The following is a 244,159-nucleotide window of genomic DNA, read 5'->3' on the forward strand; positions in this document are numbered from 1 at the left end:
AACTCCAAGAGATAATGAAGGAAAGGGAAGCCTAGTGTGCTGTAGTCCATGGGGTCACAAAGAGTCGGACACGACTGAGAGACTGAACGACAACAGGCACCTTGGGGTCGAAGGGCTAAGAAAAATAATCAAAATATGTTAATAACATTTTGAAAGTTCAGGTTTCTGTCTTCTCTTGGAAAGCTATACATAGCAGTCAAAGGCAGACTCTGAGTGGAATGCATAAAATGCATTCTATGCAGTGAAATACAATAGATATACAGGTTTCCCTTCAGAAATGCAGGGCACTCTGTAGAACTCTACAATATCAGCAGGGCCTGCTTCACTCATGGAAGTTGCTATCTGGCCCCAGCAGGCATTCTAATCTGCAACCTTTGACATAGGGAGGCAAATTTTCTTATTCTTTTAAATGACACCTTCAACAATATGTCTTAGAGAATCTCTCCTGGGGTGTGAGGCTCACTGTCCAACAGATCACAGAATGCACTTCCCTTGTGAAGATTCAGACTATACTTTAGACATTAGGAATACAAAAATGGAAGGGATAAAAATAGAAAAATGGTGTAATATGGAAATTTGGTCAAAGGAGTTAGGGATTTAAGAAAAAAAATAAGGTACATTTGTTTACTGACCACTGACTATGGCAAGGTGGCATACTAAGTGTTTTAACGTGCATTTTTTTCTTTTTTCAGTATTTTGTAGATTTTCCTAGTGTTGCTTTAGCTTCTCAGAGTCTTAATCTTGGAGATTCTGATTCACCAGGTCTGTGCTGAAGCTGGAAGCGTATCTTTAGCAAGGACTTCTAGGGATTCTTATCATTAGGGAATCTGGTAAATATTGCATGATCTTATTTAATCTTGAAAATGAAAGTCACTCAGTTGTGTACTACTCTTTGCAACCCCATGGACTGTAGCTCATCAGGCTCCTCTGTCCATGGAATTCTACAGGCAAGAATACTGGAGTGGGTAGCTATTGCCTTCTCCAAGGGGATCTTACCAACCCAGGAATTGAACCTGGGTCTCCAGCATTGTAGGTAGATTTTGTACTGTCTGAGCCACTAGGGAAGCCATAACTCTGTAAGGAAGGTACTATTTCCATAGGAAAGCCACAATTCAATTAGCTAATTTTCACAAAGACATGCTGCTAGTGAATTTAAGAGTTCACATAGATCAGGAGTCCACAGATTATGGCCTGTGGGCAAATCCAGACCACTGCCTATTTTTCTTATTTTTATTGAGGTAAAATAAATACAACATAAAGCTTACCATTTTTAACCATTTTTAAAAAATATGGATCAAGGAGTCATGAAGCCACAGGAGGTAGTAGGAAATGATCAGGATAGTTTTTTTAATTAGTATTACTTATTTATTTTATTTTTTGGCTGCACCCAGGCTTAGTTGCGTCATGCAGGATTTTTCCTTGTGGCTTTTTGTTGGGGCTCTCCATTGAGGCAGGCAGGTTTTTCTCTAGTTGTGGTATGTGGGCTTTCTAGTTGAAGCATACAGGATTAGTTGCCCTGTGGTATATGGGATCTTAGTTCCCTGACCAGGGATGGAACCCCCATCCTCTGCATCAGCAGGTGGATTCTTATCCACTGGCAAGTGTCAGTCCCTCAGTCATGTCCAACTCGTTAAGACCCCATGGACTGTAGCCCACCAAGCATCTCTGTTCATGGGATTTCCCAGACAAGAATACTAGAGTAGATTGCCATTTCCTTCTCCAGGGGTTCTTCCCGACCCAGGGATCAAACCCAGATCTTCGGCATTGCAAGCAGATTCTTTACTGTGTAAGCCACCCAGGGACCCACTGGACCACCAGGGAAGTCCCCATTTAACCACTTTAAGCATACTGTTCAGCGGCATTAGGTGCATTCAACTTGTTGTGTTGCCATCACGCTACGCATTCCAGAATTTCTTCATTTTCCCAAACTGAAACTTCATGCCCATTAAACAGTGAGGCCTCATTCTCCCGTCCTCCCTCTCCCTGTAACCAACATTTTATTTCCTGTCCCTAGGAATCTGATCACTTCAGGTATTTCATGTAAGTGAAATCATACACCACTGGCCCTTCTGTGACTGGCCTATTTCACTTAGCATGATGTCCTCAAGGTTCTTTTATGTTGTAGCATATGTCAAAATTTGCTCCCTTTGTAAGGCTAAACAACATTCTTCTGTATGTATATGTTACATATTTTGAGGAACTGAATGTTTAATTTCACTTAATTTTAATTAGTTAACATTTATTTATTTTGAATTGCGGGATGATTGCTTTATAATACTGTGTTTGTTTCTGGCATATATCAACATGGATCAGCCATAGGTATACATATGTCCCCTCCCACCTCCCACCCCATGCCACTGCTCTAGGTTATCATTGAGCACTGGCTTTGAGCTCCCTGCATCATACAGTAAATTTCTGCTGTTTATGCCACAGTTTGAAAATCTATTCATCTGTCAGTGGACACTTAGATTTCTTCCAGCTTTTTTGGCTATGGTGAACAATGCTGCTAACTGCTATGAACCTGGGTGTACAAATACCCGTTTAAGTCCTTGCTTTCAATTCTTTGGGGTAAATACCAAGAAGTGAAATTGCTGGATCATATAGTCATTTTATTTTTAATATTTTGAGAAACTGCCATACTCTTTTCCACAGTGGCTGCAACATTTTATGTTCCCAACAGCAACACACAAGGGTTCCAATTTCTCCATATCCCCACTGACACATATTTTGTTCTGGATTTTTTATAATGACCAATCCAATGGGTGTAAAGTGGCATCTTACTGTGATTTTCATTTGCATTTCTCTAATTAGTAGTGATGTCGAGCATCTTCCATGTGTGTATAGGTTATTTGTAACTCTTATTTGGAGAAATGCCTACTCAAGTTATTTGTCTGTTTCTTAATTGGGCTGTTTGCTTTCTGTTGCTGAGTTGTAGTGGTTTCTCATATATTCTGAATATTAATACCTTAATCAGATATATGACTTGCAAGTACATTTTTCCCATTCTGTGGGTTGCATTTTCACTCTGTTGATATACTCCTTTGAGGTACAAAAGCCTTTACTTTTGATGAAATCCAATTTATTTTGTCTTTTGTTGCCTTTGCTTTTTGGTGTCATTTTTACGAAATTATTGACAAATCCAATGTCATGAAGCTTTTCTTCTATGCCTTCTTCTAAGTCTTTTAAAGTTTTGGGTCTTATGGGTCTTTGATTCATTTTTTTTGTTAATGTTTATAGTATAAGGTCTAACTTCATTCTTTTGCAGATAGGTATCCACTTTTCCCAATACCATTTGTTGAAAACACTGTCCTTTCTCCATTGAATGGTCTTGGCACCCTTATCAAAAATTATTTGACCATTTAAGCAAGAGTTTATTTCTGGCTTTATTCTTTCCCATTGGCTCAGATGGTAATCTGCCTGAAATTCAGGAGACTTGGGTTCAATTCCTGGGTCAGGAAGATCCCCCGGAGATGGGAATGGCAACCCACTCCATCTTCCCTGGAGAATTCCATGAACAGAGGAGCCTAGCAGGCTGTAGTCCATGGGGTCTCAGAATTGGACATGACTGAGCGACTAACACTTCCATTACACTTCACTATGCTAGTACCACACTATTTTCACCTTAATTATGCAGTAAGTTTCGAGACCAGGAAGTGTGAGACCTCCAACTTTGTTTTTCAAGATTATTTTGACTATTCGAGGTCTTTTGAGACTACATACAAATTTTAAGATAAACTGACATTCTTAGAATTCAATGTGTGATCAAGTCCTTGCTAACTCAGAATAATGAACTCTTCCTGTGTGTGTTGGTGACTCAGTCGTGTCCAACTCTTTGTGACCCTATGGACTACAGCCCATCAGGCTCCTCTGTCCATGGGATTTCCCAGGAAAGAATACTGGAGTGGGTTGCCATTTCCTTCTCCAGGGGATCTTCCTGACCCAGGGATAGAACCCAGGTCTCCTGCACTGAAGGCAGATTATTTACCATCTGAGTCACCAGGGAAGCCTTTTCCCAAAATTCTCTCTAATACTGATGCTCTCTTTCAAAGGAATTTGTTCATATAAAATTTCAGTTTATGTATATCACATTCTTTCAGTGTCTGCTATATACCAGTGAAAGGTTTTTTTCTTTAAATTTATGATTCCCTTCACAATCCGGTAGCATTATTATGTAATATTCAAATTTTTTCTAAGATATTACTTCCTAGTGAAAAAAAAGAAATCCATTATCTGAAGTTTTAAAGAAGTTTGCCATTACCATTACATGCACTAGCAGCAATGTCATTGATGTATATGTTATCATGCTAAACCAGAATATAATTTCCATAAATAGTTCTTGTTTACGTACCAACTGACCCCAGGAAATATCTAGACCTTTCCAGATGCAGTCTCAAAGCAACACAGGGGAATAATCATGATCATCACTCCCAGCCTTCTCTGTCTCAATAATGGCACTTCAGTCCACCGGTTACTTAAACCAGAAACCTGGGAATCATCCTTGACATCTCTTTTTTCTTCATCCCTACATTCAATTTATTGATGAGTTCTGTCCATTCTGTCTTTATAATACATCCTAGGTCTTTCCCCTTCTCTCCATTTACGCTGTCAACTCTAAACGGAAGTCCGCTATCATTGTTGTCAATGATATTAAGTGTGTTAATTGGTCTGCCTGTTTCCTCTTGTCTCCCTGCAATCCATTCTCCACACAGCAGCCAGAAGGCTCAGTCTCCCTCCTCATCTAAAACTCAGTGACTGCCCATGTCATTTACAATAAAATCCAATCCCCTGAGCATGACTGAGGTTTGAGAGGCCCCAAACTGATCTAAGCTTCTCAAACCTAAGACAGTCTATGACCATGCTCCACTTGTTTCTTAAGCTACAACCACATCACCTTCCTCTAGGTTCCTCAAACATGCCACATCCTCTCCCACAGGGGCCTCTAGAGATGTTGGGTCCTTGTCCTGGCACAGCCTTCCCCCTTTCTTCTCTTGAAATTGGCCATCTCCTATTCAGCCTTCAAAGCTCTGCTCAAATGTCACTTCCCCAGAGAGACTTTTCTAGCCAGCCAAGTTAAGATTGGTTTGCCATCAGCCCCCTGGTTCTCCCTCATAGCATCCTGTTGCTTGTTGTTTCTGTTTAGTCACTCAGTTGTGTCTGACTCTTTTGTGACCCCATGGAGCATGGCTTGAAAGTGAAAGTCACTCAGTCCTGTACAACTGTTTGTGACTCCATGGATTGTAACCTGCCAGGATCCTCCGTCCATGGAATTCTCCAGGCAAGAATACTGGAGTAGGTAGCTGTTCCCCTCTCCAAGGGATCTTCCCCACCCAGGGATTGAACACAGGTCTCCCACATTGCAAGCAAAGTCTTTACTGTCTGAGCCACCAGGGAACACTGTGGCTGGTCAGGCTTCTCTGTCCATGGAGTTATTTTCCTCCAAAAATCTTCTGCAATCTGATACATTTTTATTTACTTCTTTCTCCCCCATTATATAAATTCTAATAAGGCAAAGACTGTTTCTGATTTCATCACTTTATAACCATGCCTAACACATTGTTGTTTAATCATTCAGTCATGTCTGACTCTTTGAGACCCCATGGACTGTAGCCTGCCAGGCTCCTCTGTCCATGGGATTTTCCAGGCAAGAATACTGGTATGGGTTGCCATTTTCTTCTCCAGGGGATCTTCCTAACCCAAGGATTGAATTTGCATCTCCTGCATTGGCAGGTAGATTCTTTACCACTGAGCCACCTTGGAAACCCCTCACACATTTTAGGCCCTCATAAAAAATTTGCTAAATGAATCAAAGGACAAAAGAAGACATCAAGGCTTGAAACTAGACAGTATTTATTAAAGGTAAGAGTTAAATAATTGTCTGAGCCAGAAATAGAACCATAATACTCTCCATTTTCATCTAGCACTGGAGCCATTGAATCATACTTTTCCTAAAGGATATAAAGCATTGCTTTTCTCATAATACATGGAATGAAACTGTAAAAACTAAAGACGTTCAGAATCCAAAATGCTAATTCCAAAGCTGCTGCATTCTATGACTAATGTGAACCATATACTATCAGTACTATAGATTCAGGTATTTGAATATGACTGTTAATTCTTAATCAGTAATTATTCAGAACTATTTTCAAACTCCCAAAGAATATTTGCCACTTTACTGTATGTTTCACTGATGCATAACATCAATATCATGCCTTATTTTACTGCTGAATTCGAAAGAATGAAAGTTCTAATGAGGAGTTAATATAAGCAGCTTTCATCATAATATCATAAATATTTGTTCTGATGACTCTGGGTACTGTGGTTCATTTGTACCTACTAGCCTTCTGGTTATCTCTTTGTGTTTAAATTTGAGAAATCCTGAAAAAATGAATTGTATAAGTTTTACCAGAAATGTCAAAGATTGCATGGCAAATTGGTTTGAAGGTTTTCTATTTTATATCACTTATTAATCACAGACTGTACAAGTTGGAAAAAATAAAAGCCATAATGCTTGCATGAAGTCATAAAAATGTCTAATAAGCATTTGAATTCAACAGACTTCTTTGATTTCCAACTTTTTAGAATTTCTTCAAAACTCTTCTCAGAACTGATTACTTTTCCATATTCAGTCTATGAGGAACATTCCCGCTTAGTTCTGACAACTCTTATAGTCTCCAGATGTGTATCTATCCCTTTTATAATCACTGTTTCACAGTGGTGCATATATAATCTCTTATTATACATGACGGAGAAGGCAATACACCCCACTCCAGTACTCTTGCCTGGAAAATCCCATGGATGGAGGAGCCTGGTGGGCTGCAGTCCATGGGGTCGCTAAGAGTCGGACATGACTGAGCGACTTCACTTTCACTTTTCACTTTCATGCATTGGAGAAAGAAATGGCAACCCACTCCAGTGTTCTTGCCTGGAGAATCCCAGGGATGGGGGAACCTGGTGGGCTGCCATCTATGGGGTCGCACAGAGTCGGACACAACTGAAGTGACTTAGCAGCAGCATTATACATGAACTCCTGTTCTCCCTTATTCTTATACATCATGTCCATCTTCTTCGTTAAATCATAGCCCTCTTGGGATGGAAGTCACATCTACACTTATTTCCTTTGGACCTTTCCCCCCAGCCTTGCAAAAACTCTCTGCCCATTGTAGCTACTTAATAAACATTGGCTCATTGCCTGAAGGAGGCGACTGACAACCCAGTCATAAAGAATTCACAGTGGTGCATACATTTATCAATGTAATTTTTTTATGTTCCTCCGAGAGGTGATTAACAAAATATTTTCTAATCTTAACTGAGATCAACTCTGGCAACCAGACAAGAAAAGGAACAAAGTGTCACTTACACTCATGGCTCGCTAATTTTGTGACAGCAGGCTTTTCAGTGTGTAAAAGTTTAACTTATATAAACGAAAGCATAAAAGAATGTGCTCGTTGGTGTGGATTTTTTGAATTTGCTTCTTTCCTTACTGTCCAGATTTGTAATATATGATATCAACCTGGGGGCCATACTAACAATCATACTTCCTAAGAGAAGGAAAACATTTCCTCAAATAATACAAAACTGCAAAATATTAATAGCATGTTGCTCATTTGTCGGAGGGAGGGTGGGCTTTGAGTCTGGATACTGCTGGATTTGATCTTGGTTCTGCCACTTTCTCATTATGTGACCTTGCATGAGTCACTTAATCTATCAGAGTCTTGGTTAATTCAACTCTAAAAAACATTAAAAAAAAAATCTACCACACAGCATTGTTATAAGGATTAAACAAGTTAGAACCTGTAAAATGTCAAGTACTGTTAGTATGAACCAACCTCTAGCTAATATTTTTATTAAATTTTTTTCCACAACAGCTTCTATTTTGTTACAGATATTGGTTGCTAGAGGGGGAGCTGGTGAGGGGAAGAAATTATGTAATCTTTTCACAGATCAGATAATAGCTGTAACAGGGAGCAATACTGCCCACACCAATTTCTCCCCAGCCACTGCTCCACCTCCTCACTACAAGCAAGGTTCATCAGCAACAGCAGTCAAAATATCAGTCTGCAGCACGCCCTGCACAACATTTATTTGCATAGTTTTCCTTTCTGTTTATATAATAATTTCATTCTAAGACAGAAGATAGGGTTATGGCAAGCTCTAGGGACTGCCCGCCAAAATCTTTGATCATTAAGGCTCATCAGTCTCAAGTCGGGTTAAATGCCCCACACATGTCTCCTCCCAGGCCTCATACATGTCACCAGAAATCTTTATCATACAGTTTGTGTGTGCCCAGCACCCACCACCAATTCTTCTACTCAGTGTCCACAAATATATTTGCTGAATGAATAAACCTCTATATGAAACCTGCAGTATTCTCCCCCAGAACCTGTTCAATAAATCTCTTTTTCTTTTTTTTCCAGGGACTTCCCTGGTGGCTCAGACGGTAAAGCATCTGTCTACAATGCGAGAGACCTGGGTTCAATCCCTGGGTTGGGAAGATCCCCTAGAGAAGGAAATGGCAGTCCACTCCAGTACTCTTGCCTGGAAAATCCCATGGACAGAGGAGCCTGGTAGGCTACAGTCCTTGGGGTCCCAAAGAGTCGGACACGACTGAGCGACTTCACTTTCACTTTCTTTTTTTTTTTTTCCTGTGGGCCCACCTTTCTGTTTGGATTAACCCAACCTCATTATTCCTTAATGTGTGGTTATGTGTTTCCTTGTCTTTTCATTTCTGCAAGATGGTGAACTCCATGAAGGTTAGAACGGGCTTTTCCCAAGAAGGGCTTGTGCCAGCTTCTCACACAGTAGTGTTTAGTGAGGGCTAACAATCTTGGGATTTTTAATACGCGAGAAAGCCTATCAGAAGTGGGACTTCAGATCACACTTTGAGGAGAAAACACTGTCAGTCACAAAAGTTAGTACCACATAAATCTACTTTTTAATTCCCTAAAATAAGACAGGTCCACCAAAACTCTCTAGTCCAGGAGTGAAAGAACGATGCGCTTTGGTGTAAAATGTGCTGTGCTGTGCTGTGCTGCTCAGTCGTGTCCAGCTCTTTGCGACCGCATGGACTGGAACCCGCGAGGCTCCTCTGTCCATGGGATTCTCTAGGCAAGCATACTGGAGAGGGTTGCTATGCCCTCCTCCAGGGGGTCTTCCCGACCCAGGGATAGAACCCAGGTCTCCTGCATTGCAAGCAGATTCTTTACCATCTGAGCCACCAGGGAAGCCCTTGGTGTAAAATAATAAAGGATAATGGTGATAAGACAAACCTGATAGAATTTTTGACGACTGTCAAATACTGTTGCCAACGCTTCCAAGTTTTCAAAAGAAGTGTATTTTATATAATAAAGTGCATTTTACATGTATTTTATATAATATCTCCCAAATTTTTATATGTTGGAAACCAATTCATTTAAAAATAATCAAAATTATTGTGCAAGCCAAACTAAAACCATTTTGGGTCAAAGGAGGCCTGTAAACTGTCACTTTTTTAAACTCTCCTGTCTGGATTGATAGTAATCCTTCCTAATTATTGAGGGATAACATTAAGCAGTGCCCCATGCTAGGAATTTTGCATTAATTATATTTGTGAATGTGCCTCCCTATGATCAGAGTACCACTGATCTGGAAAACATTAAGACACCCACTTCTTAGATGAAGAAACTGAGACTTGCAGAATTTAAGTTACACACATTAGATGACAACATCAAACATGTCACATTTCCACAGGCACACACTGATCTTTGTTTGACCACAACATAAAAATAGCTTTGTGTCATGAGCAATTCCAAACATGCTATCATTTCACATCTTGCTCTCCCACTGATTTCTGAAATACTTGATCAAAGCAAAGTCAAGCTCTATATTCTGAAATTGCTTAAGTTTGCTATATACCCTATCGAAATCCCACCTTAAGTTTACAACTATTAGTCTTCCAAAAGACAGCCCACCACAAATACTGAGTAGAAAAATAATCTTAACTATCTTTATCCAAATAAGAGATTGGAGCCAGGAATAATATACACAAACAGGGGGAAAGTGAGAAAGATGGTGCCGACACTGGGAAAAGATTAAAACTAATGTGTTGCATTCAGCAAACATTTTTGAGCACAGACCACATTCAAAGCTCTGTGCAAGAAGTTATTTAAATGCCCTGAGGCTAGGATGGTTTCAGATTTGAAAGACATTTTAAACTTAGAATCAATAGGAATTGGTGACTACTATGAAGTGGAGGGTATGGGAGACAGAATAATCAGAGATGACACCTCAGAAAGCAAGAAGAGGCTGGTGGAGCCATTAACCCCGATGAAGGCACGCAGGAGAGAGACCACAGCTTGGTGTCGAGAGCATGGGGGGATGTGCTGACAACAGAAGCAGGGTTCCAGAGGGCGCAGCGGAGTGGACAGATGAGCCATCGGCAGGACAAGAGGCAGGTAGGGTGACGCAGAGCTGGATGGCAACGAGATGGCACTGAGAGTCTGGAAGAAGACAGTAGTTCAGGCATCTTTGCTTTCTGGATGATAATTATGACCCACAAAAAGAAGAGTCAGAAAATTACCAAATTTCCTGAAGGGACATGGGGATGATGGCGGGGAACAGCACATTGGGAGTTGAGTTCCTACATCCCAAATGGTACTTTGCTGTCACGGTTCCACAGTGTCCTTCTAAAACACTTTCCTAGGGACTTCCCTGGTGGTCCAGTGGCTCAGACTCCACACTCCCAAAGCCAGGGGCTTGGGTTCAATCTCTGATCAGGGAACTAGATCCTACATGCTGCAACTAAGAGTTTGCATGCCACAACTAAAGATCCTGTTTGCCCTAAGACCCAGCACAGCGAAATAAATAATAAATGTAATAAATATTTTAAAAATAAATAAAACAGTTTCCTAGATGCTTCATACTGAACAAATTCTCACTGTAGTTCAATTTTGTGGATCATTGTTTGCAGCTTAAAATGTAATCAATGGCAATGGGTTTTCAAACTGTGCTGTTCAAAGCCCTAAGGATTTTATGGAGGGGATTAGGAGTCAAAGACCACTGAGGGAACAGAGTTCTGGGCCCTTAATCCAACCAGTGAGATTCCCTCTTGATTTGTTTTACATGATGTGCTTCTCAGATACAGGTCCCGACTAAAAAGAATTCCAGTGTTAAGACATTTTTTTAAAAAGAAAAAAAAGCTTTAAAATTCACTGAAGTATCTTAGTCAATTATAAAGTGAAAAGTAATTTGTTATGCCTCATAATGTAATGCAGTTCATAAAATTTCCATAAATTACAGCAGATTTAAAGGTATCCAATTAATAATGTCACTATAACTAACATTTCTAGTTGCATGTTTGAGTGAGAGAGAAAAGAATAAAGATGTAACTGATATGTTATGAATTTCACAAAATCTGGCTACATTCATGGGAGTGTGTTGTTTACCAGAAAGTTATCCTTCACAACTGTTGACCGAAGTAAAGGTTGAGAACTAGTGATCTCAATGATATTCAAAGTCCTTAATGTATATAGAATGTCCAGTCCTCTCACTTCCAATCCAGAACAAGGGAAGAACAGATGGTTCTCTAAAGAGTCAGAGAGTGAGGCCCTTTTTAAGAGCCACAGGTCAGATCTCAAAAGCCTGGTATGTCATTTATCCCCTTTCAGAAAACAGCAACAAGTCGAGACCCAGTGGTATCCCTCTTGTCATGCCCTGAAATAGTCATCGGCTGCTGACTCATTTTTGTGATTTGGTTTCCCATCTCAGCATATATTCAATTTCGTTTTCCCTTTAATACTACTTTTGCTATGCTGTGTGCTTAATTGCTCAGTCGTGTTCAACTCTTTGTGACCCCATGGACTGTAGCCTGCCAGGCTCCTTCGTCCATGGGGATTCTCCAGGCAAGAATACTGGAGTGGGTTGTCATGCCCTCCTCCAGGGAATCTTCCCAAGCCAGGGATGGAACCCAGGTCTCCCGCATTGCAGGTGGATTCTTTACTGTCTGAGTCACCAGGGAAGCCCTTTTGCTATATCACCTTAAAAATTCCCCAAAAGACAGGATCCAATATGGTTGGTAGGGCACTAAACAAAATGAAATTCCCCTGTGGTATGTTACAAAACATTTGAGGGAAGTCTCTGGTATGAAAGACAGGGGCACAATAGACAGGTAGAGGAAAGAAAACCAGAGAGGCAATGCAGGGGGAAGAAAACCTCAAAAATATATGAATACATTCACAGAGATGAAGAAAAAAATACACATATCCATGAAACAATAGGATTATATAAAAGGATATCTAGAAATCAAAAAGGAGTTCTTGAAAAAAATGAAAGGTGGTAGTAGAGTTATAGTGAATAAGACAACAGTGAAAAAATAGACTACTAAAAAAATTCATTGGTTCCAAAAGAAAGCAGAAAAATGTGAAAAATGAACTATGATTAAATAGGACAAAAAGTAAACCAAGAGTATAGTGGTAAACCTAAATTCAATCAGTTAGATAATTACATTGGATGAAAACTGTCTAAACACTCCAATTAAAAGGCATAGATTATCAATCTCTATGGGGGAAGACACAACTATATGCTAATATACAAAAGGTACTTTAAATATAAAAATAGTTGAAAATAAAAGGATAAAAATCATGTGCCAAAGCAGCATGAGAGAATGTTTTGATATAATTGAAATGGCTCATGTATTAATTAAACATACATTGTCAAAATCTGACAAACTGTACACTTTGTGTCTTATGTTATACATAAATTATACGGTGCGAAAGTTGATGTTTAAAAATTTAAAGTTGATTGTTGAAATTCAAAACACAAAATAAATCCTAAAATAAATATTAGTTATCCCTCAGAAAGTAGAAAAATAACATTAGTGCATTGGTGTTCTAAAGTAGAAGACTGATAAGAAAATGAGAGCATTAATACAAGAGACCCAATTTCATTGTGATAGGTGTGTTCCATATGAGAATGTAGAAAGTAAAATTCAAAATTAACTTCAAAAACTGTAAGCAGAACTGAAAAACATGTTTCCAGATGAATGCCTAACAACAGATGAAAATAGACCCATATTAATGGTGCATTCTCAAAAAGTATCAGGACACTTTGAAGAGCAGATACAAAAAATCAATCAGAGAGAACAAGTTTTACACACAAACCATCAAAAATAATGATGATATTTTGTTTTTTCATTAACAACAGTACAAACTATGCGACAACAGAGCAACATATTTAAATTATAAGGGAAAATGATTTGCCATCTGAATTTGTATCCAGCAAACTACCAATCCAAACTGTTAATTAAGTGTGGAGGTGGAATAAATACATTTTAGAGTATGCAAGTCTCAAAAAATTGACCACCCATCCTTTCTTTCTCAGGAAACTACTGAAGGACATGATCCACTAATATGAGAGAGGAAATAAAGAAAAAGTCTCATAGCTAAAGAAACAGAGGCTTCAACACAAAAAAGAGATGAAGGAAATCCCAAGATGCAATCCTAGAAGGACAGCAGATTTTAAAAGACACTATCTAAATTTTAGTGGGTTAGAAGTCCCTGGGAAAGAAAGTTATCTCCAAAAGATGCAATTGATAGAATATCCAACGTGTTAATAAGAGATTTAAACAACAGGATGAGAATTTGTGATAAGTACCTAAAAAGAATTACCATCAGCAAAAGAAAGGTACTTGTTAATTCTAGGGAAAATAAAATGCGCAAGCAAAGAAGAAATAATTACAGTACACTGCATTACTCAAGTATAGCGAACATTGATATAGTTACAGTTGTTTAAATGCTGCATATGGAACACTTGAGATTTTTGAATCCTATAAAGCTTTACTGAGAAAATGGAAGAGTGAGAGGATGGGAAGTGCATGTGTGTGGTTTGGGTGGAGAGGGTGTCCATATATAGAATAACAACAACAAAATATCCAACAACATGTGAAAGTGTTTGCCTCGTGGTTATTATGAGTAATATAACCAGTTACTGCTGCTGGTCATATTTTTATGTTACCCCTACTTAATAAAAGGAGTTAAGGAGGGGTTCAGAGAGAGGCCATGTGATATCCATGAAATTAAAGAGGAATGTGAAACGTGGAGAAGCAGAATTGGAGGAGCAGATTTTTTTCGTAACAAGCCTGTTCACTCTGTAAACAATGTGAGTGTAGTACTTTGACACAATAAATTAATTTTAAAAATACAAAAAAGCCTAAGAGATATTTTTTTTTAAAAGCTAGAAGAAATTGAGAGAGCAGCAGATGAACATAGGAATGGACATCACATGGCCTCTCTCTGAACCCCTCCTTAACTCCTTTTATTAAGTAGAGGTAACATAAAAATATGACCAGCAGCAGTAACTGGTTATATTACTCATAACTAGTTATATTACTGGTGAGACTGACGTTCTTTCCCCTAAAGAGCTCAGCGGCTTCACCGAAAATGGTAAGCATGGAACATCTTAACACTATGAAATTAAAAACAAAGGATGTGTATGGAAAGAAAAGGAAGATTGAGAGATTACAAAGAGCAAATGAAATCAAATCTTCATTAGAAAGTAATTAAGACCAAGCCCCTGAATAATTCTGCAACTTCCCCAGAATGCTAACGGTAGGAATTGGGAGAGTCACTAGTTTCTTCATGAACCATTCCCACAGTATGGCACTGTTTATCACTTCTGCCTTTTGTTTTCCTGAAAACACTTACATAACCTTTGACCATCCGAAATTATCAAAAACCAATCTACACTTCATTTTACTAAGATTACCTGAGTCTCCTTTGGAGAACTACGTAATCAAGGCTGACTGAGGCTTGCTGCTGTCTTATTTGTGCTTTGGTGGCTCAGAGGTAAAGCGTCTGCCTACAATGCGGGAGACCTGGGTTCGATCCCTGGGTTGGGAAGATCTCCTGGAGAAGGCAATGGCAACCCACTCCAGTAGTCTTGCCTGGAAAATCCCATGGACGGAGGAACCTGGTAGGCTACAGTCCATGGGGTCGCAAAGAGTCGGACACGACTGAGCGACATTTACTTTACTTTATTTTACTTGGAAGGCCAAATAACTGCTTAAAATTATCTGGCCTGCCTCAGTTCTGGATGCCTGGAACTTTTCTTTCTGATTTGGCCTCTACTAGTAGACATACAGGCATGGACTTGTGAAAAATTAGGAATACCTGGTTACTCTTTGAGCTCAAAATGTGTCCACTATCAAACAGAATGGCTAAAAATCATTAGCCAGAGCCAAGAACATCGCATTCTCATTATGAGCTAGTCTATTGACTTTCCCTTTTCTGAGACTCAAAAAAAAAAAAAAATTAAGCCTGGAAGGAGGGAATGATGATAATTAATTTTATTCTGTCTTTAAACTCAAAGAGTTTAATCAGAGAGGACCTGACATAAATTTCCTTTTATTGTGCACCCTCTCTGTGCTAGCCATTATATTAGACCTTTTATAGATGAGCCTGGCGGGCTATAGTCCATGGGATTGCAATCAGTCGGACATGACTGAATGACTAAGCACACACCCATAGTCCTCAATATACCTCTTCAAGATATCCATTCTATCTGCAGTTTACAGGTGAGCACACCAGGGCTTTGAGCATCGAGTCTTCTCTAGATCACCTGAAGAGCCTCAGCAGCATCATGACCAGTTGGAGTCCCATCTTTCCATCATTATTATCCTCTACTGCCTTCCAGGGAGGGTGTCCTTGCCACAGAAAATTATACCTAACCCATAGTTCTTGCAAGGATTAAATAAATAAAATAATACAACTAATGCACATGAAATTAAGAGATGCTTGCTCCTTGGAAGAAAAGCTATGACGAACTTAGACAGCATATTAAAAAGCAGAGACATCACTTTGCCAACAAAGGTCTGTCTAGTCAAAGCTATGGTTTTTCCAGTAGTCACATATGGATGTGAGAGTTGGACCATATAGAAGGCTGAGCACCAAAGAATGATACTTTTGAATTGTAGTGCTGAGAAGACTCTTGAGAGTCCCTTGGGTAGCAAGATTAAACCAGTCAATCTCAAAGGAAATCAACCCTGAATATTCATTGGAAGGACTGATGCTAAAGCTGAAGCTCCAATACTTTGGCCACCTCATGCTAAGAGAAAACTCACTGGAAAAGACCCTGATGCTGGGAAAGATTGAGGGGAGAAGGAGAAAAACAGAGGGTGAGATGGCTGGATGGCATCACCAACTCAAAGGACTTGAGTTTGAGCGAGCTCCAGGACATGGTGCAGGACAGGAAAGCCTAACGTGCTGCGGTCCAGGGGAGCACAAAGAGTCAGACATGAGTTAGAGACCGAAAAACAACGAAGCCCTGAGACCAGTGCCCTAAACATAGTGAGCCCTTTATGCACACTAGCTCTTAATGTGATTCTGTCATTAGATATTTAAAACGCTAGTAACCCTCCCTTCTTGTTTTTATTTTCTCTTCTTTCCTGGCCGAAAGGAATTAAGAGACACAATATGCCTGTAAGTAGAAAGTGGCGGCTCCATGACTTAGGATATTTCTATAAGTGCCCTTCCTCCTCCAGAAGATCTTCTCTACCGATCAGGGCACAGTTCCTACAGGACATAGCCTGTTCTCTAAGTCACAATCTGGCTATTTAATAAGAGTTGGCACCCAGTACGAAACATATTTTCCTTTGGACAGACAAGGACTGAAGGACCCAGATGGCTCCCTGTGACTTCCAAGACCAGCATCATAAATAAAGTGATGCTTATTGAAATGATTTACTCTTGCTCATTCCCTTCTCTCACACACAGACTAAGTAGTGATGAGCCCCAAATGGGGTTTGCATGGATTTCTAACACTCTTTGATTAGCAAGCTATGGCACTGTTTTATGTGGATGTCAGCACGGCAGGCATCCTACTTTGAGCAGAGAGTAGGCTAGAGCTAACAACTGATTTAATGCAATTATTCCCATCAAGAGCCTCTCATTATACTGCTTTACACCCTCAACCAATCACTGTTTCAAGCACTTATAAAATTTTCCCTGTGCACTCCCTTACATATCCCCATATATTCTAAACCTTCATGTAAATGCCTTCCCTTCATCCTTTCCCAACAAATACCACCCAGTTACAGATGAGTTTTCTCCCTCCTTTTTCTCCTCACATGCCTGGGTCTTTAGTTAACTCTCGACTGCTTTTCTGAGTCAATTCTTATCTCTCGTCTCCAGGCTGTTGGTGGATGCACAGCCGCTGGGAAGCTGCTCATCTCCCCGTTTCATCTTTAGTCCTCTCTCAGAGTTTCTTCCAACAATATGTGAGAAGGGAGTTCTCTGGTCCCTTCCTCAAGTGCCTGCCTAAAGGAAAGATGAAACAAGGCCCCCGAATCTAGGACACATTCTGTCACTTACCACTCAGCACAACTCTTTGCCTCAGTCCTGACAGCACATGACTGCATATAGACATAATTCTTCTGCTGTGACATAGCAGCACGACGATAGTGCCCCTCATAAGCTTCACGAGTGCACATTCATCCGTATACGAATCCATCCAATAAACACCTTACTTGCCTGCCACGTGTTAACCGCCTTGGTAAATGCCAGAGATACAAAGGTGAATCAGAAAGAAACTGGACTAGAGGATGAAGGAAGCCAATTAAAACAATATGGCAGTTCAGGAGAGAAATGATAAGGTCCAGAGTGAACCCAAACGGTGCCAGTGAAACTAGGAAGCAGAGTTGAAGACATGAGATATAAGAAGGAGGTCTCAGAAGGATGCATTTACAGTAAGTGCCCTATGTACAAATGGGTACTGTTCCAAGAGCACTTTCATAAGTCCAATTTGTAAATCCAACAAAGTTAGGCTGTATACCCAACTAACACAATCGGCTATACAGTACTGTAGTGTAATAGGTTTTGATCTTTTTCACACAAATAATACATAAAATACAAGCAAATGCACAGAAGACATTTTTAACCTTACAGGACAGTACCTTGAAAAGTACATTAGTACAAGAACTGCCATAGAGGGGCATGTTTGTATCTTTGAAAATTCGCAACTTGAAAGTTTGCATATAGGGGACTTACTGTATTGTGTGGGGGGAACAAGGGGAAAAGTGATGAAACCCTAGGATGACTCCAAGACTTCTTGATGAGACTGAGCTAACAATATGGTCACTCCCGGGTCAGAGGGCCAGGAGAAACTGGTTTGGAGGGAAGTAATGAGTCCAGTTTTGGAAACTGAGATACCTGTGGGATCTGGGATCTCAAGACACCGATGGCTGTGAAGTATTTAGACTAGAGCTAGAAATATAAGTTTGTGAGTTTGAATACTCACCTCAAACTAGAGTCTCATGATGTCCTCAAAAGGAATCAAACACTTTTTAAAAAACATATTTAATGAGAATTGCTTGCAAGAACACAATTACCTTCACTTCAAGATACTCTAAAACATTTCTTTAGGAACATGAACCATATTGTTTTGGCTTCATATTGTCACGGAATTCCTTTAACTAAATTGAATCTTGCTCTGATGACAATGTCTAAACAGAAGGTGTTTAGAAGATACAGACCCTGGGAACTCATGAACACATCTGCAGTGATTTTGAGGATCTGACCCTTATCTTTTAGAGGCTTCCTCACCCCATTATGAGAGAAATTCTTGTTCCTTCCAGTAGCAGCAATGGATGCATTTCTAAACAGCTGGTTTGTGTTTCTTGCATTGTGCAACCATGATGAGACTTCACTCTCATCTGTTTTCTCAAAAGCTCTGAACGAAATTTGAGACTTAGAACATATTTAGCCTAGCTCCTCCTGGGTGATATGGTTTCTCCCTTACTTTTCTTCCTCCCTTTTGCCTCATACTTATTTTGTGCTACTCAGCTGGATTTCTTTTTTATACCCTTACTAGCAGTTTTAAGGAGAAGGCAATGGCACCCCACTCCAGTACTCTTGCCTGGAAAATCCCATGGACAGAGGAGCCTGGTAGGCGGCAGTCCATGGGGTCGCACAGAGTCAGACACGACTGAGCAATTTCACTTTCACTTTTCACTTTCATGCATTGAAGAAGGAAATGGCAACCCACTCCAGTGTTCTTGCCTGGAGAATCCCAGGGACGGGGGAGCCTGGTGGGCTGCCGTCTATGGGGTCACACAGAGTCGGACACGACTGAAGCAACTTAGCAGCAGCAGCAGTTTTAAAAATCATTCCTGAGACAAGATGTATTATTTATAAAGTAATTACTCATTCATTCATGGTCCGTTAGAGATCATGAAACCTCAGCCTATAGATGAAAGTCACAGCAGAGGGTGAGATGTCTAGTGAGCACATGCACAAAAAAGAAGAAAATGGATCATTCACATTTCAGGGTGGAGACAATGGGAGGAACTGGTAAAGGAGACCAGAAAGAATTCATGAGATGATCTTGAGAGAACTGTGGCATGGAAGCCAAGGAAGGAAAATAGACTGTGGGTCAAATGCTGCAGACAGATCAATGAAAATCAAGTCTACAAATGACCCGTTGGATTTGGTGATCAGGTGACGATGAACAGAAATAGAAATTTTATTGACCTGGAGATTTTGTTTCTTTGCCTAATTCCCAGAGAATGCATCAAGGCAGAAAATAAAGATAATTCTTGTGAGGCATCTGACTCAGAAGGGAACAGGAGATATTAAGAGACAGTTAAAGGTTAATTTGTGATCAAGCATGAAGTTGCATTTCATTAATGTATTGAAGAGATTTGAACATGTTAAAATTACAAGGAAGAAATAATTGAAAGAGTAGAACAAAAGCACAGGAAAGAGCAATAAGAAGCAGTGGATCAAGTTTTGGGTGATTGAAGGTTACCGGCAAAGACTGAGTTAAAGATTTCAGAGGTGGTGCTGACTGGGTCCAGCTAGTAGCCATGTGGATAGTTGGAGCATGAGAAGGTCAAGATGTTTTGAAACTGAAGTATTGAATTCATCATCCATGTAGATGGTAAAGTGATCCAGGATCATGGCTTGAGTTGGGTTACTGTGATCCAGATGCCAAAGTGAAAATGAAAGTGAAGTTGCTCAGTCGTGTCCGACTCTTTGTGACCCCGTGGACCTTAGCCTACTAGGCTCTATGTCCATGGGATTTTCCAGGCAAGAATACTGGAGTGGGTTGCCATTTCCTTCTCCAGGAGATCTTCCCAACCCAGGGATTGAACCAAGGTCTCCCACATTGTAGGCAGACACTCTCCCGTCTAAGCCACCAGATGCCAAAACCCTCAACAAATGAGGAGGAAAGACCTCATAGGATAATGGCCAGAACAAAGTTAGATGGTGATATGGCCAGAAGGCAGAGTCCAAAACGGAAGGAGGTTTTGATTAAAGATGGAAGAGAGGTGGTTTGCAAGATGTAATGGCAATCTGGGGGATAGTCCAGGGCTGCCTCAGAGCCTATGAGATATGCCTGTGATAGGAGGCAACATTTTACACTGTATCTATGTGAGATGTCTGCAGTGAGGAGGGACCCAGCTGAAGGAAAGCTGAACTTCAGTTAGGGCAAGGAGGTGAGAGGTTAACTGCCACTCTGATGTGTATTTGGAGAAAGGTTAGAGATGGGGGTTAGAAGGGAAAAGTTCATTTCCATCCATCTCCTGCTTCTTTGAAAATGTAGAGACGACCACAACATATACATGCCTCCAAAGAATACCTACAGTTTAGGGATGTCAAGTCAGGAAAGCAGATCTGAAATGTTGATGAAATGGAAACTTTCTCCCAACACACTGGTTTACTGTGACGTGACCCATGCTAGGAAACTTATATTTATTTGGAAGAGGAAAGAGACAGAGGGGCACCACATTACCCAGTGAGTGTCTAATTTGTCAGAGTGGGGGTGGGGGAAGCAATGATTTTAAGGCACTAGTAAATGAACAGTTCTAATTAGAGACACAGGGAACCCAACTCTTCCCTTTAGAACTCATGGGAGTGAACTGGGTGAGGAGCTCTACTATCACTCGGGGAAAAGAAAACCTGGGCTTGTTCGTGTCTTTTCACAAATCAAAGGAATCAAATATACATGATTGTCTTGCTCGTAAGTTTTATTTTAAAAAACAGTTTGTTTCATGTTGTACTGTTAAAGAAAATACCTGTTAGTAGCTATAGTCACTTTGGTGTACTAATAATTCTCAGAGAGCATTTTTAAGTGAAATATAGAAGTCCATAGATGGTTCACATGGGAGAGAATGCAAGTGATCAGATTTTTCTGTGAAGATCATTCTGTATTGTATGCTATCACACTTACATCTTAAAGATTTTAACTCAGAGCTTTGAGTATGGCACAGTAAGTTAGGTAGCAGCCAGATTTATACAATAAATCCTAATATCTCTAAATTAAAAAGTCAGTTGCTATTTGCCAACTAAATTTCCAATCTGCTACATCAAATTTTTGCATAAAAACTATACCCTCTAGAATTCTACATTTTTATAGCTCTCTTCCTCATAATAGTGTACGATCAGGGCAGTATCAAGCTCACCCTATTTGCTTTAATTTTTTATATATATGTTATTTTCTAAATGAATAATTTTCTATAAAGCTTAAAAAAGGACTGTTGCAATGGTTATTTACATCAGCTCAAATGTATATTATAAAACAATTATGATATTAAAAAATATCACTGTCTTCTTTTCACCAAAACACCCACTTCCAATTTAGAATCTGGAACAGTCAAATTGCTCTAATATTGCTACCTTATACATCTTATTTGCAGTCATTATGTTTTCCCCATCATCATCTAATTTTTGAAACCATAAGCATCTATTGAATACATGGTTCAAAGTAAAAGCAATAATTTAAAACAGACTTGCTTAAAACAAATATTCCTGAAAAGTTAAAAGTAAAAGCTCACTGATATTTTCTGCTACCAAAGGTCAGCACTACAAAACGGAAACCTGAACCATATATGAACACAGTTAGCAAAAGAAATGAGACGTAAAACTCTTTATTGTATTAAATAAACTTTTTCTGATCCCTCGCCTGCCCCATTACTCTCTCTCACACCACTACCATCCCACCCATCACTTTAGCTCAGTTTCCTTTCAGACTGGCAGTATAATCTGACAGGGTATACCTGTATAGTCTACTGCATTGGTATCATATTAAAAATAAGAATAATACATTAAAAGACCATCCACACTCCAAGAATACTTTTGAAATTCTTCCTATTTTTCCTAATACTTTTATGGGGATTTTTATAATTGAACATTTAATCTATACTATTTAATTTAGAATAAATGCAAGCTAGAGTTTCAATTATCTTTCTTCTTTCCCTCCTTTCTCTCTTTCCAAATGTAAGCCAATTACTCCAACACCATGCATTAAATAATATACTCTTTTTCCCCATTGATTTGAATGGCACTTTTGCCTTATATTAAATCCTGGCATTAATAATAATTTATACTTTTAGAGTGCTTACAACAAGCCATTGTTTTAAATACTTCACGTATAATATCTTTACAATAACTCTATGCAGTATGAACTACTTTATCCCCCTTTATAGATGAGAAATTTGAAAGACAGAGGATTTAAGAATTTGCCCATGGTCACATGCTATACTGCTCTCATCTGTTATATACACCTAATTCTGAACTCTGCTGTAGCCCATTATCAACCCCTCAGCAGGTATCATACTTCTTTTCAATTTCTTTTTTTTTTTTGATTGATGAATGTTAAACTTTAATTCTTGCTATTTTTATCATTATTTTTTTATTGGAGGATAATGGTTTTACAATATTGTTGTGGTCTCTGCCCTACATCAACGTGAATCAATCATAATCATATGTATATCCTTTCCTGAGCCTCCCTTCCCACCCCGATTCCGCCCCTCTACATCATCACAGAGTGTTGGGCTGGGCTCCCTGTTACACAGCAGCTTCCTCTAGTTATCTATTTTACATGTGAAAATGGCAACCCACTCCAGTGTTCTTGCCTGGAGAATCCCAGGGATGGGGGAGCCTGGTGGGCTGCCGTCTATGGGGTCGCACAGAGTCGGACACGACTGAAGCGACTTAGCAGTGTACATATGTCCATGGTACTTTCTCAACTTGTCCTACCCTCTCCTTCCTCCGCTGTGTCCACCAATCCATTCTCTATGTCTGCACCTCCATTTGTTCTCTGTAAACTGGTTCATCAGTACTCTTTTTCTAGATTCCATATATATATCTGTTAGTATACAATACTTGTTTTTCCTTTTCTGACTTACTTCACTCTGTATAACAGGCTCTAGGTTCATCCACCTCACAACTGACTCAAATCCTTTCCTTTTATGGCTGAGTAATATCCCACTGCAGGCTGGTGTGCTGCAGTCCATGAGGTTGCAAAGAGTGGGACATGACTGAGTGACTGAACAACAACAATATTCAATTGAGTATTATCATACTTTTAATTACTGTAACTTTATGTATACTTTGGTGTCTCCTGGGGAACCTGCCCCTCATTGCTCTTTTAATGCTTTCTTGCTATTTTCAATCTTTAATGTAAATTTCACCATTAACTTGACAAGTTAAAAAATGCATTTTGAGTAGAATTGTATGAAATTTACAACTTTGGGGAAACTAATGTCTTTATAACACTGAGTCGTCCCATCCAGGAACATGCCAAGATTCTTCATTTATCTGGATCTTCTTTTACACTGTGTTCTTCAATATAATGTTGTGGTTTTCTTCAAAAAAAAGTTTCACACATTTCTGGCTAAATTAATACATGGGTGTTACATGTTTCCTTGCTTTTCCCATTAATTTCCCATCACTCACAGGTTAAAAGATCAATCAGAAAGTTCTTGATTTTTCATATGTTCCCCATACCATAAACTCTCATGCTGCTGCTGCTAAGTCACTTCTGTTGTGTCCGACTCTGTGCGACCCCATAGACGGCAGCCCACCAGGCTCCCCCGTCCCTGGGATTCTCCAGGCAAGAACACTGGAGTGGGTTGCCATTTCCTTCTTCAATGCATGAAAGTAAAAAGTGAAGTGAAGTCACTCAGTCGTGTCTGACTCTTAGCGACCCAATGGACTGCAGTCTACCAGGCTCCTCCGTCCATGGATTTTCTAGGCAAAAGTACTGGAGTGGAGTGCCATTGCCTTCTCCTAGTCACTTGTAAAAGATTTTCAGTTGATTTAATTGAATTTTGAGGCATTTAATTATATCTTCTGAAGTGAAAATTATGCTTGCTTAGTGCTTGTCTTCCCATTTTATTGCTATGATTAAAACCTTTAGAACAATGTGAAATAGCTGTTAAGGCAGAAAGTATTAATTGTCCCCCAGTATCTACTCTCTTCTTCATCCACAGGAAACCCTAGATTTTAGAACAGCACAAGCCTCCTCAGAATAAAGGCTACAGTTTCCAGCATCCTTTACACCAAAGTGAAGCCATGTGACCACCAACTGGCCAGTATCAGCAGAAGTATCATGTGGCAACTTCCATGAGTATTCTTAAGAAACAGCAGGTGCTACACTGGTCTCCTTTTTCTTTACCCATTGTCCTTTTCTTCATCCTTCTGCCTTAAATACAGACATGATACCTGGAACTTGAGTTGTCGTCTTAAAATATAAGAATGAAGATCACACCTGATGGGATTTTTTGTTTTCATACTTGGTATCCTCAGGTACCAGGAGTGATAGAATGAATATGGGTACCTGAAGAGGACACTTTAACACCCTTAACTGTCTTTCTCCAGTTTTCTTAAACAGAAGGAGAGAAATAAAACCTAGGAGAGAACAAGAGGGCAGAGGAGTAGGTGGATGTGGAGTACTCTCCACAGATACACAGAAGTGCATGTGGAACACCAGCTGAGAGCCGACAGGAGTACCTGACCAGTGGAAAAGAACATATAGAGCCACACAAAACTCGATAGGACAAAGGAGCTAGGGGGAAAGACAGGAGTGTTAGTAGGATTGAACCTGCCCTTGGTGGGTGGGGGAACTGAAGCAGGGGTCAAATCTCCACATCAGGGCAATTGTGTGAGTCAGAGGAGGAACATTTAAGGCTGAGAGTGAAACAGCTAATCTGTGGCAGCCTAAATGGAATGAAAATCAGACAGTCCTTGCTGCAGCCATGCATACCCCAGACAGGGATGCAGGTCCCCTAGAAGACACAACAGCTGGGAGCTGGAGTTTGGGGAGTGTGGAGCAATCCCAGGGCGAGGGCTGCTGTTGACTGTGGAGAGACAGATCGAGGGGATGTGAGGGAGGAGACTGGTGGGAAATGCCTGTGGAGGAAGGCCAGGCAGCCATGGAAGCAAGGCGATACTGCTGAGTCACTTGCAGAGCATGGAGCCATCACCATGGCCTCTCTTACTCCACACACCAACATCAGCAGCTGAACAACAGAGACACTGGCCCATCTAGTGCCTGACACACTGAACTACAGAGTAGAACTCCACCTAGGGTTTCCATTAAGTGACTGATTTGCCAAAATACAGAGTAGGACAACACTCAACGTGCTCTTTTAAGTGCCTGACAGGCCAATCTACAGAGTAGGACCCCAGCCAGGGGGGCCCCGTTATGTGCCTGAGTCGCCAAACAATACAGAAGGACCCCAGGCCAGGGAGCCCTCTAAGTGCCTGAGTGGGCGGAGCTACTGAGAAAGCCTGGCCGAAGAGGCCTTCTGATCGCCAGCTACAAGAGGCTCCGGAAAGGACTCTGATAGGGCCATAACTCCTGCGGCAGAGGCAGTCCACGTCCCTGCACACCTGGTGCCGCCAGGGTCACCACACCTGAAGCAGCCGCACCACCTTCACATTCAACCCTCACTAGGGCAGAGCTGCCGCAGGCAAAAAAAAAAAAAAAAAAAGTCTTGCATTTGTGTGTTGAGTTGAGTGTTGTCCTACTCTGTATTTTGGCAAATCAGTCACACAGGGTCACCGGTCGTGTCCAACTCTTTGTAATCTTGTGGACTGTGGCCTGCCAGGGGCTTCTCTGTCAGGGGGCTTCTTCAGGCAAGAATACTAGAGCGTATTGGCCAATACTGGTCACCACACCCTTCTAGAGCACTGTATTTCCTGCTGCCCTAGCCACCAACCCCCCTGAGTACCTGGTGCTGCCAGAGCCCCTGTGACCCAAGCAGCTGCACCATCTCCACGCCTGGCCCCCACGGGGGCAAACCCAAGCCCTCCCGGCCAGCCTCAGGAGCAAACCCCAGTGGACGACCCCCACATGCAGAGGTGGGAATAAGACCACAATTGAAACCCAGAGGCAGACTGGCTAAGGAAGACCCAAAACCTTCCCACCAGCTGTACAAGCTGCAGATTAAATCCACATGATCAACTAGGCAAACTCTGTGTCTATGGAATATATAAAGGACATTGAGGGCTCCCACAAAGAAAACGCACTAGTTCTGGAAAAGTCCACTAGCTGTGGACATTGGAGGCAAGAACACACAGGAATATGACCCGATTAGAATCTGAGCTTCCCTAACAGCGGGTCCAGAGACCAGCACAATGTTGGAGGGCGTCCTAGGGAGGCGAGGTGGACTGTGACTCCCAGCGAGGGAAAGGTCTCTGACAGCAGTGGCTCAACAAAAACATTTATTATTCTTATGTTTTGACTTGTTCTGTAGATTCTTTTGGATTTTTTTTTCTTTTTTCTTTTTCTCTTTTCCCCTCCCCCCTTCCCCCCCACCCCCCCCCCCCCCCGCTGGAGTTGTTGGTTTTATTGGCACTATGAAATCTAATTAAGCTTTTGAGTTGTTTGTGTTTTTTTTCAGTCACATTTTTTTTGTTTGTTTGTTTTTATAAACTGCCTCTAATTGGGCTTTTGCAGTTGTGTGGAGTTTTCCTTTTTTTTTTTTTTCTTGCTTCTTCTTTTTTTTTTTTTCCCTTTCTTCTTCCTTTTTTCCTTTCATTTCTTTTAATTTTAATTTTTAATTTTTTTAAACCTATTATTATTTTTTCTACATTTATTCCTTTGTTTGCTTTTCCTACTGCTCTTTTCCCCTTGCAGTTAATCTTTAATGCACATAAAGTTTCTTTATTTACCTCTATTTAACTTTGCTTATCTTTCTTTTCTTTCCTCTCAACATATTTGTTAGTTTTGTTTTCATTGTTTTATTCCCCACTTGGCACCTTGCTTAGTTTTGTTTTCCAGTTTGTGCTTTAGTTAGTTTTATTCTTAACTGGTAGATATAATTTTTGGTTTCCTTTGTTCTCTGGGTCAATCTATTGTACTTTATTTTTGTTGGACTGTTTTGATTTTACTTCCGGGTGTATAGGCATATGTGCATATTCCATTATTTTAATTATTATTTGCCTGATTTTGTAACTGTCATTTGTCTGGAGTTCATCTTTGGTTTCTCATTTTGGGGGATTTGTTTTAATCTCACTTAATGCCATAACATGGAGAAGGAAATGGCAACCCACTCCAGTACTCTTGCCTGGAGAATCCCATGGACGGAGGAGCCTGGTAGGCTAAAGTCCATGGAGTCGCAAAGAGTCAGACACGACTGAGCGACTTCACTTTCACTTTTCACTTTCATGCCTTCACAAAGAGAAGGAAATGGCAACCCACCCCAGTGTTCTTGCCTGGAGAATCCCAGGGACGGGGGAGCCTGGTGGGCTGCCGTCTATGGGGTCGCACAGAGTCGGACACTACTGAAGTGACTTAGCAGCAGCAGCAGCAGCAATGCCATAACAAACTACTTGTGGAATCTCATTTCTGACCAGAGATCAAGCCCTGAGCCTTTGGAGTGGATGCACTCACTCCAAGACCCTAGACCAAGAGAACTAACCCTAAGGAGTATCAAATAGTGAAAACTCACACAAAGGAAACCATTTGGATACAAGACCCGGCATCACCCAACCACCAGTAGCACCCTGTGCAGGACGCCTCATCTAAAGGACAAACAAAACAAAAATAGAAACCTAATCATCAGCAGACAGGATTATCACTTCACTCAGCCTTGCCCATAAGAAAAAATAGAAAACAAAACAAAAAAACTCAGCACAAATCTCACCCTATACAAAGCTTACACAAACCACTGGACCAACCTTAGGAGGGCAGAAACCAAAAGGAAGAAAGAATTCAACCTTGAAGCCTGGGAAAGGAGACCTCAAACACAATAAGTTAAAAAAAATAATGAAAAGGCAGAGAAATACTACACAAATGAAGGAACAAACTAGAAACACAGAAGTCCAAATAAAGAGGAAATAGGCAAACTACCTGAAAAAGAATTCAGAATAATGATAGTAAAGATAATTAAAAATCTTGAAAATAGAATGGAGAAAATACAAAAATCAATTAATAAAGACCTAGAAGAATTAAAGAATAAACATACAGAGACAAACAACACAATTACTGAAATTAAAAATACTCTAGAAGGAATCAATGGCAGAATATCTGCAGCAGAAGAACGAATCAGTGACCTGGAAGATAAAATGGTGGAAATAACTTCTGAAGAGCAGGACAAAGTAAAAAGAATGAAAAGAACCGAGGACAGTCTCAGAGACCTCTGGGGCAATATCAAATACACCAACATTCAAATTATAAGGGTCCCAGAAGAAGAAGAGAAAAAGAAACCTGCTGAGAAGATTTTTGAAGAGATTATAATTGAGAATTTCCCCAACATGGAAAGGAAATAGTCAGTCAAGTCCAAGAGGCACAAACAGTCCCATACAGGATAAACCCAAGGAGAAACAAGCCAAGACACATACTAATCAAACTAACAATGACTAAACACAAAGAAAGAATATTAAAAGCAGCAAGGAAAAAGCAATAAGTAACATACAAGGGAAACCCCATATGTTTAACAGCTGATCTTTGAGCAGAAACTCTGCAGGCCAGAAGGGAACGGCAGGATATATTTCAAGTACTGAAAGGGAAAAATCTACAACCAAGATTATTGTATCTGGCAAGGATCTCATTAAAAATTGATGGAGAAATCAAAAGCTTTTCAGACAACCAAGTTAAAAGAATTCAGTGCCACCAAACCCGCTTTACAACAAATGTTAAAGGGACTTATATAGTCAAGAAATACAAGAGAAGAAAAAGATCTACAAAATCAAACCCCAAACAATTAAGAAAATGACAATAGGAACAGTGGTGGTGGTGGTTTAGACACTAAGTCGTGTCTGACTTTTGCAACCTCATGGACTGTAGCCTGCCAGGCTCCTCTGTCCCTGGGATTCTCCAGGCAAGAATACTGGAGTGGGTTGCCATTTCCTTCTCCAGAGGATCTTCCTGACCCAGGAATTGAACTTCAGTCTCCTGCATTGCTGGCAGATTCTTTACTGACTTAGATATGAGGGAAGCCCTCAATAGGAACATACATATCAATAATTACTTTAAATGTAAATGGATTAAATGTTCCAACCAAAAGACACAGACTGGCTGAATAGATACAAAAACAAGACCTATAAATGTGCTGTCTGCAAGAAATTCACTTCAGATCTAAAGACACATACAGAACAAAAGTGAGATGATGTAAAAATATATTCCATGCAAATGGGAAGCAAAAGAAAGCTGGAGTAGCAATCCTCATATCAGACAAAATATACCTTAAAATAAAGAATATTACAAGAGAGAAGGAAGGACACTACATAATGATCAAGGGATCAATCCAAGAGAAAGACATAACAATTGTAAATATCTATGTATCCAACATAGGAGCACCTCAATACATAAGAGAAACGCTAACAGACATAAAAGGAGAAATTGACAGTAACACAATAACAGTAGGAGACTTTAACACCCCACTCACACCAATGTACAGATCACAAAAACAGAAAATTAACAAGGAAATTCAAGTCTTAAATAATACATTAGATGAGATGGATCTCATTGATATCTTCAGGACATTCCATCCAAATGCAGAAGAATACACCTTCTTCTCAAGTGCACATTCTCCAAGGTAGACCACATCCTGGGTCACAAATCAAACATCAGTAAATTTAAGAAAATTGAAACCATATCAAGCATCTTTTCTGACTACAACACTATGAGACTAGATATCAATTACAAGGAAAAAACTGTAAAAAGCACAAACACATGGAGATTAAACAATATGTTTCTAAATAACCAACAGGTTACTGAAGAAACCAAAAGGGAAGTCAAAAAATTTCTAGAAAGAAATGACAATGAAAACACGACAATTCAAAATTTATGGGATGCAACAAAAGCATCCCAACAAAAGTTCTAAGAGGAAAGTTTATAGCAAAACAATCCTACATCAAGAAACAAGAAAAACATCGAATAGACAACCTAACATTACACCTAAAACAACTGGAAAAAGAAGAACAAAAAAACCCCACGATCAACAGAAGGAAACAAATCATAAAGATCCAAACAGAAATAAATGAAAAAGAAATGAAAGAAACAATAGTAAAGATTAATAAAACTAAAAGCTGGTTCTTTGAGAAGATAAACCAAATTGACAAACCTTTAGCCAGACTCAAGGAAAAAAGAGAGAAGAATCAAATCAACAAAATTAGAAATGAAAAAGGAGAGGTTACAATAGACAATGCAAATACAAAGGACTATAAGAGACTATTATGAAGAACTATATGGCAATAAAATGGATAACCTAGAAAAAATGGACAGATTCTTAGATAAGTTCAATCTTCCGAGACTAAACCAGGAAGAAATAGAAATTATGAACAACCCAATTACAAGCACTGAAATTGAAGCTGTGATCAAAAATCTCCCAAAAAAACAAAAGCCCAGGACGAGATGGCTTTACAGGAAAATTCTATCAAACATTTGAGAAGAGTTAACGCTTATCACCCTAAAACTCTTTCAAAAACGTGCAGAGGAAGGAACACTTCCAAACTCATTCTACAAGGCCACCATCACCCTGATACCAAAACCAGACAAAGACAACACAAAAAAAGAAAACTACATGCCAATATCACTGATGAACATAGATGCAAAAATCTGCAACAAAATTTTAGCAAACAGAATTCAGCAACATATCAGAAAGCTCATACACCATGATCAAGTTGGGTTTATTCCAGGGATGCAATAATTCTTCAGTATACAAAAATCAATCAATGTGATACACCATATTAACAAATTGAAAGATAAAAACCATATGATCATCTCAATAGGTGCAGAAAAAGCCTTTGACAAACAACCCATTCAAAAAGTGGGAGAAAGACCTAAACAGAAATTTCTCCAAAGAAGACATATAGATGGCTAACAAGCACATGAAAAGATGCTCAACATCACTCATTATTAGAGAAATGCAAATCAAAACTTCAATGAGATATCACCTCACACCAGTCAGAATGGCCATCATCAAAAAGTCTACAAACAATAAATGCTGGAGAGGGTATGGAGAAATGGGAACCCTCTTGTACTGTTAGTGGAAATGTAAATTGATACAGTCACTACGTAAGACAGTATGGAGATTCCTTAAAAAACTAGGAATAAAACCACCATATTACCCCGTAATCCCACTCCTAGGCATATATCCTGAGGAAACCAAAATCGAAAAAGACATATATATCCCATTGCTTGTTGCAGTACTATTTACATTAGTTAGACCCATGGAAGCAGCCTAGATGTCCATCGATAGATGAATGGATAAAGAAGTGTTGGTACGTATACACAATGGAATATTACTCAGCCATAAAAAGGAACATATTTGAGTCAGTTCTGATGAGGTGGATGAACCTAGAATCTATTATACATGAAGTAAACCAAAAAAGAAAGATAAATGTCGTATTCTAATCACGATGGTGTGATCACTGACCTAGAGTCAGACATCCTGGAATGTGAAGTCAAGTGGGCCTTAGAAAGCATCACTACGAACAAAGCTAGTGGAGGGGATGGAATTCCAGTTGAGCTATTTCAAATCCTGAAAGATGATGCTGTGAAAGTGCTGCATTCAATATGCCAGCACATTTGGAAAACTCAGCAGTGGCCACAGGACTGGAAAAGGTCAGTTTTCATTCCAATCCCAAAGAAAGGCCATGCCAAAGAATGCTCAAACTACCGCACAATTGCACTCATCTCACACGCTAGTAAAGTAATGCTCAAAATTTTCCAAGCCAGGCTTCAGCAATATGTGAACCGTGAACTTCCTGATGTTCAAGCTGGTTTTAGAAAAGGCAGAGGAACCAGAGATCAAATTATCAACATCCGCTGGATCATAGAAAAAGGAAGAGAGTTCCAGAAAAACATCTATTTCTGCTTTCTTGACAATGCCAAAGCCTTTGACTGTGTGGATCACAATAAACTGTGGAAAATTCTGAAAGAGATGGGAATACCAGACCACCTGATCTGCCTCTTGAGAAATTTGTATGCAGGTCAGGAAGCAACAATTAGAATTGGACATGGAACAACAGACTGGTTCCAAATAGAAAAAGGAGTACGTCAAGGCTGTATATTGTCACCTTGCTTATTTAACTTACATGCAGAGTACATCATGAGAAACGCTGGACTGGAAGAAGCACAAGCTGGAATCAAGATTGCCAGGAGAAATATCAGTCACCTCAGATATGCAGATGACACCACCCTTATGGCAGAAAGTGAAGAGGAATTCAAAAGCCTCTTGATGAAAGTGAAAGAGGAGAGTGAAAAAGTTGGCTTAAAGCTCAACATTCAGAAAAAGAAGATCATGGCATCCAGTCCCATCACTTCATGGGAAATAGATGGGGAAACAGTGGAAACAGTGTCAGACTTTATTTTGGGGGCTCCAAAATCACTGCAGATGGTGACTGCAGCCATGAAATTAAAAGACGCTTACTCCTTGGAAGGAAAGTTATGACCAACCTAAATAGCATATTCAAAAGCAGAGACGTTACTTTACCAACAAACGTCTGTCTAGTCAAGGCTATGGTTTTTCCTGTGGTCATGTATGGATGTGAGAGTTGGACTGTGAAGAAGGCTGAGCACCGAAGGACTGATGCTTTTGAACTGTGGTATTGGAGAAGACTCTTGAGAGTCCCTTGGACTGCAAGGAGATCCAACCAGTCCATTCTGAAGGAGATCAGCCCTGGGATTTCTTTGGAAGGAATGATGCTAAAGCTGAAACTCCAGTACTTTGACCACCTCATGCGAAGAGTTGACTCATTGGAAAAGACTCTGATGCTGGGAGGGATTGGGGGCAGGAGGAGAAGGGGACGACAGAGGATGAGACGGCTGGATGGCATCACTGACTCGATGGACGTGAGTTTGGGTGAACTCTGGGAGTTGGTGATGGACAGGGAGGCCTGGTGTGCTGCAATTCATGGGGCCGCAAAGAGTCGGACACAACTGAGCAACTGAACTGAACTGAACTGAATGCATTTATACAGAATCTAGAAAAATGGCACTGAAGAATTTATTTTCAGGGCAGCAATAGAGAAACAGACATAGAGAATATACTTATGGCCATGGGGAGAGGGGAGAAGAGGGTGAGATGTATGGAGAGAGTAACATGGAAACTTACTTACCATATGTAAAACAGATAGCCAACAGGAGTTTGCTGTATGTCTCAGGAAACCTAAACAAGGGTTCTGTATCAACCTAGAGTGTTGGGATGGGAAGGGAGATGGGAGGGAGGGTCAAAAGGGAGGGGATATATGTACACCTATGGCTGATTTATGTTGAAGATTGACGAAAAACAAAATTCTGTAAAGCAATTATCCTTCAATTTAAAAATAAATTAATTAATAAAAACAAGAAAGAGGCACAAACTACTCAGTTTAAAATAAACTACAAGAATATATCATAAAATAGGGGGAATACAGCAAATGAGGAGTAAAACCTTTAAAAATTGTGAATCACTATTTTGTACACCTATAATTTATGTAGTATTATACATCAATGAAAAATAAATTACATATTAAAGAAAAAGTAATCTTGACAGACACAGTTGTTATAGTGACGATCACCCTTTTCCCTGAACATAATGAAAAATACTACTTAGTATGATATTGGCCATTGGCTTCTTATATACACTGTTTCTCAATTTAAGAAAGTTTCCTTTTAACTCTAATTTACAAAAAAATTGAAATCAGAAATGTCTAATATGCTTGTCAAATGACTCTTAAGTTAGATCAACACTGCCCAACAGAAGTTTCCATAATGATGGAAATGTTCATTATCTGTGTTAATTCCATAGCCACAAGCCATATGTGACTATTGAGCACTTGAAATATGTCCAGTGGGAATAAGGAACAGAAGTTTTAATAATTTAACTTCAATTATTCAAACTTCTACTGGAATAGCTATGCATGACTAGGGTCTACCATGTTGGACAGAGCACATTCAAATGGTCATATAGGTATTCTCTTGTAATCTATTAATATAAGATATTGAAATACTAGATATACTGATATTAAACCACCTTTTATTTCTGGGACAACATCTACTTGGTAATGCTAGATTTGACTTGCTAATATATTATTAATGTAGTAAGATGGAGAAAATTGCACTCACCAGGAATCTTAGAGAAAGCACCATATTTACTGAGATGAAATGCTTCATAAGCTTCATAAGATAGGATATAAGTCCTTGAGGGAATGTGGAATTTTCCCTCCATAATGAAGGAGTATGGAATTTTATGTCCAAAACAGAAAAAAATGACAGGGGTAGAGTGGGGCCTGAGATGTTGAGTACTGCATGAGGAATGGAGAGAAAAATAAGACATTACTGACACCATGAAAAAAGAAAGAGAAAGAGAGATTTCAGATAGAGAGTTTTCTGAAAGATTCTAAATATCATGTGATATAATTCTTTCTCTGGCCCCCACAAATTTTTGGTAAAGTCCACAAAGATCATTAAACTTGCAGTGTGTGTGTCTTATTTATTAAATGGGTTCACAGATATTATATTCCTCTGTTCCTCCAGACATGTGGTACAAGCTAATTTTTTAACCTCTTAAAATTAGTTGTGACTTGCACTGACCAATAAATGTGAGAGGAATTGGCATGGATCTTTTCCAGACATAAAGCTTTTGGTGCCATGGTTTTCCACATTCCCTTTTTCCCTTTTATGTTCTTGTTTCAGATAATGGAATCTCTGACAGCCCATGTCCCTGAATGCTGCTGCTAAGTCACTTCAGTCGTGTCTGACTCTGAGACCCCATAGGCGGCAGCCGACCAGGCTCCGCCGTCCCTGGGATTCTCCAGACAAGAATACTGGAGTGGGTTGCCATTTCCTTCTCCAATGCATGAAAGCGAAAAGTGAAAGTGAAGTCACTCAGTTGTGTCCGACTCCCAGCGACCCCATGGACTGCTCCTACCGGGCTCCTCCGTCCATGGGATTTTCCAGGCAAGAGTACTGGAGTGGGGTGCCATTGCCTTCTCCTATGTCCCTGAATAAGGACTATATATAACAGAACCCACAGTCAACCTGTGATAGACACAGAGAGGGTAGGATACAAGTTTTTGTCAACTTGGACCACTGAAATTTTTAGATCGTTATTGTAATGTAATCCAGTCTAACTGATACAGAAACCGATAGCTTCTAGTGGAGCGTTTAAAAAAACAACAACACTAAAATATTTGTTGGCACTGGATTAAGGAGTAGGAGGTAGACAGTGAAGAAAATATTGTTTAAACACGAATAGATGAAAATCTATTTTACACAGTAAGAAATCATTTGGTACAAGGTAGAGAAAACAAAGACATACAGAAAAATGGAAATTATGTCCAGAAAAGAATTGTGGTTGCACCTATTTGTACCTGGAACTGACTGAAATCAGATAGGAAAGTAGTCACAAATGTTTTTGAGTGATTTTTACTGCAAAATTCTATCAACCTGGACTAAAATCTATTTAACTTCAATGATTAAAAATGATCCTGGACTTAAGACAACCATGGGTCCCAATCTTCTATTGAACAAGAAGTGGACCATTAAACCTGCCTTCCCCAATAAAGAACATAGTCCCTGATGCCTACTTCAGATATGACCAAAGAGAATAGTGGAAAAGGAAGAATCTCTGAGAAGTAGAATCTAGGAGCAATGAATAATAGATGTTCAAGGAGCCAAGTTAGGACTTGGTCAAAGGTTAATACTCACTTCCAGCAAAGGGGCTCTTTTCACATTACCTAATCTGTGTGCGTATTGAGTGTATGAGGGGCAGATAATATTTTAGTTCATAAGTCTTCAGATCAAAAGAAGCCATACCTAGGCTTAATAGAGACTATTTATTACCATCATCTCCTTGCTGATAAACAGACCATCACACATCATCCAGCAATCCTGGACTTCAAGTCTGGTTTTGTTAGAGTATAGAAATTTTGCATAGTGTCCTTTGGAGAGGGGACAATTGTACTGTGCATGTGAAAAGGAGCGTGAACCCAATCCTCGGTGACCAGGAAGGAGTTCTCTGGTAATTATTAGGACTGTTAGTAAATATTCCAGTCCTTTCCACCTCTAAGATGAAGGTAGGATTCTTCTTGACCTTCAAAAGTTAGAGGCTACTTTTAACTTGGCTTGGCCAAAGATATATGAGCAGAAATTATATATATCATCTCTGGAACAATGCATGAAGAGCCGAGAATATGGTTACCCACTAAATAATTTTCCAAATGATTGACATTCTGAAAGCCTGTATCCTTGTGTGAGGAAATCCCCAGCTGACCCTGAGTTGAGTAAGCGAGAATAAGCTTTCATTGTTTTAAACCACTAAGGATTTGGGGTCTTTTGTTACCACAGCAAAACCTTGAGGACCCTGACAGGTACAATGTGACTGGAGAAAACCCAGCAAAAGGGTGAGCTCACCCTGAAAGGTGCAGGGCCAGAGTCATCCTGTGAGGATGAGGAGGTAAAAGCTTTCTGGGACACATTCAGGATACGTACATCTGTACTCACTTATATTCATTATGTCCATTTTGTGCTAAAATTTTTCATATCTCAGAGTTATGCTAGTCTTAAAAAATGGTCAAATATTGTGAGTTCTTTTTCCCTAAGCTTTTGAAGAAGAAAAGAAACAAAAGGATGATCTGTGCCTTAATTTTTTAAGTTCACCTTTTAGTCTAAAATCATTTTGATCAGAAGTATTCCACTCACAAGTGAAAGATTCCTCAATTAAACTACAAAGAAAAGAAAAAAAAGAAGGCAGAGAGACAGAAAGAAAGAAATGTATTGCTTCATACATAGGAAGGTCAGGAGTAGCACCAGGGACTCAATGCTGGAAGCTTTCTCTTTTCTTTCTCTTTTATTTCCGTGTCTGCATCTGAGTTCTATGTCTGCATGTATGCCTGTCTCTCCCAGGCTCCATCTCTCAGTCAAAGAGATTCTGACTGGGTTTCTGTCTCTCCTGGGTCACCTTGGCCCTGCTGCTGATCCCTTTCTCTCCCTCTCTTTCTTACCTTTCGCTGCAGATGGGCTTAATATATATGGGAGGGAGTTGCTGCAACCCCAGGCAGTTATAGGCTTACATCATCACCATTTAGCAACCAGGAAGAAGAGAACCTTCTCCACAGATGGGAATACAAAACTAGCGGGAGAGCCTGTGATTAACTCTATCTGGGTCATGTGCCCACCTTGGATACTTTTATACTAGGATACACGCAAATATGGGCTTCTGCGGTGGCTCAGCAGTAAAGAATCCGCCTACAATGCAGGAGATACAGGAGACATGGGTTCAGTCCCTGAGTCGGAAACATCCCCTGGAGGGAGGGCATGGCAACCCCCTCCAGTATTCTTGCCTGGAGAATCCCATGGACAGAGGAGCTTGGTGGGCTAAGTCCATGGGGTCACAAAGAGTGGGACAGAACTGAAGCAATTGAGTACGCACACATGCTCATATTCAAATATGGGTCCAGCATGATTTGTTTACTTCTGTGGCCAGCAATCAGTGTACCACAATATCTCACTATCAGAATATCACATAACTGAGGTGACAGAGGAGCAATCCCCCTAAAGGAAGGAGTGTAACTGATTGATAAAAGAAAAAGGAGAGAGAAAGATAACAAGGAGAGACAGAATTCTTAGGCAAATAAACACAGTAGATACACAACCCTCCCCCACCCCCCGCAAAAAAAAAAAAAAATGGCCTCAGCTTTTTGGGGAATATTTTGTCCACCTGATGTGAAGAACTGACTCATTGGAAAAGACCCTGATGCTAGGAAAGATTGAAGGCAGGAGGAGAAGGGGACAACAGAGGATGAGATGGTTGGATGGCATCACCAACTGATGGACATGAGTTTGAGCAAGCTTCAGGAGTTGGTGATGGACAGGGAAGCCTGGTGTCCTGCAGTTTATGGGGTTGCAAAGAGTCAGACATGACTGAGTGACTGAACTGAACTGAACTTCTGGGCAATAAATCTTTGGCAACCTTTTCCAACTCTGTCTATAGTCATCGGTTTATATGGATTTTCTGAACTCCACTTGAGTCAATTTTGATAATTTATATTTGTATTAGAAAGTCATTTATTTCATCTAGATTCACCAATGTATTGCCAAAAATTGAAAAGGATTTTCTTTCTAATGTCCATCAAAATGAAAGCCAATGGCATAATGCCAAGGGCAATTGCCTGCAAGCAATTCTCTGGAGAACTAAATCAACAGTATTCTAATCTACAGCTCTCTCTTGGTTTGGTTAATCCAGGAAGAAAATTGAGTGTGTCTAGAGAACAGATGGACTACATATCCTTCAGGCAATTCTCCATATATATTAATTTTCACAGCTGAGCTTTTGATAGGTTCTGGGCAGCAGATATTTCTAGGTTAAAGCTTCTGACAAGAACTTGGAGACAGATTATTTTACAATGCTCCATTTCATATGTTTCATTGGTCAGTCAAAATGGAGAGGGTTAACATGCTCTTATGATAGTTGAGCCATCTAACTAGGACACATGTCTGAGGAGAGGAGTCCTCGGGACCTGACAAAGGTAGGTCCATGGAATAAGTTCCCATGGACTGGATAAGCTTTTCTCAGATCAACTGAACAGCTGAACAAAACACAAGAAAGAACAGCAGACAGCATTCTGTGAGAACTTGGAAACAGCTGGTGTGATGTCATCAGAAGGTATGGGGCTTCCCTGGTGGCTCAGTGGTAAAGAATCCACCTGCCAATGCCAGGGACACTGGTTCAATCCCTGATCTGGGGAGAGCCCACATGCCACAGGCAGCTAAGCCCATGTGCCACAACTACTGAGCCTGGGATCTACAGCTACTAAGCCCACACACCACAACTACTGAAGTCCAAGCACCCTAGAGCCCATGCTCTGCAACAAGAGAAGCCACTGGAATGATCAGCCTGCGCGTTGCAACTAGAGAATAGCTCCCACTTGCCACAACTAAAGAAAAGCCCTTTCAGCAACAAAGACCCAGCATAGACAAAAATATATAAATAAAATTTTTTTTTAAAAAAAAGAAGGTATGGATACAGAAAGTGGAAAAGAAAATTGTCATATGGGTTTCATCACAAAAGTGGTAGTAGAGATGGAAATTATAGGATGGGAGGGACTTCAAAAAGCAGAAGGTTCGCAGAGGGGCAAGAGAGAACTTAAGACCGAGCGTGTCTCATGAAAAATGTGTCTTTACAGTTTAGGGAGTGGCTGGGGGGATGAAACAAAGGTTGGATGGAAAGATGAACCAGCCACAGTGATGTAAGGAGGTCCAAGCTAAACAGTGAACATGCTGGAAAAGGCCTTCTCCTTGAGTTGAGCTCCTAGTTGAATTCAGTCACGTGAATTACCCCAAATATGTTCAAAGGAAGCAGAGGAAAAGTGCAGGTGTGCCCAGCCTGAACGCAAACCAACGCTAAGAAATAATAAACTGTTGTGGTTCTGAGATACTACATTAGGATGTGGTTGTCCTTGTAGGTATATAGTCAGGTATGGAACGGCTTGCCCAGGCTGGTGCTACCCTTATACTTAGTAGTATAGTATACAACCCTTATACTAATATACATCAGCATTCTGAATGTAAATCATCCTTCACAAAGGACCATGAATTTCTTCTTCTTTGAAGAGGAAGAGTGCAGAGGTCCATTGAGTATTGAAGAAAAGAGTTAACTTAATACCAGGGATGTTACTTATACTGTGTCTATTAGCATTCATCTTGTGTGTACTTTTTTCCCTTTCCCTATAAGATAAAATGTTTGCTTTTATTTGGCAGTGCTTTAAATTACTGTCTGCTAAGTCACTTCAGTTGTGTCTGACTCTGTGCAACCCCAGAGACAGCAGCCCACCCAGCTCCGCCGTCCCCGGGACTCTCCAGGCAAGAACACTGGAGTGGGTTGCCATTTCCTTCTCCAATGCATGAAAGCAAAAAGTGAAAGTGAAGTCACTCAGTTGTGTCTGACTCCTAGAGACCCCATGGACCGCAGCCCACCAGGCTCCCCCATCCATGGGATTTTCCAGGCAAGAGTACTGGAGTGGGGTGCCATTGCCTTCTCCAACTGTCTAGATGTTCAAAAGCCAAGACTCTACATTGTTCCCATGAATGTGTCCATGATGACTGACAGTCACACGAGTGACACATCCATACGTGTTTATCTCAGAGGTTTGGAAAGCCCACCCCACTGACTATGTAATCCTCTTGCCTCCATTCTTCGGTGTAGTCAATTTGGAGGATTTAATTTGGTGGAATATCTGTGAAATATTTGTGAAAAGTTAGACAGCAATTTGAAATATCACAGAAAGTTCATCAGAATAACTTATTCCTTGATTCCACTTTCCCCAACAATGGGAGAAGAAACACCCTGATTCTTTTCTTACGCCACTTTCCTCTAAGCAGCGCTTCTTTCACTTTCACATCTAGATAATTCAACCTTTGACAGCAACTTGCTCTGTCTAATACTGTCTCAAAAGGCAGAATCAATTGTTCTTTCCACTGGTTCTCCCAGCCTTTTAAATGCACTTCTATGACAGGGAACCGCATTTTATCAAACTACTTCTGTATGTGTCTCTCTCACTGTGAGGACGGATCCAGTTATCACTTTTATTTTCCCAGTTCCAGCATCAGCACACTGCAAATAGCAGGGACTTGATAATTCTCAGCAGAACTGAAATGAAATGTGAAAACTAAAAATGTTCCCCTATTTAACAGAATGTAAATAAACTTAAATGGAAGAAAATAATCTCATGATTAATTTTGGCAGGACCTTTCAGTCATGTCCAACTCTTTGCAACCCTGTGGACCATAGCCCTCTAGGCTCCTCTGTCCATGGAATTCTCCAGGCAAGGATACTGGAATGGGTTGTCATTTCCTTCTCCAGGGGATCTTCCCAACCCAGGGATCAAATCCGGGTATCCTGAACTGCAGGTAGATTCTTTACTGTCTGAGCCACCAAGGAAGCCCCTTTTAGAAAGGCATGATTTGTGAAATGATGGAGAATAAAAGAAAAAGTCAGAACCAGAGCAGCTCATATAAACATGTAAAAATCATCATTAATTCTAAAAGATGATAATGCAGTGATAGGACAATTGCTTTTTTAGCTTTCTAGTGTCCTCTAGTTCTTCTAAAACTTTATATTTGGTTTATAATTTGACTCTAGAAACAATTATTACATTCCAAGTCAAGATATTATCTAAGACAATATGGAAATCCTTCACCATTAATCTCAAAGCCAGGTCTTAGATAGCAGGATAGTGGGAAAAATGGAAAACAAAAATTTTACCAGTTAGTGTTCTACTTTTTTTGCTTGACTTTACGGCCACAGAGGAAATAGAGGTAAATCAGAGGCTGGAGAGAACTATTATAAAATTCCAATGAATGTCATCAGATAATTTGGGAGCTATTACAGTCACTGAAACAGGAACAGATGTCAATGAAAAGAGCAATCAGAGAAATTTCTGGAACAGAGCAGTTCTGCCAGTAATTTCAAAACCTTCCTGTCTGTAGCACCCAAATTAGAAGCTATTTCCAGAAATACACTCCACCGGTAGTGAAGAACATCCATGTTAAACTAAGAAGAAATCTGACATTGATTTATTTGCTATCTTTTTAATCAAGTTTATTGAAGCATAATTTACACATGAGAAACTACATTTATTTTAAGTACTCCATTAAAAGTTTTGACAATTTATAACTACCACAATTTGTAACCACCACCATAATTCAGATATAGAACAGTTCCCCACCCAAAATTGTTGTGGTTCTTTACGTCAACCCCATCTCACTCCCAGTCCTAGGGAAACACTTATTTGCTTTCTGTCCCAGTAGGTTACTTTTTTGGCTGCAACACGGGGCATATAGGATATTAGTTCCCTGACCACGGATGGAACCCAGGCCCCTGCACTGAAAATGTGTTGTTGTCTTAACAGCTGAACCACCAGGGAATACATTTACATCTTCTAGAATATCAAGTAAACAGAATCACACAGAATGTCCTCATCTTTGGCTTCTTTCCTGCATATAGCATTTCTGAGATTCTTCCATGCTGTGTTCCTTTCTCTCTACCACTGAGCAATATTTTGCTTATGGCTGTCCTGCAGTTTGTGTATTCATTCACTTCTTGATGGACCTTGGAGTTATTTCCAGTAGCTGCTATTATGAAAAAAAGTTGCTTTGAGCTCATGATTAAGGCTTTGTGTTGACATATATTTTCATTTATCTCAGGTAATGTTCACACATGGAATTGCTGGATAATATAACTGCATATTTAACTTAAACTACAACACTTTTCCATAGTATGTGTACCGTTTTGTACTCCTTCCAGCAAGGTATGAGTTACAGATGCTCCACGTCTTTGCCCACACTTGATATTATTAAACTTTTTCATTTTTTAAGCATTCTAGGGGGTCACTAGTGGTGTATCACTGTTTCAGTCTGCATTATTATGCTAACTAATAATGCTGAGCATCTTTTTATGTGTTTATTGGCCCTTTGTATTTCTTTTTTTGCCAAGTATCTGTTCAAATATTTTGCTCATTTATTATTGGGTTGATTATTTTCCGATTTTTGCATTGTGAGAATTCTTTATGTATTCTGGATGCCAAAAAAATTTCAGAAAAAAAGATGAAAGCACTTTTTCATATATATGTAAGGAGAATAATTTCTTTTAGTCTGTGACACACCTCTTACTTTCTTTTCCTCTCATTTTAAAGAACAAAAGGTTTTAATTTTGATGAAGTCTAATTTATCCTTTGTAAAGATTTTAAATTTGTTTTATCTAAAAAACTGTAGTCTACTCCAAAGTTACATAGATTGTCCCTTAGACTTTGCTCTAAAGTCTTACAGTTTTGGCTTTTGCATTTAGGTCTGTGATTTGTTTCAAGATGATCTTTGTGTAGAGTATGAAGTACATGCCAAGAGCCATTTTTTTCCAGGTGGATATCCAATTATCTCAACATAGTTTGTTAAGAATATTACTTTTTGATTCACTGAATTACCTTGAAATCTTATCAAAAATCAGTTAATGTGTACATTTTTTTTCTGGATTCACTATTCTATTCCATTGATCTGTATGTCTACACTTATGCTAAAATTCATTACCTTAACTCCTGTAACTTTATGACACCTTGAAATTAGATAGCATAAGTTTTCTAACTTGATTCTTATTTTTCAAATTGTATTAAATATTCTTGATCTTCTGTATTTCAATATAAATTTGCCAAGATCTATGAAAGAAAGGCTATAGGAATTTTGACTGAGACTATGTTAAATCAGTGGCTTCCCAGGTGGCTCAGTGGTAAAGAATCCACCTGCCAATGCAGAAAACACAGGAGATAGGAATTCAGTCCCTGGGTCAGGAAGATTCTCTGGAGTAGGATATGGCAACCCACTCCAGTAAGCATGCCTAGAAAATCCCATGGACAGAGGAGCCTGGCAGGCTACAGTCAATGGGGTTGTAGTTGGACACGACTGAGCACAAGGGATATTATGCTAAATCAATAGAACAAGTCAGGGAATTATGAAATTTTAATAGCATTGATGCCTTCAATCCATGAATCTAATTTGTACATTTCTATTTGTTTAGATCTGTTTTAATTTTCCTCAGCAATATATGGTAATTTTCTATATGCAGCTATTCAATATATTTTGCTAAACTTACTTTAAGGTATTTTATTTTTATGCTATAAAATAGTATGTGTTTTAATTTGATTTTCCAATTGTTTGTTGTTAGTATTAAAAGCTTCAATAAAGTTTTGCATATTGAACTTATGTTATCTGGCTAAATTCACTTACTAGTTCTAGCAGTTTTTTCACAGATTCTTTGGGGTTTTTTACATATACTATCATATCTTCTACGAATAAAAAGCTTTACATCTTTTCTTCCAATCTATATACCTGTTATTTGTTTTTCTTGCCTGTTGCAACAGCTATGATCTCCAGGAAAATGTTGAATAAAAGCAGTGAAAGCATGTACTCCTGCCTGTTCCTAATCTTATAGGAAAGATATCCAGTATTTCACTAATAAATATGATATTAGTTGCAGGTTCTTCAGACTCCCTTTATTAGACTGAAGAAGTGTTTTATTTCTAGTTTCCCAGGGATTTTTTTTTTAGATCATTAATTGAAAGTGAAAGTAAAAGTCGCTCAGTCATGTCCGACTCTTTGTGACCCCATGGACTGTAGCCAGCCAGGCTCCCCTGTCCGTGGGGATTCTCCAGGCAAGAATACTGGAGAGCGTTACCATGCACTCCTCCAGGGGATCTTCCCAACCCAAGGATCAAACCCAGGTCTCCCACATTGCAGGCAGATTCTTTACCATCCGAGCCACCAGGGAAGCCCAAGAATACTGAAGTGGGTTGCCTATCCCTTCTCCAGGGGAACTTCCTGACCCAGGAATCAAACCAGAGTCTTCTGCATTGCAAGCAAATTCTTTATCGGCTGAGCTGCCAGAGAAGCCCCTGTACAACCAATACCACTATCTACTTCCAAAACTTTTTCATCAGCCCAAACAAATTCTGTAACAATTAAGCAATAAATCGCTCATTCTTCGTGTTCCCCAGCCCCTGGTAACATTAATCTACTTCTGTCTCTATGAATTTACCTATTCTTGATATTTCACACAAATGCACTCATATAATCCTTGTCCTTTTGTGTCTGGCTTATTTCACATAGTGTAAAAATGCCAAGATTCATTCAAGTTGTAGCACAGAGTGGAACTTCATTCCTTTTATGGTTGAATAATATTCCATTGTATGTATGTACCATAATTTGCTTATCTAGCCACTTGTTGAAGAACATTTAGGTTGTTTCTACCTTTTGTATATTCTAAATAACTATGCAGTAAAAATTCATGTGCAAATATCTGCCCAAGTCTTGGCTTTCAACTATTTTTGGTATACATCTAGATGTGGAATTGTGATTTGCTTTCTAATTTGATTTTTTTTCCTTCTGCTGGTTGAAGATTATGGATTCTCTGTCTAATCTTTACTGATTATCTTTAAAATAATATTTTGCATTCATAATAACTAACAAATCTATAGTTACTATTTTAACCCCCTCCAAATAATTCAACGGGTTTAGAAACTTAACTGATAACCTCCCTCCTGGCTTATATAGATTTGTTATCCAGAATTAATTTGTCTTCTTTTTAACCCCATAAATTATGTATTTTCATCATTATAGTTACTATGACTGGTATGCTGATATGATACAAGTTAAATAAAGAGTACAAGTAGGGTATATGACTTAAAAAACAGAAAAAGAAATAAAATCTTGATTTAAAAAAAATTATAAATGTATATAGATTTTTTTTAGCCACTAATAAAAAATAAAAATTAACAAAAAATATCAATAGATGCTGAGAAAACAAACACCAGGATAGCAAATTTCTGCTCAAGTTAAAAATCTCTGATGTTAGGTTGATATTGCCACTATGTCTAACACTAGTTTGATCATATCTACAAACAGAATATATCATTTATCTTGAGAGTACTAATGGGTTCTGAACTATGTCATCTCAAGTACCTAGATTGTTACCTATGGCCTAGCAGGCCAGTAAGGTTCAATCATTAATTTGGTCAGCATACAACCATTCAGTATCTGGAATAGGATAGCACAGTTCCAGGCACTAGTAATATAGCACTGAATCCACAAAAGAAAATGAATGTCTCCAGACGTTAGTAAACATTTTTCCAAAGAAGACATACAAATGGCCAAAAACACATGAAAAGATGTTCAATATAACTAAACATTAGAGAAATGCAAATCAAAATCACAGTGAGATGCGACCTCACACACATTAGGATGGCTAATATAAAATTAAAAATAAAAACAGGAATAACAAATGTTGTCTAGGAGGTGGAAAAATGGAACCCTATGCATTGTTAATAATGTAAAATGGTGCACTGTGAAAAACTATGGATGTTCCTCAAAAAGTTCAAAATAGGGGCGGTCCTAAGATGGCGGAGGAATAGGACGGGGAGACCACTTTCTCCCCTACAAATTCATCAAAAGAATATTTAAACACTGAGTAAATTCCACAAAACAACTTCTGAATGCCAGCAGAAGACATCAGGCACCAAGAAAAGCAGCCCATTTTCTTCAAAAGGAGGTAAGAAAAAATATAAAAGACAAAAAAAAAGAGACAAAAGAGGTAGGGACGGAGCTCAGTCCTGGGAAGGAAGTCTTAAAAAGAGAGAAGTTTCCAAACACCAGGAAACACTCTCACTGCCGAGTCTGTGGCGAGCCTTGGGACCACGGAGGGCAACATAACTGGGAGGAAAAATAATTAAAACCCATAGATTAGATGCCCAACGGTAACTCCCCCACCGTAGAAGTAGCGCAGACACCGGCACCCGCCACTAGCAAGTGGGGGCTGGGCAGGGAGGCGCAGGCTGCATTGCTTAGAGTAAGGACCAGGCCTGAATGCCCCGAGGGCAATCTGAGGGAACTAATGGGCTAGCAAACCAGACTGTGGGATAGCTACCACACGAAAAGCCCTAACCTAAGACACCGCCAGGCCTGCTCATAGAACAAAGGACTGAGCAGAATTAGCCGGCTGCAGACCATCCCCCTCTGGTGACAGGCAGCCAGAGCCGGAAGGGGGCAATCACAGCCCCAGAGAGACATTATCTACCAAACTGCAAGCAGGCTTCTTTGCTATCTAAGACTTCCTGGGGTTCTGGAAAGTCAACATCCACCTGAGAAGATGTGCCAGTTGTATACCCAGAAAACTGAGCACAAAATGCAGGCCCAACCAAGTCTGTGCCTCTGAGGACTTCCTGAGTGCCTGAATCTGAGCGGCTCAGACCTGGGAGGTGCATGCAGCCCAGGGCCGGCCTCGGATGGTTCCCAGAGGAGCAACCTAGAGCCTGAGCAGTGTGGGCAGGGAGGGCACATGTGCCGTGAACGGGGGCAGGCCCAGTGTGGCTGAGGCACTGCGAGCACATGCCAGTGTTATTTGTTTGCAGTGTCCATCCCTCCCTCCCCACAGCGTGACTGAACAAGTGAGCCAAAAAAGTGTCCACCACCTCCCCCCTTGGGTTAGGGAGGAAATCAGACACTGAAGAGACCAGCAAACAGAAGAAGCTAAAACAGAGGGAACCACCTTGGAAGTGACAGGTGCAATAAGCCGGACCAAGGAACTATCTGAAAATGAACTGACCCCACACTGCCTACAACAACACCATAGAAAGTCCTAGATATATTTTTACTATTTTTATGATCATTCTTTTTTTTTAATTTTTAAGTCCTCTATTACTCCTTTAATTTTCATTTTTATAATCTACTATTACTTTGCAAAAAAACAAAGACCCTATTTTTTAAAGCAAACTTCATATATAATTATATTCTTATAATTTTTGTGACTTATTTTTTTCTTTTCTTTAATATTGTATTTTTGAAAATCCAACCTCTACTCTAGATTTTTAATCTTTGCTTTTTGGTATTTGTTATCAATTTTGTACCTTTAAGAACCCAATCTTTAGTACCCATTTTTACTTGGGAGTGAGATTACTGGCTTGACTGCTCTCTCCCCATTTGGACTCTCCTTTTTCTCACCAGGTCGCCTCTATCTCCTCCCTCCCCCTTCTCTTCTTACCCAACTCTGTGAATCTCTTTGTGTGTTCCAGACGGTGGAGAACACTTAGGGGACTGATTACTGGCTGGATCTGTGGCTCTCCTTTTGATTCCCCCCTTTATCCTCCTGACCACCTCTGTCTCCTTCCTCCCTCTTCTCTTCTCTGTATAACTCCATGAACATCTCTGAGCGGTCCAGACTGTGGAGCGCACATAACAAAGTGATTACTGGCTAGCTTGCTCTCTCCTCTTTTGATTCCACCTCATCTCATCCTGGTCACCTGTCACTCCCTCCTCCCTCTTCTCTTCTCCACATAACTCTGTGAACCTCTCTGGGTGTCCCTCACTGTGGAAAAACTTTTCATCTTTAACCTAGATGTTTTATCAACGGTGCTGTATAGATGGAGAAGCCTTGAGACTACTGTAAAAATAAGACTGAAAACCAGAAGCAGGAGGCTTAAGTCCAAATCCTGAGAACACCAGAGAACTCCTGACTCCAGGGAACATTAATCGACAGGAGCCTATCAAATGCCTCCATACCTACACTGAAACCAAGCACCACCCAAGGGCCAAAAAGTTCCAGAGCAAGACATACCATGCAAATTCTCCAGCAACACAGGAACACAGCCCTGAGCTTCAATATACAGGCTGCCCAAAGTTACTCCAAAACCATTGACATCTCATAACTCATTACTGGACACTTCATTGCCCTCCAGAGAGAAGAAATACAGCTCCACCCACCAGAACACCGACACAAGCTTCCCTAGCCAGGAAACCTTGACAAGCCACCCATACAACCCCATCCACAGCAAGGAAACTCCACAAAAAGAGAACCCCACAAACTACCAGAATACAGAAAAGCCACCCCAAACTCAGCAATATAAACAAGATGAAGAGACAGAGGAATACCCAAGCAGGTAAAGGAACAGGATAAATGCCTACCAAACCAAAGAAAAGAGGAAGAGATAGGGAATCTACCTGATAAAGAATTCCAAATAATGATAGTGAAAATGATCCAAAATCTTGAAATAAAAATGGAATCACAGATAAATAGCCTGGAGACAAGAATTGAGAATATGCAAGAAAGGTTTAACAAGGACTTAGAAGAAATAAAAAAGAGTCAATATATAATGAATAATGCAATAAATGAGATCAAAAACACTCTGGAGACAACAAATAGTAGAATAACGGAGGCAGAAGATAGGATTAGTGAAGTAGAAGATAGAATGGTAGAAATAAATGAATCAGAGAGGAAAAAAGAAAAACAAAAGAAATGAGGACAATCTCAGAGACCTCCAGGACAATATTAAATGCCCCAACATTCGGATCATAGGAGTCCCAGAAGAAGAAGACAAAAAGAAAGACCATGAGAAAATACTTGAGGAGATAATAGTTGAAAACGTCCCTAAAATGGGGAAGGAAATAATCACCCAAGTCCAAGAAACCCAGAGAGTCCCAAACAGGATAAACCCAAGGCAAAACACCCCAAGACACATATTAATCAAATTAACAAAGATCAAACACAAAGAACAAATATTAAAAGCAGCAAGGGAAAAACAACAAATAACATACAAGGTGATCCCCATAAGGATAACAGCTGATCTTTCAATAGAAACTCTTCAGGCCAGGAGGGAATGGCAAGACCTACTTAAAGTGATGAACGAAAATAACCTACAGCCCAGATTACTGTACCCAACAAGGATCTCATTCAAATATGACTGCTACTGCTAAGTCACTTCAGTCGTGTCCAACTCTGTGCAACCCCATAGACGGCAGCCCACCAGGCTCCCCCGTCCCTGGGATTCTCCAGGCAAGAACACTGGAGTGGGTTGCCGTTTCCTTCTCCAATGCATGAAAGTGAAAAGTGAAAATAAAGTCGCTCAGTCGTGTCCGACTCTTAGCGACCCCACGGACTGTGTCCTACCAGGCTCCTCCATCCATGGGATTTTCCAGACAAGAGTACTGGAGTGGGTTGTCAATATGAAGGAGAAATCAAAAGCTTTACAGACAAGCAAAAGCTGAGAAATCAGCACCACCAAACCAGCTCTCCAACAAATGCTAAAGGAGATTCTCTAGACAGGAAACACAAAAACGGTGTATAAACTCGAATCCAAAACAATAAAGTAAATGGCAACGGGATCATACTTATCAATAATTACCTTAAACATAAATGAGTTGAATGCCCCAACCAAAAGACAAAGACTAGCTGAATGGATACAAAAAAAAGACCCCTATATATGTTGTCTACAAGAGACCCACCTTAAAACAGGGAATACATACAGACTGAAAGTGAAGGGCTGGAAAAAGATATTCCATGCAAATAGAGGCCAAAAAGAAGCAAGAGTAGCAATACTCATATCAGATAAAATAGATTTTAAAACAAAGGCTGTGAAAAGAGACAAAGAAGGACACTACATAATGATCAAAGGATCAATCCAAGAAGAAGATATAACAATTATAAATATATATGCACCCAACATAGGAGCACCACAATATGTAAGACAAATGCTAACAAGTATGAAAGGGGAAATTAACAATAACACAATAGTGGGAGACTTTAATACCCCACTCACACTTATAGATAGATCACCTAAACAAAATTAACAAGGAAACACAAACTTTAAATGATACAATAGACCAGTTAAACCTAATTGATATCTATTGGACATTTCACCTCAAAACAAAGAATTTCACCTTTTTCTCAAGTGCACACAGAACCTTCTCCAGGATAGATCACATCCTGAGCCATAAATCTAGCCTTGGTAAATTCAAAAAATTGAAATCATTCCAAGCATCTTTTCTGACCACAATGCAGTAATATTAGATCTCAATTACAGGAGAAAAACTATTAAAAATTCCAACATATGAAGGCTGAACAACATGCTGCTGAAAAACCAACAAATCACAGAAGAAAATAAAAAGGAAATCAAAATATGCATAGAAACGAATGAAAATGAAAACACAACAACCCAAAACATGTGGGACACTGTAAAAGCATTGCTAAGGGGAAAGTTCATAGCAATACAGGCATACCTCAAGAAACAAGAAAAAAGTCAAATAAATAACCTAACTCTACACCTAACGCAACTAGAAAAGGAAGAAATGAAGAACTCCAGGGTTAGTAGAAGGAAAGAAATCTTGAAAATTAGGGCAGAAATAAATGCAAAAGAAACAAAAGAGACCATAGCAAAAATCAACAAAGCCAAAAGCTGGTTCTTTGAAAGGATAAATAAAACTGACAAACCATTAGCCAGACTCATCAAGAAACAAAGGGAGAAAAATCAAATCAATAAAATTAGAAATGAAAATGGAGAGATCACAACAGACAACACAGAAATACCAAGGATCATAAGAGACTACTATCAGCAACTATATGCCAATAAAATGGACAACTTGGAAGAAATGGACAAATTCTTAGAAAAGTACAACTTTCCAAAACTGAACCAGGAAGAAATAGAAAATCTTAACAGACCCATCACAAGCACGGAAATTGAAACTGTAATCAGAAATCTTCCAGCAAACAAAAGCCCAGGTCCAGACAGCTTCACAGCTGAATTCTACCAAAAATTTAGAGAAGAGCTAATAACACCTATCCTACTCAAACTCTTCCAGAAAATTGCAGAGGAAGGTAAGCTTCCAAATTCATTCTATGAGGCCACCATCACCTTAATACCGAAACCTGAAAAAGATGCCACAAAAAAGAAAACTACAGGACAATATCACTGATGAACATAGATGCAAAACTCCTTAACAAAATTCTAGCAATCAGAATCCAACAACACATTAAAAAGATCATACACCATGACCAAGTGGGCTTTATCCCAGGGATGCAAGGATTCTTCAATATCAATATGCAAATCAATCAAAGTAATACACCACATTAACAAATTGAAAAATAAAAGCCATATGATTATCTCAATAGATGCAGAGAAAGCCTTTGACAAAATTCAACCTCCATTTATGATAAAAACTCCCCAGAAAGCAGGAATAGAAGGAACATACCTCAACATAATAAAAGCTATATATGACAAACCCACAGCAAACATTATCCTCAATGGTGAAAAATTGAAAGGATTTCCCCTAAAGTCAGGAACAAGACAAGGGTGCCCACTTTCACCACTACTATTCAACATAGTTTTGGAAGTTTTGGCCACAGCAATCAGAGCAGAAAAAGAAATAAAAGGAATCCAAATTGGAAAAGAAGAAGTAAAACTCTCACTGTTTGCAGATGACATGATCCTCTACATAGAAAACCCTAAAGACGCCACCAGAAAATTACTAGAGCTAATCAATGAATATGGTAAAGTTGCAGGATATAAAATCAACACACAGAAATCCCTTGCATTTCTATACACTAATAATGAGAAAATAGAAAGAGAAATTAAGGAAACAATTCCATTCACCATTGCAACGAAAAGAATAAAATACTTAGGAATATATCTACCTAAAGAAACTAAAGACCTATACAGAGAAAACTATAAAACACTGGTGAAATAAATCAGAGGACACTAATAGATGGAGAAATATACCATGTTCATGGATCGGCAGAATCAATATAGTGAAAATAAGTATACTACCCAAAGCCTTCTGTAGATTCAATGCAATCCCTATCAAGCTACCAACGGTATTTTTCACAGAGCTAGAACAAATAATGTCACAATTTGTATGGAAATACAAAAAACCTCGAATAGCCAAAGCAATCTTGAGAAAGAAGAATGGAACTGGAGGAATCAACCTGCCTGACTTCAGGCTCTACTACAAAGCCACAGTCATCAAGACAGTATGGTACTGGCACAAAGACAGAAATATAGATCAGTGGGACAAAACAGAAAGCCCAGGATAAATCCACGCACCTATGGACACCTCCTCTTTGACAAAGGAGGCAAGAATATACAACGGAGAAAAGACAATCTCTTTAACAAGTGGTGCTGGGAAAACTGGTCAACTACTTGTAAAAGAATGAAACTAGAACACTTTCTAACACCAAACACAAAAGTAAACTCAAAATGGATTAAAGATCTAAATGTAAGACCAGAAACTATAAAACTCCTAGAGGAGAACATAGGAAAAACACTCTCTGACATACATCACAGCAGGATCCTCTATGACCCACCTCACAGAATATTGGAAATAAAAGCAAAAATAAACAAATGGGACCTAATTAAAATTAAAAGCTTCTGAACAACAAAGGAAACTATAAGCAAGGTGAAAAGACAGCCTTCAGAATGGGAGAAAATAATAGCAAATGAAGCAATTGACAAAGAATTAATCTCAAAAATATACAAGCAACTCCTACAGCTCAATTCCAGAAAAATAAACGACCCAATCAAAAAATGGGCCAAAGAACTAAACAGACATTTCTCCAAAGAAGACATACAGATGGCTAACAAACACATGAAAAGATGCTCAACATCACTCTTTATCAGAGAAATGCAAATCAAAACCACAATGAGGTACCCTTTATTGCCAGTCAGAATGGCTGTGAACCAAAAGTCTACAAGCAATAAATGCTGGAGAGGGTGTGGAGAAAAGGGAAGCCTCTTACACTGTTGGTGGGAATGCAAACTAGTATAGCCACTATGGAGAACAGTGTGGAGATTCCTTAAAAAACTGGAAATAGAACTGCCTTATGATCCAGCAATCCCACTGCTGGGCATACACACCGAGGAAACCAGAAGGGAAAGAGACACGTGTACCCCAATGTTCATCACAGCACTGTTTATAATAGCCAGGACATGGAAGCCACCTAGATGTCCATCAGCAGATGAATGGATAAGAAAGCTGTGGTACATATACACAATGGAGTATTACTCAGCCATTAAAAAGAATACATATGAATCAGTTCTAATGAGGTGGATGAAACTGGAGCCGATTATACAGAGTGAAGTAAGCCAGAAAGAAAAACACCAATACAGTATACTAACGCATATATATGGAATTCAGAAAGATGGTAATGATAACCCTGTATGAGAGACAGCAAAAGAGACACAGATATATAGAATAGTCTTTTGGACTCTGTGGGAGAGGGAGAGGGTGGGATGATTTGGGAGAATGGCATTGAAACATGTATAATATCATATACGAAAAAAATCGCCAGTCCAGGTTCGATGCAGGATACAGGATGCTTGGGGCTGGTGCACTGGGATGACCCAGAGGGAGGGTACAGGGAGGGAAGAGGGAGGGGGGTTCAGGATGGGGAACACATGTACACCCGTGGCGGATTCACGTTGATATGTGGCAAAACCAATACAATATTGTAAAGTAAGTAGCCTCCAATTAAAATAAATTTTTTTAAAAAAAGGAATGTAAAAAATATTTTTTTTAATTTTAAAAAAGTTCAAAATAGAACTATATAATAAAGCAATTCCACTTTTGGGTACATATTCAAATGTACAAAATCAGCATCTCCATGCATTATTTAGGACCTCGGGGATATATGTATATTAATAGTCATAGAAGCATTATTCACAATAGCTAAAATTAAAATGCTGGGCTGGAAGAAGCACAAGCTGGAATCAAGATTGCCAGGAGAAATATCAATAACCTCAGATATGCAGATGACACCACCCTTATGGAAGAAAGTGAAGAGGAACTCAAAAGCCTCTTGATGAAAGTGAAAGAGGAGAGTGAAAAAGTTGGCTTAAAGCTCAACATTCAGAAAACTAAGATCTTAGTTTATGATCATCTTAGTTTATGATGCTTAGTCAAAAGCATCTGATCCCATCACTTCATGGGAAATAGATGGGGAAACACTGGAAACAGTGTCAGACTTTATTTTTCTGGGCTCCAAAATCACTGCAGATGGTGATTGTAGCCATGAAATTAAAAGACACTTACTCCTTGGAAGGAAAGTTATGACCAACCTAGATAGCATATTCAAAAGCAAAGACATTACTTTGCCAACAAAGGTCTGTCTAGTCAAGGCTATGGTTTTTCCAGTAGTCATGTATGGATGTGAGAGTTGGACTGTGAAGAAAGCTGAGTGCCGAAGAATTGATGCTTTTGAACTGTGGTGTTGGAGAAGACTCTTGAGAGTCCCTTGGACTGCAAGGAGATCCAACCAGTCCCTTCTGAAGGAGATCAGCCCTGGGATTTCTTTGGAAGGAATGATGCTAAAGCTGAAACTCCAATACTTTGACCACCTCATGCGAAGAGTTGACTCATTGGAAAAGACTCTGATGCTGGGAGGGATTGGGGGCAGGAGTAGAAGGGGACGACAGAGGATGAGATGGCTGGATGGCATCACTGGCTTGATGGACATGAGTTTGGGTGAACTCTGGGAGTTGGTGATGCACAGGGAGGCCTGGCGTGCTGCAATTCATGGGGTCACAAAGAGTCGAAGGCGACTGAGCAACTGAAGTGAACTGAACTGAAAATTAAAAGTCATTCAGACCATAGATAACTGAATAAGAAAAATGTGATATATGCATGTATTGGAATATTATTTAGCCTTAAAAACATAGAAAATTCTGACACATGCCTCAATATGGATGAACCTTAAGGACATTATGCTCCATAAAATATGCCAATCACAAAAAGACAAATGTTGTATGATTCCACTTATATGAGATACTTACAGTAGTCAAAATCATAGAGACAGAAAGTAGAACAGTGGTTGCTAAGAGACAAAAGAAGAGGGGAATGGGAAGCTATCGTTTGATGGGTATAGAATTTCAGTTTTGCAAGATTTAGAGTTCTGGATACAGGTGGTGGCAATGGTAGCATAAAAATATGAATGTTCTTAATAACCACTGAATGGGTTTACTTAAAATGGTTAAGATAATAATTTTTATGTTGTGTGTATTTTGCCACATCAAAGTTTTTTAATTATTTCAGGAAGTTGACACATTGTGAGAAAGGAAGAAAATGAAAAAGAAACAAAATATATGACATGTCAATATGTGGAATGTTCCAGAGAAAAATAAAACAGGGAAGAAAGATAGGGAATGCTGGGGGTGGCATGTAGGTGGTTGTCGTGGTCAGGGAAGACTTCATCAAGGAGGTGATGTCTGAGCAAAGACCCTGTGTCACAGAGGGCTGGCTGTCCACAAGCATTTGCATTCTCTGTATTAGAGTAGAATTGTTGTACGAGGTGACCTCCGAGCCAGGATGACATTTTCCAGGTCCTCTCACAACCGGACACAGCCATATAACTAATTCTCATCAATGGAATTTGAGGAGATGAGCTTTCTCTTACCTCTAAGCTGAGATTTTATGAATCTGAAGTGGCTCCTCCACTGTCTCTTTCCCTCCCTGCCAACTGATACACAAGATTCTAAAGCTTTAGAACAGGGCTGTCCAAGAGAAATACAATGAGACATATATGTTAATTTAAATTTTCTAGTAGCTACACTAATATACATATTATTCCTTTCCCTGGTAGCTCAGAGGGTAAAGCATCTGCCTGCAATGAGGGAGACCTAAGTTCGATTCCTGGTTCAGGAAGATCCCCTGGAGAAGGGAATGGCAACCCACTCCAGTATTCTTGCCTGGAGAATCCCATGGACAGAGGATCCTGGTAGGCTACTGTCCACGGGGTCACAAAGAGTCGGACACGACTGAGTGACTTCACTTTCTTTCACTTTCTTACACCACATATGCATTTTAGCTTTGTGTAGTGGCAGTATCATAGCCAAGCAAGTTTATCCAAGATGTGATTATTGCGATTATAAATGGGTAAAATTCATTTCAAAAATGCATTTTTGAGCCTACATGTACATGCCTGTGTGCTCAGTTGCATCCAATTCTTTGCAATCCTATGGACTGCAGCCTGCCAGACTCCTTTATCCATGCATGGGATTCTCCAGGCAAGAATACTGGAGCGGGTTGCCATGCCCTCCTCCAGCCGATCTCCCTGACCTGGGGATTGAATCCATGACTCCTAGGTCTTCTGCACTGCAGTTAGATTCTTTATCCAGTAAGCCACCTTTGGTGGCTGGAGGGTGGTCTGTGGCAGAAACATCTAGCTGCCCCAAGAGTCCTTACTCCATGTTCACTGTGTTAGATTCTTGCTGGGACATGCTACAGAGCCAGTGATTATCATCACAGCTCGCCTTGAATCCCGTGTGGCCCTGTCACTAACTTTTCTCTCAAGAGAAGCTGAGTACCAGTGATGTTTACCATGTCCACTGTCTGATTTTCCTTCCACTATGGAGAAACAGAGGCCTCAGGGGCCCGGCCAAAGAGACACAGGGAAGGAGCCTACGCCCCAGAGTTGCCACTTACAGGAAAGTCTCCTGCCACCAGGCACCATTTTCAGCTGTTTCAGGAATGGGAGATAGACTTGTGCTTTGGTAAAGGCACTGTAAATTGAAGGTTTCTTTGCTATAGTTGCAAACAGAACCCTAATTAACATGCTCCTGATAGAAGTGAAGGAGAGAGGTAAGCAGCATTCTGGGCAAAGAGCATTCCAGGCAGAAGGAGCAGTCAATGCACAGCCCTTGGGCAACACAAGAAGTGTGTCCAGGGATCAACCAGGAGAAAAGTGTGGCCAAACACAAGCAATAAGGGGAAGAGCTGAAGGTGATAAGATCAGAGCCATAAAGAGAGGCCAGATCCTCAGGACCTTGTCGGCCATTGTAAGGACTTTGGCTTTTACCCTGAATGCGTTGGGGAGCCACTGACATGTTCAGAGTCAATGAGGAAGGCATGCCCTGACATTTCAGCCTGGATCACTGTAGCGGGTGCTTAGGAACAAAGTCCAGAGGGACAACAAATAGAGAGATCCATTAAAATGATCGAGGGAGGAGGTGAAGATGGTTAGGAATCAGAAAGTGGTAGCGGAGGTGGGAAGCAGTGTTTGGATTCTGAGTATGTGTTTAAGGTAATGCCAAAGGCTCCTTGTCTGAAATTGAGGCATAAATGATATTTATGCTTCCGGCTGGCTCATGCCAGAAAACTATATATGCATGGAGAGCAGAAATTGGCTCTTGGCAGCTCATAAAGTACTTGGTGTCCTCTGTAGTGAAAAGGGCTCTTCCAATGCATAACCACATTATTGTTTCATTACAGGTATTAATAATTGATGTGTAAAAAATCAACAAAACTAACCGGAGGTCTTAGGAATGCTTTCTGAGCTACTCAGCCCATTAAAAACTTTTCATTGAGATTTAAAGCTATTAAAATATATTCACCCTCAGCACCATCATTAATATAAACTATGAAACTGTCATCAACCTGAGAGACAAGATTGCTTGGGGTTCTTTCCAACAGCCAGCTATGATTGTTATGAGACAAACAAACATGGCAAGCTACTTGAAACAGGAAAACTATCAAGACATCAGTCTTATAGCCATGAAATTCAGTGAAGCTTTACTCACAGACTGTATGGAGGGTTATTACCCTCTCTTACTTCTAATGATGAGAGAAAAATTAATTTTTATTACTATCGTACACATTTTAATCCATATCTTTTCCTTTTAAAACCTATATAATTTCCATCATTATACATGTGGTCTTCCTCACCAGCAATATTCTCTGCTTTCCTCTCTCTATAATATGTTCTCAGTTATGCCTCATTTGAGTTTGTCATTTTTTACTCCTTTAGAAGTGTCACTGGAAAAAAGGTAATCCTTTTACATAGCTGTATTGTTCTTCAGTTAGCAACTTCACCTGGTTTAGGTTGACACTAAGGCAGAAATTTCTTGAAATTTGTAATTTAAAAAAAAATCACAAGATTAGAAAAGATTCAGGGAAAGAGCAAACACAAATTGCCCTGAGGATACTGGATATTGTGTTACTGTAATTGCAAACATCAATAAAACGTTTAACCATGAGACAAGAAATCGGTAAAATGGAAAAAAAATTCTGTAGTAAATTTCACAAGCTTGAGAAAATAATAGAAGTGGCCACATGGGAACATTTAAACAGTAAGAAATCCAGTAAACTGGGTATTGGAAACAGGTAGGAGTCTCCCTTGAGTCAAAAGGATAGGCAGGATTATAATCAAGAGACCAGTTTACTAAACAAGTGTAAGGTCTCCGTTACTGTTCAGTCGCTAAGTCGTGTCTGACTCTCTGTGACCCCATGGACTACAGCACACCAAGCTTCCCTGTCCTTTACCACCTCTCAGAGTTTGCTCAAACTCATGTCCACCAGTGAGTGAGTGAAGTCGCTCAGTCGTGTCCGACTCGTAGCGACCTCATGGACTACAGCCCACCAGGCCCTCCGTCCATGGGATTTTCCAGGCAAGAGTACTGGAGTGGGGTGCCATTGCCTTCTCCGCATGTCCATCAGGAGAGAAATAAATGCAACAAAACATTAGACATTATTTCAAAAAAAAAAAAAAAACACATGATGAATAAGAAAACATTCTCATTTTACTTAAACTACATAAAGTGTAAGATAAAATAAAGAAAACTATGCTTTCTTACAAATAAGGACCTACAACTTTAAAAAATGACATTAAACAAAAGAAACAATGATTTAGCATTCCTTTGCTCAAAACACAACCGCTTTTGATGGGAATTTTATAACAGACAACATGTAGAGAGGAGAGAAAGAGAACTTAATTAAGGTAATTATGGCATCATCAAAATGTAGACCAAAAGAATATGTGCTAATTTGCAGGACCTTATGGGTTCCTGTGCTAGATGGTATCATTCTCTAATAGGGTGCAGCCAAATATAAGAACAAAACAAAAGTCTGTTCTACCATCACAGAAACAGCTGTTTATTTGATAGGCATGCTCTTTCTAGAGATTTTACCCACTACAGATTTTATTCATATATTTTAAATCTTTGACAAGAATAATAATCCAGGGATCCCGAATAATTCTATGAAGTTGGTCATACAAGCCTCTGTTTTCTCACACTCCTTTCTGAATCCTTCTCCCTTCATCAGGAGGCTCTTCCTCTTCCTACCCCGTTAGGAATGTAGAGTCACCTCCATTCAAGCTTTCTTCCTTGGAGGAAGGGATAACTCCTGTCCCCACTCTTACCTGATTCCACTCATATCTGTCCCTCTAAAAGATCCATATCTGGTTTTACTTGCTGGTGGCAGCAGCAGTAGCTGGCGCCTTTGACAGAGGACATGGTGGCATCACAGAGCATCCTTGACTTCATGGGTACCAACAGCTTCATTAGCCGGAGTAGCCAAGCTACATGGAGATATCTGGCATCACACAATCCCAGGGGGGGCAGAAAGAAATCAACATATGGCAGTAGAGGCCCTGGGTGTCAGGGAGGTGGGAAGGACTTGAGAGTATGTGTGACGAGGCACCCCGAATTCAATGGGGAGGCAAAAGTGAGTCTCTGAACAAGGCTAGAAGGTTCAGTGTTTTATAGAAGGTATTATAAAGAAACAACATTTTGTACTTTAAGGTTAACATGATTTTTACCCTCAGGTATGATCTGAGGATAAATGTCTTAACATGATACACAAGTGATGTTAGTTAAGTGATTACTCTTTCCAGGAACAGTTTGCATTTCAAGAGGGATTTCTTGTAGACAAAATCTTAATATTTGTATACCCACACTTCCCCCAGTTGTTAACTGGAGTCATGGGCTAATGTACCTCCACTTAGGCTCAATAATCTGCTTCTCAAGTTTGTTCTAAGGCTGAAGGTTCCTGCATAGGATGAGGTGGTTAGGTTAGGGAAAGCTGATATTTTAAGTATTTCAAGTTTCCAGTTCCTGAGCCCCTCATCCCAAACTCTTCTTTCCACTTCATAATGAAAACATTTTCATTTGGTCCTACAGAGTATTATTAATGAAAAAGTACTATTAAAATTATGCTATTAGGGAGCATAATATATTTATTATATTCTATATTATATATTTATTAAATTATGCAATTTTATAAGTATAATTTATAAAGTATATTATAAATATAAATTATAAAATATATTTATAGAAATAAACTTATATAAAATAATCTTATTTTAACTTGTATATAAAGTTCAGTTCAGTTCAGTTCAGTCGCTCAGTCGTGTCTGACTCTTTGCAACCCCATGAATCACAACCTTACATTCAGCCAATTTAACCTTAGAAAAATGACAACGAACATCAGTCCTTGGCCTGATATTTTTTAACATTCTCATTATTAATGTATATATGTACATAATGTAATATAACGAGTAGAGAAATGTGCCCAGTATCACCAAATATGGAAACTAAACAGTGACTTCAGCAAACATTCTTACATATCCACACTAAGAGATTAGGTGTCAGTGGCAACAGTTTTAGGAGAATATCCTCAGCATCCAATAAATACCTAGAATGACAGGAATGGACGATTCTCAAAGACCCTCCAAATCAGACTGACAATTTTAAAGAGAAAATTAAGGCTAGGTAGGCAATATCGTTTGTTTCATGGCCAAGCGTAATCTGGAACCTATGCCCCTCCACAACTCAAAGTGTGTTCTTTCCCTTCTAGCTAAGGCTCTGGAGATTAACAGGACACCTACCCCCATTTCATTCAGAATCTGGTTTCCAGGCTAGTGGTCAATCCCTACTCTTACCCCGCACACACTGTGGTTCCCCCCAAATAACCACACCCAAACCTGGAGCATAAAAGTAGCATTGCATAAAGAGGTGACCTACTGTACACTCTCCAGTACCACAGTATTCCCAGACTCACCCAGCTCAGCTCAAAACCCACCCTATATGTTGTGGGCTGAAATGTTTGTTATAGCACAACCCATGCACAATCCTTGCCTAAAACATACACAAGTGCAAACAAACACACACGCACACAAAATGTGTTAAATTTTAATTGCATGAGGATGCAAGTCACACAATCCTTAAGCAAACTGACTTTGCTCAATAGTGCCAAAGATGACAAGGACTCTGTAAAGACAAAAAATTAATTTCCTCTGTTCCCTGTGGAACATGTAAGTACGGTTTAGGCACCTCTCTTTAGATAGCTGGACATCTGGATGTTGTGAGATGGCAGCCATAATTGCCCTTTGGTATTAATATGATCTTTTTTTAAAAATTGCTACTAAGGCCATGAGCAGGAACCAATCATGAACTGATTCTCCTTCTGACATTGCTTATGGTCAGCCAAGAGTAAGTTTTCTGCCTTCTCTGAACCACAAGCAGTTCGAGAAGCAAATGTAACACATTCCCAGACCCAGGAATATCTAAAGACAAAGCACATTTTAAATGGTAGCCCTCAGTTTAAGAAGAACCATTAAACCGATCCACTCAGACACCTCAGAATTGCCAGGATGTGAAGTCAAGGTCCCTCTGTTATCCATGTGGTGAAAAATCAGTTTTTAATTCCCTTCTGTGACTGAACGTTTGCAAACGGGTGTTACAACAAGATGACCGTGCTTGCAGTAGTGGAAGGAAAGGAAAATATCAGAGGAAGCTGATATATTAACTGGACAATTCATACTAAATGACAGGTATTGTCTCTCACCACAGTATATTTTCCCTGCAAAGTGTGACCAATTGAGATTGGGAACCCCAAAAAGGCAAAAGACCATCTGCAAGTTTGAGAAACCACGCAGTATGTCTTATATATGGAAGAATGTCAGTCATCTGCTGTGTTATCTTCCAATCACAGCCCCTGCTGCTCATTCGTCTGTTAATTTCCACCCGCTCATCAGATTTCTCATTTACAACCTCAACTCCTTCTGAAAACCAGTGATGACATAGCCATACTCTTCAGAGACAGTACTCCAACACACTTATTTATACTGATGCTTTCAAGTCCCAGAATTTATAAATAATCTGTCAGTCACTCAGTTACTCAGTTGAAGCTAACAGTGGCTGGGAACTCAACTAGGGCATCAAGAATATGTGATTTCTTTCTGCCTTCACTGATGGAGCCTGAGGATCCATTTCTGAAATCACTGCGTCAGAAGCATCCAAAGGAGTCAATGAATAACCATACAATTAGCATATACAAAGAACACGACACTAGGAACTGAAAAAACATGTAATACCCAGGTCCAATTCCAGATCAAGTAAACTAGAAATCTCTTGAGTGTGTGGTTCAGATATAGGTTTTTGTTTTGTTTTGCTTTGATTGGAGGATAACTACAATATTGTAATGGTTTTTGCCATACATCAACATGAATCGGCCACAGGTATACAGTGTCCCCCCCATCCTGAATTCCCTCCCACCTCCCTCCCCACCCTATCCCTCTAGGTTGTCCCAGAGCATCAGTTTTGGGTGCCCTGCTTCACACATCAAACTCTCACTGGACATCTTATTTTACATATGGTAATATGTATGTATGTTTCAATGCTATTCTCTCAAATCATACCACCTTCTCTTTCTCACACTGAGTCCAAAAGTCTGACAAGAGACTGACCTCAAACCTAGGGACACATACAGACTGAAAGTGAGGGCCTGGAAAAAGCTATAAGTTCTTTTTCAAAAAATCTCTCCAGGTGATTTTAAAGCACAGACAGGATTGAGAACCACGGGCTTAACACAATACAGGACCCCGAAGCCTGTGGCCACGAAAGTGCACAGAGCACAGTTTCCACTTTGTCAGCTGGGAGAGGCATTGTGGAGCCCCAAGCCACCACGTAAGTCTAGCCAGCTTGAATCGCCATGCTGTGAGGAAGATCAAGCCCCATGGAGAAGTCACATATTCTCGATGCCCTGCCTGAGCGCCCAGCCACTATCAGCTTCAGCTGAGTAACTGAGTGGCAGATTACTTATGAATTCTGGGAAGTGAAAACATCAATATAAATAAATGTGTTGGAAAACTGTCTCTGAAGTTGCTCATCAAACATTCATTTTCTAGTTTTCCTCTAAATCACTCTTGTTTAAGCAATTAATGAAATTACAAGTGTTTGAAGCCACATACTGAGTTTTTCATGTTTTGAATAGAGATTACATCCCTGGTGGCTCAGAGGTTAAAGCGTCTGCCTGGAATGTGGGAGACCCGGGCTCGATCCCTGGGTCGGGAAGATCCCTGGAGAAGGAAATGGCACCCCACTCCAGTACTCTTGCCTGGAGAATCCCATGGAGGGAGGAGCCTAGTAGGCTACACAGTCCACGGGGTTGCAAAGAGTTGGACAGGACTGAGCGATTTCACTTTCACTTTCACTTTTCACTTTAATTGAAATAGGTGGATAAAATACTCGGAAAATGCTATGAGAAGGTCTACAACATAAAGCTGCCTAACTTCAGAGACAATACAATATTATTTTGAAATAGCAGAGAAATGAATAAACTATAACCATTGGAATGGTGATCTGGAAGGCTGAATGGGGGTCCCCCCAAAAAAGGCATGCATGCATGCTTGCTGCTAAGTCACTTCAGTCGTGTCCGACTCTGTGTGACCCCATAAACGGCAGCCCACCAGGCTCCCCCGACCCTGGGATTCTCCAGGCAAGAACACTGGAGTGGGTTGCCATTTCCTCCTCCAATGCATGAAAGTGAAAAGTCAAAGTGAAGTCGCTCAGTCGTGTCCGACTCCTAGCGACCCCATGGACTGCAGCCCACCAGGCTCCTCCACCCAGGGGATTTTCCAGGCAAGAGTGCTGGAGTGGGGTGCCATTGCCTTCTCCTCATGCATGCTTAGTGGTGTCCAACTCTTTGCGACCCCATGGACTGTAGCCTGCCAGGGTCCTCTGTCCACGGGATTTCTCAGGCAAGAATACTGGAGTGGGTTGCCATTTCCTCCTCCAGGGGATCTTCCCAACCCAAGAATTGAACCCATGTCTCTTGCATCTCCTGCACTGCAGTCATTTTTTAACGCTACACCACTAATCCCTGCAATCCGTGAATGTTGCCTTATTTGGAAAGGTCTTTGCAAACATAAGTAAGGCTCTTGAGATGAAGTCATTCCAGATGATACAGATAGGACCTAAATCCAATGACAAGTATCCTTATAAGGGGCACATAGGAGAGATTAAAGACGGACAAGGAGGAGGCACTGTGACCACTGAGGCAGAGATCTGAGCAAGAAAGCCATACGTTAGTCAGGATTGCTTACGGCCACCAGAAACTGGAAGAGGGGAGGAAGAGATTCTCCACTATAGTATCAGAGGGAGTGTGGCCCTGTCAACAACTAGATTTCAGAATTCTGGCCTCCAGAATTGTGAGAAAATAAATCTCTGGTTTACCACCCAGGGTGCAGTAATTAGTTACAATAGCCACAGGAAACTAATATAGTTGTAAAACAACATTTATTCATCTAACTTTCTGCTTCCACTACAATGGCAAGATTTAATAAACTGCAATTTTATTCTTTGTATTTGTCCTTATGCTTCTACCTACAAGACAGACTTCAGTTTAAAATACCATTTCTATCATAAAAGTGTCAAATGTTTATTACTTTATTATTTTCCTTTATGTTTAATGTTTCCCATGCATTTTTTTTGTCTTTTTAATGTACGATCTAGCAGTGATTTTCACGCTGTATTTACCAGCAATCTTTTTTTTAAGATTTGTTTTTTAATGTGGACCGTTTTTAAAGTCTTTATTGAATTTGTTACTATAACACTTCTGTTTTGGTTTTTCAAGGACAATGCATGTGGGATCTTAGCTCCCCAACCAGGGAAGAGATCCAACTCACACCGTCCGCACTGAAAGGTGAAGTCTTAGCCTCTGGACCACCAAGGATGGCCCCCTGGTGTACAAAGGTAAGCACTGACTGAGCATTCTGAACTCTGCAGACAGTTTGTTTAAAATATATATACATACACACATATACGCGGCTTCCAGTTCTCAGTGGTAAAGAATCCACCCACAATGCAGGAGACTTCCAGGAGAGATGGGTTCTATCCCCGAGTTGGAAAGATCCCCTGGAGTAGGAAATGGCAACCGGCTCCAGTATTCTTGCCTGGGAAAAAAAAAACCATGGACAGAGGAGCCTGGAAGGCTACAGTCGATGAGGTTGCAAAGAGTCGGACACAACTGAGCAACTGAACAGCAATATATATATGTGTGTATATATATATATATATATATATACACACACACACATACATATATATACTTGGTACAGAAAGGATAATAATGAGAATGATATCTGTGCTAGAAAGTATATTGTTTGTAGGAAAAATGTCTGTAGACATGGTTTAAAGCCTGGCAAATTTCCAACAGTGGACCGTTCTACAAAATGACAGTAACCCTCAACACTGTCAAGATCATCTAAAATGAGAAAAGTATGAGAAATTGTCAAAGCCAGGAGGCACCTATGGAGACATGAAGACTAAATGTAACGCTGTATCCTGGAACAGAAAAAAAGGACATTGGATAAAAATTATGGAAAACTGAACGACTGCTTTAGTTAAGAATAATATAGCAATATTGGTTCATTAACTTAACAAACGTGCTATACAAATTTTAAGATGTTAACCAATAGATGAAACCGGGTGCCCCCCGTATGGGAATTCCCTGTACTATCTTCTCAATGTTTCTGTAAATTTAAAGCTGCTCTTAACAGTCACGCCTATTAATACACACACACACCCACACACATACAAACACACACACACACACACACACACACGGCTCTATCAACATTCGTATTTTAAGAAACTAAGGTTGAAGGAAGTGAAATATTTCATACAAATCAGCAATGTTGAGGAAATTTCCTCGATTGTTTCCCAGAATACTAGTGAGTTATTTAATAAGGCTAATTATTGGCGATATTCTGAAAAGGGAACAACACCAATAAACTTTCCTGGACTTGCAAAGGAGAAAGAAAAAGCAGCTGGTCCTGCTGGCAGTCGAGTTTCCAGGGCTAACTGGCGTGCCATCTGCTCGCCGCAGCAGAGCGTGGTAACCATGGTTCACGTGTCACTCCAGCGTTCGCGTTAGAAGTCGGCCTCAACAAGCCTGGACAATCGCGGCCACGCAGGTTGCCGGGGGAGGGGGTGGCGGCGGCAGCAGCATCCAGAGTGTGTGTATCGTTTTCCCAAACTCCATCTGCTCCCTCGTCCCCAGGCTGTGCCCGCGGTCTGCCCGCGCGGCCAGCCGAGGGACGGGCGGGTATTTTGCGCACAACAAAAGAACGTTCCTCCTCCTCCCCCCGCCGCCCCACGCCGACCCCGCCCTCGCTTCCCGCGGCCTCCCGGGCGCGCGTGCCCGGGAGAAATCAGCTCCCGGGCCCGAGGTTTCCAGGTACCCGGAAGGGGAGGGGGCGATGCGGCCACAATTGGGCGGGTGAGGCCGAAACGCGCGCCCAGGAGCGCCAAGACGCGGAGGGCGGCGAGCCCGGGCCGTGCCGCCGCGCGATTGGCCGGGGCCGGCCCGCCGGCCGCCGCTGATTGGCGGATGCTCGAATTCGGTCTCTAGGCGCCAGAGGAGGTGTTTTAGCCGGGACCGCGGTCCGGAGCCGGAGTCGCGCTGGGCGGGCTGGGACGCTGGCGCTCCGCGGAGGCCACGGGGTCCCCGCTAGCGAAGGGTGCTCGGAGCGGGGAGCTGCTCGCCTAGCTTTCCCCGCCCGATGTCGCCGTCCGGTTGCTGATCGAGTCCCCCAGCTGATCCCGCTCCACTGTGGGGCTGCGGAGGTCCCGGGAGAGGCAGGAAGGCTCCTTCGCAGAGTGGGAGTAAGTAGCGCTGGCAGGGAGGCGGGAATTGGGGGGAAAGGGGGCCCTCCGGCTCCGGCTACCAGTCTGCCACCCCTCCCCTCCCCGACTGGCGGGGAATCGAGGCATCGCTGCCTCTGGACCAGGCGAGCGTGGGGTGTCTGGGCTCCAGCTCACCCTCCGGTCGGGCGGTAAAAGAGGACCTGCCCTACCTCACGAGCTGGGGGTTTCGTTGCAAGTTTATCTTTGGGGTCTGCTCGGAGGCCTGGGAAGGGACTGCGCTAGGCACTGAGTGGGTTTGGTCTAGCGATCAGGTTTCCTTCCCCCCATTCAAACCCCCGTCAAAGCCGAATTCCTCCCAGTTCTTTGCGCCAAAATTAACTGACCTAGGAGACCCTGTACTTTCTGACAGATTTCCCCTACACCCTCTTGACTTGAAACTTCATTTTGTCTTGTTACTTTTCATTAAAAATGACTATTTTTATCGTTGTTTTTTTTTTCTTCCCAATTTCAGTCATTGCTAAGCACAACTTTAAGTGTTTGTGTTAATTCATGTGCGTTTTACAGACTTGGGGTAGCCACGACCCTGGAAATTCCCAGGATGAGTTTAGGGAGGGGAAGTTCATGTTCATGAGCAAGTAATAGATATTTCTGTTCACGGAAAGAATATCCAACTGTAAAGTCATTTTCTAATGTAACTGTATGTTACAGATGGAGGTAAACTGTCTAACACTAAAAGACCTGATCAGCAGGCCGCCCAGACTAGATTTTGCAATTGAAGATGGGGAAAATGCACAAAAGGTAAGTGAACTTAAATACCTTAAGCTCTATCATATTTAGGATGGTAATGTCTAATTCAGTTAAGGATTCCTGCATCCCACTTGTGTTTGTCTTATAAACATAATAATCTTGGTGAACATTTTAGAACTATGCTTTTTTTCTAATGGAGGAGACATCCAACCATTATCCTTCAGTTTCTCAGTCATTGAGTAGTGGAAAGAGGCTAGGTTACATGTAATGCTGAAGCAAATTTATATGAATCAAAGATATGCTAGACACTGCAGTCAAAAGATTGTAGTACTTACCGTTATCAAGAGTAGAATTAATGCAAATGAACTCACAAAACAGGCCTACAGACTTCCAATAGGAGCTTATGGTTGGGGGTGTAGGGAGAAGGACGTGTTTGGGGAGTTTGGGATGGACGTGTACATAGTGTTATATTTAAAACAAATAACCAACAAGGACCTACTGTGTAGTACAGGGGACTCTGCTCAATGTTATGTGGCAGCCTGGCTGGGAGAGGAGTTTGGGGGAAAATGGATACATGTGTATGTATGGCTGAGTCCCTTTGCTGTTCATTTGAAACTATCACAGCATTGTTTGTTAATCAGCTATACCCCAATACAAAATTTAAAAAAAAAAAAAAAAGGTAGAATTAGCTAATGCTGGTCAGAAATGTTAAGTCTCAGTTCCCAGGAAAACTCTATGTGTTAGATTTTTAAAGTATAGAGAGAGGTTCTTACTGACGAGCCAGCTCCTAGAGGCTGTTCCATCTTCCCAAGAGCATGAGCAGTGTCTCCCGATAAAGTGACTAAGTTCCCCAAGACTGAATATTTTGCAGTGCCCCTGCTGGTTTTGCACTGAGGCCTCCCTTGTGGTTTTGCATGCCTCGTAATTTGTGAGACAGTGGGGCTGTTTCAAGAAACATGACGAAGTAACCAACCATAGCAGTGTCTAAATAGGACTCGCGTCATCACAATGCCCTTGCCAGCCGGTGCCCTAATGAAAAGTAGGGAGAGCTTGTTAGTAATGAACATCTAAGCATTTTTAGGCAGAGACAAGTAGATATGACATAGCCAGGTTTAGAAACTTTAAATATCAATTTGAGCACAGCCACATCCTTAGGCATTGAACTTCTCTCGGTCCCTGAGCTTAATTTTAGGCTTAGCGTGCATCCTGAAACTGCCTGACTGCAAAGCACCTGTTATATGGGCCTTTGAAGAATATTTGACAACTATTAATTTTGGATACAAGTGAAATTATATGCTTTTTCACATATGATTTCCACCACCACCTCCCCCCACCCCAGGATTTGATTTATTTTTGTTGGGAAAAGAAGTATACCAAAACATCAGTGTTTTTAAAGAGGACCTTAAAAAAATTCCATTTGCCACATGAGAGTGGCAATGCCCAGACTTCATATATTCAGAGTTTTGGTTTTGCAAGTTTCAGAGCAAAACTTTTTATTTTCCTTCCTAATTTGGATGGAACAGCCTTGAAAGAATGTGTATACCTTTAAGTAAGTAAGTAAGTGTTAGTCACTCAGTCGTGTCTGACCTTTTGCGACCCAATGGACTATAGCCCGCCGGGCTCCTCTGTGGGATTCTCCAGGCAAGAATACTGGAATGGGTTGCCATTCCCTTCTCCAGGGGCTCTTCCTGACCCAGGGATCAAACCTGGGTCGCCTGCACTGCAGGCAGATTCTTTCCGTCTGAGCCTCCAGTGAAGCCGTGTGTATACCTTCACCTAGAGACAGAGCCAAGGGGGAAGAAAAGGCAAAGGTGGTATCCACTTCTTTCCTCCCAAGTGGATGACTTTTTATTAAGTGCTTTCAACAAGCGTGCTTCTCCTATTCTAGCCCAGTAAGTACTGTGCCTGGCTGAGCTTTCCTATTTTAGTGGGTATAGAGAAAACTCCAAATGACTCCACAGAGATTTAGGAAAGTGACTAAAATATTTGAAATAGAATGCAGGGCTTATTTCACCTGTCAAAGAGATGGCAAAGGAAGAGATGAGTGCTCCAGGAGATGCTCGAAGGGGCTTTCATCTCTCTTTTCACCTTGCTGTAAAATAAAGGAAAGAGGATTTCTGGGGATGCTGAGAATGTGGGATTTGGAGTCAGATCTGGGTTTGAGTTCCTGTTCTACCATTTGTTAGCTCCGTAAGCTTGAATAAATTTATTTATTCAGTTTTTCGACAAATATTTATGTTCCAGTTGCTGGGGATACAGTGTTTTAATAAATCTCCTAGCTTCCCTAAGCCTATTTTTTATTTTATGAATTGGAATTAGTAAGTAGACTCTCTCCTCAGGATATCTATAAGCCAACAACCCATACTGTTCACCCTTACTCAGTTGAACTGACAGCCCAAAGATAAATATGATGCAGGCCTGGCCCTCAATTATCTGAGAGATGTTTCGAGGGCTCAGATATAAACTCACCAACTAGCCTGTGATTTGTTAAGTGCTATAGGAGTGGGAACCAATTGCCCCAGCAGAACAGAAGAGTAAGAAAGAAATTCATGGGGAGTCTAGAGAAAGTTGGAAAGCTTCACAGGGGAGCTAATACTTGGGCTGAGGACTTCAGCTTGTAAGGGAACAAGAGGAATAAGATGGACTTTGTAGGCAGAAGAATCATATGAGTCTATGCGGTGTGGACATTCAAGAAATGTTCAAAATTTCCAGAGTGGCCAGAAGCTAGTGGTACTTCCTGAAACCCTCTGGTGGGTGCCTGGAACAGTGTCCTGTGGGTCAGTCAGCATGTAGAGGACTTATCTTTCTTGACTGTCTGATCTTCATCGGTCAAGGTCTATAGTACTCTATTAGGCATGCATATTTCTTACCACTCACGGAAAAACTTTTCTTTAAAATGTAAAGTTTACTGTGCCCAAGTCGTGAGATTATAAACAAGACTCTCCTTTTCAGTTGTCTGTGCTGCATTTAGGAATGACAAAAGTAGAAAAAGGATGATTTGGGATGAAAGAGTGGACAGTAAAGATTGAGCTTTGGGAGGGCTATGTGAAGGAGATAACACTCGAGCTAGGTCTTGAAGGAATGAATGCTAAGACTTAGGCAAGTGGAAAGGAAGGATACTCGTAAAGAAGTGGAAGCTAACATAGTAAATTTGGGGACCTCACCTAGACTTAGTGGGCATGGGTTTTCTTTGAAGGTCATTCATCTTTTGCATGCTAAGTTGCTTCAACTGTATCCAACTCTTTGCAACCCTATGAACTACAGCCCACTGGGCTTCTCTCGCCATGGGATTTTCCAGGCAAGAATACTGCAGTGGGTTACCATGCCCTCCTCTAGGGGATCTTCCCAACCCAGGGATCAAGCTCACGTCTTTTGGGAGTGGTTAAAAAAAGAAGGCGAGTTTGACTTGAAGTATTTATTTATACCCGTGTGCTTACAGGTAAATAAATAAATATGTGCAAGAGGCAGTTGGTTGCCTGATTTGGGAATTCATGGAAGGTTCTAGCCAGACACAAACTTGGGAATTATCAAATGCGTGTTGGTTTTAAAGCTATGAGTGGGTGAGCTGCCCTGGAGAGCAAACAGGGAGATGTGGAGGGCTGAGGTTTCTAAGAGCAGAAAACGAGGAGCCTATGAAGGAGGCTGAGAAGGAACAGTCACAAACAGAAAGAGAACCAAGAGAGAAAAAGTGCTAGCTCAGAAAGACTGAGAGTTTTATAAAGCAGATAGTCAACAGTCTTAACCGCAGCAGTGAGGTCACATGTGGTGTTTTGCCATTGACTTGTCAACTAAGATGTGATCTAGGTGAGAGCAGTAGATCAGAGCAGACTGGTGGTTTGAGGAACCCCCAGGAGACGGGCAGGGGAAAGTCCTGGCTGTGGATTACTCATTCTGGAAAGTGTGGTCTGAAGGGGAGGAGAGTGTTGATGACTAGGAGACACCTCCGGACGTGCCTATGATATTTGCGATGAGTAGGGTGAACGATGAGGATGAAAGAGTAGGGTGGGTTTCAGCGTGACAGTGTGCACAGCGGCTCAGGTGTGATAAGATGCAGGGCAGGTTTGAAGAAACACGGGGGAACTGTTTGGGCAAAATGTGGGACATGCATGAAGTGGGACTGGAAAAGAGGTTGGCACAGTATCACCAGGGGCCTTGAACGGGCTGCTGCCGATGTCCTCTTTAAAGTAACGTGATCAAGGCTGCATCTGAGAGAGAAGCAAGATTAGAACCCAGATCTCCTGATGACCAGGTCCTTTCTATGGCAGCTCAGTCATAATGCTGGTGTAGTAAATAATAATGACGATAAACGTTTGTACAGCACTTGACAGATTACAAAGCACTTGCGCCCTCGGTATCTGCCCTGATCCTCACAGCAACTACATGGCAGGTAAGCCAAGGTGCCTCACCTGCATTGCACACAAGAACTGAAGAATCTGTTTCCCGGGTGCTCTCTTCAGGACCGCTCTCACTGAAGAGGCCATTTCCAGGATGTGGCAGCTTCTTCCTGGCAAGCAGATCTGACATGGAGATTAGCGGTCAGGTGGTGTATCGGGGAGTGCCCTGGGGACGGTGCCTGTTTAAGGGACAAAAAGGCAGCAGAATGAGACAGCGGGTGAAGTGGAGCAGTTGATCAGTCTCAGCGGAAGTCGGGTTCACCCTGAGGGAAGCTCTGGGATGACCCCCCTCCCCCGGAGTGGTTCTGAGTCTGGGCAAGAGGACCCGGCTTCTCCATGTCAGTGTGGCCTATCCCAGCCCCTGAGGATAGTACTGGTCTCTCAGGAAGGGGCATGTCCTGGACGAGTCAGTCCTCTTCAGCCAAAGCATGAAGCTGCTTACTGCTGGCATTAGTCCAGCAGCTGGGGAGATGAGGCATTCATTCCTCAAGAGAGCTGAGTACACCCCAGTGTCCACCACATGGCTGGGCAGCCTTGCTGGAAAGCCTTGGAGATAGGTACTTTGGTCTGAACCCTTTATATTATAGAGCTGGAAACTTGAATCCAGACAAAACCAACACTTTGTCCAGTATCAAAAAAATACAGAATGGAGTCCAAAACCAGGTTTCTCAATCCAATCCCTGCCTCCACCTTCCACAGTGTCAGGATTTTGGGATAGACAGATGGATGGAGCACGGTGTGATTAGGTTGCAGCTGACTTTCTGCCCACCTGAGACCGCAAAACAATTTTTTGTTTTATTTTCTGTTGATGTAGAGGTATGGTAACTATCGTAACCTACCATGTGACCTGACTCCCCTCCTACTTACCCAGGGATTGAACTTGGGTCTCCAGCATTGCAGGTAGATTCTTTACCATCTGAGCCACCAGGGAAGCCCCAAGTATTACTTAAACTGTAGTGAAAATACATCAAAGTGCTAGAGGAAATAATTGATCTGAATTGCTCCTCAGTAGGGAAAAGTAGGAGGAGCTCAATGTTCCTCGGAAGACAGCTACCACGGAGGCAGTGGAGAAGGAAGAATCTCTGCACCTCCGCAAGCCTGGGCCACACCTCCACCATGGGGAGACCTTTGGAAATAACTCGATGATCAAAGCCCGTTGTTCCTTTTGCACCTATGAGGGGCAAGGCATTGTGCCAAAAATAGTGAAGAATGAGACATGTGGAAGTAGCTCCCTGACCTCCAGAGGTGCACAGTCTCATTAATGAGACGAGACATACGCCCAGGAAGTTAAATAGCAATACGATGTGCTCTGTTCTATTAGCTCTGAGCTCAAGGATGGATAGTAATAAAGAACGGGAAAGTGGGGGGAGAGAATAGCTAATTTGTGTTGAGTGCTCAGTATATGCCAGGAACTATTATCATAACTCTGGAGATCAGTATTTTTATGAACTTCATTTTCAGTTGAGAGAATTAAAATACAGTGAGGACAAGGAAGTTGCCTGCACTCACCCTGCTGATGAGCTGGCCCTACCAGCCTGCATGCAGAACTGCTCCCCATGCTGCCTCGCCATAGATGCTTGTGGGGATCAGTGGCCTGCGGGTACCCTGGAGCTGCGAAAAAGATAACTCCATCCCAATTCATACTCCAGACAAGCTTATTTCTAGACGCAGAATTTCGGAAACTGGGACACAGAAATTCGGAAAATGCTATCAGCTATTTTTGCCATACCCATGACTTTTATACTGAGTGAGTTTGTATGTGACCTCAGGCAAGGTACCCTCTGTGTGCCTCAGTTTCTTCATCTGTCGGCTTGAAAAACAATAGTACCCAGGTTAGAGGATTGGATGAGGAGTTAGTGGTGTAAAGCGCATGAAACAGGACTTCCCTGGTGGTCCAGTGGTTACGAATCCACCTGCCAATGCCAGGGACGTGGGTTCGATCCCTGATCGGGGACGATTCCACAGGCCACAGGGCAAGTGAACCTGTGCACCACAACTGCCAAGGCCACCTGCTCTAGAGGCTGTGTTCTACCACAGGAGAGGCCACTGCACTGCGAAGCCCACCCGCTGCAACTAGAGAAAGCCCGTGCGTAAGAACAAAGATACAGCGCAGCCAAAAAAAAAAAACGTGCACGAAACAGGTACTGTCTGTAGCACGTAATATGCACTCAGTACTTTCGCTTGAGAGTTCCCCTGTAGAAGACTCATCAGAATTGCACAGTAGGAGGGACTTGTTAAGATATCTGAAGAGATACAGGCTGGATGCTCACTGCTGCAGTGGTATGAGAAACTGTCACCCCCATCTCCACCCTTCCTGGGACAGAACTCACTCACCATGGCTAGCTGGCAGCTCCCACTGATCCAAGGAACAAGAGATGGCCTGGCCTGCTACCACGAATTCCAGTTTCTCCCAAACAATTCTGTTTTCCCTTTTCACGTGTTGCTCATTTATAGGAAAACGCTTTTTTAAAACCACTTCTCAGCCAAGATCCAAGCATCCACTAAGCTATAGAGTGATACTGTGTGCAGGAATATCAAATATGCAACTCACCCACCTTGCTAATTACGTCAGGCACAATTGCCTGGAGGTGAATTCAGCTATGGGAAGAGCAGAATCTTTTCTGGTTTTGAATGGCAAATCTTATTCTGCAGGAAAGAAATTTGTTTCAGAAACTAACTTGTAGTTTAAAATGTGAGTTTTATGTACTCAGTCCTTTTTCTTAATGGATTAATGGGCCCATCGTTAATCTTTTCTTATAATTAGCTAAGACATTTTTATTTAAAGTATGGTCTGGGGGAAGGTGCTAGTCCACAAACTTCTTTTAAGCTGCAAAATATCAATACCAGAACTTGAGAGTTTAGCATTTAGAAACCTCTATAGTAATTGGATCTTGTCCCTATAACATCTAAGCCTGTGACCAGTGGTCTCTTCTTGTTGGACAAGCTATAAGTTGGGTTGAGTGGCAAACTCAAGGGGAGAGTCACATGTGATGGGAGTTGCATGTGGGTCCTATGAAGGAAGACCATGTATCAGTCTGCGGGAGTTTGGAAGTGAAAGGCACTGGTCCTTCAGCAAGGGCAGTTTGAGAAGCACCACTCTAGGGGAGGGACCATACATCGCTGGGTGGTTTGAAATGTGGCCTTCTGTGGATGCCTTTCCATTAACTGCTGTGTTAGCACTGGTGAACATTGAACAAAAACATAATCACTCTTCACTAGTTAGGGCAAACTTGTGAATAGTGTTTAAAAAATATGTCACTTAGAAGCAGTATGGATTCAACCCACATTGGCTGTTATTATCATCCCTGACTATTACAAACATCCACCAGTGATAGACACCCTCATGCCTTCTTTCACAGAGATGCCATGAAAAATCACCAGTCCAGGTTTGATGCATGATACAGGATGCTCGGGGCTGGTGCACTGGGTTGACCCAGAGGGATGGGATGGGGAGGGAGGTGGGAGGGGGGGTTCAGGATGAGGAACACATGTACACTCATGGCGGATTCAAGTCAATGTATGGCAAAACCAATACAATATTGTAAAGTAAAATAAATAAATTAATTAATTTTAAAAAATAAAAAATAAATAAAAACTGATAAACTATAAAAAAAAAAGTTTAAAAGGAGTAGCCAATTATAATCAGTTTCTCATTGGAGCTGCCTTTTGATTCCCATAGATCCTTCTGTTTATTTTCTTTTATCCTATCCTGATATTTTTCAGCCCTGAACGTATGGTCTGTTTGCAGTTTATTGTCTCAGTGAATGATGGGAACAAGTTGCACTCTTACCTGATACCTGCCCTTTCTCATTTTTGCTAAAAGGTCTTTTTTTTTTTTTTTAAATAGGAAAATATATTTGTTGATCTCTCAAGGATGGCCCCAAAGACACCAATAAAAAATGAGCCAATTGACTTATCGAAGCAAAAAATCTTCACTCCAGAAAGAAATCCCATCACTCCGGTTAAGCTTGTTGACAGACAGCAGGCGGAACCATGGACGCCCACCGCTAACCTGAAGATCCTCATTAGCGCCGCCAGCCCAGACATAAGAGACCGAGAGAAGAAAAAAGGACTGTTCAGGCCCATTGAGAACAAGGATGATGCGTTTACAGACTCTCTGCAGGTATACAGGCTGTGCTCCTAAGGGCTTTCATAGAATTGAAAATTTTTAACTTAATTAAAAAGTCACAGAACTCTCAACTTTTTGGTTGCTATTGAGTTGAAAGCACCATTCCACTTACTCCTTTTATTTATTTACAGCTGAAGTGGGACTCTCATTCTCTGTCTCATTTTTCATAATGAATGTTTTTGTTTTCTTTTCTTCAGTTTTTTTTTTTTTCTCTCTTTACCAGTATGTGTTTTTTAATGATAATTTTTTAAGCCATGATATTTTATGATAATTAAAATTATTGTTTTAATTATTTTAGTTAATAATAATGATATTAATTTATTATTTAAATTTTAATAATTTTGATTTAATGAAGAAATTTGGGTTTTTTAATGCTGCCATGAATTATAATTTTCACTCTGATTTAATAACAATCTAAATATTTGTGATTAGGGAAATTTTATCATTCTCCCACGTATGTTTAGTTCACTGGTTTAGTGCTTTAACATTAAGTCGTCTTTAAATTACCTGTCCTGTGGGAACCAGAGCTCTTGAGCCAGCAGCATATATATACTTTTTTTAAAAAGTCTTTCTTGGGACTTAAATTGAGCCTTTTTCAAATGTGGTTGATAAGACAAGGGCACTCGTTTAATGTGCTTAAAATAAGAATGAGTTAGGAAGAGTAAGATTTAGCTGTCCTTGCTCAAGTCTGCCAGCTCTTGGTAAATTGTGAAACATAAGAGCTTGGTGACACAATGTAGGCAAGTCCATCTCAGATTTTCGTGTTGACAGGGATTACAGGGGGCTTAGGGAAAGATAGATTCTGATACATCAGGTCTGAGGGGAGGCCTGGGGTTTCTACAGCTCTTAACACGCTCCTGCTGATGCAGATCTACAGCCTGATGAGCACACTAGTAGCAAGGGTATAGCAGCCTGTAAATTATCGCATTGTTCATTCTTTAATTTAACCAGTAGACTCAGCCTCAGGGCTTCCCTGGCAGCTCAGATGGTAATACAGGAGACCTGGGTTTGATCCCTGGGTCGGGAAGATCCTCTGAAGACGGGAATGGCAACCCACTCTGGTGTTCTGGCCTGGAGAATTCCATGGACAGAGGAGCCTGGTGGGCTGCAGTCCATGGGGGTGCAGAGTCAGACACGACGGAGCGACCAACACACACACAGAGACTCAGCCTCAAGTCACAAAGGAGCAAAAGTTCAGTTCAGAAAAGCAGTAGGCAAAAGGTTGAGAAAATAAGGTTAGGAAGAGTATTCTAACTAGAATCTGGGATGGTAAGGATGAGGATGTTCCCCTCAATTCGCCATGCCACCTGCGCAGTCTCTCCTTCAGGATGTTAGCCGTGACGTCTCCCGCCTGCCCTCTGTCTGTCCTCTGTAGCTTGATGCTGTGGATGATAGTGCTGTGGATGAGTTTGAAAAGCAAAGGCCAAGCAGAAAGCAGAAAAGCTTAGGACTCCTGTGCCAGAAGTTTCTCGATCGCTACCCAAGTTACCCTCTGTCAACTGAGAAAACTACCATCTCCCTGGATGAAGTTGCTGTCAGTCTCGGTATGTATCATGGGGTCACCGGGAGGCCTGTCTCCGGTCACGGTGGGAAATCGATTCCTCAGATGACCCGAAGGCTTCAGATCACCTCCTCTACTAAGTACAGAGCAGGCCCTCCAAAAGAGTGAGGACAGAGGAGCAGGTAGAGCTTTTCTTCTGTCATTATCGTTACGCATAGAATTCCAGGGAGCCTTCCAGGCCTGAGGGTCAAACAAATATTTGGTTTCTTTAACCTCAAAAACTGTGTTTGCAAAAGACTCACGTTACAAATTAATAGCTAATACCTTAATTCTATCTTATTTCAGACAGACTCAAAAGATTTTTAGAAATATCCTGCTGTTTATTTTTTTTTAATGCTTCTAAGAGTTCAGAACTGCTATTATTTCTGTTACAAAGCCAAATTTGAAAGCAAGAGAGTTACGTTTGAAACCCTGTACTGTGACCTTCACAGCAAGTCTGCCCAACTAGAAAAAGCACATCTGGATATAATTCAAATAGCTAAGGCTTATAACAAAGAGGAATACGTCCGTTCACATGGCGTGACCGTGTGTTATGTACAGTGGCGTCTGGGCTATAAATATGCAGGCAACTGATCCGAGTAGAGACTCCTAGTGGACATGGATTGCGGTTAGTTTCACAAGGAACATACTGTTGACAGTGAATAAGTAGAAATCACAATGATTTAAAGATGTCAGAGTGTCGCCTTAACAAATTAGGACAATTTACTTATAGGAGAAGGAAAAAAAGTCTCAAAGAAGTCAACCCAGTAGGCTTTATGAGCCTGGAGGAGGGCATGGCCACCCACTGCAGGATTCTTGCCTGGAGAATCCCATGGACAGAGGAGCCTGGGAGGTCCTTCAGGTCGCAAAGAGTCAGACACGACTGAAGCAACCTAACATGCACGCATGCAAGGCTTTATGATAGATTATATTTTTAGTTGGTTTATTAGTTCTGTATCTTCCCATAGCCCAAAGAATGTGACTCAGTTGATCCTTGTCAATCTAAATTATTCAAATGGATGGTTAAAAAGATTTGCTGGAAATTGAAGTAATGAGGAGCCAGTGGTTGTGATGGGAAGACCATGGGCTGGACTTTGGGTAAGACAGAACTGGATTTGAAGCCCAGCTTTCTAATGTATAGGCTGAGAGAGATTTAAAAAGTTAATTACTCTTTTCTCAGTCATAGCGTAGAAACCATAGCACCTCCCTTACAGAAGCTTAGAAAAGTTACGGATCATGTCAGTAACATGCCCAGCTCAGGGCCTGGCTTAGTAACTTATTGCTCCATGGAACTGTTTCTACTCAGCTGTTATGAGAGGTTCCCCTTGCCCACTTCCACAATTCTCAAGCTGTCCTGTCAACCTGTACAGCCAGGAAGAGGAAGCAGAGGGCTTTGACAGGGAAGCTGTTTTAGAACCCAGGAATAGCGTACAGTATTCTGGCTTTGGTAACAATGAAACGAGATGTGAGCCAGCTGGACAGAAGCTTGGTGTAGACATAGCTTAGGCACTGGGTCCTAGAAACTAGTCTGAAGAGGCTGAGGGTAAAAGAACAGATCATACAATGTCTTTCTCATTGGGGTTCCTCTATACACCCATCCTTTATCAAGAGATCTTGCTGATATCAAAGCAGAATAAAAAAGATTAGATGTTGGAAGGCTGCCTTACAGGTCCCAGGGAGGACAGGGCTGTAGGTCTCCTGTATAACCGTCTAGAGCAGAATGCCAAGGCTTTTGCAAAAACTTCCTACTGTGTCATGATTTCCCAGGCCTGCCAAATGAACATTCCATCTCTTCATGTGAGATAAGACGGGGTCCCTTCCTAGAAGCTATGTCCAGGGTAACCATCTCCTTGATTGAATCTAAACTCCTGGCTCTATCCCAGGTCACAAGCTGTAAGACCAGATTTTAACCAAGGATCTGCAGAGCATTCAAATTGCATTGTTTCCCAGTTTCTAGTCTCATGTAGATTTGATACTGATATTACAGGTAAGAAGTTAAAGAACTGGGAATGACTTTAGTAAATGGAAAATTACACAGCCTAGGAAAATTTGCTGGGCCGAGATGCTCTTGATGAGCTCTGTGGGGCCTAAGGGAAGTGTGGTAACAATGACTAAATGCTCGAGGGCATAACCAACGCCATGACTAGGATGAACAGGACCGCCTTGAAGACAGAAGAAAAAGAAGGCTCAGAGAATCTTCCTGACAGAGCAACCTGCAGGACTTGAGGTCTGTGAAATGGAACTTTTAGATGTGCCCAGCCAGTGGACAGTTAAACTCAATCCAGGTTGCAAAAGTGAGTGATTAGTCAGGCAGCACACCTATTATTGTGCATGCCAAGTGGTATCTTATTGTCTTAAGTGGTCCGAATCGTCCTTTTAATTCTTATTTCTTCCTTTATTTCTTGGGATGTCTAGCCACTAGATGGAGACTTAACGGCTCCTATCTAATACAAAATAACAAAACAGTCGGGCATATGGCTGGCCCTGGGGTGTCTCAGTTGCATTCACATGACATTTCTAATGGGAAGGTTTATGGCGAGTTATGCTCTAAACGAGATGTGTTAATATATGGAAACAGACTGGAACCAGGGCCCAGGCAGATCTGGACAAGGGGCTGCTGACTGCTCCTGCCAGCACCTTCCAGCAGGCATCTGGCAGCAGAGCCGGAGCTTTTGGAGGGTGAAGAGCCTTTCAGGGTCATGAGCCGAAATGTTCTGATGGACTGTGAAATGCCTCTTCAAGCGGGGATAGCACTTCCTCTCAGCTCCACAGTATTCTTGTAATCTGGTCTATTTCTTGTGTTAAGTCTTTGGAAAGCCAAGAGCTGCATACGCTGAGTCTGCTCTGATTATACAACAGCTGTTGGCAAGCGAAGGGGAAGAAGGCATTTTTGTTGCTGGGCCCTTTTGCTTGGAGATGCCTGGCAGCATTTGTTACGGATACTTAGGCGAGAGCAAGAAGGGCTAGTGAGTCCCAAAAGCCTAAGTGTCTATTGCATAACAGGATGAGACACAGATGCAAGGTTTAAAAAATCTGTTTCTACTGTCACCTTGAATGCCAACAGGAATTTTAGGTGTCTCCCACGCCACACAGGAAGTACTTACAAAATCATATACAAAGAGCAGATAAATTAACACCTGTCAGAATCCCTTTAAGTTTATTGTCGCACTGAATCCTCCTCATTTTATTAGATAAATACCCAGGCACAGAAAGAGTAAGTAACTTCCCAGGCTCACCCAACTAGTAAGGGATAACGCAGGGACTCCAGTCCAGGCAGTCTGACCCTGAAGACCCCACATTTAACCCATGAAAATATTTTTAGTAAATTCAATAGACTGCTCATAATCCTGGCTATTTAGGGAGTGTGGCATAAGTGGGCAGGGAATCCATGAACTGGATGGTCAGCCTGTGCAGGAGTTTCTGTGCTTTACTGATGGGCTGTGTGGCAGGACATGGTGCGTGAGAGCACGGGGAGAATTGTCCGTGGCTGTGACGAGCACACGGAGGCCTGTGTGTTCCAGCCCTGGCCCTCGCTTCCTCCTGCAACCTGAGAAGGGTGCCCAAGCTCTTGACTCCTAAGTCTCCAGCCCAAAATAGGAAACAATATTTACCATCTGTTTTCCCTACTGGCCATTACAAGAATTAACAGGGCAATTTTTTCACATCGTTCAAACTCCAGGAAGGAGAGTATGGTCTGATAATGAGGTTACAGTTATTGGACACAGCTTTATAGTCTGTATACTTAGGACTAGCTACAAGTCAAAATCAACCGTCCAGCCTTCATCAAGCATTTATTACTGTGATGCAGATTGCTCAATCCCACCAGTTTTAACATGTTGAAATGTTCATGTGGTTTGCCTAACAGGTTCAAAGAAAAGTTGATCTACTATTTATGTAATACAGATGGAACTATCATCCATCTCAAGGTGGATGTTCACCCTAGATCTTATCAAGAGTTGGATCCCAAGAAGAAAAAAGAAAAATAATTTCTGTTGCTTACATTCTCGTAGGATGAATTTGTTGAACAATTATATTTGCTGGGCAAAGCATCACACAGAATAGTTCACAGACAAGGCCCAAGCCTTCATGGACTTTATACTCTTAAGTGTTCTTCGGGGCTTCCCTGGTGGTCCAGTGGTTAAGATTCTGCGCTTCCACTGCAGGGGGCCCAGGTTTGATCCCAGATCGGGGAAGTTCAGCCTGCCATGCAGTGCTGCCAAAAAAAAAAAAAAAATTAGAAAAATGTTCTTCAGCATGACAATGGTCGGCTTCTATTTTTCAAACAGGCGTTGAAAGGAGACGCATCTATGACATTGTAAACGTGCTGGAGTCACTGCATCTGGTCAGCCGGGTGGCCAAGAATCAGTACTGCTGGCATGGTAGGCACAGCCTGCCGAAAACCCTAAGGAACCTCCAGAGATTAGGAGAAGAGCAGAAATACGAGGAGCAGATGGCACACCTCCAGCAGAAAGAGCTCGACCTGATAGATTATAAATTCGGAGAACGCAGAAGAGATGGTTGTCCCGATTCCCAAGATCCACAGTTACTGGATTTCTCTGAACCAGACTATCCCTCCTGTGAGTCCCCTGGGCCCACACCGGTCTCTTCCGAAGATGGGTAGGGCCAGATGGGCCACCCTGGAGGCATGTGGCCTCCCGGTCTCTCTCATAAACGGGCAGATAGATGGCTTCCCAACTGGGCTGCCCACTCCACCTCACGGGAAACCTATCTAGCGGCGGTTTCACTTGGTATCTGGTATGTTTGGATCATAGGTGGCGAATGGCGTTCAGTTTCAGACTGACAGTCCCATGCTGCTTCCTCTTTGTGAGCCTTTAAGGAAAATTTACTTGGAAAGAATTTCTGTCTTCAAAAGATTCTATTTGTTCAATTGTATATTGGAGTGGATGACTTAGAAAAGAACCCAATTGGCAGAAAATGCTGATTAGGAAGACAGACAGCCTTTCGTTTGATACTGAATTTTTTTTTACTTATATTGTATTGCATTGTTCTTCCCCTCCTAGCTCCTATGTATGCTGTCCCTCTTTGATCTTTATTCTCACCCTAATCCTCCTTGCTAAGATGATAAAGTGCAAATATTCCTTATGTTTCACTTGCAAATATAAGAAATAGATATGGACAGGTGGGCCTGACTTTCATTCCATTCACTACCTCATGCCTTTAATTTCACCCTCTGAACCAGTCTTTATCCGAATAACCAGAGGAGACAGCCATCTATCGGGGATGATTTGCCTGTCATCTATGGCAACACACATCGAAGCAGTGTCTCTTGCTTACTTATTGTTTATTTCTTTACTTATTTCCAAAATGCAGTGGAAGAGGTGGGCGCCTCCTATGTGGATGGTGTATTCTAGCTCTTGTGGGCTCAGAGAAATACAAGTAGAGTCCTTGCCTTTGAGGGAAGAGCTGATGTTCTGAAAACAGTTCCCGATCCCACTCTATCCTTTCACTCTTCTACTTTAATCTTTTCCAAAATTGCTTCATAGATTCTATTCAGTGGAGTGTGAGTGTAAAGCATTGCAGAATTTATACCAACTATAGAATAATTTTAGGACCCCCCCCAAAAAAATCTATCTTATTTCTTTATGAACCATCTTTTTGTGATGTGTGGCCAAGTGGTGATCAAAAGTGATCTTTCCATCTGCTGATAGAGTTAGATAGGACTGGCAAACTACAAGTACAGATTATATGTTTTGATGCTTTCATTTCATTCCCTTTGTAGCATCTGCAAACAGTCGGAAAGACAAGTCTCTGAGAATTATGAGCCAGAAGTTTGTCATGCTGTTCCTGGTCTCCAAAACCAAGATTGTTACTCTTGATGTGGCTGCCAAAATACTGATAGAGGAAAGCCAAGATACGCCAGACCATAGTAAATTTAAAAGTAAGCATCTTCACTTAAATCCACTTAGCAGCACAGAAAGGGTGGGGTTTCACATGTTGATGTTTGCAGCCTTGGAGATTATTTTTTTTTTAATTATTTTGTTGAGATGTGCACTCCTTCTTGCCTTCTTTAAGTTTCTTGGTGCTGTGAAAGGTAAGCTGATCACATACTAGAATTCCTGTGAAAGTTCTGCCTGATGCCTTTCCCTCGGCAGAGTGGTTGCTGGAAGCAGAATGGCATCCCACACATGCAGGTCAGGGAGGGTGTGAGAGGCTTTGAATTTCTCTTTAGTATCGCTGCATCCAAGATGGAATGTCTGAGTTTTCTTTCCCTTTTCTCCTCACCCCCCGCATACTCTTCTGATATGGACATGAAAGTTGTCTACAGGTAAGAACCAGAAGAACAGCAGGGGCGGGGAGGGGGGCGTGGTGGGACATGGATGCTGGACAAGAGAGTGTTTCGAGTTTCGCACCCAGAACATCTTCCTCTTCCGTCAAGCCTGGGTCCTGAGCCAGAGGCCCTGGCTGCTGCCAGCTCATTCAAGCCCTGGAAACCCTGAATTCAGCATTCGCTAGCTTTTGTTTGTTTCCAGCTGGAAGTATAGCCACCGTGTGGGAGAAATGGCTAGATAAAATCCAGTTCTATCAGGATTGGGAAGAATATTGCATCTGGAGTGAAAGCTTGATGTTTCAGGCCCATAATCAGAGCCCTTGGCTTATCCTAGCCCTGAATTCAAGTGGCTTTCCTCCCTGTAAGTTGACTTCTTGGATAGAGCTTACTTTGTGGGCATTGTCCTGCCCACCTAATGTGTTACCGCCCGCCCCTCTGAATTTCTCCTCCAGTGCATGTATTTTCAAATGTCTCTCCCTGGACCTCTCAGACTCAGGGAATGCCCACCCAGCCCTCCCCGACTGGGTGTCCACCAGGGTTAGAGCCGAGGCGCTGTCTTCAGCAGTCATACCTCGAGAGCTCGAGCCCCGGACAGTCTGTGTGCCCCGCAGTGCAGCCTCGCCGGAAGCTGCGGGGAGAGACTCCAGGCAAGCTTCGGACAAACCGTGGATCAGAACGACGTTTCCTACGCCTTTAATTACAGCCCGTTTGCCTCCCTCGGTGTTTTTGCAATCACAGTCATCCCAGCTTGTCACCAGGTATGAAGCCTCTGGTATGAAGCGTGAAGCTGTGAAAGCAGAACACACTGACCTTCGCTGAGTGAGGTGATCAGGCACTGAAATCCTTAGTGATTTCACGTGGGAGCCACTGGCCTCTCATGCTACCCCACTGCTCTCTGCTGGAGGCTTCTTTGGTGGCTGAGAAAGTGACCCATCACACAAACTAAAAGGTCATGCTGTCCCGGACCGAGGTATGGTGTGACCACAGTTGTTTTTTATGTCTTCAAGCAAAGGTACGACGCCTCTATGACATAGCCAATGTGCTGACCAGCTTGGTGCTGATAAAGAAAGTGCACGTCACAGAAGACCGAGGCCGGAAACCTGCCTTCAAGTGGATCGGCCCTGTGGATTTCAGTTCCACGGGTAAGGCGCGCTGTTGCTCGGGACCATCTGATGTATAATCCCCAGTTGCTTTTTTCAAAGCGTACACCTACCACACGGCGAGATTAATCTTCACCTTCATCTCCCATCACCCACGTCACATTCAAAATTAGACTCGTGCCGCCAGTCTGGGAACAGTGAGCCTTAGCCTACAAGTGCTTATGCTGGCGGCTGACACGCAGAGAGCTTAGAACCTGGCAGTTTCTGAAGCTATTAAATTACAGCTCGTTGGCTTTTTTTTTAATTTCATCCCAAAGTTCCTGGAAGTTTGGGCCTGAGGATTAAAAATAATGCTTCATCTTAACAAGTTGTTTTTTTTTTTTTTAATTTTAAAAATGACACTTCTTATGATCCCTGGTTGTTCTGCATTAGCAGAATAAAACATTGTTTTTCTTGGAAATTCCAGATAATGTAAAAATTATATCAGTTACTGTCACAGAACTCATAGGTGGTAAGATGACACTTAAACATAGTATGGATGTAATGAACACCTTTTCTGTAATTTATTTAAAAGATCGCAAATGTCATAATTTTACTAAATTAGAGCAAAAGAGGGTATTATCTTCTACTTATTTTACAGGTAGTATTTGTGCAACTGGGGACTGGATCTTTCTGCACCATCTACTTATGTATAGCTATACTGCCAGGAAAAAAGCCATTAAAGTTATTTTTAAATTGCCCTTCCAATTTTAGTCTTAGTAGTATAAATTCTCACACTTACCCCAGGCTTATAAAAGATATAGCTCCCTACCTCACTTCGTAACACATTATTCACTTAGAAACGAGATGAAGCCACTTAGAACCAAGTATAATTAATTCAGCAGGTCCTTACTGCGTGTGAACTATGCAGGCAAAGTTCATTCTATTGCACTGAGCAGGTAATGCATTTTTCACACATTGAACGTTTGTGGCAACTGTGTGTGATCAGGTGATGCTTAGTATTTTTTAGCAATGATGTGTCTTTTAACTTAGGTGTGTACATTATTTAGATATGACGCTATTGCACTCAACACAGTATAGCATAAACCTACCTTTTATATGCACTGGAAAACAAAAAAATTTATGTGACTCGTTTTATTGCAGTGGCCTAGAACCAAACCCACAATATCTCTGAGGGTTGCCTTTAGTAACACTGAGGAAAACCCAAAGAGACATTTATGATACAGTCCCTGCCAGTATGAAATGTACAACTTTGCCACTTTCTACTCCTGTTTTTGGCTTATCCTTGGGTTTTCACCAGTGAAGCTCTCTTCCCCGTTTCAACATAAAATATTCTACTCAGCCTTCAGTCTGGCTCAAATGTCAGCTCTTGCATGAAGTTTTCCCCAGTCACCCAGAGCAAGAAGTATCTCATCGGAAGGATTGTAATTTAGTATCTTGCCATTATACCTGGGGATAATATCATGGTATTGTTCCTGCTGTACACATTTGAGGCAGACACAGTTTTTATTCGCCTTTAATTAAACTCTAGCATCCAGACCAGTGCCTTATCTACTTCAGTTGGTTAATGAGCTTCTACTGAAGGTGTATAATTAATATACCTTTGAAAATCAGAGAACTCTTAAGCACTGCATATGATAATACTGGATCTGTAGGAATTCAGAGATGATATGGGTTAAGTTCTGATGGACTGTTAGGTTTTGGACGGATGGAGAGCTTTTTTTTCAGTTGAAGGAACAGATACCTAAGAACATACCTGGCTTGTGTCAGAGAACTCAGGCATCCTGACTTAAGTGGAGGACCTAGGATAGGAATAATGAGAAGTAAAGTGTGATCATTTGGGACCACATTTTGGAAGGCCTCAGAAGTTAGCCAAGAAATCTGTACTAGTGGGCAGAAGTGACAAGGGGTCTTTAGATAAAGAGATTGAAAGAGAGGAGGGATTCAAAGTTGGTGGTGTCACTGAGGAAAACAAGATAGCCAGAGAAGTGAGCTGGTGTTGAGAAGTCGAGGAGTTTGTGGATTTATGTAACCGGTGGGTTGGCCCCTGGGAGCACTCTGATGTGTCATGGGAGAGGGGACTTGGCACTAGGTCAGAAACCTCAAATTGAACTTTCTTCCTCTATCCTTCAGAAACCTGGTCCTCCTTCTGTATTCCCTGTTTCCGTTACTGACAGCACCATTGCCACGAGCCCAACAATTACACTTGGAACAGCAAGTTACCTTTGATTTCTTAATTCACTCCCCTTCACTCCTCAGTTAGCGATCCACCTCTTTACTCTTTTCCTTCCCCACCATAAGGACCTTTCCTTCCTTTTAACAGCTTTATTGCGGTATCATGACATTCAATAAACAGCACAGTGGTTAAAGTCACAGTTGGATAAGTTCTGCATCGTACGCCTCAGTGAATAATCACTGCAACCAAGGTAGTTAACCCATCACCCTCCAAAGCCTCCTTCTGTTCCTGCGAATACCTCCCTCCCTTTCCCCACTCCCAGCAACCAGTGATCTGCTTTCCTTCACTCGAGACGTGTGTATATCTTCTGAAATGTCTAATAAGTCAATCAAACACAGTCAGTGCTTATTATTGGCAGATTCCGTATTTGCGAATTTACCACCTCACGAAAATTTATTTGAAACTCCAGAATCAGTACCCACAGCATTTTCTGAGTCATTCACAGATTGCAGAGTAGCAAAAGCTTTCATTTGCCATGGCGTGTGCTCCCAGCTGAGGTCAGACAAGGCAACCTTGTTGTTTCCCACACTTGTTTCTTTTGACTCACACTGTAAACAAGCATCCTTTTCATGGTCTTTTTAGTGCTGCGTTTTCACGTTTTTGTGGTTTGCGTTGGTGATCTTGCTGTTTGAAATTGTCCGCAAGTGTCATACTGAAATGCCGTCTAGTGTTTCTAAGTGCACGAAGGCTGTGCTGTGTTTTACAGAGAAAATACATGTGTTAGAGGAACTTCGGAGAAGGCAATGGCACCCCACTCCAGTACTCTTGCCTGGAAAATCCATGGACAGAGGAGCCTGGAAGGCTGCAGTCCATGGGGTCGCTGAGGGTCGGACACGACTGAGCGGCTTCACTTTCACTTTTCACTTTCATGCATTGGAGAAGGAAATGGCAACCCACTCCAGTGTTCTTGCCTGGAGAATCCCAGGGACAGGGGAGCCTGGTGGGCTGCCGTCTATGGGGTGTCACAGAGTTGGACACAACTGAAGTGACTTAGCAGAGGAACTTAGTTCCGGCATGAGTTCCAGTGATTTTGACTGAGTGCAATGCTAATGGATCAACAAGATGTTCTAAATGTGTCTTAAACAGACTCATGAAACAGGGTTATGTACTAATCAGTTTATAGAAATGTTTTGACCAGACACTTGCAGAAAACTAACCCTGTATTTCCTTTGGGAGTGATGGTTCAGTATTGACTAATTTCAGTGTTCACGGTGACTTTATAGAGCTTTACCACAAATAATGACAATCAGCTGTAGTGTGAATACTCTTTTTATCAGACTTGATTCAGCATAATTATTTTGAGATTAATTGCGTGGTAGTGTGTATCAATTTTTATTGCTGAGGAGTATTCACTATATGGATATACTATTCTTTCTTTTTTTTTTTTTATTATTTTATTTTTTAATGGATATACTATTCTTTATTCCTGCACTTAAGAGTGGACTTTTGAATTATTTTCAATCTAGAGCTATCACAAACAGCTGACTCGTTGGAAAAGACCCTGATGCTGGGAAAGCTGGAGGGTAGGAGGAGAACAGGGTGACAGAGGATGAGATGGTTGGATGGCATCAGTGACTCAGTGAACATGAGTTTGAGCAAACCCCAGGAGACAGTCAAGGACAGGGAAGCCTGGCGTGCTGCAGTTCGTCGGTGGCAGAGTCAGACACGACTGAGTGACTGAACAACAGCAAACAAAGCTGCAGTGGATATTCACATACATGTCTTTATATGCAAATATGCTTTCATTTCTCTTGATTCATATCTGGGAGAATAGGTGCATCACACGATAGGTGGATGCTTAAGTTTTTAAGAAACTTCCAAGCTGTTTTCCAAAGTAGCTGTAACATTTTACATTCCCACCAGTGGTATATGCGAGTTCTAGGTCAGCCTTAGTCCTAGCTGTTCCAATAGGTTTATACAGGCATCACTGTTGTTTTACTTCATGTTTCCCCCGGTGGTGTCCAATCCAACCGTCTTGGTATCATTTGTCTTCTTTTGATGGGCTTTCTTTAACATTTCTTAGAGTGCAGGTCAGCCAATGGTGAAATCTTCCAGTTGTTGTATGTCTGAGGACGTCTTTATTTCACCTGTGTTTTTGAAAAATATTTTCCTTGGGTAAGGATTCTAGGTTGGAGGTTTTTTTCCTTTTGGTGCTTTAAAGAACTGGTTCCACTGTCTTCAAGCTTGCATTGTTTCTGACAAGAACTCTCCCATCATCCTATTCTTCCACGTGTAATGTGTCTTCTTTTTTCTTGGTTACTTTTAATGTTTTCTTTATGACTGGTTTTAAACAATTTGATCATGTGTGGGTTGTTACAGTTTTCTCAGTGTCTCTTCGATTTGTTGAGCTTCTTGGATCTATGGATTTAAACTTTTCATCAAGTTTGGTGAATTTTTTGTCATTATTTCTTCACGTTTGGCTGTTTGAAGTGGTCCTACAGTTCACTGATGTTTTGTTCATTTCTTTGTCTCTTTTCTGTCACTTTGGATAGTGTTTATTGCTCTTTAAGTTCACAGTTTTTTTTCTGCATGCATGAATTTTTTCTAAACTGCCATGCATTTCACCCATGGTGTTTTTCCACCTTCAACATTGTAGTTTTAATTGCTAGAAGTTTGACTTGGACCTGTATAAATTTTTTTAAATGTTCTGTTTTGTGGCTGTGCTGGGTCTTCACTGCAGAGCACAGGCTTCTCACTGCAGTGGATTCTTGTTGCAGAACGTGGGCTCTAGGGTACGCAGGCTCGGTAGTTGTGGCACATAGGCTTAGTTGCTCTGTGGCCTGTGGGATCTTCAGGGCTCTAACCAGTGTCCCTAGCATTGCAAGGTGGAGTTTTAACCACTGGACCACCAGGAAATCCTGGGCCTTTGTAGTTTTGATGTCTCCACTTAACATGTTCAATTTCTTGAGTTCACGGAATACAATCATAATATCTATTTTAATGTGCCTGTCTACTAATTCTATCATCTATGTCACTTTGAGGTCCATTTCAACTAATTTTTCTGCTCATTGTGGGTTATATCTCCCTGCTTCTTTGTGTATAACGTAATTTTTGACTGTATGCCATGCATGTGTGCTAAGTAACTTCAGTCGTGTCCCAACTCTGTGCAACCCTGTGGACTGCACCCACTGGGCTCCTCTGTCCATGGGATTCTCTAGGCAAGAGTACATGCCCTTCTCCAGGGGACCGTCCCAACCCCAGGATGGAACACGCATCTTTTATGTCTCCTGCATTGGCAGGTTGGTTCTTTACCCTCAAGCCACCTGGGAAGCCCAATTGTATGCCATTATATGTACACTGAGAATTATAAATTGTTATGTGCTAAATAATTCTCTCTTCCTAAAAATGTTCTTGAGCTTTGTTCTCTGATACAGCAAAGTTACTTGGAAACAGTTTTCCTTTCGGCTCTTGCCTTTAAGCTTTGTTAGGCAGAATGGCACCCCACTCTAGTACTCTTGCCTGGAAAATCCCATGGATGGAGGAGCCTGGTGGGCTGCAGTCCATGGGGTCGCTAAGAGTCGGACACGACTGAGTGACTTCACTTTCACTTTTCACTTTCATGCATTGGAGAAGGAAATGGCAACCCACTCCAGTGTTCTTGCCTGGAGAATCCCAGGGACAGGGGAGCCCGTTGGGCTGCCGTCTATGGGGTCTCACAGAGTTGGACATGACTGAAGTGACTTAGCAGCAGCAGCAGGCAGAACCCACCCTATCAGCAATTAGTCTTGAGTACACTGTCCCCACTACTGAGGCAACACCCTCTTTAGCATTCTAACCAAAGACCATAAAGTATGAGATTTTTTTTCCCACTGCAACTGTTGGCAGTCAGCACTGTTCTCAGCCCTTTTTGAGTGCAGACACTGTTCTGTCTACTCCTTTTGAGGGCTCTTTCCTTGACCTTGGGGAGTTTCCCCCCATGCATGAGTACGCCACTGAATACAGTCAGCCCTTTGACTCTGCAGGTTCCACATCTGTAGAGTCAACCAATGATGGATCGAAAGTATTTTTTTTTAAATACAGAAAGTTCCAGAAATCAGAACTCAAAATTTGCTGCACACTGACAGCTACCGAGATAGCATTTACATTGTATTAGGTACTACAGTAATCTAGAGATGATTTAGTATATAGCACCTACAAAAGTTTACTCAGTATCTACACAGGATTAAATCTATGCCATTTTATATAGGCGTCTTGAACATCTTAGGTGAGATGCTGAACTATCCATGTGGGGACTTGAAACCGATCTCCTGTGACTGCTGAAGGACAGCTCTACTCAAAGGGGACCCTCTGCAGACCTCCAGCACTCCTTCTGCATGGCTGTGCTCTTCAGTACCCTGGCCCACCAGCGCTAGCTGCCTTGACTTTCCAGGTCTCCCAGCTCCATCCCCAGGTTAAGGAGACTTGCAGGCTCTGCCTAGAGCTCCTTCTCTGCCCCCTAGCCTGGAAGTGTTGCCCAGGCAGTAAGCTGGGCTAATCAGAGCTTACCTCTTTTCAGGTCCTGTCTCTAGTGGATCACCGTCCTTCATGGCCTAGTGTCCAGTATCTTGAGAACCATTGTTTTATATACTTAGTTCAGTATTTTATTTCTTTCAGGAAGGAGGGTAAATAATACTGTCTTGACCCACTTTCTTCTAGTTGATTCTATAACTTCTGATTTTCTAAAGAGAGAATTTGTTGGGGTTTTATTACAAGAAAAAGAAAACCATAGGTGGTTTTCTTTTTCAATATTTGAGTATAAGTCTAGCTGGGCCTTTCAGTTTATTAAATCAGTCTTACAATTAAAATGTGCATCCCTTGAACTTAAAAAAGATAGCACAGATGAGCAGGGTAGGCATGACTATCTGAACAATGGTAAGTGTTTCTTTATAGAACATAGACCTGATTCTATATAGAGATTTCTGTCCTGATTTCACAGAGGCTTATTTAAGCTTAAAATTGGCCTCAAGGCCCAGTCTTCTAATACCCTCACTGTTCTGCAGCATTTCAACCGTGAGGTGTCTGCTGACCTTATGCCTTTGGTCACTTAGTAACTGAGCTTCCTGCTGCATAGGAAAGAAATAATAAAGCATAATAATAGGAAATGGAGATTCTTATACTCATTGCCCTGGGACTGTGGCATAAGAGGCCAATCTCAATTAATGTTAAAATCTCTAAATATTCATGTTGGGCTGAGTACGATTGGGTTTTCCTTTGATATCTCTGCCCAAAGAAAGCATCTGAAATGTCAGGTCCATTCTAATTTGGGTTATAGAACATCCTGCTCTACTTTTGTTGCAGTTTAGATAATTTTAGAATATATATGGATTCAGTCTTTAAAGTCACTAACTTATTTAAAAGATTAGTACACTGAAAGAAATTGGGGTTTGAGACAGGGTTCATGAAATTCCTTTGTTTTCATTTTTAATTTATAGGTAGCTCCATTACAATGAGAGGTTCTCAAAGCCATATCTTTTGTGTGTGTGTGTGTGTGTGTGTTTCTTGTATTTATTTTATTATTATTTTTTTAATTTTAATTTTATTTTACTTTTAAACCTCAAACACTGTATTAGTTTTGCCAAACATCAAAACAAATCTGCCACAGGTATACATGTGCTCCCCATCCTGAACCCTCCTCCCTCCTCCCTCCCCACACCATCCCTCTAGGTCATCCCAGTGCACCAGCCCCAAGCATCCAGTATCGTGTATCGAACCTGGACTGGCAACTTGTTTCATACATGATATTACACATGTTTCAATGCCATTCTCCCAAATCTTCCCACCCTCTCCCTCTCCAACAGAGTCCATAAGACTGTTCTATACATCAGTGTCTCTTTTGCTGTCTTGTACACAGGGTTATTGTTACCATCTTTCAAAATTCCATATATATGCGTTAGTATACTGTATTGGTGTTTTTCTTTCTGGCTTACTTCACTCTGTATAACAGGCTCCAGTTTCATCCACCTCATTAGAACTGATTCAAATGTATTCTTTTTAATGGCTGAGTAATACTCCATTGTGTATATGTACCACAGCTTTCTTATCCATTCATCTGCTGATGGACATCTAGGTTGCTTCCATGTCCTGGCTATTATAAACAGTGCTGCGATGAACATTGGGGTACACGTGTCTCTTTCCCTTCTGGTTTCCTCGGTGTGTATGCCCAGCAGTGGGATTGCTGGATCATAAGGCAGTTCTATTTCCAGTTTTTTACGGAATCTCCACACTGTTCTCCATAGTGGCTGTACTAGTTTGCATTCCCACCAACAGTGTAAGAGGGTTCCTTTTTCTCCACACCCTCTCCAGCATTTATTGCTTGTAGACTTTTGGATTGCAGCCATTCTGACTGGTGTGAAATGGTACCTCATAGTGGTTTTGATTTGCATTTCTCTGATAATGAGTGATGTTGAACATCTTTTCATGTGTTTGTTAGCCATCTGTATGTCTTCTTTGGAGAAATGTCAAAGCCATATCTTAAAAAGGCTGAAATTACCCTGAATTATAGCTGTATAACAACACTACCAGTTCTCTTATTTATTTAGATGACGATCTCATGGATGTTTCTACACCTGTCCTACCAGAATTGAAAAAAGAAATATACGGCGACGTTCAGTTCTGTGCAAAACAGAAGCTTGCTCGACACAGCTCTTTTAACTCAGAGCAGGCTTCCGAGAGGATACAGAGGAAAGTGAACTCAGAACCCAGCAGCCCTTACAGACAAAAACAAGGTATCTGCCTTTACTTAACCCACAGCGTCTATCAGTCACCATGTAATGGTAGCCCTGCCCGTGCACTGACATTTTAAAGTGAGCTAACTGTAGGCTCTGCATGAGATGGTGAGTTCACAGGGTATACACATGGCCCTCAGCCTGAAATTGATTCTCGTTGGCCTTGAAGATTGAAGATTACTTGGTTTGCTGTGGTTGACCTGTTTGATGCATCTCAGCAATTCATCAGATTTATAAATCAATGCTTGCTTTGTTTTGTTTTCTTACTAATTTTTAATGAGACCTACCTCCACCACTTAGAGCTAGCTTCTGGACATGTCTCTCTCTGAATCAAAACCAGGATGGATTTGAGATAGTCTTATAATCCTTGAGCTGTGAATAATGAACCCTGCTGTATATAACTGCTGTTATAAGTCCCTTGCTGTATTTGTTAGAACTTTGTTTTCCTTTTTAGGATTCGGAGTCTACTCCTTGGAAATTGGAAGCCTGGCAGCTGTCTCCAGACAGAAAATGGAAGACAACTCAGAGTAAGTAGTTTCTGTCCTAGTTTTAACTGTGACTGAATTGAAATGCCACCCATCGAAGGGTAAAGTCTAGCAGTCCTGCTCACAAATCAGCCATTTGTTTATTAAGGATTTTGTAAGTTTCCCCCTTGTGCCCAACACTGTGCAGGATTTGGCATCTGGGACCCAAAATTGAAAATTTTTATGAAAAATGTATCCCCTAGGCTATGAAAGCTTACAAGGAAAAATAAAAAGACAAGTCACTACTAATGTGACAGAGAAATGACATATCATAGTCCCGTGAATCACTTTGTCATTATCCTAACTAATGTCATTTATGAACTACCGGGTACTATTCTTAAAGTTTTATGTGTATTATCTCATCTAATTATAACAACAACCTTTTGAGGTTGGTGCTATTATCCTAATTTACAGGGAGGCAGCTGACATCCTGAGAGGTTAAATAACTCACCCAAAGTCACAGAGTTAATAAGTGAAAGAACCTACACTATCTGAATCAGATTTGGGGTTTGATTTTGAAGGAAATCACATATTATCAGAGGAAACAGAGGAAATGCTGAAGAGAGAACAGAAGAGGTTTATAATGAGAGACAAGGGAGGAAAAAAACTGTTGAACCGGAGTCAGGGAGTGGATGGGAAGTGAGCCATAGTGATTTGTCTAAATAAGTTAGAAGAAGAGCTTGGGGTATTGGAGGTGAGTAGGTCAAGTTGGCAGAATGCTCTGAACGCCAAGGCGTAGAGTTTAGATTTATCAAACAGACAGTAAAGGGTTCCTGTAGATTCACTGGAGACCATTCAGGCTGCTTTGAGCAGGTAGGGTTGGAATTAGAGAAGGACTGCAGATTAGGACATCGCAGAATAGAGCATTCCCAGCCTTTCTGCTCTCCTGTGGTGCCGGTCCAAGCCGTGTCAGCTGGCAATGCAAAGAAATGCAAATCAGTGTAAGACAGTGAGGCAGCACAACTTAATTTGAATATGTGCTGTGCTGTGCTTAGTCACCCAGTCATATCTGACTCTTTATGAACCCATGGACTGCAGCCCGTCAGACTCCTCTGTCCATGGGGATTCTCCAGGCAAGAATACTGGAGTGGGTTGCCATGCCCTCCTCCAGGAGATCTTCCCAACCCAGGGATCAAACCCATGTCTCCTGAACTGCAGATTCGTTACCGTCTGAGCCACCAGGGAAGCCCAAGAATACTTGAGTGGGTAGGCTGTCCCTTCTCCAGGGGAGCTTGCCGACCCAGGAATCGAATGGCGTGTCCTGCATTGCAGGCAGATTCTTTAGCAGCTGAGCTCACCAGGAAGCCCAATGTGAATGTGTGCTGTTTGAAAATTCTGTAGTAATACAGAGTGGAATGGGACGAGAACAACAGAGAATAATTCTGTAAATACATTTACTTCCCCGCTCGCTGCTTACTTCATTTATCTCACAGTGAACGTGAGATAAACAAGATGTGCCCTTTAAATCAGCATCTGGCCTCATCTCTGTTATCTGCCCGACATCTCTCAGGGATTCCATGTGCAGACCCCACTGGGTGGCCTTCTGTAGTTGGATGAGCCTCTGGGCTTAAGTGTTCCTCCCTCATGGTGGGGGAGGGGGCTAAGAGTAGCTCCTGTTTAAGAATGATGATGTAAAATTGTTACCATATTCTGCTGGTCATTATAGCATCTTGCTGGGCAGCCAGTGACTACTGGCTGTGGGAGAGGTGGAGGGGAGCCTCTGAAAGCCCCTATCCCATTGCAAAGCATCCATCCAGGTTATAATACGTGGTTGTCTGCTTCTGGGGTTAGCTCATGATCTCAGGGAGCCCACTTTAATAGTGGACATGGGGGACTTGCCTGGTGGTCTAGTGGTTGAGAGTCTGCCTTGCATTGCAGAGTACGAGGGTTCAATCCCTAGTCGGGGAAGTAAGATCCTACTAAGATCTTACATGTCGGGGAGCAACTAAACCTGCAAACCACAGCCTGGAGAGACCGCAACTAAGATCCAATGCAGCCAAATTAATAAAAAAAATTTTTTTTAAGTAGCAGAAGTGAGCAGTGTTCCCTCAGTCCTGCTTTGGCTCATTTCTCTAGGAAAGCAGAGCTGGAGGTCAGTAGACTGTGGTGACTGCATGGCCCCACTCTGTTCCTTTCGTTACAGGACGGTAGCTTTTGCCAGTCAGAACATGATGCCTCTGCCGAGCAGCCTGGACCCTGCAGCTCCTCTCCCCAGCCCATCCGTTGACTCAGAATACCATGTTAGCCCCTTGTGCCACCAAGTCCTCTCTGCGGCCCAAACAGACTTGAAGGCCTTGCCTGCCCAGAACGGTCTGGACGGCCAAGGAGGCGTTTCCCTGGCCTCCATGGCGCCAGATGTGGAGCGCCAGCCGCAGGCCTTGGCGGCTGCCCAGCCCCTGCTGTACGTGCCGCCCACCCCTCTGTTCATGCTGTGCGGGGGCCTGCAGGAGGGACTGTCTCCGGGGTCGGGCTCAGGATCAGGGAGCATCGGTGGAGGCTCCGAGGTCACCGCAGCAGAGCAGCCCCCCATGCCCTCAGGTCAGAAGCGCCTGAGCAAGGAGAGGAGGATACAGGAGGAGGAGGAGGAGCCAGCCGCCAAGAGACAGAGAAGGGACCACGAGGACGGTCCCCTCTCCCTTGTCATGCCCAAGGTGAGTGGGCAGCACGCGTGCCGACTGACAGCCTGTTGACCCGGTTTCTTCCTAACTGAGATGCGCAGATAGACACAAGCTACTGAGTCTGCAATAGGAGGTGGTGCCTGTATCAGTTTTATAATTAAGCCCAGGCCTGCCTCTTCCAAGTAACCTGGCCATAAAGTTCAGTTCAGTTGCTCAGTCGTGTCTGACTCTTTGTGACCCCATGGACTGCAGCACCCCAGGCTTCCCTGACCATCACCAACTCCCAGAGCTTGTTCATATCCATTAAGTTGGTGATGCCATCCAACCGTCTCATCCTCTGTTGTCCCCTTCTCCCGCCTTCGATCTTTCCCAGCATCAGGGTCTTTTCAAATGAGTCAGTTCTTCGCATCAGGTGGCCAAGGTATTGGAGTTTCAGCTTCAGCATCAGTCTTTCCAATGAATATTCAGGGCTGATCTCCTTTAGGATGGACTGGTTTGATCTCCCGGCAGTCCAAGGGACTCTCACGAGTCTTCTCCAACACCACAGTTCAAAAGCATCAATTCTTCAGCTCTCAGCTTTCTTTATAGCCCAACTCTCACATCCATACATGACTACTGGAAAAACCTCTGTCAGCAAAGTAATGTCTCTGCTTTTTAATATGCTATCTAGGTAGAGAGAAGGCAATGGCACCCCACTCCAGTACTCTTGCCTGGAAAATCCATGGACGGAGGAGTCTGGTAGGCTGTAGTCCATGGGGTCACTAAGAGTTGGACACGACTGAGCGACTTCCCTTTCACTTTCCACTTTCATGCATTGGAGAAGGAGATGGCAACCCACTCCAGTGTTCTTGCCTGGAGAATCTCAGGGACGGAGGAGCCTGGTGGGCTGCCGTCTATGGGGTTGCACAGGGTCGGACACGACTGACGTGACTTAGCAGCATCTAGGTTGGTCATAGCTTTTCATCCAAAGAGCAAGCATCTTTTAATTTCATGACTGCAGTCATCACCTGCATGATTTTGGAGCCCCCAGAAATAGTCTCCCGCATTGCAGTTAGATTCTTTACCAACTGAGCCACAAGGGAAATCCAAGAATACTGGAGTGGGTAGCCTATCCTTTCTCCAGCGGATCTTCCCGACCCAGAAATCAAACCAGGGTCTCCTGCATTGTGGGCAGATTCTTTACCAACTGAGCTATCAGGGAAGCCCTGGCCATAAAGTAGTCCTGTAATAAAAGTAATTTTCAGAAAAATCACACTTAGCATAAAATGCTAAAAAGTATAAAGAAAAACAAAAAAGAGGCATTCACTGTTAACACGTTTGTATATCCTTTCCCAGTCTGTTTTGCCGTATTTTTTTTTAACACGTCAGTGAAATAATCATCTACTCCAGGGTGCCCCTGAGGTCCAGGTCAGGAATGGGGTGCCACTGGCTCTGTGTCTGCATCAGTGCGCATGCCACTGCTCAGAGAGCCCATCTTTCTAGAATAAAAGAACAAAACTCTGAGCTGCCTGCACCCCCCTGCTTAGCGGCCTTTTGACCAGTAAAACTCTCCGAGAGCAGAAGCACTGTCATTGCGGCCATTTGTAGGAGGTCAGCGAAGCACACTTCATGGACATCAGTCCCTTAATTAAGACCCTTCCTCCTCTATGCGTTCCTCTTGCCAGAATGAATTTTTCTAGTTTTGTATATAGCCTGTGGCTGCAGAACAGCAGGGAAAGACTGACTGGTATGTCTATATATGTGTTTCTCAGATAAACAGGACAGCTTTGGGTCAGCCCTGCAATTCTTATCCAGCCCCTAAAAGCCTACAGCATCAACACCCTTTGTGTATTCCAACTCAGTAATTTATTTCACCTTCTAAACACCATGCTCACTTACTCATTATTAAAATCTCCATCATTTCTATGCTTAAGAAATCTTAAGCCTACAGAAGCCCATGTCATGACATTGACCTTCAGACCATTCCTCTAATTACGACAGAAATGACAGACATACACAAATCAGGGGGGTACACAGTGGTGCCTGACCTTTTCACTTTATGGGTTAGCTATTTGGAGAAAACTGTTATGATTCACTGCTGGGAATTTGATTTGCTTTTCTTTTCCTGGTTGGGTTGTGCTTAGAAACCTTCAGACTATGCAGACATCGCCTCTCCCAAGGCCTCAGAAAATAGGGGATCTGCACCCCATGAAGACACTCACATGAACGGGCAACTTTCTGCTGCAAAAGCAGTTTCAGGAAAGGCTACCACAAACGGCTTCGTCTCTTCCGAGTGGGGAAACCCTTCTAGTAATACAGAGATAGAAAAGCCTTCGGAGGAAAACGAAAGCACCAAAGAGCCGTCTCCGCTGCAGTATCTTTATGTGCAGTCTCCAGCAGGTAAGAGGTGTCACGCCTTCCAGTCCTTTGGGTGCTTGGATTATACATTGCATGTTTGCATTTTTGTTTACATCATGTGACCACACTGATGTCTTGAGGAGCTGTCTCTGACTCATTTCACTCCAGCCCCTGGCTTTCTCCATCAATGAAATGAAGATGGAGCCTGCTTGCACTTTCACCAACCTCTCAGATAATGAGAAAGTAATTAGGGCAGGTAATTTATTTTTAATGCATTTAACTTTCCTTGGTAAAAAAAAAACACAAATATTGAAATGACATTTCTGTTTTTATAATCCAGCTGAGTCTGGCATTGGTTCAGTTTCGTAATATGAACCTCTCGGCCACCACGTGTGGCTCACATGCCAGCCACTTAAATATCCTGAAGTGCTGACGTGTCCTTGTGGTTGAGGCTGGGACTGGAGTGAGGGGGCTGGGCATTAAAACCACTTCTGATCTGCGTGAACTTGAGTATCTAGCCCTCCTGAATTGGTAAAACAGCAATAATAAGAGCACCTGCTTCTTGGGGGTGCTATGAAAACAAGATTAAATTTAATAAGCTAATACATCTGGAGCACTTAGAATAATAGTGCCTGACACTTAGAAGACTCAGTAAATACTCTCTTTTGAAATAAAGCTGAAATATAACAGTTACCTAATTTTTTAAATATGCACTGTGTACATGAAGCTGCTCTTGATACAAAGAGACTTAAAGTTATTTTCTTCAGTTTCTTGTTCCTGTCACAGTTTAGGTGGGTATCCATTATTATTCGTTGATCTAGAACACATTCTTTATTCCTTTAGCCAATATTTTGTGAGAACTTCACCTAAGCATGATAGTGTTACTGATACCTTAATAAACAAAAAACAGACCTAGCTTCTTCAGAATGAAAATGTCAGTCCAGCAGCTTTTTCTGGGCCATAGGTCCTTGGACACTATGCAGAAGCCTGTGGACTCCTCCTTAGGTTGTTTACAAATGCAGAAAATTAAATATATAGGATTACAAAGGAGGCAAATTACATCAAAATCCAGCTAGGAGAATCATTTTAAATTATAGTAATAAGATCTGCCAAGCCTCTCATAACTGTGGGGAGCTTTAGACTCAAGAATCCACCATCAAGGTAAGATTATATGAATACACCTGTGCTTTTTACCAGTGACAGTGTCAAGGTACTGTTCATTTGGCTGATTTGTTGCCTGTGATCTTAATTGAGGGAAATATAAATTTCAGTTAGAAGTTGATCAAAAGAAAGATATTATTTTTCCCATCCAAGTTCACTTTTCTCCTCAGTTTGGGTTCAGTGGAGCTCACGCTAATAACCTCTCCTGGGAGACGTGAGCATCCACCAAATTTTCACACGAGTAGAGGTGGAAACGGGGAGGTGGCCTTTGTGGCAAGGAAGTGAGGGGTGCGGGAAGAGCACAGAGGGGGTGGCCTGGTCTGGAGGTGGATAATTAATTTACTGTGGGCTCCCATTTTAAAAGGCCCTGAACGTGGGTGCTTGGATGGCATCTTCGCTTTGCACTGACTTCCACCTTGCTCTGCTTGTGTTGCAGGATTAAATGGTCTCAGTGTGCTTCTACCTGGCAGTCAGAGCCCTCATGCTGTGGGACTGCCTGTGGGCCCGCTGCCCTCACTCAGCGTTCCGTACATGGTCTTGCCCTCGCCAACTCTCGGTGGTTTTCCTGTTCTCTACTCCCCCCCAATGCCTGGGCCAGTGTCCTCTGCTCCCAGCCCTCTCCCAAACGTGGGACCTGTGAATTTTGGCTTGCCTGGCCTCGGATCAACAGCTCATCTTCTCATCGGCGCTGCCGCCGTGGTTAATCCAAAGTCGTCCACACTCCCCTCCACAGACCCTCAGCTTCAGGGTCCATGCTCACTTCACCTGAGTCCGGTGATGTCAAGGTCCCATGGCAGTGTCCAGCCTGGATCCCCTGCTTATGGAGGTCTCCCAGCCTCCACGGTAAAACTACAACAGGTGAGTCCTAAGGGTTCCTGTTAGCCTGGCACATGGACAGCGCATCAAGCCATGATGGGGTTTGCCTGCATCGCATCAGGCTTCCCAGGTGGCGCTAGTGGGTAAGAAGCCACCTGCCAGTGCAGGAGATGTGAGAGGCACAGGTTCAGTCCCTGGGTGGGGAAGATCCTCTGGAGGAAGAAGTGGCAACCTGCCCCAGTATTCTTGCCTGGGAAATTCCATGGACGGAGGAGCCTGCCAGGCTACAGTCCATGTGGTCACAAAGAGTCAGACACGACTGAAGCCACTTAGCACAAACACAATCAGACTTTAGTCAAACCACTTTCCGATGGAGATCCAACACCAGATTCTAGCTAGCGTCCACTCTAGACCCGGAGGCATCTGCTCATTTCATTAAATAGTGAGACTGAAGAGATCGTGTGCTTTGAAAGCAAAAATAGTTTTATAATCAGAAGGGACTTCATCGTTAAGGGGGATTTTTGATGCATGCTGACTATTCAGGTGATTTTTCCAAGCTGATTTTTCATTTCATTAGGTCAATAAAGGAGACCATCCTGAATTTTAGTTGTGCAGCTATAGAAATCGTCAAGGGAAATGAACGTCTTAATACTAGCTCAAAGATTGTTAGCATCTATCATTTCTTAAAATGCATTGTTTAGGAGGCAGTGGATATATTAATACATATGGGAAAGACTAGAGATCTCTTCAAGAAAATCAGAGATACCAAGGGAACATTTCATGCAAAGATGGGCTCGATAAAGGACAGAAATGGTATGGACCTAACAGAAACAGAAGATATTAAGAAGAGATGGCAAGAATACACAGAAGAACTGTACAAAAAAGATCTTCATGACCCAGATAATCACGATGGTGTGATTACTGACCTAGAGCCAGACATCTGGAATGTGAAGTCAAGTGGGCCTTAGAAAGCATCACTATGAACAAAGCTAGTGGAGGTGATGGAATTCCAGTTCAGCTATTCCAAATCCTGAAAGATGATGCTGTGAAAGTGCTGCACTCAATATGCCAGCACATTTGGAAAACTCAGCAGTGGCCACAGGACTGGAAAAGATCAGTTTTAATTCCAATCCCAAAGAAAGGCAATGCCAAAGAATGCTCAAACTACCGCACAATTGCACTCATCTCACACGCTAGTAAAGTAATGCTCAAAATTCTCCAAGCCAGGCTTCAGCAATATGTGAACCGTGAACTTCCTGGTGTTCAAGCTGGTTTTAGAAAAGGCAGAGGAACCAGAGATCAAATTGCCAACATCTGCTGGATCATGGAAAAAGCAAGAGAGTTCCAGAAAAACATCTATTTCTGCTTTATTGACTATGCCAAAGCCTTTGACTGTGTGGATCACAATAAACTGTGGAAAATTTTGAAAGACATGGGAATACCAGACCACCTGATCTGCCTCTTGAGAAATTTGTATGCAGGTCAGGAAGTAACAGTTAGAACAGGACATGGAACAACAGACTGGTTCCAAATTGGAAAAGGAGTTCGTCAAGGCTGTATATTGTCACCCTGTTTATTTAACTTACATGCAGAGTACATCATGAGAAACGCTGGACTGGAAGAAACACAAGCTGAAATCAAGATTGCCGGGAGAAATATCAATCACCTCAGATATGCAGATGACACCACCCTTATGGCAGAAAGTGAAGAGGAACTAAAAAGCCTCTTGATGAAGGTGAAAGAGGAGAGTGAAAAAGTTGGCTTAAAGCTCAACATTCAGAAAACGAAGATCATGGCATCCGGTCCCATCACTTCATGGGAAATAGATGGGGAAACAGTGGAAACAGTGTCAGACTTTATTTTTCTGGGCTCCAAAATCACTACAGATGGTGACTGCAGCCATGAAATTAAAAGACACTTACTCCTTGAAAGGAAAGTTATGACCAACCTAGATAGCATATTCAAAAGCAGAGACATTACTTGGCTAACAAAGGTTCATCTAGTCAAGGCTATGGTTTTTCCTGTGGTCATGTATGGATGTGAGAGTTGGACTGTGAAGAAGGCTGAGCGCTGAAGAATTGATGCTTTTGAACTGTGGTGTTGGAGAAGACTCTTGAGAGTCCCTTGGACTGCAAGGAGATCCAAGCAGTCCATTCTGAAGGAGATCAGCCCTGGGATTTCTTTGGAAGGAATGATGCTAAAGCTGAAACTCCAGTACTTTGGCCACCTCATGCGAAGAGTTGACTCATTGGAAAAGACTCTGATGCTGGGAGGGATTGGGGGCAGGAGGAGAAGGGGACGACAGAGGATGAGATGGCTGGATGGCATCACTGACTCGATGGACGTGAGTCTCAGTGAACTCTGGGAGTTGGTGATGGACAGGGAGGCCTGGCGTGCTGCGATTCATGGGGTCACAAAGAGTCAGACACGACTGAGCAACTGATCTGATCTGATCTGATTGTTACCATGATGTGTGTGTGGGAGTGTGTGTGTGTGTATATATATATATACACACACACACACATACACACACATACTCACAAAATATATACAGATGTACATATGTAAATGTCTGTAATCAGTATAAATTAATCAGTACTTTATTCACTCCCCCAACTCTATCCGTAGTTCAGTCAATAAGCATTTGTTGAATTACTGTTATGCATTAGGCATTGTTCAGAATAATTACCTTCTCTCCCAGAGAAAGGGTTATGCTATGGCTACAACTATTTTTAGACAATTATCCGAATCTCAAAAGTTTGCCAGACATTGAAGTAAACATGTTTTTAAACAAGGTGATTATAACATACCATATGCATTTTGATGATCGGTTATGTGTTAGGCACTGACCTAGGCAGTAAAGATACTGGTAAACAAGATAATGGTTCCTGCCCTTTTCAGGCATGTTAAAGGGGTAAATGTTTAACATGAGAAGATAAATATTAGCAAGTAAACAAAAAGAGCAAAGACATATACACGTACTACTCACCAGGGATGGTCTGCTGCTGCTGCTGCTAAGTCACTTCAGTCGTGTCTGACTCTGTGCGACCCCATAGACGGCAGCCCACCAGGCTCCCCCATCCCTGGGATTCTCCAGGCAAGAACACTGGAGTGGGTTGCCATTTCCTTCTCCAATGCACGAAAGTGGAAAGTGAAAGGGAAGTCGCTCAGTCATGCCCGACTCTTAGCGACCCCATGGACTGCAGCCCACCAGGCTCCTCCATCCATGGGATTTTCCAGGCAAGAGTACTGGAGTGGGGTGCCATTGCCTTCTCTGAGGGATGGTCTAAAGCACTTTAATAATATTCTCTCACTTAAGTCTCACAGTCCTGTTAATTCAGTACTTTGGTCATCCCTGTCTTTGGTTGGATGAGAAGACTGAGGGACAGACCAGCTAAGTAATTTGCCCAAGGTCACACAGCTAGTTATGGCAGAGCCCAGACCCTGGCTCCAGCTGCTTGTGACCGCTTCGCTAGGCCACCTTCATGCACACAAAGTAAATCCACTAATTTCCAGCCGTGATGAGTGTTGTGAAGGAGACACATTGGGTGAATGACAGAAAAGCCAAGGGGATGGAGCACCTGCACGGGGATCACAGCCACACGGGTCAGGACAGGGCTTCCGGTTCAGAGACTTGAGGCAATGTAAGGTCACTTCTCTTTTTATGTACTTTTCTTTTTCCTATTTCAGTCTCAAGTTCCAGTGACCCCCAAGAGCATCCGGTGCACACACCAAGAGACGTTTTTCAAGACGCCTGGCAGCCTCGGGGACCCTGTCCTCGGGAGAAAAGAAAGGAATCAGTCACGAAGCTCCAGCTCAGCACAGAGGAGACTGGAAATCCCCAGCGGGGGCACCGACTAGCCTGATGCTTTGCCCAGCAGAGGTGAGGATCCAGGCGCCCGAATTTCCCTTTGTCGTGTCCTAATGCTGAACCGAAACCAGCATGCAAACCATCTGGTCTTCAGCATGCATGCTTCCTCTCCCCTGCATCCCCTGGTTCTAATGTTAACTATCCATCCTCATGAAGCATCTGTATTCCTGCAAGTAATTGTTCCTAATTGTGCATTTCATACCAGTTAGTGTCCAACTCTACGTGGTATCACGGTGGAAGCATCAGCTGACTTCTGTCATTTTCATTTAGGAATCACCTTATTGCTGGAAGGAAATCTCAATAGCCTCCTGGAACCTTGTGGTTTTCCTAAAGGGGAGGGGCGCGTCTAGCACTTAAGTGGGGTGAATGTTCTTGACGTGTATTCACTCACCCCGAGTAGATCTGTGGTGAGAGAAACTTCCTTTCTGCAGTTTAAAAAAGCTACTGCTTCCTTCGGCTTCATCAGGAAGCCAGCTTCAGTTGTGAATCCTATGGTATTATTTATTTTGTTCGTGAAGTGGGATTTAGTGCAACAAAGTTTACAATGACAGCAAAACACATATTTTTCAGGGTATGACGACTTGAATGTTTGTACTTTTTTCCTAGAATTTGCCCTGCACTTACTTTACAACCTAGTAATAATGTGGATAAATATATATACATGACGGAATGTCAAGACCAAAATAACTGTGAATGACACACCTCGCTATGATGAACTGTGCTAACCCAACCTGGGCGTGAGGATTAAGATGAACTCTAGCAGCCAGATAGCTGCTGCTCGATAACTGTGTGAACAGTGAGGTTTTACTGATCATTTGTTAAAAAACAAAAACACCTACCATGTTCAGTTCCCTTCACTACATGCCCTTGTGGTTTTTTATTTAAATGTTAACTGTAGAGTATCAGGTATGGGATGTCTTCTAGCTATTGCTTTTTATTGAATACATCAGGATGGTAGAAAGCAATTCTACAGAAAATTGAGACCTAGCTGGGATGTTTTAGTAGAATTCTGAAGAATGACAATGTAAAGGTTGATATAGGACAATGGGTGATACTTTTTTTTTTTTTTTTACTTTTTTTTCTTCATGATGGGACGAGTAAGAGGGAGAACAGACACATTATGTTTAGAATCCCAAAGTATTCAAACCAGAGTGATTTTTTTCATAGAAGTTCTGCAAAATGAGAACAGAGAGTGCAGGGGATCGTTGTTCTAGCATAAATGCAATTCTAGAGACTTAATCATCATCTCTTTGTTCAACTGTGTTCCTTGAGGGTTTCATTAAGTAGCTGAACTAGATCTCTGCGTGCCTAGATGTGTTGATATTTACCTCAAGGTCTTTTCAGAACAGATGGCTTCCTCCTCCCCCGACAACCCTGCCTCCCTCTCCCCCTTCATTTTCCCCTCCTTTCCTTCCTTCCCTCCTTCTTTTTCCCTTTCTCCTTCTTTAAACTTTTAAAATTTGGAATCTTGGTGTAGAATTTTATTTTTATTTTTGGACCCAAAATGTTATATGAAAGAATAAAAATATTAATTTAAGAGACTCTGGGAGTCTGATAAAGTAGCTTTATCCTTATCACCCCCACGAGATCATTGAAAACTTGAGGTAGGTAGCCAGATTAAATAACTTTGCTATTAATTAAAATTTTTATCAACACTAAACTTTTAAAGTTTACAAGATGGTTTCCCTCCCCCCCACCTTTTCACAGTCTTCTCTAGAGTTAAACAGATAAAAAGTCTGGTTCTCATCTTCTTCTAGTCTAATTGTATGGTAATGATTACCCTAAAGAAATATGATAGATTTCCTATCGAAACAAAAATATGCCTCTTTCAAGTAGATTGTAAGATACACGGCATATAAATCCACACAGGATACATACATTTTAAATATATCATGCTTCAGACCGTCCACAAAATATTTTCACTAGAGAGAGCTACATTTAGATGAAAACACAGACTGATTTTCCCCACTGTTCTTGGATACCTGCCACTTTAACTTCTTAATCCTTTTTTAATTCTGTTCGTAGTAAGACCATATAAACCTCAGAAGATTTACGGTTCTTGAGGAGTGTTAACAGACAAACCCATAAATGAGATTATGATTCTGTGACCATACTTAGCGATAGAAAAACCAAGAGCAGGTTCCTTTTGTATTCAGTACCCACTTCTTCATGCAGCTCCATGATGTGTAGAAATAATAATGCAGTGATCATTCTCTCAGAATATGAATCTGTTTGTTACAGAGCAGCTGACGGGAGTGGAGCAGCTGAGCTAGACTTGGATATTAGGGGTGGTGAAGAAGCCATGGTGGCAATCTTGAGTCTATCATTGTATAATTTTGTAAAAGAAAAAAAAAAAAAAATGACTGTCCGTGATCCTGCTAAGGAAATGCAGCTTTGAGTCAGCACTGAGGGAGGTGTGTGTGTGCCCTACACTGTCCAGGGTTTGTGAAACCCTTTCATTCTGGTACGAGAGTTGGGGGTATAACTTTTATACTTGAATCTACCTACCAAGTTTACATTTCTCAATTCCTTTTTGTAAGGTGCTATTTCTGTATTTAAATACCTTTTTTCCCAGTGTGAAGCTGCTTTCTGCTTTATTTGATTGCACTGCTAGTTTTGTGTAGCTATTTTATTGCTGCTTACTGCTTTTTTTTTTGTATTACGTTAGCTCTGCTCTTTCTTCTAATAGCTATATTATCTACATAATTTTTTATTTTCGTTTTTTCTTTTAGCAAAGTATTAAGCTTTATAAAATATGAATAAAATTAATTCATTTTAACAAGAGGTGTTGGTTGTATTTGTTGGTGAGCTTTCTGTAGATACTGATTTCATGGTAAAACCATTCACTATTACAAAATAGCCAACCAGACCTTCATAAACCCAAGTCAGCTCTCTTTCCTGAGCCCTTCTGGTGGTTCCCAAATGCCAAAACTTAGAGTAGCAGAATCATGTGGAAGCTTGGGCAGGTTGAGGAACTCTGCTGTTGAGGTTTTCATTTCTACCAGAGGTAGAATCACTGCGGGTTTGAAGTTTCCAGATGATGTGAGGCTTAACCAATATAAGAATCACCAGTGAGATCACCTCCCTGGCTTCTCATGATCTCTCTTAGGTTAAATGGTTCTTAGTCTAGCAAATGCTAACCCATTGTTCAAAGCCAGATTCCATGGTTACCCCTCACTTTTAAATGAACCTCCAAGAGACTTACTCTGACTTTCCTTAGCCTGTATTATCTCCAGAGCCAACTGGAGATTCCATTGCTGTCGGTCTCCTCTGCTAGATTGTCAGGCACTGAGAAAAACAGCTTAGAAACTCCAAACTCAGACCCAGCCCTTAGGGCTCTGAAAGTGAAGTCGCTTCAGTCGTGTCCGACTCTGTGTGACCCCATAGACGGCAGCCCACCAGGCCCCCCCGTCCCTGGGATTCTCCAGGCAAGAACACTGGAGTGGGTTGCCATTTCCTTCTCCAATGCATGAAAGTGAAAAGTGAAAGTGAAGTCGCTCAGTCATGCCCGACTCTTCGCGACCCCATGGACTGCAGCCTACCAGGCTCCTCCATCCATGGGATTTTCCAGGCAGAAGTACTGGAGTGGGGTGCCATTGCCTTCTCCATAGGGCTCTGAAGAAGCCCCTAAACGGTGAACAGAGGGACCACAGGACCTGCCACAACAGGGCTTGTCCCTTCCAAGCCTTCAGGTAGATTCAGCTTGTGCCTGAGACCTCTTCCTTCCAACAAATCACTTGTGCCAGTCCTTAGCCTTCGTCTTACAGAGGTATCTAAAATAACCTGGACAGATCTGCTTATGCACACAGTCAGGATTAGGATTTTGCGTGAGTGCTCAGTCACTTCAGTCATGTCCAATACTTTGGGAACCCATGGACCATAGCCCGCCAGGCTCCTCAGTCCTTATAACTCTTCAGGCAAGAATAAAGTGGGTTGCCATTTCCTATTCCAGGGGATCTTCCCAACCCATGGATCCAGCCCGTGTCTCCTGTACTGGCAGGCAGATTCTTTACCACTGAGCCACCTGGGAAGCCCGTTAGGATTTTACTAGCATCTATTTAGTGGCATGTTATGTTATAACAGTATTGCAGGTATCCACCAATATCTTGCATGTGCCCATCCTTGCTGTCTAACAGTGTAAAGGGTATATTGAACAAGCAGAACTCGTGGGATGATCGTGGAAGCAACTTGATTTTGTCTGCCAGTGTCCCCTTAGGCCTGGTCAATGGGGGTAAGACACACACACTTGTATGAAGGTAAAGTCAGGTGCTGAGGCCTCCCTGTTACTGTAAATAGTAGAAGTTCTATAATTTTAAGTTAAGACATTCTCGGTTCATGATGCAGAATAAGCATTTAAAATTTCCACTGCCTGGGCTCTCTGTAGCCTGGTCACCAATGACAATCCTTTGTCTCTTCTCTGCTGGGTGTCTCTCCTTTTCCAGTGAGCTGGCCTAGATTTCTATGCCCAGGAAGATCAAAGCAGGGGTGGTGCGAGAGGTGATCAGTATCAGTTCAGTCGCTCAGTCATGTCCAACTCTGCGGCCCCATGAACTGCAGCACGCCAGGCCTCCCTGTCCATCACCAACTCCCAGAGTCCACCCAAACCCATGTCCATCAAGTCGGTAATGCCATCCAACCATCTCATCCTCTGCTGTCCCCTTCTCCTCCTGCCCTCAATCTTTCCCAGCATCAGGGTCTTTTCCAATGAATCAGCTCTTTGCATCAGGTGGCCAAAGTATTGGAGTTCCAGCTTCGACATCAGTCCCACCAGTGAACACCCAGGTGAAGGTGGCAGGTAAGCAGAGGTGATCGGGCCTCTCATATGGTGGGCCTGGTACGTGTTGGAGCTGTTTTACGTGGACAACTGCTCAGAAGCCTCTGCTTAGGAACACTTGCCGGAAGAAACTATCTTCCTCCAGCTGCTATTCTCTTTCAGTCACTGGTTTTCCAACATCTACTCCACAGAGCCTACTGGGCAGGATTTAGAACAGTCTATCTGCCAGGCTGCCACTAGCCCACATCCAGTGCCTGATTCTTGGCGTGAAGGCCCAACCCAACTCACGTGGCCTCTCCCTCCCCACTGTAGCGTCAAGCCCACACAGATCCCCCAGGCCAGAATCATGAACCAGCACCCTTCTCAGCTGCAGGCAAGAGCTGAAGTGAGCAGCACCCTGCCCTTGCCCTTAGTGGCTCCCAGGAGGCAGAGGCCAGGAACCACAGCATAACTCTCCACAAAATCCATTTCTATTTCCACTCAGCGCTTTCAAGGTATTCTTTCAAGATCTGGTGGGTCCAAGGTCTCATAATGTGTAACTGGTTTGCAAAACCTCCTTTATCGGATTTACAGAATGCAACTCTAACTTGCTGCTGCAGCCAAGCTCACCATTTAACATCCTGTTAAAACAGTTATAATCTTCCATTGTCCAAGATTTGCATTATCCTAGCTGAATGTTAGGGAACTTAATATCTCATCTTTAAGAAATTAATTTTTGATCACTGCTAATGTTTTAGTATTACGATCAGTTTGATGAGTTTGATGTTCTTTCTGTCCTGAAAATGCTACTCAAATAAAGAAATCATACCTGAAGCTACAATAGTTTTCTTTTAATTCTCTCATATCTAAATCCTTTTTTGTAAATAACACAATGGTAGCATTCAGTTTGATTGGCTCTTTTATATAAGCAGTCAGTCATTCCCCAACTGTGCCCTGAAGAACTCGACTGCTGATAGATATTAGGAGTCAAAAGTGGGTAACTTTGGTAAAACATTAAATATCTAATTTTTTAACTACAGGATTTATTAGAGACCAAAATTTGCAAGAGGAAATATATATGCAAATTGTTTAAACCTGGTTTGATAGCAGGATCATTTTTTTTCCTTAGAGCATTTTACAAGTATTAGGTTCAGCGGAAGTTACTTTGAGAAACAATGAATTAATCTACCAAATAACCCTCTAAAACTTAGTCTTCACTGAATAGAAAAAGGACATTAGTTTCTAAAATCAGAGACTATAGGTGCTTTATATCTGTATTCACAATGCCTGCCACAAAATGTGCACCTAATAAAAATGGGGGAAGAATACTGGGTGATGAGTTAGCACAAAAACAGTTGACCCTTGAATAATATGGGCGTTAAGCACGCTGACCCTCCATGCAGCTGAAAACCTACATATAACTTAGAGTCTGCCCCTCACAGACTCCATGTTTGAGGTTCTTTCATATCCTTGTTCTGCATCCACCAATTCAGCCGACCCCATACCATGTAGTAATGCTGCCTGAAAGAGTACCATTGCAGTAATACTACTGAAAAAAATACGTGATAAGTTCAAACCATGTCATTTAACAGTCAACGATACATAATTTTTGAGAAACCTTAGTTGCATGGTTCTATATACACAATCGTTATTTTATAAATCACTGTGGTCTACAGCTTGGGTATTTTCAGTTGAGAAGAATGGCATCTATGATGCCAAAAGCAAGACTGTCACCGTGTAGTCAGTCTTCTGGTATCTACCATGCCATCAGTGCTTAGAAAACTGACCACTGACAATCTTGCTTTTAACTATTAGTGGCATTCTATGCAACATTTTTTTGACTCAGCATCCCTTTCTAGTCCCCTTACAGCCTGGTCCCAACTTGACTCCCAAGCTATGCTAGCTATTGTTCATTGACCTTCAGCATTCAAAGAACTCCTGAGTTGTTTATCACAGGGTCTGGGAACTACATTTTCCAGATCCCCAAGCTATCAGGTTCTAGATGTGATTCTGTCAATTAAATACGCTCATGCAGGATTGGACTTCCCTGGTAGCTCAGCTGGTAAAGAATCCGCCTGCAATGCAGAAGACCTACATTCAGTCCCTGAGTTGGAAAGATCCCTTGGAGAAGGGCATGGCAACCCACTCCAGTATTCTTGCCTGGACAATCCCATGGACAGAGGAGCCTGGCGGGCTACGGTCCATGGGGTTACAAGGAGTCAGACACGACAGTGACTAAGCACAAGCAGGATTAGGTACAGAGAAGAGAAGCTGAGGTTGTTCCTCCTCTTACACTAGAGCAGCTCACGAACAGACTGCAGCAGACTGTTTTGTACCACCCATCATTCATTCTACTGTTAAGTCAAAGACTATGTGCCAGCAATAACGTTGGCACTGGTTTCCTGCTGTCCCAGCCGTCATGAGGAAACAGCATCCCCCAACCCCTGGTGGCGGCTATGGTGGCATGATCTAGGCACTTCACAACAACCCCAGTCCTCATTTCCTTTTCTTCTAGCAATTTTGTAAGCACTCAATTCCCTCTTTCAAAACCTTCCTACTAGAAATACCTAGAGTATTTTCTAATTTCCACATAAAACACAGCAGTCTTATCTCTGCCCCTCCTCCCATCGCCCTCCACCCATCTTTTGTCAATCACGCCACTCTGAGGGCTCATACTCTTCCTTTCCTTCTCTGCATCTAGGCCGTTGCGCCAGACACCATCTCTTCTTAAAATAGCCTCCTCCCAACCTCTTTTCTCTATCGGGCTGTCTCCCATGCATCTTGCAACCTGAGTTTTTCCCATCTAGTGCCTAGCACTATGCCCAATGAATATATGAATAAATCCTTATGTATCCTTCAGTCAACCAAACTGAAGGATACATAACAGGATGCCCTAACTTTTCAAGGTTATTATATCTTAATATGCAAGGTTAACAAGAAAATAGTGAGTGCAATAAACAGCAGCTTCTCACCAGAATCAACATTTGATAGCTCTACCTATCCCACAAAAATCATGCTCATCATTTATTCACTCCATAAGCACTTATTGTAGCTATCGCAAACAGCAATAGTCTTTGGAGGGAGGAGGTGGCATTTTTCTTTTTCCTCCCTCCCCTTATCTCTCTTTAATAATGGTAAAGAATTATAGAAATGTCAAGTTCACAAGTACCCTGAAAGTTTTCACATTCACTCTATTTTACAGAGAGGAAATAGAAGGGGCCTAAGGGACTCAGCCTGAGTTACACGCTACTTAACCACAAAGCTGAATACAAGGCTCCCAGTAACCCACTAACCCAGTCCAGCACCCTTGTTCTTTCCATGCCACTTAACAAGTGAAGGCAAAATCTTTTCACAAAATGTTAAAGGAGTCCATACAAACCTATACAGTTTTCAGGATGCATGAACTTTACAGACCCACCAAACTTGGGTGAGAAGAAAGTTATGACTTTATTCCCCAAGCAGCCCTCTCTTTATACAACAAGCTGAAACTGTGCAAAGCAATCTTAGCATCTGACCTGTGTTTTGAAGAAATGTATCTGACATAGCCAGGTAGAGAAACAGAGGTGGAAAGAGGGCATTTGAGGCAGCAAAATGGCTGACAATTGTTCTGTGACCTTTAAAAATTTTTATCAAAATATTTAAAACTTTCTTACTGTTGACTATAAATATTTAAGGAAGTGAAAAAGTAAAACCAATACTGATTTAGTATGTTATTTAAAACTTTAGAAACATTAAGAATGAAAGTGTTTTATTTCTTTACAATAAAAACTTATCAAGAATAGTTTGAACAGTGCTTAACTTCTTATCCCATAAATTACAGTGAATACTCGTCATTTTTCTATGTCTTGATGGATTATTATACTCGTTTCTAAGTTTGGATCAGCTTCCAAATTTCATCCTCTGCACTTTCAACTTCAAGACATATCTCTGTGAGGTCATTTAATAAGATGTTTTGGCAGGCATCACTCTCTCTGGAGGCATCTTTATCTTTTTCATCACAATCACTTTCCTCACTTACAGTGATAAATTCACCTTCATTACACTCTTTTAACTGCGTATCTATAGTCTCTCAAATGGTGGCAGGGCCAGGATCCCACAATCAATTATTTCTTCCTAACTGTACTTATGTTCAGCTCAAATTTCATCTCCACCATTTCTGCATTCCTTTTAATTTGCTTCACTTTCATCTTTGTTGGCCAATTCTTTCTTTCCAGTACTGACTTGATTAAAATGTCATGTGCGTACATCATTGGGAAACACAGACGAAACATGACTACATGCTTTTCTGTCTGCATGAGCAGACTTTGTGCATGAACGCTTGAAAGAAGTGGTGTGATTAGTCATTGGTCATGGTAGGATCTGTTATTTATGTAGTGATTTGTAGACCGAAATTGATAACAGTGAAATTGATACTTTAATGCAATTACTCACACCTAATATATCACATCAGAGTAATTGGTATTTGAACCATGTTATCAGGGGACTGGAGTTATATAACTAAACCATGATAACTGCCATGTCTGCATACCAGAACTGTTTGTATTTATATTCTGTGATTTAAATTAATTTCTGTTTTATGGCTTAAAGACTGAAACAAATGACATGATGCCATAAAACTCCTAGAAGGTATCACAGGCAAAACATTCTCTGGCATAAATTATACCAGTATTTTTCTTAGGACAGTCACCCATGGCAATAAAAATAAGAACAAAAATAAACAAATGGGGCTGAATCAAACTTACAAACTTTTGCGCAGCAAGGGAAATCATAAACAAAAGGACAACCTACAGAATGGGAGAAAATATTTGCAAACGATGCAAATGACAAAGGCTTAATTTCCAAAATATACAAACAGCTCGTACAACTCAACCAGAAAACCAAACAACCCAACCAAAAAATGCGCAGAAGATCTAAATAGACATTTCTCCGAAGAAGACATACAGATGGCCAACAGCACATGAAAATACACTCAACATCACTAATTATCAGAGAAATGCAAATCTACAATGAAATACCAAAAATACGCCTCAAAACTACAATGAATACCACCTCACACCAGTCAAAATGGTCATTATAAAATTCTACAAATAACAAGTGCTGGAGAGGATGTGAAGAAAAGGGACTGTCCTACATCAGTGGGAGGAAGGTAAGTCGATACAGCCACTGTGGAAACCAGTATGGAAGTTCCTCAAAACACTAAAAGTAGAATTACCATATGATCCAGCAATCATTCCTAGGCATACATCTGGGCAAAACTGTAATTCAAAAAAATACATGAACTCCTATGTGCACAGCAGCACTATTCACAATATCCAAGACATGGAAATGATCTAAATGTCCATCAACAGATGAATAGATAAAGAAGATGTGGTGCATATATACAATGGAATACTACTCAGCTGTTAAAAAAAAGGGAAATAATGCCATCTGCAGCAACATGGATGCATCTAGAGACTATCACACTAAGGAAGAGAAAGACAAACACCATATGTGATCACTTACATGTGGAATCTAAACTATCAAATGAAACTATCTACAAAACTTACTCACAGAACAGACTTGGGGTTGTTAAGGGGGAAGTCCTAGAGGGATGGCCTGGGAGTTTGGGGTTAGCAGATGCAAACTGTTATACATAAGATGGATAAACAACAAAGTCCTACTGTACAGGGAGCTATATTCAATTTCTTGTGATAAACCATAATGGAAAATAATATAAAAAAGAACACATGTATATACATATATATGTGTGTATATATATAAACTGAATCACTTTCTACTGTACAGCAGAGATTAACATGACATTGTAAATCAACTATACTCTAACAAAAAATTAATTTCTATTTTAATCTTTCATTCTACCTATGGCAGAAATTAATCTTGGTCAATTCAGAATAATATCGGTCAATTCAGAACACTCTTCCCGACCCCAGCATACATTTCCTGCCACACTCTAGAAGCAGTATTTGTAGTGACATGTATTTAAAAACATAATTCGAACAGGCTTAAACAATAAAGGCCTGGTTTGCTTATATCACTAAAAGCATAGAGGTAGGACCATGATCCAAGCTCATTTTCCCTTGGGTTCCTTAGGTTCTGCCTTATTCCCTACTCAATATGTTAGTTTAATCCACGGGTGTCAGCAATTACATTTCCACTCAAGACAAATTCAAAGAAAGAGAAAAAACAACTTGTTGGAAATTCTTCCAAAGGAATAAGAAAGGGCTTTCTCAGAGTTTCTTCGTAAAAATCTCTCCTCGGTTCATACAGGTTCCAGTTGCATTACAAGTCCATTTCTAGACCAATTACTGGTGAGGGATATAGGATTACCTTTATTCTGTTTAGACCTATCTTTGGAACTGAAACCTGTGGGCTCTATAGGGGAGGAGTTGACACTTGAACAAATTGGGTTCTACTGGAATGGAAAAAGCAGGAAATAGATGCTGGCTGGCAACAGCAATTTCACTACAGCCCCACCTCCTCTCCCTGCAGTCACATGGCACCAGGGCGTCAGGAAGGACATACGGGTTCTCAGTCCTTATTTGTTCAAACTGACATCAGCTCAGGTGTAGATTTTCCCTTCCAGTCTTTGGTCCCTATTGCCCTTTCGACATCCACTGTGCCTTCCTTGGGTCTAGGTCCAACCCAATGGCCTTCCCTGCTGAGTCTTTCTCATCTAACCTCATCTCTAAGTCATCTCAGTCCCATGTTCACCACATCACTCACAGCCGCTAGGAAAGCCGCTAGTCTCCTAGGATGATGATCTTTCATCTGCCTCGAGCACCATTTAGGGGCTCAGGAGAGTCTTGTGAAGCTGTCTCTCATTCGCTCTGCCAAGATAGTTTCAGCTAAGGCTGGGTCACAGGGTCATTTTTTGTTGAGTCTGAACCTCTGGAGCCACCATTTATAACGCTTCAACTTAGTGTGCTAAAGTAATTAGCTTTTCAATCATTTAGAAGGCATAAATCTTAGAGAAACTCTTGTCTTAAACGTAAAGATACATATAAAAGTGTTTTCATCATTCCACTATTTGTAACAGTAAAAAGCTATAAATGAACCAAAGCTCCAACAACATGGATAAAGAGTGATCTATTTGTATCCCATGCTACTATTGAATACTTTAAATAACCAGATCCATATGCATCAACATAGATACATCTAAAACATAAGGTTGAGTGGAAAAACTTGTATAAAAATATATAAAATATATATAAAAACATATTTTAAAGCACTTTATAATAAATATGGGAAAGAATAGACACAAAGAAATGTTATTATACATTAGCATCATAATAGGGTTTTCTCAAAAGGTAGGGGTTTATAAAGGAAATGAGATAGGATTAGTGGAGTAGCTTGAGCGGCATCTATAATGTTTTATTTCTTTTTTAACAAAGGGATCTGAGGTCAATATGGCAAATGTTAACAGCTGGTAATTCTAGGATATAAGTAGTCATGTCTTTCTTATATTAATCTCTACTTTTCTGTATGCTGGAAATATTTTATAATTTTAAAATTAAAATAGGTACTTTAATTTAATAATATTAGAAAACAATTACCATCTGTTGACTATAAATCAATGGTTCCTTGAACTGGGGTTTTTATGGGTGTGAGGGTTGTACTATGGGTCAGAATATCCGCTATTTCTTCCTAGAGGAAGTTTGTACTTCCTCACCATGTGGAACTCAGTAGAAGCCATGAACTTACTTTTTCTGAAGACATGTAGACAGAAGTGATGCGTGTCCCCAGAAGCCAGAGTTTTAAGAGAAGGCACGTGGTTTTCTATGCTTGTTCTTCCCTCTGCCAAAAATCCAGCTGTCCCAGAGAGGCACTGCTGTGTCACGGTCTTAAGCAAGGAGCAGAAGCATATCCAACCTGCAATGAACATAGAACATGAGCAGAAATGAAGCTTGTTCTCATCACTAAGATTTGGACTTATTACCTCAGCCTAATTCAGGCTATCCTAACGGGCACAATTTAAAAGCACCTTAAGTGAGGCACCAACATAGCATGGGCTTTCAAAATCACTAACATCTCCTAGCATCATCTTTTTTTTTTTTTTTTTCCCCAATTCAGAAGACATTACAAAAAAAAAAAGAAGAGTTATTTAAATTTAACATTTGGAAAATTTAACTATGGTCCCCTCAGCCCCTACTGCCATGGTCCTGTTTAGTATTAGAGGGGAAGCTTCATCATAGTCTGGCTTTTGGAATAAACCAGTGATTACAACCTGATATGCACAAAGACTTTGCAAGGGACAGGTTAATACTCAAATAATTTAAAGAGAATATACTCCCCTTTTACCTTCGAATTCCATTTGTATTTACAGCCTAAGCGGATAATCTTGGCAATTTATAAAACTGATAAACTTGGTGGCCTGGGTCACCCCTGGTCAGCTGTGGCGCTGGTGTAACTGTGGTCTTCGGTCATGTTGTGTTGCGCTGTATTGTCAGAGTACTCTGTGTCTGTCTCCCCTTTCTCTCATTAAAAGAAGAGCACAAAATTGTAATTGGCCTCCAATTAAAATAAATTAGTTAATTTAAAAAAAGAAAAAGAAGAGCTTGGGGCACTCCCTGGGTCTAGTGCTTAGGACTCGGTGCATTCACCGCTGTGGCCCAGGTTCAAGCACTGGTTGGGGAACTAGGAGCCCTTGAGCTGCAACAGATTGCCCCAAAAAAAGACCTTAATGCCTACATAACTGAAGATTACAGAGGTACACTGTTTGGGATACAAATATCTATGGGACCTCCATCACAGGGACAATTTTAAATACTGACATCTGCGCTGAGAAAATAAATGATTCTAATGACTGGATTTCTAACCCTTTTGCAGGTCAGGTAGCTTTCAATTGTTTTGCTCTTAATAGTTCTAAAGCAAAACTAAGACAGGTGCCCACTGATCATTAAAAATATGTATCTTGAAAGAGTACTAGGTTATATCTAGCAAGTGACTTAGAAACCATTTAAATAATTGAGTTACAGTGCATAATAAAAGTTCTTCCAGTCCTATTACTTCCTGTGAATGAAAGTTTGTTGAGGCTTAAAGCTAGAAAAAATGATAAATATAGAGAATATGAACAAGCAACTCCTACAGCTCAACTCCAGAAAAATAAATGACCCAATCAAAAAATGGGCCAAAGAACTAAATAGACATTTCTCCAAAGAAGACATACAGATGGCTAACAATCACATGAAAAGATGCTCAACATCACTCATGATCAGAGAAATGCAAATCGAAACCACTATGAGGTACCATTTCACACCAGTCAGAATGGCTGCGTTCCAAAAGTCTACAAGTAATAAATGCTGGAGAGGGTGTGAGAAAAGGGAAGCCTCTTACACTGTTGGTGGGAATGCAAACTAGTACAGCCACTATGGAGAACAGTGTGGAGATTCCTTAGAAAACTGGAAATAGAACTGCCTTATGATCCAGCAATCCCACTGCTGGGCATACACACTGAGGAAACCAGAAGGGAAAGAGACACGTGTACCCCAATGTTCATCGCAGCACTGTTTATAATAGCCAGGACATGGAAGCAACCTAGATGTCCATCAGCAGATGAATGGATAAGAAAGCTGTGGTACATATACACAATGGAGTATTACTCAGCCATTAAAAAGAATACATTTGAATCAGTTCTAATGAGGTGGATGAAACTGGAGCCTATTATACAGAGTGAAGTAAGCCAGAAAGAAAAACACCAATACAGTAATTTAGAAAGATGGTAACAATAACCCTGTGTACGAGACAGCAAAAGAGACACTGATGTACAGAACAGTCTTATGGACTCTGTGGGAGAGGGAGAGGGTGGAAAGATTTGGGAGAATGGCATTGAAACATGTAAAATATCATGTATGAAACGAGTTGCAAGTCCAGGTTCGATGCACGATACTGAATGCTTGGGGCCGATGCACTGGGAGGACCCAGAGGGATGGAATGGGGAGGGAGGAGGGAGGAGGGTTCAGGATGGGGAACACATGTATACCTGTGGCGGATTCATTTTGATATTTGGCAAAACTAATACAATTATGTAAAGTTTAAAAATAAAATAAAATTTAAAAATAATAATAATAAAATTTAAAAAAAAGAGAATATGAATATATGGATACTGACCTCTCTTTCTAGCAATGAATATTTATCATAGATAATTGAATTAATTTTTAATCCGTATATATCTTTGATGTATATTTCCAAATAAAACACTGCTTTTTAATTTTTAATAATTATTAATCAACACTTCAATTTTTAATCAATTGTAAAGGTAGAAAATGCAGATAACTAAAGCCGCTAGTCACATAAATATTTTGTTATATATAATGTTATATATATTCCTCTGTAACAAAAATAAGTATGTAAATTAGAATTTAAATATAACATTGTATATGTATACAAAAGATATATATGACAGAGGATGAGATGGCTGGATGGCATCACTGACTCGATGGACTTGAGTCTAAGTGAACTCCTGGAGTTGGTGGTGGACAGGGAGGCCTGGCGTGCTTCTATTCATGGGGTAGCAAAGAGTCGGACACGGCTGAGCGACTGATCTGATCTGATCTGATCTATGTATCTCCTCCCCCAGCCGGTTAGGCTCCCAGCACTGTCCACACAGCGGCAGCAGTGTCTGAGCAGAAGGCTGGATTTCCGAATCTAGAGGACTTCTAAATCATTCCCATATTTCATTTGCAAGTAACATATTAAATAAACAGTTTACATATTGCATTAGAACAGTAAAATGTCCACTGTGACTTCCCACTGCTGAATCGTAAAATACTTCATTAATTTTCACTCATGAAGCAAATAAGCTATGGTTATAAATACCAGAGCTATGTAAATCTCTTTTCACCCACCTAATGACCTGGGCATTAAATTCGTTTTTAACACTCCTCTCTGTTTTTCTCTTCTTCACTGTTTACACAGTCTCCGGCCACTCCCCAGCTTCAGTTACTAAGCAACTAAAAGAGCTTCCTTGTGTTTGAACACTCACCAATAACTGCCCTCATTTTCTCTAATGAGAACATGGCTGCCGCCCAAATTACCTCCTTTTCCTGAAAAACAGAGCAGGAGGCTTATGACTTATGCTAATAGTAAAGCAAATCACATCTCAATCAATAAATGGAGGAAAAAGAAACCCAGAATGTTTGAACAACTCTGAACATAATACCCAACACCGTGCCAGTACGGGTTTACTTTGCCTTACTTTAAAAAATCAGGATATCACTACCTGTCACAGGCTACCTAGCACAGGCTGGGTACTGTGCTAAGTGCTTCCAATTTATTATTGCTTTTAATTTTCAAAATATTACTTCTTTTCATACTCAGCCCTATTTTTTTAAGGTTTTTACAACACTAGACAGAGTAACAGTATAAGATACAGTCGAGTGCAATTTTCTTCATTTCTTGTTTTTGAGAAAGGACTATTGCCAAAAGGGAAGAGGGAATAGGAGACTTTGACAGGTAATATCCACCAATCATTCTTAGGCAAATCGACTTTTTTTTTTTTTTAACTTTAATTTTGCAGCTTGGAAAACAGACCCATAGAAGTTAAATGCTTTGCCTAAGTCATAGAGCCATCAAATGACAGATTTAGATTATGACTTGAACACCATTACGGTACATACTGCCTCTTGCTAATATTAGCTTCAGAATGTGGCAGGAATTACTATCTTAGCTTATTAATTCATAAAAAGGTGGAGTTTTTTCCAACATCTAAAAAAGTATGGTGAGAATTTCTATAGTAAAACTCTAGTAGGCTCTCCTCTATACATGAGCAAATGTTCTCAGTCCCTGGGTAAGCAGAACACTGACCCAAGTTTAATCTTTGCTTTCTCACTTGTATAATCTGAGAAAGTAAGAAAGTCACCTCCTCACTTTGAGCCTCAGTTTTTCCTCTATTAAAAAAAAAAAAAAAAAAAAAAGAGCATCTATTGTATAGAGATGATTTGAAAATTAATGTTGTATGTTCATCAGGATGTGTTCAACTGTTGCAACCCAAGGACTCCCAAATGTATCACAGTTCAAACAGTACACGGTATTTCTAGGCAGGCATGCCTCTTTGGCCTCAAACCTCTCCTTCAAGGCAGCAGGTTGCTAGCCCTGGTGCTACCTTCAATAAGTGACTTTCCACAATATCTGGGACATCAGCGCCATCGAGGTAAGCTAGATGTGGAAGAAAGCATCAGAGAAGCAAGTTTAGGAGGCTTTTTAAAGTCACCAGAGAGGGAACACCTCATCTCGACTCACGTTCCATCCGCTGGCACTCGGGCACCTAGACGCAACCATCCAGAGGCTGGGGGCGAACCTGACTGAGGGCCCGGGAGGACAGGGGGCCTCGAGTGTGGGGACGTCTTGGCCTCTGCCAAGGGATCATGTTTCTGTGACCGTTTCTCACCACACAGAGTAAGAGTTAGTCAGTGCGGCTTTCTCGTCTCCTTCTCTTCTTTCCTGCTTTTTGTCTTTCTCTTTCTATTATCCATTCATCTACATAGAAAATATTTCTCGTATAAGACATAACCATTGTTTACAGTGTGATAATTCTTCGATTCACATTCAAACACTTTTATAGGAAACAACTTTTTGTCAAGCAGGCATTTAAGACTTCTCAATAAATATTAGCTATTTTCATTATGATTATGATTTCCTCTTTTCTAAGTTTTCATTGGTTATGAAATGCTTGATCTACTAAGCTGCAAAATAAAAAAATATTCAAAATAATCCTGAATTCTCCATGTTTCACTTTGTAAATATTCTAGAATAGCATACATTCTCAGAGTTGGAAGGGCCTCTGAAGGTCAATTTGACAAATATCCTCAGTTCAGAGGTAAGAAAAAGTGTAAACTGAGGTGATATGCCCCAAATCCCACAGTTAGTCCCTGCTGGGACCAGAGCTTTGGATATCTAGTCAAGTTCTTATCAGTTGTAAGAACAAGAAATGGCTGTAATTATTGAAGAGGTGCATGCAAAGCACTTTCAGAACCCACAGAAGCTTAACAGAAATGTAGGAACAATTCTGATATCCTCAGAAGGCTGAGGTTAAAATGCCAGTTTTATATAAAATCCACATGATTTTAGGCTGAAGTCATTTATCAAATTAGCTAAATAATTTCAAGGCAAGAAAAAATTAGGAGAATTGACTTTTGATAGGGGCCACCATGAGAATTGGGGAAGGTCCGGACTGGGGAGTGAGGAGGGGTTTTGAAAGACAAACTTAAGTGGAGCAGAAGATAGTTGCATGGGGCAAGGATGGGTAGGAGGCGCTTCAATAGCCAAGAACCAACATAAAGCCTTTGAACATCTCAGACAGAGGGTCTATCAACCTTATTTATTAAAGGCATAAGAGTTTATATAGCCAAAAAAAAAAGCACTCAGAAGGCAGCACAACATTTTGAAGATTAGCATGTTAATGCTCAGAGAGCAAATGACTTGCCAAAAGAAATAGCACAGCTGGGACTTGAACCTGGTCTTTGGACTTTGAATCCATTAAACTTTCAACTAACATAGGGTATAAGAAAGGGAGCATGGTGTTACTAAGGACTGACTTCGTTCACTTCATGAACTCACTGCGACAGGCCGTTGGTAGACATTGTAAATATGGCCTCAATTCTCCACTCACCCTCATTTATTCGTTGCTCACTTCAATGCAAATTTATAGTTCCTCCTATGGATTGGTAGAGTCCATTTTCCCATATCCTAAATCCTACTGGCCTAGTGACTTGCTGTGGCTAATAAAATGAAGCAGAAATGACGGCATGCCAATGTGAAGCCAGGCTGTAAAAGACTTCATGTAGTCCAGCTTTCCCAACTTTGAACTTCTGCCTCCAAATTAAGGAACATTTTGGTCTAGCCAGCTGGAAAATGAGAGACCCGTGTAGAGATTATCTGTGCCAACAGAGACCTTCCTAAACTAGCCAGATCTCAACCAACCTACCAGCTAACAGGAAGCACATGAAGAATCCAGATAATATCAGTCAAACCTGGCTCAGGTCAGCAGACCTGCCAAGTAGACTCATGTATTAACATAATAATGGCTGTCTTAAGCCATTACATTTTGTGATGATTTGTTACTCAGCAAATGCTAACTGATACAAGGGAAATCTTGCTTCAGAACTTTCTTGAGGGTCAGTATAGCCCAGGAATCCATAAAGATTCACCCAAACATTATAGGAATATATTGAAATTTTATGCCAACTACCTCTAGTTTCCAGTTTCCTTAGGTAACTAACAAAATGCATATTTCTCCTGCTTCTGCCAAAGTATAAAATATCATTAAGTGAAAAAAAAAAATTTCTCCTCTCTGTCACAACTATACTTCAATAAATAAATGCCAAATATCTTAAAAAATTAATCCTAAGAGCCTCAAATAATTAGGTGATCAAGGAGTCTCAATGTTTTAATTCAACCTTGTCTGCTTTATGTATAGATCAAGGCATAAAGATGTTAATAGGGTCATGTACTCACCATCCTCATTTCCTTGGAAAACATCAAAAGTGAGTGAAAAGAATATTTTTTTAGTCCAGAAATAGAAAAGTTGCTAAGGCTTTGAGAGGTAAGATCAGGTCAAAAACTGATGGCTGAAAAGGATGTCTCATTCCTTTCAGTCTGTAAGTCTCTCCTCCTTCCTGAACAACTGGTCTTGTGTAACAGGCTCGCCTGTAGAGTATTAGTTCTAGACACCAACTCATCTTCCGATTTTGCTGAGTTTGGAGTCTGGAGGGTCAAGTTTCAAGAAAACCAGGCAAAGTCATTTATGAGTTATATGAGAGTGAAAATTCCATATGGTTTCTGACTTGTAAAAAGTAGAATAATATTTTTTTTTTCAACTCTAATCTTCTCCACCCAAACTTGTTTTCTCAAAGCGTAACCTTGTCTTGTGGTTACTCTCTAAAAGAAAGTATTTTAAAAGGTCTCTTTTGGAAATGAAAAAGTTATTCAAGTGCACTTTTAGTCTGTGTCAGCAAGTATTTCCACGTGCTATTTGCCAGCAGGCTATTGTACTGTATGATTTGCTCAAGGCAGACTGCCCTTCTTCAGACCTACAGTAGATGAAAAAAGGAGAGTGACTTGATAGTTACATTTTAAATCTAGTTAATATTGAAAACATTTAAATAGAGTGTAAGGAATTCAGTGTTCTTATGCCAGAGGCCAATTATTCTCTCACTTAATTTAGGAGATAGTGTTGTTCCATGGTTGGGAGCATGGGTTTGACACTCCAGTTCCAGCTCTGCCATTCATTGCTATTTGACTTCAGTTTCCTCCTCTGTAAAATGGGAACGATATTAATGTCCGGAGTGGCTTTTAGGGAGGGATGCCAGGTACATAATAATAAGTGGCCAACATTCATTGTGCTGAGCATTGCACTAAAAGTACAGCGCCTCATTTAAATCTCAGATGAGGAATTGAGGCTGGGGAGTTTCATGCTTAGGCTACAGCTTGCAAATAGCAGAGCTGATATTTGTGCTCCACTGTGTCTGATTCAAAACCTCCATGCTCTTCCTCTTCTCTTTGTGACAGCTTTTTACAGATGAAAAGAAGGCTCTAGGGAGTGGTTGGGACACAATAAAACAGGAATGTGGATTGCTGATTCCTCTAGTGGAGGAGAATCACTTGCCAACCTTGCTTTGGGTGGTGAGTGAGAAAGAAACTTTTATTATGTTCAAGCCATTGTATTGGATTGGCCAGAAAGTTTGTTCAGGTTTTTCCATTTGTTGTTGTTCAGTCCCTAAGTCGTGTCAGATTCTTTGAGATCCCATGGACTGCAGCACACCAGGCTTCCCGGTCCTTCACTATCTCGCAGAGTTTGCTCAAACTCACGTCCATTGAGTCAGTGATGTCTTGCAACCATCTCATCCTCTGTCGTTCCCTTCTCCTCCTGCCCTCAGTCTTTCCCAGCATAAGGGTCTTTACCAGTGAGTCAGTTCTTTGCATCAGGTGGCCAAAGTATTAGAGTTTCAGCTTCAGCATCAGTCCTTCCAATGAATATTCAGGGTTGATTTCCTTTAGGATTGACTTGTTTGATCTCCTTGCAGTCCAAGGGACTCTCGAGAGTTTTCTCCAGCATCACAGTTCAAAAGCATCAATTCTTGGGTGTTTAGCCTTTTTTATGTGAGAAGTCCAACTCTCATATCCATACTTGACTACTGCTTCCTCCCGTACTGGATTAGTGTCACTAGCCCTGCGTGCTAATCACAAATATTCAATTCTAGGCTCATGTGGCCCACTCACCAGTAGGAGGAAACTCAGATAAAGAAAGAATGTCTTCACAGGCCAGCCTGGGCACTCCATAGAGTGAAAAGAACTCTCAGATCCACTTACAACTGACAAGTAGCAACCACCGTGGAAAATGACTCCATTCAATTTTCCACGTCAGCTGAGGCAATGACGCTGCGTGGCCTTGCATCACGTGAAGAAAGACACATAGTTACCATCTTCCCTCATTTATCCTGATGAGATGAGAATCTTGACATCCACCCAACCACCAGCGAGAGAGCCTCAAAGGGGCAGGTGTCCCCTCACTGAGGCAGCTGCTGCCATGAGGAGCATGTCCCTGTGTCTAGGAGACCATCCTATGTCTAAATTTCACTTTCTGCCAGAATCTTGGGGCAGAGAAGCTGCTCAGCAATCTGCGTGGCAGGCCGGGAGGGTGAGATCATTTATTTATCCCCTTTGCATTGCCTTCCCCGAACCCCTTAAATCCCAGTAGTGTTACAACTCTTCAAGTGTTCAATTATATGTCATTCTCCAGAGGTAAAATTCTCCTCCAAGTCTCCCCCTTGCCACCTAATGTTGCTTAAGATTTTCTAATTGTGTCTTAATATTTCTTATAATGGACTAGATACCACAAATAGAAGTGCTGATGATTCCTAAGGCAATCTTGCTCATAGTGTATATTTTCAAGTTTCTAGTAAAATCCCTTTGGTGTCTCTTGGGCCCAGTCACCACACTCATAACCAGACTGCCAAGTTCATGAAAATCTTCCATAACACAATAAATTGCACTCTAGTGTGTCCTCATTTATTTGGCTGAATTGGTGCTACTTGGCTACAGCTGTATGACCCTTACAGTATTTCCTGGAATAACGTTTACTCTATTGCAAAATATTACAAACCACATTGCTTCACAGTAATATTCAGCTAGTATTTTAAGTCCAGTATGCCTGGCACACCTAAACTTTTTCCAGCTTTTCTCCTGTTCTTCTGTATCTGAGGAAAATGGGCAAGTAGGAGTTATTCAGAGAAGTGGATATAGTTCTTTGGAAAATGCTATTTTTTTCTGAACCACAATTCAACCAAAGTTACTGGACTCTCTACCAAGGTTTGTAGGGATTTAAGCAGATATATATATAAATATATATATTTTTTTTCTTTCTCTCCCTCTCTTTTTAAGTGATTCCTCAGTGCTATAGCTCAAAAGTTGACAAGCTATATAAGCCTGAGCAAATCCAGCCTGCAGACTGTTTTTGTCAATAAAGTTTTATGGGAACATAGCAATGATCACTTGTTATGTATTATCTGTGGTATTCTCACACTATAGCAGAAGAGAGATGGCCCACAAAGACTGGTGTTCATTCAGTTCAGTTCAATTGCTCAGTCGTGTCCAACTCTTTGTGACCCCATGAGCTGTAGCACACCAGGCTTCCCTATCCATCACCAACTCCTAGAGATTGCTCAAACTCATGTCCGTCGAGTCGGTGATGCCATCCAACCATCTCATCCTCTGTTGTCCCCTCCTCCTGCCTTCAATCTTTCCCAGAATCAGGGTCTTTTCAATGAGTCAATTATTTGCATCAGGTGGCCAAAGTATTGGAATTTCAGCTTCAGCATCAGTCCTTCCAATGAACACCCAGGACTGAGCTCCTTTAGGATTGACTGGTTTGATCTCCTTGCAGTCCAAGAGACTTTCAAAAGTCTTCTCCAATACCACAGTTCAAAAGCATCAATTCTTCGGCACTCAGCTTTCTTTATAGTCCAACTCTCACATCCATTCATGACTACTGGAAAAACCATAGCCTTGACTAGATGGACCTTTGTCAGCAGGTAATGTCTCTGCTTTCTAATATGCTGTCTAAGTTGGTCATAGCTTTTCTACCCAGGAGCAAAGGTCTTTTAATTTCATGGCTGCAAACACCATCAGGTGATTTTGGAGCCCAAGAAAATAAAGTCTCTCACTGTTTCCACTGTTTCCCCAACTATTTGCCATGAAGTGATGGGACCAGATGCCATCATCTTAGTTTTCTGAATGTTGAGTTTTAAGCCAACTTTTTCACTCTCCTCTTTCACTTTCATCAAGAGGCTCTTTATTCTTTGCTTTCTGCCATAAGGGTGGGGTCATCTGCGTATCTGAGGTTATTGATGTTTCTCCTGGCAATCTTGATACCAGCTTGTACTTCATACAGCCTGGCATTTTGTATGATGTACTCTGCATATAAGTTAAATAAGGAAAGTTGCAATATACAGCCTTGACATGCTCCTTTCCCAATTTGGAACCAGTCTGTTGTTCCATGCCCAGTTCTAACTGTTGCTTCCTGACCTACATACAAATTTTTCAAGAGGTAGGTAAGGTGGTCTGGTATTCCCATCTCTTGAAGAATTTTCCAGTTTGTTGTGATCCACACAGTCAAAGGCTTTGATGTAATCAATAAAGCTGAAGTAGATGTTTTTCTGGAATTATATTGCTTTTTCTATGACCCAGCGGATGTTGGCAATTTGGTCTCCGGTTCTTCTGTCTTTTCTAAATTCAGCTTGAACATCTGGAGGAAGTTCACGGTTCACATACTATTGAAGCTTGGCTTGGAAAATTTTGAGCATTACTTTACTAGCATGTGAGATGAGTGCAATTGTGTGGTAGTTTGAGCATTCTTTGGCATTGCCTTTCTTTGGGATCAGAATGAAAACTGACCTTTTCCAGTCCTGTGGCCACTGCTGAGTTTTCCAAATTTGCTGGCATATTGAGAGCAGCATTTTCACAGCATCATCTTTTAAGATTTGAAATAGCTTAGCTGGAATTCCATCACTTCCACTAGCTTTGTTCGTAGTGATGCTTTCTAAGGCCCACTTGACTTTACATTCCAGGATGTCTGCCTCTAGGTGAGCGATCACACCATCGTGGTTATCTGGGTCATGAAGATCTTTTTTGTACAGTTCTTCTGTGTATTCTTGCCATTTCTTCTTAATATCTTCTGCTTCTGTTAGGTCCATACCATTTCTGTCCTTTATTGAGCCCATCTTTGCATGAAATGTTCCCTTGGTATCTCTAATTTTCTTGCAGAGCTCTCAGTCTTTCCCATTCTATTGTTTCCCTCTATTTCTTTGCACTGATCACTGAGGAAGGCTTTCTTATCTCTCCTTGCTATTCTTTGGAACTCTGCATTCAAATAGGTGTATCTTTCTTTTTCTCCTTTGCCTTTTGGTTTTCATTATCTGATCCTTTATAGGAAAAGTTTGCTGACTTCTATAGATGAAAGACTTAATCAGTTTATATCTGTGAGGTTGAGGCTAAGATGGAAGCGATGAATTCCACATGATTGACAGGCAGTTTATACTCAGGATTTCTCCTCTGTACAGGCTTGAATAGTGTCCCCTCCCCCACAAAATTCATGTCTATCTGGAACCTGTGGACGTGACCTTACTTGGAAACAGGGTCTTTGCAGATGTAATCAAGTTAAGATGAGGCCATATTGGACTTGGATGGGCCCTAAGTTCAATGGCTGCGGTCCCCATAAGGAGACAGAAGCTTGGAGATCCCATAAAAGAAGGCTATGTGCCAACAAAGGCGAAGATTGAAGTGATGCTACTATAGCCAAAGAATGCTAAGGATTGCCTGAGCCGCTAGAAACAGGAAGAGGCAAGAAATAATTCTTTCCTAGAACCTTCCCGAGGGAGGATGGCCCTGCTAACACCTTGATTTCACCTTTTTGGCCTCAGGAAGTGTGAGAGAACAAATTTCTGTTGTTTTTAAGCCACCTTGTTGACAGTTATTTGTTACAGCAGCCCTAGGAAACTAATAAAGTTCAGCTGTAAACTAAATGATTTGGGTTTCAGCTGTAAAGCCCTTTGACTACTTTTCTCTACACCATGAAAGGATGACCAAGCAACTAATGAAATCGCAGGGCACTGATGCACCAAAAATTTTAAAAATGTGCAGATGACACCACCCTTATGGCAGAAAGTGAAGAGGAACTAAAAAGCCTCTTGATGAAAGTGAAAGAGGAGAGTGAAAAAGTTGGCTTAAAGCTCAACATTCAGAAAACGAAGATCATGGCATCTGGTCCCATCACTGCATAGGAAATAGATGGGGAAACAGTGGAAACAGTGTCAGACTTTATTTTTGGGGGTTACAAAATCACTGCAGGTGGTGACTGCAGCCATGAAATTAAAAGACACTTACTCCTTGGAAGGAAAGTTATGACCAACCTAGATAGCATATTGAAAAGCAGAGATATTACTTTGCCAACAAAGGTCCGTCTAATCAAGGCTATGGTTTTTCCAATGGTCATGTATGGATGTGAGAGTTGGACTGTGAAGCTGAGTGCCAAAGAATTGATGCTTTTGAACTGTGGTGTTGGAGAAGACACCTGAGAGTCTCTTGGACTGCAAGGAGATTCAACCAGTCCATCCTAAAGGAGACCAGTCCAGGGGGCTCATCAGAAGGACTGATGCTGAGGCTGAAGCTCCAATACTTTGGCCACCTCATGCGAAGAGTTGACTCATTGGAAAAGACCCTGATGCTGGGAGGTGAAAGTTTGTTGCTGAACGAAAAGACGCCGGGATTCTTGGCCTCCAGAGGAGAAGAATTCAATCCGGGGCCAGAGACAAGGCTTGATCACTCAGAGCTTTTGTGTAATAAAGTTTTATTAAAGTATAAAGGAGATAGAGAAAGCTTCTGACTTAGGCATCAGAAGGGGGCAGAAAGAGTACCCCCCTGCTAGTCTTCAGCTGGATGTTATATAGTCACTAACAGTCTGTTAATGAAAGAAAGGAATGTCTTAAAACTCAGAATGGCACCAGACCCCTCACCCATAAGATGCATTTGGGGATAATCTTGACACCAGACGATTCATCCCGGGCCATAAAATGATTAACTTGAATCTTGTAGAAGGGCAGATTACCATACAAATAGTTTTGTTTACATAGATTAGGGGAAACGATATATCTGAGTATAACATACTGGTTTGTCAAGTAGGTTCTGAGCCATTAGGCAGAACCGACTTGAAGACAGAGTTTGGGGTAAATGCATAGTACATTAACATAGCTTAAGACAAACATTTCCATAAGAAAAATGCATTGGTTAACTCAAGGTTTAAGAATAGTTATCTTCAGGTGAAACCAGATGTCATTATGGCAACACAGTATTTTAAGAAAAACCTCCTTTTAAATTTGTATAGAGAAGAAAAAAATATTGCTAGTTTGTTTCCTCCTGCCTCTCAAGAGAGAGAAAAATGTCTGACACTTGCAGGCTATTTCCTCCATCTGGAGACCCCTGGCCTTCCTTTCTGTTACCCTTTCAGAGGGATTGGGGGCAGGAGGAGAAGGGGACGACAGAGGATGAGATGGCTGGATGGCATTGCCGACTTGAGGGACATGAGTTTGAGTAACTCTGGGAGTTGGTGATGGACAGGGAGGCCTGGCGTGCTGTGATTCATGGGGTCGCAAAGAGTCGGACACAACTGAGCAACTGAACTGAACTGAAAGGTGACTTAAAATGTGTTTTCAACTATGTAATCTAGGACTGGGTTGGAGTACAGATAAGAAAGTTAGGGGGAAAGAATTATAAAATTAAGGGGGTGAAATAAAACTAAAAAAATATATATTCTCATAATGTTCGTGTGTTTTGCCTTAGCAAATAGAAAAAGATCCTTTCTTCTGTCAGTTCTCAGACCCACATATTGAACATTTTCTTCCCCTCTAGTTTGAGCATTCTTGTTTCAACAACCACATGGCTTACTCCCTCATTTCCTTCAGGTCTCTTCTCAACTGACACTTTATCAAAGATGCCTTCTCTTGCCACCTTCTATAAAACACACACACATGCACACATGCACAAGCGCACACATGCACAAACACACACATACACATCTTCACTCGGTCTCTTTGTAGCCTCTTCATCCTGACGATTCTTCCTAACACGTATATCCATTTACTGTCATCTCCCTCTGCTAGACTGGAAGCTCTGTGGGTTCAGGGACTTTGTCCTGTTTTGTTCACTCATGTATCTCCTATGTTCGTGTTTATGAAGCAGAACATAGGGACACAGGGATAGTGGCCTGGGCTCCAATTTTGGAACTAGCATCTTCTAGCTGTGTGATCTTGGGTAAGAGATTCATCTCTCTGAACCCAACTAGCCTCATCTATCAAGAAGAAATCAGAAGGATGGTAACAATATACGCCAAACAGATTGCAGCTTCTGGTATATTATTATTGTCAATGTGGAAATGCAAAACTTCAAGATAGAGTAATTCCAATGTTTATTCTTCTATTTCTGGAGCATCTCAGGGCACTGATGTCTTCACAATTGAGATACATACAAAATTGACCTTTAAAAATAATGTTTATTACTCAAGAATGTTCAATTTTGGTAAAATGTCTTCGCAGTCATAAGAATTCTGAAGATTCATAAGAATTGATGTATAAGAAATTCTCTTTCTTTGAGAAAGATAAGAAAAACAGAAGACTGTCCTGTCAGTTTAAACTAAAAGGGGAAGTGTTAAAACCAGGTAAGACTATGATATCCAAGGTTAGGCATTGTCACAAAAATTCAGAAGGGTCTTAGAACCAGGACTATCAGGAACCAAAGCATCTTCTCTCTTCTTTTCCTCTATGCCTCCCCATCCTTTCTCTTCCTTCCTCTGCTTCCTGTCTCTTTCTTCTCCCTCATGCCAATTTATCTAGAGTAACAGACACACTTTTCCCTGCAGACAGTAGTTGCTACAGTCTAGCTCCGTGTGGCCAGCAACCAGCTAGAGCCAAGTTTCAAAGTGTGATCTACATCAGAATCTCATGGAGGTGCATGCTGAATATGAACTTTTTGGGACTCACCATAAGTGGAGCACTGGACTCTTCCTTTCTCACGAGCTCTTCATGATCCTTATGCACCTGAAATTTGAGGGCCATAGAACCAGAATCTGTGTGCTAATTCTAAATCACAGGAGAGAAAGACTTATAGGCCTAACTAAGCATATGCACTGGTCTCTTGTCATCTGTGGCAAGAAGTGGGCAGAGTCACAGAATGTGAGTGGTCACAGGGGGCCACATCTGCAGTAGGACACCATCCTCACAAACAGGGATAATGTTCACTAAAGTTACATCTGCCCCTAAACAACCAGAAAGCTGGAGAATGGACTCAGGTATGCTGCTATGAGAACGGTTTACACTTTCAAAAACTTACATGCCACCAGGAATGGCCAAGAACCACAGAAAGAGGGTTTCTACCTTGCTTCCACCTTTCAGATCTCTCTTGGAACATGAATTAGCAGAATCAAATTCACCTTCAGAACCCTAGCAGCTAGAGAGTCTAGAAAATGCAGCTTTACCTTTTCAAGTTCTCCAAATGGAAGAAATGGAGGTTCTGTGAGATAAAGTGTAGATAAAATATAACATAAATCCAGAGCCTTGGGTGCCTTTGGAATTTGGTGGGTAAAAGAAGGCAGGCCCCATGGCCCTGGAAGTACAAGCCTCAGTCTTTTTTTCTGTAAAATAATCAATCATGAGAATTAAATAAAAGTATGCATGTAAATCATGAGAAACGCTGGGCTGGATGAAGCACAAGCTGGAATCAAGATTGCCGGGAGAAATATCAATCACCTCAGATATGCAGATGACACCACCCTTATGGCAGAAAGTGAAGAGGAACTAAAAAGCCTCTTGATGAAAGTGAAAGAGGAGAGTGAAAAAGTTGGCTTAAAGCTCAACATTCAGAAAACGAAGATCATGGCATCTGGTCCCATCCCTTCATGGCAAATAGATGGAGAAACAGTGCCAGACTTTATTTTTTGAGGCTCCAAAATCACTACAGATGGTGACTGCAGCCATGAAATTAAAAGATGCTTATTCCTTGGGAGGAAAGTTATGACCAAGCTAGATAGCATTATTAAAAAGCAGAGATATTACCTTGCCAACAAGGTCCATCTAGTCAAGGCTATGGTTTTTTCCAGTGGTCATGTATGGATGTGAGAGTTGGACTGTGAAGAAAGCTAAGTGCCAAAGAATTGATGCTTTTGAACTGTGGTGTTGGAGAAGACACTTGAGAGTCCCTTGGACTGCAAGGAGATCCAACCAGTCCATTCTAAAGAAGATCAGTCCTGGGTGTTCATTGGAAGGACTGATGTTGAAGCTGAAACTCCAATACTTTCGCCACCTCATGCAACGAGCTGACTCACTGGAAAAGACCCTGATGCTGGGAGGGATTGGGGGCAGGAGGAGAAGGGGACGACAGAGGATGAGATAGCTGGATGGCATCGCTGACTCAATGGACATGAGTTTGAGTGAACTCTGGGAGTTGGTGATGAACAGAGAGGCCTGGTGTGCTGCGATTCATGGGGTCACAAAGAGTCGGACACAACTGAGCGACTGAACTGAACTGATGCATGTAAAATGTCTATCAAGTAAATGACATAGAGACATTCAAGATGTAGCAGCCCTTATTATAATTTTAACCATTTTTATTAATTTATCTCTGTAACAGAACATCAACTAGCATGTGCTTAGGCAATTATATATTAAAACTCTATGGCCTTCCCAGGTGGCTTAGTGGCAAAGAATCCACCTGCCAATGCAGGAGATGCAGGTTCAATCCCTGGGTCAGGAAGATTCCCTGGAGAAGGAAATGGCAACCCACTCCAGTATTCTTCCTAGGAAAGTCCATGGACAGAGGAGCCTGGTGAGCTACTCTATGGGGTCGCAGAGTTGGATATGACTTAGCTATTAAACAGCAGCAGCAGCAGCAGCATAGTTCCCAGTAGTTAAACATATATCGTAAATACTATAGTTAACACTTTTCTGATTTTGAGCCTTAAAATCACTTAGAAAATAACCTGATACTTCAAAATGCAGTAGGCATCTTGTAACCAGGAGGCCGTACATGTGAGAACAAATGATAATGTCTCATAAGAATGGAACAGAAAGACTGGCAGAGCCTGGGACACTTATGCAGTCATTGAGTAAATTATATTAGCCCCAGACCACTTCCCTCTGTAGTAAACTTTGTTATATCAGAACAGTAAACCTTTATTTGTTTATATCACTGTAGTTTTATTTCTTTTCTTACAGATAAATATATTCCTGTCAATTAACAAAGACTCAATCCTTCTATTACCCTTGCAATGAAGAAGACATAAGAGATGTGTGTTCAATACCTGGGTCAGGAAGAACCCCTGGAGAAGAGCATGGTAACCCTCTCCGGTATTCTTGTCTGGAAAATCCCATGGACAGAGGAACCTGGTGGGTAACAGTCCATAGGGTCACAAAGAGTCAGACATGACTGAAGTAACTTAGCACACATGCACGCAAACCCTTTTGGGTGAGATAAGGAGAATTTGCTCCCTGCTCTAGAGAACAGATGATTCAGCTGACAAGAAGCAGTATGGCTGAGACTAAGTAGAGACTAAGGTCATTAAACCTCATGGGACTTGAGTGGACAGAGGATCATTTAAGAATTACAAGTGCCTATTGTTCAAAGTTCAAAGAAGGCAATGACACCCCACTCCAGTACTCTTGCCTGGAAAATCCCATGGACAGAGGAGCCTGGTAGGCTGCAGTCCATGGGGTCACTAAGAGTCAGACATGACTGAAGCGACTTAGCAGCAGCAGCAGCAGCATTGTTCAAAGTTGCTTGCAGTATCGTATTATTATAATAAAACCTATTCACTTGATTAATATTTTGTAAATGAAATTTTGTGTAAACTAACGAAGGGTTAAATTTCTCTCTTGGATCAAAAAGGTGCATAACACATAAAATGCATGGGAAAGTAGGAGACCCAAGGTCAAATTGGGAACAAAAGGCCATGTGGAGTTCATGGGAACTGGGCTGGGTTCTATCCTTGCACAAACTGTGATATTTAGTATTGGGGTTTAAACCAGTTTTACTTGGGTATTGGGGTTGGAAGGCTTATAGCTGACATTTAGATTGCATGCCCCATTCCAGTACTCTTGCCTGGAAAATCCCATGGATGGAGGAGCCTGGTAGGCTGCAGTCCATGGGGTCGCTAAGAGTAGGACACGACTGAGCGACTTCACTTTCACTTTTCACTTTCATGCATTGGAGAAGGAAATGGCAACCCACTCCAGTGTTCTTGCCTGGAGAATCCCAGGGATGGGGGAGCCTGGTGGGCTGCTGTCTATGGGGTCGCACAGAGTCAGACACGACTGAAGTGACTTAGCAGTAGCAGTAGATTGCATGTGTTTAATCCAATGACTTTAAAGCAAATTGGCCAAATGTAAGAATCTTAATACTGTATTTTTATCACTAAGATGTCAGAATGCTTTTCAACCATGTTTTATTTTTTTCTCTTCTAAATAGGAGGAGACCTAAACATAAATCTAAATAGGGGAAAAACTGAAGATAAAATGGTAAATTGATTCTTGCTGCTGCTAAGTCACTTCAGTCGTGTCCGACTCTGTGTGACCCCATAGATGGCAGCCCACTAGGCTCCCCTGTCCCTGGAATTCTCCAGGCAAAAACCTGGAGTGGGTTGCCATTTCCTTCTCCGTTGACTCTTATCATGCTGCAAAAGTACAAAAATACCAGTCCCTGAGGACTTCCAATGTATGTTTGTGCCCTGTCATTTTTAACATACATGAAAGAAATGAAATAAATTTTATAAATGTTCTCCTTTAAGATATATTAGTGAAAGGTTATTATGTTAGTCTTAGAATACACTCACATTTATTTATGATAAGCTAGGTGGTAGATCTAGTTTTCAGCTACATTCTGTGGCCCTGATGTTACACCACAGTATTAACATAATGCTGCCTCCGTTAGAATATCCTCTGAAAAAAAGTTGAGTTTCAGACAAGTTTATAAATTATGCAAAAGAGTTGGCTGTGTTTGCAGCTGTGTGAAAAATTACCCTTCTATGGGCTCCAAAGGGCATTGTCCCAATGGGAAAAACACAGTCAATTAGACCTAGATACTGGTTTTAGTAATTAATAGTATGCCATTCTCATCTTTTTGAACTGTGGTGATGGAGAAGACTCTTGAGAGTCCCTTGGACTGCAAGGAGGTCAAACCAGTCAATCCTAAAGGAAATCCACCCTGAATATTCCTTGGAAGGACAGATGCTGAAGCTGAAGCTCCAATACTTTGGCCACCTGATGCAAAGAGCTGACTCACGGGAAAAGATCCTGATGCTGGGAAAGACTGAGAGCATGAGGAGAAGGGAGTGACAGGATGAGATGGTTGGACGGCACCAGTGACTCAGTGGACATGAGTTTGAGCAAACTTGGGGAGATAGTGACAAGTGACAAGGAAGGCTGGCGTGTTGCAGTCCATGGGGTCACAAAGAGTCGGACACAACTTGATGACTGAGCAACATCTTCAGTACTCTTTCTGCAACTTATTCCTCCTCCTGGATTTCCTTCCTGTGTTTTAATTATGGTAAGAGCTCTAGATTTCTTTACTACTTCACTCTATCAAAACAAGAAAGGATTTACTAAGTGGTATGCGTATTGGTTAACCTGCTGACTAATGACACTTTGCTGAAACATATTCAAAGTAAACATTACCTCATCTTGACATTTGCATTCTGTTTTTCACATTAAATTGTAGAGTGAAAGATTGTTGCTGGTAAACGAAGCTGGTATGTGCAAGCACATAAGGAAATTAGAAGAGAGAATGAGCAAAGAAATATTTAAAATAGAGTAGATCTCTTTTGTTAAACCCAAAGGCAAACTTAATTAACTCCTTTTAATATTTGGGGATGAAAATAAGAGGAATTGGTAACTTTCTCATTCTTCTCCTCCTCATGATGCTTATGTGCGTGTGTGTTCAGTCACTAAGTCATGTCCAACTCTTTGCAACCCCACAGATTCTAGCCCGCCAGGCCCCTCTGTCCACAGGATTTCCCAGGCAAGAGTACTGGAGTAGACTGCCATTTCCTTCTCCATGGGATCTTCCCCACCCAGGTATCAAACCCATTGTCCTGCACTGGTAGGTGGATTCTTTACCGCTCAGCAATCAGGGGAAGTACTCCTCATGATACCTATTCCAAAACTCAGGGTACCAGAATATTGGTCATCATCATCACCTTTGTCTTCATCGTCATCACCCAACAGGCTGTATCCCTGCATCTGCAATAGCATCTGAGATCTGAGGCTCCTCTCACTGCCCTGATCTGGGTCCATCTCTGCAACATGGAACTGATAAAACCTGCCCTTTCTGCCCACCAATCATGTGCCAGGCCTGTGTCCAGAGTTTCACGGGTTCGTCTTCTCTCCTCTTCTATGAGACAGAGGTCAGTATTTCCCAAAGCAAACTGTATTGTATCAGAAGTACTAGAAGTGCTTATTTAAAATACAGATTCCGGGACCTGTGCCAGTTTTACCGCATCACAACCTTCTAGGGATCTTATGCAAGTTAAATTTGGAGTGTAGCTAGATACAATTTTTAGCCCAGTTCTACAGCTCAGAAGCATAGACAGAAGTAGCCTGCTCACAGTCGCCTGGCTACTAAAGTGGCAGGGGCCTGGCTCCATGTTCTCATCCTCAAACTCCAAGCAGTCTTGCATCAGCTGCGTCACTGAAGGTTCCAGTGTAGCAGGGGCTGTTCTCTCCTACAGCTATCCCCGCACACCCAGGGTGAAGTCACACAGCATTTGAGGATGTGACCACTTCTGTCAAACTGCCTGGGTTCAAATCTTGGCCCATCCATTATCAGTCCTGTGATCCTTTACTAAATCTTGCTGTATCTCAGTTCTTCTATCAGTAAAATGGGGATTAAAGCACCTACTTCACAGGGTTCTTTTAAGGCCTAAATTACTATACAGAAAATTCTTAGAACAATGCCTGATATATTGTAAGTACCCAGTGTGTTATGTGTAAGCATTTCCTGCTTAAGCTTAACCGTCGAACACAACTGAGCATGCCCTCACACTAACTTAACCTAACTAAACTCTGGCCAGGCAGCACCTCCAAATCAAAGCATATTTAATGCTTTGTGGTTAACTCAAGATTTTTAGTTTATATCTCATCTTTTTTTAAAAAAAATTTTATAGCTGTGATCCAGGTGATTTTACTGGAAGCTGTTGCTCTTGCGTTAATTCTACCCTTGTGTTTCTGACTGAGGAGACTATTTGATATTTATAAACTTGGAAAAACAGCCAGCTCAATGTTATTTCAGAACATTGTTTATATTAAGATTTATGGATAAATGTTCAAAAGTAACTAATGCCCCTCAAAGTTTAACCCTTATGCTAGTATGTTGTAGAATTTTTGGAAGAGCTTGAAAACATCAAAATATACAAGCTATTCCATTTATCACTTGCTGCTGCTGCTGCTAAGTCACTTCAATCATATCCGACTCTGTGCGACCCCATAGACAGCAGCCAACCAGGCTCCCCCATCCCTGGGATCCTCCAGGCAAGAACACTGGAGTGGGTTGCCATTTCCTTCTCCAATGCATGAAAGTGAAAAGTGAAAGTGAAGTCACTCAGTTGTGTCCGACTCTTAGTGACCCCATGGACTGCAGCCTACCAGGCTCCTCCGTACATGGGATTTTCCAGACAAGAGTATCACTTGCTATCAGTTCCCTAAAAGCATGTCCAAAAAGGAAAGAAATAAGACCTCTGATAGACTATATGGATGATGGATATTCTTCTGCTTCACTAATTATTCTTCCATTAGAGTTTTAGACTGAATAAACTGATGTAAATAAGATTAAAGAAATTACAAAACTGGTTCAAATTTCAGCATGAAAAAATTCACTTTACATTAAAGGTAAAGTGTGCTAACTCTTTTAGGCAGATTTTTTTAAAAAAAGAGTTTTCAGTTTAACTTTCAACTAAAAATTGTCTTTGCCAGTTCCTAAAGCCATGTGATTTTTCCAAACTAGTAACAGTTTTCCTTGGGTATGGGCTAAATTCTTCCCTCACAGATCCAGTCATTCATGATACTTTTACAATTTTCCCATAATTATTTAGAGTAAAATACTTTTAAGATTACTTTAACTAAGCAACAGTTGGTGAACTTTCCACTCTTGTGACCAAAATATCATTTTGTCTTCCTCACTCATCAACTCACTTTTGTGAAACTTTGCTGTGACCAATTTAAAAGAAACTGGTGGTGAAGGTAGGCCTTCCAGGTGAGTGAGTCTAATTCAATGAATAAACATCAGTTTCACCAAGAGCTACTCTTTTTCTGTTGGAGTTAGGAGTACCAGAGCTGGCACTAACTGAATGACAACCAAGAGCTGCCCAAGGAGAGCTGGCCTCCAAGGACAAGCTCTGCCCTTTCTTACAGATCCCTGTTACTCTTTAAGTCACACCTGACACCGCTTAACCAAGGGCCTCATACAATCAGCATCAGTCAGTTGGATGACTCATGTTGGTTTCATAAAAGGCACTTCACTTGATCTAGCCAATGCTGCTGCTGCTGCTAAGTGGCTTCAGTCGTGTCCGACTCTGAGACCCCATAGATGGCAGCCCACCAGGCTTCCCCGTCCCTGGAATTCTCCAGGCAAGAACACTGGAGTGGGTTGCCATTTCCTTCTCCAATGCATGAAAGTGAAAAGTGAAAGTGAAGTCGCTCAGTCATGTCTGACTCTTCGCGACCCCATGGACTGCAGCCCACCAGGCTCCTCCGTCCATGGGATTTTCCAGGCAAGAGTACTGGAGTGGGGTGCCATTGCCTTCTCCGCTAGCCAATGAGAGGTGAGTAAACATTTGCACTGGGGAATGGCAGGGAGGATTTCTGGTAAAGGTTTATCTACTCCTTAAAAAACAGAATTGGATGTGAAGTTTCCCATTCTTCTAGATATTGCCAAGCCGTGAAATTCTGAAGTTTAAGCTAAGAAAATCAGGCAGAGCCCAGAGGTTACAGAGATGGAGAGGAAGAGCCAAAATGCACTGATCATGCACCCGGAGCCTACTCTGCACCTGGACTTCTCATTATACAACACATTTACTAATATTTTAGCCAGCTTTAATAAGTTTACCATCACTTGAAGATGAAATCATTCTAACAAAAAACTCCTTGTGCGTGTGTGCTAAATCGCTTCAGTCATGTATGACTTTTTGCAACCCTATGGACTGTGGCCGGCCAGGCTCCTCTGTCCACGGGATTCTCTGCACAAGAACACTGGAGTGGGTTGCTATGCCCTCCTCCAGGGGATCTTGCCAACCCAGGGACTGAACCCACATCTCTTATGTCTCCTGCAGTGGCAGGCAGGTTCTTTACTACTAGTGTCACCTGGAAAGCCCTTTAAAAAACACTCCTGAGTCTAATGAAATGCTTCAGCTTCGGTCTGCTTATACTCATCCTCAATCCCTGTGCTGGGGCAGGGAAGTGTGAAGCACTATTGATGAGTTGCTAAAGGTTCAGTGTGGTTTTTACCTGAGAGAAATAAACTTTGCGGGGACCTAGTCCTCAGGAGGCTCCTACACTTATCTGAGTTTTACCTCCTGGAACCCTGCTACAATTGCTGGGGACTTCAATACCCCATTATCACAGACAGATCTAGCAGGCAGAAGGTAAGAAAGGACATAGTCGAATGCAAAAACATTAATCAACTGGATAGAACAGACATCTACAGATGACTTCATCCAAACAACAGTGGAATACACATTCTTGACACATTCACATGTAGAACACTCACCAAGATAAACCACATTCTGTGCCATTAAACACACCTGAACAAATTTAAAATAATAAAAATTATATGATTTATAATAAAAATTATATGAATATATATAAGCTGATGATACTCTCAGCCCACAATGGAATTAAACTAAAAATCACTAACAAAAAGATAGTTGGAAAATCCCCAAATACTTGGAAATCAAACAGTACACTTCTAAATAACATATAGGGCAAAGAAGTCTCAAGGGAAATTTTAAAATATTGGGTTGGCCAAAAGGTTCCTTCAGGAAAATCCCAAATGAAACTTTTGCCAATCCAATGTTTTGAACTTAATGAAAATGGAGACATCAAATACTCGTGAGGGTGTGGCACAGTAAGAACTCTCATTTATTGCTAATGAAAAGGTAAAATGGTGGAGTTTCTTTGGAAGGCAGTTTGGCAGTTTTTTTACAACCTTAAATATACTCTTAAGGCTTCCCTGGTGGCTCAGAGGTTAAAGCGTCTGCCTGCAATGCAGGAGACCTGGGTTCGATCCCTGGGTCAGGAAGACCCCCTGGAGAAGGAAATGGCAACCACTCCAGTGTTCTTGCCTGGAGAATCCCATGGACAAAGGAGCCTGGCGGACTATAGTCCACGGGGTCACAAAGATACCACATGATCCAGCAATCATGCTCCTTGATAGTTACCCAAAGGAGCTGCAAACTTATGTTCATACAAAAACGTGCACATGGATGTTTAAAGCAGTTTTATTTGCAATTGCCAAAATTTAGAAACAGCAAAGATTTCCTTCAGTAGATGAATGAGTAAACAAACTGTGGCACATCAGAACAGCAGAATGTTATTCAGCTCTAAAGTAAATGAGCTGTCAAGCCATTAAAGGACACATTGGAAACTGAAATACATACTACTAAGTGAAAGAAACCAATCTGAAAAGGCTACATGTTGTATGATTCCAAATATATGACATTCTGAAAAGGCAAAACTATAGAGACAGCCCAACATTCAGAAAATGAAGATCATGGCATCCGGTCCCATCACTTCATGGGAAATAGATGGGGAAACAGTGGAAACAGTGTCAGACTTTATTTTTCTGGGCTCCAAAATCACTGCAGATGGTGACTGCAGCCATGAAATTAAAAGACGCTTACTCCTTGGAAGGAAAGTTATGACCAACCTAGATAGCATATTCAAAAGCAGAGACATTACTTTGCCAACAAAGGTTCGTCTAATCAAGCCTATGGTTTTTCCTGTGGTCATGTATGGATGTGAGAGTTGGACTGTGAAGAAGGCTGAGTGCCAAAGAATTGATGCTTTTGAACTGTGGTGTTGGAGAAGACTCTTGAGAGTCCCTTGGACTGCAAGGAGATCCAACCAGTCCATTCTGAAGGAGATCAGCCCTGGGATTTCTTTGGAAGGAATGATGCTAAAGCTGAAACTCCAGTACTTTGGCTACCTCATGCGAAGAGTTGACTCATTGGAAAAAACTCTGATGCTGGGAAGGATTGGGGGCAAGAGGAGAAGGGGACGACAGAGGATGAGATGGCTGGATGGCATCACTGACTCGATGGACATGAGTCTTAGTGAACTCCGGGAGTTGGTGATGGACAGGGAGGCCTGGCATGCTGTGATTCATGGGGACACAAAGAGTCAGACACGACTGAGCGACTGATCTGATCTGATAGAGACAGCAAAAAGATCAGTGGTTGCCAAGAGTTGGAAAAGAGGGTGATATGAAGAGGTGGAACAAATAGAATTTTCAGGGCAGTGAAAACACTCTGTCTGATGGTAGATCCATGTGATTATAAATGGTCCCTGACTTACCACAGCTCAACCTAATAATTTTTCAACTTTATGATGATGTAAAGCAATACACACTCAGTAGAAATTGTACCAAATTTTGAATTTTGATCTTGTCCCTGATGCTGGGCAGCAGCAGTGACCACAGCTCCCGTTTAGCCATATGATTGAGAAGGCAAACAGCTGGTACACTTACGACATTTCTGTACACATACAGTCATTCAGTTTCTCCCTTTCAGTACAGGATTCAATCAATTACATGAAATATTCAACACTTTATTGTAAAACAGGCTTGGTGTTATATGACTTTGCCCAACAGTAGGCTAATGTCAGAGCATGTTTAAGGTGGACTAGAACATGATGTTCAGTAGGTGTATTAAAAGTATTTTTGATTTAGAATATTTCCAGCTTACAATGGGTTTATCTGGACATAACCTCATTGAAAGTCAAGGAAGATTGGAATATATTTGTCCAAACCTGTAGCAGAGGGCAATGGCACCCCACTCCAGTACTCTTGCCTGGAAAACCCCATGGATGGAGGAGCCTGGTAGGCTGCAGTCCATGGGGTCGCTGAGAGTTGGGCACGACTGAGCAACTTCACTTTCACTTTTCACTTTCATGCATTGGAGAAGGAAATGGCAACCCACTCCAGTGTTCTTGCCTGGAGAATCCCAGGGGCGGGGAAGTCTGGTGGGCTGCTGTCTATGGGGTCGCACAGAGTTGGACACGACTGAAGCAACTTAGCAGCAGTAGCAGCAGCATAGAATATACGAGAATGAATCATAAAGTAAACTATGGGCTTTGGGTGATAATAACTTATCAATGCAGGCCAATTAATTATAATAAACATTCCAATCTGATGAGGGATGTTTCCAATGGTGAAACTGTTCATGTATGGGGACAAAAAGTATATGATAAATCTTTGTACCTTCCCCTCAATTTTTCTGTGAATCTAAAACTGCTCTAAATAATGAAGTCTGCTTTTTTAAACTAATGATGATGATATAGGTTCATAATCCCTTATCCATAATTACAAAATCAAAAAATCTCTAAAAAAACCAAAAGTTTAAAAAAAATTTTTCTGGGGCACAACCTGACCTGAATTAACATGAGACTGTTTATGAATACATTTTGTATGAATATTCATGTATTTCACTACAGAAATACTAACATATTTGGGGGACTGGAGAAATCATGCAAGATACAGTCTGTCTCTCTTATTTCTATTTTAAAATCTAAAAAATTTTAAATTCCAAAATACATCTGATGCCAAGCATTTCAAACAAGGGATTACTGTCCTATAACATAATTGGTATTTACTAGGAGCTATTCGAAGCACTTTATATTTGTTAAATCAGTTCATCTAATTAGTGTAATTATGGTGTTACCAAAAGTAGGGCATCTCCAGAAGGACATACAGTCCAAGAGTACTTGAAAAAAGAAAATGTCTTGTGTACCCCAGTGTTTTGGAGAAATTTGGTCACCCTCTCCATGTTACTTGGCCGAACTCAATCTCAGGGATCAACCTTTAGAGAAAATGTACTTCATCTGCAAGAAATTCCTTCTTGCAGATGGAGATGTCAACTAAAAAATTAGTCACAACCTGAACGTAGAGTGTTTTATTCAGTGGGAATGTTTAGGACTCCGAGCCCCAGGGAGCAGTCTCTCAGGGGCACTGAGATGCTTGGAGTCTTAAACCCTCCCACAGAATAAAACACTCTCTACTTTCAGTCAATAGAGACAAGTTTCAGCATCACAGACTCACTGGACATGAGTCTGAACAAACTCCAGGAGACAGTGAGGGTGGGGAAGACTGTCATGCTGCAGCCCATGGAGTCGCAAAGAGTCGGACGCAACTTAGCGACTGAACGATAACACGTTAATTCACTGAAGCTTAAAGAAGAAAGAAAAGAGCTCTTTCAACACAGATCCTATTTTTTCTTGACAATATCAATTTGTGAAAAGTAAATGTGAATGGAAAAAATGAAGTGAACAAGAATGAAAATCTAAATTATATTTCCATTTACAGTAAAATCATTAGACAAATTGTACTCCGTAGTTCCGACCAGTTCCTTCTTCAACAGCAAATACATACTGGAGATATGAAAATTACTTATGGAAATGAAATGCTTTATCTGATGAGAGGACTTCATTGTTCGAAAAGTAAATATTTATTGGTTTCTAAGGAATAAATATTTACTGGTTTCTAAGGATGAATGACTAGGGAAAGAAACTGTATTGAATTCATACTGTAATTCCTTTCTTTAGTTATCCACTTCCTGATGTACAGAACTAAATCAAATCAATGGGAAATTGATTTCAAGCTCAGCTTGAACGGTAAAATATCTCCAGTTAACCTAATATTCCATATTACTTACTATGCCTCCATTATGTAGCAAAGAAAGGCTAAATAGGCCTCAGTTAGATGGCATATCATCACATCATGTTGATTACAAGCTTGACTTGTACAACACGCATGTCCTCTGATTTCAAGAGCTATGCAAATGAGCTAAACTAAAAAGCAACAAAAAGAATAGTCACTCCTCTTGCTGACACAATAGAAAATAGCAAAGGCAATTTATCATAATTGAGTGAGGAGGTGGTACTGTCTTATTCACCTGATTCTTTGAACTTTTTAAAAAGTTCAAGGTGGAATGCATCATTGTCATCTAGACTTTAATAGTGGTTTATATAAGTAAAACATTTTGTCTAGGAATATCAGACTAATTTATTCACAGGAGTTATAATTGGGAGATGCAGAATTTTCACTTAACATGACTAGATGCCATCCCAAAGAAAATGACTGACCCTCTGTCCTCTGTTTACTGACTAATTTAGCTCATTTGGTATAAACCTTATCTCCAGGTTCAGTAAAGAATAAGATAAAGTATCTGAATAAGATATGATTCCTGCTTGCCTTCAAAGAACAAAGAGCTTTTAGCCTAATGCAGAAGATAAGGATATTATGCTGTTGACTTCAGTGCTGGAAATCATTAAGAGTCTTTGGAAAGCAATGTTTGACCTGTGATCTTAGTTGGAGTCCCCAGAAGCAGACCCTGAGGTGAGGATTTGTGTACAAGGAAGTACTCCCTGAAGAAAATGTTAAGGAAGAGAGAGAAGTACAACAAAGAAGAAAATAAATCAAGAAGGCTTTAATTTCAGAGAATTCCCAGGAAAGCAGTTTCAGCCTGAGTCCACCTGATGTTTCTGGAGTATAAATTACAGCCTCAGAGATGTTGTGCCTTAAGGCTAGGGGCTGGATTCTCATCTCTGGATGTGATCATTCATCAGCTGAGCATCCCCTTAGGGAATCAGAAACTCCCAGGCCTTTCCAGTTCTGTGTCTGTGGACAAAGGTGCTGCAGTGGCCTGAGGACAGTCGTCTGAAGAAGACTGGCAGAGAGAAGGTTGAAAGGAGAAGCACATTAAAGCTGGGGAGGGGACACAGAAAACTAAAAGGAGTGTGAGGGTACCCATGCAAACAATAGCAATGTCCACTGTCAAGATATGTGGGCAACAGTTGGAGAAAACATTTCCTACGTAACTACCAGCAGCCTTGCACTAGTCAGTCGCTCAGTCATGTCCAGCTCTTTGCAACCCCATGGAATGTAGCCCACCAGGCTCCTCCGTTCATGGAATTCTCTAGGCAAGAATACTGGAATGGATTACCATTCCTTTCTCCAGAGAATGTCCCCTACTCAGGGACTGAACCCAGGTCTCCTGCACTGCAGGCAGATTCTTTACCATCTGAGTCACCGGAAAGCCCTTATGTAATTACCAACACACCCCGCACCCCGCAGAAAAAAAACAAAAACACATAGGTTGAGTGAGATACAGATGCTTCTTCCAGAAAGGTATCTAATGCAGTGATTCAGGTATTTACTCCATCATTAGAACGAGAGGACAGCCAGTCTACTAGGCATTCAAGAATGGTTCCCTGCGGGAAGGACCTAGAGGGGAAGGAGCAGAGCCACTATCTCAGCCTCGGTCAGGAAGTTGATAAAGCAAGGCTGCCATTGCAGCTGGGGCCAGAGGAACACATCTCAGCTGTGATCTAGGGAAGTGCTGCAGCGCCCCGGGTTCTGGAGCCCCACTGCACTTGCTGGAGCCTCACCAGCAAAATGCACGAATAAATGAACCAATCAAGTAGTCAGTGAAAGTGCTTTTGCTGATTTTTTTAAATTACAAAAATGTTTTATTTTATAGGATTTCTACTTAAAATCAAATAGTGAAAAAAATAATGAACTATAAAATATAGAATTCCAGTTGAGCTATTTCCAATCCTAAAAGATGATGCTACTAAAGTGCTGCACTCAATATGCCAGCAAATTTGGAAAACTCAGCAGTGGCCACAGGATTGGAAAAAGTCAGTTTTCATTCTAATCCCAGAGAAAGGCAGTGTTCAAACTACCACACAATTGCACCCATTCCACATGCCAGCAAAGTTATGCTCAAAATCCTTCAAGCTAGACTTCAACAGTATATGAACTGAGAACTTCCAGATATACAAGCTGGGTTTAGAAAAGGTAGAGGAACTAGAGATCAAATTGCCAACATCTGCTGGATCATAGAAAAAGCAAGGGAATTCCAGAAAAACATCTACTTCTGCTTCCTTGACTGCACTAAAGACTTTGGCTGTGTGGATCACAACATACTGTGGAAAATTCTTAAAAAGATGGAAATCCCAAAGCACCTCACTGTCTCCTGAGAAGCCTGTATGCAGATCAAGAAGCAACAGTTAGAACCAGACATGGAACAACAGACTGGTTCCAAACTGGGAAAGGAGGATGTCAAGGCCGTATACTGTCACTTTGCTTATTTAAGTTCTATGCAGAGTACATTATGAAAAATGCCAGGCTGAATGAAACACAAGCTAGAATCAAGTTTTCCAGGAGAAACATCAACAACCTCAGATATGCAGATGACACCACTCTAATGGCAGAAAATGAAGGGGAACTAAAGGGCCTCTTGATGTAAGTGAAAGAGGGGAGTGAAGAAGCTGGCTTAAAACTCAACATTCAAAAAACTAAGATCACAGCATCCTGTCCCATCCCTTCATGGCAAGTAGATGGGGAAAAAGTGGAAACAATGACAGATTTTATTTTCTTGGGTTCCAAAATCACTGCAGATGGTGGCTGCAGCCATGAAATTAAAAGACACTTGCTCCTTGGAAGAAAATCTATGACAAATCTAGACAGAGTATTAAAAAGCAGAGACATTACTTTGCCAACAAAGCTCCATATAGTCAAAGCTACAGTCTTTCCAGTAGTCATGTACGGATGTGAGACTTGGACCGTAAAGAAAGTTGAGCACTGAAGAACTGATGCTTTCGAATTGTAGTGCTGGAGAAGATTCTTGAGAGTCCCTTGGACTGCAAGGAGATCCAACCAGTCAACTCTAAAGGAAAGCAACCCTGAATATCATTGAAAGGACTGATTGACACCTGATGCAAAGAGCCTTGCTGGAGAAGATCCTGATGCTGGTAAAGATTGAGGGCATGAGGAGAAGCAGATGACAGAGATGGCTGGATGGCATCATCGACTCAATGGACACGAGTTTAAGCAAACTCTGGGAGATGATGAAGGACAGGGAATCTTGGCGTGCTACAGTCCATGGAGTCACCAAGAGTTGGACACAACTTAGTGATTGAACAACAACAAAAATACAGAAACATACTTTGTTCTATGTGTGAAGTAAATAAGTAGCTTTGATAACAATCTTCTATCTTTTTAAAATCTCCTTTATGTATTTCTCTCACCTTTCATCCTCCAACTCTGGCAACCACCAATGTCTTCTGTGTCTATGAATTTGGGTTTGTTTGTTTTTTTAAGAATACACATATATGAAAGCTCATATGGCATTTTTGTCTGATTTTTCCTCTTAGCATAAGGCCCTCAAACTTCATCCATGTTGTTGCAAATGACAAGATTTCATTCATTTTTTTGACTGAATAATATTTCATTATGTGTGCATATATACACACACATACACAAAATGTGTATACATACTCACACACACACACATATATACGCCACATCTTCTTGATCTATTCATCTATCAGTGGGTATTTAGGTTGCTTCCATATCTTGGCTATTATAAATAATGCTCCAGTGAATATGAGGATGCAGGCATCTTTCCAAGTTAGTGTTTTCATTTTCTTGGGACAAATACCCAGAGGTAAAATCAATGAATCCCATAGTGGTTCTTTTTTAGTTTTTTGAGGAACCTCCACATGGCCTTCTGTAATAGCTGTCAATTTACATTCTCATCAACAGCGCACTAAAGTTTCCCTTTTCTCTACATCTTTGCTAACACCTACTATTTCTTGTCTTTTTGATAGTAGCTATTCCAACATATATGAGGTGATATCTTATTGTGGTTTTGATTTGCATTTCCCTGCTAACTAATGATATTTAGCATCTTTTCATGTACCTGTTAGCCATTTGTATGTCTTCTTTGGAAAAATGTCTGTTCAGATCTTCTGAAATTTTTAAATTAGATTGTGTTTTTGCTTTTGAATAGTATGCGTTCTTAGGATATTAACCCCTTATCAGATATATGATTTGCAAATATTTTCTTCCATTCAGTAGGTCACCTTCCATTATTTTGAAGTTTGCTTTGCTGTGCAGAAGCTTTTCAGTTTAATATAGCCCTACTTGTGTATTTCTGCTTTTCTTGCTTTGACTGTCAGATATGAAAAAATCATCACCAAAGAGTTTACTGCATATTCTTTCTTCTAGGATTTTTATGGTTTCAGCTTTTTTTGTTTCTAAGTGCTCTAAGAATATAGTTCTGAATGTATCATGGAATCCTCCTTGTAGAATGTACATGTCTTTCATGGTCTTCCTCATAGTAGTTGGATTGTGTGTTGATTGTATGCATATTCAGTCATGTCCAACTCCTTGTGACTCCATGGACAGTAGTCCACCAGGCTCTGTCAATGAAATTTTCCTAGCAAGAATACTGGAGTAGGTTGCCATTTCCTCCTCCAGGGGATCTTCTCGACCCAGGGATCGAGCCTGCATCTGCTGCATTGTAGGGCAGGTTTTTTACTACCAGTTTTTCTCAGCTTATGTTTCTCAAATTTAGTGCATAAGGATGTTCCTAGAAGCTTGTGTTAAAAGTATAATGGCAACTATTTCAATCCTTACCTATAGCAAGCAATGAATAAAATGATTTCCCATTTCTTTACATTTAAAATTGTATGCTTGGCTGATGCATGTTGATGTATGGCAGAAACCAATATTGTTAATGCAATTATCCTTCAATTAAAAATAAATTCACAAATTTTTATAAGTTTACAGCTTATAAAAGAAAAAAAACTTTAAAAAAAGCTGTACAGTTTAAGAGCTTCCAAATATGTTTAAGAGCTTCCAAATGAGTTTAAGAGTTTAAGAGCTTCCAAATGGACTTCCCTGGTGGCTCAGACGGTAAAGCATCTGTCTACAACGTGAGAGACCTGGGTTTGATCCCTGGGTTGGGAAGATTCCCTGGAGAAGGAAATGGCAACCCACTCCAGTACTCTTGCCTTGAAAAATCCCATGGACAGAGGAGCTTGGTGCAGGCTACTATCCATGGGGTCACAAAGAGTCAGCCACGACTGAGCAACTTCACTTCACTTCACTTCACTTCAAATATGTATGTAGCAGCATGTGTAACAATCAGTGGCAATCAAATGAGTAAATTTATCATTCAGCTGAGCACTGCTCACCACAAGAAAAGTTTTGAGTGCCGGGGGTGGTCTTCAGTTCCACTACCAGAATATGCTTCCAGGGTCTCCCCAGTTAATTGCTAGCATTGAAAGAGCCACCTCTAAAACATCCATATGACAGATTATATTCATGAGAAGGTAGTGGAAGTGAAAATATCTTTATAATTCTAGGAATATTACTTTGTAACTATATCTTCTTCCAGATTGGGTTTAAATGACATACCATGTCATGCTGTGTAGATCATATTTTTTCCCCCTTACATGCAGGTTTTCTTCAATAGATATGTACTACAGTCCTACACAGTCCTCAGATTTGGAACCTTGGAAGATCATTTTTTTAAATGCTTTTTAAATTTTTATTTTCATGAATAAATTATATATTATTTTAAATTTCTTTCTATTAAACAAATAGATGCCAAATTGACTCCAGTTAGGTAGCTCTAAGTAGTATATTTTAATTAAATTTTACTATAAGAAATTCATCTGTGAATTTGTTTTGTTTTTATTAAAATTATACACACATACAATATAAACTTAAAAACCAAAAAATACCTGGAAAAAAATGCACCAAAATCCCACTATCTATAAATAACCATTTAGAGCATTTCAGTGAATATCTTTCTAATGAGGAGATCATTTTATATTAATGGAGTCATGCTTAGAGCAGTTTTCACCTTTTTTCACTCAACGCTATGTCACAAACATCTCTCCATGTCAATAAATAGTAAATCAAGTTTCATGACAAGAATAGTATTGCATTTATGTGCAATAATTTACTTAATCAGACCCCTACTGATAGATGTCCAGGATGTTTCCAAATTTTATATATTAAAAACAGATTTATAAGAAATATTCACGTGCCTACATCTTTCTATTCTTATATGTCCTCAGGGCAAAAGCCTACAAGTGGGAATACTGAGTCCGAGTCTGATTTTTATGAGTTGCTAAACTGCATTCCAGAAGGCACCGTGGATTTATCGCATCCTTCCTTCCATTCAACGCATAAGCCTAAGTGTGACTTTTTTTAAAAAAAGCAGCTTTATTCCTTGAGGAATCTAGAGACATTTTCTTTATTTTCTCTAAGGCATTTCTCATTAAAATATGAGTGCTTCTAAAAAATAAAATAAATAACTACCATTAAATTTGTTCTCAGTACGTTTTAATTTTATGACAGCTGTAAGATGATATATTCAGGTTTCAAAAAACAAAAGAAAATGAGTTGCTTTCCCCACCAGCATTTAAAACTCTTGTTGTGTATTATAGAAAAGATTTGAAATATATTCACTCTGAGACTATCCATTTTTCTGTTATTAAAGCAGCTGAGAAATGAATGTAAAATATAGTCATTAATTTTAGAAAAACATGCAAATCACAAATCATTATTATTCAGGACAAAAACTATTTTATTAAAGAATATGGAAGAAATCACCACTTTCAGTGACTAAGCTTACAGTGATCCTGTCACCCCATTCATGTTTGAGAAAGGAGTTTTGCTGTGCTTAAACCAAGACTCGGAAATTGAATAATTCATACATGTAAGAAAGACTAGTCCCAGGATTTGAAATGAGGAAGATCTTACTTGAGGAGAGAAGAAATATGAAAACTTTATTTGCCCTCTAGATGTCAAAGATAAATCTGTCTTCCATTTATATGACTGACTGAGAGGTAAACTCAATGATTGCTCCTCACCTCTGGACATCTCCTATTCAGTGTCTACCAGCCCTGGTATCTGGTGTGTCTGGAGATCCATACTGTCTATGGAAACAGCACAGTCAAGGCTGGTGAGGCTTGCAAAGGCCAAGAGTGAACATGTGTACTAATGAGTATGTATGGTTCAAAGGAAGACTGCTGCTTTGGGAGAATAATTTTGTAAAGAGGCATGAAAGCCCTTAATTTATTTTCCTTTACTATGAAAAAGTCATAAGTACCTCTCCTCTCTCTTTGCCCTGTTTATACGTGGTTTATGCAACATTTTCACTCTTTATTTTCCCACTTGGATTAAATCTCTATTATCATTCATATATGTATCATTTCATCCTATATTATTGAAAACCTACTATAAGTTAGAAATGGTTTCAAGCATTGAAAAAATAGCAGTCAATATAACAAATTTCTCTTTTCTAAAGAAGCTTAAATTCTAGTTGGAGAGACAGACAATAATCATTAAATGGGTAAATAAATATGTGGTGATACTAGTTTCTCATGGGAAGATAGAGTGGGTAAGGGGATAGAAAATAACACTCAGGGGTGATAGTCAAGGTGAGCCTCTCTGAAGAAGTGACATTGAGCAGAGGCCAAGGACAAGAGGAGTGAGCCATGCCCATGTATGAAGAGTAACATTCCAGGCAAAGGAAACACAAGGTACGATGAGAAGCTGTACAAGAGTTCTCAAAGAATTACTGACTGCGCTCTAGAGGGGCCATCGACTGATGTAAAGATTACTGAAAAAGAAGAAAAGATCATTGGATGAGCAGGAGTGAAAGAAAAAATCGAGGGTTTGCCGTTAGGTGTGTTGAATTTGAGACATCAGAGTGAAGATGTCAAGTAGGCCATTTGATATGTGTTGTATGAAGTCCAGAAGAGATATCTAAAGACATGTATCATAAAATGAATCATACTATCTCAGGATTAGATGGGTCCTTTAAGTATTATCTTTCCTAGTGACTCAGACAGTAAAGAATATGCTTGCCATGCAGGAGAACTGGGTTTGATCCTTAGATCAGGAAGATCCCCTGGAGAAGGGAATGGCAACCCACTCCAATATTCTTGCCTGGAGAATCCCATGGACAGAGGAGCCTGGTGGGCTATAGTCCATGGGGTTGCAAAGAGTCAGACATGACTGAGCGACTAACATTTAAGTATTATCTACCCCATACACCTATCAGATGCTTGAATCTCTCTATAATATTCCTATCCATTGATTGTACAGTCTAACTCAAGGCTTTCCACAATGGGTAATTTGTTCTCCCTGTGACCATGAAGCAGCCCACTCCATGCCAAGACCATTCTGACCAGCAGAAAATTCTTCTTGACAGTAATAAAAAATCAGTCTCTCTGTAAATTCTACCCTCCAGTCCTAGCCCCATCCCTTTGATTCCTACAAAAAGTGTCTATGCAAAGTAGTATCCAGAAAAACATAGAGAAAGGACTTTCAACTCCTTGTAAGAAAGAACTATTCAACTTTTACAGCTAGTTCTAAATTTAGATATGGCATTTCATAAGGGGATAAAGTTATAGCATGCAATAATTTAGGGAGAAGTTGGGATATAGATTCCAAGAATTCCTGCACAACCAGATTTCTGAGATCCTTTCTGAGGTTAATGTTCTAACACTGATAAATTATCTGTTTACAGTATGTCAAGTCAATATATCATAATCTATATTTCATGTTGGTATGGGAGTATGGATCGCTCTCTATGAAAGTATTGCATGACTGCTCAACAAACCTCAACTCCATCTGTTGAACCCTATTTTTATCATTGACATATTTTGAAGTCAGAAATATTATCAGCAGTCTGGTCCCCTCTTAGAGACATAATCTTTTTAAGAGCTGTGTTCCAGAAATAGATGTCTGCAGGGAGGGATAAATTCTCCAGCTGGGCTCCTATTTCAAAGTGGTCATTTTTACAGAAAGTAGGGAGAAGAATTCAGCCTCCTCTGGGGGCACCTTAGGGCCCTTCAAGGGTTAACCTAAATCAAAAATAAACACACTTCAAATTGGACAAACGTAAAAATTTATATAGCAAGTTAGGCCTTGCACATTTGCCCTGACCTACTTTAGTTTTATCTCTAAGTTTAAACCTCAGGAGGTTTATGGTTCCTGTCTAAATAACTTGTTCCTTCCATAAATTTAACAATCAGTGGGAATAAAGTGTGAGAACTTCTGTGTTTATCCAGAGTTTTGAAAGGTCACCAAACTCAGAAAATAGAATTCTATTTCAAAAGTAATGAAGTAATAGACTTCAAATAAATGCTCCCACCTGCTCATTTTCACAGTACTGTGAAATGCCTCCATTCATTTATTTATTCAGCAAACACTTCTAGAGTTTACTGTGAGTTGTTACAGATCCAGGCACTGAGAAATTCATTTTCTACCTCTTTGAAGGAAAAACAGGCTATGGAATAGAAAGATAGTGTTTAAAAAAAAAAAAAGAAAGAAAGAAACAGTTGGCCTGATAATTACTGGGTATCAGCTTGGAACCATAAAAAGATTACTTCAGTAACTAACCTATGCAAGACAATCCAACCGTGGGAACAGAATACATTATTATGAAATAATTTTTCTGTTACTCCTCTAACAAATGAAGGGTGAGCAAACTCTTCCCAGTGGTTTATGCTCTGAAATATGCTGAGAGTTCTTTTTTCTAATGTCAACGTTTTACTCAACGCTTACAAGGCACCTGCTAAACTCATTATCTAAAAATGTAAATAAGTATTTACACATACTTGCGTCACTACATTTTATTCTGGACTCATAAATCTCTCACTTGGAGAAGTACTTAGCCAGTAATAAAATCATTTCACTTTCATTTTATATCTGCATATAATTTCTTCCTCTTTAAGTATAATTTTTACTGCTAATATGGGGATGGGAGAGAAGGCTTATGGGAATCCTAAGGAAATATTGCTCTCACAGTTTTGAAAGCACAGCGGCTGTTGCAACAGAATCCCTCACCCACTGTACCACCTGAAATCTACAAGGCCTGGGGGAGCTTCAGACTGAGTCACAACCCCTTTGGCAAATCAGAATTTCATGTGGCCACAATAAAGCACACCACTGCTCTATGTGAAGGCAACTTGAGGTTTTTAAGCTAGTTCTTTCTAATAGCAAAAGCTAGGATTTGTTTATCATCTTTATTTTTATCCACAGAGAAAATAGAAACAATGAAAGACAATAGAAAGAATTTAAAGGAGGGTTTTGTTTATCCCGGTACTTCAAAAGAGGAACCTGAAAAAAACCATTTCAAAGGCAGCCTTGCCAGAAAGTTCACCTCTGTCCAGAAGGCAAAGGGAACCGGGCCTCTGTGTTCATCCTTGTCAAAATATACTTTCCTGTTGACAGAATCCCCATGAGGCCAGAGACTGAATTATTCTTCACTGGCCCCCAGCACACCCAACCCACAAAGGGAAGAGGAAGGAATATTAATAATAGCTCTCCAGATTTTGGATTTTCATCTTTTTTTTTTAGAGTACCAGAACCCTTTCTTCAAAAGAAATCACACCAAGGAGTCCAAAATGAAAACAAACAAAATGACAAAAGTCAAGGTGTTTTCTTCAAACGGTTCTATGAAGACCTACGAGACCTTCTGTAACTAACACCCAAAACAGATGTCCTTTTCATCATAGGGGACTGGAATGCAAAAGTAGGACGTCAAGAAACACCTGGAGGAACAGGCAAATTGGGCCTTGGAGACCAGAATGAAGCAGGGCAAAGACTGATAGAGTTTTGCCAAGAGAACGCACTGGTCATAGCAAACACCCTCTTCCAACAACACAAGAGAAGACTCTACACATGGACAACACCAGAGGGTCAACACCGAAATCAGATTGATTATATTCTTTTCAGCCAAAGATGGAGAAGCTCTATCAGTCAGCAAAAACAAGACCACTAGTTGACTGTGGCTCAGATCATGAACTCCTTATTGCCAAATTCAGAATTAAATTGAAGAAAGTGGAGAAAACCACTAAACCATTCAGGTATGACCTAAATCAAATCCCTTATGATTATACAGTGAAAGTGAGAAATGGATTTAAGGGACTAGATCTGATAGAGTGCCTGATGAACTATGGACAGAGGTCCGTGACATTGTATAGGAGACAGGGATCAAGACCATCCTCAAGAAAAAGAATACAAAAAGGCAAAATGGCTGTCAGAGGAGGCTTTACAAATAGCTATGAAAAGAAGGGAAGCGAAAAGCAAAGGAGAAAAGGAAAAGACATAAGCATCTGAGTGCAGAGTTCCAAAAAATAGCAAGGAGAGATAAGAAAGCCTTCCTCAGCGATCAATGCAAAGAAATAGGGGAAAACAACAGAATGGAAAAGACTAAAGATCTCTTCAAGAAAATTAGAGATACCAAGGGAACATTTCATGCAAAGATGGGCTCGATAAAGGACAGAAATGGTATGGACCTAACAGAAGAGAAGATATTAAGAAGAGCTGGCAAGAATACAAAGAAGAACTGTATAAAATAGATCTTCATGACCCAAATAATCAGGATGTGTGATTATTTAGGTGTGATCACTCACCTAGAGCCGGACGTCCTGGAATTGAAGTCAAGTGGGCCTTAGGAAGCATCACTATGAACAAAGCTAGTGGAGGTGATGGAATTCCAGTTGAGCTATTTCAAATACTAAAGGATGATTCTGTAAAAGTGCTGCACTCAATATGCCAGCACATTTGGAAAACTCAGCAGAGGCCACAGGACTAGAAAAGGTCAGTTTTCATTCCAATCCCAAAGAAAGGCAATGCCAAAGAATACTCAAACTACCGCACAATTGCACTCATCTCACATGCTAGTAAAGTAATGCTCAAAATTCTCCAAGTTAGGCTTCAGCAATATGTGAAACGTGAACTTCCAGGTATTCAAGCTGGTTTTAGAAATGGCAGAGGAACCAGAGATCCAATTGCCAACATCTGCTGGATCATGGAAAAAGGAAGAGAGTTCCAGAAAAACATCTATTTCTGCTTTATTGACTATGCCAAAGCCTTTGACTGTGTGGATCACAATAAACTGTGGAAAATTCTGAAAGAGATGGGAATACCAGACCACCTGACTTGCCTCTTGAGAAACCTATATGCAGGTCAGGAAGCAACAGTTAGGACTGGACATGGAAAAACAGACTGGTTCTAAATAGGAAAAGGAGTATGTCAAGGCTGTATATTGTCACCCTGCTTATTTAACGTCTATGTAGAGTACATCATGAGAAACACTGGGCTGGAAGAAGCACAAGCTGGAATCAAGATTGCCAGGAGAAATATCAATAACCTCAGATATGCAGATGACACCACCCTTATGGCAGAAAGTGAAGAAGAACTAAAGAGCCTCTTGATGAAAGTGAAAGAGCAATGAAAAAGTTGGCTTAAAGCTCAACATTCAGAAAATGAAGATCATGGCATCCGGTCCCATCACTTCATGGCAAATAGATTGGGAAACAGTGGAAACAGCGGCTGACTTTATTTTGGGGGGCTCCAAAATCACTGCAGATGGTGATTGCAGACTTGAAATTAAAAGATGCTTACTCCTTGGAAGGACTGACAGCATATTAAAAAGCAGAGCTATTACTTGGCGAACAAAGGTCCATCTAGTCAAGGCTATGGTTTTTCCAGTGGTCATGTATGGATGTGAGAGTTGGACCATAAAGAAAGCTGAGCACTGAAGAACTGATGATTTTGAACTGTGGTGTTGGAGAAGACTCTTGAGAGTCCCTTGGACTGCAAGGAGATCCAGCCAGTCCATCCTAAAGGTAATCAGTCCTGGGTGTTCTTGGAAGGACTGATGCTGAAGCTGAAACTCCAATATTTTGACCACCTGATGTGAAGAGCTGACTCATTTGAAAAGACCCTGGTGCTGGGAAGAATCGAAGGCAGGAGGAGAAGGGGACCACAGAGGATGAGATGGTTGGATGGCATCACCGACTCAATGGACATGAGTTTGGGTGAACTCCGGGAGTTGGTGATGGACAGGGAGGCCTGGCGTGCTACGGTCATGGGGTCGCAAAGAGTCAGACATGACTGAGTGACTGAACTGAACTCAAAGGTGTTTTAACTTTACTTTGGCAGGGTCTGGGGGGAGTGTTGCTAAGAGAGAAGGCCTAGGGAGCTGATTTCACATTTGTTCCTATTCTAACCATGAATTATTTCTTAATGAATCATCATCTTTTTTTTCATTTAGATCATACAGGCAGGCAACCTTTTCCTCATTTTGCTACATGTGACATCAATTCTAATCATTACCTGGTTAGTTCTGATGGTGATTTTAGCCCAGAGCCTGACAGATGCATCCCAATTCAGTAAGTGATAACTGAAGAAATTATCGTTCTATTTTTAAAAATGAAAATGATATGAATACATTGGGCTTAAAGTGACAAAACGGTGGGAGAAAGAGCTCTTTCCCACTTGAACCCAACATCATGAGTTGATTCTGGAGCCATTAAGTTGATGACTTCTGGAATCATGTTCAGTTCAGTTCGGTTCAGTAGCTCAGTCATGTCCGACTCTTGGGACCCCATGAACCGCAGCACACCAGGCCTCCTTGTCCATCACCAACTCCTGGAGTCCACCCAAATCCATTGTCCATTGAGTCGGTGATGCCATCCAGCCATCTCATCCTCTGTCGTCCGCTTCTCCTCCTGCTTTCAATCTTTCCCAGCATCGGGGTCTTCTCAAATGAGTCAGCTCTTTGCATCAGGTGGCCAAAGTATTGGAGTTTCAGCTTCAGCATCAGTCCTTCCAATGAACACCCAGGACTGATCTCCTTTAGGATGAACTGGTTGGATCTCCTTGCAGTCCAAGGGACTCTCAAGAGTCTTCTCCAACACCACAGTTCAAAAGCATCAGTTCTTCAGCACTCAGCTTTCTTTATAGTCCAACCCTCACATCCATACATTATTACTGGAAAAACCATAGCCTTGACTAGACAGACCTTTGTTGACAAAGTAATATCTCTGCTTTTTAATATGCTGCCTAGGTTGTTCATAACTTCCCTTCCAAGGAGTAAGCGTCTTTTAATTTCATGGCTGCAATCACCATCTGCAGTGATTTTGGAGGCCAAAAAAATAAAGTCTGACACTGTTTCCACTGTTTCCCCATCTATTTGCCATGAAGTGATGGGACCGGATGCCATGATCTTAGTTTTCTGAATGTTGAGCTTTAAGCCAACTTTTTGACTCTCCTCTTTCACTTTCATCAAGAGGCTCTTTAGTTCTTCTTCTCTTTCTGCCATAAGGGTGGTATCATAACAGCTTGGTTAAAATCCAGTCTCTATAATTGTTGCCTGTATAAACAAGTTAACCCTTTCAAAGACTCAGTCCTGACCACCTATAAAATGTGGATAATTATAGTGCCCACCTCACAGAGCTGTTATGAGTATTAAGTGAACAAAGTTCTTAGTACATAGTAAGTGCTCAGCGAATATTAGTTACTACCATTTGTGGGTGGCAATGCTGTACTCTACCCTATTGGGATGGTACCAGTACACATGGTGGACCAGCTGCAGCACAGCAAACTGGTGTGAGGCTGGCTTGGGTGAATAATAGTCAACTTTGGCACAAAGATCCAGTAACCAATGCTCTGGCAACCATCCAACCTACCACCCACCATCAGAGCAGACCCTCTGGTTCTCACAGCAGTAGGATGCAGTGTCTGTTGGTGTGGCTTGGTGGTGGACTCTAGTAGTAGAGAAGAACTCCTTCACAGAATTTGGAGGGTGCTAGAGGCCTCTTTCCTCAGGCAGGGCAAGGTCCCTGAGACAGTCAAGAGTTCAAAGAACAAGATAACTGTTGTGACTAGAATGGAGTGAACCCGGGAAGACAGAAGGAGGTGAAGAAAGGGAAGGACAGGACCAGATCGTTGGAGGTCTTACAGGCTATTCTACAACGTTTTCATCTGAATGACAGGGAAAACCATTGCAAGAATCTGAGAAGTGAAAAATCATCAGCTTGGTTGATGTCTTAGAAAAGACTCTGAACCAAGTGGTCCATCAGTTCTAATAGACTAAGTTATCTATATGAGGCCAAATGAACTGGATGTGCTTTGATCTCAGTAGTCAAGCAAGCGACACACAGATTGTATATTATGACCTTGAAGTAGATTTTGCAAAGATCTAATAGCATCCGAGTTGATTGTAGAAATCATTTGAAGTATTTGGAAAACTGTCAAATGTCCTTTAGATGCTGTATTTCTACAGCATTGAACTGTATGGGTCAAGTATAACAACCACAAAGTCTGAATCTGAAATCTGAAGTAACTGGAACTCAGTATTTGTGCCATCCACAGGTCACTGAAAGTGCTAACCCAAATCTGATGAAACCAGAGATAAGGAGGAGCCTAGAAATAACAGGAAGCACTCAGTGACAACCACTCCCAAACCAGAGATTGTATATTCATATCTCAAATTTACAACAGATCAAGCCCTCTGAAAGAAGGATTCATTCCCCACAGCCAACATCTGCTGAATGGGCTTTATTTTATTTTTAATGTAATGTGTCAGCATTTCCCACTCTCTGGACCTAAAACCAACACTATCAATCATCTTTGAGGCTGGCTCTGTCATAAATACCCCAGTGAACTGAGGTAATATTTTCCAAGAACCTGCAGTTACATGCCCCTTTACTCTTTACTCTCTGTTGTAGAAATCTGTTCCAATATTTGGTCACCCCACCCAAGAGATGAGCTACAGACTAAATGCTCAGTCAAGGATTAATGTATGTGACATATTCATAGCACCTCATATGTTGCAACATCAAGTGAAACTTCTATAAAATTTTTTATTTTAGGGAGCAGGTTCCCACTAGCAACCTATCTTATACATTGTTTGTTGGTTTAGTATTTCATTATAAGTTCTGTAAATATAGTTAAATATTAATACCAATGTCCCAATTTTGTAGTGAGAGAAAATCAATTAAAATCTTTTCACTTGATAAAAATTTGTTACTTGAAATGAGGGCTTCATTTTTGCTATGGCATTAGGTGATTTCTCATTATACTTTCTTAGTTTTCTGTGTCTTCTAAACTTACCACAAGTATGTATTAAATTATTTCCTTTTGTAATTAGAAAATATAAATAGTTTGTTTTTTTTAAAGTAAAGCTATTTAAAAAAAAAAGTAAGGCCATTCAAAAAAAAAAGGAGTTCTTACTTTAATTAGAATGTTGTGTTGTTATTTCCTGATAATGGTCCTTAACCAGTAACAATGTGATTTGTGAACCTATATTTTAAAAAACTGAACCTTCAATATTATCCTATTATCTTCACAGATGAGGAAACTGAAGTCCAAAGAGGGTAAGTGGCTTTTCCTCCTAAGTCTCAAAGCAAGTGAGTTGCAAAGCCAAGACTATAGCTCATGACCTTTAACTCATGACCCTTAACTCATGACCCTTAACTCATGTCCCTTAACTCATGACCCTTCCACTTCGTGCTGCTTTCACTTAAGCTAAGTTAGTTAAGCTTCTATGGCAGCAAGCAACAGAAATTATCTTGGCAAACATAAACACAAAGAGAAGAATTAATTAAAAGGATATGGGGGAACCACAAACTGGAAAAAAGAGATGATAAAACAGTCTTGAAGTGAATAAAACCAAGTGACTCCAGAAGGTCTTTGCAGTTGAAACTGCTGTCAACTATGCCCAGACTGTACCATTGGCTTATAACAGCTCCAACAATCTCCACCAACCTGGCATAATTCTACTCAAGACTTAAAGCTGCATGAAACTCTCATACCATCATAGGCCTACATCTACTAGGTAGTTCCTGAATGATCAGGAAAAAGGATTCAATAGAAGGAGCCTCCAGAAACCACCTCAGAGTCCATAATGGCATAGCAAATATCTGCATTTAGCACCAGTCCAAAACATGATGGAGTGAATTAATTTCCCTAAATACAATCAGCGTGTAAGTGGGAAGAGGTATTGGTGCTGAGTGGCCCATAACTGATAAATGTCACTGCAAGATGAAATAATACATGAGATTTTGTACAACTTGAAAAGGAAACTTAATTTTAGAAAGCAGAGGTCACCTATAAAATTAGGTAGTTGAGCACAGTATTTTTCTAACTTGATAAAATTCTTTATCAATTCAAGAAGTGATATGAATAGTTATGATTTATTGGCTGATACTGTTGATTTAGAAACATGCTGAGAATACAATTCAATTTCCATAGATCGTGGGCATGAAAGGGAAAAAGTACTGATAAATGTATAGCATCCATTAACTGAATGCTATAAATTTAATTTATAAATTTAGAAATAATATTTCAATTACTGGAGAGAATGAAGTCATCCTTAACACTACAAGAGAATAACTGTTTCAAAGGTTAACTTGTGAAATTAATAATAGATGGCAATCTAGAAGTGAGTGTACGTGGGGCCATAATCGTGGGGTTAATCCAGAAGACAAGTGGATTTGCTCTCAGTAGCCAAGATATTTGTTTAACTGGTAAAAATAACATTAATAAAATATCACTATAAGGGAATTCAGTAAATATTTATTGGGTCCCTACTTTACATTATAGACACTAATACAATTTTAAATAAAGTCTAATCCTTGCCCTCAAAAATATTATACACTTTTGGTGAAGGCACACACACACACATACACACACACACACACACACACACACACACACAAAGACGGAAATGAACTTTACCACTTTCAAGGGTAACTGAGAGTTCAACTTTCCAGCTACAGCCACCATTGACCCCTTGGGCAGTGATGTTCACAATCCCCACTGTAGCCTTTCCAAGGGTCCTGGGATTTTTGAGATGCTGGTTAGCCCTCTTGGACCAGTTGATCGGGTACTGAGCAAAGTTTTGTGCAGATGGCTATCTTCTGTCAGATAATCACTAGGTGGTATGCTGATTGCTGACTGTGAGAGGGGACAGCGTCTTCCTCATCTCTGATTTTCCTTTACTGTCAAGAGCAGCACAACTAACATCAACTCTGCTGGCTCTCCAGCCCAATTTTGTAGGAAAGGTAAATATAGGCATTTCTGTTTCTGATAAATTTGGGAAGAACATACTGGGCATGCTCATACCATCTCCCTTTTTCCTCTTGAGAGCAAACCTGCTTACCAAGATGAGCAGTGGGAGCCTCCAATAACCTCATGGGACCCCTCTCATCTCCCAGAGCAAGAGCCTGCCCTCCCTCCAGCACTGCCAGCGAGGAGAGAAGGTACGTCCCCCTCATCTGGGTTTCTATAACCCATATTCTACATCTTCAACCTAGGATTGGTCAATAATAAGAGAGACTGGATTTTAACCAAGCTGTTATGACACCACCCTTATGGCAGAAAGAGAAGAAGAACTCAAGAGCCTCTTGATGAAAGTGAAAGAAGAGTGAAAATGTTGGCTTAAAGCTCAACACTCAGAAAACTAAGATCTTGGCATCCAGTTCCATCACTTCATGGCAAATAGATGGGGAAACAGTGGAAACCGAGGCTGACTTTATTTTTTTGACATCCAAAATCACTGCAGATGGTGACTGCAGCCATGAAATTAAAAGATGCTTACTCCTTGGAAGGGAAGTTATGAACAACCTAGGCAACATATTAAAAAGCATAGATATTACTTTGTCAACAAAGGTCTCTCTAGTCAAGGCTATGGTTTTTCCAGTAGTCATGTATGGATGTGAGAGTTGGACTACAAAGAAAGCCGAGCACCAAAGAATTGATGCTTTTGAACTGTGGTGTTGGAGAAGACTCTTGAGAGTCCCTTGGACTGCAAGGAGATCCAACCAGTCAATCCTAAAAGAAATCAGTCCTGAATATTCATTGGAAGGACTGATGCTGAAGCTGAAGCTCCAGTCCTTTGGCCACCTGATGAGAAGAGCCAACTCATTAGAAAAGACCTTGATGCTGGGAAAGAATGAAGTCAGGAGAAGGGGACCACAGAGGATGAGATGTTGGATGGCATCACCGACTCACTGGACATGAGTTTGAGTAAACTCCAGGAGTTGGTGCTGGACAGGGAGGCCTGGTGTGCTGCGGTCATGGGGTCGCAAAGAGTCAAACACGACTGAGCGACTGAACTGATCTCCATCCTGTAACCCAGCACAGAAGAGGAGGATAGCGCAAGTGATGTACAATCCACACTGGCATGAGACTGGGGCTTCTCACACAGCTCCCTGGTGCTGGTGCCAAATAGCGCTCACTCTAGAGGATGGTCAGATGTGGGCAAGCTCTCTCTGGAGACAGACTCCAGGCTTGTCTGGGAACCCTCCAGACCTGGCATATCATCCTGGATCCCATCAGTCTCTACTCCCACTAGGCTCTGTTCCTTGCATCTCATCCCATATTCCAGCAAGGGAATCCTAGCTACGAGTTAGTTCTTCTCGAACTCATCGCATCTTTACCTATTATGTCTCCACGGGTCCTTCCTATCTCTGTGATGCCCAGGCTTTGAAAGTCAAAGGTCAACCATCACTTCTTTTTTGTCTCTGTGTCTCCTCTACCACCCCTTCCCTGAGGCCATGAATAAAAGATACTTAAGCTGGCTGAGTAGGGTAAAGGCCAAGGGGTAAGAATAAAGATGGGAAACAGAAAGCTTATTCAAAAGTATTATTCCAGGGGCTGCCCTGGTGGCTCCCTTGCCAATGCAGGAGACTCGGGTTCGACCCCCTGATCTGGGAAGATCCCACGTGCCACAGAGCAACTAAGTCTGTATACCACAACTACCGAGCCTGTGCTCTAGGGCCGGGGAGTCAGGACTACCAAGCCCATGTGCCGCAACTACCGAGCCTGTGCTCTAGGGCCGGGGAGTCAAGACTACCAAGCCCATGTGTCACAACTACCGAAGCCCTAGAGTTCATGCCCTGCCCCCAGAAAAGGCCCTGCCTGAGAAACCTGTGCACCTCAACTAAACAGCAGCCAACACAGCAACGAAGACTCAGCACAGTCAAAAATAAATACAATTACTAAAACATGTACATATCATTCCACTCCCCAGGTGACTAAGCAATTACAACTTGATGACGTCAACAAGAGTCGGCACAGACGACTGCAGGGATACAAACCAAGGCCAGATAATACAGTCAGCTTTGGAGAAGACATTAAGAAAGGCTTTGAGGTCAAGAGTACTCCATGTCAAGGCTTGAAATTGTCAGAATAGAATCTGAGATCTTGCAAGGTGTGTGTATTTGTGTGTGTGTTTGTGCTGTAGTGATTTTTAACCTTAGGTTATTTCCTTTTAGTTATGGAAAATTCCAACACAAATGCAGAAGAAGAGTACCTGTACCAAGTGCATCACTAAGTTGCACTAATTATCAGCTCATGGCCAATCTTCTTTCATTTAAACCACCTGTCTCCCCCTGCCCAAGTTATGTTGAAGCAAATTCTAGACATTAAAGTCTTCCCCAGTGGCTCAGTTGATAAAGAATCCACTTGTAAAGCAGGAGACTCGGGTTCAATCCTTGGGTCAGGAAGATCCCTTGGAGAAAGGAATGGCAACTCACTCCAGTACTTTTGCCTGGAAAATCCCATGGACAGAGGAGCCTGGTGGGCTACAGTCCATGGAGTCGTAAGAGTCGGACATAACTTAGCAACTAAACCTCCACTACCACTATACATTTAAAGGTAAGGACTTATAGCATTCAATCTTAATGCATGTTAAAATCACTGATACTTCTTTAATATTATTAAATAATCAGTCAGCATTCAGAGTTCTCCAATTATATCCATTTAAAAAAACACAGTTGGTGTTTTCAAATCAGATTCCAAACAAGGAGGTTCATAATGTTTTTGTACGACATTCACAGTCAGTCTCCTTTCATCCGTAGCTCCCTTCTCTTTTTCTCGGCAATTTGTTTGTCAGAGAAACCAGATTGTCTCATAGATTTTTTCACATTCTGGATTTTGGTGAATAAATTCCTGTGGTGTCTTTTAATGCATCTCTTTATCCCCTTTATTCACTATAAACTGTTAGTTAGACCTAAAGCTTGATCTAATAAGACTGATTTTTTGACCAAAAAATACATCATGGGTGATATTATAAACTTCCAATAGGAGTCACATAATTTTCTATTGCCCCTCTGTGGTGTGAACCATTGAAGGTGATTACCTAGAGTTATTACTCCATTAGGGGTTTTTGTCAGTATTTTAACGGTTTATAGAATTTATTCCTCTGTGATGTGAGGCAGAGTATTTTGTACTGTCATACCATTTCTAACACTATGGGGCTAGAGTCAACAGAGTAAAGAAGAGAAGTCCCAACAGCTTCACCAACTACTCTGAAATAAAGCTTTACAAGTGTCCTTTGAAAAATGACACTGGTAAATCTCATTTGACAGCAAGATTATGATACTCAAAGACTGATGCTTAAATTGAAGCGAGATCTAAATGCAGTTTCCAGAGCAATTCTATGATGAAAAAGAGAATTCTGATTTTACTTCCTCTCCACTTAACTTTTCAACCCTACTCCCTTAGATCCACTAAATAAAAATTAAAAAACAATTTATTCTTTTTGTGTCAATTCCCATTTTGGACAGATTTCCATCCCTCCAGTTGAAATTCTCTGTCATAAATTAAAAAGTCAGTTGGATTTATTTACAGACAGTCCTGTCAAGGATAAAAAAAATCATTACAAATTAAAAGCCTAGGAGGTAGTAAGAGACACAGGCAGCGTGTATTTCCATATCCAGGACATCTGCAAGCAGTTAAGGTGTTGTAATAATTCTCTTCCTTTGTGCATCGATTGCTAAGCCACCTGTTAAGTTTTCAGTACTACTCACTTCACAATGCAGACTGAGAATTTACACTAAGTACAGAATTGCTCCCCAGACTAACTCTTTTAAAATAAGGCATGGCTAGATTAATTTCTCATCTAACAAACAGTAATTAAAAGCAGTGTTTATTTCACATCTGTTTCATAGACTCCAATCCTATGAAAAGTATTCTTATTTTCCTATATACATAATTGAAGGCAAAAATTCAAATGAAATAATCATACATTTTTAATCACCCAAGGAACATTAGGGTGAGTGATGGGGGAGGGTGGTTTGGCAATCATGAAAACAACAGATTTGCCTGTCATAAATATGAACACCATATGAGGTGCCTAAACTCACAGCTTGGCATTACGTTACAAACTAACATTGAACTTACAATATGTCACATTTCAAAGAAGCCCAGATATATTTTCGAGTGCAGTCTTTAGCACTTTGAATTCCCTTTGATGTCAGTTCTATTAAGTTTTGTTCCTGTTCTGAATAGGCTTAATTAAAAATACAAATCATTACAGCTCTTCATTTCAGAAATGGTCATAAAAAATAGTACTATCCATGGTCACTAACTCGTGGTTTATATCCTGCCTTACTCAAGATGGGTGTAAGAAAGCTCCTAAAGATACATATAACAAAGTGAGAGAAAAAAGAAACAAAGAGAAAGCAAAGAAGACATAGAACAGAGCTGGGAATTAGGCTAGTTCATGAAAAGTGTGCCTGTATGCTTCTAAAAAGGGCAATCCTCGTGCATAAAGAGACTTTTCTAAGATTCAAGGATATCACTGAATAAAGCCAAATGGGACTGACTTCATGTGGACATTACTAGTCAGGTCTTCACTGTGCGGTAAATTTCTCCCAGCCTATCATCAGTTCTATGACTTTAAAACTTTTAGCTTAAAAAACAAATAAGTCTTTAGATGGAGCACACAAAAGAAAGCCATAATTGTATCCAGTTCAGATCATCAATTCCTCCAAATTTCTCTAGAAATATATTACTCTTATCCTGCAGCAGTATAACTATACAAAGGTCATATAACTAACCAAACTCATAGGATGACCTTTGAGCCTTTTGTAAAAACTTAACAGACATGAGTGTTAGTTGCTCAGTCATGTCCAACTCTTTGTGATCCCATGGACTGTAGCCCGCCAGGCTCCTCTGCCCGTGGAAGTTCAGTCAGATAGAATCCTGAGACCAGAAGTGGTAGCTCTCATGCCCCAGGAAGACAGCAGAGCCCAATGGGAAGAAGACAGACTCCTCTTCTTTCCCGACAAGGACTCAGCCAATAAGAATTCATGGACGTTTTGCTTATGATAGCCCTCCCAACTTCCTTGTCCCTTCTAAGTAAGTGGCCTCTTTCCCTTGCAACTGGCTCTCCATAGTTACAGACACTGAGCTGTAATTTACTGCTGACTATGAATGTACCTGGAGAAGGCAATGGCACCCCACTCCAGTACTCTTGCCTGGAAAATCCCATCAGCGGAGGAGCCTGGTAGGCTGCAGTCCATGGGGTCGCGAAGAGTCGGACACAACTGAGCGACTTCACTTTCACTTTTCACTTTCATGCATAGGAGGAGGAAATGGCAACCCACTCCAGTGTTCCTGCCTGGAGAATCCCAGGGACGGCGGGGCCTGGTGGGCTGCCGTCTATGGGGTCGCACAGAGTCGGACACAACTGAAGCGACTTAGCAGTAGCAGCAGCAGCATGAATGTACCTATCTTTGTTGGAGAAATATCTATCTGTTTTAGTTCAACACTTTCTAAACCTTCTGAAGAATTTCTAAAAATCAGAGTCTAGACTATTTAAACCATTTTCTCCTGATTTCAGCATGGAACACTTTTTACACCACAGTCTAACTCCAGCCAGTCTTGTAAAGAATACTCTCTAAACCCTCCTACATGGTTGGTGGGGATGTAAATTAGTGTAGCCACAATGGAAGATAGTATAGAGGTTCCTTAAAAAATTAAAAATAGAGTTACCATATGATTCAGCAATCCCAGTCTTGTGCACATATTCAGAGAAAACTCTAATTCAAAAAGATACACCTCCCAAAGTTCTTAGAAGCACTATATACAATAGCCAAGATATGAAAGCAACCCAAATGTCCATCAAAGGATAAATGGATAAAGGAAATACAGTATGTATAATGGAGTACTACTCAGTCATAAAAAAGAATGAAATAAAGCCATTTCCAGCAACATAAAAGGACCTACAAATGATCATACTAAATGAAGTCAGAAAGAGAAAGACAAATACCAAATGATATCACTTTATGTGGAATCTAAAATATGATACAAATGAACTTATTTAAAAAAAGAAACAGACTCATAGACATGAAAAATAAACATAGTTACCAAAGTTTTAGGGGGAGGGGATAAATTAGGAGTTTGGGATTAGCAGATACCAACTATCAATATATAAGAAACAAGATCTTACTACATAGCCCAGGAAACTATACTCTATCTTGTAATAAACTGTAATGGAAAAGAATCTGAATCATTTTTCTGTATACCAGAAACTGATACAACATTGTAAATCAAATATACTTCAGGTTTTTGTTGTTTTTTTTTAAAGGATGCTTCCTAAAGCCTCACATGCTTTTGGCAGCTGAAAAGTCATTCATCCATTCGTTTTTTATTTATTCATAAATTCATCAATTTAACAGATATTTATTGAGCACTTTCTATGTTCCAGGGCTTTCCAGGTGGCTCAGATGGTAAAGAATCTGCCTGCAATGCAACAGACCAAGGTTCAATCCCTGGGTCTGGAAGATCACCTGAAGGGAATGGCAACCCACTTCAGTATTCTTGCCTGGAGAATTCCACAGACAGAGGAGCCTGATGGGCTACAGTCCATGGGGTCACAAAGAGTCGGACACGACTGAGTGACTGACACTTTCACTTTCTGTGTTCCAGAAGTGGCACTAGGCAAAGCAAAGAAGGATTGAACAGGATTTTTTCTGTCTTTAAGGAGCATGGCAGACATGAGACCTGATCCCAACCCGCTTTCTTTGGATTCCCCTCTCCTATGAAGTTTCTCAGCTCCCAGGCTTCCAGAAGCTTGGTGTTGCCATTTGATATAGTTTAATAACATATACAAAAATGTTTGCTCAAATTCTAGGAAAGCTTTCTTGATGAGATGAAAGACTTAGCTGAGCAGAGACTTTGGCTCTGCAAAAGGATCAGCTGCTAAACCAATGCCAACAGCTGGTTTCTTTTATCTTGCCATTCTGTATGTAAGAAAACAACTTCTTTTCAAGCCACTCAGAGTCAAATTTTCTGCCTCTTACAGCCTAAAGCATTCCTAACTAAATCAATGCTCATAGTCTATTTGAATATTAGACACAGATCATAAAATATAAGACTAAAAGAAGAAAAAAAGCTATTAGAGATAACAGAGTAGGAAGAGATGAATGCGGGGAAATGGAGAGGAAGAGAAAAAAGGGAAGATTTTTGCTTTTGTGTGTATTTGTCCCAGCAAACCTGCTTTAGAAATAGTTTGAGGCAATACTTCAATCAAACTTCAGATAACGGAACAGTCAACCTGCTGGACGGGGGCTGGGACATTAGGAAGAGAGAGAAACAAGGAAGAACTAATAATTTTGGCTAAAATTGGGGTGGGTACACTGTGAACTGGTACTTGGGGGAGAAGAGAATTTTTAGGAAGTTTTGATAGATGTTGAATAAGGAGACTGCAGCTTTCTTTTTTAGACATACACAATGATTCGTGCTATTTCTTAGGGCTTTTGGAAATGGATGTATCTCCTATTAAATGAAACACTACACAAAGTAGAAACTTTAGGTGACTTAATAAGGGCCAGAATATTCAAGTTTCACATGCATTATCATATTTAATCGTTACAACTACTCTATGAAAGAGCTTGTTTGGTTGTTTGTTTTTTTTTTTAATATGAGGAATTAGAGCTCACAGGACTGAAGTTTTTGCCTCAAGTCTTATCTTTGAAAAGTTGCATAGTGGAGATTGAATGTTTGCCCGTTTCCAAAATCCTTTCTCTTTCTACTGTACTATGTGGTTGTGGCCTGTGGGGGAGGACGGGGAAGAGTGGAGAAAAATAGGAAGAAGGTAGATACAAACAAGGCTGAGAGAAAGAATTCCTTAGGCAGGAATTTCCCTGAAATTCCATAGTAGATAACCAGAAGCCAAAAGGAAGTTTTGTTGCTCAATACAGGGAAGGGAAAACACACACACACACACACACACAGTTTTTTGTTAGGTGAAAGGAAGCTACATCACTAACTATGTGGGTGACCTTACAGGATGTACTTAACATCTCTGGCTCATTTGCAGAAACATGGATGGACCCAGAGATTGTCATACTAAGTGAAGTAAGTCAGACAGAGAAAACCAAAGAGCATGTGATATCACTTATATGTGGAATCTAAAAAATGATACCTATGAGCTTATTTATAAAGCAGAAATAGACTCACAGATACAGAAAACAAATGTTTGGTTACCAAAGGGGGAAGGGGGAGAATGAATTGGAGATTTAGGATTAACAGATATACACTGTTACACATAAAACAGATCAACAACAAGAACCGACTGTATTACACGGGGAACTGTACTCAATATCTTGGGATAGCCTATAATTGAAAAGAATTTGAAAAGTATATATATGTGTGTGTGTGTGTGTGTGTATTTTTATGCATAAAGAATCATTTTGCCTGAAATATTGTAGATCAACTGTATTTTAAAAACCAAAACAAAAATCTCTGGCTCTCAGTTTTCTCATCTGTAAGACAAGTTTCTCATCTGTAAGCCCACTCAATATGTCAGCAAATTTGGAAAACTCCGCAGTGGCTACAGGACTGGAAAATGTCAGTTTTCATTCTAATCCCAAAGAAGGGCAATGCCAAAGAATGTTCAACCACCAGACAACTGTGTTCATTTTGCATGCCAGTAAGATCATGCTGAAAATCCTTCAAACTAGGCTACATGAACCAAGAACTTCCGGATGTACAAGTTGGGTTTAGAAAAGACAGAGAAACAAGAGATCAAATTGCCAAAATTTACTGGATCATAGGGAAAGCAAGGGAATTCCAGAAAAACATCTACTTCTACTTCACTGACTACACTAAAGCCTTTGACTGAGTGAATCACAACAGACTGTGGAAAATTCTTAAAGATATGGGAATACCAGACCACCTTACCTGTCTCCTGAGAAACCTGAATGCAGGTCAAGAAGCAACAGTTAGAACATTATACCGAACAATAGACTGGTTCCAAATTGGGAAAAGAGTATGTCAAGGCTGTATATCATCACCCTGCTTATTCTACTTACATGCAATGTAGATCAGGCAAAATGCCAGGCTGGATGAAGCACAAGCTGAAATCAAGATTTCTGGGAGAAATATCAATAACCTCAGATGTGCACATGATACCACTCTGATGGCAGAAAGTGACGAGGAACTCAAGAACCTCTTGATGAAGGTGAAAGAGGAGAGTGAAAAAGCTGGCTTAAAACTCAACATTCAAAAAACTAAGATCATGGCCTCTGGTCCCATCAGTTCATGGCAAATAGAAGGGGAAAAAGTGGAAGCAGTGATAGATTTGCTTTACTTGGGCTCCAAAATCACTGTGGATGGTGACTATAGCCATGAAATTAAAAGACACTTGCTTCTTGGAAGAAAAGCTATGACAAACCCAGACAGCATATTAAAAAGCAGAGACATTACTTTGCCAACAAAGGTCCATCTAGTCAAAGCTATGGTTTTACCAGTAGTCATGTATGGATGTGAAAGTTGGACTATAAAGAAAGCTGAGCGCCAAAGAATTGATGCTTTTGAACTGTGGTGTTGGAGAAGACTCTTGAGAGTCCCTTGGACTGCAAGATCAAACCAGTCAATCCTAAAGGAAATCAACCCTGAATATTCTTTGGATGGACTGACGCTGAAGCTGAAGTTCCAACACTTTGGCCACCTGATGCAAAGAACTGACTCCTTGGAAAAGACCTTGATACTGGGAAAGATTGAAGGCAAAACAAGGAAGCGGCGGCAGGGGATGAGATGATTGGATGGTTCACCAACTCAATGGACATGAGTTTGAGCAAATTCAGGGAGATAACGGAGGAACCTGGTGTGCAGCAGTTCATGGGGTCACAAAGAATCAGACACGACTTAGTGACTGAACAACAGTAACAACGTAAGATAATGCATAAGTACTTTGCTGTGGTGCCCGTGGTGTTGTAAGTTTTAAAACTGTTAACAATTGCTTTCACCACAATTTCTCTCTTTCCTGGTTCCAGTCACTACTCAACTGCAAGTGAGATTGTATCATTGTATTCTTCTTCTGTTCTTAAAGAAAACTAGTTTCTAAGAAGTCAAGAAAGGAATCAGAGGTGCCTACAAGCAATGGAAAAAAGTAATATCAGAAGAACAGTCTGCAATATGAGTGATCCTGGACCAACACCGAGATCAGCAGGACTTCACTTCAAGGCTTCACTTCACACCATTCACACCACTCTTATATGGAGCAAGGCTTCTGGAATGTCAAAGCCACCAGTCTTCTGTGGCCATAATGGGAGTTTTCATGGAGGGAGACTAAAAGCAAAACCAGATGGTCACAAAGGAGGGGGCTCCCCACTCTTTAAGAAAGATGAGATCAGATCGTTTATTCCTTGATATTAAAAATACACTGAGTGAACTCAAGGTTTTGAAAAGCACATGGACATGCCATATTTTTTTTGCCTGCTGTTACACGTGAAACATTTCCCTAAAAATTTCTAAGCTGGATTTCCTAAAATGTCTACAGTTTCTCCTCCCTCCAAAAATGGCTATTCTTGTAGCAGTTATAAAGAAACCCTTTGCTAGAATCCTAGGAATTGATCCTTAGAACTTTAATATAGTTGCAGTTAATGGTTTACACATTGTTAAATAGCTAGAGCTAGACCAAAAATGTCTACTAAGCAAGCAAAGAGACCCAAGAGGGTGAACAGCTGAAGTCAGGTGTGTGGCTCCATCTGTACCAGGCTGGGAAAAGAGCCCTAATAAGATAACCCAAGCGTGAGAGAAAATGCTTTGTGAATGGACTATGAGACCCAAAGCAATTTTGCAGTAGGAAATCCCTGAGAATAAGAACAGGCTATTGACTGAGCGCTTCTGGGTTCCAAATAAGACTGGTAGGGAGCAGACCACCCAGTGGTGGAAAAAGACACAACTGGCCTTATACAACCTTTAATCTGTTCCACCTCTAGACCAATGCCTGGTCTTTCAATTTTCTTTTCTCCCTTGGTTTCAGTCTCCGAGTTTGGACGTAGTGTGAACACAGCATTTTATTAATGTACAAGTACTTTAGATTTCAGATACACAATTTCAGAGCTGGGAAGGATTTAGGGAGGCTTGATCTGGTCCAGACTGGATCAACAGTCTCCTCATTTGGATGCTACCAACACAGCAAGGCAAAAACCAGGACTGCCATCCTCAGGCTATGGAACAGTTGTAGAACTGGGAAAACTGGATGAAAGGGAAAGTAAAAGGCAGGGAAGGGAGAGAAAGAACAATGGAATAGAAACACGCACAGCAGGGAGTGGCAGCTATAATTGCCCTCATCTTGTCATAGCAACTATGACTCAAAGTCTGGTCTTCTCCCAGACTAGACTTTACCTAAGCCACTCCATATGTGACTGGACAGGAGAGATATGAAAGAAAAACAGTGGTTGGAGGGAACCTCAGCCTACCCTTCCGTGAGCCCTACACTCCCAACCAGTGCTTTGGTAATAGCATGCATACTCAGTCACTCAGTTCTGTCTGACTCTTTTGCACCTCTATGGACTGTAGCCCACCAGGCTCCTCTGTCCGTGGGAGTCTCCAGGCAAGAATACTGGAGTGTGCTGCCATTTCCTCCTCCAGGGGAGCTTCCTGACCCAAGGATCGAAACCTGCATCTCCTATAGCTCCTACATGGGCAGGCAGATTCTTTACCACTGAGCTATCTAGACAGGCAATCAAATCCACCCAGACTCTCAGCTTAGGCAAGTAGAACATGAGTTCTTCCCATACTCCACCATTATCTCCTAAATGAATTATCATTTACTTAGTATTTTACAGTTTGAAAAGCAATAAAGTTTCATGGTTGAGGCTTTGAAATCAGCCTAAGATCAAGTCTTATCTCTTACTGGTTGTATGACACAGGGGTGAAAGTTAGTACATTCATTCAACCAATATTTATTGAGCCATAATTTGCCAACTAAAGATAAAGCAACAAACACAGCAGAAGTCCCTCCTTATCTCAGAGAACTCATGAGCTAGTGGGGGAGAGAGAGAATGAACAAATAAGTAACCACAAGAATTTTAGACTATGATAGTTGCTAAAAGGGAAGGAGATCAGCCCTGGGATTTCTTTGGGAAGAGTTGACTCATTGGAAAAGACTCTGATGCTGGGAGGGATTGGGGGCAGGAGGAGAAGGGGACGACAGAGGATGAGATGGCTGGATGGCATCACTGACTCGATGGACGTGAGTCTGGGTGAACTCCGGGAGTTGGTGATGGACAGGGAGGCCTGGCGTGCTGAGATTCATGGGATTGCAAAGAGTCAGACACGACTGAGCGACTGAACTGAACTGAAAAGGGAAAGTATAAGCAGAGAAGGGAGATAAAAAGTCTTGAGGGTACAAGGCTGTCATTTTAGATAAAGTGAGTGAGGAGAAGGTGGTTTTTGAGAAAAGAATGTGAAGGGCCCCATGGTGATAATTGGCAGAGAAATATCCAGGCAGAGGAAGGAGGCAGCAGGATGGCTCCTAAGGTGGGAGGATGAGAGGGTGCAAGGAAGCAGTGTAACTGATGGGAATAAGCAAGATAAAGAGAGGAAAGCCAGTTACCAGGACTTCGCATACAGGCTGGATTTGGGCTTTTGCTCTGGGTAAGATGGGAAGCCACCAGAAGATTCTGAGTAGAGGAAGGACCAGATCTAAATCAAGTTTTAACAGGATCACTTTGCCTGTGGTGTTCTAGAATAGACTGAGCAGAAAGAAGGGGGAAAGAAAGGGAGGTCAGTCAATCTATTGCTATATTCCAAGCAAGAGAGATGATGGCTTATATTAATCAACATCTCCACGTGTCTTCTTCCTCATCTATTAACTCGCATAGTAATGTGCACTGTAGTCCATGAGATGCTGCATTAACTTATATAGCACACTCATATACTGAGAGATATAGCACACCCTCAAATATTTGCTCTTACATCGTCTTCTTCAAATTTCTCAATTAGCCCCATTTTATGGAGACAGAAACCGAAGCCATGGGAATTGAAATGACCACTCAATATCTGGAAAGGGTTATAGGCAGAACTTGAACATGAGACTAAAGCAACATGCTGCTGCTTTAAGGAAAGAAACTCTCTCAATTTCATTCTAGTCAATGTTTCCTCTGACTCTGTTCTTCGCATCAACAGGTCTGGTCCTGAGCTAACCCTGGACCACATAACAGGTAGGTCCAATGGATGGAAAGAGATGGGGGATTGTTCAGAGCATAGGGCATTCCTAGTTAGAGCAGGCCCACCCTGAGAATTTAGGGAGGATAAACAGGAGATACCTTAGGAAGAATGTAAAAGAAAAATAGAAGATGAAACATGGGCATGTGGGAAAAGCAAAAGAAGAAAAAGAAAGTCCTACAGAGAGAGAAGATTGAATCCTGAGAAAAACTTTACTTTCTTCAGAATCCTATTCAGGCTGGCCATGCACTCTCTTTTTAGACCTTGTAATTTTCTTGAATGACTTTGTTTTGACCTGCTTCAAGTTTTCCACATCTGTCTTTAGCATCAATAAATTGCAGAGAGCTAGGGTGGGGCAGGGAGGGATAGAATGAGAGTTTGGGATTGACATGTACACACCACTATATTTAAAACAGGTAACCAACAAGGACTTACAGTATAGAACAGGTAGTGCTGCTCAATATTCCATAATAACCTAAATGGGGAAAGAATTTGAAAAAGAATAGACACATGTGGGTGTATAACATGTGGATGAATCGCTTTCCTGTACACCTGAAACTAACACAGCATAGTTAATCAACTATGCTCCAAAATAAAATAAAAAATGTTTAAAAGGGAAACGTATCAATATACAAAAAACACAGACAAGAAAATCCCTGATGGTCCTATAGTTAAGACTTTGTCTTCCATGCAAAGGGTGAGGGTTCAGTCTCTGGTCAAGGAGCTATATGCCAGATAGAAAAAAAAAAACATAAAACAGAAGCAATATTGTAACCAATTCAATAAAAACATTTAAAAATAGTCTCCAATGAAAAACAAATCTTAAAAAAAATGCAGACAACCAAATATAATAAGAACCCATTACAGGGGCTGAAGAAATACAGAGGAAAATAAATCTAAATTAAGGCCAATTGAAGAGCAAGACCACGGTAATCAGGAGCCAATTAAAAATGCAGAGTGGTTTCTCCTTGGGATGAGCTATTCACGTTACTTTTATTTCAGCAACAGGAGACATTCTTTTCCTTTCAAATCTCTTTCTTCAAAGGAAAGATGTCACCTGTTCTTTTGCTTTAATTGATCCAAAAAAAAAAAAATTCGCCTGACAAAATATTCTTAATATAAATGAGCCATCTTCTGTTGTGAAATATCACAATTTTTATTTCTGTCAGCACCTATAGTATACTGTCTTCACCCAGAAGTGTGCACCCTCTGCTTCATTAGAAAGCTTAATATGTGCTTACGTTCATTAACAAAGGTAATCCTGGCTTAATTAGCATCCAAATTTATAGGTCCTCTTTTGTAGAGATAAGCCCTCGAGAATTAATAAAAATGTCTAATTTATGCAAATCACCTTAATCAGATTTGTCATTAATTTTATGTGCATGAAGTTCCTATTTAGAAAATGAAGAGAGCTTAGTTAAGGCCAGAACACACACAAATCCAAGCTAGAGAAAAGAAATTTTCATTCCTAATAAAAATGTGGACAATAGAGGGGCTGCACACAGGGATGAGACCTTTTATTAATTTGATAACATAAGAGATTAACAAGGCCATCTTCAAGTTAGTTCTTCTCTGGTTAAATTGAATCTGTAAGACAGAGTCAGATACCTGGGGGTTGTAAAAACACTGAAGGATGAGACAAATAGCAAAGCCAGCTTTAGTAGCAGCATGTTCATTTTTGTTGGACTGAGAAAATTAAAATAGGAACCCATCCCCCATGCCAAAAAAGAAAACAAACAAACCCTGACAACTAAAGAAGTAAAAGAATCATATTAAATGACATTTAATCATTTTGCCTTCATCTTTAATAGACTGTTAGATAGTTTCTTCTAAACCTTTGCCAATAAAGCAGCAGTCATATTTAAAAAAATTTTTTTCTTTGGTAAATGTAATTAGAGGACTTAAGTAGGAAGCCCGAAGAACCCAGTCCCATTTTCATTTTGGTAACAGAGGCAATGGCTCCCTAAAGATCTTGCCTCTGAGCAGTTACATCTGCTCCTCTAATTGACTATGCAGGAGGGAACTGTCGTAATTTGTTTTCTTTGGATTAAATAAAAAATTTATAAAACATTCATAACCACATGGTGGCAGGGACAGTAACTATATAAGTCCATACCAGTTACTCTGGCGAGAACTTATCATTTCAAATAACAGGCTGCCTTTTGAAAGGTTGCTGCTAAACCACAAAAGACCCTGGGATTCTTGGCCTCCAGAGGAGAACTCGATCTGGGGCCAGAGATGAGGCCTGATCGCTCAGAGCTTTTGTGTAATAAAGTTGTATTAAAGTATAAAAGAGATAGAGAAAGCTTCTGACATAGACATCAGAAGGGGGATGGATTGGCCCCCCACAGTTATTAATACCCGGGGTTCCTTAGGTGTAATTAGGATGCGAGCTTGTGTGGGGACCCTCAGGCACCTTCAGTCCTGGTTGTCTTGAGAGTCTGACCCCCGAAACCTACGCCTCTGGGGCCAGTCTCTCCTTCAGTGTGGTCCCTTGCAGACCAGACATGGAGCTGGGGGCGGCTTAGATGCCTGAGGGCAATCCCACTTGAGGTGCCCCTCCTTTCCACAGTAATAGCAAGCCCATTCCTTTTCACCCAGGTCCCTCTGGGCATTTTTCTCAGGCTGTTTAAGAAGTTCTCATAGCCATTGAGAGGGCTTCCGCCTGTTCCTTTGACTTTTTCTGCCTTTATTTCTTTCCCTTATATTCCCTACCATAATAGACTGTCTGAGTCAGTTGTAACAGATTATCTAAAGACTGACTTGGTCCATACACCTGTTTTAATGGCTTACGGCAGATATCTGGAGCTGACTGAGTGAGAAATCTATCTTTTAAGGTGACTCTTCCCTCTTCACTTTTGGGATCAATTTCAGCCAATCTGCGAAGGGCTTCTTTCAGTCTATCTAGGAATTTACCAGGAGCTTCCTTCTCCTGGTCTATGTTCGTCAATTTGGCATAGTTTAAAGTCTTAGCACCTGCTTGCCTGAGTCCTTCAAGAATACATCTGACAAAATGACTCTGATCCCATCTTCCTTTAGCTGTGTTGTAGTCCCAGTCTGGTTCTATAGTTGGGACCGCCTGATTCCCAGTGGGGAGGGCAGCTATCTCGTTCTCCCTCTTCCCTACTGATTCATTACCAAGCCATTCATCTCCATAAGCAACAGCTTTCCCCAAAACTCGAGTTTTTGAGTCGGGAGTCAGCATTTGTCCCAAGATATACATCACATCCTTCCAAGTAAGGTCATAAAGCAGAGTAACACCTTTAAAAGCTCTAATATATTTTTCTGGGTCCTCTAAATAGTCTCCCAGATCCTCCTTGATTCTTTGTATTCATGATAAGAAAAGGGCTTATTAACTCTCATAGACTGATTATTTCTCCTGGTGGGTGCCTCATGAAGAGGCAACAGCTTGTGTGGCTCTCAGCCTCTCTGGCTGCTCTGCACATATGATCCCAGGGATAGGTTGGAGAAACCTGCTTTTCTTTATCTCTTTGTTTCCTGGCCTCCATCTCATCCTATATTTCACCCTTAGTTTTTGCTGTCTGAGCTTCTCTTATTTCAATGGTCTGAGTTTCTATTGAAACCAGAGTAGTCTGAGGTCATACTGAGATGGGGTTGTTTGGACCTCTACTTGGGCTGTTTGAATCTCAGTTTGCATTTTCACTGAGACCAAGGCAACCCTTCTTGTGGGGGGTTCTCTGACTTCCAGTTTGCTCGGTTTGGAGCCCCTGGTACAGGGGCAAAGAAGGACGGGGAGAGCTGAAGATTTCACACCCAAATCTGTACCCTTTTTAGGGCATAAGTCTGGCATATCTTGCAGAGAGAAAAAGGGCAATATATATGCTGCTTCTACCCATTTCGCTTGTTTTCTACAGAACCGGTCTAATTGTAAAACAGTATTATAATTAAGAGACCCTGCAACCAGCCACTGTTTGCCATCCTCCAATGGATACCATGGCCATGCAGTATCACATAGGAAGATCAGGCATGTCTTCTTTAAGCTCTGGGGATCAAATCTATCCCAGTTTTTCAGGATACAGTTCAAAGGCGTGAGGCTGGAATTGTTAGTTCCCATCTGTAAGAGAAAAAAAGTGACCAGCACCATCTTTCTACTGGAGGCGTCCCTCTCTGTTCTAGATGGAGGTGTAGACAGACTTTACACTGAAGCTTTCCTTCCCTGGTCCGACTTAGTCTGTCCCTCACTGATGCAGGCTCTGTACTCGTCCCTCCTGGTTCTACCACCGAGATGGGATGGGATACATCAGGGCAGACCTGATGGCATCCCAGACTGATGTCCAGTTCCTCACCATTAATCCCTTGTTTGCCTCTGATGCCACCCAGGGTGCAGTCAGAGTAACCCTTCTAGAATGCCTCCCAAGCTAAGATCACTAGGGGAAACATTCGTCACCTGAGTGCCTGTGCAGGACCCTGAGTATATTCCTGACCACAGTAAGACTGGTACGAACATAAAACCGAGATGTTCCTTCCAAGCGTCACCACACCAGTATAAGCAATAGCAAAAGAGATGGTGAAGGGCTGGCCAGTGAGGAAAATGTTATTTTTGTCCTTGAGTTATTAGGGCCAGTCCTTCCATTTCATTCCCAGAGATTCCACAGAAAGAGTATCCAAGGAGTTGGGACAAAAGCCACTGGAAAGTCTCCTCTGGTCCACTAAGAGCTAGCGTCACCAAAGGAAGAAACTCATTGTACTTCCAATCTGAGTAACCTTTAACCTCAGAGATGCTCTAGGAGCTAGAGCTCCATCTAGCTTCTGAACCTTCGACTCCTAGCGAGGCTAGGCTACCTGACTACCAATCCAAGTGTGGGACCTAGTAACAGTACACAGAAACAACATAGGTCACAAGTCCCTTGAAAGTCTATGATTTGACAGGTTAGTAGTTCTAATTCCCAAGAAGTTATGAAATGGTCAAAGAGACCAGAAAGTTTGACCGAGAAAGGAGAGTTCGGGCCTCACACTTTGCCCATTTCTGGTCGGTCCCTGAAGGAGACATTGGGTGCCTCTTGGCATTGGCAGGTCAGTATAAACCCCAATAGGTTTCTGCCATAAGCCATATGACATCACCACGGAACCGCAGAGCAGGGCTCCTCAATTGCTTAGCACAGGGCATGTCATTCATTCACAGGAGCACACCGTAGAGTTAGTTAAGTACAGCAGAAAATGTGTCCATGAAATTAAAAGACGCTTACTCCTTGGAAGGAAAGTTATGACCAACCTAGATTGCATATTCAAAAGCAGAGACATTACTTTGCCAACAAAGGTTCGTCTAGTCAAGGCTGTGGTTTTTCCTGTGGTCATGTATGGATGTGAGAGTTGGACTGTGAAGAGAGCTGAGCGCAAAGAATTGATGCTTTTGAACTGTGGTGTTGGAGAAGACTCTTGAGAGTCCCTTGGACTGCAAGGAGATCCAACCAGTCCATTCTGAAGGAGATCAGCCCTGGGATTTCTTTGGAAGGACTGATGCTAAAGCTGAAACTCCAGTACTTTGGCCACCTCATGCGAAGAGTTGACTCATTGGAAAAGACTCTGATGCTGGGAAGGATTGGGGGCAGGAGAAGGGGACGACAGAGGATAAGATGGCTGGATGGTGTCACTGACTCGATGGACATGAGTCTGAGTGAACTCCAGGAGTTGGTGATGGACAGGGAGGCCTGGCATGCTGTGATTCATGGGGTTGCTAAGAGTCAGACACGACTGAGTGACTGAACTGAACGAAGGAGAACAAAGAACTAGAGCTCCGAGCATCCTTATCTTCTCCTGAAGATTCCCGGCTGAGCCTCCAAGATGAAAGGTTGCTGCTAAAGCATGAAAGACGCCAGGATTCTTGGCCTCCGAAGGAGAATTCAATCCGGGGCCAGAGTTTATTAAAGTATAAAAGACATAGAGAAAGCTTCTGACATAGACATCAGAAGGGGGCAGAAAGAGTGCCCCCTCACTAGTATTAGCAATGCAGTTATATACTTTTTAATTAGTTATTACAATGAATCAAAAGAATGTCTGGAGGTTGTAAAGATCTTACTAGACCAAGTCCCATAATTTACATTTTTAAGATAACAGGATTAGCCAGAAGGTTTTCAGGAAGGAGAAACTGTCCTCAAGCAGGATACATTGTTGTTATATAATCCTTAGTACAGAGTTTAAACTGAGTTGCTTGTTGTGTAATCATCAGTTCGAGGCCTAAAGACAAAAAAAAAAAAGTTTTATGTGACTAAGACTAAGGAATGCAGAGAAAAAAAAAAAAAAGTTTGTCCTTTCCTCCTCCTTGAGAATTCCAGACCCCTCTCTCCTTGAGGACCCCCAGACTTCTTATCAACCTGCCTAGGAACTGACTCTCTCACTTTTTCCATGATACTTCAGTTTACTAATATCTGTAAATCTGAAACATATTCGTTTATGGTGTTTGTCTAAGCAGGTCTGGGAAATCATGTCTATGCTATAGGGGAGCCTCAACTGGAAAGTAAGTTAGAAAAAACAAACAAGAGGAGAAAAATACCTTTCATTTGTAGAACCAGACTGATGCAAATCAGCCATTCTATGTCTTGTTTTCAAAGACTATCAAATAAGAATTATCAAGAACAAAAATGCTCTAATTCTCTCTTCCACTTGATCAATGAGTTTGTATTAACTTGACAGCCTGTTCTACATTTGAAAAATAAATTTAATTAAATAACATTTATGATTGATTCTCTGTTACCATCATGTTTTATATTTCTAAAATAAGCAAATATAATTAAGCAGAGTTTGAGTAATTTAAGGCATACCATAAATCTATCTCTCTGAATTGTTATGGAGGATATCATGAAAATTATTTCAACCAAATCCAAGTTGCCCAGGACTGTTTCACCGAACAGCTTCCAGAAGTATCATTCACATCACTGGCTGTGGGAACGGCACCCCCTGAGTTGGGCAGTGTGCAGCCTGTGCAGACCTGTGCTTGGGGGCCTGGGTCTTCCTGCAGCACCTAGTCTGCCTATGTCAGATTGCAGACTTCAGGAACCAAACCAGCTCCTAAGTCTTGACTGCTCATTTGCAAAGCAAAACTTTCATTCAGAGACTACACGCCATCATAATGTCAAATTAGTCATTTGTTCCATTTTGCCAGGCCTTATATTACTGATCCCATTTCCCATCTAAGAAATTATACATGAGGGCAGCAGATTTACCCACTAATATTTATTGAGAAACTACTATATACTAAGCACTCTTATTTTAATTAATCCTCAAAATAAATTTGTATGATCTATGAAATTACTGATCCCATTTCCCATCTGAGAAACTACTATATACTAAGCAGTCTTATTGTAATTAATCCTCAAAATAAATTCGTTTGATCTATGAAATTACTGATCCCATAAATTTGCATGATCTATGAAATTACTGATCCCATTTCCCATCTATGAAATAATACATGAGGGCAGCAGATTTACCCACTAATATTTATTGAGAAACTACTATATACTAAGCACTCATTTTAATTAATCCTCAAAATAAATTCATATGATAACATCAACACCATCTCCATGGGATGATTCACTTAAATTAGAATATGAATTTAAATCCAGATCTATTTAACTCCAAACACACACAGTATTCCCCCTTCATAATTTTTGCTGTTGTTGTTTAGTTCCTAAGCTGTGTCCAACTCTTTGCCACCGTGTGTACTATAGCCTGCTAGACTCCTCTTTTCTCCACTATCTCCCCAAGTTTGCATGTCCATTGGGCTGGTGATGCTATCCAACCATCTCATCCTCTGCTGTCTCCTTCCCCTTCTTCAATATTTCCCAGCACCAGGGGCTTTTCCAATAAGCAGGATCTTCACATTAGGTGGCCAAAGTACTGGAGCTTCAGCTTCAGCATCAGTCCTTCCCATGAATATTCAAGATTGATTTCCTTTAGGATTGGCTGGTTTGATCTCCTTGCAGTCCAAGGGACTCTCAAGAGTCTTCTCCAACACCACAATTTGAAAGCATCAATTCTTCAGTGCTCAGCCTTCTTTATGGTCCAACTCTCACATCCATATATGACTACTGGGAAAACCATAACTTTGACTATATGCACCTCTGTCAGCAAAGTAATGTCTCTGCTTTTTAATATGCTGTCTGGGTTTGTCATAGCTTTTCTTCCAAGGAGCAAGCATATTTTAATTCCATGGCTGCAGTCACCATCTGCAGTGATTCTGGAGCCCAAGAAAATAAAGTCTGTTATTCTTTCCACATTTTCCCTGTCTATTTGCCATGAAGTGATGGGACTGGATGCCATGATCTTCATTTTCTGAATGTTGAGTTTTAAGCCAATTTTTTCACTCCTGTCTTTCACCTTCATTAAGAGGCTCTTTAATTCCTTTTCACTTTCTGCCATTAGAGTGGTACCGTCTGCATATCTGAAGCTGTTGATTTTTTTTTGGACAATCTTGATTCCAGCTTGTGATTCATCCAGCCCAGCATTTCACATGATGTGCTCTACATATAAGTTAAATAAGCAGGGTGACAATATACAGCTTTGACGTACTCCTTTCCCAATTTGGAACCAATCTGTTGTTCCATGTCCGGTTCTAAATGTTGATTCTTGATCTGCATACAGGTTTCTCAGGAGACAGGTAAAGTAGTCTGGTACTCCCATCTCCTTAAGAATTTTCCACAGTTTGTTATGATCCACACACTCAAAGACTTTAGTGTAGTCAATGAAGAAGTAGATGTTTTTCTGGAACTCCCTTGTTTTCTCCATGATCCAAAAAATGTTAGCAATTTGATTTCTGGTTCCTCTGCCTCTTCAAAACCCAACTTGTATATCTGGAAGTTCTCAGTTCACATACTGCTGAAGCCTAGCATGAAGGATTTTCAGTGCAACTTTGCTTGAATGTGAAATGAGCACAATTATATGGTAGTTTGAACATTCTTTGGCATTGCCTTTCTTTGGGATTGGAATGAAAACTGGCCTTTTCCAGTCCTGTGGCCACTGTTGAGTTTTCCAAATTTGCTGACATATGGAGGGCAACACTTGAACAGCATCATCTTTTAGGACTTTAAATAACTCTGCTAGAATTCCATCACCTGCCCTAGCTTTGTTCATAGTTATGATTCCTAAGTCCCATTTGACTTTACACTCCAGGATGTCCAGCTCTAGGTGAATGACCACACCATTGTGGTTATCCAGGTCTTTAAGGCCTTTCTTGTACAGTTCTTCTGTGCATTCTTACCACTTCTTAATATCTTCCACTTCTGTTAGGTCCATACCATTTCTCTCCTTTATTGAGCCCATCTTTGCATGAAATGTTCCCTTGGTATCTCTAATTTTCTTGGAGAGATCTCTAGTCTTTCTCATTCTATTGTTTTCCTCTATTTCTTTGTATTGTTCATTTACGAAGGCATTCTTATCTCTCCTTGCTATACTCTGGAATTCTGTATTTGGCTGGGCATTATCTATCCTTCTCTCCCTTGCCTTTTTCTTCTCTTTTTTCTTGGCCATTTGTAAAGTCTTCTCAGACAACCACTTGGCCTTCTTGCATTCCTTTTCTTTCAGGATGGTTTTGGTCTCTGCTTCCTGTACAATGTTATGAATCTCTGTCCATAATTCTTCAGTCACTGTGTCTACCAGTCTTAATCCCTTGAATCTATTTGCCACCTCCACTGTATAATCATCAGTTCAGTTCAGTTCAGTTGCTCAGTCATGTCTGACTTTTTGCGACCCCATGAATCATAGCAGGTGTGATTTAGGTCATACCTGAATGGTCTAGTGGTTTTCCCTACTTTCTTCTATTTAAGTCTGAATTTTACAATAAGGAGTTCATGATCTGAGCCACAATCGGCTCCAGGTCTTGTTTTTGCTGACTCTATAGAGCTTCTCCATCTTTGGCTCAAAGAACATAATCAGTCCAATTTCAGTATTGACCTTCTGGTGACGTCCATGTGTAGCGCCATCTCTTGAGTTATGGGAAAAGCGTGTTTGCTATGATCAGCATGTTCTCTTGACAAAACTCTCTTAGCCTTTGCCCTGCTTCATTTTGCAGTCCAGGGCCAAACTTGCCTGTCACTACAGGTATCTCTTGACTTCCTACTTTTGCATTCCAGTCCCCTATGATGAAAAGGACATATTTTTTGGGTGTTAGTTCTAGAAGGTCTTATAGTTGTTCACAGAACCAGTCAACCTCAGCCTTGTTTGCATCATTGGTTGGGGCATAGACTTGGTTTACTGTGATAGTGAATGGTTTGCCTTGTAAATGAACTGAGATATTTCTGTTATTTTTGAGATTGCACCCAAATACTGCATTTTGGACTCTTTTGTTGACTATGAGAGCTGCTCCATTTCCTCTAAGGAATTCTTGCCCATAGTAGTAGATGTAATGGTCGTCTGAATCAAATTCATCCATTCCCATCCATTTTAGTTCACTGATTCCTAAGATGTAGATGTTCACTCTTGCCATCTCCTGCTTGACCACATCTAACTTGCCTTGATTTACAGGCCTGGCATTCCAGTTTCCTATGAAATATTGTTCTTTACAGCATTAAACTTTACTTTCACCACCAGACACATCTACAAATGAACATGGCTTCTGCTTTGTCCCAGCCTCTTAATTATTTCTGGCGCTATTAGTAATTGACCTTCACTCTTCCCCAATGGCATTTTGGACACTTTCTGATCGGCAGGGCTTATCTTCTGGTGTCATATCTTTTTGCTTTTTCATGCTGTTCATGGGGTTCTCACAGCAAGCATTCTGGAGTGGGTTGCCATTTCCTCCTCCAGAAGATCACATTTTGTCAGAACTCTTCACCATGATCCATCCATCTTGGATGGCCCTGAATAGTATGGCTCATAGCTTCATTGAATTACTCAAGCCCCTTTACCACAACAAAGCTATTATAAAAGCAAGCTTTGATAAATGGCTATGGAAAACTACCCAGAATGTGACAATCAGTTGTCATAAAGATGATGCTACAACATAAAAGGGAATTTTAAAGTACTGTCTAGACTTCTTAGGGGGAAAGGTGATGCAGTTAACATGAAGTGTATGGAAAGTTTTCCCAGTGGAAAGACTGCAAAGAGGAGTGAACTGAATGCAAATGATCCAATGCAGAGAATGAGGGGGTGATCAGTTCAGTTCAGTTGCTTAGTCGTATCCGACTCTTTGCGACCCCATGAATCGCAGCACACCAGGCCTCCCTGTTCATCACCAACTCCCGGAGTTCACTCAGACTCACATCCATCGAGTCAGGGATGCCATCCAGCCATCTCATCCTGTCGTCCCCTTCTCCTCCTGCCCCCAATCTCTCCCAGCATCAGAGTCTTTTCCAATGAGTCAACTCTTCGCATGAGGTGGCCAAAGTCTTAGAGTTTCAGCTTTTGCATCAGTCCTTCCAAAGAAATCCCAGGGCTGATCTCCTTCAGAAGGGACTGGTTGGATCTCTTTGCAGTCCAAGGGACTCTCAAGAGTCTTCTCCAACCCCACAGTTCAAAAGCATCAATTCTTCGGCACTCAGCCTTCTTCACAGTCCAACTCTCACATCCATACATGACCATAGGAAAAACCATAGCCTTGACTAGATGGACCTTTGTTGGCAAAGTAATGTCTTTGCTTTTGAATATGCTATCTAGGTTGGTCATAACTTTCCTTCCAAGGAGTAAGCGTCTTTTAATTTCATGGCTGCAGTCACCATCTGCAGTGATTTTGGAGCCCCAAAAAAACAAAGTCTGACACTGTTTCCACTGTTTCCCCATCTGTTTGCCATGAAGTGATGGGACCAGATACCATGATCTTCGTTTTCTGAATGTTGAGCTTTAGAGGGGTGATAGAGCTGTACAAAGCTAACGCAGACATGATGTGAGGAGTCAGGGGTATGAAAAATACAGATGGAAGGCACAAGCTATTAGAGGAATCTATGACCAAGGGGAAGTGGGCCAAGACTAAGAAAACCAGTATCAGATGCTCACAGGCAGTAAAATAAAAGCTTAATAAGTACATCAAGAACATCACCTGGTAACAAAAAATAAAAGCAAACAAGATTTCAGGAACATAGGGGGTTCATCTGAGAGGAACACCAACTGATTGAATCAGTACCTACAACCAGAGGTGAACCCAAAAGGCAGGCTCTGGTTCTTTAAGAAGAGTTTGGACCATAACTAAAGATGCAGGCAAGAGGATAATCTTTCCTTAAGGATTATGCTGTGTGTGTTTTAAAGGATAAACTAAGGCATATTAAATTTTTTTAGAGTCTATTAAACAAAAATTGACTAGAATCTCAATGCCAAACCGCAAGTGGTTAGGACAGCTCCACAGACAGGATCAAGGGGAAACCTTCAACAGAGACAATGTGGAAGCAAAGACAGGAAATGATTTGATTGACTGTAGCTAAAGCTGAGTTGGCTGTTTGGGAGTGGTTGTCCTTTGTGTTTGATTTCATAACCTTGGGGCATTTACAGGCTTAGATTTCTGTTGCCTTTGAGGGCCATGAGAGCCACCTCGGTCCAATAGACTCCTTGTTGACTTAGTTTTAACAGCATTCATCAAATTCTATTTCCTTTTCTCCTGGCTTACAGCTCCACTCCTTTCCCTGGTGTCTCTGGCAGTTACATGTGATCTATATGGTGGAACGTGGCCAATGGAACAAGAGCAAGGTGACAGGTAGCACTTTGTGAATGAAATTGTTGAGATGAATGTCCATCCTCTCTCCAATCTGAATCCCCACCTATGAACTGAATGAAGACAGGATTTCTAGAGGTAGGTAGAGCCCCAAGATGGAAGCAGCCCAGGTCCCCAGCTGAGTACATGAATGTCAATCAGCCAGAAATACACACTGCAGTGTGGTGAGAGCAAGAAAGAAACTCATGCTGTGAGCCACCGAGCTTATAGAGGTTCTCTCCTGTAACTGTTAGAGATCTGTTACTCTTACAAGGGTAAGTTAAACTCTCCTTCTGACTAATGCAGGCTGACAATTTACTTAGGGTTAGGGCCTAGAGAAAGACTGTGTAGTCTGATGAATGAGTGATAAAAGTAACTCTGAAACCATTTAATGCTTTAGAAGCTGTCCTAACTCATTTAGTCTCAACTCACTCAACTATCCTATTTCCACTCTGCACCAGGCCATTTATTTAGGTCCTGGGGTCAATGTGATGAAATAGAAAAGTCCTTGCCTTCATGAGGCTTATACTGAAGAAGTTCAGGTAGGCAGGCTGGAGCTAGACATTAATAAGTGTCTAAAGGGTAAATCATTTCAGATCATGGAAAGTGCTACATAGGAGATAAAACTGGGTTGATTGGATGGAGCTGACAGTGGGGGTAGCTGCTTCAGCTATGGGGGCAAGAAAGCCTCTCTGGGAAGCAGTTTCTGAGCTGAGAACTAGATGATGAAAGCCAGCCAATCACATAAAGATTACGGGAAAGGAGCAACAGCAAGAGCAAGAGCCCTGAGGTGAGAACAAGCTTCGTGTGTTCTGTTGACAGGAAGTCAGTGTTGCTTTAGCACAGGGAAGGAGGTGCAGAAGGTGCAGAGGGGAACATGGCAGATCGTGTGGGACCTTGTCGGCCATGCTCCTGAGTTGCTGAGGTTTTCTTTTTAAACTCATTCTAAAATACAATAGGAAGCAATAAGAGGTTTTTTAGTGTTCTTAAATTTTATACTCAGCTTCCTAGGTGGCTCAGTGGTAAAGAATCTACCAGCAATGCAGGACACATGGGTTCAAACCCTGGGTAGGAAAGATATTCTGGAGGAAGAAATTGGAAACCCACTCCAGGATTCTTGCCTGGGAAATCCCATGGACAGAAGAGTCTGGTGGGCTACAATCCATATGGTCGCAATAGAGTTGGACATGACTTAGCGACTAAAGAACAACAACAAATTTTATACTCAGTGTAACAGCACTTGGTTTAGCTCTGTGTGATTATATGTATTAAATGTGTTACACCTTAAGCAAAGTTGAGTCATACTTTGAATTGGATGAATGGAGAGAGACAAGGAAATACCTCTGATCTTAAGAAAACTACATGGAAACTCCCCACATACACACCTTTATCCAGTTGACTCCATGGCAGACTCTGAAGTCATCTGTCAAAATTGCCAACGCCTCTATTATTTCTTGTGTTATTAAAAAAATTACCAGTCATGTACTGGAAAATATGTACCAGGGGCGGGGTGATTCATTCCTTGTCTTTCTCAAAGCCGTCTTACAATTTACTTCCTATCATTATTCTTTCGTTTGGAGTATGATTTTTAAAAAGTTTAGAAGCCTCGACATTTGTGTGGATGGATGTGAAATACCACAGTATGTTTAAAATTGCAAATAAAGGAACAAGATATTTGAGTCAAAAGGACAAATATGTTGGTGGCACTCTCCCTTCTAGGCAGTCTGAAGACCTTGAATGTCAAGGTTCCAAGCTTCCCACAGATGGCTCTTAGGGTCCATTGTCTGTAAGATTTTGTTCTGCATGAGGGAATCGTGATGTCAACATTTTTATGCCTACTTATGGTTCAGCACGTGCTGAAATTAGCTCTCATGTTGTTCAGTTGTCATCTGAGCATGAGGATATCTGGTTCAAGGTTCTGTGTTGTTTTTGTTTTGTTAAACTTACAGACATAATGCTTGCATTAAAATTTGAATCAACAACTATTTCCTCTCTGGCCTAATTAAAAACTATGGTGAATAATCAAGTCTTCCTTCATTATCTAGTATTTGTTTATAATGTATAAAATTTCCATCATGATGAGGTGATGGGAAAGGTTTCTCTCTTTAATTTGCACGTAATGTGAATGTGTGTGTGCGTGTGTACTCTAAGATAACTTGACATCTGGGTATCTTGAAACAGTACCAGTGATACTGGCTGCCTGTTTCCCGGAGGCCCCAAGCCACGGGAAGACACTGCCTGTAAGAACAGAGTTTTCCTGGATGCCAGTGACTGCCCTTGGTGTCTTTACGTCAAGAGGCAAATTCAGCAGCACGCCACATGCCATGCTATGCTGCCTGGGAATCTGACAAGCTGCCACCGGCACTGGGCAAAGCCGCCAGAGTCTCAGACCTTCCAGAGCACAGAGCGTGATAACAGATCTGAAATGCTAGGATTTCCTATTTATGCATGTGTACTTTTATACAATGTGGTTTCTACATTTATCATTGATTTTTGTGCTTAGTCGTTCAGCCGTGTCCAACTCTCTGTGATCCAAGGACTGTAGCCCACCAGGCTCCTCTGTCCACAGATTTCCCAGGCAAGGATACTGGAGTGGGTAGCCATTTCCTTCTCCAGGGCATCTTCCCAGCCCATGGATCAAACCTGGTTCTCCTGCACGGCAGGCAGATTCCTTACCATCTGAGCTATCAGAGAAACCCATCTGATTTTACTAGGCATCCTTTTTGACTTTAGCTTTACACACAAGAGATATCAGAATTCTCACCAGAATGTCTTCCTTATAAATTTTCATGGACCAACCAAGTTCTGAGAGAGATGAATCAACCCTTATCAAGAAAGGTACCCTTTACCTGCTCTACACCAATTTTCCATAAGGTGGGATGGATCTATTAATGCATTTTGAAGAATCAGCTTTCCTAGGAGGCTCTAAAATGTATATTTTGAAAGAAAGGATTATAAAACCACAAGATTCTTCAAAACATGCCCCAATAAATATCTTGCAATGCATTTTTCCTTTTGTTCTTTCCTAATAAGATTTAAACTCAGAAACTTCTTTCAAATTTTTTCAGTATTTGCCATTTTTCCTATTTTGTTCTCTTCTGAATTAAATCACTACACACACACACACACACACAATTTCCAATAGCTTAATCCAATTTCTGCAGCAAATTACCCTGCAAGTCAGAGAAAAGTGCAAAACCATTTTAAAAGGTGCCATTAGCTTCCAAGATATTTCTCCTCAATACAATTTTTATTTCCTGCAAATATATATATGCTTTAGAAATGTGAGTAATTTGATTACTGCTAATTTGATTCCTATTGCTTTAGAAATGTGAGTAATTTAAAAGACTTTACAAAATGAGTCTGAAAGTCTTGATTATTAATTACCCCTATCACAAACTGAATTCTCTCTCATGATTTATTAACCACTGCAGTTAGCCCAAAATGAGTTCCTGCTGAAACTGCGTGAACTTACTTGGGAAAATACTATCCTGCATAAACTAGATAAATTATCCCTAGCTTATGTACATGCCCAAGAAATTACATCAAGAAAACAGCAAACAATGTAACTCACTCTTCCAACACGTGATTTTGATTTTCATATTTTAATCGAAGGGAGATGATAGATAAGAACACTGGTTTTCTTTTTCTCATTTACCTTTTTAATTGTAGGAAAATTGCTTTGCAATGTTGTGTTGGTTTCTGCCATAGAACAACACAAAGCTACACTGGGTTTTCATATAAATATATCGAGTAATTTATTCTATTGAGGATATGTAACTTCTTGTGTAACTTTCTAAACATTCTCTTCATTATCTATGAATGCAAATTTTCTAGGATGAAAAATTGCCTTTTATGCATTTTTGTTTTCTTTAATTTTCAGATTAAAGAAAATGAATTCTGATTCCACTGTTTACTAAAGAATTGGTTTAAAATATATTAAAGATGGTATCTGAACTTTTATAAGGAAAATTAAAGATATTTTGCATGATTGTTTTCTTCTTTTATTAAAAATAAGGTGAGCATAAGAAACTAACACATTGTAAAGCAATTATACACCAAATGAAAATAAATAAATAAATCATGAGGGAAAAGGTGAGCATAAAGTATTATACCATGTTTGTCAATAAAGTACACTGCATATGCTATACATGTGCTACAGAATTTCATACTGAAAATCTTTCTGGTGACAGAGACAGTGAAAAGAGTGCTACAGACCTACTTCCTGTAGTTCAAATTCCTGTAGTTCAGGATTTAATATAAAATATCTATAAATGTTGCTTGTCTACAAACTCATTTAATGATTAAAAATGCATTTCACTGTGAAGAAAGTTCAGATTATTTAAAGGATCGATCCCAGGTCTCCCACATTGCAGGCAGGTAGATACTTGACTGTCTGAGCCACCAGGAAAGCCGAATAAGAAGGTTCTGGGGTGACAATCAGATTTTAAGCATGCATACCAAGGCTAGAGTTCACTGTGAAGATAAAATAAGTAAATTTGGTTTGGTCAGCTATAAAATCTCTAAAATGTTGATTATTTCCTGCCCAACAAAATTTACAGACTCCTTAGGAGAAATTCAAACATGATGAAAAATGACCATCCTTCTTCACCAGAAAGGTCCTATATTAACATTGTGTTTAGTTACTCAGTCGTGTCCGACTCTCTGCGACCCCTTGAACAGTAGCTGGTGATGGACAGGGAGGCCTGGCGTGTTACAATTCATGGGGTCGCAGAGAGTCGGACACAACTGAGCGACTGAACTGAACTGAACAGTAGCCCACCGGCTCCTCTGTCCATGGAAATTTCCAAGCAAGAATATTGGAGTGGGTTGCTATTTATTCTTCCTTCCCAATTTATTATATCTTCCTTAAAGTGGAATGTGACAGTTAAAGTCTGGTGGCCCTGGCTTACTGTGTGGAAATTCACTTCAGCTCCCCAGAAGTGAGATTCCGCCCAGCAGTAAGACGAGGCCCGTCTGCCTCGTCAGCCTTCCAAAAGTATTGTCACTTACCCAAAGAGACCTTAAAGGTGAGTCCATTTTTAAAATTCAATATTAAAATTAAATGAATTATGAATAAATGATGATTGTATTGGCCCTCTTGGGCTGAAATAAATCTTGTCTACAGCTTGTTTTGTGTGGTCTGAAAGCTATGAATGGTTTTCACATTTTTAAAGTGTTGAAAGGAAAGAAGGAAGGGATGAAGAAAGAAAGAAAAGAGGCAAAGAAAGAAAAAAATTGCTACAGAAGTGGCATGTGGTCTGCCTAAAATATATGCTACCTCCCTCTTTATAGAAAATGTTTGCAATTTGTGATCTATATACCACAATTATAGGAAAAATTCTTTCTTGTCCCTCAGTTTAATAAAGGTGCTAAATATATATTTCCATCAATGGCTATTTAGTCTTTTATTTTCTAATACTTTACATGCAATAAACTGCATATATTTAAAATATATGATTTTATGAGTTTTCAAAGGAAACTATCATCCCAATCAAGATACTAAATATTTCTATCACCTCCAAAAGCTTCTTCTTGCTTCTCTGAAATTTATCGCTCCCTCCACTCCTTTCCCCATGCACTCCTTTCTGTTATCATAGGTTGGTTTGCACTTTGTGTAGGGAAGAGTTAATCGCTCAGTTGTGTCCGACTGTTTGTAACTACTTGGACCATAGCTTGCCAGGCTCCTCTGTTCTTAGAATTCTCCAGGCAAGAATACTGGAGTAGGTTGCCATTCCCTTCTCCAGAGGATCTTCCTAATACAGGGATTGAACCTGGGTCTCCTGATTGCAGGTGGATTCTTTACCATGTGAGACACCAGGGAAGCCCAATGCATGTTGTAAAGTTTTATATAAATAAAGTCATAGTACATAATTTTTTTCAACTGGCTCTTTCAGGTAATATGATTTCGAGATTCATCTTTCTGTGGTGTTGGTAGTTTTCTCCGTTTTAATGTCGAGTAGGAGTCCACTGCATGGATATATGAAGTTTGTTTACCGTTTATTTTTTGATGGGCATTTTTCTTGGGTAAATATACAGAATCAAAATTTCCCAGTAATATGGTAACTATATGCTTAACTTTACAAGAAACTATCCAACTGTTTTCCAAAGAATTTGTACCACTTCTTATTCCCCATGGCAACCCTTGCCCCACATCCTTAACACTTGCTATTGTCATATTTTTTTTAAAGCAATTCTAGACATGCGATGCTATCTCATCTACAGCGCTAGTTCACATTTTCCTAACGACTAACAGTAAAGACTGTCTCCTTGAACACACTCAAGTCAGCTTCTCTGAGCACTCATCTTTGCCCTAAAACGACAGCAGACTCCTCGCACAAACAACCTTGCCCACCCCACACTAAGACCCCTGAGTGAACGCTAGCCTAGTTTCCAACGTCCCATCCCTAGGATGACCACGGCCCCCCTTAACATGGAGATGGGCAGACAGGCCTCTGAATCATCTCTTAGAGAAGTTTCTTTAGAAACTTTGCAACAACAAATCCTTCCTCTCTGCTTTAGGATATAAATCTACCACCTTAAACTGTCTTCTCTAGGACCCAAAAGCCATTTCTTTGACAGACAAACATGTAAGGGGACAACTCATATCTTGCTCCCAGTCCCCGCGGGAGGACTGGGCCCGGCTTCACTGGGTCCTGACTCATCACCACAACCAGCTCCTGCGGTAAAGATACGACAAGTCATCTCTCCTCTGGGTAAGGGCTGACTATCCAAGTCAGATGGCCTGGTCCTGTCAACTAACCCCTCTTTTTGCTCTTCATAAATTCCTCCCTCTGTGACCTGCTCAAGCCCATACTGCTCCCCCTCCGTGCTCCCTCATACTCCCTTTAAAATGCCCAACACCTCTGCACAAGTCAGAGGACTGGACTGGACTCCTTCCTACTGCAATAGCATTGCCTGGTAAAATCTGTCCCCACCGCTTTAACTAGTGTCTGGCTTTATCTTTGATGCTAATAACATTATCTGTTTTCTCCTCTTTTTCTTGTTAATGTTGACTATCTTTTGATGTGCTTATTGGTCATTCACACGCGTCCTTTGTGAAGTGCTTGTTCAGATCTTGGTCATTTATTATTGAGTTTTAAGATTCTTCATATATTCTGAATATGGGTCCCCTTAATTTATACTCATGCATGTGTTCTTAGTCTTGTCCAACTATTTGTGAGCCTATGGAATGTAACCCACCATGCTTTTTTGTCCATAGGATTTTCCAGGCAAGAATACTGGAGTCAGTTGTCATTTTATGTGTGAGTGTATATATATTTGTGTGTGTGACATAAGCCATTCTGTGTCATGACTTTCATTTTCTTCATGGTATCTTTCAAAGAGTAAAAGTTTTCATCTTGATGAAATTTAATTATATATTTTTCTTTTATGATTTTATATTAGGATTCTCCAGAAAAATACAGCCAATGTGATATACGTGTGTGTGTAGAGATGGAGATACATACATACAGATATATAGAACAAACAGGATGTGTCTTGATAATTATATATATATATAGTTGGCTTATATATATAATTCTATATATATAGTTGGTTCTGCTAAGTCACTTCAGTCGTGCCCGACTCTGTGCGACCCCATAGATGGCAGCCCACCAGGCTCCCCCGTCCCTGGGATTCTCCAGGCAAGAACACTGGAGCGGGTTGCCATTTCCTTCTCCAATGCATGAAAGTGAAAAGTGAAAGTGAAGTCACTCAGTCATATCCGACTCTTAGCAACCACATTGTCTGCAGGCTTCCAGGCTCCCCCATCCCTGGGATTCTCCAGGCAAGAACACTGGAGTGGGTTGCCATTTCCTTCTCCAATGCATGAAAGTAAAAAGTGAAAGTGAAGTCGCTCAGTCGTGTCCGACTCTTAGCGACCCCATGGACTGCAGCCCACCAGGCTCCATGGTCCATGGGATTCTCCAGGCAAGAGTACTGGAGTGGGGTGCCATTGCCTTCTCTGACAGTTGGTTCTATATATATCTATATATCAACATCTGTATATGTATATCTCTATAACTATAATCTGTACATATCTAATTTATAGATACAGATATATTTATTTTATGGAGTTAACTCCCACAATTGTGGAGACCTGACAAGTCCAAAATCTATAGATTAGAAGTACAACAGAAGTTTTCTTTAAAAGCCTAATGGTTATACCTAGTTAGGTCAAAGTGAATTAATTGGATGGCAAACATATGTATTTATCATCAGTCTAACTCTATGAAGCTTGTTTTCCTGGAATCTGTACACTCTGTAGTAAATTAACCTTTGCTCCCTTGTCACTGGATGGAACTCACATTTGGCTGAAGAGTGACAGCCTTGTGCAGGCACAAGGGAGAAATAAAAGGCAGAGGGCCCTCGGGGCTCTAATAGTGACTGGAGACGCTGTGGGGGCCTTGGGTAGAGGCAACAGAAAGTTAGCAGTGAAGGAATGAGGAGGAAGCGGCTTTCTCTCTGGTAGCATCCAGAGCCCATTCCATCACATAAACACCTCGAGCACATTAAGTCCTGGCGTTCCATGAAAGCACTGGTTCCATTACTTCAAATAATATGAGGATAGGAAAAGTAAGTGGCTTCTGGGAAGGAGTCCAAAAAGCGCATTTCATAAGAGGGCTATTTTCTCAAATCATAAGGTTAGATATTCCAGAAAAGGAAATTTAATAAAAAATATATCCTTTTAAAAACACTTTAAAAGATTTGGGCTGTGCAAATGGGGTAACATGGAAGGTTTTCCTAATTGAATGGTGTGTAAATGTTCACCAGGACAGAGTCATTCTGGGGAAAATGCAGTTTAATTTAGTAAGAGAATTTTCTTACAATATATTATTTACTGTCAGCACTGACAGGCAAGCTATCATTGAACCAGGACTTTTTGTCTCAAGGTTTTAGTCCCAGTTGTACTATAGATTTACAGCTACTGAAGGAGGACAAAACACATGGACCCCTCCCCAATCCGCTTTCTTAGTTAACACTGCCACAAAGCACTTTCACATTTATTATCTTATTAAATTGAAAGTACACAATAAAATATCTTGGAAGAAAGCTTTTTAACAAATTATAAAAAAAAAGAAAAAGAAAAGAAAACCTTGGAAGGTTAGGTATTAGTATCTCCACTCTATGGATGAGAATTAATTTTGGATGAGTTAAGTGGTTTCTCAAAGTCACACAGCTAATGGCAACCCCAGGAGTAGAATTTTAGCCTAATTTCCAACTGGTGTTTTTCCATTATATTAGTTTTTTTGTAACTAGCTCACTCATCCATTCATCAAAATTTATTGAACACCTACTATATTCCAGGAATAATGCCAAGGGCTAGAAATACAAGGATGACTTAGACATAATCCTTGCCCCTGCAGGGAGCTCACCATATAAGAAAGAAGTTTCGTGATTAAATATAAATTGTGTGTCACTGGTTCTTACCCACATCCAATTTTAAGAACCAAGTGCCTTGCAAAAGACATCTCCCCAAATCATTACATATCCCTAAGGCCCCCACAAGTCTCATGAATAAATATTATCAGCTCCTAAAGATTTTAGAAATAGTGACCAATAGTCTATAAGGATATAAAGATACTGCTTGACATGTGTAATGTTTGACCTGCACAGTTACCTTTTTAAAATCTAAATTAGTTGCTAACTGATTTGGGCTTCCCAGGTGGCTCTAGTGGTAAAGAACCCACCTGTGAGTGCAGGAGACATAAGAGACACGGGTTTGAATCCTGGACTGGGAAGATCCCTTGGAGGAGAGCACGGCAACCCATTCCATTCTTGCCTGGAGAATCCCCATGGACAGAGGAGCCTGGCAGGCTACAATCCATAGGCCCTCCACAAGGAGACGGACACAACTGAAGCGACTTAGCACACACGTTAACTAATTTTACCTAAAAGTATCGACTTTGAGCCTTCCTGAAAATGTTGGCGATCCAGACCCTGCGCTCCTAAGTGGCAGTGATAGGCTGGAACTGAACAGTAGTTGTCCCTTATTGACAAGGTGATGGTTCTCCAGTTTACCAAAGCCCCACCTCTCTTGTTTCACAGACCGAACCTACTTTAGCCTCTACCTGCCTAGATATCAGCCAGATTTTTGTCTCCTCCAGCTCTAACCTTTTCCACTGGTTACTGCTATATCAAACTCTAAAAATTCATAGTGATTCCACAGAGTCTCACAGAGAATTCTCCTGCAGGAGACTCTGGGGAAAATGCTGTGGTCAAAAGCAGAGAACAGGTTCATTCTTGTGCCAGTCTCTCTAGGAGGGATACCAAACACTACCGTTCTTGCAGAAAACTATCTTTCCATTTTTCACTTCCATCCTCTCAGATTCATGGTAGGTTCATGGAGAACTGAGGGGGAGTGTGGATCAGTCGGACTCCAGTAGGAAAACAGCAGCCGTATTAGTGATCTTAACAGAATTTATAATAGGGAATTGGTTAAACAGGTACTGGAGAACCAAAAAGTGAAAAAGGACGCCAAGGGAACAGAGCAGTACCTGCAGAAAGCTGCCATCAGCCCTGCACTGGGGAAACAGGAAGTGTGGGATTCTTATCGCCTAGGAGCTTGGAGGAGACCCTCAGAGCTGAGAGACCCTCAGAGACCCTTTGACCTTTGAGGAGGGGTGTCAGCCTACTGCTTCTGGCACCTCTGAGAGACACTGGTACTCAGATGCTGTGCTTGGGTGACATGTTAGTAGTTAGACCAGAGAACAGAGGGCAAACTGGAGCAGCCCCTCTTCTCTCCTTTCACATCCCTTTCTCCCTCTAGTGCTTTCTACTGGCAGAGTAGAATTTCAGCCCCAGAATTCAATACAGAACACAGGTCTGGAGGTAAGGAGGAAGAGGAAGAATCAGCATACAGACATCAGGTCAAGATGACCTGCTTTGTAAGAACCAAGAATATTATGTAGCACAATTTGTTATTCTTGACTTTCCTTCCTTGAGTTTTCTCCCAGAATGGTCTTCTGTCCCTTACATAAACACATATCTGGAAAATCTGCCCATCCCATAGGATCATCAGACAGTCTGACTCCCAAGAATGAAAAGGAAAATCTCATGTTGGAGAGCTTGCTACATAAATAGTTATAATTATGTGCAATTAATATTAATCAAAGGTATGTACAACTGGCTTAAAACAACAGTCTAAAAACTAAGATCATGGCATCCAGTCCCATCACTTCATGACAAATATACGGGGAAAAAATGGAAAACAGTGATAGACTTTATTTTCTTGGGCTCCAAAATCACTGCAGATGGTGACTGCAGCCATGAAATTAAAAGACACTTGCTCCTTGGAAGAAAAGTAATGACTAACCTAGACAGCATATTCAAAAGCAGAGACATTACTTTGCCAACAAAGGTCTGTATAGTCAAAGCTATGGTTTTTCCAACATTCATGTATAGATGTGAGGGTTGGACTATAAAGAAGGCTGAGTGCTGAAGAATTCTTGCTTTTGAACTGTGGGACTGGAGAAAACTCTTGAGACCCCTTGGGCTGCAAAGAGATCAAACCAGTCAATCCTAAAGAAAATCAATCCTGAATATTCATTGGAAGGACTGATGCTGGAGCTGAAACTCCAAGACTTTGGCCACCTGATGAAAACAGCTGACTCATCAGAAAAGACCCTGATGTTGGGAAAGACTGAGGGTAGGAGGAGAAGGGGATGAAAGAGGACAAGATGGTCGGATGGAATCACCAATTCAATGGACATGAGTTTGAGCAAGATCCAGGAAATCTGAAGGACAGGGAAACCTGGTGTGCTGCAGTCCATGGGGTTGCAAAGAGTCGGACACGACTGAGCAACTGAACAAATATACACTATGCAGCAGTGAAAATAATCAAAGAAGAGGTGACATTTGACCTGCCTATAATAACTTTTGCATTTAGAACTTATTATTTACATAAATATGAAATTCACATATACATACATAAACTTGGTATATATAAGCAAATAATCCCTTTTATAAAAAATTGTTTCTCCTCCTGCTTAGGAAGGCCTCCCCCAACCAGATTTATAAAATGCTATTTTTAACATTTAGATCTTTAATTTAACTAAATGTATTTGTTTAATTATGCAGTCCAATCATTCTCTTCCAATGGTTACAATCTTCCCCTACCTCCAATGAACTGAAATCCCAGATATCATATATTAATTTTCCATGTGTGCTAGAGAGCCTTTTTTACTCCCCCAGATTCTTCTCTGCCCAACACTGCAACCTAGGAAGCTGACCCCTAGGATCCACATCACCCAGCCCCCTTACTTCCTGATTTTAAGTCAGCTTTGACCTGGATGGGGCACTGGTAGAAGGTCACAGCTCAGAAGGAGAGAGAGGTTAGCTTATTTCTTCCCCACCCTTTCTTGCTTTGTCACCAAAGTACCTCAACCTCCCTGTTGATCCCCTTTCCTGGCATACACCTGTATAAATAGACACTTCTAAATTCTGGGTTTGGTCTCTTTTGAGTGTTCCTTATGTTTTTAGACACTGTCTTTTCTTGTGCCTATTTTATCCAGTTTGATTATGGCAGTTTGAATATATTTTAACAAATACCTGTCTTATTAGCTGGCCAAGATATTCTCCTACACTTATTCTTCAATATTCTTCTATTCTTTAATATTTTCTTGGAAATTTTAACATGTTCATTCTTCCACATGAGATAATTAAAATAATCTGGTCAGTTAAAAAAACTTGCACTTATGATGAAAACTGTACTAAATTTAGATGTCAGTCAGGTAGTCTTTCAGCCCTGGGATTTCTTTGGAAGGAATGATGCTGAAGCTGAAACTCCAGTACTTTGGCCACCTCATGCGAAGAGTTGACTCATTGGAAAAGACTGATGCTAGGAGGGATTAGGGGCAGGAGGAGAAGGGGACGACAGAGGATGAGATGGCTGGATGGCATCACCGACTCGATGGACGTGAGTCTCAGTGAACTCCGGGAGTTGGTGATGGACAGGGAGGCCTGGTGTGCTGCGATTCATGGGGTCGCAAAGAGTCGGACACAACTGAGCAACTGAACTGAACTGAACTGATAGTCTTATGATGCAGAGTTTCCCACAGAACAGTATACTGCTCAGGGTATTCAAATGCCTACTGCAAATCTCAATTCAATATGCACAAAATGGGTCAAACTAATTACTGCTCTTGCACAAATTTGCTTTTGCTTTTAATTCTTTCTCACTTAATAGTATTCACACTATTGCACACGCTTAAACCTAACATCATTTTCACTCACTCTCATTTCCCACATCCATGATTACCAAGTCTTGTTCACACTAACTGGAAAACATCTTTCCAATCCTTTCCTCAACCATCTGAAAACTGCAGAACCAAGTTCTATCGTCTCTTGAATGAACATCATTTATGTCCCTTAATTGGCCTGCAGTCTCCATCCCTTCTTAAATCTGTTTCTCACACGGCCTCCAGAATTAGAGTTTTACAATACAGATGTGAAAATGCCATTCTTTGGCAGAAAACTGTCAATGGTTCCAATGTCATCAAGTCAAACATATTTCATATTCTTGCTCCAATTTATCTTTCTGGTTCCTTTTTCTTCAATTCACCACTCCCTCCCAAAACACACACTCATGTGTGTATGTATATATACACACACACACACCACGCTCTAACCACATTGGCTTATTTGTTTCTCAGACATCTGCTTCCTGTCTTTGAAAATATTTTAGTCTTGCACTATCCAGTGTGGTACCCACTAGCCACATGTGGCCAGAAAGCACAGGAAAAATGCTTAGTCAAAATTAAGACATACTACACATGCTTTATTGACTATGCCAAAGCCTTTGACTGTGTGGATCACAATAAACTGTGGAAAATTCTGAAAGAGATGGGAATACCAGACCACCTGATCTGCCTCTTGAGAAATTTGTATGCAGGTCAGGAAGCAACAGTTAGAACTGTACACGGAACAACAGACTGGTTCCAAATAGGAAAAGGAGTTCATCAAGGCTGTATATTGTCACCCTGTTTATTTAACATATATGCAGAGAACATCATGAGAAACGCTGGACTGGAAGAAACACAAGCTGGAATCAAGTTTTCCAGGAGAAATATCAATAACCTCAGATATGCAGATGACACCACCCTTATGGCAGAAAGTGAAGAGGAACTCAAAAGCCTCTTGATGAAAGTGAAAGTGGAGAGTGAAAAAGTTGGCTTAAAGCTCAACATTCAGAAAATGAAGATCATGGCATCCAGTCCCACCACTTCATGGGAAATAGATGGGGAAACAGTGGAAACAGTATCAGACTTTATTTTGGGGGGCTCCAAAATCACTGCAGATGGTGACTGCAGCCATGAAATTAAAAGATGCTTACTCCTTGGAAGCAAAGTTATGACCAACCTAGATTGCATATTCAAAAGCAGAGACATTACTTTGCCAACAAAGGTTCGTCTAGTCAAGGCTATGGTTTTTCCTGTGGTCATGTATGGATGCGAGAGTTGGACTGTGAAGAAGGCTAAGCACCGAAGAATTGATGCTTTTGAACTGTGGTGTTGGAGAAGACTCTTGAGAGTCCCTTGGACTGCAAGGAGATCCAACCAGTCCATTCTGAAGGAGATCAGCCCTGGGATTTCTTTGGAAGGAATGATGTTAAAGCTGAAACTCCAGGACTTTGGCCACCTCATGCGAAGAGTTGACTCATTGGAAAAGGCTCTGATGCTGGGAGGGATTGGGGGCAGGAGGAAAAGGGGACGACAGAGGATGAGATGGCTGGATGGCATCACTGACTCGATGGACGTGAGTCTGAGTGAACTCCAGGAGTTGGTGATGGACAGGGAGGCCTGGCGTGCTGCGATTCATGGGGTCTCAAAGAGTCGGACATGACTGAGCGACTGATCTGATCTGATACATGTAAAAGGAGAAGGCAATGGCACCCTACTCCAGTACTCTTGCCTGGGAAATCCCATGGACAGAGGAGCCTAGTAGGCTGCAGTCCATGGGGTCGCTAAGAGTCAGACACGGCTGAGCGACTTCACTTTCAGTTTTCACTTTCATGCACTGGAGAAGGAAATGGCAGCCCACTCCAGTGTTCTTGCCTAGAGAATCCCAGGGACGGGGGAGCCTGGTGGGCTGCCGTCTATGGGGTCGCACAGAGTCGGACACGACTGAAGTGAATTAGCAGCAGCAGCAGCATACATGTAAAATGCATACTGAATTTCAAGTATTTTGTACCAAAAGGTAATGGCAAATCTCTCATTAATAATGTTTTATTAAAAGTTATAACATGTTGATACTATAGTGGAAAGTAATAATTTAGCGAATACCTTGGATTAAGTAAGACATATAATTAAAATTAACCTTATCTGTTTCTTTTTACTTTCTTAATGTGGCTACCAGAACATTTGAATTTTCTATGTGGTTGCATTGCTTTCTATTGGACAGCATTGCACTCTTCTATGTTTTTCTCCTTCAGACAAAATCTTCTTTTTGCTTTAAGTCCTACTTCAGATGTCACCTCCTCTGTGAAGGCTTCACAGGTCCCCCACTCCAGGAAAATTTGATTTCCACCTAAGTCCCCTAAGACTTTACCCATACCTCTATCACAACACTGACCTCATTATCATGTGACTATTTTGTTTATATGTCTGCCATTACCATTTTTTTAAATCTTTGTATCATTTGTTTCCTTTCTCTCCAAACAGGCTTAGTCCTCATTCAATTTGTGCTTGTTAACTGGAAGGAATAAACAATTTTATCTGAAGTCAACACTAAGGATCATCACTAAAAATAATCATAAGATTTACCCTTAAATTACTGCACATGAGACAGGAAAATATTTTATATAACTCAAATAAGAGAAAGTTTGTGGTTTGTCAAGAAACCAAACATTTTCTAGGAGGGATTTATTACCTGAAATCTTATATGAGACACTGAACCACACAGCATGTCAGGTCTTTAATCAGGGGGTCTACAGATAATACAGAAGAATTCCTTATATGGTCATCTCTTATACCAACCAACATTGCAAGCAGACGGCATAATATTATAGCTCTGCAGAAAGCAAGCATTTTATAGACTAGAGTGAGACAGTCCAAACTGAGCTCCCTGGTGATCTCACTTGATTAAAAAGAAAGAATCCAGAGAATACAGTTGGGTTTTTCTAAATTCACCCTGACAGTCTTTCTCTTTTACTTGGAATGTGAATTACAAGTTATTAAAATTATTGATTTTGGGGGTTCAAATTTTTCATCATACTCTGTTTTCCATTTGTTCTATTTGTTCTTTGTTTCTTTATTCCTCACTTCTCTTGAATTAATCAAGTATTTTCATTATTCCATTTTTATCCTATGTTAGTTTTTCAGTTATATATTCTTTGATCTTTCCTTTAGTGATTAGACCATTAATAGATAAAACTTTTAATTGTTTTTAAACATATGTTATTGACAAAAGAAAATATTTAAATGCAAAGGACACAGAAAAATTCAGAGAAAGGAAATTAGAAAAGATATTAGGAAATACATACTAACCAGGAAATACCTAGTGTAGCTACATCATATAAATATGATTTTAAGACAAAATATTACATAATGACAAATAAACAATTCACCTAAAAATATAACAATCCTGAACACATTGTTAGTTAGCAACATAGCTAAAATGTATGTTTAAAATAGTGACAAAATTATAAAAAGAAATTTATAAACCTATAATCATAATGGATGACATTAACATCCCTCTCGCAGCAATTTATAAAGTATATTGGTAGTAAGAATACCAAGAATTTAAAGGTAGTAAGAATATCAAGAATTTAAACAAAATAATGATGAAACTTGTTTTAATGGAAATATACATATGAATCTTGAGCACAATTTTCCAAACCCAAGAAATATTTATAAAATCTGACCTTATACTAAGTCACAAAGCTAATCTCAATACTACCCAAAAAATCAGCATAATACTCAGATGGCCTATTCTCAAGTCATTAAAAATAGAGCATACTAACAAAAACATAACTTCCCAAAATACCCGCATTTGGAAATTATAAAATATAATGGTAAAATGTCTGTGGATCAAGAAGTATAAGTCAAATAGAAATTATAAAACATTTTAAAACTGTATAACATGAAAATATTATATCTTAAAACATGTGATGCAGTTAAAGTACTTAGTTATCTGCACAGTTAAATGCAGGGACTAAAAAAGACAAATGACTGAAAATTAATGCTGTCAACACAGCAAATGGAAAAAAGGCACAAAAGAGAAGTTTTGACCAAAAGAAAGGCCAAGAGAAGTACAAAAAAAGAAATAAAAATAAGAATATAGGAATATAATTAAAATAGGAAACAAAGAATAACAGCAAATTACGCACAAAAAAAACAAAAGCCAGTAATTTTTGAAAAGCTAAGAAAACAGAAATAACAAAATCCTGGCAACTTTGGTCAGGGAACAACAACAACAAAAAAAGGCACAAGTATATTAGGAATTTAAAAAAGGATTCAGTAGACTCCCCGCCCCACCCTCACCCCTTGTATTAGTTTTAACACTTTTGGTCATAAATGATCAAAAACCCAACATAAACTGACTCTAATAAATATTGTTTATTGGTTCATATCATGGTAAAGTCCAAAGAGAGGCATGGCTCTAAGTAAAGACTCCTCAAGAGTAAAAGTTATATTGCTCAGTCACTCAGTCATGTCCAACTCTTTGCAGCCCCATGGACTGTGGTCTGCCAGGCTTCTCCAACCATGGGATCCTCCAGGCAAGAACACTGGAGCAGGTTGCCATTTCCTTCTCCAGGGATCTTACCAACCCAGGGATGGAACCCATGTCTCCTGCATCTCCTGCACTGGCAGGCAGATCCTTTACCACTGAGCCACCTGGGAAGTTACATTACCATGACCCCAATTCAACCCTGTTTCTCTGAGTCTGTCAGTTCCACTCTCCTCCACGTTAATTATCGTCAGACTCCCCTCACACGGCAGCACAGCTAGAGCCAGTACCCTGGTAACAACGTTCTGGAGTGATCCCCTTTCCAGGGTCTCAGTAGAAGTATTATTATATTTTATTGTCTCTAACTGGCTCAGGAGCCTATCCCTAATCCAGTAAACTATAGCCCAGGTAACAAGCTGCTCTAGTAGGCTAAGCTGGAATCACATCTCTCTGCTGAAGTAGGCATGAAGAGTAACACGTTAATCAAACTCAAAGTGCAGTTAGAGAGGCATGGTGAATGGCTGTGCTGGGGCAAAAAAATAAAATAACATGATGAACTACATCACAACTTTATGTTGTATTTTAAATGGGACTCCCACCCTATGAGCTCACCAAGATGAGTTGATTGTCAAATATTCCTCCATGTAACAAAAATTCAATCTGTTGCATTTAATGATTCAGTAGTATTCAATGTACCTGAATACTACAGGCCATTTGCCAAAATTGACTATTCAGGTTAGTGCAGATTGGGTTTCCCAGGTGGTTTAGTGGTAAAGAGGGGCTTCCTTCCCTGGTGGCTCAGAGGTTAAACAGTCTGCCTGGAATGCGGGAGACCCGGGTTCGATCTCTGGGTCGGGAAGATCCCCTGGAGAAGGAAATGGCAACCCACTCCAGTACTTTTTCCCAGAGAATCCCATGGAGGGAGGAGCCTGGTAGGCTACAGTCCATGGGGTGGCCAAGAGTCGGACACGACTGAGCGGCTTCACTTTTAGTGGTAAAGAATCTGCCTACCCGTGCAGAAGACCTGGGATGGATCCCTGGGTTGGGAAGATCCCCTGGAGGAGGAAATGGCAACCCACTCCAGTATTCCTGCCTGGAGAATCCCATGAACAGAGGAGCCTGGCAGGCTACAGTCCATGGGGTCGCAAAGAGTTGGGCACAACTGAGTGACTGAGCATGGCATGGTACTAATTTGTTCTTTTTGACAGATATTAGCCAACAGATTCAACCACTTCTTAACATCCATTTCTAAATCACTTGCTTCCTTTCAGGCAGGTTTTTAATAAACCGAGTATCTTAAAATTACTCCAGTGCTCTATATAAAGTTTGTTCTTTGCTTATTTAAGACTTATTTATTGAGTGCTCTGGCCTGGAGTGGTAGGGTGGGGAGAGAGGCAGAAGTGGGGATCAGGACCTGTGGCTGATTTATGTTGATGCATGGCAAAAATCATCACAATATTGTAAAGTCATTATCCTCCAGTTAAAATAAATAATAAAAAAGAATTAACTATTGAGTGCTGCCTCTGCATTTCATTTATTGCCAGGGGAAGAAGAGCAAACAAAGACTTTTATCCCTGCCCTCATGGAGTTGACAGTAGTAAGCCTAAGAGTAAAATACATTTTTGACTGCTACACTGAAATATAATTGTGCGAGAGCAGGAGTTAATTTTATACCCTTTTTAAAGGATTTTGCACTGCAGACTTCACAGGCCATTGACCTGGCCAAGCACGGAGAACATTTTGTTCTCGTAGAAACATTCTCTGGGCACTGGGGAATGTGTCACTTGCATTTAGACGAGGCTGACTTGTCTAGCCTGCCATCGGGACCGTGTTCTCCGCCCAGATACAACCTGGCGGTCTTTTAAGGGTGGGCGGTTTGGAGGAAGGGAGCAGAATGTAACAGAAGGAAGGACAAAGAGAAAGTTGGGAAGAGGTAGGTGGGAGTGGGGCGGTTTGGGAAAGAATCTTCATACAAGTTGAACTGTGCCTTCCAGGGCACAAATATCTGTCCATTGCTTGTGGTCAGCACTTATTTACTATTTTGGGAAAGATGTCGTCTCTGAATGATTCAGTGACCTTGTTTCAAATGATCTTCAAAACTTGGAAGGAAACCACTATTGACTAAAGACCTGGAAAGCTATGTTAATGCCATCCTGACTTCATTATGGCAAAGAATAACTGATTCTATATAAAATTCCATGCTATATTCATGTCCTATCTCAGCTACTTGCATACTTCACTAACAAGAAAATGATTTTTGATTGCAAAACAAAGGAAAGAAAGTCAAAATACAGATTCAAATGGGTGGAAACTATGCATTTTCAAACAATGAGAATGATTATGTGTACGACATCATAAGCCCGTCATCAAAGAATGTAGGCAGTGATTGAGGTAAAGTATTTCTACCAGTAAACAAAAGACCTCTTTTGAATAAAGACAATAGTGTATGTAATTTATATTTATTGCTGAATAAAAATATATTTCAGGAGGCGTTTTTAAACAAGAAATCAAAGAGTATTATACCAATGTTAGTAGTAAAGGTTGAACAGCTTATCAAATCAAAAAAATTAGAAAGTTTTATTAAAAATTTTTTGAGAGCCAGGAGAAAGAACTAGGAAAACTGTTTAAGTTTGTGGTACCCAGTTGTATATGCTACTGCTGATTTTAATTTGCTAAGGGAAGAAAATGATTTTGCATGTATTCAAGTCTTCCAGGTCAAAACCTTTCCACCACCAGTGCTCACAGGATGGAATTCAGTCCAGTTGGACAGCTTTCTATAGGCAAGATTCTGTTGCCTCTGGAAATCAAGCAGATCAAGTCACTCTTTTGCAGAGAATCTGTCAGCGTTTCCCTTGTAAACACCAAGGTCCTACTCAATTTGGCCTTGCTTCTCTACCTCGTCTCCTATCAATCTGTCCTTGACCGCTGCCCTCCTGCTGGGCTGGTTCTGAGTTGCTTCCAAACCAGATTCGGCTCTTTATCACCCCAGGGCTTTGCATTTGATCTAGGCTCTGATTGGAATCCTCTTCTCTCAAGTTTCTACATGGCTCCCTCTAAACTTCAAGTCTGTTCAAGTGAGGTTGTTCCTGATGCCCTATTTAAATTATAAAACTTCTCCTGTATTCACAGCTTCCTCCCCTACTTTTTGCTCTCCATAACACTTTTCATATGAGCAACACGAAAGGCAGAAATTGGTGTGTTTTATTTCCTACTATTCTATGCCTGGCACAAAGTGCTCAATGAGTATTTGTTGAATGAATGAATATTGGTGTCTGAAAACGGGGCTACCAGCATGGTTAGAGGTCTAGTTAACCATCAGGTGAGTAAAATTAGCCTAACCAAAAATCCCATGTCTAAGCTGCACTGTTCTGATTGTTAGAATCTGGGTTCTCTTAAAAGCAGAGCCTGAGGCAAAGCAAGCATACAGATATTTTATTTGCCAAGTGATGCCAGGCATCAGGAATGAAGGGCAAAAAAACAGTGAAATAAATACGAGTTCATGAAATGGCAACAGAGGAAAGTCAATACACGGGATTAACTGATAAACTGGGTTGATAGCCTCAAAGCCAGCAGCGCTAGCAGATAGGCAAGGGGAGGTGGTGTCCAAGACTGAGGCCTGTAAGTTTTAGAGGGGCAGGTCTGGAGAAGAGAGTGGGTGGGGTTGATGTAGGACAGGGTCACAAAGCCAGGCAGAGCAGTGGACACTGACGATTTCTAACTTCATAATCTCTGATTTTAGGGTTAGAGCAATTGCCTGGAAAGACCTAACTGTCCACCTGGACTGATGGGCATATCATCTGTCCATTTACACAGGCCTGTGGTGGTGGTGTACTCGCTAAGTCGTGTCCAACTCTTGCGACCCCATGGACTGTGGCCTGCCAGGCTCCTCTGTTCATGGGATTCTCCAGGCAGGAATACTGGAGTGGGTTGCCATTTCCTTCTTCTAGGGATCTTTCCAACCCAGGGATCGAACCCCAGTCTCCTTCATTGCAGACAGATTCTTTACCAACTGAGCTACAAGGGAAGCCCTACACAGGCCTGCACTTGGTTTAATGTTCTGTTCTGCTGTCTTAAAATTCTTAATATTTTCTTTTTGCACTTGTGTTCTATCGAAAAGTCTGATGGAACAGTGGCGTGTGAGCAGAGTAAAGCCTGCAAGCAGTTATGGCCCAGCAGCAGCCCCCGCATAAAAGGGCTCAGATGCATGGGCATGGCTGGCAGCAGGCACACAGAGCAGTGTTGGGGGCCACCGGGCCCAAGGAGGGGATTGGGCTGGCACCTGGCCCAGACTGACACTGCAACAGCCACAGGAGAAAGAAGAGGCTTTGGATGTGCGACAGGCTGGGACCCAGGACCCTTTGCAGCACTGCCTGTACCTGGACACTTGTCTCCTCCAGCAACAAAAGACAAAGAAACTGTAAGGGACTAAAAATAACTGCATGCATGCAAGTTGAGGCAAATCATGGACAATAAGATATGAAAAGACCAAAAGCCCAACTGCCACTTCTAAAGAGTCGGGAGCAAAAGCAGGGTACTGCTCATGCACCCCCTACTCCCCCAATACAACACCACGAAAGGGGTGGACAACCCCCTAAGTCACTCTTCGGGCCTGACTGCCCCTTACCTCATGTGCGGAACCAGCTGCCCACCCCCAGTCAGGGAGCAAGCAAAAAAAGGGACTTGTTTCTCGTTCTTGCCCCCCGCCCCCACCCCACTACAGCTGGAGCCCCAATAAAACTTGGCTTGAATTTCCTGCCTAGCACCTTATCAATGTCTATTGATTAAGGAGGCCAAGAACCCAGGTCAGTAACGGATGGAGGCAGCACCAGGTCCTGCAGTGGAAGCCCGCTTGTCCGTCTGTCCAGAGCCCATCCTTGCCCCACCTGCACAAGTACTAACTCTCCCTATTTGAAGGCTAGCTGATTGGTGATTTATTCCATCTGCCCCCTTGCCATGTAACTCTCCCTGAGGCACTGAGAGCATACTTGCCCACACTCAGGTGCTAAACTTTGTGGGTAAATTATTACGAAATTAAAAAGTGTACACATGGACAGGGAGCTAGAGCTCAGCAGGGAATTATTAGAATTTAAGGAGTTTAGAAACTCTGGTTTGAAAACTCTGCAATACTGCAAAGCAAATATCTACAGGCTTAGAAATGGACACAAAACTCAAGAGCTGTCACAGTCAATGAGAAAAATCACTATTTTTCTATGCAGCTTTTGCTGAACCAAATATTAACAAGGAAAAGGAAAACAAATTTTAAATTATTTTTCATCTTGTAATCAAAGATATATCACAGAATGAATAAATAAATGAATATTTTCAATGATACACAGATCATAAAGTCCCTTTTGGTTTATTGGATGACCTCTACAAGTTATAAGAAATCCCAGAGGAAAAATTAAAATGCCATTTAAATTTACATTTAAAACTAAATTCAGACTTACATAAAACTTATTTGTATGAAGTTTGTTTTTTTGATAAATTATTCTAAAGTTTTTTTTCAGAAAAATTAGTGCATCAGCTGCAGGTGTACTAAATTTATATCAGGGTAATTTATCAGAAACTCATCCCACTGTGGTCACTTTCTAGAAAATACTTTTAACAGCTCCAGTAACAGTTGTATCAGCAGAAAGATCCTTCACAGCATTACAAATAAAATTATCTGCCACAAATGACTGACATCACTTTAAAATACATTAGAAGTCTAAATTTTGGTAATCCACTGAATTTGCAGAACACTGAGCCAGAAAAATTGTATGAGCAATCAAGATATCACATTAATAAAGTATGGTTTTAACAAATGTAAAAAACAGAAACCAAATAGCAAGATATAAATATCTTTATAATTTATATATATGCTGCTAAGTCACTTCAGTCGCGTCCGACTCTGTGTGACCCCAGAGACGGCAGCCCACCAGGCTCCCCGTCCCTGGGATTCTCCAGGCAAGAACACTGGAGTGGGTTGCCATTTCCTTCTCCAATGCATGAAAGTGAAAAGTGAAAGTGAAATCGCTCAGTCGTGTCCGACTCTTTGCAACCCCATGGACTGCAGCCTACCAGGCTCCTCTGTCCATAGGATTTTCCAGGCAAGAGTATTGGAGTGGGGTGCCATTGCCTTCTCTGAATTTATATATATAAAGTTTTTTAAAACGTATATAATATATATATATATATAAGATATAAACATCAATAATAACTGTTTGGTGGCTCAGTGCTAAAGAATCCACCTGCAATGCAGGAGACGTGGGTTCGATCCCTGGATCAGGAAGGTCCCTGGAGAAGGAAATGGCAACCCACTCCAGTATTCTTGCCTGGAGAATCCATGGACACAGTATCCTGGTGGGCTACAGTCCATGGGGTCTCAAAGAGTTGGACATGACTTAGCGACTAACACCTTCACTTTCATTTTAATAACTGCATGTAAATGGTGCTAAATATTCCAATTAAAAGACAAAGACCGTCACACTGCAGAAAAAACAAGATCCTACTATATGATTGCTGTGGGAAACCTACTTTACGTATAAAGACACAGATAGGTTAAAGATAAAAGGATGAAGGAAAACAAAACATGAAAATACTAAGATAAAACAGAACTGATTATATTAACATCAGACAAGGCAGACTTCGAAACAAGAAGTATTAGAAAGAAAAATAGGATCACTGCATCATAAAAAAAGAGAATCAAGTCCCTCAGAAAACACAATAACGTGCACTGAGGACAAAGCTTCAAAGGGCATAAAACAAAAACTAAAAGAACTAAAACCAGAAATTAAAAAACACACCATTACAGTTAGAAATGTCAAACGAAGACTACATTTTTTAAAATGTAATAACCAGTTAATTTGAATTATGAACACCCTACAAAAAATTCTTCACAACCTTCTAAGTTTATAAAGACATCATTAAAATATAAAACCATGATGACAACAAACACCAAACTCAGGATAACGTTCACGTCTGAGACGGAAGAGAATTACTGGAAAAAGATACAAAAGGGGCTGCTACGTTACTTGCAATTTTCTATTTATTTAAACAATCTGAAGTAAATGTGGTAAAAATAAATAGATTTTGAAAAATCTGAAAAAAATAATGTACTGTTTTAATATGCAAAATTTGACACCAAAAAATAGTTTTTGCAATGTATAAGTTTATGTTGTTACTCATGCATCATTATTACCATTATTATGCTTTATAATAATAAAATCTTTTTAAAGAAAACTTCATATTTTAGTACCTTTAATGGCACTGCCCCTCCTTTTTGAACAAAGAGACCCACATTTTCATTCAGCACTGGACTCTACACATAATGCAGCCGGTCCTGCTAATAGTCATCTGAAACTTCACCATTTGAATCTGGACATTAATTGGAAACAAAAGGAGATGCTTTCACTATGAAGAAAATTCAGTGTGGCATGTAAACAGAATCCAGCATCTGGCAGCAGTCCTTGCTGCCCGTCCCTCTGGTAGGAGAAGATGAATAACTGATGAGAAAGAGGAAGGAAAGAAAAAGTCTTTCTTTAAACATACATCCTACAAAGTCAAACTCAATACCTTGAGAAAGCAATACAACTAATGGTTGAATTCAAGAATGCACATGGAAAAATACAGTCCCTACCTATAAATACCTCGTTAACTGGCAACACGAGTTAAATACATAAAACAAAACAAAATCAGGTGAGAAGTCTTACTTGAGAGCTAAATTAAATATAAACCAAGAGGCAAATATATACTATAGACAACAAGGACTCTGATGAGAAAGGAGCCAATGGTTTAAATCAAAGAGGAGTTCCTAAGATCTAAGATTCAAGGAATTTTTCTTATGGATCAAGATGGAAAGGAGCTGGTAGCGGGCAGAGAAGGAAGCAATACCGACTGTTCTTTCCCTCAAATATTAAAATGCTAGATGGTTGGCCATAATCACCACTCTTCCCTTATGTCAACATACGGAAAGCACTGTAGATAGGCCAAGTGGGACTTAGGGTCCTTGATCTGCCACTAATTTCTACTTGACACAGGGAAAATGTAGCCTCTTTTTTTCCTAATCTGAAAACTGGAGGAATTGTAGCTAAGATAGTCTTCCCACTCACAGGATTATATAGAGATAACATATGTGAAAGTGCTTTGGAAAAATAAAAAGTAGTAGTCAGTGCCTTAAATTATACATTCCAGCACCTAGAAGAGCTGCTTTATGTTAAAAAAGAGAAAGAGAGAATGGTTTTCCTGTGATTTAACAAAGGCTATAATTTCAGTGGCGTGATCATCAGTAGTATTATCTCCTGAAGCATTCTTTAAAAAGTATCTGTCAAATGCTGAATAGCAAAAATACCAGTAATTACTGAGATGTCCTTCTCAAATCTCTCCTAAACGGAGCACAGTCATGATAAACAGCTAACACAGAAGTAGCTGACCAATGGAAAACTGCCGTGGTGAACACACTCTGGATTAGAATCCAAAATAAATACCAAATTGTTTAAAAATAGCTGCATGATTTCGAAAACACTAAAATACAAACACACAAAATTCTTCAAGTTATTTGGGTAAATTGTGATAAACATGACAAAAATATCCTGAATTTTAAAATCAGACATGAATTTTCCCAAGCCATCTCTTCAATCTTTATAGCAAAGTTTCTTTCTAGAGAATCTGTAGAACCTAAGTGGAACTGTGCAGGCTTTGTTTCTGGGACACAGTTATGTAGCCTTGTATATATTTCTATATTTTGAAAAATTCCATTTAAGCATTTGTAAAATAGGATAATAATCTCTCCTCTGCCCACTGCATGGTGCTTTAAAAAAACCGAGTGTGAAAATGTCTTGAAAACAATGAGGTGTTTACAGGGAGACATTATTTCTTCCAGTTTTCATTACGATTCATTATGATCTAAGATTCTGGAATCTTGTCTGGAAAAAGTCAGAGGTAGTGAGCAGGGGAAAATCTAAAAAATCCTTCATTTAAGGCTATAATGAATAATAAAGGGACAGAATCCTCATTAGTGGACTTTGTTAGAAATAACGCAAAAAAGAACTAAAATTAATGAGTATTAACCTATTAGCAACCAGCTCCTGGTTACCAGAAATCTCTGTCTAGTCAAAAATTAATAAGTGTTATGTTGCAGGGGAAGAGAGGGAAAAATTAGGAGATTGGGATTAACAGATACACACTACTATATATAAAACAGATAAACAAGGACTTACTCTATAGCACAGGAAACTATATTCAAAACCTTGTGATAACCTTTAATGGGAAATAATCTGAAGATTATATACACGTAACTGAATCATTTGCTGTACACCTGAAATTAACACAACATTGTAAATTAACTATACTTCAATTTCTAAAATCCTATGTATTTTTTTAAAAAGCCACTATAAAAAAGCATCATATTGCATACATGACTTATGAAAATATATCTGAATATATTTAAACAAAGTGTTGTCCCCCTCAAAATAACCACATTTTTTCCAAAACAGACACCTCCCCTTTTTCATTGTTCAAAATACTTTTAGATCTGCTTCAAATTTCATTTGTAAACCAAAATAGTATTATCCAGAATTGCCCACCCCACCCTGAAAGAGTTTTGGCTCCTGCCAAAAATCAAATCTGTCCTTAAAGACTGACATCTTGCTTTCATTGGGGATTATTCAACAGCAGGGGCCACAGGCTTCAATCATAGGTTATCACAAAAGTCGATGTTCAAACTGCTTTAGCAATGGCAACTTCAATGTTAATATTTGTATAATTTTGAGAAGGAAATGGCAACCCACTCCAGTATTTTTGCCTAGAGAATTCCATGGACAGAGGAGCCTGGCAGGCCACAGTCTATGGGGTCGTAAGAGTCTGACACGACTAAGTGACTAAGCACACCTATAGCTGTACAGGTAACTTCCTTGGAGAGATCCAACAAATTCCTGTTTTGTTCTACTGTTAATCGGTCATGGTATATCACAGTGACACTGCCCACATCCACGTCTGTACCCTCAGGTGTGCAGATCTGCATTTGCGAGCTTGTGTCAATCAGTGGCATCTGGCATTCTTCAATATCCTTGAGACTGCTACATGACCTGAAACAGCTCATAAAAATTTGACCCTCAAGCCAATGCTTTAGTAGAGTGAAAAACTGGCTTTACCTACTGGTAATCCTGGGTATTCATTGGAAGGACTGATGCTGAAGCTGAAACTCCAGTACTTTGGCCACCTTATGCGAAGAGTTGACTCATTGGAAAAGACCCTGAGGCTGGGAGGAATTGGGGGCAGGAGGAGAAGGGGACGACAGAGGATGAGATGGCTGGATGGCATCACTGACTCGATGGACATGAGTTTGGGTGAACTCCAGGAGTTGGTGATGGACAGGGAGGCCTGGCATGCTGCAATTCATGGGGTCGCAAAGAGTCAAACACTACTGAGCAACTGAACTGAACTGAATTCCTCTTTCTTATTGCCCTGTTTTTTTTTAATTTTTTTTAAACACCAAAATGATTTTGTACTGGGGTACAGCCAACTAACAATATTGTGATCATTTCAGGTGAACAGCGGGAGGCACTCAGCCATACATACACATGTATCCATTCTCCCCCAAAGCCCCCTCCCATCCAGGCTGGCGCATAACATTGAACCGAGTTTCATATGCTATACAATAAGTCTGTTGGTTATCTATTTCAAATATAGCAATGCGCATGACCTTCCCAAAGTCCCCTTTTTGAAGTCTGTGAGCCTCTTTCTGTTTCATAAGTTCATTTGTATCATTTCCTTTTACATTTCACATATAAGGGATGTCATATGCTATTTCTCCGTCTTTGTCTGACTTACTTCACTTAGTATTACAATCTCTAGGTCCCTCCTGTTGCTGCAAATTCATTGCTCAGTCTTCATACTCATCATATCACTGATTATTTATCTCAGATTATCTTGATTCTCTGTTGTTCCTTCTCCCTTTTAAGACTCTAAGCTCCATTTGAGTAGGATTTTCTGGGTCCTACTCTGCTCCAGAGCCCAAGGCCTGCAACATAAAAAAAGTTTAAACTATTCAGGAGAGAGAGAGGGCTAAGTCTGAAGCATAGACATTATCCACTACCTCCAAGTTAGCTTATACTTACAGTCACCTTTGGGGGTGGTGAATCGTGTTAAAAATGGCTTGCTAACTGTAAACGTTTAAAATTAAATGTGATATGGTTTGGACATTTCTCCATTTTTAAAGATATTAGGAGTCCCAAGAAATGGATCTGGCTTGTGCACTCTCTACCTCAAAAAGGTCCTGAACAAGATGGAAAATTCTAGCTTCTAGCTACTTGACCTTGAATATATTTTGAAACTTTGGCCACCTAGATTCAGTTCAGTTCAGTTCAGTCGCTCAGTCGTGTCCAACTCTTTGCGACCCCATGAATCGCAGCACGCCAGGTCTCCCTGTCCATCACCATCTCCCGGAGTTCACTCAAACTCACGTCCATCGAGTCGGTGATGCCATCCAGCCATCTCATCCTCTGTCGTCCCCTTTTCCTCCTGCCCTAATCCCTCCCAGCATCAGAGTCTTTTCCAATGAGTCAACTCTTCACATGAGGTGGCCAAAGTACTGGAGTTTCAGCTTTAGCATCAAGCTGGAATCAAGATTGCTGGGAGAAATATCAATAACCTCAGATATGCAGAGGAGGAGGCAATGGCAACCCACTCCAGTACTCTTGCCTGGAAAATCCCATGGATGGAGGAGCCTGGTAGGCTGCAGTCCATGGGGTCGCTAAGAGTCGGACATGACTGAGCGACTTCACTTTCACTTTTCACTTTCATGCATTGGAGAAGGAAATGGCAACCCACTCCAGTGTTCTTGCCTGGAGAATCCCAGGGACGGGGAGCCTGGTGGGCTGCCGTCTCTGGGGTCACACAGAGTCGGACACGACCGAAGCAACTTAGCAGCAGCAGCAGCAGCAGATATGCAGATGACACCACCCTTATGGCCACATAGATTTTGCAGCTCTGGGCCTGGGTGGAGCCAGAAGTGAGTGTCCAGCTCTGTTCTTATGGCCACCAGCTATCCGATTGCTAGATTGGATAGAAATGATAACTACTATGGCCACTGTCTTTTCACCTTTGGTAGCCATCTTTACAACAGAAGGGGCTGAAATAAACCGGTCTTTTTGACTGTCACTTATTTTATGGAGTTAAGAGCTCACAATTAACCCCAGGGAAATGAACAGAGGGTGGAGCTAAAAGGAAAAGGCAGCTGAGTGTTTGCTGAGAAATTGGCGTTTTTTGAAAGTCGATGGCTAGTGAATTAAAAAGTCTTCATGCTTCTAGGCACTGTGGATCACAGGTGACGGCTTCATCACTGTGCTCCTCAGAACTAGTCAACTGTAGCCAGCCTATTATCACAAGCAATTGAAAGCATCTGACACAAAGGAAGGAGAATGGAAGGGGGGTTGGGGAGGGGTGGGGAGGTCAAAGAAAGTCAATTTGGTCTGCATGTGCTTACCAAATAATAAAAGGGGGGAAAAAGGAATGTCTGTTTTGAGTTTGACAAGGACTAGAATAAAGCAAGAGGCAGAAGTATTTATTAAAATGTCCGCTCTCTTCAAAACCTCCTAAGTAAATAATTTCACCAGTTGTCATCAAATAGATAAGGAACTTGGTTTTTTCCTCAGGTTCTCACCCCTTTGCTCACTCTTACAACCTGTCCTTCAACATAGAGTTTAAATTTTCTTGACCAGATACTAAATTATATATATACACACATATTTCAAAAGGCCTGATTTCTAGTTTCTCAAAAAATTGAAACATGTGGCAACAATGGACATCCAAGTTTCTGTTCTCTACCCCTCCTTCCTTCCCTCTCTTCTCCTGTCCTCCCCTCTTCTCTCCCCTTTTCTGTGCTGAGGAAAGTCTCTACCCCACTTTCTCTCCCCTCTCCTTGCTGTCTCTCAGTCTCTCTCCTGTTCTCTCTTTAAAAACCTGAGTCCATCTTATTTATTTAGATTTCCTGCCTGGCCCCGTTGACTCCTGAATTTTTTACCCCAGACCATGAGGCGGATAGTGTCTTTGTTTGGATTTCCTTTGTTTACACTACATTTTAAAAGGTTTTCCTGCTTCTGAGTTTTTGTCTTAATGTCAATATAATATGACCATCTTAATAGTAAAAGACTAGGAAGACAGACTTTATTTAACCATATTTCGGTGATGCAAATAGAGAATGCCTTTGCTTTGTGTAAATAGAACAAAAGCATTAGAATTGTGAATGGAAAATATATATACTAAGAAAAAAGTTAGCAAATTTCACCAAACTCAGAAATCCATTCAAATAAATCTGTAGATAAGAGAACCTGATTTTATTAAGCTTCTAACTTGGAGGAACTCATTTTATAGTGATAGAGCATAATAAACTATAGGGTTTTTTTCAAGGGTGTGCTTATGTAATTGAATATTGCATTTTGGAAACCAGTTACGTGGTGGGGCTATCAGTACCACAAATGAAGTCCCTGGTTGTAGATCAGGAGCTCCTAAACTTGGAATCACCTTGGATGTTTTAAAGGAAAAAAAAGTCTAACACCACTCCAACAGTTTAGGATTTAATTGGCGTGCACTGTGGCCTGGACATTGGGATTTTAAAGTTTCCCAGGTGCTTCTAAAATGTGAGAAAATTTTAGAAGCACTGCTGTAGCCATTGCTTTGGTTATAATTAAATCTTAGTGCTGCTGCTTCATAAAGCCAGTCTTATTTGTTGAAAATAAAGTCATCTGCATATTCCCAAACCTGAAGGGAGAGGCAACTCCTCCAAAAAGGTGCAATATGTCACTAAGCTCAGGATTTGAGAGAATAGCCGGCCTCAGGGCAAATCGTTTTACCCCAAAGGAACTATCTGATCCATCAAGAGAATTTCCACAGCCCTACCAAAACTCTGACAAGTTAATTCCTGAACTGAGCCTTGCTATCCCCATTTGTAAAATGGAAACAGCAGTTCCTTCTTTTGAAGGTTGTTCTAAAGGTAAATGAGATCATGTATGTGAAACAATATTTGGTTCTTAATAAATAGTAACTATTTTTAAAAATTCAATATTAGTGATTTTAGTTGTTCCCCAAAGCCATTGCCAATAATTCTAGCTAGTATTAATCTCTCCCCCCTTACATTACAAAGCACAGCAATCTCAAATGATTTTGTATTGCTCTACAGCTGTTCAGTGAATGTGCTCTTACTGGATAGACAAGACTTATTTGCAAGAAAGGGAATTTAAACTGATCATTTAACAGCAATGATAAAACCCATGTGCTTCTCACACAATTGAATACAACATATTAAGTTGAGAGACTTGACCCTAAAGTTCTTCGAGGAAACTGGCCATGACTTGTAAGGTGGTGTCCAGACAACCAGTGAGTCAGGAGTTGGGGAGAGAGACTGTGGATATGCATTTTCCTTTTCAAAGGCAGACTAACCCGTATTTTGTATATGACTTTTTTGCTGCAGCTGTAACAAATTACCAGAAACTTGGTCTCTTATACAACACAAATTCATCTCACCGTTCTGGATGTTATGAAAGGTAACAGAATATGCCTCCCCCAAATATGCTACTTTGGCATATTGATTATTTTGAGCTGTAGGCACTTGCAAAACAGCAAAGGCAGGGAGAGGCTTTTTTCTGATCTCCCCTTATCTGCTTACGGACAGAACCTCCAAAAGGAACTCAACTGTTATAAATTCCCCTCCCCAGGAGTTTCCTTAGCCGGGGAGGAGACTAGTGGCTGACATCATACTCAGACAGACTTTGTCACAAAATGTCCTGTCTCCCATCTGTACTCCCAAGGGCCTATTTATTGTTCATAAGAATTCTTTGCTCTCCCCTAAGAGGTATACACCCCACCTCCCCTTTCCCTATTAAAATGGTATTTAATCCTGAATCATAAAGCTGCCTCTTTTAATTACTCATTTTCCTGGCTATCTTCTGAGATATGTGTATGCTAAATCACTTCATTTCCTGCCACCTGAGAAATCTGTATGCAGGTCAAGAAGCAACAGTTAGAACTGGACATGGAACAAGACTGGTTTCAAATCAGGAAAGGAGTATGTCAAGGCTGTAATTATCACCCTGCTTATTCAACTTATATGCAGAGTACATCATGCAAAATGCCGGCCTGGATGAAGCACAAACTGAAATCAAGATTGCCAGGAGAAATATCAATAACCTCAGATACACAGATGACACCACCCTTATGGCAGAAAGTGAAGAGCTAAAGAGCTTCTTAATGAAAGTGAAAGAGGAGAGCGAAAAAGTTGACTTAAAGCTCAACATTCAGAAAACTAAGATCATCACATCCAGTCCCATCACTTCATGGCAAATAGATGGTGAAACAATGAGAGATTTTATTGTAGGGGGTTCCAAAATCACTGTAGATGGTGACTGCAGCCATGAAATTAAAAGATGCTTGCTCCTTGGAAGAAAAGCTATGACCAACCTAGACAGCAAATTAAAAAGCAGAGACATTACTTTGCCAACAAAGGTCCATCGCATCAAAGCTATGGTTTTTCCAGTAGCCATGTATGGATGTGAGAGGTGGACTAGAAAAGAAAAGCTGAGCACCGAAGAATTGATGCTTTTGAACTGTGGTGCTGGGAGAAGACTTGAGAGTCCTTGGACTGCAAGGAGATCAAACCAGTCAATCCTAAAGGAAATCAGTCCTGAATGTTCATTGGAAGGACTGATGCTGAAGCTGAAACTCCAATACTTTGGCCACCTGATGTGAAGAGCTAACTCACTGGAATAGACCCTGATGCTGGGAAAGACTGAAGGTGGGAGGAGAAGAGGATGACAGAGGATGAGATGGTTGGATGGCATCACTGACTGGATGGACATGTATATTTCCATTAGACCCAGTTTCATCATCATTTTGTTTAAATTCTTGATATTCTTACTACCTTTAAATTCTTGATATTCTTACTACCAATATACTTTATAAATTGCTGAGAGAGGGATGTTAATGTCATCCACTATGATTATAGGTTTGTAAATTTCTTTTTATAATTTTGTCACTATTTTAAACATACATTTTACCACCAGTGCCAACTGGGAAGCCCATCTCCTGAGGTATACATGTTGATAAACTTCTGCTTGTTTTTCTCCTGTTAATGTCTTTTAATACAGGAGGTCTTAGAAAGTTAGAATAAAAATTATTTTTTCTTCTCTACAGTTAGAAATAGGACATGGATCCCACCTGTTTAACAGCGAGGTGCTGGCAGGCATATTACTTTCTGGGAACTCAAGAGGGGCTTCCTTTGCCTTGTCTTTTCCAGCTTCTCGAGTCCAGTTTCCTTCACTCTTGGCTCCCTTCCTGCTTTTTCAAAGCTGACAAGGTGAAGCAGGGTCCTTCGCCATGCTGCCGATTCTCTGGTTCTCATCTCCAGAGCCGCAGCTCCCTCTTTGTCTCCTCTGTCTCTCACAAGCTTTGAAGGACGCTTGTGATTAGAATGGGCCCACCTGGATACAATTCACGGTCCATCCCCTATTTGAAGGCTAGCTGATTAGTGATTTATTCCATCTGCCCCTTTGCCACGTAACATAACATTCACATAGCAGTGTACTATGGGAAGAGATGTCCAACTGGACTGCCAGATAGGTTGCAGTCAGCAATCATTTTCTCGCTCCGTTCAGTCAAACGTGACTGTTACCCCAGCTCTCGGGGTTAGGAGGTAGACCTCTTTGGGGAGCACTGTTCTGCCTGTCCCATTTTGAACTCATCCTGAGGAGTTAATTAGGCCCAAGAGTTTATAAAGAAGTAGGTCCTGGTGCAAGATGGGTTCCATAACAGTAACCGACCAAGTGGTTTCGCTGACAGGACAATCAGGCCCTTTCTCCTCTGTACCTGATCCACGGCAGACGTTGCTAAGCACACCCTCAGGATCCTTCTCCACACAGCATAATAGGTAATCACCAGTACAGTCAATCAGACTTGGCAGGCAAACTGAAATCTGTTTTCCATACTAAAACTGAACAAACGTAGTGGAAAGAGACTTTCTCTCGGGGCCTTTTTTGGTATAACTTGCTGATCTGATGTTTTTACATTGGCAGACAAAAGGAGTCCCAGCTGGCCTAAATAAAGAGATCATAATATGACAGTAAATAAATGGAATAATTTATTCAATCCTTGACAGAAGTCTCTTTCTATGATACTTTGTAAAGCACCCAAATAGTAATTAAAGAAGTCTGTATTTATAACTGGCCCTGCCCACACAATGCAAAGCCTTCTCTTGAGATTCTTCTGATAATGAATTTTTTTTTCTTTCCTAAGAGGATATTTTGCTTAAATATTTGACTGTATGCTTATATGTAGGTATTTGAAAGCTTTATTTCTAAAATAGAACATTATGATCTTTTACACGCAATCCATAATTATGGTAGTGAATTTTGGAAAAACAAAGAAGAAACAAAAAAGAAAAACCACACAGAATTCTGTCAGAAGTACAGTCTGGTTTTCATTCTGCCAGATATGTTTACATTCATTTATTCATTCAACACATTTTTATTGAGCCTTGGTGCCATGCACTATTCTAGGTTTTGTTGTTGTTCAGTCGCTACGTCTTGTCCAACTCTTTGCAACCACATGGACCGCAGCACACCAGGCCTCCCTGTCCATCACCATCTCCTGGAGTTTGCCCAAATTCATGTCCATTGAGTCAGTGATACCATCCAGCCATCATCCTCTGCTGCCCTCTTTTCCTTTTGCCTTCAATCTTTCAGCAGCGTCTTTTCCAGTGAGTCAGCTCTTCACATCAGGCAGCCAAAGTATTGGAGCTTCAGCATCAGTCCTTCCAATGAATATTCAGGGTTGATTTCCCTTAGGATTGACTGGTTTGATCTCCTTGCAGTCCAAGGGACTCTAAGAGTCTTCTCCAACACCACAATTGAAAGCATCAGTTCTTCGGTGTTCAGCCTTCTTTATGATCCAACTCTCATCCATACATGACTACTCGAAAAACCATAGCTTTGTCCATATGGACCTTTAAGTGTATATTATGGAAAAAAATAAACAGACAAAAATCTATGCCCTCAATGAGCTCAGTTATGTACAGGGAAAAAAATTACACCAAAAATGATACTATATTTTTCAAATTGTTTGTAACTCACTTTTTTGATATGCTTGTTTTTTTCTTTAAACTATTCCTCTAATTTTGTCAGGCTTTTGTAGTTTTCCCAACAGTCTTGATCGCCCTGAGAGACAGCATGATCGTGGATTGCTAATTCTGTAATTAGCAGTTCACTCGTTCAGTCTTGACTCCTCTTTATAAGATATGATGGTCTGTGATTGGGAAGAAACCTCCCACAGAGAATGCTGTGAAATCTTACACCACAAAAGCTAACCTAGGGAACTGAAGAGAACTTCATTCTGTCTGCTTCCAGTTATCTATTGTCACACTACGTGTCTTCCTAAAGCTTAGTACCTTAGAAGAACAGCAATCATTTTACTATTATTAACTCTCATAATTCTCAAGGTTTACTCAACTCAAGGGGCAAGTTCCCTCTTGGAGCTTGTTTTTCATGCAGCCTGACAATTTTGGGTACTGGAGCCACCTTCTATCTTTCTTCATTCACGTGGCCCATTGCTGATGGCCGTTAGCTAGGATGTCAGCCAAAGCTGTGGTCTGGAGCACCCACACAGAGCCTCTCTGTGTGGCCTGCCTTCTTTGAACAAGGTGGCGGAAGCTGTATCATAGCCTTTTATGAGGTAGCCTCACAAGTCACATAGGGTCACTTCCTCCATAGTTACAGGCCCATCAGATTCAAGAAGAAACAGAGATGCCATTTCTTAACAGGAGGAGAATCAGCATCTCATTGTAAGGGGTGGATTGTGGCGAGCATCTTTGGAGAATGCAATCTGCCACAGGTCTCAAGTGTCTTACACCATTCACCCATGTGATTAAAATCAGGGATACCAAACTTCCAGGATGACTCTAAGTTTAAGAAGAAAAGTTCTATCACTATCAACTCTCTAAAAAATGCAACTCAAAGATTCATTTTGGTAAAAAAAAAAAATAATTCCAATAATTGAATAACCAACTAGTCTACCGTTCCCTATATTTATCTTATGGATCCACACTTAAGAGTACTGTTACTTATGTGCTAAGTCACTTCAGTCATGACTGAACTTTTTCGACCCTATGGACTGTAGCCTGCCAGGCTCCATAGGATTTTCCTGGCAAGAATAAAAGTGGATTGCAATTTCCTTCTCCATTAAGAGTATTAATTGATGATAAAATGAGTTGATCAGATTTTTTTGTCTTTAATTTGCAAAACTCACCTTGAGAAAGTGACACATAGAGAAATAATCTTTCCTATGTATGAAGCATAGGAAGAACCATGAGCTAAATTCGTCATCCATGGCTATTAAAATTATAAAGTAAGTTAATTTAAGAAAGCTCTTAAATGGGTTCCAGACATCTTTGGGATCTCCATGTACATCACTGTGAAAAGATAAACACATTAAATCAATCAGATTACTCTTACCTAAAAAGCCAGATAAGAATTTAGAGATGGTGACTGCAGCCATGAAATTAAAAGACACTACTCCTTGGAAGGAAAGTTATGACCAACCTAGATAGCATATTGAAAAGCAGAGACATTTCTTTGCCAACAAAGGTCCGTCTAGTCAAGGCTATGGTTTTTCCAGTGGTCATGTATGGATGTGAGAGTTGGACTGTGAAGAAGGCTGAGCGCCGAAGAATTGATGCTTTTGAACTGTGGGGTTGGAGAAGACTCTTGAGAGTCCCTTGGACTGCAAGGAGATCCAACCAGTCCATTCTGAAGGAGATCAGCCCTGGGATTTCTTTGGAAGGAATGATGCTAAAGCTGAAACTCCAGGACTTTGGCCACCTCATGCGAAGAGTTGACTCATTGGAAAAGACTCTGATGCTGGGAGGGATTGGGGGCAGGAGGAGAAGGGGACGACAGGGGATGAGATGGCTGGATGGCATCACTGACTCGATGGACGTGAGTCTGAGTGAACTCCTGGAGTTGGTGATGGACAGGGAGGCCTGGCATGCTGCGATTCATGGGGTCGCAAAGAGTCAGACACAACTGAGCAACTGAACTGAAAACAACTATTTACAATAGCCCAAGACATGAAATGTCTACTAACAGAGGAAAAGATAAAGATGATGTGGTGCATGCTAAGTCACTTCAGTCATGTCCAACTCTTTGTGACCCTATGGACCGTAGGCCACCAGGCTCCTCGGTCCATGGGATTCTCCAGGAAAGAATACTGGAGAGGGTTGCCGTGCCCTCCTCCAGGGGATCTTCCCAACCCAGGGATCGAACCTGCATCTCTTAAGTCTCCTGAATTGGCAGGCAGGCTCTTTACCACTAGTGCCATCTGGGAAGCCTGTGTGTGTGTGTGTATATATATATATATGGAATATATATAAAATGGAATTTTACTTAGCCATTCAGTTCAGTTCAGTCACTCAGTCATGTCCAACTCTTTGCAACCCCATGGACTGCAGCACAAAAGAATGAAATATTGCTATTTGCAGCCACCTGGATGGACCTAGAAATTAGCATACTAAGTGAAGTAAGGCAGAAAGACAAAGAAAATATAATATCACTTATATGTGGAATCTAAAAAAAGATACAAAACAGAAATAGACCCAGAGACAGAGAAAACAAATTTATGATTACCAAAGAGGAAAGGGGAGAGGGATAAATTAGGAGGTTGGGATTAACAGATATACACATTAGTAGATACAAAACAGATAATCAACAAGGGCCTGATATATAGCACAGGGAACTCTACTCAATATTTTGTAATAACCTCATGTGAAGAGTTGACTCATTGGAAAAGACTCTGATGCTGGGAGGGATTGGGGGCAGGAGGAGAAGGGGACGACAGAGGATGAGATGGCTGGATGGCATCACTGACTCGATGGACATGAGTCTGAGTGAACCCCTGGAGTTGGTGATGGACAGGGAGGCCTGGCGTGCCGCAATTCACGGGGTCGCAAAGAGTCGGACATGACTGAGCAACTGTACTGAACTGAACTGATATGGGAAAAGAATCTGAAATAGAATATATATGTGTATAACTGATGGAGAAGGCAATGGCACCCCACTCCAGTACTCTTGCCTGGAAAATCCCATGGATGGAGGAGCCTGGTGGGCTGCAGTCCATGGGGTCGCGAAGAGTCGGACACGACTGAGCGACTTCACTTTCACTTTTCACTTTCATGCATTGGAGAAGGAAATGGAAACCCACTCCAGTGTTCTTGCCTGGAGAATCCCAGGGACCGGGAGCCTGGTGGGCTGCTGTCTATGGGGTCGCACAGAGTTGGACACAACTGAAGCGACTCAGCAGCAGCACAGCAGTGTATAACTGAATCACTGTGCTATATACCTGAAACTAACATGACATTGTAAATCAACTATACTTCAATATATAAAGAAAGGAAAAAATAAAGAAAAATACTTGTTAAATGAATCAACATTTTACCCTTTTATTTCAATTTTTAATGAACACCTATGATATATCTGGTTCAAATACTATGTATTCATGTCATACTAGCTATTTAGGAAATAAAGTAATATTAAAATAATCGATACTCTATCAGTTTAACCCTTTTATTTCAATTTTTAATGAACACCTATGATATATCTGGTTCAAATACTATGTATTCATGTCATACTAGCTATTTAGGAAATAAAGTAATATTAAAATAATCGATACTCTATCAGTTTAATACTACAAATAAAATCCTATTATAGTAAATACCATTATGAAGAAGTATACTCTGTAGCAGGTATTTATACTATAATACTATAGTAGACTATCCACTACATCACTGCACTATTGATCTAATCTCAACACACTTTTCCTGTTGCTTAGCCAAAAGAGTGACTTTACAGGTTCATAACTGATTCCTGTGGTGGGAAGAATCAAGCTGGATGGTAGCTAAATGGCACTCATTTCTTTTGTCCGGATGTCAAGCAGCACTGACTTCCTTCCATGTTGTCTGAATTCTCAAATCCTCACTCTAAAAGTCAACATAAAGAAGGAAACATGCTTTCTTTCTGAGTTCAGTCCTTTTTCCCTATTAATTCACCACAGTGAATATCTTTTTTATGATTTCACTTATTTATTTATGGCTGTGCTGGGTCTTTGGTGCTCAGGAGTTTCAGCTCCCGGGTTCTAGAACACAGGCTCAAGAGTTGCAGAGCACGGACTTGGTTGCTCCGTGACATGTAGGATCTTTCCAGATCAGGGATTAAATCTGTGCTTCCTGCATTGGCAGGCAGATTCTTTACCACTGAGCCACCAAGGAAGGCCCACAATGAATATTAATTGTTTCTTTCAAACCTGTTTCTAATCATGAGTTCATTAAAACTGAAGTTCTTGTTTTAAATCTTTTTTTTATTCTCTAGAGCGCATTAGAATGCAGGTTGACTCCAGTGATCTCTAAGAACATTCTGCATTAATTAGTTGATAAAATCAACCTAAGAAATCTGAGATTTTGTGCATGGTGTGCTCAACTTTGTGGACTTAATGGGCCATTTCATCTAGCAAGGGGGAAAAACAGATGAGAGAAAACTATCACAAACTTGTGAAATTTTGTCCTCTATTGTTCTCTGGTTCAGAGGTTTGGGTTTAGTTTGGGTTTGGTCTTGTTGGTGAAAGGACATACATATCAGGAGCTTGTTCACCATCACTGCCCTGACAAAAAGATACCCGGGCCAAAACCCTATTTTCCTGGAATCGCAGCCTTTTCTCCCCATCACTAAAGACAGTTTAGGGAACTCACACCACCCAGGTTTCTTTCCAGAAAACTCCATTTTCTTTGTTGACTCATACACTTACACAGGGAGAGGAAATGATGAAAAAGTTTTCTTCCTCTTGTCAGAATAGACTGATTGCTTCTACGGGTCCATGTGTGGGGATTAGAATCCCTTGTGGGCTTTCTAGGGTCTTTAGAGAATAGTTATGGCTTCGTCTTTTATTATTTAGAATTTCAAATGATCTAGGAGAGCTCATGAAGCTTGAATTTTTGCCTTAATGTCTGATATTGTAACTACCATAGTGACCAGTTGTTTTCCTCCAGATACTACAAATGTAAAAACTACATGATAATCATATATTAACCCACTCTTTTTTTTTTTAAGTCTTCTACATCTGCTTAGGCCTTCTTAGGTCACAGAAGCATAATGGTTTAGCAAGACAAAAGTCATCGTTTCTTCTGATGATATAAAATAGGGGAGAAGAAAGAATATTAGTTAGATTGATTCATTCCCAGTTTTCCAAATCTGTCATAAAGTATCAAGGTTTCACTTCATAGGCATTCAATACTTATATCTGGAAAACCAATTTCTAAAACCCAAGTAAACTGGCCTTTTCATGATGGGCCTTACTCTGGTTTGACTTCATATTTTTTCCCACATTTTGTTCATTCACTCTGCCAATATTCATGAGGTACCTAATATATTCCAAGCCTTGTGCATTAGGCTGGGAGCTCAAGACAAGTGAAACAAACACAATTCCTGGTCCTCAGAGAGTTTAAAATTTAGCAGGGAAATAGACAATAACCAGTCACAAAACAATGTGTTTATACAGGATGCACTTAAAAGAATAGTTTATGCCACAAACATTCCAGACACTGTACAAGGCGGTAGGAATAGGACAGATAACAACAACAACCAAAAAGACACAAACTCTGTCCCTATGAACTTCAGTCAAGGAGATAGGCCTGAATCAGATGTAATACAGATACAAGTCGAATATTATATAATTTAGAACCCTTTCAACTCCAAGTAGCCAAAAACCCAACTCACACTGGCATAAGCAAAAAAAAGGGTGTTTATTGATTCATGTAATATACAAGCCAAAGGCTACTTGAGGTGGGGATTGGTATAAGCTAAGCTAAGCTAAGTCGCTTCAGTCGTGTCCGACTCTGTGTGATCCCATAGACGGCAGCCCACCAGGCTCCCCCGTCCCTGGGATTCTCCAAGCAAGAACACTGGAGTGGGTTGCCATTTCCTTCTCCAATGCATGAAAAGTGAAAAGTCAAAGTGAAGTCGCTCAGTCATGTCCGACTCTTCGCGACCCCATGGACTGCAGCCTACCAGGCTCCTCTGTCCATGGGATTTTCCAGGCAAGAGTACTGGAGTGGGGTGCCATTGCCTTCTCCGATGGATTGGAATAGGGGCTCAAAAAATAAGACTGGTACCTGCTACCTCCCCTTATTTCAGCCCTGCTTTTACCTGTGTTTGGTTTCATCCTCACACTGAAATCCATTAGTAAAAGAAGAGTGTTGCTCTTCTTGCAACAAATACCCTGGGCACGAAGCTCACCAGGCCACCTTCCCTAAACGGCTCCTGGTCAGGGCACGTGGGTGCCTGGTGGGCGGGGCCAGCGTCACACGTGAGGCCTTAGCGCGGGGGCTAGGCAGGTTCCCGGAGGAGACGCCTGCGCAGTGAGAGAGGGGAGGCGGGTCAGGCCCCATAGGAAAGAGGGGCTGCCTTACCCCAGGGAGTCTGGACACTGGCGGCCAAAGCCCTCTAGCCACGCTCCATGGCAGTTTCCAGTCCAGTCCAGTCTCCATGTGCTGTCCTACTCCTGGGGACAAACACAGCAGCCAAAATTCCACCAAAAGCGATTTCTATCCTTACTGCTGCTGCTGCTAAGTCGCTTCAGTCGTATCCGACTCTGTGCGACCCCATAGACGGCAGCCCACTAGGCTCCGCAGTCTCTGGGATTCTCCAGGCAAGAACACTGGAGTGGGTTGCCATTTACTGATGCCTCTCAAAGCTTGCCCAGTGTGATTCGATTCGCAGTCCTGATGCACACCCTGACGATCCCTTTTCCCTTCCCTCTCCCTGTCTCTCATATCCAACATCACCCCACTGCCTCTCGGCAACCCTGCTCTCCAGCTCCTCCCCAAAGTCCTCTCAACCCGAACTCATGCCCCTGCAGCCTATCCCTCAGTTTTCCAGCCTCAGCTCGCTTTGTCTGGGATCCACTTTCCCCTCTCCTCTAGTATTTTCCACCCCCCAGCCTAGATCTTCCAGGCTTACCTGTTTCTCAAGTTTTCTCTCCACTGATCACCCTCATCTGCATAATAAAGGTCAGAATACCATTACACAGTGGGGAATGGGGGGAAGGGATGAACCCATTAGCTATGAAAGATTGGACTATTTTCAGCTGAAGAAGCGAAGAATATGAGCACTTTTAAATGTCTTTTCTTCTGTCTCTGCCATCCAAACAATCACATTCCACAGTACATAATTTCAAACTGTGACAAGAATCTGGAAAGCAGGTAGAGGACACAGTGGCGGACTTACGGATTAAGATCTAAAGAATGAACACGAATGAACTAAGTGAACGAGTTCAGCAGGTGAGAAAGTGTTCTGGAAAGGAGACACATCGTTGGACAGGATAAGCCTGGGGAAGGTAGAACAGAAAAGCAGCAAGAGTGTTCAGATGAGGGAGCAGGACGCGGGATAAGGCCTAGGGCCATATCCAGGTAATCCCCAAACAGTGGACAGCAAAGGAGCAACACCAAGGACCCAACAGGACAGTGGCCCGAAAGGTCTGCAGAGTGTCCTTGAGTCCCAGGCAGACAAAGGAGAGTACTTTTAATAGTGTTGCTAAGCCCCAGGCTTGGAAGAAAGAAATCCCTTTTTGAATACTCTGTGCCTGGGTTGCTACGCTATAGCCATCTGAGTTATGTAAGCGCTCTGAGAAGAAAGAAATGAAAAGTGCCTTCAGCTCAGTGTCTCTTGGCTGAACTTGTTAGTCATCTTTCTGTGATATGCTAAGTCAGAAGAGGAATCGCTGCCAAAATCATTTTGCTGTTATGATTAGTTCAAGTTTCTAATCTTTCACTGCCCTGCTTTTGGAGAGAAATTTAATGCTAATAGGGGATAAAAAGTTAACTTGTTTATTTGCTGAAGAGTACAGGGGGCAAAAAACCTGGTTTATTTGCCCAAGTGTTTACAGATATGGATGGGTTTAAATCTGTCATCTTGCAATTTGTTTTCTAGTTGACTTATCTATTCTTTGTTCCTTTTTTAAAAAATATTTTTCTACTTTCTTTTGAGTTGAGTGTTTTTATGGTTCCATTTTATTTCCTTTGGTACCTTGTTAAGGTTATTTCCTTTTGTTGCTTTAGGGTGTACAGTATATGTCTATTACAGTCAACTTTCAAGAAATAATGTACTACTTCAGAGTATAAACCAACAAAGGTCCGTCTAGTCAAGGCTATGGTTTCTCCTGTGGTCATGTATGGATGTGAGAGTTGGACTGTGAAGAAGGCTGAGCGCCGAAGAATTGATGCTTTTGAACTGTGGTGTTGGAGAAGACTCTTTAGAGTCCCTTGGACTGCAAGGAGATCCAACCAGTCCATTCTAAAGGAGATCAGCCCTGGGATTTCTTTGGAAGGAATGATGCTAAAGCTGAAACTCGAGTACTTTGGCCACCTCGTGCGAAGAGTTGACTCATTGGAAAAGACTCTGATGCTGGGAGGGATTGGGGGCAGGAGGAGAAGGGGACGACAGAGGATGAGATGGCTGGATGGCATCACTGACTCGATGGACGTGAGTCTGAGTGAACTCCGGGAGTTGGTGATGGACAGGGAGGCCTGGCGTGCTGCGATTCATGGGGTCGCAAAGAGTCGGACACGACTGAGCGACTGATCTGATCTGATCAGAGTATAAAAACCTTACAATAGGACACGCCTTTTCCCACCTCTGTGTATGCTATTGTCATGCATGTTACTTCTATTTACATTATAAGCCCTATAATACATCATATACATTGCACTATTTTCTTGTTAAGCAATTGATTGTCTTTTAGACGAATTTTCAAAATAAGGAAAAAAATGGTCTTTTCTACTTACCTATGTACTGTTTCTCGAGCTCTTCATTCCTTTAAGTAGCTCCAGATTTCCTTCTAGTATCATTTTCCTTCTGTTTGAACATGTTTTTTTTTACATTTTTTAAACATTTTTAAACATTTTAACATTTTTTTAACATTTTAACAAAAATGTTTTTTAACATTTCTTTAGGTTCAAGTCTGCTGTGATTAATTCTTTCAGCTTTTATATGCCTGAAAGTAACTTTATTTAACTTTCCTTTTTGAAAGATTTTTTGTTTGTTTGTTTTTGAATTCTAGCTTGGCAGATTTTTTTTTTCTTTTGGTACTTTAAAGATGTTGATCCACCATCTTGTGGCTTGCATTGCTTTCCATAAGAAATCTGTGCTCATTCTTCCTTTTGTTTTCCCTCTGCATAGACTGTGATGTTTCCCCTCTGACTGCTTTTAAGATGTTTTTCATTATCATTAATTTTAAATATTTTGATTACGATATGCCTTGGTATAGTTTTCATGTTTCTTATTCTTAGAGTTTGTTGAATTTCTTGGATTTATAGATTCATAGTTTTCATGAAATTTGGAAAATTTCTGGTCAATATTTTAAAATATTCTTTCTGCCCTTCTCTTTCAGGGACTTGATCAGTCCCTGATCAATGTATTTGATCACTCAAGGTTGTCCTGAAGCTCACCAATGATCTACTAATTTTTTTCCTCACACTCTTGCTTTTGTCAATATTCAGCTGAAGATTTCAGGAGGAGCATCTGCAGTTCTCTAGACTTTTCTTTCTGTGTAGTTTTCTCTTATCTGCTGTTCTACTAGGAAAATCCTAAGCACCTTGGTCTCCCTGGACTCTCTACTCCATGTCCGTTACTCAGTGAGAGAAGCAGGCCCTTTCTGGGGTCCCTCCTCTTCCTTTCACCTAGAAACTCTCTCTCCATGCTAAGCTGGAACAGTTGTAGGGATCATTTTATTTGTTTTCCACTTCTCAGGATGATGTCCTGAGCTGCCTGATGTCCAATGTCTGAAAACCATTGTTTCATACATTTTGTCCAGTTTTTCCTTTTTTTTTTTTTCAGGTAAGAGGATAGATAAATCTGATCCCTGTTCCATGTTATACGCTGAAAGCAGAAGTTTTAAACTGTGTGAAAAAGTGATTCTCAAACTTTTGTATGCAAGCGTTAACTGGTAGGCTTATTAAAACACAGGGCACAGTGGTAAAGAATCTGTATGCCAATGCAGAGACATAAGAGACATGGGTTTGATCCCTTGGTGGGGAAGATCCCCTGAAGAAAGGAATGGCAAACCACTTTGGTATTCTTGCCTGGAGAATTCCTATGACAGAGGAGCCTGGTGGGCTACAGTCCATTAGGGTCACAAAGAGTTGGACATGACTGAGCAATCGAGCACATTAAAACACACGTTAAAACACAGGTTGTTGGACCCTCCCCTAGAGCTCCTAGGTCAGTAGGTATGGGACCTGAGAATCTGCATCTCTAACAAATTCTCCGATAATCCTGAAATATTGGTTTAGGGATCACACTTTGAGAACAGCTGTGTTATACTATTCAACTAAATCCCAGATGATGTTCATCTACAAATCAGTAATACAATGTAAATCACACTGATAATCAAGACAAAACCTGTCAGTCACAGAAATGCAATCAAGGTCCTTATATAGTGTTGTTTGAATCCATTGGAAGACATGTACAAGAACTACAAACCTGTTCGTGCCCTTTTATCTGGTAAATCCAGGTAATAAACTCCATAGAAACCATGTAGGTGAATCTTTCCCAAGTGATATTTCTTAGACCACTAGTACTCAGGTGGTACAGTGGTGAAGAATCTGCCTGCCAATACAGGAGACAAAAGAGACAGGGGTTTGATCCCTGGGTTGGGAAGATTTCTTGGAGAAGAAAATGGCAACCCAGTCTGGTATTCTTGCCTGGGAAATCTCATGGACAGAGGAGCCTAGCGGGCTACAGTCTATGGGGTCACAAAGAGTCAGACACGACTGAGCACACACACATTTGTCATTCATCATTTGAGCTGTTAATAGGTGCTGTGTGAAAGATGTTTATAGTCAAATAAGGTTCAGATCAGATCAGTCGCTCAGTCGTGTCCAACTCTTTGCGACCCCATGAAGCGCAGCACACCAGGCCTCCCTGTCCATCACCAATTCCCGGATTTCACTCAGACTCACGTCCATCGAATCACTGATGCTATCCAGCCATCTCATCCTCTGTCGTCCCCTTCTCCTCTTGCCCCCAATCCCTCCCAGCATCAGAGTCTTTTCCAATGAGTCAACTCTTCACATGAGGTGGCCAAAGTCCTGGAGTTTCAGCTTTAGCATCATTCCTTCCAAAGAAATCCCAGGGCTGATCTCCTTCAGAATGGACTGGTTGGATCTCCTTGCAGTCCAAGGGACGGACCTATAACATGTTAATGTATTTTAAGACTCTTCCAAGGGGAAGATAAGAATAAGAAGTGTTTTCCAAACTGATTTGACCACAGAGCCATTTATTTTTGTAAAACATCTATTAGTAACTTGAGAAACTTTATTGCTCCTTGGAAGCTAGTTTGGGAAATACTGGAGCAGACCCTTGGCTTTTGTAAGTTTATTATTAATGTTAGCTATTTCTCAGAAGATACTTCCTTGCTGTAATAATTTGTAGTTCTGCTGGAGTAAGTGTCCATTCCCAGGAAGTGAGTCACTCAGCTAATGAATGAACCCAACCCACTGCCCACAATCCATACCCTAATTTGCTTTGCTGCTCATCACTCAGTAGCTTTTGTAGTAATAAAAATTTGTTTGCTTTGTGAAAATGACCCTGGAAAAAAAAAGTCAAAGTTTTGGTGGAAGAGAAAAAAAAAAAGGAGTTGGTCGTGTTGGAAGTGATATTAAAATCGGCATCTTAGCAATGAAATAGAAGCTTGGGGATAAATTTTAAAGGCCATCTCCTAAATTTGTCGGGGACTTAGCTCTGTATGCAAATAAGCTCATCCTGTAACCTACTCGGAAACCAACAAGAATGATTCATGAATCGCTTTAGTGAGAGACAAAACCTAGCAAGATAAAATGTTACACAGCAATTGCTGACCGGAATATAACTCCAGAGAAAGCCAAAAAGCCTGGGCAGGTGTTTCTGTGAAGCCGCAGGAGGTGAAGACATGAAGTTGGCTTCTAGAATTTAAAGAGGAATTTTATTTTGTATATTATAATGTCAGTAAAGGAGATATGACCTTAGCTGACTATATCTTAAGGAAATGGAATATGTTTCATCCTATGCTAAAGACCTTACAGAAGCCTGAGAAATAAATTTCATGCCTCAGGACATAAAGTTGTAGAGGGAAAAAATGCTGCTAATCACAATGGGTCTTTTATAAGAACTTAAATTCATGTTCTTCTTACCCCTTTCATACTCTACTTAGGGCTTTTCTCCATTAACTTCACCAATGTTACCAGTATTTATTAAGGACTAGGTGGTATGATAGTTATAGGAGTTTTAAGTATAAAGAAACCAGTGCCCTGCCTGCAGGGACCTCAAGGGTGGGGGACGTGTGAATTACTGCAGCCTGACTGATCCACCACTGTTGTGCTCCTACAGGCTCCCTCACTAAAATGTCAACTCCGTAAGGGAAGATATTTGACCCATCACTGTATTTGTGGAATATACTTTAATTGATAAAATGAGTAGCCCTTATAATAAAGCTTGAAAACAACTTAGGTATTTAGAGAATTGAGTGAAGCAAAGAGTTAACACAATGAAATACTAGGCAGTAATAAAAATAAGAAATAGTGTCAGAGGGGGAAAACAAATAGGATAGAGTTATACCAGTGAGTTATTAAAGTATCCTGAACTTTGCCTTGTCTAGGTTTGTGCTCTAACTCTTCCCTGCCCACATCTGTAGATGCCCTACCTCTTTAAGGCTCAGCTGAAGCACCACATCCCTCCTCAGGTAGCAAGACTCCTGCATCCCCCCACCCTCAGAACTAACCTCCTAGAAGATGCGGGTGGTCCTTACCCACACACCTCGTGTTTTACCTTCAGTGTTGACAAGTGGATTCCGACTGCTAGTAGCAGTGTGTCTTTAGTTGGGAGCCTTCTCCAAACCTGGGGAACGCTGCTGTGCGCCCTTGCCTGGCGGGCCAGAACGCTAGAGAAGTAGCTGCTCCCCATCGGGGCCCCTGTGTTCCTGTATGGAACGTGTCTCACATTATGCTCTTTAGTGGGAGGTTTTGTGACTGTCTTGGCTCTTGTAACCTGCAAAACTGAGAACAGAAAGCTTTAAATACTGTATCTCCCAGAGGCTAACAAAGTATCTTGCATACAGAAAGTGTTTTTAAAAAACTAGATTAACTACATTAATCAAATTGAGTATTTTTAGAAGACAAGCACTGTAGATATCTAACACCTAAATAGTTCACAGCATTCTCTGTGGCATTTAATCAATGGAATTACTTAAGCAAGTTTTTCTGAATCACAGTTATTGATTTGAAAATCTTATAATTATTGTTTCAAGGTCAGAGTTTGGCTTTGTGTTTTATGTTGAGTATATTTTAACATTTCCTGATTGAAAAAACTCAGCATCCACTGAGGGAAATAGAGGGGATAAGATCTGAATTGAGTCTGTATTTTTTTTTTTTTTTTTGGCTGTACCATATGGCTTGTGGGATCTAAATTCCCTGACCAGGGATCTAACCCTGAACTCCCTGCAGTGGAAGCTTAGAGTCCTAACCACTGGACCACCAGGAAATTCTCTGTGTTGCTCAGCACAGCATTCAGAAACCCACATGGTCCAACCTCCACTGCCTTTCTCAATTTTATCTTCCATACTCTTGCCACCATTCCTATATATACAGCTGTGCGATCTTCATGCAAAAGATTTGTGGTTCACACTTATCTTTGCTTGTTAACAACACTGTGTTGTTGTTAATGCACAGATAACAATACAATGTTCTACAACAATGCAGTGTTCTTATAAAGTGATATGTTCTTATGAAGATATCGCTTCATAAGAAAAATTATCATTTGAAGAATGGCAATGAAAGATATGATACATGGCAATGAAAAATGGCAATGACAGTGTGATATGAGGACGAAAAAAAAAAAAAAAAACTCCAAATGATAATCCTTCTTGAGATCCCACTTTTGCTTCCCTATCATTATTATGTTGTCTTTGAGTCTTTATTAACATATGTTCAAGTAGCTAGGAATTTGACAACATGACCTAAATTTGAATAATGATTTATATGCCTTTCAAAGTCATTTCCCAGGTGTAATTCTGTGGCCAGTATCCTAAAGACCCATATCTACAGGACACAAAAAGGATACCACCTCTATGTCACATAGAATCAAAAGACCATAAACAATAAGCATCATTCTTTTAAGAAAAAACACAAGACATACTCATTCTTGCTAGAAGTATCAGCCAACAGAGAGAAATGAAAAGGCAGTAAAAACACAGCAATATTTCTGATTAAAGCAAAATACTACCAAAATTTTAGTGCATACCGCTTCAGACTTTTTTGGTATGGCATTTTTAACATAGATATTTAAAGGGCTCATGGTATGTGCATGCTTTTTTCTCCTCTTTTTACACTCAGTCATGGAACAGGCCGAGCCAGGCACTCCACACAGGCTCACTCGACACCCACTCAAGTTCTAACACAGCCTTCCATCCTCCAGAGACTACTAGCAGTAGTACTGTTAGTCACTCGCTCGTGTCTGACTATTTGTGAACCCATGGACTGCAGCCCGCCAGGCTCCTCTGCCCATGGGATTCTCCAGGCAAGGATACTGGAGTGGGTAGCCATTCCCTTCTCCAGAGGATCCCTACCCAAGGATCAAACCTGGGTCTCCCACATTGCAGGCAGATTCTTTACCCCTGTACCACCTGAGAAGCCCAAAGGCTAGAAAGCCAAACATTTCCAAGACTCCCTTGCAGCCTGGCTTCCACAAATTGAGTTTCCACCAAACCCAGATGGAAGATACATTCCCTGAGCCAGATTTGGAAGGCAAGTGAGTGACATGAAGTGATGATCATGCTCAGGGATGGCAGATCTACTCTCAGTCTCTAGGATGATAGCCATTGAGAGGGGAGCATGGGCAGACATGGTGTCTCCTTTCACACAGTGCTGGGCTCAGCTATTGTTCTGGGCTCTGTAGCAACACTTGCAACCCTGCTCCTCTCAGAAATTCTGTGGTCTGCAACTAAGAACCCTAATGAATACCTGTGAATGCCTTTTCATGTCAAAAAATACAAGTCAAGAAATATTATATAATTGCCACTAGTAGAATCAGAGAATTCTAGAGCTCAGTGGGAACCGAGCAATCAATTAGACTTAGGAAAATATGCTCAAAGAAGTTAAATAACTCACCTGTTTCTCCAGATGGAGAGCGGTGGAGGCAAGACCACATGTCAATCTCCTTATCCTCACTCCATATAAGGAATTTACTCCACGCTTGCATCCCAGTGAGAAGATGGACAAAAATGGCAGTGCTCCAAGTTAAACTTCATGGTTGCGTAACACACTCATCCATCATCTGGGAGGCTTTAGCCCTAGAAAGAGCCACAGAGTGATGTCTTTTTAATGTGTTGCCTCTTCTTTCCATCCACCTCCATCCCCCAGCGCAGGCCCATCCCCAGAGCTGCTCCCCTGGGTGAAGACCTGCTGACTTAGTCATGGTGCCATGACCAAACACCGTAGCCTTCACTCCAGTTGGCTATGGGGTGGAGCATCTCCTCAGGCGACAGAGGTTTCTGTTTGGTTTGTATGAATGAAGACTTGCTTCCAGGGAGCTAGCAGTCTGCAATGCCGTCAAAGAGGGACAGTTCTTTTCGCTCTTCTCTTACGACAGCAAAGAACCATTGTCGAAAGGCTCCATTTGGTAATGGAAAGAGCTTCGGATCCAGACTAGATTTGAATCCCAGCTCTGCCACTTACTAGCTATGTGACTGTGGGAAAAGTTATTCAATTTCCACAAGTCTCTCACTTTACTTAATTGTAAAGTGGAAAGAAAGATAATGGCTTTTACACGGCTGTTCTTTGGACCAGAAGAAATATTTCTGTAATGTTTGACATGTAAGGGACATTCTCAGGTGGCTCAGTGGTAAAAATCCAGCTGCCAATGCAGGAGACTCCAGTTCGACCCCTGGGTTGGGAAGATCCCCTGGAGGAGGAAATGGCAAACCACTCCAGTATTTTTGCCTGAAAAATCCCAGGGACAGAGGAGCCTGGAAGGGGTCACAAAGAGTCGGACGTGAATGAGTGACTGACACACACAATAAATAGTTATTTTTATTGGGTTGCAATATATGCTGTTAACCTGAAGACCAGCCAATGGAGTATGTGTTGGCCCTTCCTTATTTATGATTTTATAGCTGAATTTGAATAGAAGAGTAAGATAACTCCAGGGTAGCCCACTGCCATTTTACAAAGGATTTAGACAGTTTCTTGAGTCCATATAAACATTCATATCTGAGCTCATACCCAGCCATTAACAGGTCAGTGGGGTTTGTTTCTGCTGCAGCCCTACAAGTCTTCCATTAAGTAAACATAGGGACAAATAAATCAAAGCTTGAGTCTTTGAACATATGACATTATTTAAGAATTAGGAATGGAAATTAGGTATTCCCACAATCTTTGGAATGGTGTGAGTCAATAATATTTAAAGTAAAAGGTAAGTCAGTTTTCCCTATAGACATATAAATATAGAATTTATAGGAGTTGGGGTGTTTTCAGGTATTAACCTTTTTTCTACAGCTCAACATTTTTCTTATGAGGTGAGAGCTGCAGGAACATGACAATTTTTATTTTGTTTTGCAAGAAACGGTTCATTTTACAAATGACATTTAATCCCATATGTGAAGATTACACAAAAGTCCTGGCAGGCATATGCCGTAAGTAAGTAATTAAGTGCCGGTCAATTATAGCATTGTGCATTGTTTCCAAAATCCTGTTAACTTTCCTTACACCATTTCCCAGAGAAGCATTACATATATATATATATATATATATATATATATATGTTTTAACTGGAAATTTTTATGAGGCTTTCTCTGAAGCTTTATTCAATGATAAAAATACATATGGAAATCTTGTTTAATGATATTTGAAATGAAATATATACCCAAATGCTCATTCTTAAATCCCAAACTAGACTAATTTTCTACTTAGTCTTTTTCTGAACAGAAGGGAAAAAAATCAAAATACTTTGATAAGCACTACTGCAGATTCTAAAATTTTTTATTGAAATTTACTGGATAAATATACACTTACTTTTATACAATCTGTAGCAATAGAAAAATTTATATGAAAGTTAGAATATATATATATATACATTTTATTTTCCTGAAATTATCTAGTGTTTCTTATCAAGCATGAGATAATTCTTTTGGGGGGAAAGAAATAGGTTTCCGAGTGGTTGTGGCTTTGAGAATTCATTCCCATTTCTCACCAAAACAAGCTCTTAAGACAGACGTTAACATTTGTGTGAAACTTTAGAACTGTGACCTTTCTTAGAAAATTCCATTCTGTGAGTGTACACACAATCACATATTCATTCAACATTGTCTCATAACCAAGAGGTCAAACAGGGTAAGCACTGAAAGATGGTAACTGGTTTGGCAATCGGGGACTCTCCGTGACCACAGTGAGAGGCTCAGGGTCTCTCAAGAGGGTGCTGTCAAAGTTGCAACAAGGGCTGAAGTCATTTCAAGCTTGACAGACTGTAGAATCTCCTTCCAAGCTCACTCATGTTTTTGTTGCCAAAGGCTTCAACTCCTTGGAGTCTGTTGGCTGAAGGCCTCCGTTCTACACCATGTGGGCCCTCCACGGGCTGCTTGCGTATCCTCCTGACATGGCTGCTGGCTTCCCCAGAGCAATGATCCATCTGACAGAGACAGAGACGCAGAGAGAGAGAGGGATGGGAGTGGCAGGACATAGGAGTAAATTACAATGCCTTTTAGGATATAGGCTGAGAATCATAGACTTTATGCTATTTTCTGGAAGTGAGTCACTAAAACTACCACACACCCAAGGAGAGGGGAAATTAAATGCCACCGAATGAAAAATCAAAGAATGTGTGGACATAGTTTCAAACCACCACAATCAGTTGAGAGTCCTAACTGCAAGTTACAGAAATCCCACCTCAAAATGAAACAAACATCAATGGGAATTCATTTGTTCGCCAAATGAAAAGACCCTGCAGGTAGACAAACTTTGTGAGTTGTTTGTTCAGAGCTCTGGCTCTATTTCTCTGATTCTCTTTGTGTTGAATCATCCTCAGGCTGGTTTCCTACCAGAAAAATATGACTGTAGAAACTCTAGGCCCCATGTGTGTGCATAGAACTTGCTAGACTGAAGAGCATGGCTCCCTCTCAACATCCCAACAGAGTTCAGAGACTTCCTCTGACTGGATGGGCTGAGGTCACGTGACTTGCCATGCAAACCAGGGGTTGGAAGGCTTAGAT

The 244,159-nt window shown here is 40.9% G+C and overlaps 1 protein-coding gene and 1 long non-coding RNA gene across 6 annotated transcripts; one reads left to right on the plus strand and one right to left on the minus strand.

Moving 5' to 3' along the window:
* The first annotated feature begins 66,932 nt into the window (after positions 1-66,932).
* Positions 66,933-108,421, plus strand: E2F7 (E2F transcription factor 7). Of its 3 annotated transcripts, XM_006073213.4 has the most exons (14): positions 66,934-67,205; positions 67,896-67,985; positions 76,176-76,451; positions 77,833-78,001; positions 82,284-82,574; positions 83,738-83,896; positions 85,294-85,428; positions 94,141-94,326; positions 94,781-94,853; positions 96,994-97,501; positions 99,592-99,847; positions 101,403-101,824; positions 105,473-105,665; positions 106,260-108,420. In XM_006073213.4, exons 2-13 carry the CDS (start codon positions 67,896-67,898, stop codon positions 105,641-105,643), a joined length of 2,736 nt encoding a protein of 911 aa, XP_006073275.1. In that variant the 5' UTR covers positions 66,934-67,205; the 3' UTR covers positions 105,644-105,665; positions 106,260-108,420. The 3 variants fall into 3 exon arrangements, with proteins under 3 accessions (XP_006073276.1, XP_006073275.1, XP_025140204.1); XM_006073214.4 differs by having other exon boundaries at positions 66,933-67,205; positions 94,180-94,326; positions 105,473-108,421; XM_025284419.3 differs by having other exon boundaries at positions 105,473-108,420.
* LOC123465702 lies at positions 95,414-224,430 on the minus strand. Of its 3 annotated transcripts, none has more exons than XR_006640976.1 (4): positions 224,051-224,430; positions 118,108-118,275; positions 105,364-105,559; positions 95,414-95,763 (listed from the first exon to the last, which is right to left on the minus strand). It is a non-coding gene; the product is annotated as an uncharacterized LOC123465702 (long non-coding RNA). The 3 variants fall into 3 exon arrangements; XR_006640975.1 differs by having other exon boundaries at positions 105,364-105,554; positions 224,051-224,426; XR_006640974.1 differs by lacking the exon at positions 105,364-105,559 and having other exon boundaries at positions 224,051-224,407.
* Positions 224,431-244,159: the final 19,729 nt, after the last annotated feature.

Source organism: Bubalus bubalis, chromosome 4 (genome assembly GCF_019923935.1).
Source record: "Bubalus bubalis isolate 160015118507 breed Murrah chromosome 4, NDDB_SH_1, whole genome shotgun sequence".
Classification (NCBI taxonomy): Eukaryota; Metazoa; Chordata; class Mammalia; order Artiodactyla; family Bovidae; genus Bubalus; species Bubalus bubalis.

Excerpts from the sequence above, each read along its gene's own strand:
- E2F7 (XM_025284419.3), top strand. The coding sequence starts at position 67,896 with ATGGAGGTAAACTGTCTAACACTAAAAGACCTGATCAGCAGGCCGCCC. Across the intron at positions 76,452-77,832 it reads CGTTTACAGACTCTCTGCAG|CTTGATGCTGTGGATGATAG; the intron begins GTATACAGGCTG and ends TGTCCTCTGTAG. Across the intron at positions 101,825-105,472 it reads CCACGGTAAAACTACAACAG|TCTCAAGTTCCAGTGACCCC; the intron begins GTGAGTCCTAAG and ends TTCCTATTTCAG.